A 285,669-nucleotide genomic window follows, 5' to 3' on the forward strand; every position below is an offset into this window, starting at 1 on the left:
GATGTGTATGGCATGTGATCAGTTCATCGTGTCTCCTTTTGGCATACACAAGGCCTACGTGATATCATAGAATAATAGAATTTGATAAGCAGCGGATATTACATTGGAAACCTGTTGGATTGTTTTACTTTTATTCTTATTTAATATAAATTTTGGATTGGAATACACTGCTGGCAAAATATCAGACCAACAAGGGAGTATGTTGAGTAGGCCTTCTCATTTGCACTGAAAGAAATAAGTGGTTGATTTAATAATAATCTATAAATATATCTGAAAGTTGCCAGATAGATTCTAATCTTTGAAGTCAATATTTAAATGTACTTTTCTAAAATGTGTGCCATGTCTTGATACTTGGGCTTGGGCTACTACATACATACACATGTGTGACTGCTGGGAGCAAGGCATGTATGTTGTAATGTTTCTGCCCCAACCTATAATCAATTCCACTCCACCATGACAAACAGTTAAAGGAGTTCCCTGCATACACGACTATGTGACAGCTCCTCACTTTTCATCGTATGTCACTATACTTGCAGGTATGTCACAGCCATTTAGCGTCATTTGAGGTCCTGTTCCAGCCCAGTGGCAAAGCCAGCCTCCTCATCCACAGCCGGCAGTAACGCAGGAATCTGGTCTGACTGCACCAAGCATGCACAGACCAGCGCAGGAATCCTCCACAGGCTCGCTGCCAGTCAGGAATGTGATTCAGTGGTGTGACGTCACCAAGGAGGGAAGAAACTAATAACACTTACCTCCTTTTACCGTACAGAAGAGTTGTTGAAAGTATGTTGAGCTTTACTGACACATGTTTTAACTTACTGGCTGTCTTCGCTTCAATGTAGAGCCATGTAGTAGATCATAAAGATATGGCTATTGGTTCACAATGTCTTGAGAAACAAACAAGGTCGTTTATTAAAAATGAAGTGTATTTCTTAAAAAGGCAATTTTAGAGTGTTGACATGTAATGTAAGTACATTTACTCCTATTCCACTATGTTCTTGTTTCTCCAGTATAATTATTTGGCAACTACAGTTACTAGTTATGAGCTTAAACAAGGAGTCATTTCAATGATTTGTGAAAATATGTTATTTTTCCTCTCAGCCCCCCCATATATATATATATATATATATATATATATATATATATACACATTCCTGATAATGCTTACATGTTTTTACTTAATTAACATTTTCAAATCAAGGCCTTTACTTGTCGACAAGTATTTTTTTCCCGGTGGTACTTTTAGTTTAAACAAAATGAACCACTGCTGTTTTGAGTCAGATTTTTGCAAGCTTGTATTTATATAGCTAAAGTAGTTTCGAAGGGTTGATAACACTGGAACATTTACAGTGATGCTGATCTGTACTGTTTTTGAACAAAAGAAAGCTCACTTACAAATGTGAAACGATTCAATACAACATTTTAACCGCTATTCATTCTTCTTGGGTCAGAATGTTGGCGCTCTTTTCACATAGAGGTAAGATGGCTGCCCACCTGTTGTTTGCGGCCCAAAAATCTTACACTGAAATTGAACTAATTCAAAATTTAGCTTTTCTGCTCCACTCTCTGGTTTTAGTTCTGCACGTCTACAGGCCTTTTCATTGCATAGCAGACATTTGAACCTGTCATAAGCACAGATGTTACTTATACACTGAACAATGGCTCTGGTCTGTTCAAGTATCCTGATAAGCCTTGACAGTAAACCAGGATACACAAAACCAGGCTACTGATCCCTAACACTCAGTGTGTGTATTTCCTGGTGTGACATGTCAAAATATATCTTGATCGTATCGTTACTTAAAAACAAAGACTGATGACTGAACATTACCAAGGCCTACACACAGAATGAGTTGGCCTTGTTTCTCTCTTAAATAGATGCCATTTTGTGTCTTTTGATCACGGCGTGTGAAAGGTGACTCTGCTGTGAATGCTAAACACAGATCAATGATTAAATTAGGTTCTGTCTTCTTCTCTGGATTTGATTCTTTGTTTGTGTAAGCAGTTACGGAAAAGGCAAACTTAATCATCCGCGAATCAGAGTTACTGATGATTAAAAAACATTTGTCCTGTTTTCTTAGGCACCCTTCTCTGCACTCATCTTAGAGTGTTCAGGTTTTTGTGTGTAACTGTTGTTTTAGCTCACCTTGTTCACTGACGACTGGCCAGCAAGAATGAAATTAGCCGACAATGCTGAAAAATGCAGCTAAACAACAGATTGCCGGATTTTTAATGAACAAATTTCACGATAAAATAAAAAGGACAGACTCAAACAGGATTGTATTGAAAGTGATCTAACATGTTTGGGGGTTTTTTGGAACCGACAAAGTCTCAAGGCTCCCAGCGTGGGAGATCAATGAGGCCCGGGGACTGTTATGTAAAACGGCTAAATGGTTTTTGTGTTTGTGTTCCAACTGATAAAATCAGAGCTGCGTTTAACCAGTCAACTGAAGCTCAGAGCTAACAGGCCTAATTAAACACCATAGCCACGCTATTGGCTGAGTGTGTGTGTGTGTGTGTGTGTGTGTGTGTGTGTGTGTGTGTGTGTGTGTGTGTGTGTGTTGCCGTGAGAGGCAGATAAAGAGGAAAGAACAGTGCTCACATAAAAAAAGAACCCTTGCTCTATACGTCTACAAATGTAACCAGTGGCCATATAGACTGGTGTGTATAGCGTATAGATTTCAGCCTACTGTAAGTGGCCCTGGACCTGGCAGTGAAAACACACCTTGTGCTTGTCGGTTTATCAAGCTAGCCTACTGTGTGCTGCCATAGATGGGGACACAATGAGGGCTTAGCTGATGGGGGGGGGACCTCATGGGTAAATTGAGGCATTTAAAAAGGAGCTCTGTTCGGCGGTAACCTGATCCACATCTGACTAGGGCTCGGCATTCCGGTCCGGCCGAGGGAAGAGTTCACTATGACCAGAGAAACTGCTACAAAGGGCCAGCGCACAGGAGAACGTAATAAACTGCTTTAAAAAATTTTTTAAAAAACCTGATTCTGGTTAACAGGTTTAGAAAGGTGGGGAAAAAATAAAAAACAAGGGAGGCATTTTCGAATTTTAACCCATTTTATTTAATCTTTTCTTGTACCTTTCATAACATCATATCACAGTCAACACAGTTAACATTGTGTACAGAGTGTGTCACAGATAGTGAAGTCTCAAAAACTTGCTTTGTTCCACTGTACCTGGAAATAAGCCAAGTCCCCAGAAGGAATTCGGTTATTGCGGCGAGAGGAAGACGGCAGATCTCTCGACGGATAAAACTCACAACATTTTCTGTCGAACAGTTTGCTTTTACATGGCATTCACATTTACATTCCCAGCTAGAAACTAACGTGCAGCGCAGCACTCATCAAGACAGGGGAAAGTGTCCTCCTGGACTGCTGCTCAAAAGGTGAAACTCTGACTCAAGACACGTGGAAGAAACCCCAACAAATCAATCAATCTTCCAGTGCGAGGATCATAGTTCCGTGGTCGCCATCGTTCAGCCCCGTCTGTCACTAGTCTAAATATGTTGATGCGCTTCCCTGGACTGCCCTTTGTCAAGGCACTGTCAGATTCACAAGAGCAAGACAAGGGGGGGGAAGTAAGAGAGCAGAAGGTAATGCCATTTAATGGACGGCATTACCAGACAGTATTAGACACCAATAATTACATCTAACCATGTCTGGTAAGACGCCTATCAACAGGCTGGAGAGCGACGTCTGAGCTTTCACCTGTGCAAAGAGGAAGAAGAAGAGAGAGCGGCAGGGAAACAAGAACAGCGGAGCAGAAAACAGGTCGAAAATGAGCAGTTCCTCTTTTGTTGCACAGACTCTGTACAGGCTTCTGCACAGCACTTTGATTCATTTGTCGCTTCAAATTGGCCCAACATGCAGAGAAAGCCATGAATGAACAGAACAAGGAAAGAAGCAACGTAAGCTTGGTGACCTATTTCTGTTCAAATCTTTCTATATTATCCATATTTTCACATTAATACACCGATATGGGCCAACACAAAGGAAAAGGGACAACTGGAGAGGTCGGGGGGGGGGAGCAATTTCATGTTTTTGTGGCTTGGATAATGGAGCTAGGTGGGCAAATAAAGGTGTGGCTCAATATTTGCGGGGTAATTCTCCCTCCTTAAACAAACACCAGCTTTCTGCTCGCTCAGTGTCTATTATTTGACTTTGTTTCTCATATCTGTTTGAAGGCTTTTGCCCATTAAATTCACATTTTCAGTCCAGACACTGATGAAAACGGTTCACTGTATTCAGATCAGGAACACTGAAACTCTTTTGTTTTAAATCAGAAGAGCAGGTAATCTGTGTAGGTTTTACAATTTCACCACACCTAAAGCGATCCACTTCTGCTGTAGAGACTCCATTTTGTGTCTAACTGAGGTCAAATTTAATAGTCATTTCGTGGATAAAGGCTTGGAAAGCTGGGAGCAGGCCAAAGCGTCTAGAGCTCACTTTTTGTTTTTTTCTTTGTAAGCAAACTCAGGTGAGCTCATATGTCAGTTCCAGGATGTGCCACGCAGGTGGCTAGGTAGGGCTAGTCCAACCAATCACTGCCATACAACACAAAGACTGACGCTGTTCAGGGGAGGGAACAAGGAAATGAGACCCTGCAGGACCGGTGGAACCATCAACCGACTGCTATTCTTTAACTTGGGCGGGGTTGGTGGGGTTGCCATAAAAGCTACAAAAAAAAAAAACCAACAAGGAAATATAGTAAAACACATAACCAGCGACCTTTTGGACCATTAGTGCATAAAGGGTCTACTCATTTCACTGCACCAGACATAAACGCTGGTGTATTTTTACACAAACACACGCTCAACACAAAGTCCTGTCGTCACCCTTGCCGCTCTTCCTTTTTAGTTTCCTTCGACTGATTGACATGCAGCCTTGGGCGTCCATAAAAGCAAAAGTAAACAAAAGACAGCTAGACTTGTCTTTGAATTCACTTCGGAGTAAAAACCGTGACACTTGAGTTTTTCCAGTCATACTATCGCAGACTGTCTGTGCAGACTTCAACAGTTATTACCATTTTTTTGGCGGTGGGGGGGTGGTGTGGACAGCTATCAGACGGGAGACCACAGGGTCACCCAGGAAACATCGTTACCAGACAGTGTTAGAACAACAGTTGTACAATCCAGCACTGTCAGGTAAGATGGATCCTGAGAGCCATTTCTGTCGCTGCTGCTTCGAATAGGGACTCGAGGCTCGATCCAGAGCCCGGGGCTGCTAGCTGCTGCTAAAGCGGTTTGTCTGTTTGGAGTCCGCAGATGACCATCATCATCATTACCAGGCAGTATTAGAGAAAGTGATGATATCCAATGCTGCCTCGTAAGATGGGGATAATCACCCAGAAATCTCGTAACTACAGCACTTACTGATACAAAAGTCTGGATATTTTTTGTTGTGGAGCAGAATGTCACATTAGCGCCTGCTATTAAAGGAATGAATGTGTCACCTAGTGAAGCAGATTTGGGTGTGCGCAGTTCACCTCACCTTAAATACCTTTGTCTGGATTTAAAAAAAAAGGGGGGGGGGGACTCACCTTATTCCTAAAATATGCAGCTTTTCCTCTCCACTAGTCTAGTCAGGTTATGTAGTTTTTCTAGTTAACTCGCCCGAGCTACGTAACGCCCAAACACAGCATAGTGAATTGGAGAGGGGAAGTCCATATTTGGAGACCACCTCTCCATAGTATGACTGCTGAGCCCTTGTTGTGGTTTGCAGCTTAAACTTGCTGTCACAGAAGACTGGGCCACAGTAGTTGTTAATGATTGCCCAAACCTGTTCCGACTAGTCTAAATCTACAGCACGGCGAGGCTGAGAGGCCTGCTATTCCACACAATGCAACGGCAGTTACTAATTTCAAACAAAGTGTAAGTCGCGCACATCCACTGCGAGTCAAAAGGCATGTCGGCCTCTGGGAGCTCTCTCACATCTCATCCTGGCAGACGTATCTTTTTTTTTTTTTTTAAATGTTGCAACACACAGTTCGGCCTCTAATAAAGCGCCCTTGTCAAGTCTGTTTCGACAGATGTTTTGTGGAATGGAAGAAAGGAAAAGCCAATTTTTCTTTTCTTTTTTTTTTTTTTCTGTTTTCCGTTGGTGGACCTCTCAGGCCGCTGTCTTTGTGTTTGCTGAGTGATGAAAGGCTGATGGAATGCTGCTCAGCTCGACCTGAGCCGACGCCGTGTGTGCAGAAGGTCACTGAATCAGCCCTCGTTTACTGAATAACGTGGATCATTCACAGGTACACCGCGTGAAATCCTCACCCCTCAGACTCACTTCCACACTACTGTACATTAAAGCGGTATCTCATCCATTAAGCAGTCATTGTACATTGCGTATTAAATATAGGCTGATATATACTTTGTTAAAATTTATGCTGGAGAGTTCACTACATTTCAGTTTAAAGCAATTAGTTTTAGACCTCTCTTCGCAACATCTTTAACAAGGCGACCGAAATGAGAGAGAAACCCACGTGAAAAGACATGATTGTATCCCTTAAGAAAGAAAAGGTTTACAGTCATCCTGCATGCACCGCAAAAAGTAGAGCGCGAGAGAGAGAGAGAGAGAGAGAGAGAGAGAGAGAGAGCGAGGGGGAGGGAAAGGGAGAGGGAGAGGGAAAGAAAAGAGAGTCTCAGGGAGGGAAAAGTTCAGGAAAAGAAGGTGGAGAAGGAAAATGGAGAATGCACCTGTAACCTTACCGTCATGAAAGGTACCCCAAGGAAAGAATGTAACAAAACCAAAGTAAAGTGAGTACGTTTTGGAGAGAGGTGGGGGGGGGCTGAAAAAAAAAAAGAAAAAGAAAAAAGAGAAAAAAGATCTTGAATTTCCAGCCCGCTGCCTGAGAACGCTCCGTCTTCCTCCCGGTCAGTCAGACCCCATGAAATGAGAAAGCCAAGCAGACCTGCTCTCCCAGACTCTATTTAGTTAATCATCAGCATTATAAACCAGTGCTGCAGGCCCTCTGAGGAAGAAAAGAGGGAGAGAGAGAAGGAGTGAAAAAAGATTAGCCCAGAAAATTCAAGCTGGTAGAGACAAGCTGTGGAAAAAAAAAGAAAAGTAGAGCATGTCTGGTGTTACCTTTCGAGATAATCTAACCAACAAAATGTTCCTCCATTAGTCCAGATACTTCCTCCACAGCTCCTCTGGCGGTTATATACAGCAGAATGTGTCCCATTGTTGCACATGGCGCTCTGCAGTGGGAGTCTCAGCCGCTTACGGCTGCCCACGCTTTTTGCCTGTTGGAAGTGAGGCGTGCTCAGGTAACTCTGCCCTCTGTGCTGGAATGTGACTCTTCCGTGAAGTCAACAACCCGATAGGTAAACTGGCCTGGCCCTTAATCAATAGTCGCTGTCTTTGTGAGAAAACAATGGCAGGGAAACCCAAAACCTTATTTAACTCGGGGGCCTTATCTCCGCGCAACCTAATTGGGCCTTCAGACTCCTGAGGAGCAGCCCGCTGAGCGTGATATCCAGGCCATGATGCTGCTTATCATCCAGCTGCTAGGATGTGTTCCTATATGTATACCTGGTACATTTACATTTGTAATGTTAAAGGATAGTAGCTCCTCCCCTTGTCCTTTCACCTTTCTGCTTTGAATATTTCAAATTAAGGACTAAAATTTTCAATAAATTTGAATATGAAAACTATCCATCCTGCCCCTCACTGACAGCTTCTTTTTGCACTTCCTGACTTTTAAAACCAATGTAAAAACTGTAAGAAATTTGAAATTTAAAATGACTAAATATTAATTACTGACATCTCCCCTGGGGGACAAAAGGGGATGTTACACCTGTTAAAGTTAATTAATGCAAAAAAAAAAAAAAAGAAGAAGAAGAAGAAGAAGAAGAAGAAAATGTGTTGACTCTCATCACCTAATCCCCCATGGCCTCTTAATGATAAAAGTCAACAGTTAAAATGTTAGCATAGCATTAACTTAAAATGGCCCTGGCCCATAATGCACTGTCATTCACCCTATCAGCTGAATCAAACCGCAGCTTTAACTTAACCTCTCACCTCACCAGGTGATAAGACCTACAGTCCTCTTTCATTTCCTGCCTGTGACTCAAGCGCGAGCAAACAACATAAAAAGAGTCCACCATTAAATCCCTCTTTCTGCTGAAATTCTATTCCCGCCCTGTTTCCATACACAAGGCTGAGCGCCCAGCACTCATGTGACTCGCAGCTATTCAGGTGTATGAAAGAAAATGAACAAATGTTGCTCTTTCCACCAATCACAACCTTCCACCTCGCTCTGCGGTCGCCGCTGTACAGTAACACACGGTCGACATTTTCCCTCCATTTTCCCCCCTCTCCTTTCCAGACCGAAACGACCCTTGTCTACTTAAAGAAAAAAAAAAAGAAAATATCTTCAGAACAGACGAGAAACTTAACACTGTTTCTCCCGTCTATCTGCTGAAAAGCCTCTGCTCCGATAAGTCCAGCACTGCTGCCGTCTGTCCTAACATGCAGCCAGAGCTCAGAAGGCGAGGAAAACGGATGAGCAGACATTTTAGGTCGGACACACATCCCCCTTCATAACAGACTTCCCTTTTCTCTTTTCCTTTCAAATCACTACAGCAAAAAGCCAAAAAAAAACAACAAAAAAAAACTAAATGAGCAAGAGCTAATTCATGGAAATAAAAACTAGAGAATATCTTAAAGGCTTTACAGTTCAACAGGTTGTAGAGAAAAGTTGCTAAACGAGTTCTGAAAACTCTTTAACATATTGTTAAACTAATAAAGGTATGGCTAGTATATTATTGGTAATTGGTAAAGCTGTGTCATACCGTTGACGTCTCCTTCGAAAGTGCATTTAACGCTCTAAAAGACGGAGTCAGCCTCCGTCTTCATATCCTTTGACAAGTCTGGCAGTTTGCCTTTACCTGCCCCAACTGGTCTATCCAGTTTAGGAATGAGCGTTGGCTTCTATTGTTTCCTCTTCTTTCTCTCGCGTTAAAAGGAGCCGGAATTCGATACACATTATTTGCGCTTCCCATCGAAACTACCTCGACCCTCCTATACAATCGCACGATCGCAGAGGGCTTCGCGCGATGACCTAATTTGTCTAGTCGCACATTTCCTGATCTTAGCCGATGAGCGGGCGTCCGTAAACTTTTAACTCTAGCGTCGCTGAGCAACAGGTTGTGACGACAGCTCGAGCCCTTAATGATGGAGAATGAAGACAAAGAAGGTATCACGTTTGTGAATTTACCCCGGTCTTTCCCAGGTGCAGTCACCGAGCCAGAAACCCAAGACAAGAGGCATCATTGTATGAGGGGCTCTTGACGCCCCGTTGGCCAGTCTTCCTCTTTCCTGCTCCCGCTGAAGGACGGTCGACCTCTGGAGTGGCGGTTTGGAAGACAGAGGGAAAAAAAAAGCCGTCCCTTTCAGGTAGATGCAGCCGTAGAGCCAAACCCCCGGAACAAACCCAACCAGTTTGAAGCGCGTCAGCTCTCCTCCTTCCTGCCGCCCGAGCACAACTTGTTTTTTTCCAGGAGCTCCCGTCTCGTCGCCGGTGTTTGACGGTTAAGCTCCTTGAGAAGACAGACGCTGAATTTGTAAAGGGCTTGGTTTACATGTAGCCTGACCCCCCCCCACCCCCCTCGCCTCCCCGTCTTCCCCCACAGGTGTAATTTTCAGGTCGCAGCCAATCTCCTTAGCCTCTGGCGCTCACAGGTGTGTCCCCCGCGCTGTCTTTGGCCAATGGCGTTTGAGACGAAACCTCCCCCTTCCTACCCACCGACTCCCACCTCACCGGTTCGCTCACCTCTGCGCCCCCACCCTCTCCCTCATCAGCCCCCAGGTACCTTGTTGTGTGTTTTTTATGATGTCAGCTCAGGCTTCTGTGGGAACGACCTCCTCTGTTCCTATTACAACACAGACAACAGCTAAACCACCATCGCCCTCAACTGCCGAACACACCCATCCTGTCCAAAGCAGAGAGAAATGCATCATGAGGCCGACACAAGCATTGAAAAATATGTATCTGAGAGGTTTTATCACCTGCATAAACCTTTGCCTACTTCTGTGCTGTATAAGCCCGCCTCAACCTGAAATACCTGCCCTTTGCTCCTCATGCCTTCCCTCTTTGTGTCCACACACCTCTTTTTGTCCTCACAATAACCCGGCTGGGTTACAGCCAGAGCAGCAGGTGAACAAAGTGCAGGTGAGTAAAACTTGAGAAAGACACACCAGCAGTTTGGGGGGGGGGGCAAGCAGTGACAAGGGGGTCAGAGGGGCTCTCGGCCCCCAAGGGCAAACAGGGGGGCCTAAAGAAAGCCTGGATGGGGTTTGGCTGGATGCTGGGCGAGGCAGCCACTTTCGGTCTCGAGGTGTAATTGTCGGGATTAGTCTCTCAACAATGAGCACAATGCCAGAACCGTATCCTGTTTCAGCAGGGGCGTGGCGCAGGTTGCTGAAGAACTACGTTGGCAAAGATGGAAGAAGGCGATTGTTTGAATCTGTAAGCTGTAAAGAAACCAGACCTCTGTGAAATACTGACCCAAACTGCAGAAAAATCACTTATTATGCCTCAGTCGAAGAGTTTTACCTTTAAATTCTAGGATAGTTATTACAATAAAGCTCTATGTCCAGCCTCAGTTCCCTTTACACTGAGGATAATGAGCTGATTCGGGCTGCTTGGTTATCTCTCCTCACAGGTCTGCAGCACCTGTTTCCCCCAAAAATCTGAAAATTAAAACAAGCTGAAAATCTTCCCTGTGTTATATTTAAGCCTACAGTTGAAGAAAATGCTTCTAGATAAATGATTACACTTTCTGATTAATGAGCTGTAGAAGCCATGGTTTACTCTCCCAGCCCACCAGACTGAGGCCTGCTCACTGCGACAGAAAGTCTGTGTTTGAGCATAAAACCCAAACCATCATGGTTTTTTTTGGGTTTTTTTGTTTTTTTTGCAGACCCCGAGTGAAGCTCCTGCTCTTCAAAGGAAGCAGTTCGCAAATTGCTGCGCTCTGAAAGGTTTGCTTTGTGTTGCCTTTTCATTTGCATACCAAATGAGGTTCGGAGTGAAGCACAGGGGCCTGACCTGAACTTATTTGGGTACTGATGGCTATCTTTCTGGCCTGGTCACGCAAGGCAGGATGTGAGGACATCCATCAGAGGCGCTGACCCAACAGCCTCAGACTACGAAACAACCTGAAGGAAATACATCTGCTTGTGTACACATGCTGAGACTCCCCAGCTGCTAACACGGGGGGAGATTGAAGGCATTTGAAAGAATCAACAACCAAGTAAATTTACAGAGCCACTGAGGTGTCTTGGAGGGAAATAAAACAGTTTTATTTAACACGGTGTTTGAGATTCTGTGAATGTGTTGTAAAAGATAACTAAGTCATAAAAACTTTGATGACACAATTGTCCCCCACTTCATGTAAACTCAGCATCTGGTTTCTGAATCACTTCATGGATGTCTTCTTTGTTGTATTTCGTTAAGGTAAAGATGCAATATGTAAACATTAGCATAGCAAAAAATTAACTAAAATTATCAACAGAAAGTGAAGTAATAACAGTAAAAGGTTGATGTTGAGTCAAAGAAATGATATGTGTTGTGTTGCAGTTATATCTACTGAAGTTAGCATGCTAACCAGCTAGCCCTTTTCTCCCAGCGGTCCAAAGCTCCTGTGCCAGCAGTGTAAACACCAACACTCCCCCAGTGGTCCAGCTGCATGGCTAACTGAACTAACAAGCTAACATTCACTACAGTCATGGATGTATAAACCATGGACATATGAAACCTGCATACAGTGTTGGAGACAGAGCCCCATTCATTCTTATAAAAGCTGCTCAGTGGCACATGAAGCCAAAAAGATCAATACCTGGTATGAAAATACTCCGACCTTCCGTACGGTGTAGCCCACAGACCGTGCGCACTAGAGATTTCAGCTGACCGAGCCGGCTAACTTCCAGTTTAGCGCCCAGCTAATTTGGATGGGAATAAGAAATGTAATCTTGCAGCTCTTCTAGACTTAACAAATTTTATTGAACCAAATGGTTCAGACTCTGATAATGAAGTGAGTCATTTTGCAGGGTTGTGTAGCTAAAAGAAATTGGACAGTGTTTTACAGACACTTCTTTCACAATGTAAGCTTATGACAAAAAGTCTTTTTGGGCAACAGTGTATTACAGCATGATGTAATTACACAGTTTGGCCACTATTAAAACTGGCTCAAAGACTTCCTCTTCCTGGGGGCTTGGTTTAAACAGAATACAGTTAGTGGCAGTTAGCATTTACTGTGGTGAAAAGCTGCCCCTGGTTGTTGGGGGTACTAATTCAATATACATATTAGACCTTTAGAACTTTTGGCTGACTGAATGTGTGCACCCACTCATTCATTTTTCCTTGTTCCATTATTATTTCAAAACCACAACATTTTGCACAATGATGCACACATGGATTTGTCATCTGGCATCCTCCGTATAAAACAGACAGAGATACATTCCTTTATTTCTTCTAAGAATACTTATAATATGCCAGTTTTGTAATTTGGCTGGTGATTCATGATGCACTTATCCCTGACTCACCTCCCACAGCTTCAGTTCTTGGTTTTATGTCTTCACTGATACACTGTAATCCTGACTGGGTCGGTGTACTAGATGGATCTTCAGTCCCAGATATCCTGAGGATTAAAAGATGAGATGGGGCGCACCATGCTCACAAGTTAACAAGAGACTGCGCAGCAGGGTTTTATATGCATGCATTTGCCTGTACAGTAACCTGACAGCAGACGTGTGGACCACGGTCTGGACCCATGCCACAGCTTGTCAACGGAGAAAAGGAAAACAATGACTCATGTTTGTTTTATCTCTCACCATGTGCTGTTGCAGAACATTTCCACGTAGCCCTTCACTTACTGCGTTCAGTATCCAAGGTGACCAGTAAAGCTTGATGTGTGTCTTCCCTCAGGCCTTTAAGTGAAGTCATGATGTCGTTTTTTTTTTTTTTTTTCATGGTGCTCAGCCAACTGAAAATCTCAACGCACACAAAAGGTGACCTTGGAGGACACTCTAACCCAACTTAAACACGAGCGAGTCTGAGTGAGTGGTGTTGACCCATAAAACATATCCACCAACTACGACTTAATCATTTTATTGGATCTCTGAGCATACTGTGTCTGTGTGTGAAGGCAAAAATACAATGAAAGAAGCACATTCAAATATGTAAAATGTTGCGGTGCCATTTGTAAAATGGGTTAGTTGTGATGTAAAGCAGTCAGTGAGTCAGCTTGTGGTAAATTAATCACTAAACACAACGTCTATAATAGGCTATAAAGGTTATAAAATAAATGTTTGCAAAGAATTTCATGGCAATCCATCCGAAAGCTGTTCAGATATTTATGACCAAAGTAGGTGACCTACAGAAAGACACAACCAACATTGCCTTCACTATAACCCTAAAATAAATGTGTTTACAACACCAGGGTGAAAAGTATACTGTGGGCTAACTCACAAGTGGACATCATGCAGGGGAGGCTGAAGATGTGATGGGCAACCCAACCAAAAAATGAAAGTGCTTAGTGCTCTTAGATTCCCCATTGGTAGATAAAACATTATAAAGTGCCCTGTCTTCCCTGTAACACGTATCACACTGGTGCCGCACCACACACAGCCGCTGCCCTTTTTATTTTTTCACCCCTGCCTTCAAACCTCCCGAGTCTGCCAGTGGGCTACCTTATTAACTATGACAGTGTGACATCTATCTACATCTACGCTTAGAATTACATGTTTAAGATGTGGACTCTACATTGTTACGTGACAAAAGGCACTGTGGAAAACAAGCATTACACCTAGACCTATAAATAACACAGGACAGTGCAAGTGACATGAGAGAGAGGTCTGAGTCACAACACCCTGAAGAGTCAAGTGTAAGTCTCAACTCCACGAAGATTAGCCTCAAGACTGACAAAAAAGTCAGACTAAGACAAGTCAGAGTCACAGCAGCAGCAACCATACGACCGAGACAAGGCCGAAACTGCAAAACCAACAAGACATGTCGCAAAATTCACAAACCCATGAGACAAACGCAAATTCCAGTCACACCACCACCGACAAGAGACGAGCCTCATCCCATTTACAAGTTTCGTAAAACGAGGGGTTGGGGTTGTTTTTCAGCAGAGACACAAGGGGTGCTGGAATGGAGTTTATGTTATGATCTGACATTTCCAATGCGGCGTCTTCAGCTGTGGTGATTTCTCTTGCATTACTGTGACACCCCTGGTATTTTCAAAATGCCATTTGCCATTTATCTGATGGTGGTGGAAAAGCACTTTGTTCACAACTCCATGCTATCAATCAAGTCGTCTCATAAAGAAGAACGCTGCTTTGTTACTTGTTGCCGTGCAAGCATGCGTTGATATTAGAGGAGCTGTACCAACTGCAGCAACTTCACTGCTGGACTTTGACTGCATTTCAGGTGTCATATGCCATCAAGAGGAAGGATGCGACATTAAAACAGGACAAAGTGTTGTCATGCACAAATCAGTAATAACGATATATGTTAGTGAGCTAGCTACCGAGACATCAGCCATCCTACCTACCCACAACAGACAAGTCCAAGATGCAACACCCACATGACAGAAACAAATCAGAGATGATGGAAAAAAAAACATCTGAAGACTTAAATTGATCTGGAATAAAACTGTGCAGTCCTGTAGTATTTTGGGTCCTCACATAAACACTGAAGATATCACATATTCAGAAACCCTTAGCCAGTGTGTTAAATGTATGAATATAGGCAGAAATAGATTGGAATAATTAAACTTGTAAATGTATAACATAATGGATGACAAACATCTTTTTTTGCAGGGCTGTATGATGATATGCTTTGCATGTCTTGTAGTAAAGAGACACCTCGTGCTGTAAACCAGGCAGCCTGTGAGACTGATCTGGAACAACATCCTGTGCGTTATAACATATTCATTCCTGATGAATAATGAATAACAATCTTTCAGTGGTGTCTGCATGGTCAGAGACAACAATGTAAAGCCATCTATGTGAGCCGTTCTCCCAACCTGGCAGCCTATTGACTCCATATGCAGCATCTGTCTGTTCCATCCTGTCTGTTGTTTTATCCACCTGTCTCCTTGTTCTGGCCTTCTGCTCAGGTGACTATGGGATAATTACAGAGATTTACATTGTCTTAGAGGAAATTGGAGGACTTAGCCCAGGTGTGATGTTTAAAGGCCCCTCATTACACTGATCAGCACTCAAGCACTGATTTCTACCAAGTCTCTCACCAATTAGCTCCCTGTCTGCCTCGCTGCCGGGGCACCAAAGCCCCTATACTACCTTTTAGTAGATAAAGAAAGTGTAGAATACATCATTTTTGCGCATGTTTTTCTACATTACAATATTTAGAATTGTAAACTGAACTTTTGCCTTTGCCTGGCCATGATGGGAAACAAGCCCCGTGTCCTTTCACAAAGCCAGAGAATCACCAAGGGAGGAGTGCGCTCCGTCTAGCAGCCACAGCCGTGCTCTGACTTGCGGCCCGCCACCAGCAGCGAGTAATTGGCCCCAGAGGATTTAGGGCGGGCTGGTGTGTGCGGATGGCGCGGCCGTATCCCATAATCTCCAGTGGGGCAGTTGCCATAGAGAAACGAAGTGAGGCACACCAATTATTACTGCATCTTATTCCACAACACACCTGTTTGGCTCATCTGCTGGTTTAGAAACAAACTGCTGCCGTGATCAGCCCCGCGTCGGTGACAATGGAGTAACACACAGAGTGACCAAACACGCCTGAACGTTGTTCCTAGGAATCATCCCATTCTGCATGAAATGACATTTATATGCATCTCTTTGAACAAAAAAAACACGCCTGTTTGGAGAGGTGTTTGGCGAGCCGAGGATCACATCAAACACGATGATCATAATGTGCACATCTGTGAAAAAAAAATCAATAATTCCTTCAGTCTTAATATATTATAATGAAAAAACAGTTTTAGTTAGTGAAGATTAGCAACTAAACCAACTTCAGTGACAACCAACAGGATGTTATTCAGGATGCCGTAACTGAAGGCAAACGTCACCACCCCCGACCTTCACACGCTGCACCACATGCACCCATGTTACACTACTTTCCGCATGGGATTGAATATTTGAGCTGGCTGTAACTTTTTTTGTGGAAATTATACTCAATAATTAAAAGTTATACGTTCTTTGTGAGGAAATACATCCATCCATGCTATGTTCGCCGGAAGTAAAGCCTGTTTTGTTCACGCCGTTAGCTAGTGAGCTCAGTAAAGCGTGCAGCTGGTGCCCGTATCAGCTGATTCTGCTGTTGTGATGTTCACAATCGGACCTCCTGAGGTACAAAGTGGCAAAGGGCTAGCTGGATAGCATCCTAGCTCCAATAGATATCCCTCCAGCAGGATACATACCCCTCTGACATAACGTCGGATGGGATTTTCTTCACATTTTGTCGAACATTTTGGAGTGTTTTAAACTACAGCTCTAACATATTGCACCTATACATCGAATATGGCATAATATGTGATTTTCGAACACATTCCCCGCTTCTTCTATTTCAGACAAAACATCCAACAAAAAGAGCAGAGGGACCAGGATTACATGTAACCATCAGTTCCCGCTTTAAATCCAGACACAGGGCCTCATATGCACGTCACAACCTCTGTGTCGCCATATCAGCTGATTGACTAAAACACATGAGGACCAGAAGGGACTCATTTAGTTGTTTAAGTAACTTCAGTGGTAAGCAGCAGTGAAATGTCATCACGCTTGTCCTGCTGAATAAAAGTGGCGCCGGTTCACATTTTTTGTACCTGGCCTGACTGAGAAAATGAAACCTACAGGAGGGGCAGTCGTCGATGTAAACCTGGTCATCATTCATGTAAATATTAGTCACCACCCAGATCAACGCTGCATAATGTGCAGCGACAAAGATGCATTGTTGCTGTCAGAGAGAGGCAAATCCTTTTAAGATTTTGCTGGTGAAGTTAAGCGTCTCTCAGTGGATCCCTGTCTCGTGTGCAGTCACTCACTCACACACACACACACACACACACACACACACACACACACACACACACACACACACACACCTAAGTGACTCTAGTTGCCTGTCAAACACAGCTGCAGAGCCACTGATCGGGTTCAAGTTTCAGTCATTCACTGGCGAGACGTTAAAGTTTGTTTAGGAAATGAGCGTAAATGCTGACCTCAAGGTCATCGTCCATTGTGCCTCACTTTTAAAATAGCGTGTCAGCCTTGCCTGCCTCGCTGCCAGGATCGGCATTGTGGGGCTTTGAAGGGTTTGTATGTGCTCAGTTTGAGGGCATTATGAGGCGCTACGACAGCGTACCGTCTCCAAACACACCTGCCTGTTTCATCCAAAAGACTCTCTGTTTGGTCTGGTGTAATTAGCTCAATGTGTAATGTGTTTACGGAGGCATTAGCATGCAGGGAATGACAATGATTTTCAGGGGAAGAGCTATCTATGCTTCAGTCTGTGCTCATATTGAAGTCATCCTGGCATGGAAAATGATGAATGGCACCAACAGAAAGTGAGTGCCGATTACACAGACCTTTTGACTCCTAAGGGCAGAGATCATTTAAAGGAAAACGTCATTCTCTGAATTTGTACGGCTGATAACCATCAGTGACTTGTCCGTGTGAATTAACATGATGAAATCATAGTTTTATCATTAAAAACAGATGGTTGCTTTGAGGATGACAAGGATTGAAATAATGTTACTGCTGTTCATTTTGATTTTCAACGTCTGTCGAACTCCATATTCCAACATTTTTTGGTGGTAATTGGCATTTGTCAGTAGGATTTCTTTGCCCTGCGTTAGATGCCGGTGTTCATTTAAAATTGTAATGGAAAACATCCCGTTATTTTTTTGTAATTAAGTGTGCAAGTTGGTTTTTATCAAACAAATGACACCAGGAACTAAGAAGTCCCTGAAACGAAGGCAGGAACCAAAACCTGTTTGTGTTTCCTCTGCATTTTACCAGCCAAGGCAACTGCTTTGTTTGGGGCCTCGAGCTGCCCGCTGACAGATGTGCACCTGATAGGAATTTGACTACCATCTGAATGTCAGTGAATACTAAAGAAACATCCTCCCCTAGTCCTAATATTGATACTACTGGCAGGAAGCATTTGCTGTGTAACTGTCTGAATGAATGCTGCTGTTGTTGTAGCAGCTTCAAACGTCGTATTCAACCAGTCAGGAGAGACTTCACCTTAGCTGTCTGAAGGTGCTACCTCTGGAAAAAGGGACTCTCTGATTTGATGTAATAATCAGTTTCTAGAACAAGCTCCAACTGCAGCAGCTGTCATTTAAACACCTCAACCTCAGTATCTCAATACCTTTTTTAATCTGTGACATTTTTTGGTTTTTCACTTCGCTCATGTTCATTTTTCTCTTGGGAAAGTGTTCAGTTAAAACAGTCACACTTTGGTCAAACTGGTCACAACTGCTGGACGTACTTTGCAACCATGGACCAAGTTTGAATGGAGACGTTTAATTTTAAGGCGGCACGAGGCAAAAAAAAATCAGGATCCATTACAACAGTGGATTTTCAAAGAAATACAGTATTTACCAAGAAGAACTGGACCAACTGAGTCAGTAGGAACCCAATCACTTTTAACATCAATACTGTGTATGAGATACTCCAGATATGTATATGAGAATTTGTCCGCTCTGTATACAGCTTACACACCATTAATCAGATCTGAGGGAGCAAACATTACTATAAACAATGAACAGCAGCTATGGACTGGATTGGTAAGGGGTCATAATGGGGTCACACAAATGTTTTTAAGATTGTCACACATCATTTTCTGAGTCTGACCCCATACTAATTCATTTATTATGTTTCTCTTACTCCTTGTTCTTTGTAGTGTAACAGCCTTTCATGTAAAGCGCAGTCTTCACGTCTCACTGTTCAATACGAACCCGTACAGCACGCTGACTGTGTGCTGGGCATCGGCTGATCTCTCCCACAGAGTGTATCATGGGGTCTGGCTGCAGGGCAACAGCAGGTCCTGCTAATGATGCAAGATGTGTTTGTGATGTGGGGGCACTCTGGGGAGGCAGGGTTCAGGTGAAAGCACAGCCAGGAAGTGGCCCACAGGGACCAGTTACTAAGGCAGAAACACAGAGCACCACCACCACCACCGCCGCCTCCTCCTCCTCCTCCTCCTCCACTCCCCACCTGTACTGCACCTTCATCACTTCCTCTGTGTGTCAGGCCGAGAGCCACAGCAAAAACAAAATGTGTAGTGGACATTTTGAGCTGACTAAAGGAAAAAACGGAAGTCAGTCACTGAAATGTAATTTGAACAAACATGAAGGTGTCATTTTCAGTAAAACAGAAATACTATAAAGTCATTTCTACATGAGTGCACTTCCCAGAACTTTCCAAATCAGAAACACATTTTCTGGTGACCTGGTAAAACGTCCCCTTTTCTCTGTTGGTGTTTGCTAACAATGCAGCAAAAGGTCCCTGCACAGCCAGCCCTCCTGCACATATTGTTACATACTGTGCACAAGCAGGTAGAAACTGTCACTGATGGTCTTGTAAAGCTATGATCATAACCCTGATACCTCCCATTAAAAGACAAAGTGCCCTTGCTAACAAACAGGGACAAATTAAGATGCAAAAATCTGGTGATTTTGCCCAAGGAGTTACATCCCATTTTCAGCACCCACGTTCTACAGTAAAAAGTCTGTCCATCGTAGTTCAGCGTCCCAGACAATCAACAACTCCCACAAAATCACCAGACGCTGTTCGATCTGATAGAATCAGCGGCCTGCTGAGCTGCTGCAGCTGCCCGTTCATACACAGCAAGTGATACTAACACACTGCAAATCAACAGTAGCTTGTTTCTATATATTCATGTTTAGACAAATGTTTGATTTACCACTTGTTCATTATTGTTGATTTTTCACTGCTGCAATAATTATTTTCTCAACGGAATCACGTAATTCTACTCAGGCAGTAGAAACCAGCAACAAACATTACCTGCATAAGTCACACGTTTACTTGTAACAGTGCACTTTTTGCTGTTTAATGATAATGTAGCATATAAAACCATCAAAAATGCATTGTTTCTCATCACTGTCTGTCGGCTGTAAATTACTGCTGAGCGAGGAGAAAAAAAGGTTGCAATTAAAATGAGATTTATTGCTATGACATATTTACTCTTCATGGTTGTGCTGATGGCCAAGGCCAAAATATACATATGACCTCAGCAACGAGTAGGAGAGGGAGATACCAAGGCCCTCAACCTACGAATCTGACAGAATGATTCAAGGGTAGAGAAAATCTGTAGAGAGAGCTGAAAAAGGAGGCAGAGGAAAGATCCTCACTGATTATGTTGATTTTTTTAACAGTCGACATGAACAACAAGCAGCACGGATTTCTTCTCAAATGAAAGTGGCACCTGAAGTGAAAGTGCTCCATATCTTATCAATGCAGATAAAGTCAATGACTTCGGTTACATCTGAGGTTTTGTTCTCCATGCAGACAATGCTCGGGTGACCACAAGGCCTGAGTTCAACGTGAAGAAGAGTTCAAGGAAATGTACCTATTTAATTATATACGGAGGACAAAATGTGCACAATTGTCTTGTTGCGCCGACTGGTGACAGTCTTTTTATTATTTGCATATATATTTACCAGACATGTGACTAAGGTCATTTGGTTCAAGTCTCAGTCAGGTCAAGTGAAGTCACTGCTGAGTAAACTGGTTAACTGCTGCAAACTGTAGTGGCCATTAGCTCAGTTAGCCTTGCGGCTAACAGCCCAGAGTGGGAGCTTGGAAAGTGTTGGGGTTAACCTCACCAGCACAGGAGCTGGAAACCCGGTTGGGCCGGGGATAGCTGGCTAGCACGCTAACATGATATCTAAATAGATATCTCTGCAACACATTACACAGTCTCCATAATGTCATAACAGTTATTTCATCACATCTGGTCAATCATTTTGGACCATCTTTCAGTGTTTGTTTGTTTTTGTTTTTTTTTTTTAACTTCTTACACACTGCAAATTCATCAACAGTGAAATACTGACAGCCAGACAAAAACATGCAAGCCATCAAAACAGTGACTCTAGTCAAACAGAGTCTAAGGCACACTTACTTGAGTGCACATCTCTGCTATTTACTCTTACTTTCTATTTCATGAACTACAGATAAAATATTTGATTTCTACAAAGGGGTGAGTGGCACAAAGGTTCATATAGAACACTGGTGAATAGAGACACCCCAGTCTGGAAAATCCCCATGTCAGCAACCCAGAATGACTCTGACTCTGTCCAGAACTTCTTCGGGTTAGTATGCGAGTAAATGATTGGCATATTTCATTCTTTTGTATGAATCAGGAAGAAATGGGTGTCAAAGTCCACGGGTCTGTCTGCATTACAGCCCTGTCACTGTATGAGAGCTACACATTAACACGTTCAGCTCTCTCAGAGCTCGGCCACAGTTTTACAACCCTCCGCACACACCCTGTGGATTTGGGCGCCACTCTGTCAACACTGAAGTCTCCAGACGCTGGGCTAGCATGTTCATCTCGTCGGTCCGGCCAATGACAAGGAAGCGGCACGGTCCCGTGAAAGCCTACGGGAGAGCCGGTGCCATGGAGACCAGCTGCTCGTGCAACAGCGATGGGTTAGATGTGGTGAGGGTGCAGGCAAAGGTGGTATTGCTCCACTGACCTGGTGTGATGCAGGTGTTTTATGGCCAATGCACTGTACACAGCAGTGTGTTTATAACAGTGTGGTATCAGGAAGAGGCTGGTGTTAAAGAGGCTTTGAATCAATATCCTGGAAATTAGCAGACTGCAGACAGAAGAGCCCAAAACACATCCAGTGTTCCATAAAAGCCACTTGAATTTGCCTCCGACTGCACTTCATCCCCGTTTCCTCTGGTTAAAATATGAGCGGAGTTTGCCAACAAAGACTCTGTCTGTGCATTTCCCCTCAGTCAAACATCCCTGCTCTATTTCCACGCTGTTCCCCATCAGCTCGGACGGTACAGATAGACAGACACTCAATAGATGTGGGAACTCCTCCAGCTTTAACCCCGGCTGACCTACCTCTTGATGAACGTGACCTCTGCCCCCCCGGAGGATCAACCAATCACTCCACCTCCTCAAAGACAAAAGCAGGCCGAGAGGGAATCTTCAAACACGTCGCCCTTAACTCCTGTCTCCTCCTAAATGGGTCAGAGTGGGGAAATCCAGCTCATCCAGGGCCGTGAGACACACCGTATTGGAGATGTGAACTGGGAGAAAACCAAGGCAAAGATGTTGGCAGCTGTGATGTGTGTTGAGAGGAATGCACCGTTGTTATCACTCACTGAGTTATGCAAGAGTGGTTCGGTGGAAACCTTTGCCTGGTACAGTGTTGGGCCTCAGCCTCCTTATGCACAGGCTAAACACACACTCAACGGCATGCTGGTACACACACACACACACACACACACACACACACACACAACACACACACAAAGAGCCAAGCAGATCATGCCCTGAAGATTTTCTAATTGCCCTCAGTGAAATGGGAGGCAGTCAGACACAAGGCGGTCCGACCACCTGGGTTATCACACATACCACCAAGACTCCCCGTCTTTCTCCCGAATATACTATTTTTAGCTTTCATCTATGGCTTTGTTTTTTCCTCAGAGGGCACAAGGTGTATGGGAGGCATAGCGAGGAGGAGGCTTTGGTGTAACTTCGCAGCCCGAGCCAAAATAAAAACCTCTTTTTCTGCCAGCTTCTTCGCCCTCACATCCATCAGTAGATGTCTTAGAATTTAAAAAAAACAAATAGTAATTGACCCCAATTAACAGAAGCCTTGACAGTGAAGAGTAAACGCTCTCAAATCAAAGAGAAAAATATCAGGTTGTTTAAGAAATACATCGAGCCATGTACCCATCATCATGAGGTCGCCCGAAAACCTGTATATTGTCTCTTTATTGGTCGGACGCTGAGTTGACTGCGTCTCTGTTCTAGAGAGTTGATTTATATACGTGGTAATGAAGACGGAATCTGTAGGCGAGGGGCAACAGAAGCGTTCCAGTTCATGCTTTGGTTGTGTGCGGCAAACAGTTTGTTTGGAGCGCAAAGTCAGTTTCTTTTTAATCTACCTGTTAAAAGCGATGAGACAAAATGCTGGGTGTCATCTCTTAAGCTGCAAATCAGACTGACGTCCGAGGTATAAAACAGGAAGTCTTGGCCCTGATACCTGTTTTTCGCCATGGGATAATCCCCGGCTGCACTGGAAGCAGCTGGATTTAACCTGTTACAACACATTGTGCCATCAAAATGACTTGGAAGCTGTTTGAAGGTGTAAATGTTAGATAACCCTAACCTTAATTTTGGAGGCTACAGGGCTGTAATCTGCTGCTGGCCCACTGTCGAACCCCCAGTGAACCAGCAGGAATACTAATCCAGCCTCGCTCACCAGGTACCAGAGGTTGAATGCCGTAAACTGAAAACACCATATTTTCCATAAATTCTTTCCAAAGTCTGTCACAGCTCTCTGAGAAACTATCTGCTGGAACCGTGCGATGTTTAACACCTGTGTCTGAAGACTTTTGTATGTTCTCAAACAATTATGCCAACTTTTTCCAAACCCGGAGTAAAGAAGTACTTGGAATGCTGAACTGGAATCTTACAATCCATCTTCGCGACGTTAAAACTTATCAGAACATGTGGAGTGTAATATCTGTACTCAACAGATCCTAGATCATAAGGTTACAATACTGCCACATTCAAACTACCAGATACAACGCGCCAAAATGGCTGCACGCGGCAGACGTTGCTCCTCTGCCGCTGCGCACAATCACACAGTGGTGACGCACCACCACATGCTGGACATATTAAAACTGAAAATAACATACTACTATATATTACCATCATTGCATTAATTTACATTCGGCACCCACAGGCTTTATCAGCAGCGGGCTAAGACACATCGCGGTGGCACTACAAGCACAACTCTTTTTTTTTTTTCCCCCTCTCGGAAACATTCAGAGGCAGCGAGCGAGTCCATGGGGCTCCAGAGGTTAAACTCGGCGTGGTAACAGGCTGCAGCCCCGGGGGCCGCAGGAGCTGAATGGAGTGACAGTAAGGTGAGGAAGAGCCGTATCAGATGAACACATGAAAGAGGGAGGGCGCTGGATTTAAGGCTTTTTTTTGTTTTTGGGTTTTTCAAAGGAGACAGCTGTCGACTGCACAAGGCTCGGCTCTATTCATGTGGGGGGGGACCGCAGACAGAGACCACGCCAACGTACACACACGCACACTTCAAAGGGAGATGTGCGTGCACGTGTGTGTGTGTGTGTGTGTTTGTGTGTGTGTGTAACCCAGAACTTCTCCCTGCAGATTCACACTGTTATTATCAGCATTTCTTTATTCAAGTAATCAGATGTGCATATCTGCTCGCAAAGCTGTAATTTCATCCATGTATTATTTACACAGAGAGCATGTAACATCCACAGTGTTGCTAGGTGGTGTAGCTTACCTCCAGCACTCAGACAGGCCCCACACTTTAAAGGAACATTTAGGGATATACCCCCCCCCCCCCCCCGTTTGTTGCCTTGCTCTCCACTTTCATCTCCGTGTCCAGTACAGCGGAACACGCTGGCTGAGCTCAAAAGACTGGAAGCACTCATTACTGTCTTACTCACATGCTTCATCTTGTTCATCCATCACACATGGAAATAACATTTAAAAATAGGGATTAAAGTCTACATGCTCTCAGTTCACCCATTTATTTGTCCAGCACTTGTCAGCAGGCCCAAGGCTAAGGTATGCTCAAAACGAAACCAGTTCTCACGACTTACGACAGACCACGTACGCAGGAGTGACATTCAGTGGCAGGGCAAAAAGCCCATTGTTATGGAGAGGGGTGGGGTCCGCACGATGAGATGAACTAGCGTGTTTTCATGACGTTGCAGTTGTTTGTGAGCATGGAAAAGTCAAGGAAGCGGTTGAGGGAACAATGAAACGACACTTGAAAGAATTTCACATCCTTCTAACAATCTCAGCAGAACAACGTTTCTTGGTAACAGACAAGTATCTTTAAAAATTGTCTCACGTCATTCCCTCTGTCTTCCATGCTCTCGACCCAAACCATCGTCCTACTCCACCCGCTGCCTCTGGACCTCATTCCCCCATCACATCATCATTTTGTTCTTTGTCCTCCACATTGCAGTATAACAATATACGACCAGTACCTCTTTGTGTACTCATACAATATTGTGGTAGTCCATTACTAGTTTACTTACATGCAAACTACTTATGTACTACTCTTACACTAACAGAATACATTAAAGCATCCTCATAAACTAAAAAGTTGAGGTTGAAGTACGGAACCATTCTGAAGTTCACTTTTATATAATTCACAGGGTAGTAGAAGGACGAAATAAAACTTAGATGTAAACTTGCTGTGTGCTCAAAGTTTATGGATCTTACACTTAAAGTATACATAAACTAAAAAGCGGGGGAGTTCAGTTCCAGGAAGCTTTGAGTTAGATTTACAAGTGATGTCTGTGATGTAGAACAAGTGAATGGTTAGCACTATCAGAAAATAGAATAAGCAGCAGGAAGTGTAATCCACCACTTTAATAGTTAAACAATTCATAATTGTATTATTATAGAACCCAGGCAATTTTTAATACCAATTTTTAATGAATTGTCCCCCATCTTTACTATCTCCTATTTTAGGATATGTCATGTCATTGTCCGTAACCGCAAGCCAGTCCCAGCCTTGTCTCAGGGCGAGGGCAGGGTACTCCCTGGACAAGTCGCCAGGTCATCGCAGGGCCCTCACTGATGAGCAATGTGGGGTTCAGTATCTCGCTCAAGGACACTTCGACATGCAGCTAAGCCTTGCCCAGAGCCGGGATTTGGACCAGCGACCTACCGATCACCAGTCGACCTGCTCTACCCGCTGAGCTACAGCCGCCCCCTATTTTAGGACATAGTTGAGATAATTGAGTTAACAATGGGTGAAAAATGACTATGAAAAAACTTTCACCAGCTGCATTGAATATCCCTGTGGGATATACAGAAAGTCAGATCTGTCTCTACCCTGCCTGAAGCAACGTTTCTCTGCTGTCTGAGCTGCGTCATCCATCACTACACCGGTCTTCAGTTGATATTTGCATGGAAGGCAAATCACCCAGCGTGTCTTAGTGGGAGCGATGGCGTGTCCGGAGCTGTACTTTTCTAAACCACAATGATTTACAGCAGTTGCAGTGACACACACAAGCTTCAGTTTTTACAATGACTGTTTAGCTGTGATGCGCCTGTACGTCACTATCAAACTCCTCAAAGTGGAGTTGTTCTCTACAAGAATGGCTCAAGTCAAACTAGTGGACGCTGTATGTCAAACAGCTGTAAAACGACATTTACGTAATAGACTTTTGACACAGGATACTACAGAAAGATTATAACTGAACATTGTGTTGCTGAAATGCAGTTTGCAAGTGAATCTGCCTGTGGAGGTTCACACTCAAACCCCCCTACTCCCAAAGATTTCACTCGTATTTTCCTATGCAAATAACTTTGCATTGACTGAGCGGATGCAGTACCAGCTGCAGGAGACAAGGCTGCTCTGTCATGCTCACGTCTCTTCCTGACCTCTTTTGTTCAAATCAAACCATGATGCAAAACGGGGTTCGGCAGCAGACATAGCTAATTCAACTTTTGTCTACTGCAGTTTGTACAAGGAAAGTGACAAGGTCAAACCAACAGTGAACTGAACTGAACTGAATTGGACTGCTCGGCAAAAACAAAGTTCACCTTTTTTAAGATCCCACACAAAGAAGTATCACTCTGAGGAGCCTCATCACAGAATAATGTCCTGTGTGTCCTAGCTTAAGTTTCAAAGACGGGAGAAATCCTTTTGCAAACATTCTCTGGATTTGGCTGTGTCTTATCTCAGACCTTGTTTTATCTCAATTGAAGAAATCCTAACCACAACTAGTGTAAACCTGATTCAGGCCTACGACTGCCACTTCTATCTGTGTCTAGAATGTAGGCTATAAGACTTACTTGGCTAGTTAGCTTGGTACAACTAGCTAACTAATACAAGACAGGCATTCCATTTTTGCTCCAATGAATCTGAGTGTAAGCTTTCAACAACAGGTTAACGTCAGTGTTTGCTTGTCCAGGAGGCTAAAATCTGTTTTAGCTTCTACAAAGGGCTAACATCAGTGTTAGCTTCTCAAACGAGCTAATGTCTGTGTTAGCTTTTTCCAACAGGCTAACATCTCTCTTAGCTTCAACAAGTTCACACCATCTGTGTGAGCTTTCCCAACAGGCTAACATCCGTGTGAGCCTCTATAAAAGGCTAACATCTGTGTTAGCCTTGCTTCTTCAATTGACGGTAGTGTTAGTGTCTCCAACAGGCTAGTGTCAGTGTTAGCTTTTCCATCCGGCTAACATTAGTCTTAGCTTCCCCAACAATTATAGTTTGAATAGTTTTTCATTTACATTATTTTGTCATTGATGTTGTTCTCTTATCGACTTACTTTTACCATATTGAAAGTGGTGGTGCCATTTTTGGCAGTTATAGTCACTTTATCACAGAGTCCACGTTATCCTAACTTAGCAAATCCCTCAGTTATTACTAATAGCCAATTTGCAATCCTACGATAAGATGGGATTTCTTCCTTAAAGCTGTTAGGAAACATGTTACCAAAAACCTAAATGTAATCTTAAACTGAGATAAAATAGGATTCCAGACTCCAGGAGCTTCTGTTTTACGATTGCCCTAAGGTATTCTAAAACTGTGTTGTATTTCTTAAGAAATGAATGTGAACCAGATGTCCCGGCAAAGGAAATCTTGATGAGACATTATCTGGCGTTACTTATGGTTAAATAAACAGATTGGACTTTAAATCACTACAGCATATTTCCATTTAGGTCTGATAATCTCAGAAGAAAGGGCAACGCACGTAATCTGGGTGTCATCAGGTCCTTAATTACCATGCTTCCCATCCACTTTACCCATCTGCTGTGGTGGGTCCCTCCACATATGGGCTGTATTCTCCTATAGGAGATGTAATGACCACCTTCTTAACAAATCCGCAGTAGCTCAGGCACTCTGGGCTGAGGCGACAGCAGGTTGACTACAATGAGGGCAGGATGGAGGAGAAGGAGGAGGCGGGTGGGGTCGCAAGTTGTGGCATGGGTGAGCTATTGAAGTGTTAAGCAGCAAAACAAAGGTAGGGTTGGTCTGCAGGGAGCTGAAGAGGGCTATGCATTGAAAACATGGCTAACCGGATGACTTATGTCACATTAGAGCAGTTTAAGTGGGAGAGAAGTGTGGTGTGTTCCGCATAGATGCTCGAATACTCACAGAGAAACAAGCATATCACAAGCAAAAACACCTCCGACCAAAATTAGACTGTGCCAACGTACCCAGAGAGTTGAGCTGATCTTGGCTGATATTGCATCATTGGGAATTCCATCATAGCAACCCGGTGCCTGCAGCCAGCCCCCGGGAGGATGGAGCGAAAAACATGCTGGTCACAGTGTGTGACAACAGCTTCATCATTTCAAATGTACAAAAACTCCTTTATTATTGTTAGACAAATGTACGTTTATTACATTTTTTACCTGCGGTGCTCTGATTTGGATTCAGCAACAAAGACTCAAATTACCCTTAACCTGAAGATCATTAATCATTAAGCTGAGGACAAAGAATTGACTGTGGCTGCCAATAGTCAGTCAAAGCAGGAAGAGAACACAAGTCTCGAAAGGTTAAGATTAACTCAAAGTCATAAACAGCGCTCGCCTTTTGGCAGCACATTCATGCATCTATTGTCCGTGTCAAACATCATTCACCCCCCCTCTGGCTGTACACTATTATGATCCGTCAGCGGCAGAGCCTCTAGTTTCTCCAATAATCATGTGTAGGACAGTCATGTGATGAAGTAATGATATCCCTCCAGGGTAACACTTCATTATAAGGGCACAAATCTGATAGTTAAGTAACACCTAACTGATGCATGACTTTATGTGGACAAATCCCACAGTCAAGTCAAAGAATTTTTGTTAATGGTGAGAAACAGGATTTCATGACACACCCCTGTATTAATTAATGCACTTGTTGATTAAGCATAAACGTAAAGTTTATGATTTGTACCTTTATTGTAAAGTGTACACCATCCCTGCTCTCTTGTTTAAGGTGACTGATGGTTGTGTCCTCCTGTCCACATGATGTAATGTCACCCTTGGGTGTTGAGGGCTGATGGGACACGTAGTAAGTGCTGATTGGCTATAGGGTAACGACAAAACAGTGTTTAGATTGTGTCCGTGCGAGCCTCACTGTCGTTGAGCTCTTCCATCTGCCATCAGGCACGAGATCTAGGGAACATTCACTGGAGAGCCAGTCAGGCGCTGCTTCTATCTGCCTTTACATCTCTATTAAAGACTGAGTGAATGTATAAACGCACGCCTTGACTTGTTGGCTGTTTGTGGTTGCTACTCCGAGGACAACACTGCCAACAATAATACCACTCTAGCTTTCAGTTATTCACATGTGCTCTCAAAGCCTCATCCACGCTAATGAAATCATAAGGGTTATTTTTTTCTTATTTTAGAAGCTCTCCAGCCACAGAAGAAATTATACAGCTGTTTTTCATAGACTGATCCTCATTCATCAAATTGGTCGAGTGCCCCTTTAAGTGACATGATGTATAAAAGCTAAACATTAAAGCGTAGGTTGCCAAAATGCAACCTAGGCTTTTTTTGTGAATGTATATGAGTCAAACCTTTGTGTAAAAGCATAATTACGACAAAAGAGGCACTTTCAAGATTTACTATACTTTCATTCTCGGCTCAAGCTAATTTTCTATAGGAGTTTTAAAAATATGCTAGCATAAAAGTGCCCCATACACTTTGAGTTTGAGCCGAAAACGAAAGTACGGTCAATCTTAAAGTGCCTCTTTTGTCGTAACTATGCTTTTACACGAATGCACTCATATACATTCACAAAAAAAAGCATAGGTTGCATTTTGGCAAGAGTTTCACTTTAAGTAGGACTGTGACCTAAAAGAGGAGTGCCATCTCTCTTTAACAAGCTTTAAAAATCCCATAAATCTCAGTGTCTAGCCTCGGTGAAAGCCATATTTAAGTACTTGCATGCTCAGAACCATTGCAACACTGCAGATGTTTTGTCCATTTTAGGCCGCGCACCTGACAAAGTAATAACGTGATTGTAGCGATGAACTGAAACCGTTCAGTTAATCATCATCTTGATGTAAACAACCAGTGCACGTCATTCTCCGGCCGTTTGGCTCGAAGCTGTCTGTGTGGCTCTGCCATCCTTTACAATCAGCTTCTGCTCTTCTCCCCTCGGTCGAGTTGCTGTAAGGTGAAACTCGAGCACCCCGCGAGGAACACTCAGCCGCTGCATTCACGAAAACAGCAGCAACAACATCATCTCCCTCCACCCAAACCACCACACCACCTCACGACACAAACTACATCAGTGGCTCATCAGCGACTGTCGATGCTGATTTTTTTTGCTCATATAGGGAATGAAAAGCAACCGATGCAGCGCAACCTGTTGATGGAACAACAGGTGTTTAGTGACAGTGTAAACAAAGCCACCTCATCTTGAATTGCTGGTTTCTTCCGGCTGCAGGGGAGTGGATTCACTAAACCCTACGCTACGGAAAAGTCCTGGCGTCTTGTGTTATTTTCCACCAAAACATCTAAACCTGTGTAAAGTTCATAGACAAAGAGGGCAAAGACACAATTTCATCAGATAAGATCTCAGAGAAAACATTCACAATGAATTTATGAGGTTTTTTGACACATAGATTCGAAGTGTTTCATTACATTTTGCTGGGTGTTTGTTTATGCTGTAATGGTTAAACTCCAGGAGGAAATGTGGACTCAGTTCAGGGTGCCACACCTTGTGACAAACAGCAGAGTCTCGGGGGATCGCGACTCTGCCAGTAGCTTTGCACAGTGCATCTCTAGCATTCAGCTCATTTACATGTATGCACCAGATTAATGATAAATTAGTTTTGCCCTGGTTTTTCTCTGGAGTCAGGAATCAGCAGAGAGATATCGCTGAAATATTTATGAATCCTCTGCTCTGCTCATAACGTGCAGAAAGTGCAAAAGGAGGCAAATTCTTCGTTTCTCTTCTGTAGAATAAGTCACCTCATACTGCTGCAGTGAAAAATAAATCATATTTTATGGTGCCGAATGTGAATCCAATACCACAACAAATCGTGAAAAGTCGGGTTTTGTGTGACATGAATTTCTGCTGCGCAAACATTTAAATTAAAGCAGTAGTTTTATTTTACAGGGCTGAAAACTAAAAGGTGCAAAACTGAAAACATTTATTTAATTATCAACAGAAAGCCAAGAAATAACAGTTTTGACATTATGACGTCTTGTGTTGAAGAGATACCCTCTGAATTTAGCATGCTAACCAGCTAGCCCATCTCGGTCCAAAACACCTGTGCTAGCACTGTGAACGCCAACACTCCCCTGGTGCTCTGAGTTCCCAGTCGGGACGGCTAGCTTTCTGGCTAGTTGAGCTAACTAGCTAAGTGTAGCTACAGTTAGCAGCACTTAGCAGTTATTCTGGTGATACACTGTCCCCTATTTGTTTTAAGAATGAATTCGACATTCTTACATATTGCAGCTTTAAGCTCAACCTCACAGAGGGCAACTACATAACATTTATGAGCTTGAATGAAGAGCAGCTTGCGAGGGGCAGTCCAAGAGTACAGCTGTAACTGCTAACAAACACCACGTCATGGCGTTGCCACCTGCAAACACTGGTTGATGTTACTATCACTAGTCAGCAAACATCAGCCAACCACTAGCTGAAATAAAGAGCGGCATGTAATTCAGCGCAGAGAAAATGAAGACTGGTGATGATTATAAATGTGTTCTTGTTGCACTGAGTGGTGCGGGTTAAGAAAAGGCAGCCACCGACAGTAGATATTATCAGATTCCTACTCACGTATATTGTAGCTGCATCATGTGACGTTATTATTGACTGTACTGAATAATTCCTGAAATGACACAGTTGTGTTTAAAGTGATGCACTGGGGATGAAATCTTTCCTGGATGGCAGCTCACGCCCCCGCCGCCCCACCTCTGACTCACGCCTTTGGCTTTTTTATCACTCAGCTGTGATAAAACATCCAAAACTCAGGGTTCACTGACTGGTCAGCAATGAGTATAACATGCAAACCAGCTGGACCTGTCATTCACCGTAAGTGAGCAATAGTATAAACACTGGTTGAATGAGCCAATTCACTTCTTTAAAGCAGCTGGGCGCTACGATTCTTAGTAATCATGACTCAGACAGTATTAACGATACATTTGTTGGGGACTATCTTCTGATGCGGATTACTACACATTGACAGTAAAAGCATAAATTGCAGCAGGGCTGTCTATGTGGGATCGAATTAACATGAACAACCCCATGGTAATAAAGGGACACCTCAACCAGCGCAACAACACTGTGGCTCATTGTTGGCTTTTAATAGGTTCTGGTTAACAATGGAGCCCTGTGGCACAACGGAGTGATATACATCAGGCTTCCACCGAACAGACAATTCTTGTTTGTGGGATTCATTGTTGGACTTTGGTGTTTTATTTTTAAAAAAGAAAAGAAAAGAAATTCAAATTACAAGAAACGTTACTGAATGAATTTCCAAAAAAGTTGCCGTGAACCTACGGCTTGGTTTCATGCTGACAATCACTGACGCTGACCCACTGCTTCCGTCTGCCAGCTCATATGATAGAGTCAAATATTCACAGTCAAAGACAGCATTCACATCCACTTTAACTCTGACAGCTCAGTACTAACTGGGACGCTGTGGGTCAAAGTTTGATTTCTCTTAGAAAGAACGCAGAGTGGTTGAAATATTCAGGCCCTGAGCCAGAGGAAAGAGAGCTGCAAACGATAATAAGCAGACTCGAGCCAATTGTTCCCAAAACCTGTTTGTTTTGTTTGTTGTTTTTTTTTTTGCAACAGGAGATTTTCGGTTCACATCGTACTTGTAAGATGTTGTGCAGTGACAGTTGGCCAAGCGACACAAACCTCTGACAATCTTCCGAGGCAGCTGGACCAGGTCTTTGTGTTCCGTTCGGAATATATCAAACTCTTTTTCATCATTTCAGTGAGATACGTAGCCTGAAACCTCTAAACAGAATGATCCCGCCCTCGCTATCTTTAGACAGAAAACAGGAACAACAGACTGAATGCCAGTTAACAGTTAAATTAACCTGCCCAGAAAAAAAAAAAAAAACTTTAAATAGATCATGTGTAAAAATGTTTCAATGTCGAACATCCCGTAGAGAAGTCACCTCTTCCTTGTTGAGTCTGGAAACGATGGATTCCTGATAAATTACAGGAACATAAACAAGAAGTGCTACAATAATGCTGTGTTCCTCTGAAGGAAATACTTTACATACATGCTAATTTATGACCAGGGATAAAAACATCTTTTCACCACATACATTCCAGGATGAGAAGCGCTCAATATGCCCTTGTTCACTTTATATACGGATGGGATTTCACCTCTCTCATGTCTGTTCAATAAATATGAAGCTACAGTCTGTTAGCTTAGTTTAGCTGGAAGGCTGTGAGCAGAGGGAAACTGCTAGCCTGGCTCTGTTAAAAAACGTTAGCTGCTTTATGGCTCACATCTGATTATCTTAGATCTTATATAAGTTATGTAACATCATACCAACAGTGTAAAAATTAAGTGGTGAACAAGCTGGGCACACATTAGCGTTATTCTGAGCTAAGCTAAAAGCCTCCTGGTTTTCATTTGGCATGCTAGGCTGAAAAAAAGTAAATAACATAGAGGAAAAGCTAGCACGGCTCTGTCCAAAGGTCCCAAAATCTGTATAGCTACTCGCTAAACTTGCTAATCAAGTATTTACAAAAAGCTAAAAAGTGTCAGACTGTGGTAGTACGGGTTCCAGGTTAAGTTAAGCTAACAAGGTTCCAGGTTAAGTTAAGCTAACAAGGTTCCAGGTTAAGTTAAGCTAACAAGCTGCTTGTTGTAGCTTCACAGAGACATGAGAGTTCATATACTTCAGGCTAACTCTCAAGAAAGGAATGTTTTTATTTTTCTTTATTGTCAAAAAAGTTTTTTTAAAAATTAAAAAAACAAAAAAAACAAAAACAAACAAACAAACAAACATTTTAAATATTCCATTACTTGTCAGCCATTTAGCCATCAGTAAAACACATCTTCTTAATATGGCTGAAACCTTTGCTAAGGTCATTAGGCTAACTGATAATGGCCCAATTTAACAGTGTTAAAGTCAATAAGTTAATAAATGTGTTATGTCATGCTTTAATAAACAATTATAGGAAACTCAAAAGTCTTTATCAGTGTTCCTAAGCAGTTTAAAAACTGATAACAAGCATTTAATCAACAAGTGTCGACCTTTAAATACAAATCTGGTAGAAATTTCAGGGCCTTATTAGGCCCATCTGTTATCTAAGCTGTGGCCCTCAATACAAAGTGTCACCTTTCTTTTTTACATTTTTTATTTTATTTTATTTTATTTTATTTTTTTGCCTAAATACATTCTGCTTCAGTTAGAGTTTAATCAACAAAAGCCAGTACACACTAATGACCTGAAGTGTCACCTCATTCACCTTAACCCTAACATTCTAAGTATAAGTGTTGAGTTAAATGCACAGTGTAGGAGTAGATGCGGGTACCAGGAAACTGGCACTGAGGACAAAGTAGTCAGCGGGTTACTGGGAAGGCAGTCTCTGCACACGTGGAGCTCAAGAAGCAGTTCTGTGAGCAAGTGCGCCCCCTGTAGGACCCTGAGAGTGATGGGCTGATGTTCCTCTCTCTCTTCAGCTGTTAAAAGTGACCTCCAGCTCCGCGTTTAGTCCTCTAAAGCCAAAAAAAAAAAAAAAAAGAAAAGAAAAAACGTGGATGTAAATAATAATGTGTGTGTGATGGTAAAAAATATTCAATAAACTGATAACACTTCAGAAAAAAAGTATATATTCAAGTATATATTTAATGTCCTTTTGTAGGTTTGGGGATCTTTATTGACTGATATTTTTTATGGCCAAACAAATCAAATAAACTAAATTGACCAAACTGAGCTTAAAAGGCCACACAATTTCATACTGTCTTACTTTACTTTGCTTATATTTGGCGGACCCTGCCACCTTTACAGCATCAAACAGCTTGTTTTTTCAGACATGGAAAAAATAAATGTTTCTGAGTTTGTATTATTACCTCAGTTATCTTGTAAATATTTTTTTTAAAAAATGACAGGCTCAGTAAAGGTGGTGACCTCCAAGAATATCTTCTTACAGATCGTGCTCATTTTCTTTCATTTGTTTGCCAGTTAGATTATAATCAGTGAGGTTACACAACAGGAAACATTATAATACATATATATATATATATATAGAGAGAGAGAGAGAGAGAGAGAGAGAGAGAGAGAGAGAGAGAGAGAGAGAGAGAGAGAGAGAGAGAGAGAGAGACTTTGGCATGCTTGCACCACTAGATGGCGCTCTTGTCTCATGCTACTCTTAAGAGACACATGGGGTGGACAGAATAATAGGACCATGTTACCTGCAATCACAGCAGTTATAAAAATGCGTGTTGCTAAAGAGGGGCAGAATCAGTTTTTTGTTCTGCTGTTTTAGATTGTATTTGATGGGTAACATCGTCCTGATTTCCTCCTAGAAAATATCTTAGAGCACTTCAGAATTCATCACACGTCACCAAGAAGAACAGTGAATTAATATAACTGAGGTGAAATAGAAAACAGCAACAAGAGTACACTCAGCACATGATATATTTAATATGAATATTAAAAACTACCGATTAATGCCATTTTCTTAACTATGAATACAGAAAGAATCCTTGTAATGGCAGTAAAATGTAGGACCTTATATAGATGTATAAATCGTATAAAATAAATACTATTTCTTTCATCAGGTCTGTCTGTCTTTAAATCTTAATGTTTCAACTTGAAGAGTAATTCATCTGGAAAGTGACCCTGTTTCATTCTTAGTTCACCAACACTTCTCGAATTAGGATTTGCATTGACTTTTATTTCATTTCATATTTTCAAACGTTCACATGGAAAACACACACAGGGGCGTGCAGGTGTCCTGTGTTCAGTATCTTCCCATGAACACACGGGAGGAAAACAGACATTTGTTGCAGGTTGCTGTGGCGCCGTAGCTTCTCCCAGTGTTCAGGGCTGTCACCCTGTTCTCAGAGAAGACGTCACGGCTAAAGCGCTGAGTCATATGCCAAAGCCATCTGAGCCGTAAGACAATTAGGGCTAAGAAGTGGCACACAGCAGCATTTAACTGGAGACGCTGCGCAGATACCGACCAGACTAAGCGCGCTAGAGCAAACGCAACCCGCGCGCCAGCTGTTTACCTGAACTTGCGGGGGAGTGGGGTGTGAATAGGAAACGGTCAAGAAATGTCAAGATTCATTTTCTTGAACATGTGTTTACATTTCAGTCCCAAACTGGAGTCAGGGAGAGTTTAACATTGTTCACTTTATAGAAACCTTAAAGTGCATTAAAAGTTTAAGGTGAGTAGTTTCCACTTTGATTTGGGGGAGTTGAATTTATGAATAAATTACACTAATATGCACTTATTCTGATTCTGCGCTGCATCTTCCAGCTCTGTGCAGCCAGGACAGAAATCTGCTTGTTCATCTCACAGGTCACACAGGAAGAGCTCTCTGTGTTATTAAGACACCAATATGTTTATCCTCTCCGTGCTGGGTTTGACACGAGGGAATGTTAGTAGATAAAAATGGCTTCACATCCTCACCATAGTGTAATTTGTTTAAAGTAGTAACCTGGTGAAACCCCATCAGTGACTATGATTTTTTAATACATGGGCCAAAACATTTTTATTCACCGTTTCTGCAGTCGGCCTACATGTGTGGGACACTTTCATAATTTCTACCCAAGATTTCCTGGAAAAGAAGAACAACCCAAAGAAAAGCCCTGCCACGCCAGCTCCTTAGAAAACAGTTCCATATTTATTGCAAAATATTTTTGTACAGAATACAACTGAAAAAACATCAACAGAGGAGGAATGGACAGTAAGGCCAACATCAGAACTCCAAGAGCTGAAATGTACAAACACCAATAATAACTTTTGCTGCTTTAGTAGTGTTTTGTTTTGTTTTTTATACATAAATTGTTTCACAGCCACCTCCTTCAGGGGGAGAAAAAGAAAGAACTCAAACATCTTTCCCATTTTTTTTTTCTAAAACATTATTGCCTTTGCCTGTAAACTAACCAAGATCACCAACGGACAATGCTTAAAATGCTGGAACCTCTGTAAGAAACTTGTCCCTTGATTTTATAACGTCTCACAAAATATAAATATATATACTTGTAAAAAGCTCCAAACAATATGGGACCGTCGCGTTTTCAAAGTGAGTGTTGCGTCACTTGTCATTGAGAACATGAGGAGGCTCAGCGCATTACAGCTAAAAGTTAGGAGGCTAACACCATTAGCTCGACTTCTAACACCAGTAACTGAGTGTGCTGAGATAACACTTCGGATTTTTTTTTAACTAAATAAAATATCAACGTTTTGCTTTTAGTTTACTCTCACTGCTGGAATAATTGAACCCTCGCCTGAGCTTGGAGGGGTTTAGCGTAGTGCGTCTACATAGATTCGGGCGTGCATGCCCATGCACATCCTCATGCGATTTGGCACTGATGTAAAAGTTCTTTCCTCAAAGTAAACCGTGTGGCAAACACGTCTCAGTCTCTCCAGCTCCTTCTCTTACATCTTTTTTCTTTACACATTTAAAAAAAAGGCAGAGTGAGACAGGATAAATATTTTTTTTTTCCTCGACATTCAAATGTACATCTTTAACATTGGCTCTCCCAAAATGTGGGATCTAATAAAGACAAAACAAAAAAAAACCCCTCCTGTCTCCGGAAGTTCATTATAGAAAATAAAAATTAAATTAAGATTAAAATAGATAAGATTTTTTTTTTCTCATATGCATAAGCCCTTCAAGAAAACACACCAAAACATTAGAGGATGAAGACGATGTACAATCCAGAACTCCAGAGGAGAGAGAGGGTTTGTTTTCTTCTGACACGACTTGACTAAGATGGTGGACGTGAAACGAGAGGTGCAACACGACAATGTCTTGTTTTTGCCCTTCTGATTCTATATCTTACAATACATGTGGTGGATGACTAACAAAACACGAGTATCCTCCTTTAAAGTGTGAAGCCGCTGCTGGTCGGGGTCTCTACACCAGCCGAGTGACAGACAGACTGTGGTCTTCGGACACGACCCGGCAGGACGACACAAAGCTTTCTGATCAAACAGAGTGACAACTGCACCTGGGAGGCTTTATGGACCTTTGTTTTTTGTGTATTTTAGAGGAAAAATGAGTTTTGTTGCAGAAACTCTTCTACAAACATTCGTTTCACTAATGAGAATGACAATTTAAAGGTTGATAAAGTAAACTGAGTATTTCTTTAGCCGTTTTGTGTCACTATGCACAACTTTATGACCGGGTTATAAATGACATTTTCTTCCAGTGACCCACCACCAACATGATCCGACACACTGTAGCTCTGTAATGTTGTGTGTGTGGGTGTGTGTGTGTGTGGGGGGGGGGCTTTTTAACCTTTTATGGATATCACAAGTGCTATCAATGATTTGATACCCTGAGTAGAGGACATAGGCTTGGGGTGAATTTCAGTAGAAACAAAAACATTTTTGCCAAGCAAACGCCAACTGAAATAAAAAGACATTACTAAGTAATACCACCTTTCACACATAAATAAAAACCATACTTATCGGTACATTAGAAACCACAAATGTAACCAGAGAGAAATAAAACAACAACAACGACAGATCACCCATGACAACACAGTCATTTTCAGCTTTACAATATGCATATATTCATGCATATATAGTGTGTATTTCCCCTTGCATACAGGCGAGTGGTTGGGGACTATATAGAGAGCCTTTAGTTATACCAACTCTCTCTGCAGAGACTAACACTGATTATTAAGAGATCAGTACAAATGAGAGCAAACATAATTCACGGGACAGGCTGAGGGGGGAGAAGACGGGGGAGGAGGGGGAGGACTGATTCTGCGCAGCCTTGTAAACAGAGGAGGCCAGACAGCCAGAGAGAATGATGGGTAACAGACATCCACTTAAAGCAGCAAAGATAGGACAGATTACAGGAGGTGGAGGCTGAGTGGGGCCGAGGAAAAAGAAGAGGCGGGGGGACCGTTTTCTTTCAGATTACCAATCAGACTATTCAAAGCGGAAGCATCACCTCGCAACGCCGCCTTCGTCTGCTTCTCGTCAAGCTCGGCGGAGCATCAGTTCTGACGCTGAACATTACGTTATGTTCCTGCTCAGGTGGGAAAATACTCGAAATGTAACAAACAGTAGACTCTCAGCGATGTAACACAGCGTTTTATAGTAAAGCAACCTATGGGCTGAGTGAGTGTTCGATCACTGGGTGTGGGGGGGTGAAGCAGGAGGGTGCGACAGGCAGATATATGTCTCTGGGTCTTCAAAGATATAACCGCTGCCCCCTTCCGCCCTCGCTTCTCTCCAGCCCCCTCCGACATCCTGTTTTGGGTCGGTGACAGCAGAGAGGACAGAGATGCTCAGACAAATAGCTGGATCCGCTCGCGGATGGTCTGCCGGCAGATGGGGCAGGTCTTAAGCGCGGCACTGCAGTCGATGCAGGAGGCGTGTCCGCACTGGAAGACCAGCTTGATGTGGTTGTCGATGCAGATGGGGCAGGTGATTCGCTCCTCCATCTGGCGGTAGCGAGACTGCAGCTGCTCCAGCAGGTTGTGCTGCTCCGAGTTCTCGGTGCCGGGGCTGCAGTCCACTTCTGTTTGGTCTGCGGGGGGGAGAGCGATGACAGATGTCAGAGCAATACACAACTGAATCCAACTGTAGGTTATTATTTTCCAGTGTTAATAAAAGCTTTGCAAGGTTGTGCTGCTGGTTGAAAGATAATAAGGCTGAATGCTAAAGCAGCCATGACCATGAATACAGCATGATTCAAAATATCTGACAATTTCATTGGAGGCTTGTCCTCGACACAGAGGTGCTGTAATCAGACGCCTCAGGAACAGTGATCACTGCTCATACAGAGACATATTCTAAAGTCTGCACAGATGACACTTTAAATTCATTAAAGAAACTAGTGAATTAACTAGGGCTGCAAATTATAATTATTTTCCTTGTAATTTTTACTATGGATTAGTCAGCCCATTATTTTCATGATGTAAAAATAAAAAATGGGGAAAAGGCTTATCACAATTTTCTGAGATGAAGAACACCTGTGTTGCTTCGTTGAAAATGTGTCATTAAATCCGTGTTCTATTAACACATCCAAAACAATTCGAGTAATATGAGGTTTCTTCTTACCTTGTCTAATTTTCTTGGTGATTGTGACTTGACATTTGATGCATTTCTTCATTCGGTGAGCACACTCTGTTTACACAAAGACAAGGTCAGCAAAGAGGTAGAGGAGAGATACGGAACACAAGCATTTTGCCCAAACGGGAACTGATAAAGGCATGTCGAGCCTCCACCCACCTTCACAGGCCACACTGTGCTGGCAGGGGCAGAAGAGAACCAGCAGCGCCAGCTCGGAGCAGATGAGGCATTCGCTGGGCCCTGGCGGTGTGGGAAGAACCAGGTTGGTCATGGTGTTGGGCGTCGTGTGGACCCGCCGGAGGCTGGCACTGCTCAGGCCCTGTCCGCAAGTGATGGCCTGCAGACGCTGCAACCTGTCAGACGGCAAACAACTATAACAACGCACAGATGCATCTCATTTATCACAAACAAAACTCTTTTTCCTGACGAATTTTAGCGCCTCTCTTAAAGAGGCCTCACCTGTGTTTCTCAGAGAAGCTCTTGATGAGCTGCAGCATGCCGCTGTCTGCCACCAGGTCCAGGGGACTCTTGCCCTTGTGGTTTGCGTAGTTGATGTCGGCACCTTCCTGCGCTAGAAAACAAGCGATAGCTGCACCGACGCTCAGCTCGGTGTTCCCCAGGAGACCTGAAGCGTTCAGCTGTGGACCCACATGAGGATGACAGGAAGAGAGGATGGGAAAAATGAGGGAGGGAAGAAGCTGGAGTTAAAACAAACACTACTCGTATCATAAAACAATAATAAGGCTGAGAAGGGATCCTATGGGCAGAGTGGAGGTCGAGACAATGCATTTAAAACTTAGGTCAAGGACGCAGGTGATCGCAAACAACAAAGGCTAATTAAAATGAAATGAGGCTGATACATAAACTCAAATCCAATCAGCACTGAAGAACTCCTCCAATAACTCATCTGCTGACAGCGGCCAAAAACAGGACCGAGCATTCAAGTCAGGCCACCTTCATGCTTCTGTGTGTTGTGTGTGTATTTGTGTGTGTGCTGGTTTGGCAGGTGCCCAGGATGTTGAGTGGAGCTGCAGCGTTTGCGGTCATGTAGACTGGAAAGGACGTTCTCCGCCGGTGCAATGATATCAACGCCGACCGATGTAACAGGAGTTTAAGTGATCGCATTAAAAAAAGTGCTGCACGCAGCTTGGAGTCGAGCCCTCTCAGTGAGGAATATTTACCTGGTTCTTGTGAGTAAAGGGCTCTCTGGGAAGCATGAAGGTGATTTTTAAGAGCTTTGACCTCTGTTGGATACCAACAATGATAACATCCACTGAAGAAATCCTTCAGCAGGTGTTTAAAGTGAAATATTTTTTATTATCGATAGGAGTGCTTGTTATGTTTAATGTGAGCGATTTGGCTTGTGAACTTTCAATTTAGTCCCACTGCTCTTCTCAGCAGTGTTTTCAGTGAGAAAGACTTAGCTGGCTGTAGGGACTAGCTGGCGCACATAATGGAGCATTTAGCAGCTGAAGATCCAAATATTTTTCACAGGAGATGGTGGAGACCAAAGCAGGGCGACAGGGTGAATACTGGACTACCATTTGACAGGTCACCGGACTGCTATTGTTGATCTGTTCCAGCTGGATGTGTAAAAAGGAACGATTAGAATCAGCTGTACAACCGTCTTCCCCAAAATGCAGAAAAAACGACCGCTTTAATGATGTTACTTGATAAAATCAACGTTATCATATGACAATGTGAGGTCAATGTGACGATGTAAAAGGAGTCACTTACAGTGATACAGAGAACTAGCAACAGAATCTACAGCTTCGCTCAGTTTCAGAGTCAATTTCAGCTCATTGTTTCTCTACCATGCTGCAACTTCACAGTTATGATTCGCTCTCACTGCTCTCCCAGCATTGTTTCTAGCCACAGCAGGAAGCAGTTTTCAGTGAAAGCGCTCTAAAATCTGTAAACAACAGCGAACAGACAGAAGGTTGTTTATATCGCTTGCCAACACATTCACCATGACAACATTATAAGACGATGATATCAGTGTCGCGTTTAACGCCCAAAAAATAAATTAAAAGCTGATTTGATGTTACTGAACTCCAGCAAATAATCATATGCATCCTCCATGTTTCCTTTGAATAAATGTCTGTAAGCAGCAGAATTACCCTTTGTTCATAATGAATATAAACATTGCTGTAGGTAGTCGACTGCAGTGGAAATACACAGGATCTTCCAACCACAAAATGATTCACAGGTAAAAAAAAAAAATGGGTGAAATTCAAAATGTCAAAGTGTCACATTAAGATTAGATGCACTCGAGGGAGGCCTGAGGTCAGTAAATCTAGTTCCTCTGAGGATGAATACACCACATGGCTTCTTTTAGATTTTTTGGATTGATGAATTTTGCTCCTTTCCAAGTTCAAGACATCCTCCTCTGGGGAAGGATGACATGATGTGTTTACACCGTACTCCTCATTTATCACAGACAGTTCAATTTGAGCTCCCTCCAGATCTATATTTCTACACTAAGTGGGCCCTCTTCACTTCTCAAGCATTCAACACTTTCTCTCTCTCTCTTCATTCCACCACCATTCTCAACGTCTTGCCAGCACTTTCTCTTGGAACAAGAGTGGGGTATGAGATTAAAGTCAAGATATGGTAATCTTCATTTCTAAGAAAATAAATCCGACATGTTGAGACTTTATTGCGCTAAAATGTTTTTTCTCTGTAGATGTAACGGCTGATTTAGCGCCACGTCAGTTCACTCCCCTCTGATCGCTCTCTCCTCAGTTAACCCCTCTCTCTCACCTCGTTTACACAATGAAGCAAAGCCCTTTCACCCGGTCATCACCCTATACTTGAATTCCGCCAGACGTCCTTTTCCTGCTTGTCATTTACCTAGAAAGTCATCTGCTTTATCCTGGATTAACCCCCCCGACTAAATACAAACATGTTTACATTCCCTCACTCTGATTTTGTTTACAATTCTCTCCTTGCTTCAATATCAGGTCTGTTCTTATCCCTCAAGTCCTAATTTACCCCAACTGTGTCTGTTTTTACCTCCTTAAGAAGGCAGTAATCCTTTTTACTCCCCGTCGGTCTGTTTACCTTCCTGTTAGTGTCTATTTACAACTCATTCAAGCTATATTTACAACTCTTTTAATGTTTCACGTACGTCTTCCTTTAGTCCTCTCTATTTAGTGTGGATTGTCTCTTTAGTAACCGTGTGTTCAGGTTTTATTTAGCCATTAGTCAACAACCCGCCACCCCCCTCGCCGCCTCCCCCGTCTGCTCTCACCCTGCAGTAGAGCGATGTGGAGGAGCAACCCTCGCCGCTCTCCTCCGTGCTGCTGGTTCCCACGGCGGGGCTGAGCATTACGTTGGCCAGCTGCGGGCGGAGGAGGGCCACGTGCATGGCCGTGTCTCCGTCCTCGTCCTCCATGTTGACGTCGGCGCCCTCGGCCACCAGCAGCTGCACCAGTTCGGTGTGGCCCTGCGTCACCGCCAGCTGCAGCGGCGTCTGGTTCCGGTTGTTGCGGATGTTGATGTCGCAGCGTCCCTGCGGATGGGCAGTAAGGGGGTGAAAAACAAATGTAATGGTCAAATGTTTTACTTAATGTATTTAAAAAGATTTTGTGTTCACTCTACAAATGAAAATCTTCAGCTCACTTCCTTGACGAGGATCTCGGCCACATCACGGTGGTTGTTCAGGGAAGCCAGATGCAGCGCGGAGAAGCCGTCCTCCTTCTTAACGTCCACCAGCTGCCGTGCCCGGGCCAGGATCTTCTCCGTGGCCCTGCCGCCAGGACAAACAACGCAAGACTCCATTAGGCAGAGAGCACAACACTGCTCACGGCTTAAATTGGGAGCAGTTAAGTCTGCCATAGCTGCTCCGCTGCTTCTCGGAATATGAAGCTAATTTTATTGTGCGCCACAGTGTACTCTTCATGAGCCTGGACGGAGACGCAGCTGCTGTGGAGCTGCTAACAAGCCTTTCTGACGAGAAAACAGTGACACAACAGGCAGCCACTTCTCACAAAATGCAGCCGACTGACCTCCTGATGTTCCTTTAATAGTCCACTTCCCAGAGTGTAATATTGCTGTTTTAAGCCTATCATCCTTGCAGCTTTCCACTGAACCAGTGTGCTATAATACAGACAGAATATCACAAACAATTCATCATCATCACCTGACAGCTCGACGTCTGAAACGAGGACACAAGATCGTCAAATCGTTCAAGGTCAAAAATGTTCCGCATCCTCGTTTGTCATCCGTTTGCTTTGTGTTATCGTCACACTGAGGGATGACAATTCACTCTAAAGGATTAGATCACGTTCGCGTGAAGTGAGACGGTTATAACTTTTTGTGTGTTTCGTGCAGCGCGGCCGATGCTGCAGTGTGGGGCCAGGTTGCACTGCTGAGACGTCCTCTGCTCCGTAGCTGAGCTTGCTTTATGACGTGTGAAATTGAAGCCGACAGCCTTAGTGAGCACCCAGGATGCCGGCATGCCACTGCGGAGGCTTGAGTACGGCGCCACGCAACCTTTCTATGGACGTCAGGAGACTTTTAATGTTAATGAGGTTGATAGATGAGGCTGGTGTCAACGTCACTCACTTGTTATTCACCCTCACGAATGAAGACAAACATTTGATGCGGTGTCATCTAAAAGTACAAGTCAAGCTAAGGCAATCCAGCCATATAAAAAGCCCATTGTTATATAACAAAACACTGTTGTTAAAAAAAAAGTAGTTCATGCAACAGGGGGAGAAGAGCGTCCCCACAGAGGACATGAGGCACTCAGACTTGAGCAAACTTTTAGCTGGGACACAGATGACGGATGTAAAAATGTTAAAAATGGATCTGACCCTATAAAGAGACGTTTCCTTAGAAGTTTACTTGTTATTTATAAAACACAGTCTCTTCGGTCGGTCAGACTTTATAATAATCATCGCTAATAAATGGTAAATATAAAGTTAATTAAACTTTAGCCAAATGTTCTTTCGCTGTTAACAAACGATGAAATTATAAATAACACATTTATGATGCAATTGTAATTGGTTTCAAACTATCCTTCCAGCAAATGAAAGTATTTCGTTTTTTTCTCTTTTGGATCTTATTTACCTAAAACTGCCACGCAGTTGTGTTATGTACAGTACATGATATGGACCTGTGTCTGCTCATTACTTGTTATCTCGACTCACCAGCACAACGTTTGACAAAATGTTTAAATATGGTTATAATATATACTGGGGAGGAATATGTTCAATCTACCTTTCATTTTAAGTTATTAAGCAATGAAAAAAAATATATATCTCTCTACCTTTTCAAAACGCTCCAACACAAACAGCCATAAAAACCTAACAACAGCATCGTCACAGACTTGAATCTAAACAGTGTTGTCATTCCTGTATTACATCTTATGAACGTGCTGCTCAGACAAAGACGCATGTGCAATATTTTTCTGTCATTGTATAACAGGACAGATTTTATGCAGCTTTCATTATAATAACTAACAAATTACAGCATTTACGAGCTCATTAGCAGCAGATCGCTGATACACTTCATCACAAAGGTCCAGACCGCTGAGAGTACAGTATGGTCGGGATCTCCTCTGGGTGTTTTATAAGCGATGAAGAAGAGACATTGTGCTGGAGGTCACTGGTACCTGCAATGCAGCTGAGTGTGTGTGTGTGTGGGTGGTGACAGTATTGATAGAGGGAAATATCGCTCCTGCTTTAGAGTCGTCTCCAGGCCGCCGTCATGAGCTAAAGAGCTCACACTCACAGGTCTGAGGCAGACACAGCTGTGTGAGTGTGTCACCTTTGTGCCCACGACGCCTCTCTACATTATTTCCATAATCGTTACTCCTGTGTGTTCATGAATATTCAGTCCTGGGCCGGTGTTCTGGGCCAGTTTTGTACAAACATGCCTTCACGCACAACAGCTAGAGGGCAAGCTGGTCACGACTTCTCTGGAGACTGAAGTCATCGTTTGGTTATTTTTGGGAGTTTGCATCATGCTTGTTTGTGACCTGCTTCTTGATCAAAGCTTGATAAAAGCAGGAGAAGTGTACTAATTATGTGACGTACTCGCGAAATCTGGTGCATGACAGACAGTTTACATTTTATCCTCAAAAGGCTCAGTGTCACTCCAGAAAGACAGGATTAAATAGGGAGAGGATGAGGTGGAAGAATGGAAGAAACCGCTGTGGAACAAAAGGGATCTGGTGAAAGCGAGGTGCAAACAAAGGAGCTTCGAGGAGGTGGGATTACAGGAAAGATGGAACAAATTCAGCCAAGTATTCCTTCTTTTCAATAAATATAGTACACAGACCGTAACTGTCCTCCACGTCCATTTGCCTCTTCTGTCAAGCTGAAAACTCCGAAAGAAATCTGGCAGCTTGCCCCGTTTCTTTTCTTTCCCAGGACTGTTTGTGAACTTGGCCTCTTGCCCCTCTTTTTCCATTTCCTCACAATAAATAAATACTCTAATAAACAAAACATTCTCATCTTTCTGTCACACAAAAAAAACAACAGAGGGCCACAGCTGCTCAGAGGAGCTTCACGACAGCCAAAACCGGCTAAAAAAAGAAAAAAAAAAATCACACTTTGCTAGGTGTAAATTAAAGGTGGATGAATATCGAAGAGCACAGGAGTCGGGAAAATCTACAATGATTAATCTAAGTTAAATTGGAGATAAACTGCGATGAGATGTGTGTACCCTCAATCCACTGGCTGCACACGGTCAAACTTCATACTATAATTGGTATTAAAGCCAGAGCAAACACACCTGGGCTGTATCATTGTAGTGTAGGTCTGCCAGTGATATATGAATGAACCGGTGGAGCGAGCTAATCCTCAACACTGTAAATCCTGCGTCTCTACTTCTGGTGCAGCGGCTGATGTCAGGCTAAATGAATGCTGGGGAGTGTAGCCTCAACTCCCAGCACTGCACATATGACACTTGCCAGAACAGATCGGACATTTTATTAAATGACTGTCTGCCGCGGCCTCTGCTCCCCTCCTTTTTCCTCTCTCGCTTGCAGTTATTGCTTGCAGACTGTATTTTTTTATTCTCCAACTCAGTCGACATGAGAGCGTGTACTGCCCTCACGTACGCGTCTGTCCTGGTACTGTAACCACGATTTCAAAAGGCGAGTAAGGGGGCTGGTTGTTGGTCTGATGAGGAGATGTGGGGTGAGGGGTTTTGAAAAGTTTGTCCGCTCTTTTTTAATGGCTCAGTGAAGTTGCTGGATACCGAGTTGTGTGACAAAACAGCACTTTTTAGAGGGGCCTTTAATTTTGACAAGTCCAAAGCACACCTCTTGATAAACTACACCTGTCAGGAGGACAGATTATCTTGTCAAAGGAGAGGAAAAAAAGCCTTGTGTGTGCATAAAAAGAAATATTTTCTTCCTACTAGGAAAGTGTTTGTATTTTTGTTGAGTTTAGCACTTTAAAGCTTTCCCTTGATGAGAATAATGGTTTGACTTATGCTCTCTGACTGGTTTAGTACTTGACAGACTGGCCTGAGTAGATGCTGGAGAGTTTGTAGGCAAACAATCAGAGGACCAATCCACGGTGATCTACTCACAGCCTGGAAATCATTACTGATGACAATAACAGGGTTCCGGCCCTTTTGGAATATACATTTTCGAAGATATTATCCATAAAATTTTAGTGAAACCTTGAATGAAGTGGCATCGCTTCAGGGAGGAAATTTATGTTGGGAGCTGGTGTTTTTTTTTTTTCCTTCGTGGCACCTCTTTAAAAAGAGCCAGGGATGATTTTCCATTACATGCTTTGGTTATAATTTGGGAAGGAGAGTTCATATGAGGTCGTAAAAGCCCTGGAGCAAAGAAGCAGGAACCTCACCATGGTCAGGGCAGACTTGGGGCGCTGTGAAAAATATCAACTCTAAGACGTCACTCAAACCTGTGAGGGAACTAACTGTATTTTATAATACAGGTGGAAAAACTGACACTTTCTTGATCGTCCTTTCTCTATTGTGCTGCAGATTTTGACTTCTCAAGAAATATTGTGATATTCGAAGATGTAAAAAACTGAACTTAGGACCAACTGTAGAGGCTGATCTGAGTCACGGGCACTAATACATAACATTCAGATCTTAAATTAATCAATAACATCGTTTCAAAATAGAGTACTACTGAGAAACATTCGCTTTCGGTGCTTTCTCTCGACGTTTTCCAGGCTATTTGCGGTGTGTGGGAGCCGGTGTGATGCAACATGGACAGAGGAGGACACTGGCACACCAAAAATGCAGAGTTGTGTTTGAGGCATGAAACCTTATCGTCGTGAGAACATTCAGCCATGCCTGGTGAGTGCACCATCCAGGCTCAGCTTGTGATTGAGCACCTCCAGTGTCAACCAGCCTAAAACCAACAGAGTCAGGAGACAATGGAGCCTTTGTGACAGGTGTCAGCCAGGCAGGCTCGATGTTTGGCCTCGAGCACCTCGGTGTAGAGTGAAAAGGCTGAGCTGATCTCTCACCAGCTGCCTGTTGGTGTCACTGAGAGATATACAATACAGCGAGCCATTTCGGGAGGAATAATATCAAAATCTTTGATTCTTTCATTAAAATAAAATGTTTTCTCTTTATCCCTCGCAATAAGCGCCGTGACACAACCCACAGCCAAGTCATGAAAGCCGTGCTGAGCTGTTCTTCCCTCGGGAAAATCATCTGCTAAAATGTGCACAGTTTGTTTGGATTTCTTACATTTCTGTCCACTCATGAAACCAAGGCCTCTGCATTGCTGAAAAATGACAAGACTAAACGTAGCTCGGGAGGAATCTGGAGGACAAGTCCATGTGGAGGGAAAACAGGATGCAAAAGTAAATGTTGCATTTTTGCCTGATATTGACTGCCAGCCTGCTGACAGCAGCAGAAGCTGTGTGGGAGATGAGCTCTATCTGTAACGGATAGTGTTGAGAGTTGACCTCTGAGTCCTCATTTGAACCCCCCACTACACACACACACACACACACACACACACACACACACACACACACACACACACACACACACACACACACACACACATACACACACACACACAGAACCATCATTTCCATTCCTCACATCAGATAGAAACTACCAAGAATTGAGAACAGCTGAGATAGATGGTAGATTTATGGGGGGGGCAGAGAAAAATATGGCTCTTATTGGTCCATATTACGTGACTAACAGGCTCACATAATGGGTGACTTCCAGATTTGTGTTATTACTGTAAAAACATATTTGAAATGACACTAATGATCCTGAAGTCCATGAAAAGTCTTCCACTAATCCCTCTCGACTTGAAGAAAACTTGAATTTGGGCTTCAGTATCTAATTCCACTGCTTTTAGCATGTCTGGGTCACCTTAAAAAGATTTGCAAGTGATGTCTACTCACAGTTTGTTTCCTTTGAGGGCAGCATGGTGCAGCAGGTTGAAGCCTCGGTGGTTCTGCTGGGTGAAGTCGATGTTGGGCACCAAGACCAGGATCTCTATGATATTGCGGAAATCTTTAGAAATGGCGTCATGGAGCGGTGTGTCCCCGTATGAATCCTGATTAGGGAAGACAAGCGACACAGTGAGTGTGGCTGTTGCACATGTTGGAATTAAACTAGTTTTGCAGGTTTTTGAGTCATTTCTTTGGGCATGTTGTGACATGACACGTACACTCTGAGCCCCTGTGAGAGGAAATACCTCTCACCACCAGGTAGCTGTAGCCTGTGAATATAACAATGTTGATATGATAAGGGAGCATTTGTGATATCACTCCCATACATATATCCACATCTAATTATGAATGTGATAAAATGTTGTGAACTGCACTCGAAAAAGGAGGTGGAGGTGAAAAAATAAGGAGAAACGGCACATAATAAATGAAATCATGGATACTATAGCACAAGGGGATTTACCTCTCTATCCTGTTTTCCTTCCTGTGCACTGTTTTGCTAAGCTGAAAAGCCAGTGAGAGGGATTTCTTACAATGACGGGGTCCGCCACAGACTCTATGTGTTCAACCAGCTACTGTCATAAAAAGGGCTGACTAGCACCAATGGAGCGGGTCACAGCGCAAACAGAGTTTCTATTATCCATAAATTACTTACGACAGCTATAATATCAATGCAATAATGCAAAGGTGTCGACCTGTAACCATGACATGATCTTGTTTGCTTGAAATCCTGAAATCTAGACCATGCACACTAATTATGTGTCTATATTACCCATGTGATGGATACTGCATTTCATTCTGATTGCATGTGACACACACAAAAACAAACCCTGGGCTGCTGCTTCATGCTTTAGTCGAGCAGCCTACTTCTACTCAGGCAGAAAGAAATATAAAAATATGCAGTCAATGAATCCCAGGCCTGATTGCAGACATGTTAGACAGTCTGGAAAATACCCTGAAACACACACTAAATTGCATTAATGATGCTGAGGGCTGGAGTGAAGCAGTCAAATACCATAAATGTTTCAATTTGTGTTTATAGCTGCTTGAAAGGGCAATGTGTGAGTTACTGATGACATGACCGACACCGCAAGAGAAGCTCAGCTTCAGAAATATTCTGTTGGCTACAAAACTTTCATGCGTGGTGGTTAGTAGATGATGACTTTCATGTTTTATGATGAACCTTTTCTTTAAAGTAATCAAATAATAAGAAAGGTGTGAAAACATAGGGAAAAACACACTAAATCTTCAATGGGGTTAATTAAAGGCCAGTCTGTAGTATTAGACACTCTAGGTCCTCTCACCTGGAGATTGACATCAGCCGAATGTTCGGTTAGCACTCGCACCACGTCGGTGAAGCCCTTGTTGACGGCAATGTGGAGCGCCGTGCACATCGAGTTGTTCAGGAGGTTGATGTTTGCCCCCTTGCTCAACAGCAGCCGTGCAATCTCTGCCTGATTCCTACAGAGAAAGACACCATAAGCAGAAAAGAAGACAAATACAAAGATTATTCCTCACTGTCATATGGTTCTATTGAGTGATTCAACCTGTCTGAGCAGTGCTTTTCATTAAGTTAATTCAAACCAGTGTATAAAAACACAAAGGCTTATTCTAAAAGCCTACTGGGAGCTTCACAAAGCACAAGGTTTGCATGTTAAGTTACTCATTAGTTAGTTATCATTTTTTTATTAAAGCCTGCTACCTCGTCTGCACGGTGTGCCACTGCTACAGGCCAGCATCAATTCCTGAAGAGATTTTGTCAAACTTCCCGATCATGTGTTAACATCCGGAGAGGATGAGATGTGCCTGGCTTATTGGACGTCACTTCTTTGAGTGGATTATCACATTACAAGGAAGGAGAACGGCAGGAACTCTACTGTACATCTGTCAGTCACTTCTCTACTTCTCTAGAGCCACAAAGAGCTGAGATGCATCCTGTTCAAAAGTCAAGTATCGGCTGTGTGTGTGTGTGTGTGTGTGTGTGTGCTCACCCGAAGGCAGTGTAGTGCAATGCAGTATCACCATCTTCATCCTTGACCTCGATGGAGCCGTTGGCCTGCAGCAGGGCCTTCACCACCTCCATGTGGCCTTGGTGAGCAGCGACCTGCAGCGCAGTTTTGCCCTGGTTCTTGATATCCACCTGCCAGGAACACAAACGCAGTCGCAGATTCATTAGAGGCGGCGATGGTGCAGACACAAACAGAGCTGAAGACAGACTGGCTGGGAATAATCTGAGCATGAACAACAGATACGTTCGTCACACACTCGATACATAATCCCAATTAGTAGTGGTCATCATCCTCTATGTACAAATGTGGTCAGACACATGGCTAAATTAGAATGGCAGCCAGTAGAGAGCATACCTCCGCCAAGGCCCAACGCTCCCCTTTATTTCGATTATTTCCCATAACTGCTTAACCATAATTTAAGATCACCAGATCTGTAACAATATCTAGGAGGAAAATATAATAATAATAAACAAACAAACAATAATAAACAGACTAAAAAAGACTAAAACATCTGTAAAGATTGTGCCGGTCAAAAGATTAAGAACGGAACTGCTTCCCTTCAGCAAATGAAAGCTTGTTTTTTTCAGTGCTTCACTTTTAATATTAAGATGCCAAGTTCAGAATACACAGTACAGAATTATTTCCTGGGTACGTATGCATATAAATAATTACATATAGTATAGTTTCTATGTTTGCGTGGCATGAAAGAAATACAAACTTTACACTCACAACAATGTGTTGTGTAATGACAAAAAAATAGCCTTGCTATTTTGGACTTTGTCAGTGTACAGTTTGGATTACATATGATTACAGATGTGAGGGTTAATCTTTGTTCTTCTTATCTTGTTGGAACAATGATCATTGCAGCCAATATTTTGGTTTTGGATCTCTCAATATCTTCCTGTTGAAATGAAATCGGGCAACAGACGGAAAAGGCCAGGCACGAGAAAAGCAAAAAATTACAGGCTGCTTCTTCTGTTCTTCCCTAAGCCAGACCTGCTTGCCTCTCATATACTCCTCAATGACAGTATAGTACCCAAACAGCTGACAGTGTGTGTGTTGGTGGACAGCATCTAAAAACATACACACACACCTTTTTTGCACGATCCCTTTCCCATTAAGAGTCAGATTCAAAAGCACTGCTTGGTTGCAGGCCTCTGCCAAAAACTGAAAACAGAGTCCAAAACTGATTCCATCCAAGACCGACCAAAATCAGTTTTACGCCTCATAAAAACCTCTTTCTGCTATGAATTGCATCATTTCATTTATTCAAATAGTTTGTGTATTATCTTATTAGCAAAAACATATATTATAGCAGCGAATATGAAAGTCGATTTTACATCTGTTTCCACAGCAATATGTGTCATGTTTGATGTCATTTGATAGCATAACAATGACAGTTCTGGGTAATGTACTCTCACTTTCATACATAGTAAGACATAAAATAGAACCCGATTTAACTAGGATTTGCTTTACAAAATCTCTTAAACAATGAAATATATTATTTTTTCCCAAAACATCTCCGCTCTCTTCATCATACCTCGCCCTGCTTTAATTTAAAAATTACCCCTGTCTAAGTTGGTCTTGATCAAGCAAGCCAAAGAAATTATGAGAGGCAATTTCATAATTTATTACCAGGCACACATTTTACTGTCAATGCCATTTCCACATTTTTCTCTGTACATCATCTGTGTAAATACCGTCAATTAAACGCTATATATGTATTAAAGGAGTTGTTGCCTCTTATGTGTATGTAACTCTAATATGGAAGAGTGGAAATGAAAAAAAAAACGCTCTGCCCTGTTTTATGGCTGAATGCAGCATGAGTTAAAAGTTGAGGGATATTGGAGTGGTGTGTTGTGAGAAAATTTGGACAGTGAATCAGTCAGACTGGTGTATAAAACGTCTCTTGCCTTATCTGGCTCACTGAAACTCTCTGGCCCTTAAATTCCCCACCCCCAGTCTTGGTGTCCTGGTGGGAAGAGCTCTTGGAACGAGCGGTGGACTGCAGCAAAGAGAAGGAGTGCTGCACTAACCTTGTCAGGATACTTCTGCACCAGCTCCCGCACTTTGTTGGCACTGCCGTGCGCTGCCTCGATGACCAGCCGGCTGGGATTGTCCTGCTCTGTGGACTGGGACAGCAGCTTCTCCAGCACTGAGATGACTGTACCTGAACAGATACATAGGTAGAGGGGGGAGGGGGACAAAAACAGAAACAAAAAGGATTGATTTAGTTTAATTGGTTTGATGTAAAAAACAAAAAAAAGGATTTGAAATCGTGTCTGGTAACACAAACACATTGGTTAATGGGTTTGTCAGGATGAGCTTAGGAATGAGTCAAAATGTCCTTCCATGCAGTAAAATTTGGCCACACACACACACACACACACACACTGTCCCATCCTCAGAGGTGAACAGATGCACAGAATAGATTTAGTCATGATTACGATGAGAACGTCTGACATGATGACAAATGTTGGCTTCGCCGCCATATCGTGACATGCTATAGAGAAGAACATTTCAAAAAATAACACCAGGTACACACACTGCTGAAAAAAAAAGACACCAACAGGGAATGGCTGTGATCATGAAAGCCAACAGTTGCAGTTGTCTGTATGTGAAAGCATGCATAGCACAGACAGAGCAGGAGTAAGGGCAGGGAGGAGGATGAACGAGTGCTTGACGGAGGCAAAGCTGGAGCTGCAGCATTAGAGGTGAAGCCCCCACGTCCCGGCAGAGGCCTTACTTCCAGATTCGTTGGGATTCTCAGCTGTCATGAGGTTGGCATCCACCTCCACAGGCTGGGCTGAGAGGCACGCTGGGTTAAATGTCCACGTCTGGCCACCAAACGCCACCCGTAGGTCACCGTCTGCATACACTTTCAACACCTTTCCGACCTGGCCAAGCACCTAGGTAAAAAAAACCCAAACTTTTAGGTAACAAAAAAATAAGGTGGAAGGTTGACATTGACACAAAAAGAATAAAGTGTGGAAAAACTGATTGACCAGGAACTATTCATGGTATTTACAAGGCCAACTGCTGTGCCTCTCTAATTTAAGCAAATAATGAGGCTGCATTTGAGAAAACGGCTCTAAACTTGATTAGTTCCTGATGTACGCCCAATATTCAGGAAGTAGGTCACTTAATTCAGAGGGGTGTCTGCCAAATAAAGGGTTTACTTTAGCAAGTGACACAGTTAACATCACGCACACAGACAGGGAGTAACCTGAAGGTACCAGAATGCAGAGGTGAGACAAAGTTGTCTCGCAACATAAATAATGTGAAGAATCATCGGCATGAAAACCAACAAAGAACTTAATCAACAAAGTCATCATGACTTCAGTCTAAAGATTCACGTTTAGATTATCAGTTTCTCAAATCTAAGTCCTGTGATTCAAGAAGACTCCTCTGCCACGGCATGAATATGAAGTATCAGAGTATGTATTATCAGGCTGAATGAGCATACGGGAGCCATGCTGTCAGTCCACTCTCCATGGCCTGCCTGCAGTCTCTTCACACTCTCCATGTCCTCCAATACTCTTACTAGTTCGCCAACTCCAAAAGTGTTCACCTAGTGGAAAGAAAAGACAGAAAACCTGTTAACAAACATGTCGCACTATTAAAATCAGCTGAAAACATACTCATAATCCAACTGATTCTCTGATCTCGGTAACTCAGCACCTTGGTGAGGGCCCCAGGATGGAAAGTCCAGCGGATGTTGTTGCTGTACTGGACTCTGACATCTCCTCGGTCAGTGATTCTATGAACAGTCCCGATCCGGCAAATGTACTGCGAACACAAATAGGCTGTTTCACCCTGGGTCTCCCTCTGCATGGCTGTGACCTTAATGTTCCCTTTAGCAGCTGTGATTTGAGAGTTGGATGCTCTGTTTCCTTTCACTCTGTTGCACGCCAATGACCATCTGAGCCACTCACATAAATATTGTTTATGCTATGTTCAGGAGACACATGTGCAACATAAAGAGTGCAAAGTATAAAGAGTTCATTGTAACTAGGGCAGTTCACTTTGTACTTTTACTTTACAGAGGAACTCAGCGGGGAGTTATGTAAAGCTATCTGCTGTCGTGTTTGTGTGAGCTGTCAGTCTTTCCGTAATACCTCAGCCATTTTGGGGTTCCAACCTCCGTGACCCTCCTGCATCTGTCGCAGGATGTCCACCTCCAAGAGACATTTAACCTTGTCGCCCTGCTGGAAGGAGTGGCCGTCAGCACTCTCCTGGCGCTGCAGCTCTGCGTGCTCTCCTGGATTGAAGGGTGTTAGCATCAACAAATTAGCGGGAAAAATGTACATCACTGATATGTTAAAAATACCAAATGTACCACCAGAGAAATAAATAACTTAGATTCCTGTTTCAATGCATACATGCTTTTGAAACAGTCTTTCTTACCTAACTTTGGTAGATGGTCTTTGTAATAGAAGCCTCCCTGCCCGTCAGACACGTATTTGAGGTCTACCTTGCCCTTGTGTCCCATTCGGTAGACATTGGTGGTGCCATTAGACCAGGTGACACTGGCCACGCTGCGGCCGGACTCTGTGTCCCAGCCACGAATGTCCACTACCTTCCCAACCTTACCCTCCCCGCCTACACACATGCAAGAAAACAATAATGGATCAGTGTGTGGGAGAAAGGGGGAGAGACAAAGGCAATGAAAGATCATTAAAGAGAGAGAAGACGTTAGTTTAAGGAAGTCGATTCGGGTCAGTTTGATCAGGGGAAAAATGGGTGAACAGAGTAAACATGCAATCATCCATGGTTAAAAAATTTGACAAGCACAACGTGAACACATGAAACAAATGAGATGACAGAGACAGAGGTGTGTGAGAAACATTTTCTCTGCCGGGTCACAAGTGTCCAAGTCATTCACTTCTGTTTTCTGGCACCAGCTCAGTCTTAATGAATCAAACACCTGACAAAACAAAATTCCCCTTCTTGATTTAAATACGAAAAAAACCCCCATCAAATTAAAAAAGACGAGGAACCACCATTAAATAAAACATTTCCGCTGCCAGATTATTAGGCCGCATGTTTTATGATAAGATGATTTCAGACCTCTACATCAGGCTTTATGATGTCGAGCCATTAAAGTCATCGGGCTGCCTCACTGCCGAACCACACCAACTAAACCAGTGACCCGTAAGACTACATGGTGGGCTGGGGGTTTCTGAGCATGCTCAGAGCATCCCATATGCACTTACACCATTTAAGGTTGATGAGTGACTTAACCAAACCCCAAGGCGTTGATTTCAAAGACACCAAAAGGACATTTTGACTCATTCGCTCTACCCCAGAAAAGGGAGCATTGCTATTCTCAGAGACAACCATGACCCCAGACCAGGAAACATAGAGATATATCAGCATTCCTGCTTTCCCTAAAGGGAACAATCAAGGGCTTTCATTTGGTCTGCTGATGTGAAAGATGTGCATTCTATTACTATTCAAGCTATTTTCAACCATCATGTGAAAGTGAGCACATTTCTCAAAACAGCAAGAGAGCGGATTCGTCCTTTGCCACATAAAATAAAACTGAGAACATTCATGGAAGCCACCAAAACACAATTCGCAACACAATCATCTACTTTCTCTAAACTACGTTTTGGGTGAAGTTGCTTCTCACTCTGTGCCACCACACAGGGCTGGAACTAGAAAAACAAAGGAACATGAATGTTACTGAACAGGGACGCTGCAGAGACACACACATACAGGCACATCTGTGGAACAGACTCAGATGAGTCACTGGCGATATAAGTGCATGCAGACACATACTAAGACGACATTTTGTGGGTTAATGAGACGTGAGGTTAGAATGTTATTATGGGTTGTGGATGGTGAAACACTTTGAAGAGGTACAGCTTCATGGCTCAAGAAGGTAGGGGGCCTGCTGAGTTGGCAGGGGCAAGTTAGTGTTCAGGAACAGACCCCCCCTCCCCATAGACACACACACACACACACACACACACACACACACACACACACACACACACACACACCACCACCACTCACCGTCTTGGTTACCCCAGTCCCAGTCAGGTCCACGAACCACTTTAACCCCCTGGAAGATTCCTTTGAGGATGATCCGCGGGAGGTTCTGCCTCGGTGCCAAGCTCACTCTGTGACAAGAGCATGAAGACACAGCTGAGCAAACGGCTCGACACACCATCTGAGACACTGTGGCTGTGAAATCCTTCATAGAAAACGTGTGCATTAAAACCCCAACAAAATGCCAGAAATGCACGAAAAATACATGCAAATGTATTTGTCATGTTTGTGGATGTCCTTTGTCATTCATGCTGATGTGAATCTTTACAAGCGTTATAATATACAAATCATGGTAAAACATCCTTGATAACCAATGGACAATAGGCTGCCCAACCCACACAAATTAAAAATCAAATCCAACAAAATGCTGCCTGTCACGCAAGCTTCCAATAACAGATGGACAAATGGTCCATTAACAGATGGAGAGAACAAACAGATTCATCGTGTGCAACTAAAAGCTGTCATACATAAAATAAATACGATGAGGCTCAATATGCCTGAGACTACAGTCTAACATATTCATGTAGCAAAGAAATAGTCTACTGTGTTACTCTACTGACAACTGACTGAAAGGTACCTCGTAGTACATGTGTATCACAACAAGCTCAAGATATTTTCTGCCCTATAAAAACCTGACAAACCATAACCTTATCTTATTTTTGTCTTATTTAATTTACTCGTACATGGTGATACATCAAGACCCCTCAGGTCACTTGGTACGGGTTTACTCAGTGTCTCAAGGATCAAAACCAAGCAAGCAGAAGCACTTGCCTGAATACCTGAGGTCGACTAAAAATCCCTTGCTTTAAATCAGGGCTTAAAAGATTTCTGCTCACCGCGACTTTTCAGTAAATAGATCTATGATTTCAGCTTCATCTGTAACTATTCGTTGCATCTTTTATTCTTTCTTTCTTTCTCTCAATGAAATTCTATGCCCCTGTAAAGCACCTTGCTTTGCCTTGTCCGAATAGTGCGATATAAATAAACTTCCCCTGCCTCTTATCAGCAGCCAGCTATCTGCTTCATGTCATCTGGTGTATGTACGGCCTCGTGCGAATGCTGTTAGAACATGGCAGCCTCTAAAAAGCGTACCAGGTACAATTTAATGATAACCATCCTTGATGACTTCTACTCTCATCCTCTGTTTTCTGCTCCATCAACTCACATCTCCTTAGTGAGCTGTCTGTTCTGGAGTAATTCTTCCACAAGCAGGATACAACTAACTGTACGACAATCTCTTCTTTCTGATACAATTCCAGGATTGTCACCAGTTTAACTTAAAGAACACACACAGAAACCTACACCAGCATCTCTGTCAACACTCTTCAACCTAACACAGTGACCAACAACGGCAATTACAAATTCTCAGGCACTTAGGCGAGACAATCCTTACCTTATGGTAAAGATTTGATCAGATCTTGGCGCAAAGGAACTGCCTATTCCCATACTTTCTTGACGAGATCAAACCCCAGCTTCCATTCAAACCAAAGAGCTTTCTGGATTGACTCAAAGTCATTAAAAGTCCAGTGTGATCAAAAGTATTAGAGCCCTGTGAGAGTAGTCATCCTTAGAGAGTCTTAGAGAGGCTTTGCTGCTCTCATGTGTCTCTTGCACTGAGCTTTTCGCTTAAAGTTAGCCTTGGCTAAGGTTATCCACCATTATTTGCCAGATTTTTCAGGTTCCTGGGATCTGCAGCAGGAAACAGCCAACTTGGAGCCAACTAACAGTAAATCTCAGCAAGGGATTGAGCTTGGGTCTGCTTTGAGAACTGTGTGACAACAGATCTTTGAGCCTAATCCCTGGATGACAGAGCCATCAGAGAGCAGGCCACCTTAGGGCAACGCATACAGCACGTAAATGCTTGCATGTGTTTGTGTCTGTGTTGAAATATACCATAATGGATGCAAGAAAAACATGCAGTACATAAAAAGTAGTAGTGCATGTTTCATACAGTACAAACCCACTGTTCTGCATCGCTTCCATGCATTAAACTGCTTATATTGCTTTGTTTTAAAACCTTTTTTTGGCAGGCTATGGTACAGTTGTGATACCACTAATTGAAAACATTGCCGGGTATAGTGGAGTACAGACTTCCCGAACTCCTAGTATTAGGGTCCATCGAGAGAATGTAGCAGGCAGGGTCGATTTTCCTGATGACACAAAGCACATTTAAGACTTTAAGGAGTGTCTGAATCGCTACAAAGTGAACTACACAGCTGATGACAGGAGAGTCAGTTCACTAAGAGAAAAGACTGTTCTTAAAACCAGTATGATTCAGTAATGGCGAGGTATGCAAACTGACAGATGTCTCTATTCCATGATAGAGAGGCATGACCTCAGGGTTGTTGACGTGTTGTTCCTTAATGCAGCTACTCTGAGAAAGGCAACAGCTCTTTCAAGGGATCAAGATTTCTAATCCCACTTGGCCAAATGTCATCCTGCTCCCAGACAGGATGAGGACAGGAGACCTACACCTACAGACGCGGTGGCTGGGTCAAAGTCAGCCAAGGGTTAGCTCTACTGTCGGAAATTAAGGAGGTGGAATTCACAGAATTACCATTTGTTTTCAGGAATCAAAAGCACCAACAAATTCACAAGCTGATAACAATTTACATTAAAAAAAATACTAGCTGTCAGGAACACGTTGAGGCTATGAAACTCTGAAATGATGCCAGCTGTGGGTGGCATGATGGCACCAAGCTCTCACCACAAAGTAAGACGGTCCTGGTTTACAAGGTCAGCCTTGCTTGCATGTACGGTTCTTACTGTAATGTGCATGTGGTACTTTAACTACTGTGAAAAACACAAAATCCAGACTAAAGCACACTATGCCTAATAAGATACATCTTCTCCAACATACATCAGTACATTGCTTTGGTCCATATTTCACCGACCACAGCAACACAATCATGTGAAGAGTACAGCAGTTTCCAGTGAGAATGGAAATTAAGAAGAAATGCAAAAAACCTGCGCACATACATGTCAAGAAATGAGCTGAGTAGTTTCAGTTACTAAACTAGGTGGAAATTTTAGGCTAAGCAACAAGAGAAAACTCTGGAAAACTCTGCCGGCCAGCAGTGGGGTTTGTTTTGGATGTGCCTCTGACGTGACTACAGGGTAGAGAATTGAGGAGGTCAGGTGGGGCAGTGTAGCTTGATGTGCAAAGAAAGGATTAAGCATGGAGTTGACCCAGGGACTGCATGTGTGTTGTTTATGTGTTGAAGAGCCGATTAACCAGCTGTATACCACCCTTCTCCTCATAAGCATACCGTCCACGCATATGCTGCCCTGAGCACTGTCGGCACGCACGCACGTCTCAATGCCTTATTCAACATACTTAACCAAATGCAGGACATCATTTCATAAACCATTATGTCATTAAACACTGGATTTTTTTGTGTTTTTTTGGCAACAATTATACCGTAGAATTCCATAAAACTAATATGACAGAATTATTAATTATCATTCTAAAATGAATATACTATAAATGTTTTGCATTATTATATTATTGTATTATTATATTATCATTATATTTCTTTTTTATTTAAATATTCCAATATGTTTTAAAAACATTTAATATGGTTGAATGGTATAGTCTTACAGAATGTGGACTGGTAAGACTATATTGCAACAATAACTGACTCAAACTCACAACCTAAAGATTCATAGTGACAAAAAATGCCATAATGGGTGTTGAGGGAACACACAACAGTCAAATAATGCAACACTGGTATGCAACTTACAAGCCACTTGTATGAGTGCACCTTGTATACTCCAAATCTGATAGCTTCTATCTAATACATGTCTTCCAGGAAGTCGGAAATGTAAAGATGCTAATCTGCACATCTGACAATGTTAGCATGCTAATCCAGTTAAATCTGATGTAATTACAATGGAACACTCGTGTACAGTACATCCGGCTCAGGTCTCACACCATGTTTATGATGGTACAGCTCGAGTGTCAGCACGCTGCAGCAGTTTATAGTGTTGACACCTTCCCATTGTCCCCTCAGGCCACTCATAAAGTTTCTGCCTGAAGAGTGTCTGTAAACTACAAATAGATCTACCCTGCTTGAGATGCCATTAAGCCCTCACACATGTTTGGTCCACATGAAAGGAGCCCTGCTTAACTATGCTGAGCCCAGACCCAAGTCTCTCTACATAAGTCACTGCTGGCACAACAAGCATCGCCACTCACAATTGAACCAAGCTAAAACTGCCTTTTCCAGGCAAATATCAAGTGTGTCCCATGACTGCCAGATAATAAATTAGTCTTTTGAAATGCTGTCAGTGAAATATGGGTCAGTGTTGTCTGGAAATAAAGAAGTACTGTGTGTTTGGCAGCGCATAGTTCAGAGTGCTCCTCTATTTCATTCATCTGATGAGAGAAGAAGCGACTTTCATGTGATGTTCTCCCTGATGTACACTCTGTACCACTGCTGAGAAACAATTGCAATCCATTTTCACTGAGATTATGTAAAGGCGGCTTTGGTAAGTGGATTAAGAGAGCAGGCAAAGACTGAATGTTGTCAACTCAACAGAAAATATAATGTTTCTATGAGTAGCAGCAAACTGTGAAATAGATTGATCAGAATCTCTTTTTTGATTTACATGTACAGTATATTACCTGCAGACACTCTCTCGTTTCTTTATCACGACCACGCGAGCTCAACACTCACTATGAAGTGACAGCTAACGCAAATAGAGTAGATTAATTATAACATTTTGATGTAAAAAAAAAAAATAATAAAAATTGATCCAATGTGCAAACAAACAGATCCAAGGTTAGTAATTAAAAAAAACAGTTTGTTTGAAAACTTAAAGCTAAAAAAAAGATAAAGAATAATTACAAAACTTATTTAATATCTGTAGTTAAGAGTAGTTTGTAGTGAATTTCATCCACAGTCTACAGCTTCAAGAAAGGCTGAACCTGTCGGTTAAATTTCAACCTAAGTTAACACCGCAGTGTAAAATTCCAAAAACAAATCTGTTCTCTGATATTTAATACTTGCACAAAATATGTTTTCCAACAGCTGGAACTTGATGATTGGATTGGAGAACACAGTGGAGCAAAGTTCATCTAAATGAGTTCATAACACTGCCGTCATTAACCAAATATGGACCTTGGACACTTGTACACAATAGTACCCAATAATGATCACGTAACCAACTTCCAGGCTACTGTATAAATACTCTATACCTAAGTTGGACTGGTGATGAAGATTTCATTCACACAGCCTTCAGCAGAGTCTCAAGTGTTTCATGCCACTTATGAACATTAATATACCATTCATGTTTCAGACTCCATTAAAATAATCTCCCTAAGAGGCATAATAGAGATAGGCCCAGTGTGTTATCAGTGACGCTGATCCATTCAGAAGTGTTGCCGACCAAAGCCTTGAATGGAGCTCCATTTTCTCAATATCATTCAGAGTAGTGAAACTAATTACAGAGATGCCAGCATTTTGAAAGGCTATAGTCATCCATTTATGTAGTAAATGGACTTCACTTACGCAGCCTTTTTCTACCTGACAAGACAAAGTGAGCAACCATGGTCTGTCACACTGGCCTGTCCCAGGAGGGTTCAGTGTCTCACGCAAGGACAATTCAACATATGGAGGAGCTGGGGATCAAACCTCAAAGCACCAGTCCAAAGATCAGCTGACAACCTGCTACGTCTCCTGAGGAACAGCTGCCCCCATAGGCATCATTTACATTGGGGTGACTGAATATCTGAACACATCTCTGTAGCAGCCAAGGCTGTGCCTGTTTTTTTCCTGCCATAAACATCTACTGTCCTAAAACTGATCCCCACATTACATTGCCTAAAATCAAATATGTTTGAAAAAGTTCCTCTTCATCTGAGCCCTTATTGTTCCCACCCCTTTTCAACACAAAGTTAAAAAAAAATGTAGCAGTGAGTCTCAAGGTATCCAACAGCTGTTTTTCATTATTAATCTCATGAATTTTATATAAAATAGATGTTTTTATTATATGAAACATTCATAGCGATTTAGTTGTTTTTAATCCACATTTTACCTTTACTTCAAAATGTGACCCTAATGTCACACATTTAAAACTATAAAAATAATTCTTCCATTATATGACTACCGAACAACAGCAAATCCTTACTGTAGGAATGAGTATTACATGTTTAAATAGAAAAGTGTCTCAACCCAAAGTTTTTCTTTTGACTTATTTTTAGTTTTCCAGGTTTAGCCTCATCTCACACAGATACTCGTGTCACAAACAACCTTTAAATAAACTCAGATTAAAGTTGTGGATGCTCACAGTCTCATAGCAATAATAATAATGACACATTTATCCACAAAGGCACATTGCTGTATTTCACAGTGCATATTTCTGACAAATGTCCACAAGGATCAAACACATCTCTTGATCTTTTACTTCATACAGTTGATAACATCATTTTAGGTATGCTAAAACAGAAATTGTGTACTATTTTATATCTATATATAAATGGAAACAATCTTATCCAGTTAAATAAAATTTAAAAAATTAGCTGTCAGTGAGAACAAATGGGTATTTGTTCAGCCTGCACAGATGGGGGGCAGACCTGTTTCGAGGGTCACACAAACACCTTGATGAAGGGCACTGCTGAGCCAAACAACATTATGCCTCATTGACAAATCGATACCTCAGAAGAGAAACTGAGGTGGGAGACAAAATGAGATTCCATTTACCCTTAGAAGATTAAATGATAACTGCACTATTTTGACTCATTGGCAGAGGCCAAGTTTCACTGAAAGCCCAAATCTGTGGTCTGTCTTCTGAATCTGTGAATGGTATGCAGGTCCATTCTAATCCAAACCATCAGAGTCAAAATGGTCCATTATCAAGGAGGACTCAAACTAAATTCAAAAACAGACTTAAGTCTAGTTAGAAAGAGATCACAGAAAAGGATAACAAGAAGTGAAAATGTAAGCAGCAGAGATATGACCAGGACAACATTTGGAGCTCGGTGTGTAATAATAACTTTGTTCCGCTGCTGTAAAACTAAACCAATCAGAACTGAACTTTTGACCCTTGCCTAATCTAACCTTAACCTGAAGATGTGATCAAATCGAAGCCAAGCGTAACAAGTCAGGAATCTCACCCGTCCACACCATTTGTTAATGGAAAATGACTGGAACAGTGTTGGACCTGGACCGGGCTAAACTATAGACGAAATCTGGGTCATACATATCACCTCGTTAAAATGAGAACAGGCCATCCAGCTGACATTCAGACAGTGCCTGAAGGGCTTTGGAGCTTTACTGTGAACTGATGCAGAAGAGTGGATTCTGAAGGGAGAACTCACTCCAGTAAATATGGATACATGGGACACTTGGACTCAGCTAAGTAAACTAGACTAAGTTTACCCACAGTGAGGACAAGTTTGGTTTGCCTGAGCTGACTCTATGTGCAGAAACCATCACGGCACAAATGTGGTACAGATTTCAAGAGCCACTTTGTTTTATAAAAACATTATTTACGACGTATTTCAACAATCTCAAGCTAAAGCTCGTAACACAGCCTTACTTTCATTTTTCTGTTTGCTAGAATGGACTGTGACTGACAGAAATACAGTGAAGCCTAATTCAGCCACAGAGAACAAGAGCTATTGGGTCAAAGTTTCAAAAAGGAAAATATAGAACAAAAAAGCAGATAAAATGAAGACAACCCCTACTCTCTTCGTTCAGCTCTGTGCAATCCCTTCAAAATAAAGCAACGACCTAAGAAAAGCCTGCGTGTATTCCTGTTAGAACTAACTGATTAATTGATTAGCCAACAGACAGTTCGTTACCAACTATTTTGACAACTGATTCATGATTTTAGTCATTTTCCAACCTCTTACATGTAAAGATTTGCTGCTTTTCTTTGTCATTTATGGTGGTAAATGATGAGAAGCAAACTAAAGATGTCTCTTTGGGCACTAATATAATACCGACTTAACAATTATAATAGATAGAATAATAGATCATGAGAATATTTGTTAGTTGCAGCCCTACTGATGGTGTGAAAGGATTAAACATGGTAATTCTAGTTCAAACCCCTGCTCATGACAAAGGCTTAAGGATAAACTGAGGCTACTCTTCTTTGAAATTCCCATGTTAAGAAACAGCTCTCAGCAATGTTACCCCACTCACGTATGTTTACACTGTAGGCTAATATGGCTGGCCATTAACTTTGAAAAGAGTCTTCTGAAAATAAACCCTCATAATATCTAGCCATGTAACTGAGCCAGGCAATATATTAGTTTACCAGTAGAAACTCAGCAAAGCAAAGCAAACAGACTTGAACAAAGGGGTCAAACGTGATGATACTGCTGTAAAAAGCCTAGACCAGCCTGGACCTGTAAGCCTGTATAGACACACACCAGACTAATGAAAGTTAATTGGAGGAAACAACACTAATAAGGTCTCACTTCCTATGGGCGGAACAGGATTTGAACAGAGCAAGCTGGTCAAACAGAGACATTGTACTGGACAACAGTATAATTAATTTAACAGATAATCAGTTGTTGCAGGGCAGGTGGCAGTGCTGTACTCACGGCTGGGAGTGTGCTGTCTCGTATCGCTCGAAAGCGTGGCTCAGGTCGTGCTTGTTGTTCATGTAACACTGGGTGCACAGGTCATAGTCAAAGCACACTTTGCACTTCCACCGCATTCCCATGATGCCATGCTTCTTGCAGCTGTCGCAGATGATGTTGGAGTGGCGCACACCTGGAGGGGAAGGACAGGTAGTTCAAGGAAAGTGAGAATCTATTCTACTGTATTTTGGTGCAAAGAAAAAAAAATTCCGCGGGACTTATCACGTCTGGTATCACAGGATGCAAATACTGTTCTGCTACGCATCTTCTATATGTAAGTCACTGAAGCATACAAGGCATATGTCATGTAGTTACCAGTGTAACTTATCACAAAGGCTAATATCATGAGATGGAGCAGAACTGAGGCACAAACAGCATGACAAAAATATCCCCACCCCCTTAGCTCCTCTTCTCTTCTCCTCCTCTTCATTCGCTCCATTAATTGAAGGGCAAGCTTCTGAGGCAGAAAAATGTCGCTTTAAATGGAGCAAAATGCTAATGAGTCCTGCGTTAATGTGTGTGTCATTCAAGTCCAAAATAGAGCTGGATGGCTGACGATGAGCGATAGCCTTTACTGTAACGCGCTCATTCAAAATGAGCTTTGTGAGAGCCGCGCGAGCCACCACAATGGCAAACAGGACCAAATATTAAAGATAAACATGTGGAGACGGCTTTTCAACAAAAACGAGTGGCCACGGCTGCTGACAGAGGAGCACTTTTTCTTTTACACTTCTTTGAAAGGGTGTGATTAAAACCTGGTATTTGTGTAGAAAGTGAACTTCTGCAAAACTCTGAGACCAAAAATGATGACTTTTCAGGGCGAGTGTTCTCATAGCTGACCACATTTTAAGGTTGATCAAAGGCATGCGGTCAGCTGCAAATTGAATGGATTGAAACACCCACGTGACATATTATGCTTATTACGGATGCACCTTTTGTGTAATCCTGGGCCAATACAGATACTGATTAAAATAATAAAATGGCTGATAGCTGATGCAAGTACCTTTTTTTTTTGGTTGCAATTTGTTTACATATTTATTGTTACTAATTCCCCCTCTTGTGCCAGGAAAAAAAATATATATATATATATATATATAAAAAAGATACGTTTTGAAGTCGTGCTGCCCTTCATTGTGTTAGCACCACAAATTCAATCATACAAATGTTGGAAACAAATTTAATCTTAACTTCTTTCACATGAAAAATAATCTTTTTTAAAAGACTAACTGCTTCAAAAGTCGCTGTACAACTTATGACTCAATAAGAATTTTTCAACACAAGCCGAATATCTGTGCATCCCTAAAATTTATTAATTTATTAATTAAAAAGTAAGGAAACAACAAATGAGAGTTTTTGGCAGCCTGTACGATCAAGACAAAATGTGTCTTGATCGCTACCAAAAACTCAGTTTTTAAATTTTTTGTGACATTTTTAGCCCCCTTTACTTATTCTTTGAGATACTTCCTGATCTATGTCATTCTTGACCTGGTTTTGGACTTGTATATTTCATATATTATGTATTAAGTATTGTTTTGGTATCATATCTAACCCAGGTATCATAATTCATATTGGCACTCATATTGAAGTAGCTCTAGTTGACCAGATGTTTTAGAATGTGTGCTTACCAATTTGAGCATTATCATAAAGCAGCAGGTCGTAGGAACCCTGGTAGCCTGTGCGGTAGTTGGTTCTTGTCCCGCTGTCCCACTGTACCACCACTGTCTTGTCTGGCGTGGTGGTGCTGCCCTGCCGCCCAATCTCCACGACGGTACCCACGTGGCCCTCGCCATCATCCTGGTTTCCCCATTTCCAGTCCAGGCCACGCACCACGCGCATCCCCACCTCCATGCTGCCTCTGCTGGGGCCTGGCCTGGGGGCTGAGCGCAACGGCCGGGGCCTGGCAGCGCTGTCAGTTCCGCTGCTGCTGCGCCTCCGGGGCTTATGAGGGATGGTAGTGGATCGCGCCGATATTGCAGTCAGGGACGGCACCAGGGATGTTTCCGGGAACAGATCAGGGGTGACTGGAGGTTAAAGAACATATAATTCCATGAGAAGATTGAAAAACAAAGCAATGATAGGATACTACAACAACAAATGAAGGGTGGAAAAGTTATAATACTGGCATATTCTTTTACCTAATCAATACGAAACATAAGTAAGAGCTCATCCTTTGCCTACTTGTAGCGACTTTTGCATTCATCCCACTGCTTTTAAACAAGGAAACCACACAGCCAGTGTGTTGTCTGATGACATGTCTGTCAGTGGCTGCTGAGGGACTGTAAAAGCAACACACCATATGTCTCATTAATTTCAGAGCAGTGTTTTTCTCGTTGCTGGTGGATCATTCACTGGAGGCCTTGCTGTGTATCATGGCATGCTTCTGGAGAGAGCAGCTGGGCACAACTGCTATGCCCTGCTGCGCTAATCAAGCCCTGACCTGACACACACACACACACACACACACACACACACACATCCTTAGCAGGACAGTTTATTGGCTTCATGTTCTAGAACTCAACTACTTAAACCACACCTATGCTAGTAATCTTAAGGTTGTAAACATGTAAACTGCATATCCAGTCTTAATACCAAGAGTTTGGACCACCAGACAAAAAGTTTGAACTCCCATTCTTCATCAAGAAGCAAACTCTCAAGTGTTGGCCATTTACTGATAACATATCTCAGGGGTCCATTGTTAATGCTACAACCCACAGCTGAAATCCCGAAATATTCTCAAGAAGATATGATATAGTTAAACGCTTGTCACAAGGACAGGCGTAGGAGAACTCACGCATTCACACCCTCGACTGATGACTCCAGTGTTTCTGAATGAATGCCACTGGGTGCTAGAAACAAGAACTAAGGAAGAGAAGCAGCATTTATGTGGCAGCTTGAGTCAGCAATATAGATATAAACTATTGCTGAGCAGCATGACCATCAGCAGACAACCAATCACAACCAAGATTCAAAACACATTTAAAGCACTCCTTGTTGAAACTGCAGTGCTATTTCTGTCTAATCAGACAACAAAAGAATCTTTATGAGGTTGCAGAAAAGGAAAACTGCAGGCTTGTGAAACTGAAGGACAGTGTGTAACATTTGTCCATATGTACAACCGCTTTAAATAACAGCCCTCAGGATGCACACTGTGGTTGTGTGCCTGTGTTTGTGTCTTTCCTAAAACAGTGTTTAACGGACACCTATAAAGGTTTGGGTTTTTTTTCCCTTCCTTCCAGGAGCTCCTCTCTCCCACAGAAAACACTACGGCACCATGTCACACATTTATGCCTATACTCACAATAAAGGTGAAGCAAACTGGAGGCTGTAAAAATGACAAAACACAGTGAGCGGTGGTGGCTCAGGTGTGTGCGAGCTGACGAATCAAACTTGGCATTCGGGAGTGGGGCCCTAAACAGACAGGAGCTAGGACGATAGCTAATCTCTCTTAAACAGAAACTGTTGAATTTCAGCCACCTTCTTTAGAATTCTTTTTCATTGCAGTACCATATTGTTTGTTGCCAGCTTGCCGCCATACCATTTCCTGTATAAAAATGGATGACGAGGAAAACACAAGCACGGCCTAACTTGCAGTGTGTCAGCCATCAGCCTCTTCAGTAGCCCAGTGCATTCTGACTGTTGAAGGTTTTCTACCTTTTAAGTAAAAGGGAATACCACAGGCCTTTTTCTCTGAAAGCCCAGTTTTATGTGAGGGCCACCTTGCCAGCAGTGAAATGCTTCTTTTAGTAATGTTTAACAAGGCCAATGCGTAGACAGACTCGCACCGACAGGTCCGGCTGTGTATTAACACCCCACAGGAATAGTAATGCCGAGGGAGGCCTCACATGATTGTGATAACTTTTCCAAACATAAAAACCAACATCCACTTTCCAGCAACATTAAGAAGACAACGGCCCGGGAGTTACCATGAGTGTCGGAATCATTCATGACCCTCAATCAAATGGTTATTTATTTTACTAGTACAGTAAAAAGACTACAAAGAACCTATGCTGTATGTGTACATATAGACAAAGAGCAGCGCTTACCCTGAAATCAAGAGCAATGTTTGTCAAACAAGCCTATCCATCTGACCACATTCCTTAGCAGATGGTGGTGTTAATCCATCATTTGCATGTTTACAGCCAACATTAATCTAAAATGGAACGGCAAAGAAGAGACTTGAACGTTTTCTTTGGACAGCAAATATTTAGTCAATCATCTATAAATGCTGGTGCTGACAGAAAACTTTCAACATGTCAATGCTGCTCTAAAGTCTATCTACATTTGTGCAAATATAAGCTTAAACTCACCAAACACCTTCCATTTATCTGGTAACTTTCACCCAGTATGTTTTTAGCATAAAGCCTTTATAGAATAGTCACTTTTTTGGTAATTAAAAAAAAAAAAAAAACGCTCAATAATAGGGCAGACAGATGTCTGTTCTGCAGCTCTGAGATTACACTAGCACGCTTATCGAGATTACAATGTCATTTTGGTATTAAAAGGCATCTGGTTAAGCATGAAAACATATGTGATGTAGGGATCAAATGAGGGAAAGCCGGATGCTTACACTCAATTTTCTGTCAAAAGTGACAGCTTAGCCTCTTTTATGTATTGAAATAATGTCCCAACCAATGATCTGACATTTCAGCACGCAAACAGGGGAGCTGTCACAGACAGTGGATGGCTTTGACGCAGATTGCAGCATTCTGGGTGTGAAAGGATGTGAAAAATGCCAAGTAGATGTTTCAATAACTGACACTACAATCATGAATAATCTTTCAAACTGACCTAAATTGCTCCACACTGAAACCTGGGAAGGAAAAAAGAGCATTACTTCAAATACTGCAGCAGTGCAGGCCTACAATCTAGCATTCTGGTTCGAGGAACTGTTTCGTAGACACATCGACCTACCACCTACATTCAAAACCGTTCTCCTACCCACCGCCTCCCACCCAGCTGCCCCCACATTGTGCTGTTCCAGCCAGAATTCAGGCCTAGCACAGTGATATCTTATCATTATTAAATAGACCAAGACTGGTACTGACAAGGAGACACGGCAATAGGGGGATTCAGGGGATGACTCCACCTACACAACAAGCTCCTACCATTTCTTACTGTTGGCTTTTTCATCAGGTGAATAGTGTGAATACACACTTCAAGCTGCACTTGGCACCAATATTCAGTAAAAACACTTTCATCTTCTTAAATCCCAATGCATGCAAGATTTTTTGGTGATGACAGATGGCCGCTGCCAGAAAATAAGTGAATCCCAAAACAGACGTGAAGGATTACTACGTACTGACAAAGCTATCGCCTCTTATTGAAATTTGGGGCCTATCATGTGTGAAGTAAAGCAGCCTCACTAGCTTTAAAAATCACAACCCTGCAACTATCACGGAACGAATACGCAACTTATACCGATCGAAACCTGTCAACGCGGTTTTTAATTGAGTTTTAGAAGCACAGCCATAGGAGGTATTTGAAAAGATTTCAGATGTGAAAAACACTCACATTCTCCACACTGAAAAAACACACGTACGGTCTGAACAGTGTGTACCCCAACTGCACTTTTCGTATTTACACTTCAGTGTTTACTTACGCATTTCCATATCTTGTGTTCTTGTGTGTAATGTTATCTGCAGGGACCAGCAGGCCAAACTCCACGACTGAGCCGATGGACTTGATGGCGAAATTTGTTCGGATTGTTTACTGACAGGAGCTCAGGAAAAGCTGAACCTAAAATCTCTGCGATAACCAAGATGCTGCAATGAAGACAACAACGACCATTACCAATAATAATACCAAATAATAATCAACAGTTTCCTTGAAGCAGGTATTAAGTAACACTTTTTAGTATTATCAGTGTCCAAATGTCAGATAGGAGTGTGCAAAATGACTTGTTTGAACTGGACACAGTCAGCTGGTTTTAGATGTTGTAATCATGATGATTGGGGGGAAAAAAAATCATAGTTTATAGATAGACTGAGGCCTAAAACAGGCACGATTACAGCTCAGTGCCTGCAATAACAGATGGGCTGGCTTCAGTCATACAACACTGCTGAGGGCCAATCTGGGAGGGCAACGTCAACCTCCTTCACATAAACAACCAGACAGCCGTTTGGCCACAACACAAATAAACACACGACCATAAACGAATGCACACAGGCAAAAATTGCTCAGCAATATTATGTAATGACCATAAAGTTGGTGTATTATGCTACTGAAGCTTTTTGTTTTAACTAGCTCACATGGCATTTAAAAACATCAATATACAATGACGTCAAGAAATCATTAAAAACTATAGATTAGAGCCCCGACGATATATTGGCCTATCACAGATATATCCATATCGGCATACATGTTGTCCATTGTGCACCGATATGAAAACGTTTTTTTAGAGATGATACTGCAGATGGAAGTTGCCTGGGGTGATTCATACTTTCCCATTGGACTTTACTGTTTCGGAGCACTGTTGTCATTTAGACATTAAACTGCGTAATATACTCTTACATATCTTTGGCAGAAAAGTTTGATAATAACATGTTAGGAATCATTACAAAATGTCCATTTACTGCCTGCTATAATGATATTGTAATATTTTACTCCTTTATATTGGTATTGGTATCTGCCCTAAAAAAGCAAGCGCATGTCGGCTTCGATTATGGGTGCACTACAAAAAAACACAGCTAAAGTGAGTGTATAGTGTGCAATCAGGAGACAGTGTGAGATCTTAAGGCTCATGTGCAACTGAGGTACTGCACCACCTCATCTATAGCAAACTGCCTTGGTGTGGTGTAAGCCACATCAGCACATTTCCTCTCAAATGTGATCGGGGCCCACACAATGTAAAATGTAGCATAACGCCGGTTGACTGTCAAATGAGGTGTATCAATTGCATTGGGATCCCACGTGATCAGAAGCTCAAAGGAAGAAGGAAGTGAGACAGCGGATCTGTGGCAGCATGTCGTTGGTCTCCTCCGAGAGTGACCGTCTGGTTGACGTGATCAAACAAGATATTTCCGAACCATCTGTAAATCTACAGAACAGAAATGTTTCGCTGAGCAGAAATAGCATATTTTAAATTATTTACCCAACATGCAGGCAGAACTAGATCAGCACACTGATGATAACCCCTGAGCAGCTTCAAAATGAAAAATGAGTCCGGAGTATTATTATTGGCAGACCCAGTGCCATCAGATACGTGTTACTGTGAGTGGCAGCGAAGACCTGTATATCCTGTGACACGTGCTCTGACCGGCTTATATCCCTGCTCTAATGTCTAATAAGAAGAGGCTGTTTGCCTGTGCTGGGTTTTTCATATCGCTGCCACTGGACCCGAATGCTTAGCAAAGTGAAATCTACACACAGCGACCTGTGACTTCAGCCTCATCAGCTTTAACATCAGAAATGAGCGAAAAACCTGCTGAAACTGGTTCAAGTCAGACACATCTGGTGGCCAGAGGACTTTGGGGAAAATCAATAAGGACCCTGAGTAAACAACACATTTACAAAGATTTCTCTGGAGTGGGTGACAGGCCTAAAATAAGACTCTAGATTTTCCATGTCAGGCCTCTGTCTGGCCTACCTACTCTCCTTTTTTCAAACCTCGCTCCAACAAGTGCTGTGTACTGTGGAAATTCACAATGACCACAGTCAAATAAACAAACTACAACCTATCAAAACAAACACAGAACGTATATTGACATCTGAAATTATTTCGTGACAGCTTTGACCAAAAGCATTCTTTCAAAGCTCTTTCCATATTTGCAGAATGATTTCAGCTCTTTATATAATGAGGCAAAAGGAATATGTTAAAAGATGATCTTCATTTCATATTCCTCAAACACCTTTTGAAAATACACCTTTAAATGTTTTTAGGTTCACTAGAAGAAGGGAATATTTTCAGAAAATAGTTACTAAGTGTACTGTCTGTATTTTGTCTCTATTTTGACCAAATGTTGGAGGGACTGAGATAAAACTGGACTGAATTAGAGCTTAAGTCAACAGATCAATTACTCATTCAAAAGAAATCTTATCACCAACCATTTCAATAATCAACTTATCAGTTCAGTCATTCAAGCAAAGATGTCAATTATTTACTTGTACCAGTTTTTTCAATTAAAATATTTGCTGCTTTTCTGTCATTTATGACAGTGAATTGAGAGCCTTTGAGTGACTGTTGCTCTAACAAAAGAAGAAATCAGAAAGATGTCACTTTGGGCTCGGGAAATTGCAATCAGCATTTCTCAGTTTCGATCGACCGCTATATCATGGAAATAATCTGCAGATTCACTGATAATGAAAAATTACAGCCCTGGACTGAAAAAATGGTTTTGTGCTACATATCAAGCTTCACTGGATGTAAAAATGGCTGCAACAACAGATCTAAAAAGCAACTTGATACCAGCAGAATTGTTCCTCTCAGCAAACTTCATCCCTGGAGCCTTTTACAAAAACCCTACCACAGCAAACCACATTCCCTGAGAACACTTACTGTATGTCTGATGACACTGTGCTGAGATTATCACATCAAATTAGAGTGGATTATCATACTCACTCCCCATGATCTTCAGCCCACATTTGAACATGTCGGCAGCTGTATGACTCCAGCGTGCCGTGACACCACGAGCTCTGCTCTGCTATTATCCCAGGTCGACCAGCAGGACCATCTGAATCCAGAGTGCTATGATGCTGTAATCCTACTAACAGGGGAGTCAACACTTACTGGCCTTTTCTTAGTATTTGGTTTGGTGTGAACTTTGCTCTTTGTTTGGGAACATGTGGTTCTTTTCTCCTCTGCTTTTTTTTCTGACAGATGTTGCTCAAGGACTGGACGACCTTAATGCCTTATCTGAAAAGAGGGACACTAGCTGAGTAGGGTAAAAAAATAACTTACAAAAGAGCAGAGGACTGTGCTTCAGTTAAATGCATTACTTTGTGTAAGAATGGGGCATTGTAATGTCAAATGATCAGTACCGAGGGCACACTTTGATAATTTCTGGTGTCTGCGAAGGCTTTAGTCTGGTAAAACCTGCTAGAATCACCCAAGTGTAAGATGAAGCTGATGGGCTGCTTCAGTCCAGGCTTACGCCTCCAGTTAAATGTATTTTTCAAATTCAGCACTGAGTAACATGTTGCCACATGCACACTATGCTCTCAAACCCAATTTGTCCCAACTCCACCTAAAACAAACAAATCAATCAATCTTATCTCGGCGGCTGGGATAGGATCATTTCATCAGTGCTTGACATGAAAAACACTAGTTTTCTCAGCAACACAATCACCCTCCTTGAATGAATCCTGCACTTAAACTATGATCAAAATCCTCTTACTGCTCCTCCCAGCCCCGTACCCACTGTCTATGAGTAACAAGTACCCTGTGTTATAACAGCCACATCTAATTAACTCATACACATCTAACCTTGGCACTAAACGTGCTACAGTTCGACTATCTGCAGTCAAAAACCCTCACAATAAATTCCTACACTACTTACACAACTTTGACATCACCACAAGATTATTGAGATAGAGCCTCTATAGGTCAACATTTTTTGATCATCACCAGTGATAAGAGCAGCCAGGCAAACCAGATGTCTGCCCGCCTGCTGAGCATGTCTACTAGCTTTACTACTGCAATGACATGTGGCACAAATTGTAGTAGCATGGCCATGGATGCAACCCGCCTGCACACGTGTTGTCTTCGCACATGTGTGAACAACAGTGAATTCCAGCCCATTTGTCCACTTTGACAGCCAGATGAAAACAAAAGCAGCCATGTTTGTTTTAAAGAAGAAGACACTGTAGGGCTTTTCCTATTTCTTCTTCTTTCTATTCAAACGGACAAGATGAGTACTGCCCTACCTTAAAATATGAACAGCATCACCACCTGGATTTCTCACAAGAAAAGGCGTGCGAGTATTACCCAAACAGACACGACTGAAACAGCATCAGCTGATAAATAAAACATATCCTGCTTGGCTGCTTTACCTGTTGGTACACTGATGTGCAGCAGGGTGAATAGAGAGACCAACAAAAAGGGAAGCAGGTCCTACCTCCTGCTACATAAACACATCAGATGATGAAAATATAAGAATCTGCTACCAGTGGTCCTACCAGCTTCCAGCGAGGCAGGAAAAAAAAAAAATAAAAAATAACGCCTCCTCAGGGCTGAAGCCCTGTGCTGATGCGCTCCCTGAATGAACCGGCCGAGGAAGAGGTAGAGGAGGAGGGGATACAGGGGGCGGAGGAGGAGGGCAGCGAGACCGGTATCCCAGAAATGTGATCTACAGTCCCAGGCAGTCTTACAGAAACGGCATCCTGCTGTACAGCCGGGCTGACGAGGATCAGAGCTGGAGGAGGCGGAAGGGAGAGTCCTTCTGCTGCAGGATGCAGCAAGTATTTAGTCCTTTGTGCGTTGTGTCAGCAAGGATTACCACCGTGGAGGAGGAGAGGAGAGGAGAGGAGGAGAGGGAGGAGGATGGCCAGGGAGAGCGGCTGTGCGACGAGCGCTGCATTCAGGTTGACGTTCCCCTGCTCCTGGATGAAAACAGGCCAATGGGCTTTGCTCGGCACAGGACTCCTCTGATGCTATATTCCATCAGCGGGGACGTGAGCACCAGCAACATGCGTGTGAAGCCGACACACACTGTGTTTACTGATCAATATGCACGAACACATGCGCACCAAGCGCCACATAAGGATGCACGGCCCTCTCTTTCATAGCCCGAGGGGACACTATTCGCTCTGCTGCCAATGAGCAGACAGGCACAGGACAGAGGGGAGGGGGGAGGGGAGGTACGATTCGGGGGGAGGGTCTGGGTGTTGTTATTTTTTTTTATTTTTTTTTTGGGTAGGGTGTGTTGGGAGAGGGGGAGAAAAAAGGGGTGGGGTTGGAGGAGAGTTTGATGAATGGGCACCTGCCACGATCCTGTCGAAAACTGGTTTGTGCAACCGCTGCTGGTGAGCTGGCAACACCACCGTCTCCACCAGGCTCACGCAGAAAGAAGGGGAGAGGAAGATGTGTGTCTGTGTGTGTGCATGTGTGTATGTCAGTCTGTCCCAGTGCTATCCCAGCCTTGAACAATGCTCTTCAATGTGACCACAGCTGCGGGAGACATTGACAATATGGTTCCAAAAAAAAACAGCCAGGACGCCATTCTGTTTATGCTGGCACACACACGTGAATGTACAGCTGGTGTTGCCATGACATGAATTACCAATGAATTAATGGGAGCTTAGGAAGTGGTTGAGGCACAGGCTTATAATGCAGTTCATTACACCGCTCTCCCATCTTGTAAACAAAGCTGCTGCTGTTCATGTAATAGACTTGTTGGTCCATATAAAAAGGAAGCTCTCATTCGCACGGCGCCTCTTTCAACAGACAGTGAGACACACACACACATGAATATGGCAGTCATCAGACTAAGAGGACTGTTGAAATACGGGCATGTTGCATGCTGGGATAGAACTGTGAGGTGTATCTGATCAACAAATCATTGTGGCAGCTCCTCATCCACTCACGCTCTGTTCCTGTCCTGTGTACTCTGACCCCGGCCACATGAGCTACCCATCATTACTGCACAGGATGAAAGCCCACATCATCTATGCGTAGAGATTTCGCACCTCACTATCACGGTATGTCGCCCTTTACCTCACATACTGTATCAACAACACAAATCCATGCTACCTTTTCTGGACCGGCTCCTTCAACTGTACATATTCTTGCTGGATCCACCCACAAACTGCTGCCATTAGCACCGAATATTCTCACAAAGATCAATGACGTTTGTTCAGTCTAAATCAAACTGGATGACTCGAAGGTGCCGACTCTCTCGGTACAGCACGCTACATTTGCGACTCAGACCATCATCTCAGTGACTATCAACAGGACTGGCTTGTGGCCAGAAGGCTGTTAGTCTGAATCCACGGTCAAGCTGGGAAGATCCTGGTAGGAAAACTGTAAGCAAATTATCATCTCGCTTCATCAACGGCTGTCGAATGGAAAGCAGGCCAAGTTTGGGTTCTTTTTCTCTATTTTGATCAATATACAGTGCCTTTCCTGGAAATTCAATTGGGCGACTGATTGTAGACAAAACTACAGGATGGGAATGTCTGATTTCAGCAGAATCAGGTACCTGTCAAATCAATGCATGTCACCCAACGATAATGTGCTGGAGTACCAACGTACTTTGATCACTCAGCAGTCCAGCTCATTCTGTTCCAACATTGTCCGCCAAATAGGCTGGATATCTTAAAACCATCTGTGGTAGCCTATATCATCATGTTGCCTAAAAAACAGGCAGAAACCAGACGCTCGTTCATCCACAGTGACAGGCTTTAAGGGCAACTCCACCAGTTTTACTGCTTACGTGAAAAAGTAGTACAAAGCCTTTTCTGTGGCTCCAGAGGAAGCGGCATGTATTCAGATAAACCGCTGCGAGTGATGTGACTCAGTTGCTCGTTGCATTGTGGGTAAAGTACCAGGTTTTGAACAAGATGAATAATGCTTGGAATAGCAATGATATATCTCGTTTTCTACAGGTTTCATTTAACAGCGCAATACTGCTCCATCAGTGGCATCCAGTTGAAATACTTCTTGTATAATAAAGCAACAGTACTGGCTGCCAACCAAGATTTTAATCTGCACTGGTTCGAAAACAATATTTCATTTGTTTCATACGAGTGCTTGAGTGACCTTGAAACTATTTCAAGAAGCTTTTCCACCCCAAAAGGGATGATGGACCCGATTCCAAAACAGTAGGTGACGTGGTGAGATAACCAACGCTGTAAAAACGACCACTAATAATAATAATTATAATAATAGTAATATAATAATGCTTAGAAAAATGAAATCATTTTCAAACGAACTGTTTACTATCGATGGTTCGTAAAAGTGTTCCTGAGCCAATGTGGTAATATTCGTAATACAATCATATGAACCTCACTCTGTCCTAGCTTGAAAAAACAGTTTTGAATTGAGTGTTGATTGGGAAATGATCGCATCCTATTTTAAACGTGTTAGACAGTGTCACAATGTTTTTTTTTGGGTTCTAGGTTCACCTGGAAAACAGAACAATCTGAAGAAAGTGGTTACTGTGCTTTCGCCAATCCCTGTCAAAAACCACTGGTTTTGGCCTGTGGCTAACCATACTCGTTACTGTGAAAACTATTACTGTACGCTGGTGACAGCTAGTGCCAAGATCCATAACTGCATATCAAGCCAGTCTGTTAAACAGCAATGTCTTTTTCTGTAACTATTTAGTCCAATTATTTCCTTAATTAGCACACAGTATGTTTGAGGGGCGGCATGTTAACAATGTAAGCATTCCTCATTCAAACATCTGCTATCATCCACAAACTATGTATTAACTTGAGCCTATAGTTATGGTGCGCATATCTGTATGAATGTTAGAATCTCCTAATACTTGCTCTAGACACAGGGCTGGGAGAAACTATGCAGATTTTATTTCTTTTAGTCTCAAACTTGCTAAAAAGAAACAAGCTCGGTAGAATTTATTGGAAAGGGCCCATGTAGAGACCAAGCACAGAACTGACACGAAAAGTCTTACCTTGAGAATTTCCACATAAAATTTCCCCCATTTCTTCTCAGTTGCAATCAACCAACCGCTTCAGTGTCTCTGGAGCAGTAATAACTTCTGTGATGCAAGCCAGTAAGTATTTCAAGCTTGATGATTGTGATTTTAGATTTGTTGAGCAAATAAGGAGCAACAAGACAAAGAAAACAGCAGATGACTGAGCTCTGGAGTAGGTGTGGCTGAGAGCAATCCTGACTGACCACTTGCAGCTCCAGTGTGGCAGCTGCAGCTGGACTCTGCTTCAACAGCAACAAATGAGCAGAAACATGACAGGTGTGAAGGGTTGGGTCTTGTTTACCAGCTACAGCGCTTCATACAGAATACTGACATGTCCCTAGCACATGTCAGTTCGGCACACTACCACCAGACGCAGGAAACAACTGCAGGCAATTATATCTCTAACAGTGCTCGATGAAGGGGTTCAAGTGTGTCCTCTAAACCCCCTATAATCCTGACTTGTTTAGCTCGAGTTAGGTGTCAGCTGTGAACAACAACACACAATGTGAAGTACTGGCTGACAACTTGGCTGACAGTTAACTAACACTGTAACACAACCATGACACCCCCCTGGACAGCTAACCGAAGTTAGCTTACTTGCTACTCAAGCACAAACCGAGCAGCTGTCTGTTCACTCATGTGCACGCAGCGTCACCACCAAACCTCGTTCATAATTTACCCATTTAATTGTATTGCTTAGTGCGAACAGCACTAATTACGATATAAAGAAGAGATACCTCTGGCGAACTGTTACGTGAAACCTAAAGGTTCAATCGGCAAACATTTAACCACCGGTATTTTTTGATATAGGTGATGTCAGTTCCTAAGATTACCAACAAACATCAAGAACCGGCTCAAGCTGCCTCCCATCGCCCACATAACGTTAGCGATATTTTGATCAAGGAGTATTTCTGAGAGGGCAAATTAACTGGCTGCGATGGGTCTGTATAGAAGTGAAGCGCTCTATGCAAATACATTAAGAGACAGCGGTATGCTGTAACATATGACGACAATCAGGGTCACGTTAAACTGGCTAAACTGTTAACTGAATTCTGCGTGGCTTCATAATAAAACAGGATAGGGTGGTGGGATTGTGCGTACTACTAGCTTGTTACAACGTTGACGCTAGCTAGCTAACTCATGTTTGGTCATCCTTTATTGGCATAAAAAACGTCTTTTGTGGTGTAGCTACTTACCGGACCTCTGTCAAGAATGTTTACTTTGCTGTTAAATAATATTCCATGTCGCTGTCCACCACCAACGCTGACATGGCCTGTTTTAGGACAAATGAATGTTTACTATATTGAAAGGTTTTGCAGCTCACAGCCATGACAACACGCCCATGTGTTACGTCACTATGAATGCTGCCTTCACGTGCTCCTCGTAATAAACATGTAATAAACCTGAATTCAACGACGTTTGGTTTCAGGTCAACCCAGTCGAAGAAGGGAGGAAACATATTGTCAGGTGGACGTGCTTATGCTTTTCATTTAAATCAACCTGCTTAACCAATGTTACAAAAGTAGTGAAGGTAAGTGTTTGCTGCGTATTTAGTTTAGGTGAAAAAAAAAAAACAACAGCACATAAAGATGTCACAAGTTTCCAAGTCTGGGGAGGGGGCAGTCAGCCATTTAGCTGGCTCATGCCTCAGGCTTGATGTGTGTCCTCCTTCTCATTTCTCATCATGCTGAATTAACAAAGTGCTCCATTCATTTCATGTCTGCAAAGATGATTAAACAATTGCATGACTGTACTTCATAATAACATAGCTGTTATTTACTTTCACAGCATGATCATGATGATATGACATATATTCTGAAACACAGTCAAAGGCTGACATGAACTTGTGCATTAGTTTTTGTTTTTTTGTTTTAAATTAACTATTAACCATATTTACAACATGGGAGTGGCAATTTCTAATTAATCCCCCTTACATGTCTTGAGGCTGTGGGTGGAAACATAAGTCAGGTCATTATTAAAATGAAGCTTCTAACAAAACCCTAGTAATGTCTTTGGGGGTTTATGTACTCAGACAATGTAACTATAGTGAAAAGGCAAACGTGTGTGCATATGATTAAAGGACAATGAACAGGACATGCCACAGGACTGAATGCAAATTAATACGAATATTAAATCAGATTTAACGATTACACAAGTATAAACTCCAAAAGCTGTTCACTTGTCTGTGCTTTCCGCTGTCTCCTCCAATATAAGCCACTTTAAATTTCTGAAAGAAAACATGAGACAAAATGGCATAAACAACCATATCCTGTATGTGACAGGACAACAAAAAAAGACAACAACCCAAAGATCAAGAACCAAAAATAATGAAGGTCTAATGAAAAGTTGTGCTGCAGATGTGGTATATAGCCATATCAAAGTGTGGTACATTAAATGTGTTGTTGTACATTTTTTGAAGACACTGCATGTGCAAGTAATTAAACCAGTTGCTCTAATATTTCTGACCCGGCAACAGTGCATTTTACAGATCTTACACAGAGCTCGTGAAGGTTTCTCTGCATGTTGACTTAATGGTTGTCCAATACCGCCCCCTGCTGATGAATACTTTGCTACACAATGCTGGTGTTCCTGAAATTTAACCTTTTCAGCCAAGTGACTGACATTTCATAATCATTCATCATTATTAGTTTACAGTATGCGTTTTACAGAAAATAAGGGTGGCAAGTTAGCCATCGTGTCATAGGTAATCCATAACATGACTAAGATCAGGTCCTACATTTAAGGTTTAACAATAAAACAAATATTTACATTTTCATAGGATCACCTTTTAAATTTCAAATCCATCTGAGCAGTCTGACAGCCACTTAAATGACACATTTTTTATGTAACTTTAAAGAAAACTCAATGTTTTTACATGTTTGGTCATCTATTATCCATGTAAATCAACTCTGTTCATTCATTTGTCTTGAAATCGATATTTAATATTTGCATGTTATATTTTGCTGTCCTGTTTGTTTAGGCTGGTAGGAAACCACTTCAGCTTTGATTCCAAATGAAGACATGGTACATCAGCCGTCAGCATCTGTCAGTTTTATTACAATCCAATGAAATACTATTTGGCTCTCCAAAAAAATAAGAAGAAGAAAAAGAAACAATGAACAAATGGACAGTATGTACCATACAGAGAGTACAATGTTGAGAATATGAGCATAATGGTTTCTTGATGATTTTAGGTGTCAGTGTTGCGTTGTAAAAAGAACAACAAATATGGCCACTGTAGGTTTATCGTCTGTTCTGGTATGATAAAATGTCATCTACCTCTACAAATGACACCGACAACTCTTACTTTTACCAATACATTACAGCAGGCTTAATACTGAAAGAACACCTGATTATGCCTTCAGTCACAGAGGAGGACCTAAACTAAATGTCTGTTAAACATATAAATTAGACAATAAATTAAAGCTGGTGAAAGCCCTCAGATAGCATCATACAAATTCAAAACTAGTCTGTATTAAAAGACCAAAATGTCAAATATCAAAGCTAATTAATCACAGTAACGGCAAGCTGCCAGGAGGTGCAAGAATAATCCCGAACACGTAGAAAAGTCCCATTAGAAGGTTGAGCTTGGCCGTCTTCTGGGGGATCTTGGCGTAGCACCTGCTACGGAACTGCTTCTCCAGGGGGAAGGCCATGGGCAGCGTGAGCAGAGGCAGCGCCATGCTGATGGTGTAACGGGTGGCGAGGATGCAAAAGAGCACATAGGGGACGAATAGCAGGAGGTTGTAGAGGACGTAAGACAAAGTGGGCCCTACGAGGATGGCCAGGGTGACGATGCCTGCCTGTTTGTCAGAGTCCATGTCTCTAGTGTTGTTGCTGTGGAGGATGGCTTCTGTGTTGAGGGCCAGCGGGACGGCGTACACCAGCGGCAGCACCGACAGGTAGCCGACCTGCACCGCGTGGGCGAACATGACTGCCAGCGGGCCGAAGGTGATGAGGATTACCACGTCTCCCAGGGCCACATACTTGAGGCCGATGCCTGAAGGAAAGAGTACTTTTCATTAGTGGCTGTTCACGCAGTGCAATCAAATCCTGAAGGTATAGTAGGTATAGCCTGTTTTCACCATTTCATTCAATCTCTGGTTCCAAATGTGTGATGGACTGAATCTCACAGGCAAACTCTGAACAATCACCAAATACAGGTACAAATATGAGTGAGAGGTACACTGATAAGTGTGCTAATAATTAAGAGAATACCAGGAGGGAAGAAAGGGACTGCATTCAAGCTTGGGGACAATAAAGGTCTTTTAATTCTTTTTTTTTTTTTTTTTTAAAAAAACAAAAGAACACTGGAGCCAATCAATGCTGCAGCATCTCTGACATCCTGACATCCAGTCTTCAGTATGGGTCAAACTAAAAAAGAAAAAAAATTAAATTAAAAAAAAAACACTGGATCCTACATTTCCCATGATAAACAAATATATTTTCATTCTGCCTGGTTTTTGCTTAGACAACCCTGACATCATCAGGGTTGTTTTTCACAGATTTGCTCAGAACCACAGACAAAAACTGTGGCACTGTTTTCACAAGATGAGTAAAACTAACCATTATGATTTTTTTTTTTTTTTTACTAGGGCTGGGCAATATGTCAATGTTATACCGTTGATAAGAGACGATACACATTTACTTTTTTTTATTATTATTTTAAAAAGAAGTCCTAACCTGGAGTTAGTGAGCAGAGATGGGTGATTTAATATTCCACAGCTCCACCTGATGCATTTAGACTCATACTATGTCACACTCTTGTTGAACTTGTAGAACATGCATGTTACAATCAAACTGTAAACAGTGCCACCAACTGTATTTATTTATTTTTGTTTTAGTAGTTTTTATTTTATTCTTATTCAAATTGTTATTTTCTTCTTTGCTACTTATTTCCCTCTGTACAGCTGTGTTACCAGTGAATTTCTCCCAAGGGGGGGCAACAGAGGATTTTTTTCTCTTGTTACTGACATCATTTCCTTTTTAATGGCTTTGGCTCTGGAAAGGGGAACCTGAAGTGTGAAAGGAAACAGGAATGAGAGCGAGGGGAAATGACAAGTGGGCCACAGGTCGCTGGGCCCTGCGGCGAGGACACATCCTCTGTAAATGGGACGCACACTCTACCAGCTAAGCTCACGGGGAGGCCCAACCAATATTAACTATTGGCTGATATTGGCCTATCAAAGCTAACAGTATCGGTTTACATGTTGTTTAATATGCATTCATATTTAACTACTTTTTAGAGATTATAATGAAGAAAAAAAAGCCTTGGACAATTCAAGTTTCTATTTTAGAAATAGACAATATTTTATATTTAAAAATAATACAAATATTATATCATTTTATATATTGTTATCCTATTATTCCAATTCTTGTCTTTACCTTCTCTATCATTCCTTACTGATGATTTACCATAAAATGTCACCAAGCCCCGAATTAATCCGGTAATATATTCTGGCAATAATGCCTAGCCTGACCTTTTCATTGATCTTTATCAGGATAACATTAATCAGGTAAAAGACACACCAGCACAATATTAGTCTGAATCACACAGTAACGCTGCAAAATAAATAATTAAAAACAAGCTGCAGGATTCTCCCCATTTTTTCAAATGAAACTCTATATACTTTTCCATCTGTAGGCAGTGATGAATCAACACTGAGAAAAGCACCTCACCACATTAAGGAATGTAACACATAAATGTCATACTGCCTTAAAAAGGGCCAATTCAACAAAATGCCAGCAAACTGTAGCTCACTTTGTAGGGTCAGGAGCTGTTGCTAGTGACAGCATGTGTCAAATGTAAAAGTAACACTTCTTTCTTACTTACTATCTATCCATGCAGATAGTTTGAGTTTTATGTGTGTAGGTTTTACGAAACATTTGCCACCAAAGACAGAGTGTTTGACATGTAACATTTCAGTGCTTTGAGCAGCAAAAGAGAAAGTCATCTCTGCTTTTTTCTAACAGTGGATGAAATGTTTCATTATCTCAAAACCTTGACAAGTAAACCTCTGACTATTTGTCTTAATGGATACCCCAAGTTAGTTGTATGTGAGACACGTTCTATTTTGTATAAACTGACCGAGGAAAAATGTTTTTTTGTCCTTTGGTATAAACACATGTCTGAGTGACCACAATGGTAAACTTGAGTGTGCTGTCCCTATTTTTACAACACCAACATTTAGCTGGCACCTGGAGCCACTGGCATGCAGTGTTGCAGAGTGCATCTTAAACCTAACAAGTGTGTGTGTGTGTGTGTGTGTGTGTGTGTGGTGAAGTTGATTTTTAACTCACCTCCAGTGTACAAAAATGAGCTGGAGAGTCCCCCGAAGTAAATAAGAGCTAGGTGTTCCAGTCTAAGTGTGGACAGGAAGTAGAGCAGAGTGGCGCACAAGCACCCTAAAGAGTACAACAATGCTCCGAACATAACAACATCCTGTGGTGCCAAGATCTCATCCACAAGAGTCCTGTCATCACTCTTCTTGTGGTCAATTCCTTTGGAGAAGTCATAGTAGGTGTTTACGAGGTTGCCTGCCCCATGGACTACGAGGACAGCCACCGCACACACCAACAGGATGACCAAGTCCACGGAGCCATCCAGTTTGTACGCCAGCGCGCTGCCGAGGGCCACCGGTGTGAGCGAGGCGCTGAAGCTCCACGGTCTCAGCGCCAGCACGTAGGCCGCGCACTTGTGTCGCACATCTGAAGCAACGCGGGCCATCCTCGACGCGTGGTTAGTGCCAGGAGACTGACTAACCGAGTTGTTCAAACTAGTCTGCCATTGTTGGCCGTTGTGACCATTTGATCCAGCCAGCACAAATGTCTCTGCCCTGCTTTGTCTTTGCTCTTTGGCCATTCCTCTGCGGGGGGTCTACAGTACCAGCAATGTTCCCAATTTCAGAGCCTGGTGTTCCTGCAGCAGGAGAAGCAAGTCAACAAAATTACAGCACAGTCAACAGTGCATAACACAGCCTTGATACATGCTAGAACATTACCCCTGTTTAAAATAAGGCTGCGGTGCAAACTCCAATACTGTGAGGAGTGATAGAAATATGCCTGTTGCGTTATTAGGTAACAGTATTGATCAAGCAGATGCTTTCAGGGGTTTGGCATATTTTGTGAGATAAAACAAGGTTATGTCATGTTTACATAACGCTAAGGTAGTGAGGAAAGTATAGCATTGGCATACAAAGGCTCAGTTATCACAGGTGATAACATTATGTTCAAAAAGGTGCAATACATAAGAACTGGCCAATGTAAATTCATGCTCCACATAAATGTGGGCAGCATATCACCAGCATACCTGCTTACTCCTGCTGACACATCCTATGACTATAGCTACAGTTAGGCCTGCAGCATGCCAACATCAAAAGATAGCTCTTCAGTATAATATATAGAAATCTTTGCCATCATGTCAAAACTGTTCTTCCAACGTACTCTGTTGATAACTTCATTTTATTAATGTTTTAAAAATTCTTATATATTGCACCTTTAAGGTTTTTAAAGATAAAGTTGTGAACTGCCCTAATTGGGAATTTAGATTTGCTTTCCCTATAGATGTCTACAGTTCACAATCTTTTATTTACATAGTCACTTGATACTTCTTTATTTAGTCCAGACAATTTAAGACTATTCTCAGACTTGCAGACGTCGATATGTTATAAATTCTCTCGCAAGGTACATTAAGTATGATTATTAACTGCATGGTGACTATTGTTGCTGCAGCAGGTGAAGGCAGGACATCTGTAACCCGGGGAAGGGTCAAACCGCGGCAGTGCTGGACCGTTACAGTAACGGTGATGGCAGCGACTTTGAATACAAGTTATGTGGGCGGTTTTGAAACTGAACCAACAATGGACCTTACTTTAGCTTCCCAATACACGTGGCATTTCGTAAAATAAAAAAAACACACTCAAATGCTTGAGAAACTACTTTCGGGGGAGAGCAACAAACTCGCCACCTGGTTAAGGACACCTCAGGCGGGAGGGGCAGAGACAGCCTCAAGCTAACTACTGAGATTATGGGATTAAAGCTAACTGGTTAGCTACCGAGCTAACAGGGACATAGGGGAGGAAATGTCTGACAGCAGCTCTTACCTGTTACGTCTTCACCATCCGACACAAACTGGGCTTCTCTCCGCTTAAAAACATAGTTCTGAGCCCGCTGAGCCTTTTACGGTGAGAGGCAGTTAGGTAGCTTACGTGTCAACTTCGAGGGTACTTGACTGGTTGGCCACTGTAAACCCTGCTGCACCTGACGGGCGCCATTTCCTCCTCCAGAAGTGCAACAGCGCAGAGAAGTCGAAGAAACCGCGTAAGGCACAATGGTTCCGACTACCGGACTACTATTTGTTCTTACATGAAGAGTGCTAATTGAACAAAATATATTATTATTATTATTATTATTATTATTATTATTATTATTGGCACAATACGAAAAATGGGCTAACACAAAAGAATTACACAATTTATACTGAACTTAAATTAAGTACAATAGTTTCTGGGAAGATTATAAATAACAAGAGCTTGCAGTAATTTGTGCAATATTTCATAAATATGGTTATGTTCAAGGCTACATTATTATTTTCAAATAAGTTATTCTGGTAATGATAACAAGAGTTTTTAGTCACCACAGATCACAGTTTATACTTGTATAGTTGAATAGGGCCTGCAGTTAATTTTTAATGACATAATTTTAAGACCACAAGTTAATCATTTAGTTATGCTGAGATAACAGGCAGTTGAGATAGTCTATCACAAGAAAACGGCTTTAACCACCAGAGTGAACCATGCCATGACATGCACACAGAGGCCCACCATCAGGAGAGGCAAGCGAGGCAAATGTTTGGGACCCCCAAAAAATAAAAATTTGGGAAAAGGGACAACTGATGATGACCACTAATACTGGCACATTTTCAAATGACAACATGCCCCATAGTGGCACTATGCTGCGCATTGCTGCTGCCTCAAAATGAATGCTTAATGTTCTCAGGATCACTGGCCTGATATTGTGGGTTACTTAAAATTCAACAATTGATATTGATTTGATCTGATAATGTGAATGTTAGACATATTAAAAAGCTTTAGAAAAAAAAAACTTTAAAAGGTGCTTGTTGGAGGGGCCCCATTGAGAATTTGTATGGTTAATTTCTTTCGGGGAGAGGCTTACATACAGTGGTCAACTTAAAGATGAAATATGTAAGAATTGGCCGCTTCCAACAGCAGAAAAAGGAGCCAAACTGCAAGAAATCCACCTCAGTGTTGGTGGACTGAGGGTAGACTGGAGGCTACAGTGACTCACTATTGCCTTTTGCGGTTCAAAGTGGTACCATGAGACAGGACAATACTTGAGCTAGCTGGTTAGCCTGCTAACTTTTATTAAATTTCTCTGCATAACAATACTAGATGTCTTTGGCTCAACATCAAAGCTGCTATTTCTTCAGATTCTCTTGAGAATTGTAGTTATTTATTTTTTTTGTTTTTGAAGTAAATGTTGTACTTTGAAAAGAAGTGTTCTCTTCAGTAGGCCAGTACCAAAAGAATTTCCCCAGTCTTTGGAGACAACCATGTGTTTTGCCCTTACGTGATTTTGTGGGCTAATCTGACACGAATGTCTGAATGTGATGTGCTGCTTCCCAGCAATTGTTTCCAACCACCAAATCTCTCTATTAGGACAAGAAAAAAAAGTTGACTGCCAAAGGGAAAAAAGATTTAGACTCGCTGATAGAGTGGCCCGTTCCCTGGCTGTCAGTGGGATGAAAAGTGGACCTGCAGTTTCTTTCTTGTCTTTAATAGATGGAAAGTGGCAAAAGCTGCGTGATCAACAGATGGAGGTGCAACTGCAACATTTCTGCGTGCAAAACACCTGTTAATTCTTTTCTGATTATTATAAACAGGTCCCTTTCACAGCAAACATTTTCACTTGTCACGGGCAGGAAAAGCACAGGTGTTTATAAGTTTGTGATTAGAAATGACTGTTCCATTAACATTTCCCATAAATCACTCAGCACACACATGCCAGGATTGTGGAACTTATAATTACACTTGACTATTACACCTGTGCTTCTTCTGCTTTTAATTGCCAAGAATGTCAGCTGCGACCAAATACACTTTACCATCTGGGCCATGACTATTCCTGCAGAAGACAGTGGCATGCACAGGGCGTGAGGTGTCATGGAGGAATGATAGGGCCTCACGATATGGTAGAAACAGCATATTGTGTTTACCTTTGATAGATGCCAAATCTAATCATGAATACTGGGATCAGTATTTCATTTTCACAGAAAAAAAAACTATTAAAGGAGACCTGTTGTGTTTTGTTTTCTTTTGTTTTCTTTAAATTTTCCCTTGTGTTAGTATTTTTGTTGTGCATGTAAAAGATTCGGAAAGTTTAAAAGACCAAAGTCCACACCATTGGGAGCTCCTCTCTCCCACACTGCTCCTGAAGTGCCTGAAAGGCCTCCTCAGTGGTCCCACATTTAATTCCGTGACTTTGTGACATCATACTGACAGAGCAGACCTGAGACAGGGTGCTGGGTCAGGTGTTCGTGAGCTGACCAATCAGAGCAGATTTGGTATTTCTGGAGGGGAGCTTAAAGAGACAGGAGCTAAAACAGAGCATGTCAGACAGAGAGGGAATACAGAGCAGGTAATTATGAAAAAAACTGATGCTTTTTTGATCATTAAAGCATGTGGACTTAATCTAGCAGTGACATCATGATATGTCTCCTTTAAAGAAGACCTGCAGTGTTTTGCAAGATTGGCCTCAGAGCAATATGTAACCTGCAGGATGATGGCCTGTTATGTATGTGCATGCCACAGTGGGACAGAGCGAAGACCAAACTACTCTCATCCCCGGCAGTATTACATAAACGTCAGAAAGTCATGTTCAAAACAAGCCATCTGATTCCGCTTTAAGTGAGCCCTGGCGGCTGCAGCAAGTGGTTTTGACGGACAGAGCGGCGTTTGGTTTTCATTAGATTGTCTCGACACTGACCCCCTGCCCCATCTACAGTAATATGAAACCAGCCCTCTGGCAGACGCACTGTGCGGAAGAGAGAGCCGAGCGGAGCTGATGCAGTCTGCACTGCTTCCACTACCCGGTCCGCAGGCTGGACTGCGCCGCCGCCGCCGCCACCGCCGCACTCAGCACCAGGAGCCACTGTAACACAGCACCGGAACGTGCAATGGCCAAGACGCTATGTTGACACGAGCACCAGACGGTGAATCTATGTAGTCTTCTCTGAGGGATTACCTGTGAGTGTGTGTGTGTGTGCGTGTGTGTGTGTGTGTGCGTGTGTGTGTGTGTGTGTGTTTGTTTGTTGTTTTTTGTGTGTATGTTTTGTTTGTTTTTTTTTTGTCCTGGAGGTGTGATATCGCAGCCATGATGTGCTATCAAACTCCCAGAAGTTTACGCAGAGGCGACTGGGGCTTCGCTCCTCTGCTGGCTGCTGCTCTGCTCAGTCTGCTGGTCGCAGGGATGCAACAAGCCACAGCGTTTCCCTCCTGGAGGTTAGAGGTATGCTGTGACCACTGTATGACATGTAGCAGCTGTCACCGCAGCTCGAGTAGTTATTAGGTTTTATAAGTTATTTTATAGTGTCCTCTGTCGTTTTAAAAAAAAAAAAATAAAATAAAAATCACACCAAACTCCATTTAAAAATTCCGTGACTTAACGTTTAACCTTCGTGTCTGTGAAGCTACATACTAAGATTGCTGTGGTTTGACTTTTTTTTTTAATCATTCAAAGCCACTTTTCAATTCGGCACACACAGTGTTGTATTACACGCGGCAGCTCCTTCTTCAAACAGTAACTCATTGTTGCAGGTAAATGCCTCAATTCATAATCTACTGGCCTCCAAATTGAAATTATATTGAAATAAAGTGGTGCTTGTTGGGTCTTTTATACCCCGAATTCACCACAAAAACATTGAGATTAAAAAGCTGCCTGTCTTGAGTTATTAAACCCATATACATTTCACAATCATTACAATAAATTGTAATTATAACGTTTTTTAATTAAGTATGGTCTTCAGGACAATCACAGGTAGGAACAAGAGTAAACTTCGATTTTTTACTTTTTTTTTTCTTTTTTTTTTTTTTAAAAGGAGCCTATCATTCATGTAAAGTTCTTTCACTGTTATTATACAGAAGTTACCGGCTTTTAAAGACTTTTAATAAGTGAGCCACTGTCCATGCAATTTGAATCATTTCTTAGAACGTATTATTAGTTGGACATCAACGTCAGTTATAGCTCACCCATGGCAATATGCATCAGACTCAATCACTGTTCGGTCAAGGTGATGAAGTTAGAGGAGGACTATAATTAGATCAGGCTTTGGACTGGATATCCCTGTACAGTAATATCTTGCCTGAATTGGATAAATGTGTTACTCCATCGCTGCCAGCCGCCCGCCGTGATACAGAGCCTGAGGGATAACTTTATGTGATTTCCTTTGCCACACGCTTTCATTATGTGTCCATCACGAAGACCCGCTGCCTGGGATTACGTAACTGCCTTAGATAAGCTTCTTGTGGGCAACACCACAATGCATTACAGCATCAGTGAAGGACACATCAAAGGTCATTTTCAGTGTGTTTTTTTTCATATAATTACTGATAGTGATAGTGTGTATGTTTTAAAATGATAGAAAATAGCCATAGTTGAACCTTGCTGAGGCTCATGGTAAAAGTCATAATCCCTGTTTAAACTGTCTCCGAGACCGAGGTTAAACTCTTCCAGACTCTCCCCATGCAGGCTCTTCGGGGACTTGTCCTCAAATGTTTTTGCCCTCCGAGTCAGCGCTCACCACTGGCTTCGAGGTTTAGTCTAGCAGGCTTGTTTCAGCCCTCGTGGTTTACGGTTCATCTTTTTACCCGTGCCAAAGTGCGAGATTGGATTTGCAGTGAATATAACAAGAGACGACACGGAAAGAACTGCGCTGGCCGTACTACGTTAAACACCTCATAAATCACCGAGCACAAGACTCCAGCGTGTTTGCTGCCGAGGTCAAGCCAGCGACTGTTGTATGAAACAATGACCCGCGCACATAACGTGATGCAGGAACGTTATATTTAACATCAGAGGAAAGAGATGTCATCAGGTTCATTCAGGACGGCAGGGTGAGACAGTCTGCCAGACTGCCTGCCCCTGTCTCACTATTTTGGTACGGAAATGAAGGAAGTACGGGATCTATTTGTCTTGACTGGGCGAAGCAGAAACAGGAACCAGAGGATAGGGTGTAGAATACAAAGTGAAGGGTGTGGCTGTGATATGTGCTCTCCATCTTCAGTTCCAGCTCAGGTCATAAGAAAAGGTAGCTCAAACTGCCATTAACAGTGCGCTCTTTCTGTCAGTTTCTCCTTGAAGGAACTTGGGCTGTTAGATTCAGTTGTTAAGTCAAACAGGGTTAGTTTGAAAAAGACAGTGAAACCATGCCTTTTCTCCCATCCCCACACACCTGGCTGTGGAGGTTTGATAGCTGCGCAAACCTGGCCGCGCTCGTCCGATTGTCTGTTTCGGAAAGTTACAATGCTTGACGGACGCAGCCCCCACAGTTCCGCTGTTCAAAAAAAAAAAAGGTGGAGGAAGTCTCAGATGCTGTTGGATGACCAGACAGGCACTTCAGCCTCCTCTTGGCTGCATCCTGCGGCCTCCTCTATCTCTCTCGGAGGACTCTGTCCTTTGTGTGTCTTTGTAGTCTCCACACAATGAGTCCTATAAATGGAGAGCACGCACATGTTTGGACAGGCTCTCCGAGACGGTATTCACGATGGTTGGACAAAGTTGTGAGAGCAATTTAAAAAAAAAGAAAGAAAAAAAAAAGAGAGAGAACTTGAGAGAGAAGTTTGAACTGTGATGTCAGACGCTGTCACAGCTCCACACACCTGGCCGATCTCTGGGTAAAGTCAGCGCGTTTGCACGATCCTCTTCTTTGGGAGAACCTAAAGGTCCCACTATCGTGCTTGTGTTTTCAGGTTCACACTTATTTTGGGGCGTCTTCTGGAAAATGTTCCCCTCAGCTGCCCGGCTATCAGCTTACCAGAAGGGTCCGATGAGCTGAGCGGACCGCTTTACCTCCCGATTATCCGCACACACGTTGCCATAACATATAATAATAAAAAGAAATAAAAAATAGGGATAAAGACAAAATAGAATATTGCACGTAAATGTAGAAATAGAAATTAATATAATGACCGTAACACCACAGTAAAATATAAATAAAACAATTGTTTTGTAAAAGAAACAAAATAAGTATAAACGTTAAAACGATTACATTAAGACGCTACATTAAAGCCAGACTCAATAGATAGATTTTTAGTTTACGCTGGGATGTTGATGATTGTTTCGGCAATTAGTCGAACACTCATAAAATATACATTAATGATCTAAATGGTTTTTTTTTTCTTTGCCTAGTCATCATGGAGTTAGTATGGAGGCAGCTGTCTTTGCAGGCCTCCAGGGTGTCCATTAATTCCTTATAATGGAGCTGTCGTCAGGCAATGTGCCTCACTTATCAGTCTCCATTCAAATAGTCATGGGTAAAGGAAGTACTGTTGCACATTGTAAAGAAATCAAGGGTTCATGGACAGCTGTATGTGTCTTCAGCAGGTTTTTTTTTTCCGTTTCAGCGCACGCCTCCTTAATTCCTCCTTAGATATGTATCAGGACTCGATGCCTTCCTGCTCTCAGGCACAAAATGGGCTCCCTGGATCAGAGTTATGGCTCATGCACTTTCAAGTGTTGGGAAGTGGATTTATGACTCAAAACCATCCCCATAAAGAGTTATAGATGTTATCAAGTGGTCCGTAACATTGCAGCCGAGACGAACCACAACATAACTTCAGCCGCAGAGTCGTTATGAAAGCGCTGAAATGCAAAGCACCCATAGAATCTGATTTTGTCCCTAACCTCCCTTCAATGCGATTAATTAAAGGTTTCTCTTTGTCCAAGGAAGAAGCTTACACCACTGTGTTGCTCATCGGGATCCGCAAAGAGGCCCGCTCGCAGGTGCTGCACCTCTCCAGGAACAAGCGCTACACCCTCACCCCGGAGCAGCTCAAGTGGGACAAGTTCAAGCTGACATACAAGTATTCATTTGCAATTCCTCCTCCGAGCAACGCAGCAGCGCAGTACAGTTGTAGAAAATGGGAAAAGGGGGAAAGACATCCTCGGAGAAAGCTCCAGAGAGTTAGACTGATGTTGGTTTTGGCAGAAAAACACAAGGACAGATATTTTTCGGTTGAAGCGGGCCAAGTTAAAGTTCCTGAAATCAGACTGCTGTCGGTGCGGGTTAGTTGCACCTTAGTGGAATCATTTAACTCAAGCTGGAGAGTCTTCTCCTCTCGCGTCAGTCAAGACGTCCATTTTGGACCAACACGCATCATCTGTCAGCGATCGCCTCGCAGAACTCTCCGCTTGCATCAGTGAAAAGGGAAAACAAAGTAGCATATGGTGGAATTTCGCACCCACACTGCAGTCGCCTGGCTGCAACACACTTGGATTGTGTTGTGTTAACTGTTTGGAGAAGATCCAGTGATATTTTATTCTTTATGGAGCTGTGCGACAAAAGAGCCCGTAAAGTTTAAGGAGATTGGGTTGAACTAAAAGGGTTCGATCACTGGGTTTTTAGTGAGCCAACAAACTTAAACAAGGAAAAAATCCAAAAACCCAAAAATAAAAATGTGGTCATTATCTTGTCCTGTTCATGCTGACGGAAGGTCGGGTGAAGCATTGTCCAAAACAAATGACGTAGATTGTGGCTTGTTTTAAAACATAAAAAAAAAAAAAACAGCATTAAGGCAAACATAAAAGATCTCCATCCAGCTCGATCACACATTGAGGGTGTAAGTAACATCTTTTCAAATCAATTTGCAATCACAGGGCTTCTGGGTTACTTTGACTACACTGGACAAGCTGTATGGAACCATTTAATGGTTTTTTTTGTCATTTTTGTAGGGATTTTTGTTGAAACGTAAAAAAAAAAAAAAAAAGACAAACAAATATTTTGCCTGTTTTTAATGTTTTAAAACCATCCCCGTTTGCTGCAGCGCGTTTTTTTTGCCGCGAGGCTCCAGAAAATCTTTGTGTGGATGACAAAAACTTCACCCGACTTTCCATCAGCATGAGGGCGATTAATAATGACTGCATTTTCATTTTTGGGCGGACTTATCCTTTAAGTGGCCTGGAAACAGACGAAAAACGGAAAATGATCCAAATTTCAGTCATTCCTGCGTTAGTGAAATTATATCTTCGTCTCTTTCATATTGACGTTGGATGGCACCAGCTGATCGATATCTGGTTCTTATTAAAAGCACTAATATCAGTCTAACCCTCGCTGAGATATAAGAGAATATCAGGTCTCGGTAATGGAGCTGTACTTGAAGTGCTTGTGGGAATTGTGGTCTGTCTGAACAGTAGCCATTGTGTTTTGGCAGATTGCTCGTCTGTAGTGGAATGTGTGTGGAGACCGGTATTAACTACATAATGCTGTTGTTTCTGAGCAGGTTGCTCTCCTTCCCCACTAACTTGATAAATGCCAGCGACACGCGTCGGGGCTTTGCCAAGGCCTTTGGCATGTGGAGCGACGTCTCGCCGTTCAGCTTCAGAGAGGTGCCAGCGGACCAAGAGGCAGACATTAAGATCGGTGGGTACTCTGCATGTGGCCGTGTCAGGCCCCCGGCAGATGTTGCTCGGCCCCGGGCTCCGGGCCTCTCCTCTGTCGTTACTGTATTTCTCTCCGCACTGTCAACGCCGAAACGTCCTCGCCTCCAATCGCATTAAATCACACCACCGCGACTATATTACCGAGCTTATATTCGGCATGATTCACAGTTCCAAACGCAAAAAAAAAAAAAGAAAAGCAAATGCTTAACAACTTCCATACATGTCAGCCCATGGTGGAGCGGTCTAAATTATGCTTTATCGGTCCCTTTGGATGCAAACTCCAGGGTCCTGCATAAATTCTCGGTGACAGTGAGAGGGATGGTTGTCATCCTGCGGGGTGAAGGCTGAAGAAAAAACGCTCAGTCTTCAGCAATCCATCATCCCCCCGCTGTTGTCAACGCAGAGCAGAAATAATGGAGCGAGGGTTTCCCTGCTCGGCTCTGAGGTATGTGTGTCTCTCTCCCTCTCTGTCTTGGCAGGCTTCTACCCCGTCAACCACACGGACTGTCTGCAGTCGTACTTGCACCACTGTTTCGACGGCATCACGGGGGAACTGGCTCACGCGTTCTTCCCGCCGACTGGCGAGATCCACTTCGACGACCACGAGTACTGGATTCTGGGAAACATGCGGTTTAGCTGGAAGAAAGGCACGTGTCTCTACCTATCACGATGTTTAACCCGCGAGGTGACGGGTGCGCCAGACGCCGACCCGGACGGCTCGTGTGGGGCTGAAAGAGAAAATAATCTAAGGTGTCTGCGTTGCAGGGGTTTGGCTGACGGATCTGGTCCATGTGGCGACTCATGAAATCGGCCACGTCCTGGGACTCATGCACTCCATGGACCCGAAAGCCATAATGCACCTCAATGCAACTCTGACGGGGCGGAAGCTCATCACACAGGATGAGGTGTGGGGCATGCACCGTCTCTACGGTACGATCTCACTCTCCCTCCCAGAACTCGAATAGAAAACTTCATCCTTTTGGGCTTCGACATCTGTAAATACACCCGATATCCTTGTCAGTCACCCAGGGAACTTCTGGAGGTAGTAAATGAATTCACTTGTTTGGCCTCGAAGTCATTTTGCGATTCATCCAAAAGTAGAAGCGCTAGATTAGCTCGTAGATAGAATGGAAAATGTACAAAGGACCTACGCTGCAAATCCAGTTCTAATGCCGGGATCAGACTCGGGGTTTTCAGTAACAAAAAATGCATTGCTCATTCTACCCTAAGATGTCTGTCACAGCGGAAAACAACTGACGCAGCATCCGAGAAGCCGCACAACATCCAGGGCCGGCGTGCCAAATGAGGGGGAGGGGGGATGTTGGTCCGGTGGCAGCTGGTCCCCGGCACCACCTTCCCGGTCACCCAAGACAGGGCAAGAAGTCAAGAATTTAAAGGATAAGTTCACCCAAAATTGAAAATCCAATCGTTATCTGCTCACCCTCGTGCCGATGGAAAAGTCGGGTGGAGTCTTGTAGTCCGTAAAACATTTCTGCCAACACTGTTGCAGTATCCTCCTAACGGAAAACAAAGAGCATAAAATGGCTCCACACAGCTCGTCCGGAGCAATCCAAGTCTCCGGAAGCCCCGACGTCCTAAACTGATTTGTAAAGGCGACATTCACACTCTCAGGCGGTCAAGCTTGTGCTACCAATGCAGACGCTTTCAGCCCAGCAGCCTACAGTGAATATTTCAGTGTTAAAAGACGTTGAAAATAACATCTTTTGAAATCAGTTTAGGATATCAAGGTTTATGAAGTCTTGGATTACTAGTGACGAGCTGTATGGAGGCGTTTTTGTTAACTTCAGCTGCCGCATCGCTGTTGAGCTGTGACCCTCCAGAAATGTGTTGTGGACCACGAAACTCTACCTGACTTACTATCCGCACGGCCGTGAGTAGGTGACTGAATTTGGATTATTGGGTGCACCTCTCCTTTAAGCGATGGCTCAATCCGAGACAGTGACCGATCTCAAAAGGCAAAAAAAAAACAAAAAAACGATCGTACAGTCTGATTCCAGCATTAGAGGAATTCAATCGAGCTCCACTTGTGAAGAACCAGTAGTAGAAAATCCTATGACCCCATTTTTGGTGACATTTGGCCAGAATGTGGACCACAGTGTTCGTCTGACACCGGAGGCCAACGTGGCATTAATGAATTTCGTATAAACTACTCATGAGTCACCATTAGTGTGTATTATGGTGAGTCATTGTCACTGGAACCAAAAGTTAATCAGGGATCCAAATTCTTCTGCCGCTGACTGAGAGCCGTTGTCTGATCCCTCTCCCCCTCTTCCTCCTCCTCCTCCTCCTCTTCACTCACTCCATCCTCTCTCTCTCTCTCTCTCTCTCTCTCTCTCTCTCTCTCCAGGATGTTTGGACCGGTTATTTATCTGCCCGGCCTGGGCTCGGAAAGGCTATTGCGACAGCAAGCGCAAGCTGATGCAGAAGCACTGCCCCTCCAGCTGTGATTTCTGTTACGGTAAGACGCGGCAGCAGAAAGCAGCAGCGGTCCAGAGGGAGAAAAAAAAAGAAAAAAAAAATAGAAAAAAGGTTTTCTCTCAATTGAGCAGCGCAAGGAGCCGCTGTGAACCGTTTGCCAATGGAGCAACGGGAGCCAACAGGTCCAGCCAGGCTGAGCAGCGATGGGGGTTTTCAGCAATCTGCTGTGGGGGGGAGATTACACTTGCCACTGGAGGAGTGTGTGTGTGTGTAGATCTAGAGGATACCAGCATCCCCGGGGAGGCAGTGTGTGTTTTGGCTCTGAATTCAGACCGAGCAGACCAGGTACCTGCCGATTGTTGGCCGTCTCAACGCCGAGCATTGATAGCACATCAGCAAACTGACAGCTTGGGCCTCTTTAAGTTCATTGTGGGACTCACTAGCACTGTGGTCTCCTGTTGCACAACAGGAAATGGTTCCTCTTAACCATCACAGCCCATAGATTGTTGTGGCTTTCTGCGATTTTTTTTTTTTTTTTTTGTCAGCAACAAGGGACAGTGCGGAGAGAAGCAGGAGGATACGATTCCTGGCTCGCAGTAATCTGTTCCTCATTGTTGATTGGGAGACGTTGTACGGCTGTGGAAAATTCCTGAGTGACTCCAAACCGCTGGAATTTCAGACTGTGGCTTGAGGGTTAGAGACACACAAGGTCAATTTGGATTTTTGCGGCATTAACGAGAGCGACTGTTTCTTAAGCAGACTTTTCGAGTTGATCACAAGGCGTTCTGTTGTGTTTGTCAGACACCAGATGGGAGATATTATATTGATAAGACACCCGCGGGCGCCAGCAGGTCAGAGGTTGTGAAAAGCGAAGCGTATTGAGTGTCTGACGTCTGTATCGAAACTCTTGACAGTAATCAGTGTTTCCGCGAGGTGTTTGTGAGGGAGAGCTGTTACATCTCCGAATTATGTAATACTCTGAGGCTGCGGATTATCTTTTTTTTTTTCGAGCAGATTCTTCTCAGATGATTTTTGTGTGGTCAGGATCATTATAACTAATGTTTCCGCGTCTTATTTTAAGAACATAAGCTTAAAGGATAAGTTCACTCAAAAATGAGAACATAGTCATTATCTACTCGCCATCATGTTCGAAGTTTTGTAGCCAGCCAAAAACATTTCTGGAGCTTCACAGAAAATCAGCGCTGCAGCATTCGCCTCAACAACTGAAGTAGATGGGGACTTGTTTGAAAATGGAAAACAACAACCAAAAAGAACATATGATGGCAGTTTACACAGCTCGGCCATGTAAATCGTGTCTCCAGAAGCTTCGAGATCCCACATTATTTTTGAAAAGACAATATTTACACTCTTACTAAAGCTGAAATCTTCATTCCAGCTGCTGAGCTAGAAGCATTAGCTAAAACTCCATCTCAAGTGGGAGCTGGGCCTTGATCAGAAGTTAAGGGTGTAATTAACGTCTTTTTTAGTTAATTAAAAAGGAAGACAAAATGCTTGTCCAGTGTAACCCAGTCTCCAGGAGCCCCAGGGTCCTGAATTGACCGAAAAGGATATTTACACCCTTATTGCAGCCCTTAGCTTAGCAGTTACAATGAAAATTGTGGCTTTAAAAACAGGTGTAAATAACGTCTTTTCAATTAAATTAGGGACCTCAGGGCCTCTGGAGATTTGGATTATGCCACATGAGCTGTATGGAGATTTTTTTTTTTTTACTTCTTCCAGTTGTTTTATTTTAGATTTAAAATAAGTCTCTATCTAACTCAGTTGTTGAGGAGGAAAACCATTTAGCTCCGAAGCTCACCCAACTTTCCATTGGTGCGTGGGTGAGAAGATGATAGGTGAATTATAACATTAAGGAGAACCTTTTCCTTAACCCACTGATATTTGCGTGTCTAAATTTGTAGTGTTTCTACTCGCTCCCCTCCAGAGTTCCCGTTCCCCACTGTGGCTCCCACCCCGACACCCCTGAGGACCAAACACAAGCTGGTCGTCGAGGGCAAGAAGCTCACTTTTCGCTGCGGGAAGAAGATAGCGTCGAAGAAAGGCAAAGTATAGTGAGTATCTACCCTCCTGACCGCCGTGAAGCCACAGTGCGATTGCACCGTCTCAACGTCCGACCTCTGTTTTTCAGCTGGTACAAGGACGGGGAGCTGCTGGAGTACTCTCACCCCAACTACATCTCCCTGAAGGACGACCACATAACCATAGTGGCCAACGCCATCAACGAGGGCACATACACCTGCATCGTGAAGAAAAAAGACAAAGTTCTCACAAACTACTCGTGGAGAGTACGTGTGCGGTTCTGAAGGCCCCCGCCGGCTCCTCTGCACACTGAACAGGACACATTCACACACATGCGGTCACAAAGAGACCTCATTCACAAGGGCACATACGGTTTTTTTTTTTTAATACTGTTTTTCTTGTATCTTCCACATATACCTGTCTACCGTCGATTCTCATGTGTGTTAAGGTGTTTTGATGTGTGCAAATAAATGTTCTGTGACAAGGAGAATCTCAGTGAAATTATTACCTGACTGCGAAAAGCTGCTCATGACAGATGTTGCGGTTTGCTTGCATTTTTTTTTATTTTTTTTTTTATTTGGTGATGAGAGATTCTTGCGCCTCTCGTCAGCTGTTTGGGACAATAACTACGTCCACTTTGGATTCATCCAGCCTGGATTTCTTCAAAGCAGCTGCTGCTTAAAAAAAAAAAAAAAGAAAGAAAAGAAAAGTGGGTTCCAGGGCCACCCAGGAATCTGGAGTGTCTCCAGCAAAAAAAATAATGGGACCCAAGCAGAGATCACCTCATTCAATTCAATTAGAGAACGTATAGGAGTATATTCACGGAATCTTCCACTGAAGGTCTCTGAGGAAAAGCCACCTCCAAAAAATATCCATGTCCCTGAAGTGTGTCTTTTTATGGGCCTGAAAAGTTACAGAAGCCTTTGCTTAGATGCATGCCATTTGAATAATTTACGCACTTACCAAACTAAGCGACCGAAGCCAGAATAAGCAATGTTGTCTACAGCCTTTGGAACTATTTGGACCTTAAACCGCATATGGAACACCTCAGACGTCTAGCTGACTTTACTAGGCTCGCAGCGAAGCCAAGCAGTCTGCCTCCAGAGACGGAGCAGTCAGTTCCACTCGCAGCTCTCCTTCCAAGCTTATTCAACACATCAGGTGTAATAATCTGCAGAAGGGCTCCGGTGGGGGCAGGGGATAGATAAAACTGATTAATGAACATTTCCATTCGCTGCTGGCTCTGTACGTCCCAAGGCGAGGGGATTTTTTATTTTTTTTTTCTGCGCCCGTTCCAGTTAAAAGCAGCGAGTGGTCTTGCAGGGAATGAAACTGTACTGTTTATTTTTCTTCGGCTCAAAATCAAAGAATTTATTGGTTTAATTCAGAAGTCGCAGCGCCATTTAAAAACAAAGGCAGAGTGAAGTCTGGGCCTCTTTTCCCTGAAAGAACAAAGTACTGAGACAAAGTGTGCAGTGCAAAGCATGACATCACTTTTGGACAGCGACTACCAAGCTGGGTTCAAGGCTGGATTTTTTTTTTTTTTTTTTTTCTTTAGAGGCTTGACTTCCCTTATTTTTTTTCTCTGCTGGCAGAGTGCGGTTGTGTTTGCATAGCTTGGACGGAGTTTATAAATATATGGAAAACAGCAGACAAAACAAAGTTTCAAACTTTATTTCTAGCAAAAACATCGTCCCCCTGTCATCGAGTGGCCTGACAGTCCTAAGTCGATCTCTAACATATTGTTGGATGGAAACGCAGCCAGCGCTGCATCATTATACAGTAGCCCAGGCAGCCAGGAAATACCAGCCATTTATAAAATCTGGTCCTCTCTCATGAAATATAAAAGGGAAAATAAAACAAATGTCAAACGTGAGAGCTAAACTCCTAACAGATGTATGGTTGTGTCTCCTCTTTAAAAGCTTATATGGCCACATTTAAATGGTGAAATGGCTTGAAAATAAAGAGAAGAAGAAATTCTGGAAGTTCAACATGTTTGAGCCACCAGTCTTGCTGTGAGACAGTCCTGACTATTTGGTAACAGTTGTAATGGTCACATATTGATCAGGTTTACAGTTGTAAACCAGCGACACTGTCCAGTTCCAAAAGAACAACCGGTCCCAGGACTTTCGCTCTCTGTTTCTCTCTTGACGAGACAGCCAGGTGTCCCTGCAGGTTTTGGCCTCAGAATTTGAGACTGAATCCTGGACCGACTGCAGACGCTCCCTGGTTGCTGGTCGTCAGGTGGAAGCCTGTGTCCTTTAGGTCGTCATCGCCCTGCAGAGATTAGGGAAACGGGTAACCCATGGTTAATGTCCACAGTCAGTTTCCACCCTTTATTGTTACATTCTGTTTACAGAAATGATCAATACTACAATGGTTTCCAGGAGTTGAACGATTGTCCAAATCGTCAATTTGATTTCACTTTTTTTTAAGGATTTCAAGGATGCAATGTGATTCAAAATTAGATTTGATGTTCTCGCGCATCTGGAAAGACTGTAAAGATCAACTGATCATTGGTTTTGTGCCCTGACTACTGTCCAGTGCATTTTCTAATTCTTCTTTAAAGAGATACAAACAACAGCTTGACTTTATACTGGTGGCTTAAAGTTAGGCAAGTTCAAATAATATTCCCCAAAATAAGAGACAAAAAATACAACTACACGGCAAAAGATAGAAATTCAGTTTGTAACAAAGTTTGGTTTCTAAAATATGTTCAAAGAAAACCATCTTCTCAAAAAAAATCAATAGATGACCTTTGAAAAAGAAAATAAACCCAACATTGTTACAGCCTTTTCTTTTTCTTTAGGTGCAAATAAGTAGGGGGCAGGGGTGAAGAAATATACATTTGGAATTAAATGGTCTAATGTGTTTGAAGGACAGCAAATATCAACACTAACTTTCATCGAAATATATCAACATCTGCCTTAAGCTTCTGGGTGGGTTAGGATCACTGCTGGAAACATTAGGGACTAAAGGGCGCTCATCATGGAAAACACAAGGAGGAAATACCCGGACACAAAGCAGAAGCCTGTAGGTCTGTAATCTCTTTAACACAGACAGCGTTCAGAAAGCCTGGTAGCTGTATGTAATGGAGAAAGTGGAGCCTAATGTCCTTACCAGGTGACTGTAGCCCAGGCCTCCCTCGGGTGGACGAGGACTGGTGCCTCTCTTCACCCTCTGCTGCTCGCTCTTGGCCGGCCAGGTGGGGAACATGGACGGGTCGATGGGTAGCGGCGTCTCGCGAAAGTACTCATGCTTGAGCCCCTCGTCTGATAAGATCCTCTTACTCGGGCAGTAGGTGAGGAATCTGGAAAACAGTCAGTGACTGAGTTCATATGGAGATGTAAATAAATACACAATGTTTGTTAAAGAAGCAGAGGATTGTTGTATGGACACTGATTCCTTATGTGTGTGTGTGTGTGTGTGTGTGTGTGTGTGTGTGCGTGCGCACAGTACTGCTTAAAAAAAAATGTACATTTTCACTTTGAGAGAAGTAAGAGATAACCTGGCTCCAGACCCCTGAGGTCGCTCTATTCTACAATTTTTTCAACTATTAAAATAGGTCTGGTGTTTTGCTCATTGACGGATGTTCGTCCAGTTGGAAAACCAATCAGAGCTTTGTAGGAGGGTTTTACTATTGAGGCGTCATCTTTCACTGCCAGAGCCAGAAAAAAGTGACAAGAAAACTGACAAAAAATGAGACAAACCAGGATGAGACTGACGCAAGTTAGCTGATACACATTTGATGGCTGCGAATGAACCAGCCGAGTTTGATTTGATTAGTTAGAAGTGTAGGAATCCCCATCATATCAAAAATATTAAAATATATACAAATATGGCCTAGTGGAGACAATTTTTATATCAGTTGTACTGAGTAAGCTATATCTAGACAGTGGGGCTGCGTAAGATTATCTTTATTATCGATTAATCTAATAATTCTTTTCATGCTTAATTGTCAAGTCCATAAATGGTCACAATGCATTTTAAAAAGCTCATATTAAAGCTCAAACTGACAACTTCAAACTGCTTCTTTTGTCCATCTATCATTCCTAAACCCAAAGAACCTTTATGATCATAAAATACCAAGAAAAGCAGCAAAGTAGTAATTTTTTGACATTTATGCTTGAAAAATGACTGAAGCAACTAACCAACTATCAAAATAGTTTCTTTCCATCGACTCGTCGTTGCAGCTCTATGAGACAGACAATCTGGACACAAGATGCAGCCCCGACATCAGGGGCCAGTGGGTTTGTGCAGCGAGTCCTAATTGTATATGACAGGATCAACACAGCATAATGGGGAGCTGCTCAATTGTGATAATTGGCTTTCTAACCGTGTCTGATGGGAATCCTCCACGCATGAGTGGGGGTCAGTGTGGAAAATGATTAACACCCGCCTGACAAAACTTTATCAAACAAATCCTTCAAGCTTCTATGTGGAAGGAATCCCTGAGAAGGTTTACTGACTGGGATCAGACTGACACCAGCTTTATGACACATTAACAGGAGCAATCCTCCACTTGTGTTTAGATCATCATTTTTGGTTTGAAATTCCAAGAATGTGCCTCCTCCTCCAAAAGTAATTTAACAAGTTCTGTGGCAAAATTTTGTCTATGGGTAGTAAATAAGTTAAAGGTAAGGCGTAATGTGCAATACATTGGTATATTTTGAGAAACGACCCCATCACTTCCAGGACACAAGTCGAAGGAAACTGGTTATTTAGAAGGACAGAAAACCAGCAGTGTGTGCGACTGACCCCACTGCAGCATCAGAAATCAAAGCCCCTTGAGGGCCCTCCTCAGGTTGGACACCAAAGGCCCTGATCTTTAAACTCTTTCCTACACAGGGGGGTGTGATATTCCAAACAGCTCTGTGATGTCTACCTGCCAAACTCTACCTCTGAACTTCTACTGAGCTGCTCTCACTCTGTCTGAAGCTTTACAAACAGCACTTCTCGATGTGTTGACCTCCTGCTGTCTGAATCTGTCCCTGGGTAAACGTCTTGTGAGTCTTTTGACAGCTGGAAGGTTTCAGCTGTGCTGGACAGGCGCCAAACTTCCACTGAACCGTGATCCCTGCGGCATCACAGTGGACCTGCTGTTACCATCCTCTGCAGCTGTGAGGTAACCCAGCCGTATGGTTTTGTCATTTACAGGTGTAGGCATAAGGGGCGCTGTGGGTGGGTGAAGATCTGTGAGGAAAAGCTTGTCTCTGTTCTTTGCAGCTGCTAAACAATGCAGATCGTCGGAATGTGCTAGAAAGACTTAAGAACCCCATTACGCTGTGTGTGAAAATAGTTTTCCGTACTAAATGTGTGTTTTCTAAAACATTTTCCTGTAGTGTGGAGCATCACCATGGTGAGCGTGTGTGTCTGTGAGAAACGGAACAAGGAGATGGAACGGGGCTGCTGCAGAGGCATGTTGATGAATTACCAGTCCGCTACCGTTGTCATGTTTTAAGTCGGCTTGCCAGAAATGCACTGAGTGAATAAAAAAAGCTGGAAAGAGGAGCAGACTTTGACAGGGTAGCAATGCGTTCATCCAAGTAAGGCAATTTCCACTGCAGGAGTCATGCTGATTGTAGCTGCCATTAATGTTCAATATTTGTCTTTCATTGATATTCACCTGTGTTTCATCAATATTGGATGGAAAATAATTCCATGTCTATACTGATTTTTTTGAAGACTATTTCAACATTTCCAACCTTTGAGAATTCCACAAATTACCCCCAAACTATGCTGAAAAACAGTAAAACCATTGAAAGAGATTATTTCAAGCGCATATTTTTTTCTTCGTAATTTCCTGGACGTAATCGTGTCCTCATCATGCCTCATAGCTATAGTGGTTTTGTCATGAACAGGCAGTTCTCCACATACAGCTACAGTCACACAGACAGAAAACTGTTCAATACCACAGTCAGCCTGGCTGTAGTGCAACAGAGATGCAATGAAGCGTGCATGAGGTGTAACGTCGTGTGAAAAAGAAGAATCCTACTTGTTCATGAGGTCAAAGCCCTGGTCTGAGAGCAGTGCTCCAAAGCGCTTTCGCAGGTTGTTGTAGGGATACTCTGTGAAAGTCATCTTCTTCACAGCGGGCAGCTCGCTGTAGCCAGGCCAGATCTTCTCGCTCGGTGACCCCAGATCCTACAGACAGCGCACGCACAAGTCAGCAGAAAGCATACCGTTAGTGCGAGGAGAAATGGATACGTGATATTCCCACTTTGGACAAAGTATTCATCAAACACAGACATAAACCAGACCTAAGTACATTTCAATACTTTAATATATCACTGGTAAAGACTTGGGGTGACTTGGGAGAACCAAATGACATCAGTCCACAGGGCTGTCATGCTTTATGGACATCATCTACTGAAAAGCGTTCAGCCTACTATTAAGAGTTTTTCCACGGGTCTGGTTGGTTTGCTTTGGCCACGCTGTGTCAAGCCATGATGATGACACGTAAGGGATAGTTGCTGTAGAGGCTAAGCCAATGCTTTAAGCCACTGAGGCTTTTCAACAGGAAATATTCTTGACGCGCTTACGTTTCCACGACTGATGAATAAAAGTCCACTTGCTTTTCTTTTGCGATGCACAAAATCCATTTATTTCGTATCTTAAACTTGAAGATCACACTTCTAATCAAGCAAAACATGCATCGAGCACAATAGCTGAATAGCGGTCAAAAACTGTTTTTCCTCTTCCGATTGGAAACACCTGCCTAGACACAAAGGTTCCTAGGTTATATAGGCAAAACCGCCAATTAACATCAGACTCACTACAAAACAGTCGACATCACCATAATCTGCTCTTACACACCGGCCCCTAATTGTCATGGCCGCCAGACATGACAATTCAATACAAAACAATAAGAGCAAGATAAATGTATGAAAATGCAGATTCAGTGACACAATTTTACACTTCTTGTACCAGGCAAAGTTTAGTCACAGGTCTCTCAATAACATTGTTTTTAGTCTGTAGCTTCACAGAACGCACCATGCCTTTTGCATCGGGGAAAATCTCCAACACCTTGCCAAGAAGCCAGGAACCACGGGGAGCTGATGAATCCATGATGACAACTACATCCCCAACAGCCAAACTCTGTTTTCTTTGATTCCACTTCTGTCTTTCTTGCAATAGTGGCAGGTATTCCCGAATCCATCGCTTCCAAAACAAGTCTGAAATGTACTGAACTTGTCTCCAGCGACGCTTCACGTACATGTCAGATGGTTTGAAAAGTCCAGGTGGTAAGGCTGGCTTTCCTTTTAAGAGAAGGAGATGGTTGGGAGTGAGTGCTTCCAAATCATTTGGGTCATCAGACAGCTTAGTAATTGGACGGTCATTAAGAATAGCTTCTACCTCACACATGACAGTGTGGAGTCCATCGTCATCAAGTGTCTGCTGGTGCAAAACTGAGTTCAGAACACGCCTCACTATGCGTATTATACGCTCCCAAACTCCACCATGATGGGACCCAGCTGGAGGATTGAAGCTCCATTCAACTCCAGCCGAAATTAAAGCTCCTTGAATTCGCTCATGATTCAGCTCACCCACAGCTTCACGTAGTTCTCGCTTAGCTCCAATGAAATTTGTTCCGTTATCTGACCTGAGACTGACCACTTGACCTCTCCTGCTGATAAACCGCCGTATAGCATTTATGCAAGCATCTGTTTCCAGTGAATGTGCTACTTCCAGATGAACTGCTCGGCTGGCCATGCAGGTAAATAACACTCCATAACGTTTGCAAGTTGCTCTGCCTCTTTTTATCTCCACAGGCCCAAAATAATCCACTCCAACATTTGTGAATGGGGGCAAATCGGGAACAATTCTCTCCTTAGGTAGATCTGCCATCTTTTGTTCCATGGCCCTGCCATTAAGGCGTCGGCAATAGCTGCACTGAGAAATGATCTTCCTCACAGCCCCATTAGCATTAGTTATCCAATATTTCCTCCGGAGTGTAGATAGTATATGATTTCGCCCACTGTGTCCCAGCCGTTGGTGGATATTCCTGAGAATAAGTCTAGAGATATGCTGCTCCTTGGAAAGGATAAGGGGATGTTTTTCCTCTGACGGCATTGCTCCTTTGCTTAATCTCCCACCTACTCTTAAGAGTCCGTTTTCCAAGATAGGATCAAGCTTGTAAATACAACTTTGTTTGCTTACTATACCCTTCTCAGACAACAGTGAGGAAATTTCAGTTGCAAACCTTTGCTGCTGACAGTAGCCAATGATAGCCAGTTCAGCTTTTTCCAAATCCTTTGGTGTCAAAGAACTGCTCCTCAGTTTTACAGTGGCCTTTTCTCCTCCCACTGGACCAGTTCGTGGTCTAGAGGCCTTTCTCTGATGACAGCGCTCCCTCAGATAATTTTTTAGTCTCAGAAACCACGCCACTGACACCATAAGCTTTCTCCAGTCTGAAAAGTAACTGATGAGGTAATCAGTGGCATTCAGTGACTCATGAACAGTGGCATTCACACAGGCCTCCTTCCTGACCTCTGGATCATCCGACTCTACCTTGACATCGTAATTACTTACTGGCCAATCTGCCTCAGACTTCCTGAGAAAACTGGGTCCCTCAAGCCAGCTTTGATTTTTCAGAAAATCGGATACTTTCATCCCCCTGGATGCAGCGTCAGCAGGATTATCTTTGGATCCAATGTGCCTCCATTGAGAGGGGTTAGAGATTTCTCTTATGGCTGAGATCCTGTTTGCAACGAATGTGTGAAACCGCTTGTCTTCATTACTGATATATCTCAAAACTGACGTACTATCCGTCCAAAACACAGACTTATCCAACTGAATTTGAAGCTCTGCCCTTAGCATAGCATCCACTCTGGCAGCTAGGACGGCAGCAGTCAATTCCAATCTTGGAATTGTTACAGCCTTTAAGGGTGTGACTCTGGCTTTGCCCAAAAGAAATGCAACATGAACATTACCTCTGGAGTTCCTCAATCTAATGTAACTTACTGTCCCATAGCCATCTTTGCTGGCATCTGCAAAGTGATGCAGTTGGCTGCCTAGGGGTTCACCAAAGCCTATCGGTTTTAAACAGCGTTCAGCCTTAAATGATGAGAGCAGCTTCACCTCCTGCAACCACATTTCCCACCGCTGCAAGATGTCTGTTGGTATGGTCTCATCCCAGCCACTTTTTCTCCTGCAGAGCTCTTGTTGCAACATCTTAGCAGACAGCGTTACTGGTGCCAGAAATCCCAGAGGATCATACACCGAGCTGGTTATAGACAACATCCCCCGTCGAGTTAAAGATTGCTGTTTCACTTCCATCTTGAACTTGAATGAGTCTGACTCGACGCACCAGAGCAGACCTAAAGCTCTCTCGATGGGAAGTTTGTCTCTATCCAGATCAAGCTCTTTTATGTCCTTTGCCCACTGATCCTCAGCAATGGTCTGCAGTACTGAACGACTGTTGCTCACCCATTTCTCTAAAACAAATCCACCTCTCTTACAGAGAGCGCTGAGCTCTTGGACTCGTTGCATTGCTGCCTCTTCTGAGCTCAGACTCAGCAAACAGTCGTCCACATAAAAGTTCTGTTTAACAGCTAGAACAGTTTCTGCAGAAAAGTCAGCGCTATTGTCATCAGCAGTTTTCCTTAACGCGTAACTAGCGCAGCTAGGTGAGGACACTGCCCCAAACATGTGCACTGCCATTCTGTATTCTGCTAGTTCTTTGCTGAGGTCTCCATCCGGCCACCAGAGAAAGCGCAGAAAGTCTCGGTCTTGTTCTGCAACCTTCACCTGATAAAACATGGCCTGGATATCACCCATACACGCCACAGGCTCCTGCCTGAAACGAGTGAGGACTCCAAGCAGTGAACTGGTAAGATTTGGCCCTTGCAACAGTTCATTATTCAATGACGTGCCTTGATATGTTGCTCCACCATCGAACACCACTCGAAGGAAGCCTTTTCTGGGATGATAGACACCGTGGTGAGGTATATACCACACCTTTCCTGGTCTGCCTTGTGACTGTTCCAGAGGAACCTTTTCTGCATATCCTTTTTCGATGACATCATTTAGAGAATTTGAATACTCCTTGTGAAACTCCGGGTTGCTCATAAACCTTTTCTTCAATCCAAGTATCCTTTGCTTTGCCACTTTGAAGCTGTTGGGCAGGTGAACATCAGGCCTCTATGGTAGGGACGTGAACCTTGGACAAATAAGGCCACCTTTCCAAATCAGCAGCAGTGACAATGTTGTCTGGAGTGACTGGTATCTCCTTCTGTGTGAGAATTTCAGGCAAGGGGTAAAAACTCTTTCCTGCAAGACCTGCAACCTCCATTCCAGACACAGCAAAGGTGGGAACAACCTTTTCTTGTCCCATTGTTTTCAAGAGAAACTGAGTTCTTTTTCCTGTGATGTTCAGTCGCTGCATAAGGTATTCAGAGCAAAATGTAGCTGTGCTACCAGGATCCAAAAACGCATATGTCTCAATAATTTCATTTCCTCCTGTGGACTTAACCTGCACTGGGACAATGGAGAGAATGCAGCGGTCATTTCCGGCCCCTGTACATCCACATATCTGGGAAGAAGTTGATGAATCTACTTCAGGTGGCTCACTTCTTTGCTGTGATTTAGTATTGGCTTTTGGGATATGAAGTGCAGTGGGATGCTGTTTATCACAAACCTCACAGACCAAGCGCTTATTACAGTCACGGCTGATGTGTCCAACTCTTAAACATCCAAAACATATTCCTTTTTCTTTTAGGAATCTGATCTTTTCTCTGTGTTTTTTACGTAGGAACTGTTGACATTTCTCCAAGAGGTGAGCACATGAACAGCAAGAACAACACACAAGATCCTGTTTAGTTATGTTATTTGTGTGAGCATTTTCTTCACAGGAGTTGCCAGGCATTACTGTAGTTGCAAAACTGCTTCCTCTCCCTTTGAATATCCTTGTTTGCATTTTTAATTTGTTTAAGGGTTTTAAAGCCGTTACATTCTGATGTACATGTGCTTCAATATTTCCAAAAATTGGATCAGAAAGAATCCTCACTTGCTTCTCCAAAAATGCAACAACATCAACAAAATGAGCCCTTTGATTGTATTTTTCCATTATATCATGCGCAACAGCTCTCCACCTTTCACGAAGTTTGTACGGCAGCTTATAAACAACTTTTCTCATGTTGCTTGCCATGTCCATTTCCTGCATATGAGGACACTCCTCCATCACATTGAGGCATCCACGTAGAAACAAAGCATAGGCTTGCAAAGATTTAACATCCTCTGACTTTATTGCTGGCCAGGCTAAAGCCTTTTCTATATATGCATTGGCGATCTTATAATCATTGCCAAAATGTTCCTGAAGCAGAGCTTTAGCCACAATAAAGCCACGTTCCGGGTCCATATGTTGACAACTTTGCACTAGTTCCCGTGGTTGCCCTCTGGTGAACTGTTCCAGGTAGTACAAGCAGTCAGCCTTACCTGCTTTATCCTCCACCCCTTGCTCAAATGATTTTATGAAAGCTTGATATTGAAATGGATCTCCCTCAAAGACAGGAATGTCTCGTGGTGGCAAAGATATCAGGCGTTGTTGGTTCACCAAAGCGGCTGTGATTTCGTTTTGTTTGCACATTATACCTACAATATCATCAAGTGAAGTCTGAGCACTTTGTCCATGATTCATGTGTTGCCTCCTGGTTTGTGTTATCCAAGCAGTTGTTTCATCATGCTGCAAACCTTGTGATGTTTCCACAGACTTTGGATTGTGTGGTTTATTATGGTTTGTTTGCATGTCCATTGCGTGTTTATTTTGTTGTATTGAGCAATCCATTTGCTGTTGTGGTTTACCATCTGTAGGCTTATATTCCTTTGCCATTGGGTTGAGTGTTTGTTGTGCCAGCTTCCTTTTTTCCTTTTCAAAATAAGAGTTCATACCATCTGTTGGTGCCTGAGAGCGCCTTTGTCCATCCATAGCCTCCACAACTGCCAACACCGCATCAGATGCAGCAAGTTCAGTCTCCAACTCGAGCTGTTCCTTTTTCCTTTTTATTTTTTGCTCCTGTTCTTCCAGTGCGTGTCTTTCCTTTAAGGCGGCCATTCGAGCCATCACTGCAGCCTTTTCTGCTGCTGCTTTTATTTTTACAGAGGAAGTGGTGCTTGACCTGTGACTTGTGACACTTTTATTTGAATGTTTACCCACATTAGAAAGACTGTCATTTGGATTTATATCATCATTTTTAGCACCCATATCACAATTATTTTCAGTTTCAGACACCTGGTTTTCATTACGTTTCACCCATGTTTCAACATCATCAATGAATTCATTATTGAACATCATTTTAGCCTTGAACCATGTTTCATGCCTTTCTTTTTCTTCCTGTGGCAACAAAATCATTAAAGAATCATGCAAACACCTTATTTCGTCACACAATTCAATAAACCCAAGAAGAGAATTTTGTACCTCAGACATCTTAAAACTTTGCATAGAACCCTGTATCATTTTCTTTAAAGCACTTGCTTTATTTAATTTAGCCTTTCTACCACTTTGCAGCCGGTCGATCTTATCCGCGAGCCCTTTAACAGACAACTTGACCACTCGCTGACTTGTCCGCGTGTCGCTACCGCCGGCCACAGTGTCCGCATTACCAGCAGCATCAGGCACATCAACACCTGACGACGTGTCAACGTTAAGCACTAAATCCTCCATTTAAAGTCCGACCGTCAACAATAGTCAATCAAAACCCAGTCAAGTTGTTCCACTTCAGCAACCAATGCATTGGAATTACGCCCTTATGTGTGCACACTTTTTAGATTTAGATGGCCATCTATACTAGTGGTAGCGCTACCATACCTATTTCTGAAGATCTTTATCAAAGCTGCGGCCGGTGAAGTCTTCTCGGCGCCCTCACCAGCGTCTCCTCTCCCGGCGTCTTCTCGCCTGGCTTCCCCTCACCGGCGTCTCCTCTCACCGCTGTCTCCTCGCCTGGCTTCCCTTCACCGGCGTCTCCTCTCACCGCTGTCTCCAATCGACAGGTGAGCATTCAGCTGATGCGCCGATTACCGCACAAAGCCTCCACCATATGGCTCTGTCTTCCTCGTGTCCACCATTTACCGCGACAAAAATCCAGTATATTGTTGTCAACCATTCAGACAGTTTTTGACTTGACTTGTAGAGGCTAAGCCAATGCTTTAAGCCACTGAGGCTTTTCAACAGGAAATATTCTTGACGCGCTTACGTTTCCACGACTGATGAATAAAAGTCCACTTGCTTTTCTTTTGCGATGCACAAAATCCATTTATTTCGTATCTTAAACTTGAAGATCACACTTCTAATCAAGCAAAACATGCATCGAGCACAATAGCTGAATAGCGGTCAAAAACTGTTTTTCCTCTTCCGATTGGAAACACCTGCCTAGACACAAAGGTTCCTAGGTTATATAGGCAAAACCGCCAATTAACATCAGACTCACTACAAAACAGTCGACATCACCATAATCTGCTCTTACAGTTGCGGTGGCCCTACTTAGCGGCACAGCTGACCAAGGCCAACTCATGAAGGTCTCCTCCCTTTAGCCTACTCAACAGCTGAACGTCTGTTTTTAAAAGTCTCTCTTTTCCAAGTCTTGTGGTTTCTGAAATTGCCATTCCCAAAAAGTTGTGATGCTGTGTGAAACATAACTACAACCTGAATGCAATCATTTGTTTTGAAATTCAGGTTCTGAATATCTGAGTATCTGAGTTAAGTCTGAGTTCTGCACTATTTGGTCAGCTGATTGTTTTTTAAATATTGCAAGTAGTATTAACAGCCACAGTGAGCTGAAAAGGGCTGGAGACGAGAGGCTCAGACTTGTACTACACACCTGCAACATGTCATCAATGTAAACACCTTTCCCTTGCTGTAGCTGATCACAGCATGGCTCATCACTGCTTCCCCAAAATTTCATGGAAAAACTAGATATGGTGAGCTTCCAAGTTTCATAATCACTTCATCAGCTGGGGTAACATCTACCAACAGCTCCTCCCTGTGGTTCACTGCAGAACTCCACGCTGACCTACTCTGACAGTCGACTCGCTGTAGATTTACAGGCTGTAAACAGAAGAGTTTTACCCTTTATGGTGAGGGTTTACATCATGTTATAAAAGAGGGTATTTACCTTGAAAATCTTGTTAATTTGGTCAATTTCAGATTTTCCAGGGAAGAGAGGTTTCTGGGTGAGGAGCTCGCCAAATATGCAGCCCACCGACCACATGTCCACAGCTGTGGAGTACTCCTGCAGAGAGAAGAACAAACACCGTGGCAGTCCGCAGAAACAGAAAGTAGACCGTCTGCCTGGCACGCTTCTACACTGAAGTTGTGTGTGAAAGTGGATGTGCTCTGATGGGCTGTTGGACCTCTGCCGTCTGGCTGTGTAAATCATACACTGTAAAACTCAAATAGTGTTTCAGTGGTATTTGGTATCGTATAAACCAAATACATCGCAGATGTTGGAAAAATGTCTTTTAGGTAAACCAATCAATCAATCAAAATGATGTAACCAAATTTATGAAAAAAAAATGACCTCATTATCTGTAGTTTTAGCAATTATGTAGGTGTTTCTCATCTGGTTTCTGTGAAGCGTGGCAGTAGTGTGAACTTCAATTCTCACCTTGGCTCCAAGCAGCAGCTCTGGTGATCGGTACCACAGGGTCACAACTACAGGGGTGTAGGGCTTCAGGGGGGAACCGTACTCTCGGGCCAAACCAAAGTCACCAATCTACAAAGACAGACAGTTGGCTCACATGAACACCACTATATTTCATGTTGGGTAAAAGAACAATGCCTCAGCATTAATATCATCCCTCTACAGGTAGTTATTTCATGATACTCTGACCTATCATATAGATTTAACTGACCATACACTCTGGGTTGCAAGATGCAGAGTGATTCATACTTTCTATAGTCAGCTTACATGAAGTTCAACAGACAAATGTCAGTGAAAACTTGGTTTATTTACACATGGACTCTCTGTGATGTTCATTTAGCCAGAAGTTCATGCTCTAATTGACTTTTAGTAATCATGTGTTGTTTGTTCAACTGTGCTGTACTAGCCTTGGAGAAAATTGTGCATCATCAAAAGACAGATTAAAGGAAACACTTTTTAGAGTTTCTGAACTCTACCAAACTATCTGTTGAAGAGAAATATCACTTTAATCGTTTTAGGGTTTTTTTTCTTTTCACTATACTTTTTTTGGAGACAATGTTTAATCAAGTACTATAACTCCCTATATCGATCTGCTTGTCCTTTCAGACCACAAGTAAAACGTATGTTTCACATTTGTGTTTAAGGTGAATCTGACACTGCTGGACTCAGCATGCTTATGAATTCAGGAACTTTCTCATACATAAATTCCACTCATCTCAATCACAAAGGCTACTTTTCTGGTATCAACTTTTCATAAAATAATATTAACAAAACAAACTGAACACAGTGTAAACATGTTGCCCACACTATTGCGGAATCTTAATCAAAAGCTGCACATGTGAGTATCAAGCAGTGCAACTAGTCCCCAAGAACCATACAGACGACAGCCACTGACGTCTAAGTAAATTCAAAAGAAAGTGAATGCTAAACCTACGTCATTCTCTAAACAGACATTATTATAATGATTCAACTTTGGTGGAATACTAAGTGCGATCCACAGTTCAACCGTACCTTGAGGATACCCTTGTGGCTCAGCAGCAGATTGGACGTCTTCAGATCACGATGCAGGATCCAGTTGTCGTGGAGGTGTCGAACACCTCGGAGCAGCTGAATCATCAGAGTCTTTACTTCACCTGAAGGAACAAACGTCATGCTGTTTGTGAGGTGAAGGACAGACATTTGATGCAATACTGATATGAAAAATATAGAACAATTTATAGAATATAAAACCCAACAATTTCTGATGTTACCTGGCAGGAAAGGCTGCTTCATGGTCTCCATCAGACTCTTCAGGTCATGTTCTACATAGTTCATCACAATATAGATCTTGTCCATATTACTTCCAACAACAATTTCCTGAAACAGGTGAAAAGGCAGGGTTACATGTAGACGGAACACTTATGGAGGAGCCAATAAGCATGTTGAATAAGAAAAGGCCTCTCACCCTGACGGTGACAATGTTTGGGTGCTGAGCTTTCAGGATTGTGTTGATTTCTCTTAAAGACGTGATGGGGAAACCCTCTTTCTCCTTCTCCATCTTCAACCTTTTCAAGGCCACAATTTCATCTGCAAACAGGAGACCATTATCATTATTTCACCAATGAAATAAAAGTGAAAACAAAAGAAAATGGACCAACGTGTTCATTTTTATACCTGTCTTTTTGTCCTTGGCTCTGTACACCACACCATAGGTTCCCTCCTCTATTCGGTTCAAACACTGAAATTCCTCAACACTGCGACACCCCTGAAAAACAACACACAATCAAACATGCGTTAGACGAGTACAAATACATAAATAATGCGTGGCTTGGCTGGACGAACATGTGTTGACACTGACCTGTAATGCGGGCAGATATTTGGGCAGCTCTTTCTTCAGTTCAACCGGTGAAATTGGGGGGGAGTCTGGGATGTAGTTCTCTTCGGGGGTGGGTGAGCGAGAGTGAGTTTGAGACTGAGGCGTGGGGTCACCGTCTCCTGCTTCTTCATCGTCCTCTTCCTCTTCCTCCATGTCCTCGCCGCTCTCCTCAGAGTCGTGATCGAAGCGCGACTCGGGCACTGTGAGGCATCAGGTGAAGGGAGTTTAGTGTTGGTGAGTACATTTGAGCTGCTAGAAATGCTACACATGTGATTAACTTCAATACAAGACTAACACATTTTCTTTTGTGGTCTTCTTAAGGACCATGTTTGTATTACCACACAGTTCACTGTTATTGTTTTTATGGTGCCATTTGTGTGATTAGATATTTACTGTGTTAACTGATGGCAGTTCAGTCAACTCATAATACCAGCTAACTTAAAGCCTCCTGTTAGCCCCCCCCCTAACTGTATGAAGGTGAAATACAACATCGGGGGAGTACCTGTTTGATGCTCAATTATTAGTTCTTGTCTGGTGTTACTGCCTGTATTACTGACATCAGGTTGCAGGTCTGTGTTTATATCTCTTGTTGGCAGACTACCTCTTTGTTTGCATTTGGTTCACAGACTGTGCCTTTACAAATCCTGCAGAGACGAGTCCTGGCAATGCATTTTATTAACCTTCAACAGAAGAGTACGGAAATAAAACTCCCAAATGTTCAGCAGACATAGATTTTACTGACCCAGATGTGATTTACGCACTTTCGCTACTGGCCACGTACCTCTTCCATCTAAAATGATTTCCAGATCAAAAACTGTTTGCATATAAAATGTTTAAGGAGACTGAACTCAAAATAACTACAATTTAGTCCAACTGGAGGACATTTGGATCATGAGAATATCTTTCTTCTCCGATTAGAATTAGAAACATAAATACTTTCACAAACATCACACCTGTCCACCCACCTGCAGGTATGTGATTTCCATTTTCCCTCTCGTCTTCAAAGTCATCGTCTGACTGCTCGTCCTCACTCACGTCCTCTGTAATGGAGTAGGCCGCAGTGTTAAACCTGTCAGGTTGTGTAACTTGACACGATGAAATGACTCACAGCAGTGGAGCAGTCTTTAACAGTTTTACCTGCACTCTGCTCAGACCTTCCTGAGCCTGAGCCAGACTCTTCCTCCCCCTCTTCTTCACCCTCACTCTGGCTACTGGAATCCTCTTCGTCATCGTCATCATCCTCCTCTTCGTCTGAGCCCGATCCTGACACTAGACAGGGTGAATAAGATATAAGAACACTTTTTATTCAAATGTAATACTGAAACTGCCACTTGATTTTGCATTTACTGGCTCTGGTGGTTTTGTGTTTGCACCCGTTCACTCCTGCAGCGCTTCTGATCCACTTATGCCTTCTTGTAAAATTCAAAGCTATAACTTTAACAAAGGAATGATTATCCTCATCCGGTGTTTCTGATTATAATCTGGAGTGAAGTCCACCCAATTAAAACCGTGTTTATCCATTAACAGTGATAAAGTAAATGGATAGTCCATGTAGTACACCTTTGTTGTTTACTGGTCATAATCAGTTTATAACATCCATTACCTATGGAGGATTCTGCTGTGCTGGTCTTCCTTTCGCTGTCACTGATGTCCTGGAGGTCTGCGAGCAGGTCTTTGCCCTCTGGCTTCTCCTCCTTCGAAGCTGCTGACAAAATAATGATGCATTATGATCTTATCACATAGGATACAGTCAAGCATAAACATAATATAACAAGATAAGAGATTTTATTACAGGCTGTTAATTAATGGTAGACTCACTTGCACTTTTCCGTGGTTCATTGTGTTCAGACCTGTCTCGTGAAACATGGGTGGGACTTCGGCTGCGGTGACTTTGTTTTGGTTTGTCATCATACTCATCAGGTAGCATCCGGTGGTGAGACGGCACTGTCGACAGGAACACCTTATTAATGCATGCTGCAGGTTTAGCATCACACTTCACAGGCTTTAAAAACACAACACTTATTATTGGTGAAAGGACAGAGACTCTGAATGCTTTGGTATTTGGGCTTCAAGAAATACTATTACTATACTAAAAAAATATATATATATATATATATATATATATATATATATATATATATATATATATATATATATTCACTTTTTCAAATATATTATTTACTTTATTTCTGAGAGTACAATGAATGTTTCTGCAATTAATTTTACAGCTGTATGACTGCCACTGAGTTGGAATTAATACATGTTCAGACAAGCTTAGCATAGAGACTGAAGGCAGAGGGAAAAGGCTAGCCTGGCTCTATCTAAAGAGAAAAATATGCCAATAGCCAGCAGGAGGTTCACTGACCATCTCGCCGAGCATCTCGCTCTTTGCGTCGCTCGTCAGCGCGCCTCTCTCGATCCTTCAACTCTCGTTGCTCTTTTTGCTGTTCACGCAACTTACGGTCCCTTTCGCGCTGGCGCTCAATTTGTTCCAGCCGGTCCCTGTGGTCAAAAAACCCAGGATCATCCAATCGAGGTCTGTCCAGACAACCAAAAGGCCAATCTTGTCATTTTGGTTATGTTTTGTTCGGGTTGTTAAAGCTTATTCAAACAGACAGGTTAGTTTATGAATCACAGAATTTCTCTTCTAACTTCACAGATATACTCAATAACAACACTTTATGAATCTGTCCCATATGGGTTTGCACTGCAGTATGTACATGGCTTAATTTAAGTTCAAAAACACAACTACAATCTTTCCATCTGAATTTGAGTGAGAAATGTAACAATCAACTATGGTCATTTTTAACAATGTTTTGTGTAACTAACAGATATATTGCTATAATGGCTTAGCTATAGTTCTGAGAAAAAAAAGGAAAAAAATCTAGATCAGTTTCTTGTTGCTCAAAGACTTAAACATCCTGGCAAGTAAATAACTGAAATGACACTTTGAAAACTTAGTTCATCAAAACATATGTTGACATTCAAAGACATGGGTACTAGTTCATGTAAGTGGTAATCAAAAGAATGACTATTTCTGTGCCTGACTGATCTAATAGATGATACTTTTCCAGAGCTGACGCTCACCTCTCTCTGCGTGAATGAGCTCTGGCCTGTTCCCTTCGTTTCTGCCTCTCCCAGTCTCGCCTGGCTTTGTCTTCTTCCCACTGACGCTTCCTGCGCTCGCTTTCCCGCTCTTTTTCTTTGTCTTTGGGTCGAGCATGTTTTCCTGCTGAAGAAGTGAAAAATCATGAGTAGAAGCAGATTTTATTTAAATAAATAAACAAATAAAGGAACAAACCAAATATGTTGTATTCAGCTGTAAAACACACCTCCTTCAGCAGAGTGACTGCGATGGCGTCGTTTATCTTTTCTCTTCTCCTCCTTTCTGTGGTGAGATTTGTCTTTTCTTGCTATTTGCTGCGGAGGCTTGATTGCGAGTGATTCATCTTCCTCCCCCCTAAATAAATGCAAAGAAAACATTTTGAGCCACTGTGCTGCAAAACATTTTAAGTCAACTTCAGTCATGTCTGCTTCCTATAGTTACAGCTACCTGTCCTCTGTTGAATCCTCCCTTGTGTATGGGGAATTACGAATTGTTATTTCCATCCTTTGATCCCGTAGTTCGCCTTCCTCCGGAGTGTCTCGTTTGGCTTCCCGATCATCCGCCTGTGGAACAAGGCCCTGGCTGAACTGTGAAAGACAAGACAGGCAGAAAACAAGGTTAAATCAAGAGAGGAAAAAACATTAAAAAGTCCTCAATGGGGAATAAAAGAGTTAGTACAAATACCAGAACATTTGAAATGTTGCTCCTGCTGTTCAATGTCTAAATTTGAACACAGTTCTGAAAAAGAAATGTATTACTTAAAAAAAAAAGTATGCTTTGTGCTTGTTCTGGTGCAAAAGCTTCTGACAGAAAATGGCACAAGACATTCTTATGTTAAAGCATAAAATAATGATGAAAATGACAATGGAACAATATTTTTTTTTCAATGTTACAATGGTAACATTTCTAGGCATAAATTAACATGCACTCAAGCATGTATTGATAGAATGTGCAATTTCTTATATATCAAACATATCACAATAAGGTTCAATATAAAAATTAAATAACCAATAAAACTAACAGACGATGAGAGTGATTAGGAATTGTTTTTAATACGTCATACGATTCTCCTAATAGGTTTGTCATGATACTTACATTTTTCTGGCGCTTGGGGTCTGTTCTCTCTTCTAATTCTCTTCTACGTTTCTTCTCCTGCAGGATTTCGTCAAGAGTTTTTACTTTCCAGGTCTCCTTTTCGTCCCCCATCAGCGTCCAGTCTCCACTGCCTGCTCCACATAAACACATACAACAAGAATTAATTACTTGTCATATTAGTTCATCTTCACTTGAATCTTCAAGATGTACACTTTGATCATACAGAACAAAATGAAGCATTATTATGGTCTCCCATTTAACTTTCATTGAAGTTGTCAAAATAACACCACTGGTCAATATTATTAGTTAAAATCTTCTTTTAGTCTCTTTCAGAGTTGGCTTCAGAACCTCCAGTTTACTTCTCAGGACAGAATCTACCAAGGTTTTAAGGACTTACTATAAACTTGGTATCTAGTATCTGCAACACAACTATCAGCTTTTGATAGATTTTCGCTCGCAGTTTGACATATAGCTACACAATCCAGCAGGTAGCTCTCCAGACGAAACGTCGGCTGGCTGGTATGTACCAGCACATTATAATTAAGATGTGGACTCTATTGGAGTTCTTCTGAGTGAAGCATCCATTATCTGCCTTTTACATATTAAAGTTGAACGGTTCATAACATGTCGTATGTTTATCATACGCTGCGGTAACGTTACAGCCGTAACAGGTTGTAACATTAGCTATCAGCCCGCCGACAGCCAGCTCATGTTACATTTGATTCTGAACAAACACAGGATGACAGTGTATGTGCAGCATACAGCAGCAGCATATTGAGTATAACTGTAGAGGAGTTTCGTTACTTTAAACGACAAACGCGCTGTCTTGTACGATAAGCGACGGATGTTAACACATTAGCTAGCTAACGCTAGCTAGGTAAACTAGCATGGTCCAACGCTGCTAACAAACTTTTGCGGTGAACTAGATGATTTAAAAATGAATCGATAGCACAGCTGGTACAGCTGTGGACTAGAGCACATATTGACATGTCCGTGTTTGTATTCAGAGGCGCACATAAAGTGAATAATGAAAATAACCGCGGTGCAGGTGAAATGGTCACACAAACCTGAAATGTGTGCAGCGGTACTTTGGCACACAGGAAGTGTCGACACGTTAGTAACGTCTGTAAAACTTCCGGTGTGAAACAATAACTTCCTATAACATATCTGATGTCATCTGATATTTTATGATATTCCATTCTATTTTTTTCTTTGTATAATATAATATAATATAATATAATATAATATAATATAATATAATATAATATAATATAATTCAAAAATATTATATTATACAAAGAAAAAAATAAAATGGAATAGCATAGAATATCAGATAACATCAGATAATATCAGATATTATAACATAACATATGTGGGCCCTGCAGAGTGAGCACAGAGCAGCATTTATTACGATTGCTAAAATCTAGTTAAACTAAAATTGTGCAAAGGTGCATTTACTCTCTCCAATGTGCAAATGTAATTTGTTTAAACACACAGAAATCACAAGGAAACTGGAAGTTTTTCTGCTTCACCGATTCTTCATATGACATAAGAGAATCAGTAAATCATTACTGTATTGATAGATTAGTATATTTAAGACAATAACATAAGGCAGCAGCTGAGATTGCTGGATCTCTTCACATCTCAAAACTGCAGAGGGTGCTGTTATTCCAGTACGAGCTGTGATGCAGCATGTCAAAACTCTGATCAAATCCTTGAAACAGCAGAGTAATATTACTGCTGTTAAACCATGTCACATTTTCATGCACGGGAGGAAGTGTTGTGAAAATCTACAACACTAAGTTCCTTGCTTTGCAGTCAGCTATTTGCACAGGATGTGATGCAACCAAAGACGAAAAAAAAACCCTCAGAATTTAAATTGCCCTTTATCACTGCGAAAGAGTCATAAAAACACAAAAGCTGGAGTCCAGCCAGCGGATTTATGACAGGATGACTTCACTGAACACATGAACTTTGGCCTAGGTCTCGTATCAAGAAGGAGGCATGATTCTCTCAGTCTCAGTCGTGCCTTTAAAAAAGCTGGACAGCAGGGCTTTCTACGAAGGCTGTTGACTGTTTGACACACATACAGGTGAGCACACCTTGAATTATCTGAATGTGTCGAATCAATGCGTAAGAATCTGATTATTTTAGTCAAGTGGTCTGGTTTTGCTCCTGGGCTGATTAAAAACTATTTCATTATCATTATTATCATGTAAAACACATTTAGTAATACTTAAAGTGCATTACATACAGATTATTAAGGCATCCAGTCAGAAGATAGACCTCTGAAGAGAAGAATGACTTCCCAAATGGAACCAAACGGTACTAGCAGCGTGCAATACGATCGCTGGAACGAGGACAACATCAACATGAACGTAGAGGGATCACAGTCCACAATGATGAGGTGAGACGAACTGACTGCTGACAACATTTTCAGAAGGTACTGACAGGAAAATACAGAGTTGTAGGAGAGACGTGGGAGAGGTAAAATCATACACTGGAACGTACATGGATTAGACTGATTCAGTTGGTTCGGTGGGGTTGAAAAAGGTTGATTTTATGCCACAATATCTGGAACTTGCTTTTTAACCCGATCAGTCGACTGCTAAAACAACAGTAGGCTTTTGTAGTCATGAATTAGTGTGGGGATGATCAACCACATGCTGTCTGACCGGACCCCGCCTCTGTTTCTGCTTCATTCACAGGATCTACGACAGGCTGTGTGTCGGCACCACTGGGAACATAGCGAAGTCATTTGGAGCTGTGGCTGCACTGGTGTCCATGTACGCCGTCGGATACGTGACGGGTTACTACATCCACACGTGTTCATGATGGAGCCGTGCTGACAGAGAGGAGCAGTCCGAGATTCTGAATAAACCACAAGGCTGAAATGTTTGGAGTGTGCTGATAATGTGGCGTGTTTTATATGGAAGCGAAAGAAAATCAACTGCGATTCAGAGGCCTCGTCATTCTGTGTGACACGAATGTAATGTTCGAATATAACGTAGCAGGGCCCACATGTGAATTCCTCCCTTTGGGGGTTTGAGAGTGTGTGTCCACATCATGCTTTCATATATACATGTATGTGTACGTTTGTATAGCCTATATGACGTATATGTGTGTAAAAATTCACAAATTCTGATGTAATTAAAGCTTAAGGCTGCGACCGTGCATCATTACTGTGTATCCACTATCACAGTGTTATTATTGCCCCTAATCAACACAGACTCATTCTTTACTTGGTTATTGGATGTTTTTCATTTTGGTCTGGGCTGGCTGCTTCCTGTGAAAAAGCAACAGCAGCAGCATGTCTCAGTCTGGCAGAGATGCCTCATGATGACTCACTGACAGGTGACAGAGGGATGTTTGTGTAGGCTGTCAGTTTGTCTTGGTTCAGACAAACCCGCGAGGGGTTGTGACCACGTCAGGATGCACGCAGGGTGGGCTGATTTGGCAGCGACATGGGAGATGATGGGTGATGGCGTGATTTCTTCAAAACACCAACCCAGACTTTATCAACATGAGATCTAAGCCTGAGCTAAGAGCTTCACAGTGCTCTGCAACGAAAACTCACTTCTGCATTTCAAATGAACCGACCGCTTAATTCCTCACGCTGTGTTCTGTCTGATGCGTTTCATCCCCTTTTTCATGTGGCAGACCTGGTCCAGATGTGGACCACAGAGATGTTTCTGTTTATTACAGCCCTGAAATATTCACCACTGAGGAAATGTAATCTGCCACTCACACTGTGGCCACATGTGACTGGATGCTCAGTGCAGGAAAGGGCTGGTGCAGACAGCAGACCTGATTCTGGGGTTTTGTTTTCAAGTCACCTTTAAAAGCCTGTCGTAGGGCTTGCAGCCGTCACCGGCGTCAAAGAATGTTTAAAACAATATTATGCAGAAAACTGCATTTTGTTTGGTCTGTGCAACACCACTGTCAAAATACAATAATACAGATCCCAGGTCTGTAACAATGTGTCAGATTGACTGTAGGCACTAACTACAATCAAAATTCATTGCATCATAATAATGTTGTGTATTGAAAATGTATATGTTGACGTAAACATGTATGTAACGCTGTGATCCTGCCCTCTCACTGAAGGTACACAGTGTCTGAGACGGAGACACCATTCACCCTGTTACAACACACTGTACCATCAACATGATCTGGAAGCTGTTATTCAAAGGGACACTATGACATCTTGGGACTGAAATTCAAATTCTGAATTCCAAAATGTACGGTATTAATGACTGATTAAATGATTAATAACTGAATAAACAAACAAGCTGTTCTCAGAGGAAAATAAGGTCCCCAGAATGCTGGTTGAAGCAAGAAAGGTGGCAGGGTCCGCCACATATAAACAAAGTGAAACAGTAAAAATTGTGGTGCCCTTTAATGTTCATTGTTTGTTTATCCAGTTTTTTTCAATTATGGAACCAAAGAAAGTTTGTTTATTTAGTCTGGTTGGGCAAAAAAAAAGTAGATCTTTCTCTCCTGATTAAAATGTATCCCCCAAACTACATAGTGCACATGTATGGTTAAAAAAAAAAAAAAAAAGTCACATAATGTTGCATTCATACAATTATTGTTATCACTGTTGTTCATAATAGACTTTTGAAGCCCTGATGGATCCCCAAGTGTTTTTGGTTCAACCATCAGGACAGAATGTCAGCTATGCACACCAGATATCTCGTAAGCAGAAGGTGCGTTCACATGACGGACTTGGGCCCAGATCCAAGTTCACTTGACACCACAGCCTGGTCATTTGATTTGTGTGAACACGAGCGTACCATACCCCTTTTCAAGTGTTCCCAAACTGTACCTGGGTCTGCTTGAAAAGGTGGTCCCGAGCAGAGTTCACAAGTACATAGGAAAAGCTTACGTGCGTATCAGTTGGGACACTGAGTTCATTTCTATTTTATATCAATATCAGCTTCATAACATCCGGACCAAAACACTAGGGAAGCATTAAATCTGGAAGTGTCTCTTATCTGAGATCATAATTATGATGAGGAGGAAGCAGACAGTATATAACTCCGGTAGCAATAAAACAACATTTCTGTGTGTAAACAGTGCTAAAAGGTCTAATCAGGTTACAGGCTACAAAGTTCAATAGTAGTAAAACTTAATACACACTTTGTTGAGATGAACCAGTCTAGATTTCATTTCCAATACGCTCTTACAACACAACGTAGACAACTGATGAGTTTAATATACTTGTATGACTTTATAGGTTTGCTCTACACTGGGTCATTAGGATAACTGAGAAAGGACACATAAGCACACACACATCAGTCATGTCCATTATCACAATTAAGAGTTTAACATGTGCAACCTGTGCTCACTCTATGACTCATCATGTCCAGTACTTCATGCAAATGTATTAACAATATAGGCATATTACAGTACTGAGTTTCAAACTATACATCACCAGCGGTGGCATGACAAACCCACACTGCCCTCATGTGTCCAAACAGAAACAGCCATATCACAACGGGAAGGAAAGCTGAGAAAATGTTGTCTATGTGCCAACAATCCTCCATAAAATATCAAAAGAACATGGCCAAGAATATCAACGCGTAGTGCTTGGAAATAAGGAATATAAATAATGTAAGTTATACCTCTGAGAGGACTGAAGAAGAAAGAAATTATAAGAAATGCTGCAGTAATATATGAGTGTTACATTCCATTGATTGATTTTAATTAGTGTCATGCATAAAACATACACCCTGCCCCGATCATAAACCACAGTGGTAATAACAAAACAAGTGACACTGGAGAAATAATCCATCTCTGTGCTTTCTCTAAGCTTTAGAGACAAAGTCTTGGCATTTCATTGAATGTACATCATAATACAGACAAAACGGGAATGTGACTCAATCAAAACCTTGCCTAATTCACAGAGATCACAAAACCTGCGGTTATCCCAAAAGTTTTGTAATCAGCCAACCAGGAAGTCTTCATGTTGTTAACTGTGCGACCGAAGACCTTTGACTCCTTGATAAAGTTTGCTGTAACATAAAGTTAAGCACCACAAGTAGAGCCAAAATGGCTTCTACACAGGAGGAAGGGCCACAGCAGGAGTATGTGAGGCCAATGCCATGGTGAGTCTCTGCATTTTAAAGAGGTGCAATCACAGAAACTGAATTGATAAATACAGACATTAAGAAGATATGCATTTACACTCCAGGGGCTTTGCCTCTTCTTATTCAGACTGGTTCAAGAAAGAGATGCTCTGCTTAAAATACAAACTGTTGTTGCATACCTTCTTTTAATATATATATATATATATATATATATATATATATATATATATATATATATATATATATATATATATATATATATATACACACACACACACACACACACACACACACACACACAGTGGGAAGGCTGCAGCAGATAAGGAAGTGGTCGGAGATTTCCCCACACCTGTGGCATGTTTAGAGCAAACAGTTTAAAAAAAAAAAAAAAGTCTCACTATTTCTTCTACTACTTCTACAGAAGTTTGTTCTTTGTTTGCTGACACTCTACCGAGATGCAGCTAGCATCTTTAGGTCATTTCTAATCAGCTGTGTAGAGGAGCATCATGCGGTGGGGAAATCCGTCAGTGTGATGTCAAAGGCTGCGGACGGCCGAGAGGCGGATCTGAAGGAGCCCAGGACAGCGTGTGTGAGCAAAATGAAACATGGATGAGGAGGTCGTCGAAAGTTGGGAGGAAGCTGCTGATAGTGGGGTAAATGGTGAAAGGTTCTATATACCTTCAGTGTAAGAGGGGATACCCGTTTGGTAGCGTCTCTGTAATTACGTGGTTGTTTTTAGAAGTTCTCATAACGTTGTTCCTCGCACGGGCCAGCAGTGTAGCTAAAGCTAGCGTTAGCTTTAAGAAACTTGCCGAGCTAACGTCAAGTAGCTAGCTAGCTAGCTTAGCTAACGTTAGCGAGCGAGACGGGATGAACACGGACCAGCCAAGCGACATTGACTTTTTCAAACTAATATCAAAAGAAATAACCCCAGTGTATCTATTTATTAGCTAACACTGACCGGCTAATCAATTAACATGGCGCGAGCTATACCCACGAAATTAAAGTTCCTGTTGAAATGCTTGGCGTGAGCAAATGCTAAGCTAACTATGGCTAACGTGGAAAATGTGTCTAATCAATGTTGGTTTACTTATTGGTCAAATTTACATCCCTCGCACAAGACAACTAGAGCCCCTCACATGGCACACACTCGCCTTAAATTCATTCGGAATGTGTATTTTGACACTAACAACCTTTATGTTAGACCACCGCAACAACGATTAGCTAACATTAACGGAACCCTTCTATAGACGACTAAACGTTAGCTTAGCAGCGATTTAGCCACCTTCGTTACATCGAAATGTCCCTGTAATAAAGTGAAGATAATTAGTTACCCCAACTTCACAGGAGCAATAGTCACAGAGATTGTTATAATGGATACAGTTGCCATTACATTTTGGTCATTTAAGTTCGCACATTTTCTATGGATCCTGGCTTTCACTGTGCATACTATGATATCGGCTGACCGAACGAGTTAACTTTGTGAGTTCATGTCGCTAGTTCACTACTCCAAATTGTTGTGGACAGCATGTTCGGCCATGTTGTTTGGTAAAACCCTGTTCTCAAGCTAGTTTTGTTGCCAAACTGGCAAGTCTGTACATTTAGCCAACGCTAACATTAGCCGTCGTCACGGCACATTGGCAGACTATTGCTAGCTCGTGACGTCAGTAACGTGGCGCTGAGAAGAAGTTGGTCAAGTTTGTCAGGCTAAGTTACAGGTCGTTATCATCTCAACCTTCTGGTGTTAGTCAGTGGCAAACGTCATTTAAAAACGATCCTTCAATCTACCTTAGCAATTCTCGCTGGCAACATCAGCAGATTAATATTGGCTAGCTGAGCACTCTCTGTTATGACTTGGCAGCTGTCCTACACATGTATAAATAGCTTGTAACTGAATCCTGTTTTCCAGCCACTCTCTGACTCGCTAACCACCTCTTCCTCCTACACCAGATAAATCTGACCATGTTGTTTGTTTACATTAATGCATTTCTGGACCATCTCTCCCCTCACAGGAAATGGAAAAACGGTTGGAAGAGAAGCTAAGGATCAGCCAGAGAGAAAAGTAAGGCTTGAAGAGCAGTGGTCCCAAATGTGTCATTTTAAAATCATCACTTCAATTTCCATTTAGAGCCATATTGCTCATGTGTTTTCCTGCTTATGTGTTTGGCAATACCCTTTAACATATCCTACGAAATGGTACAAGCAAATTCTTCAGTTCAACCTACAGATGATATAGCTATAACAAGAGCTGAGTTATTTCAAGGGATGCACCAATGAGGTCCACTAACTTTATTTAAGTAGAGTGGCATTGTGCCGTTTTGGAGAGGAAATTCAAACTCTGAATTGTAACATATACAGTATTAATGAGGTAATAATGACATGAATAATAAACAAGCTGTTCTCAGGGGAAAATGTGGTCCCTGGAACATGATTTAAGGTTAGAAAGGTAGCATGGTCCGTCAACTATAAACAGAGTACTTTAAAACTGTTTGAAATGGTTTAATCCTTTTAATGTTTATTGTTTATCCATTTTTTTTCAAGCATGAAAACAAGTGTGTGTTTTTTAGAAATTAAAATCAGTCAATGAAGATCTTTCTCTGATTTAAATTTCCCAAAACTATACAGTGCACCTCTAATCTATGAATTCATGTATTCATAGTTTTGAAGTGAGCTGAGTTGAATTTCAGAAATTGTTTAAGTATGTGACTTTGCTGGTGAGCAGGAGCAAACTGAATCTGTAATAAATGTATTTGGGTTTCTGTCCTTAGTCTTTTGGCCATGCATACATCATCTTAGCTATTATTGGCACCTCCACCCCCATTTAAAAGTAATAGCCTCTTCATGTATGTCATATTACTCATTTTTGTGTGGTCTGCTAGGGAGTCCAGTAATAATTCTCAACGATCCCCATTGAGGACAACCATGGTGATACAGGACGACTCTCTACCAGCAGCACCCCCACCTCAGATACGCATCTTGAAGCGGCCTGCAAGTAACGGTTCATTGGGATCACCCTTGAATCAGAACAGGCCCACACCACAGGTCAAGTCTCTGGCCCAGCGTGAAGCAGAGTACGCAGAGGCCAGGAAGAGAATACTGGGCAGCGCCTGCCCAGAGGAGACGCCTCAGGAAAAGCCCAACACTGACAGGTAATCATCCACAAATATTGACAGTTTAGAGGTTTTACTCGCAGCTTAATCAGGCCTTGCTTGAGGGCTGTAGCTATTGGTGTATTCTTGTAGTTGTGTTTAAGACTGTTAAACATTTTGTGTGCCAAGTTTCCAACTGAGAGAAGGGCAGCTAATGAATAGGTGCTATTTTAAGGCTCAAAAACAAACAAATGAACAAACCTATATTTAAAACTATAAATCAGCCTCTCCTACAAACACAAACTGAAAACCAGAAGAAGAACTAAAGCAGAAGCCACTTAAAAAAATGGGACTTCTTCCAGCTGAATCCCTGATGAATTGTCAGAATCAACTCATCAGAAAGGATGTGGAGAACCAAGCTAACCTCCCCTCCTGATGTGTAACTTTTGCTTTCATTTTCTAGACTACAGCTGGCAGAGGCACACTGCTTTTAGTTCTGCGTTTGACTTGGCAGGGTTTTGATTAACAGGAAGTGGAGCCTAAAGTTAATCACAAAAATCTTTCTGATGCAGTGCTACAGTATTCCATTGAATGGTTCTTTTCATTTGTGTTCAGTTGGGTTGGATTTACTGTGCAATGTGCCAAAACGAATAGAAAAGCAACCGAGAAACTCAAAGCCAAGAGGCAATACTATAACTAAAATCATGTGTGGATACCTGTCTGTTGGGAGACTACAGGGATTTGGAAATTAGGACAGTCCTGGAAAAAGTTTCTGCCCAGCAGTTGGCACGTGTTAAAGACTGCTGTCTCTAATTTATTCCTGTCTCCTGTCTTTCTGCCAGGCCAGGGCGCAATAACTCTACATTGCCTTCAGAGGACACCAGATCTAACAATCACACTGTGGGGCAGCCAGACGGCACCCAAGGGTTCCGACAGCACAGATAAGTGGGCCCCGGGGCCACCCAGCCGTTGAGGGGAGAGAGATCGAGGGCAAATTTGAGAGCAAAGACGGCAAAGTATCTTAAAACTATCTTTCTGTGGTTCCATTCTATCAGACGGGCTGCGAGTACAGCCACGCTGCTGCCTCCCACTATCAGTCGTGTTGAACTGACCGGGAGCAAGGAACTCCACGAGGAAGACAGATGGAAATAAGCTCTCTTCTCCCTCCCCACTCCAGTCTGTTTGACACTGTGATTATGGACATCTTCTGGACTCACTGTGATGATCCCTTTAAGAGAGGCCCCTCACCTCCATCTTCCTCCTCCTCCAGTCCCCAGCCACTCCGCCTCAGGACGCCTGCAAGGCGGAAGCAAAGACTTAAATGGAGGGCGGCAAAGAGAGGAGAAGTGACGGGCCATAGCAAAATGAGATGAGCTGGTACCTGGGCAGCAGCTTCTCCCTAGCAATAATACCAGATATCACTTCTCAAACCTTTACACGTTTTAAATTTTTCAGATGTTTGCTGACAGTTTTTATCTTTTTGTTTTCTTGCTTGTCTTTATTATTGATGCTAGGGATGCTCTGATATCTACAGTACAGATAAAAGAACTTCACATTATACATACACCACAAATAACCCATTTATTAAGAGTATTTAGAATTGAGATTTTTTTAAATAAACATATCTGCAGTTTTTATGAAATGGGAAACATTGCATTTCTCAACCTTTGTTCGGTGTTAAAATGCTCAAAAATGCTACATTTCGGTTTCTCCTTAAAGTCGAAGCTCAGACACTCAGTGTCACAGCTTGTGGTGTCTTGACTGGTACCTGCCCTGTAACTGTGCTGTTAGCATAATCACCACATGGCTATTATGTAGACTGCCATTTGTTTTTAAAAACTGAGGTTAAGGGTCATGTGTGTCAAGTTGTTTATCCAACGAGTTCTCTTAAAGCTATGTTTTTATTTTTTATTTTAAGCCTTTCAGCTGTCTTCCTTAGACTGTAACATCATTTCTATTTAAAAGTGAAAGCAGAAAAAAAAGACAGAATGAAAAGATTATGGGTTTAAATCCATTTTTAGCTTTTCTGCCTTTTTGTATGAGATGGCAGCAATGTCAGAGCAGTATTTTAATCGAAATGAACCAAAATCCCATTTTAAAATCAACTTGTACATACATCAGTTAATCCAGATGTCATTATGTGAAGGTGCTGGCGGCGGCTTGAGGGGGGTGTCAGGTGGGGGAATGAATTTACTGCTGTACTCGACAAGCCTCTCTGTCACATCTCAAGCTCGTCAGCGGTGTGCTCGTTTCTTCATGTCCTTCATTGACGTCCAGTACGTAGGAACTCAGGTGCAAGTGAACGAGACTGAATGAATGAAATGAACTAAGATTGTATTTTTCCAGTGGGTTTGATTGCTCAAACAGCAAATGTCCGTATTGAAGCTTGGGCTGGCACTAGATAGAAACAGTGCTGTAGAGTGTGTGGTGAAATGTAACTGAAATGATGTCCCAGGATGAGTGAATGCCAGGTTTTATTTTGTTTTGTTTTTTCCTTTTTTTGTCTGTTGGCATCTGGGTCGTGTTACAGAACAGAAACGGTAACGTCACCCCTCGTGTAATTGGTCAGTGACTGATGGTCTTCTGCTGAAATGGATCATGGAAACACTGTATGTGAACTGACTGCCTGGCTGAGTGACCAGGACCATTGTGCCCAGTAGATGCTGTTAGTTTTTCACCTTTTTTTTGTTCAAACAGAGAAGAGATCTCAAATTAAGCCATATTCAGTGGTGCACACCATCAATAGAAAAGTTATTGTAATGGCTGAATTCAGCTTGTGCCTCCTGTATCACATCTTAACTTCCTGGTTGTTGATTTTTATTAGTGTAGATCAAGAAACTGATCCGAGGGGGAATTCACAATACCGGTAAGAGATTTTAGTTCAGGAAATCTAGAGCAGGAGACAGACGGGGTTAGCTGAGCTCTGAGTGAGAACACAAACTGCCTGTAAATACTGATTTAATAAAATGATTTGCAAAAAAAGTTGTTTTGTGATGTGTTTTCATTCATTTAATTGGCTGCTGCTTTTGTCTTAAGCAGCTCACAAGTGACCACAGCATTACATCACTATAGATAGAAAATATAAACATCTTAACTCAAGTTTAGATAAAAAATAGTTTTTATTAATACAGGTAAACATGACTTTGCATTATTGGTCAAGCTGTGGATTTTGTGGATCCACAGCACTGTTTGGCTTAGATGACTGTAAGTGTGCCACAGAGGAAAAAGTAGATGCTAGCTAAGGCTGATGACTGTGTGATCTGTGGGGTACAGGGGTTGATTTAGAGGCGGCCATGATGGGGAGTTCGACAAAAGGACGTCCAGACGTTTGTACAGTTTCTTTGACTGACGCTTCTGCCACAGTGAGCGAAGACAGTTCAGGATACCCACATCTATCAGCACCTGGGAAACAAACACAGCACCTGAACAGTTAAAAAGAGCTTTTATGAACATATCACGGGATCATCAATTTGGAATGTGCATCAATGATGAAAACAGTCAGGAGTTACAGTGTTACAGAGCCATTACACAGCATTCTGGAAAACAGCACAACATTTCTGAATTGTCGTGCTCTCTGAAATGTGTATTGACCCACAGGGCCACCGTAGAGGAACCCTCTGGAACCCCCCCCCCCCCCCAAAAAAAAAACAAATGGCAGCTATAAACAGCCAAAAATATAGAAAAACAAAAGCCAGTTTGTCAAATGAAATGTTGAAGAATCTGTGCTGCTCCACTGTACCAGAAGCAATGCTTCACTACATTTTAATGACATTTGAATTTTTCATGATAATGATTTCATTTGCATCCCAGGTTTCACACTTTATGGGTGCATTTTTTCATGACTTTTGTAAATTTGCTTCATGGAGGCTGAAAGCATACACTGACTGACCATCCTCATATATAAATGAGGTACAAACAAGCAGGAGTAGGAATATTACGACAAATCATGCTAATTTTGAATATACTTAGAATCCAGGCGTGGTCAGATAAGTTACTATGGGCATATGTGGAGTTTCTCTGCCATGAAAACACGTCACCATTCAATTTTACAGCAAGCTACATGAACTTCGAATGACCGCATTCACTGGTTTGTTTATGAAGGAGAACATTTCAAAGATTTTAAATCCATTTGCAGCCTGTAGGGGGTCTTCTAATATACATTTTGGTTGCAGTATAACTTTAATGTTAAGTTATGGATAATCCCATCATCAGTTATATGACAAAAGTCATGAGTCTCATCTGCTCTGTGTTGGAGCTAATAATTAAGCCCGCTATTCATGTAGTAGACAAATACAAATGATTGTCCATGGTCACTCACCTCCACAACAAAACAAATGACGAAGTTGAGAGCAGCCACGGCGACGAGCAGCATTTTGAAACCCATGTCAGTGAAGTTGTACATTTCAAGGTGTTTACAAACTAAAGGCCCAGGATACAACACCAGCCAACTCATCAGGCCAAAGAGGACGAACAGTATACCGAGGAAAATCACTGCAAAGACGAGAAGAACCAAAGTCACATCTGAGCTCAGAAACTTTGATACGATTCTACAGTAATATTATATTCAATCAGGATGACAACAATGAAATGCAACATCCTTGAAATGACCTACAATTGTAGAAGAGGGGTTTCTTGTGAGGGTAGCCCTTGGTGACCACCACAGCCATGATGATGTACTGGAAACCTGCTATGGCAAACACACTGGTGTTCTCCATGTTGGGCAGATTGGCTGCTCCATAAACTGTTGAATTGAGTGGAATATACCTGAAAAAACATGGGGAAGGAAGTTTTACAGTCAATTAAAGTGTGTTGTGTGTATTTGTAGTCCTGGTCCTTCTTTAAATCTGAGATACTGAGTTTTTACTGACCAGTCCTGTGACATGGTGATGAAGAGCCCAGACAGCTGGCCCAGGATGATCATGCAGGTGTGGATGAAGATGCTGCCCAGGACAGGCACAGTTATCAGACTGGCTGGGGGTCTGCGGGGGTGCAGTTCCTCGCTGGGGCCTCCCCTCCCCATCACGATGGCCAGCACAGACACCACAAAAATGTCACAGACCAGGAACTGCAGGTCTGCCATGCTCGTCTTCATCTGGACACACACATCAACAGGTCACATGTTTCAATGAGAGTTGAAAAAAAAACTAAAAATATATATATATATATATATATATATATATATATATATATATATATATATATATATATATATATATATATATATATATATAAATTTCACAAAATCTTTATCTATTTATTTATTATTGAACATTTTTGGATTTCCATAATATCTGATCTAAAAGTGGGCTTTAGTGGCAGCAAAGAAAAGCGGCCACATTGAAAGTGAGGGTGAGACGAGGTGACACTGCTACTCACAGTGTAGAGGGTGAGGACGGAGCACAGCTGAATGAGGCTGTAGAGGGCCATGTATCTGAAGAGACTGAAGGAGGTGACCAGGGAACATCGGCCCTCTCTGCACGGACGAGAGGGAAAGACGTCTTATCGTTTCTTGCGCTACACATGCTGTTCCATAACAATCCTGGCTCGGTTGGTTTTCATTCTTTCCTAACTTCAAAACTTGAAACGCCTCCTACTTCCTCACCTGATGAGAAGCGGCACACAGGTGATGTTGTCTGTCCTGGAGGTGAAAGGTGAGGCGACTGAAGCCTCGGCTTCAGACAGGGAGACTCCGACATCAGCAGATCTCAGAGCCCCACAGTCATTGGCCCCGTCGCCACACATGCCCACCCGGTAGCTGTGTTGAAAGAACACAGCAAGTATTAACCAGCAGCACTTCACAATTTAAATTAAAATAATCACAAATACCGCACGGATTTTACATTTATCATGCAACTATGAGAAGCCCCTGACGTCTAGAGCATCTGATGTATATGGATTCAAAAAATATACTATATACTCGTTTTGAGGTTCAGTATCCCACAGCACATCAGCCTTTTTCCCTCTGCAGGGTGTTTGTGAGAGTTTTTTTTGTTTAGTTCTTGTTTTGTTTTTTGTTTTTTTTAATCAGAGAACACTACTCTTCTCTCCAGAAATACATTATTTTAATTCACCAAAAACATTAACTTTACACCAGATATGTTCACTTTATGCATGTGTATTTAAGTAGCAGGACTGGTTTTGTTTCTGGTGCTCTTCAAGTCTGAGTTTTTACTCACGACTGGACAAGGAAAATGCCTCAGTCTCTGTCCACAAGTACACAGATATTTCATAAAACCCAACTTTTTGTTTGCATTTTGGCTTTGGTACACACGTAAACAACACTTTAACTCACTTACGGAGCTTTAGGAAAACTCATTTCAGGGTGAAGAAATTCAAAATCTCAGCTCTAAGTGCTTTCATCTATGTGATTTCAGAAAAGAGAGACAAAAAAGGCTACAGATTTTAAAAAAGCTCATTTGTAACAAACAAAAAAACGCATTATCCAGGAGATTATTTATGTTTCGCTGCCTCATCATTTCTGTAGTGATTTCAGGAAGAATGCCCTGTTGCCTCATTTGTAGCTGGTTCCTGTAACATATATTATGTAATAAAAACTAAAAGTAAAAGTAAAAATTGTTTAGAATTTCTGTAATTTCTGTAATTAAGCAACCAACGAGAGTTCATGATCTGCCTCCTGATTACAATATATAATAATGTGCATGCTCAGTGGACATTAATGGTCCTGTGATATGCATTTTCAGATGTGTGTTGTATGCACAGATATTAATAATTAAACTGCCAACATCTAATCTGTACAGAGATTGTTTTTGCTTTAAAATGGCATTTTCAATAAAATACCAGTGTGCATGTGGACTAGGAATCAGACTTCTGTATGTAACAGTTTATCTATTGATCCACATATCCAAATCTTAAGTATTGGAACATCAGGTTAATGAGGGTTTTTTTCCCCCCCCAATAGTCAATTCTCTGCTCCCCTCAGTGTATTCCTGCTCTGCTGGGTTTATTTTTTTTCCTTCTGTCCTTCCTCTGAGTTTCCCATTTTTCCCCTTTTGTGTCTGGACTCACTCCAGCTTCTGCAGCTCCTTCACCAGCTGGGTTTTCTGGTCAGGAGTCATGCGCGCAAATACAGTGGTTCGCAACAAAACCTGCAATGAGCAAAAAATGAAGACAAAGGATCACATCTTGACCTGACTGACTTCATACAGTCATCATCTTTGTTATTCAAGTGAAAATGGAGCTTGAAATATAGTCTGTTAGTCTAAGTTAATTATTTTTTCTTATTACTCTCCCAGTTATCATAACCACTGTCAGACCATTCCTCCTGGGAATATGTAACACACATTACCTTTGGCAGATACTCAGGGAAATGGTCACAGAGGGCAGCGAAGGACTTGCCACTTATAGCCAAGTGATAGCCAAAACCACCCTGATACAGGCCCTGAGAGGAGAGCAGAAAGGCATCAATAACAGCGATATCTAATTAATCATTAAAACGCGCAGAGTGCAGATGAGGACAAATATTAAGTTTCCATTTCCAATCAAACTTTATCACAGTGCCTTTCAGGTCCTAGAGCATGGCTGTGTGAGAGAAGATCCCACTCAGTCATGACACATGTTGAAGGTTATTCCCTTAAATATTCATTCATAAGTAGCAAAGTCACGGCTGTCATCCAAACAGCGTCAGAATCACAGAACTGTCACACAACAACTCTTCTCCTTACAGGTGTCGAATATATTCATTTGGCAGCTGAGTGCACCCAAGATATAAACAGAATGAGAAGCGGTGAGTATACAGCAGTGTTGTGTGTGTGTGTGTGTGTGAGCAGGACCAACCTGAGTGATGACCTCCACCGCGCTTTGGGAGGCCGTAGCCCCTCCGTCTTCCAGGTTGAACCTCAGGGTGGGCATGGACTGGGCAGTGTGGGGGGTTGCATTGACGAATATCACCTTCTCATCTGATCCCACCATCCCACAGCTTTTTGCAACATTGACTGCTGTTAAAATGTTGTCTCCTATGTGAAGACAGACAAAAGTAGATTTAACAAGACATTGATGCTGGTAACTTAATAACAATAAAGTCAAAGGTCTTTTTTAACTACATTTTTTTATATAAAAATACAAATCAACTCCCACCGGTGACCATGACGCTGCGAAGTTGTGCAAGTCTCAGGATCTTAATGACCTTGGCACTCTCCGGCTTCACCAGGTTCTTCATCATCAGCAAGCCCAGGAAGTGCATGTCTTTCTCTACCTCCCCTCTGTGAAGGACACACAGCTGCATTAATCTGCGTTGTGTTTACAGCATCATTTCTAGGAAACAAAAAGGAGTCTGCTGAAGAGCTGCAAAGAAGCCAGAAATACAGACTGGGTTCTCACCGTTCAATGTTCCTGAAGTCCGTGTTGCTGTCTAATGGTTTATAGGCAAGTGCAAGAACCCTGAGGCCTTCACTGGAGAAGCTTTGCAGCTTTCCTGAGAACTGTGCTGGCACTGTAAGCATAAAGCATTCCTGCTTGACACTGAAAATAACTGACAGGAATTGGTGATAAGATCATTTCTATTTATAATGCTGAGCTATACAATTACATGTGAACTAAATATTATTATTGTCATTACTGATAATAAAATACTGACCGGTTTCTGATAGACAGAGGCTAGCCACCATCTCTGGGGATCCTTTGATGAAAGCAAGAGCCGTGTGTCCCCCGCGGGCCACCGTCACCACACTCATCCTCTGCAGGGTCGAGGAGAAGGCAAACCTCTGCACAATGGCCACCGCCTTCCTCGCGGACTAACAGCAGAATGGAAGAGAAGAATAACAGTTATATAAGTGGAAACTCTAGACAGAAGTTGACATTTCATATATAATTATTTATAGCAAATTAGCCCCATTGATTAGTCTACATAAGAGTCTACATGTTGGGGTAACTCACAGGTCCTTGAGCTGAGAGCTGTTGAGTTGGAGGTCTCATAACAGCCAAAACTCTGTGGCCTCCAAACTCTGCATCCAGCACCTTTCCATCTCCCTCGGGCTCCTCAAGTGTCTGGGAAATTAGATACAACGTAAAGATGTGTTCAAAAGCGTTTTGAGTAGTCAGAAAGTACCATATAAATGCAAGTACGAGATCTAATACAAATCTACAATAATAATTTGAATCAACAGACGTTCACATGAAGATGGACATGTTGTGACATTAGATTACAGAGGGCATTGAAAAAACAAAACAATATCTGAGGTTTTAAAATATCAAAAAGTATTGTTTTAGCACAAATAGTGAACAGTTCTAATCAAGCACCTCTTGAAGTAAATAGAATAAGCTTCATAGTGTCATACCCAACCAGTGGACTCGACCATCTTGAGCTCCAGAGGGTCTCCCAGGGGCTGATCTCGCAACAGTGTCACAGTGTGACAGCAGGCCAGGCCTGTCAGTATGTTCCCTGGGGGCAGGAGCCTGGGCTCTGGGACCAGCTCAGAAAAACCAGCAGGTCCCCCTTCCATCACTCCCCACACATCCAGACCGTCCTCTGTAAGAGTTCCTGTCTGAAGAAACAAGAGCACTCTGATGAAAGATGACCTCCACATGTCAGGCGGTCACGACGGTCCTCCACGCGTCCTCATTCTCACCTTGTCAAAGCAGAAGACTGACACCTTGCCGCAGATGTTGATGCGTGGCGGACTGATGCAGAAGACACCCTGTCGCTTCAGTCTGCTCTGAGCGTAGATAGTGCCCGTGGTGATGGCAGCTGGCAGGGCAGGAGGCACCGCGATGGTCACGATATCCAGGCTCCTAATCATCAGCTCCATCCAGGTCATCTGGACACACATTCAGACACAAGTGAGCAATATCTCTTCCATTTATTGTTGGAATGTTAAATATAGACAGGCCAGAAACAGAAGTGCACTTACACTGGATCTGAAGAGGACCACAAAACTGTAAATTGTGCCGCTCAGAGCTGAAGAAAGAAGGAAGAGATTGGAAAATGATGGAATTGCTGTTGAATTATTTTCCAAAAAGTCTTAAGTAGCTCAACATAATAATAGAGTTTTTAAACAAAATAAGGCCAGTCTCTACGGAAGCTCTTACCAACACAACCCAGGATGAGCAGGAACTTGACAGAGTCTTGGTAGAAGCGGAAGTTGGTCGGCTGAGGATACAAAATGGAGCTGACCAGGTTACCTTTGGCTGTGAAAAACCCTGTGGAGCAGAAATGAAAAGGAGAACTGGTTTGACTTGGAGGCCAAACGGTACGCTTTTAAAGCTCCCATATTATGAAAACCACGTTTTATCTGGTCTCTACATATATAAGCTGGTCCTTGCTGAGCCTGCCAACTCCCAGAATGAGGAAAACAAGTGATTCCTGCATGGTCTCCGCAGCCCACCCACTGGTAAAACGGCACTCCTACAGGCTGTTCAGATTCAGCTCCTTTCATTACGTAATGAAAGGAGTCATTTTCATAGACAGGCCTCCTCTGCGTGGAGATAGGAGATATCACAGAGGGGGGCGTTCATCCAAGAGGTGCAGCTCAGTGTGTCCAGCAGTAAGACAGCAGTATTTCGCAATGTCGTCGCTCAGAGTTAGACACGCACGTTGCTCTGTTGGTTGTATAAATCAACATCAGTGCCTATATTCTGTCCCTGCTACAGAACAACAGAAGAGACAGTGATTGTGTCATTTTTAATGACAATGTGCCAGCTACGCTTCCTGCTAGTGTGTATGTGTGTGCTAACCACTTCACGTTGGACTGTTTCAGTAATGAGGGTCAGTCCAGAGCTGGCTTTGCCTTGACACTTACCGTCGTAAAAGGAAATTGGCTAACTAGTTAGCTCCGATTCGCAACTGTTTGAAGCGAGTTTAATGTTAATAATATTACGAGGGAGCTTGGTTGTCACAGTAAAAAGTCTGGAAACGTGCAGACTGGAGACAGAGATGATGCGGACAGTGTCCAAGAGTTTGGAGACTGTGTTGGAGACAAACACAGCTTTCACTAGCTGTTAGCCATTGGCTACATGACAGTAACTGTAACAACACATATGTACGAACTAACATTATTAAGACACACTAACCATTTTGAAACATCCTGCTGCAGCCACAGAGTCTGTATTTCTTCAGGAGCCTCTCCTTCTGGGTCTGATTCTGGGTCAAACTGGTATGGTTGAATGAAAGCATCTCCGCGAGCCATAGCGATACATGTATATACATCCACCATAACATTAGCATATGCTACCGCTACCGTAAGAGGCATCCTGTCCCTGAGAGGAGCATGTAGCAGGCAAGTCAGGCGTTGAGAGACGGAGCTCATTAGCATTTAAAGGTTCAGGCACAGAAACAGCCTGCTCTCTACAGAGCTCACTTGAGTGACTTTTAGACAGCTGAAATTCAGGACCATGGATGGGTTTGGGGCAATGCATATCCAATGCAGTGTTGTTGGACCTCTGACAGCTGTGTGAAATTGATGAAAAACAGTATAATATGGGACCTTTAAAGGTGCCATGTGGAGCTTCCTTGTAAACAAACAAAAGTTTTTATTCAGTACGATTCACCAAAACACATTGTGTGTGTCCTTGACTTCTTACAAACCTGTTAAAAACAGTTCCTTCCTTATAAACTCTGTGCAAAAGTGATTCTTTTTCTAATAGGAAATTTGGAAACCTGCAGAGTTTAGATCCATGCACAAACAAAAGCTGTTCCATATTGCTACTATGTCACAATTTCCACAGGTTTCCTTTAACTGACATCTCACTAGAGGTTAATGATTCAGATCATCATTTTCTCGACTCACCAGTGCTTGTGACCACAGCAACAGCACCACTGCCTCCTGGCCCGCCTCCTTTAGCCTGAATGAGCTGGGTGCCACAGAAGAGGGTGTGTCGTCGCTCAGTCTCTGAGCTGTACGTCCGCTCACCAGCAGGCAGTGGGGTTTTCAGCACTGGGACACTTTCACCTGCACACAGGAATGATGCGCACAGCTTAATACATGTACTCCTCAGAGACTGTGTTTGATGATTTGCAAATGCTTTTGTCCTGATGCTGGACAGGATGTGACGGATAAAACTGAATTTGAAGAATACACTGATCAAACTCACTCTAGAATATCATGGAACTGGAAAACAGGAGGCTTAGCTTAGATTTCTTTCTAAGTTGGCATCATACTGAATTGTTTCTTTTCAGTTTCACATATCAGAGATGCTATTCAGAGCTCTGGAATCAGGCTTTAGTTGCCATTTTTACGGCATGGTTCTCTTTTATTGCCCAGAAATGCCAGTTTTTGTTCATTTTAGATTGAGTTTGTTAATTTGTTTGCCTGAAGAAATTCACATACCAATTTCATTGACAGGTGAGAAATCACAGGCTTGAACCCTCATATACCACTGGAGTAACTAGCACCAGTTTGCAGTTACCTTGAAAATCACTTGTGACGACCAATTTGTGATTCCAATCATCCTCAAAGTTGTGACCTGACCCAGTTTAAAGTGTTTTTTTTTTTTTCAATCCTACATTTAAAGTGAAAACTGCTGCAACGCAACACTAAAGTTAGGTAATGAGGAAGCCCAGTGAGTTCTGAAGGTGCGTCATGCGCCGAGGGATCATGGCAATAATAATATAGTTTAAGTTATAAAATATGACACATCTTTGCAGCTGCACTCTGCCTGGTGGTTTTGAGGATCACCTGTGAGCATGCTCTCATTCACCAGACACTCCCCAGCCAGCAGGGCAGCATCACAGGGCAGCTGCAGACCTTCCTGAGGGATGATTATACAGTCACCAGGGACCAGGTCCTCCGAACTCACACACTCCTCTGCTGAGAAAACACACAAATAGAAATGAGTATCCTTTTAAAGCATTATGGCTTTAATACAGAATGACTAGACAGAAACAGTCTGGCTTTTCTTGGCCTACTAAAATGCAATTGCTTTCTGATTTACAGCCATTTCTTTACTCAAATTAACAAGAGAGACTAGTGCAATCACTACACGACTGCAATCTCGAAGTATCTTTTCCTTAAAATAGACTATTTTATGTTCCTGCAAATTTCCAAAATAAAATCCTGAAATTATCTCTGATTTCAATTACCACAGTACCACTGACCCATGGAAACCTTTTTTAACCTGCGGTTCAGCACATGTGAATTGTAAAGATGTAGAACTGACAAGTACAATGCCTGAAGAGAGGTACAAGTTAAACCACTACTTGGGAAACTGAAACAAGGGTGGTTCCTGTAAAGCACCTATTTATGGAGAACACATGGCAACTATTATTGTCTACCATCTCGAACAGCACCTGGGCATGGTATCAGCTGGCAGCTCAATACCATGTTTTACGGTTTCTGACCCCCTTTGAATGATGGTTATTTATCACTTCATAAAACCATGCCTACAATCCAAAACTATTACCCTCCTCCAAGCCAACAACTCATCAGGAAACTGAGGTGGTCCAAAGGGTTTTGTTGACATCAAGACACTGTGCTCTTCCTCTGACTTGATCCTTTAGCAGGACAAAACTCTTTCTGTGCCAAAAGCCTTTGGCTAGAGGAGGCACATGACTGCAGGACTAGTGTTAATGCCAAGTGAACAAAATGTCCCTAAAATGTCAATCAAATATCGTATCCACAAAGACAGAGAAGAACGATAAAAATAATTCAGACTGGAAGTTGAAGAAAGCATCTGCACACACTCACCTGCTGAGTTTCTCCTTATTGTGACTTTTGTGACAAACCGCGCCATGCTGCGAAGAGTGACACTTTGCTGTGGAGTAAGATCAAAATAAGGTTTATTTAACAACTTTTCCATCCATTCTGATGTCTAAACAAATACATTATTTTCAGATCAAGTATCCAACTGTAAGCTCACCTTGCGAATCTCATATAGCGAGATAAAGATGGACACAATGGAGATAATGAATATACATATGGCGTAAATATAATAATTATCAATCATCCACAGGGTGATGCTGAATAACTGGAACACATAGAAGGGGTTGATGACCTGAAGACGCAGATAAAGAGAGACAAAGAGGAAGGCGCAGGTTTAGTTTAATAAAATATGACTTCACACATTTAAACTTCACATCAAAATCAGAGACAGTATATGAAAGACCAATTTTTTTCATCTCACCTCTTCAAACAGCAGCTTCATGTAAGGCTTCACAGGCACATCAATAAGATTCGGCCCATACATGCGTCTCCTGAAAGAATTCATGTCATGAATTACTCAGTCTGATGTTCAAGAATAAGTTGATTTCTCCATTCATGCATCCTTTCTAACCTCGAGCTCTGCTCCAGGTGACTCAGGCCCTTTTGGAAGCCATACAGGTCCTTGCAGGTCCAGTCCTCATTGAGGACACTACAGACCAAGACAGAAGGTTTCAACATTAATGGTTAATAAAAAAAAAGGGTTAAAGGAACGAAATAGTTGGCTATCAACATATAGAATACACGTTTTATTCAAATATACAGCAAGAATCCAGCTGTTCAGCATTCAGTTAAATCACGAGTTTCTGGGTTTCCGGCTTCAGTACCTAACACGACAGAATGCTCCTTTTCTGTCCAGCCAGATGTAGCGCAGTCCTTCGAACAGGTAGTAGCGCAGCAGGATTTTCTGAAACACATTAAGGTCAATTTCAGTCTGGGAAAGAGGATCCCTGAGCACATTCATCCGTTAAAAAAACAAAACAAAAGAAAAACAGTTTGCACCCCCCTTACCTTCTCCTGGTACAGCTGAACTGTATCTCTCCATTCAGTGTCCTCCAGCTCTCCCAACAAATCCAAACTGAAACAGACAAACAAACGTCACAGTTTCATCAGACGTGTGTTATTAGATGGTGTTGAAAGGCTAAAAGTGATGAGACATGTAGCTGACCTGCCCTCCTCCATCTCCTCTGTGAGGACCTCCACCACATGCTGCTGTCCGAAACAGTCCTGAAGAAAGAGAACACAAAAATCCACAATGCAGTGCATCTATGATTGTTGGAAATGAGACACCTGACCCACCAATAAATAAAAGCATTAAACTGCAGCATATCAGAGACAAAAAAACAGAATACTGCCGTAGACACGGTACTATTTTACATTTTGCTCTTGCATTCAGACAGTGACACAACCAACAAATACAAAGTAAAGTATGAAGTCAAGGTATAAATATGCTTAGTTCAACCTCAGCAACATTGAGGGTGATTGTGTCTATGTATGGTAAATGTGCAAAATGGAAAACTGACTGCTCAATCTAATGTTTTATGAACTGGGCAGTTACTGCCATTATGAGATTGAACTCTGTCCTGTTTGTGTCTTAAAGAACATAAAAAATGAATATAGTGGCACACAGGTCAGCTGTAATTCTTGCAATGCTGAGAGAAAACACCATTTTCAGCAAGTTTCAAATCTGGGTAGGAATGAATTATTCTCTCACTCTGATTAGCAGAATATCTGCCAAAGCCAGAGGGCAGGAGCAGCAGCGGGCGAGGACACCAAGCCTCGGGCGCCAGTGAAACACGATCAGGAGGAAACCCAAGGACAGCAGGGCAGCCAGGCGACACAACCACACCCGCCATCGCACCCACTTATACCCCTGAGCATCCTGGTGAGGCAAAGGAGTCAGACAGTCCCGTCAGATTCAAATACAGGTTCATTTCCATACAGCTGGTTAATCTATCAGCAGTCATACTGAGAGAAAAGAAAAGCCAGATTGCAACAGCAGCTTGATCAGCTTTTTAACAGTGATAATTGAACCAAATGTGGCAGAGATATTCGAAACCACTGATTCCTCTGAAACTGTAAATATATATCAGGGTTATAGGGAACCATGCACATCTCTAACTTTTAACTTCACACATGCCTATCAACGAAGACTCTCATCCTTCACATAAAATCGCTAAATGTTCCCAAATTTGTCCTCTTTTCTCATCTCTTTATCAAAAACTTAACTTGCAACACTTGTGGTTGATTGAGCAGGAACACTGTGGAGGTTCTTACCATGTGTGAATCAGGGCTGAGCAGGGGGTCTCGTGGACTGGGCGAGGGGAGTCCGCTCAGCGGCTCCACCACACTACCTACAGGTTACAGGTTTGGCACCATTAAACACAACAGTACCTCTGCTGCAACATATAGGTGGACTGACGAGCACAATCACACCCCCAGTCAGTGTTAACACTCACTCATACAGCACCTTTCACAGCAACACTCTGCCTGTAGAGAGGCTAACACAACACAAGTGAAAACAGAGAGCAGTCAATAGAATGTGCGAGGTCTGCAGATGTTAACAATACATACAAATCAGCAAAGGAAAAAATGAAATCATCGATCAAGCTTTCTGGTGACATGATTAACCTCAGATCTTGTGTATGAGGTCAGTGGTGGGAGATAAAAACGAGCAGGTTTTGTGTGTACAGTGATAATGTATAAAAAGTCTACTCTTCACGGCTGACTGATGACACACTCCTCAGAGCTTACAGCACTGCACTTACAGGTCGTGGTTATAACAGTGCTTTTGGATGTTCGAGTCATTTAAAAACCCTCTGCAACCTAACTTTTGTCAGATATGTGAGCTAGTGGGATTTTCCTACAGCTGCCACCAGCTGTAATAAGGTCAGGAAACCCGACGGAAAACACTTCGAGCTCCTCCACAAACATTCACTTTTAAAGGGCTGCGGGATGACAGTAAACTGCCTCGTGAAGCCATATAAATTCGCCTTAAACTGATAGCAAAGTCCATGTATACATAGCATAAAACCGCCGAGTTTTTTTTTTTTTTTTTTTTTTTTAAAGCGCAGTTAAGCGAGTTGTTTGTTCAACCTGATGCTCGCTTCCGCTTCCAAAAGACCTGGAAAAACGTCAGGAGACGAAACCAAATTCCTTCGTTCGAAAACACATTTGAGAGGGACACAGAGCTTACCGTCAGTCGAGACCGGAAGTCTTACATAAATATATTCCCAAAAGTGATAAAGTCAGTGTGCAGAGCAAGTTAAAGACAAGAGCTGTCGCTGCTTACAGCCCAGCTCCGGTCCGGCTGCGACAGCCCCCCTCTGTGTGTTTGCGGGTTAACCTGCGCGGTGCCTGGAGCGGCTGCCACCTGTCTGAGATACCTGTCCGACCGGCTGTGGAGGAGGCAGGGCTGAGTGTGGCAGCGCAGTAACCAAGGGTCAGATGTATCGTTACCGAGAAATGCGGAAAAGGGACATTTAATAGGTTTATGACACACTGTTTGCGTGGCCGATACTCGCAGACAAATGGATGCTACAAGACACAAACACAAAGACGGTAGACTGCGTCTGTCTGTTTGGTTCATATCATAGATGCCTGGTTTCTTCATACGACGACGCCGGAAAAACAAACAAACAAACAAACAAAACAGATAAAGTAGCCATCTCAACTATACAAAAGTTACAGTGGTCGATAAATTTAACTTTCCTCATGATAACAGATTATGGTCATAAAAATGTGTTTCATTTCTGTCCTGTGGCTGACGAGCTGCTGTATGGACATTAAAGGAGCACTATGTATTTTTTCAAACAATGTTAATTAGGTAATAATAATACAAACTCAGATTATTAATTTTCCCCCATAACTTCATAAACAAGCGGTTCTCAGAGTAAACAGTCCCCAGTACACTGTTTGAAGCTAGAGAGATGGCAGGGTCCGCCACATATAAACCAAGTAAAACAGTATGAAATTGTGTTGTCCGCTAAGGTCAGTTTGTTTTAGTTTCGGGATTTTTCTCTTCTGATTGCACATTTTTCCCAAAAACTATGTAGTGCACCGCTAATTTACATACACAGCGCAATACACGCACACTGTGGAGGGAACCAAGAAACTGAGTCATCTGTTTTTATCAGATGATTGTAGTATAATCATGTGAACGCTTCTCAGGATGTGGGAAACAAGATATTTGGCCAGATCACATGCCTGCTTTGATCTAACTAGGCCAAACTCTGACCCAATCAGGTCTGCAATCAAACCTTTTGTAGTTTAAAGTCACAAATCACAATTTGCTGTGTCTTGGACTATTTGGAATGACCCATCTGAAGAAATGTCTACTTGACAATAAAGCTACATGTTTTCCTTAATATCTAATTGAAGTCCATCTGGTTTTACACAGCCCACCTAAATAGACTGTCTGAACACACACACACACACACACACACACACACACACACACACACACACACAGGAATTTCAGGCATCTGAAAGTCATCCATTATCCTCCTTTTAATTTACAGTTGTCCCAGGCTCCAATCAATAACTCTGTTCAAAAGGACTGCCTACATTTGGAAGAGATGAGGACTCCCAACAAGGCCACAGAGGATATTAATCCAGCTATCCTAAGAAAGTCCAGGCTTTCAGTGTCACTGTCAGCCCGAGCATTACACAAGGGCAAACTTTCTGGTGTATCGAAAAGAGGGAAATGAGTATGTAGGCCTGCAAATGACTGGACAGGCACAAGAAAAGTCATCTGAGCTGAGGCTGCAGAAAAAAAACCAACCTCAGCCTCAAATTGTACACCAGCGACGCCAACAGCTAAGGTCAACGGCCTGTATACATGCAATTGTTTGGGAGAGACCTTCATAGTATAAAGCTGGTCTGATCTATTTGTCTGTGTTCATAATTGGGCACATGACTATGTACTATGTGACAGGGGACGCTCGTAGTGATAAACCCAAACACAATTACTATTTCAGAGCCTTTCAGCTCCTCGGCACACGATGGTTTTGATTCAGTCTTGTCATCAGTCATCAGTGTTAATTCTGTCCATAATAATAATAATAATTGATAAACCCATTGTGCACTACCTGACCCATAAAGTGACTAGCCATTTTTTTTCAGCCTAAGCAATTACTTATAGCCAATCTGTGCATAGATAAAAAGGCTGATTTACCACAGATTTTCCACTTTAAACAAACCAGTTCTCTAACCAGCAGCCCACATGGCAGTAGTGTAGATTAAGCACTGTTGGTATTGGTAGCAGCAGTTATAGCAGCAGCAGTTACTGCTGTAGTGCTTGTATTAGGACGTCTGCTAGCAGTAGCAGGGCAGCAGTGACGTCTGTTGATGCTTTTGTTGACTTTAAATGTAACTTGAGATGGATAATTCAATGTCGGCTGTGCAAACACAACATCCACATGGCCACTGGGAGTGAGAATGTTTTTCTTCAGCAATGAGGTGAAACTACACTTTACATTACAGCTCGTTTGTACTGGCAGAGCAGTTCTGGTGTAAATTACACACCGGGAGGATAGACTTGAAGTGTAATAAAATGCTTACTAATAACTCTGAACAGATCATGTGATTTTCCTCATTGGTTGCCAAATGATAACAGCTAAATTAAGGTCTGAGCTAAAGCAGAGTTAATCAACTTTGTCTATCAACACACATACTGAGCAGCTGCTGGTGGTCGTGGCGTTTGTTCATCCCAACAGAGGTCGGAGAAACAGGTACATTTTGTCCGCAGACAGTCGGCAGGTTACTCTGTCACTTATCATTTGTCAGCACAGAGCAGGCTTCAGCGCGAGCTACCGCCCTCCGCGAGCTAACGGTTAGCAAACACATCTGTGTAGCTGTGCCTCCACAGGGAGTGAAGGGTTAACGTAATTTAATAACATTCAGACACACTCACCACGCCTGTCCATCCTCTGGTCAAGACGAAAGCCTGCCCATTACCTTCTGTCACCCATCGCAGCCGCAATGACAGACTGTCTTCCAGACAGCCAGGAAAGGCTCTTTCAAAACATCCAGCTATCTCTCAGCCACAAACTATATCTTGCTACGGCAGCTCACGTGGTCCAAAAGGGTCACAAGCCTATCCATATGCAGAATGCGCGACGCCCTGATGTCAGACTGCTACGTTAGTGCTGTGGTTCACTGTACTGTTCCTCCAAATCGCTCATCATTTTATCTATATGAAAAGATATTCAATGTCCCGACAAAAGATTTAAAAATCTGCATACCAGTTTGATTAAAAAAATTTATATTAGAATTTGACTGATCTTTTTCTGTCCCTTTAATGCCAATCCTACAAATATTAATATGTATACGACATCCTTAGTAGTTCCGGTAGGATTCATTTCATGGCTTTAAGCAAGCTAAACTCATGTACTGTGGCTTCATTCAGCTTCATTATTCATTAATAAGAAAAAGAAAATCCTTTAGGTTGCCAGGTTGTGTATACCTTACGGCTGGTGGATATCCCCCTACAGCATTATCCAGACGCTATTAGAAGACAACAGTTATTCACCTGGACTGTTATATTACTGTGTTAACCGTAGAGCTCTTGTTTATAAGCCTCTGGTCAGTAAGTTCTCCCCAAACCATAACCACTGTATTTAGTCCTTAGCCTTGTAAGCATATTCATGGGAAAGAAATTGCATTCCTCGACCAGAATTTGCTATGATGCTGAAGATTCCTTTAATCTGTTAAGCTTATTGATGAAACCAGCTTTAAAACAAGTTATTGCAGAAAGCTGGTGTAGTGGCAAATATAAACAGGGTCATGATCACGCACATAAATTGATTTGAGAATACAACTTGCAGTTCTGTGTTAACAGGGAATTTGAGCCTGATGTAAGACCAAGGTTTGATGCTCCCTTTGTAATAATAAGGCTGGAGTGGGGGAGCAGCAGGTGCAGCCACAGCTCACCCAATGCCACAGACAGGGGCCTGGGTGAGACACTTTGTAGGCCTTAAGGAAGACAGACAAAAATGAGAATAGTAAGATGACAGTCTCGCGTGATCATGACGAGGGGGGTGGTCCAGGAGGGCACTGGTGACCTTGACCCCGAGCATAAAAGAGGGTGATCGGGGGAGATTTCTCAGTTGCCCCGGGGCACCTCATGGATTTATAACTTTTCTCTTGGAATAAACACCTTTTTGGACTGAAGACTTGCTGCCTCGCCTCTGATTTGGACTTAGTCTCTGAGCGGTCTTGTCTCTAATTTGGACTTAGTCTCTGAGATGTCTTGCCTCTGGTTTGGACTTAGACTCAGAGCCATTTCTCCTCAGATTTGGACTTTAACTTTTGAGCGGAGTCACAGGGTCTGATAGTGGAATAATTGGACGGATAAGGAAGGTAGTCTCCCACTACACTGGGAAGAGTATAATAATGACTAACTAATAATAAAAATAACTATAAATAATAACTAATAATGAATAATTCAGTGCATGGCCATATGCTTCCCACCTAGGCTTTTATTGAATTAAATTAATGTCAAATCTCATGAACAAATGAAATCACAACATTACTGAACAATTACAAACAGTGGCCAGTCCTGATGCACCCTTATTTGGGACAGCAGACATTTTTCCACTCCTCAAAGCAGGTCCAATATGTAATATATGCCAACACTCTCCCTGCAGTGAGGCTAGCTGCACAGCTAACTGAGCTAACTGTAGTTACAGTCAGCAGCAGTTAGCGGGTACCCTGGGGATATGCTACCCCTATTAATCAGGGGTGAGAATTCAAGTTGTCCATTTCTTCACACAAACTTCCAGTGGTGGCTTTCCTCCATAAATTTTCCAAGTATTTCACACCAGTGATCCACTTAAGCGCTTCAATTTCAGGGTCACTGGGTGTATTCTGGCTCGCTGTCACACTTCCATGGCCTACTGGGACACTTGAACACAACAGAACCATTGTGCATGCAGCTGGTAGTAACACATTTTCCTGTCATGACAAGTCAAAATGTCTGCTTTGCAAAAGGTGCATTATGCATCAACAAAAAGATCTGAGATATGGTCTTGTTACGTCATGTTACCTTATACAAAGACTCATCAGATAATCTGATGAAATGAGGTAATATATTGATATAACGGGATAGTATCTTATTATAATGAGACATGTATTATGTGTGCCTGTTCGGCAATCAAAAATATTTTAATAGATCCTTCAGTATTGTTTATTGCAATCGCCAATCAACAACAGTTTAATTCTTTGCTTATCCAGCTCGGCACATGTTTAATGAACACATAATTAAATATTTACAGCTTGAATACAATATTATGGGCTTAACCCAAGGAGTAAGTACAGCAGAGCTTTGTTTTTTCACTGCGCAGACAAAAAGCAGAAATGTGGTCCAAGATGTTGCAGCACACCAAATATTTCCCTTATCAGTTCTTTCCAGCACCCTGTTCCCATGCCTCCCTCCTTCTTCTTCTTCTTCTGCTCTCTGATACTCATACTCACACACATCCACACCTTCACATCTCACACACTCATGGAAATCATATAAGGTGCTGATGCAGTGAAAAGAAAGTTTGTGGTTGGCTCTTCTCTTCTTTTTTTAAATTAAGTGAGGGTCTTATTCTTCGATCATGTGGTTGCTGCTTTCTTCTCTTTGTAAGTTGCCATCATTTTCTTGATCTCCGCGATGGCCTTTCCTGGGTTCAGTCCCTGTGGAGACATGGGTCGAACAGACAGTGAGAAACTAAAACTCTATTGACTCTGTGAGAGTGTGTGTGTGAATGTTTTTGAAGTACCTTGGGGCACGTTTTGGTGCAGTTCATGATAGTGTGGCAGCGATAGAGAGAGAAGGGATCCTGAAGCTTAGACAGACGTTCCTCAGTGAATTCATCACGGGAGTCAATCATCCACCGATATGCCTGCAGAACAATATCACAGTTGTCATCTCTCGTTTATTTGCTCTATTCTTGGGGTTTCTATGGTAGTAAATCAATCAAAAACTAGTATCCAGAGTGGAATATCTTCCCAACTATTGAATGGATAGCCATGAAAATTGACAAACACGCATTCCCTTCAGAGGACCGAGCACCACAGCAAGGTCAGAGTTCCCACTTTATTGCACGACATGATTCCCCTTCATTTGTGCCTGATTCTGCACTATGAGTTCTGAGGTGTCATGGTTTCAACCGATTCAGGGGGTCAACAGGTATCAGACACTTGTATTTAAAGCTTTTCTCGACCTTTTCAAGATCATTTCTGACAGATTTTTGGATGGCTCAGCTTACTCTTCTTATTCTTATTCTTCTACATGCACTGTAGGTAAGTATAAGGGTGTGTTGAAATTATGTAGTCCAGCACGGAGGAAGGTTTAATGTAGGAATATGGTTATTAGTGTGAATAAGGTTAAGCTACCATTTACCAACAGAAAAGTGGAAGTATAAAGTAAAAAACAGTATTAGGTTTAGTGGTGGGGTATAACATTTACAACATCAGAAATATGGACATTTATTCTGAAGAGCCTGATGCATTTCCCAGGTCACAAAATTAAAGGGTGGATATATGAAATATGATAAAATATTTGTGTCCATCAGGACCTTGCAAACTGAAATGTAAGAATATTTAATGGAGTTAAGGCCTAATATTTATAAAACTGAATTCAAGACATTTAAAAACTTTTCAAGCAATTGCACACTTCATGTCTTAGCTTGAAAAATGCATGTATCTGCATGATACATGGTAACATCCAGTTGTTCCAATTCTGACGTCAGTATTGAGCCTAAGGCACAGGTGAGCTTAACAGCTGAGGCTGACAAAGTACCTCAGTGTACCTCAATGTGACCAGAGGATAATCTGGTTAAATATTAACAACATGGCCATTGCTCTGGCACCACCTTCTGGCTAGAGTTCATATTATTTGCCCACTAGTGGTGGGGATGTATGAAATGTTTATTTCCATCCTTCCACCATCCAGTGACTTTGGTTGTGAAAAAGCTCATTAACCCATCTGTAGTGTGGCTCTGCGTACCCACCTGCATTAGGACAGCAGGGCCCAGGTATTTGTCTCCATTCCACCAGTAGCTGGGACAGCTGGTACTGCAGCACGCACAGAGGATGCACTCATACAGGCCGTCCTGTTGGGTGAAGAAGAACAGCTTATTCTGACGGTCTCTTCGCTCGTCTATGTCTCCACAGGCAAATCATAGACAGGATTACTGTAGTAAACTAGCAACTGTAAAATTCTGAGGGGTTTAATGTTCTCTGTGGCCAAGATATGAAGACTGTGCACATTGTGTTAGATCATTTATGGTGGATTGGAAATTCTTGCAGTAAGAAGTTGGTTTATTTACCAGTTTCTGACGGTCCTCCACTGACTGGAAATACTGCTCTTTTCCCTCTTGAGTTCCATCCTTCTTTTTCAGGTAGGGCTCGATAGACTTGTACTGTGCATAGAAGTTGCTCATATCCTGGTGGAAATGACGAGAGCAAGAACTTGTAACTGGTACTTATGCAATTAATAAATGCACCATAACAATTCATGTCATTTTCAGTTATTTCCATGCTCCAGTGTTCATAAATATATGCTGTAATGTGCTATGTAAATTACACTTGCAGTACTTACAGGCACCAGATCTTTGACCACATACATGTGTGGGAGTGGGTAGATTTTGGTCGGTTTGCTTAAGTTGGTGTCAATTTTGTTCAGACACGCCAGGGTGTTGCCTCCGTTTATGTTCATGGCACACGAGCCGCAGATCCCTGAAGAGATACAACATCAGTGGGTGACTGAACAGACCTGTTAACGTGCTTCTTTTATTTCATTTTTCATCCAAGTGGAAATTCTTTACACTAACATGTGCACGTTTGTTTCTTACCTTCGCGGCAGGAGCGTCTGAATGTGAGTGTGGGATCCATCTCATTCTTGATCTTAATGAGGGCATCCAGAACCATAGGACCACAGCTGTATCAACAAGAGCATGTCAACAGATTATGACACTTATTACGTGAATGTGAAAAAATAAAATAAAAGTACAGCTCAACAGTCTTTAGTTCAAAGAACCTGATCATGACTTACGTGTTGAGATCAATTTCGTAAGTCTGCATCCGTGGTTTGTCTCCGGCAGAGTCGGGGTCCCAGCGGTAAATTTGAAACTTCTTGATCCTGGGTTCAGGAGCCGGGGCAGCGGCAGTTTGAGCATACCGCACCATCTGCATCGCAGACATAAATAATAGAGTCACCATATATGAATTAAATATAAATGTCACATGGGGATTATACAATCCATGCAATTCACAACATTGTTTAATTCCTCCAGACATTCACTTCTTTTGTTACACTTAAGTAATTTGTTTCAGGTACGAGTGGACAGAGAACAGAAAAGGCAAGATTCATGTGCAAAGGGACACATCGTTATGTGAACTAGCGGCTGGTTACACCGACCAAGGCTAAAATCGGAAGCACTTGGTAATTCAATACCGTAACACCAGAAGACAAGACCAGTACTATGATATATATATATAGCTAAAAATAAGAATTGATTCTTAACAGTACAGTGGCAGATTTACATAATAACACAAAAGTACCATGAGGTCAAGACAACCTAAATATAGTTTTGACCATGGCAGCCTTTAGTATCCACATGTAAACCATAAATAATTTTTTTTTAAAAAAGAAAAAAAGATATGGATATTATGAAATGCAGAGGAAAAACAATCTTCAAGAAGAATCTTTAAGACACACTTTCAAGTTATACATTAACATCAATATATTTTATGATGCTGTGGCCTGTTCCAACAGCCTAGTAGTTTACCCTTGTCCATAAGCGGTTATGGAGTCTCCCCCTAGTGGTAGACTCGGGGAACTGTCGTCAGTGTGTTACATCACTGTGCAGTCGCTGGTTACCTAACTGACTCTTTGAGGACAATGAGGAGTGGACCTCAGCACAATAACGCAACTATTTCTATACACCTGTGAGAAGTAAACGCTTATTTGTGTAGCCTGACTGCTTAAAAACGTTCAAAAACTGTTATATGACTCAAACTGGAGGGAAGAGAGTTGCACATCTGCTTAGCTCATTTACTTTGGTTTACTAAGCATTCGGTACAGTATAATGATAAAGCCATGAAACATCTACTGTTTCTATATTATGTTTTATTTCTACTATTGTTTTCCACACTTTCCAGTGCAACAGATAGCGCTAATAAAAGCCTCTTCAGTATTCTGCCACATGTTCACACACCTGGCCTGGGAGCAGCGTGTGTTATAATAGGTCGTAGATAATAAAGCTCATAACGCACATTTTGTAGCATTCACTTACTAAATCATACTTTGGGCCTGTGTATTTTACCGTAAATCATCACAAACAACGAACTGTGAACAGGACACTGTCTAAAAGTAGCCGCCCAAGACACACGTCTGTTCTTACACTGAAGTAAATGTTTTGTACTCACCACCATCATGCCAGAATTCCTGACAGCCAAAGCATTTCGACTCAGGGCGACACAAACGGCCGACATCTTCCTGACTAGTGTGTTACTTGTTAATAAACGCTACACTTCACCACAGATCAGACAGGACGGTTGACTTCTGTCCAGCACACCGACACCGACACCCTGTATGTAAGCTCAAGCCCCGCCCTCCGTGTGCATTCACGTGACGTGGGGCTCGTCCCGCGTCATGGTTGTTGCCTTCAGGGTCCTCTGGCAGCTCTGTCACCCAACCGCCGCACCACAAACTGACAGCCAGACACTTTTTGCCGCGGCTTGGGTGAAAAATCTGCATTAAGCGTGAATACTGCTTCTGTCATGTTTCCATATGAAACATATTCTTCGCTAAAATGAGTCGTTAGTGTACACATGACTGTTGACTAACATATATGTCCGACAGCAAGTGAAGGCACCCTACGTAAGAGCCTCTTTCACAACTCTCATTGCTGTAAACCAGGGTCAGTTACATACTGTTTTTATCTTCAACTGAGAAGACAGCCCTGTGCTGGTGGTGTCTGCAATTAATTTTATAATTAATTATGATTATAATAATTATGATTTCGCTTTGCCCTATCTCCCAATCGTTTTTATTTGATGTTGACTGATGAAAAATGATTACCTTCTACTGTGTCTGGTCTTGGTATATTTTCATTATGTTCTTTTGCCCTGTTACTGTCCTCTTTGTCTCATTATGTAATTTTTCAGGCTATCTTAAGCAGGTACCTTGAATTTGATTCTATACTTACAAACTGTTGCTTAAAATGTCCTTGACCCTTCCATTTCTTATATTACATGTATATCTTTATGCTTTATACTCATTGTTGCTGCACGATTCAAGTAAAAGCAAAGAAATCACGTCAGTTTAGTCTTAAATAATCCACTTTTGAGAGCCTCTTTAATGTTAATGTTACCTTAATAAAATCAATAAAATGGAAGACAGGTTTCTCTGTGTGGTTGTGCTATCTCAATTGTATATATAAGAGTGATGTACTGGCGTCCACTCTTTTCTCATTTAATATGCATGACATCTCTGGGACAGTGATGCACACAATAAGCCATTCTGATGTTAATGAATTTGAAGGTCAAATTGAAAACGAACATAGACGGGAATTTTTTGGAATGATCTCCGTCCATATGGTCAATCAAATTTAACATTCACTCTCCAGATTAGAAATAAGATTTGCCCTTCATATGTGACTTTAGTGTACACAGCCTATAAGGGCTGCCAAAATATTTTCTTGGATCGGACTCTCAAATATGTTACACCTCATTTCCCCCTAAAAGTTGTCCGATGTTACTCATTCCACCCTCATATGTAAAAATAAAATAATAATAAAAAAATAAAAAAATTAAAAAAAAACCCTCTATAATCTATTAACACACAAATAAAGCGAAGGCCCCTGGACCTTACAGTGATAATGCGTGGTTAATGAATGGATGTATTGGACCACAACAGATGCAGCCGCGCCCACATTTGTTTTCATATTTCAGAATAAAAGCATCAAATTTGTCAGCGGCTGGAATAATTCTTAGATGCAAAGCACTCGCTTAACATTCACAACATAGGATAAAACTAGTATTCCTGTATAAGAAACATCTGTCTGACGTTTCGTTGTATGATTTCTTTATGTCTACTTTGATGCTCTAGACATTTTTTTTGTCATGGATACAAGACAAAGTCAAAATTCTAGACCATATAAACAACAATGTGAAGATGTTTGTACAAAAAATGTATAATATGATCAATTCATTCATCATTCTTCCTCTTTCCTCTAGTTTACCGGTACACATATTGTTGCAAAAGGACAGTAATCGGCCGCTCATAATTACTTTTATTTTGAAGGTCTGGCCGGAAGTTCTTCACCTTTTGTTGAACTTGTCTGTGGTCCAGCCAGCATGGACTATATACCACAGTCGAGGCACCCTAACTTTAAGTCTTGCCTGTTGCTCCGACACTTTTGAAGCAGCATGTCGTGGCTCTTCGGCTGGGGGAAGGGCTCCGGGTCTCCGCCCGCGGAGGAGCAGACACCGGCTGCTCCCGGTGACGGTGCCGGAGGAGCACCGGGTGGTCAGGGGGGAGGCAAACCCGGGGACAAGTGGAGCAACTTTGATCCGACCGGGCTTGAGAGAGCTGCAAAAGCTGCAAGGGATCTCGACAAATCACGTGTGTATTCGCTCTTTGCCACATTTTACAGAGGGAACCACTTTCTTTCATTACTCCCGTGCCATAATGTATTTATCTTGTAAGTCTAACATTAATTTGCTGCACGTGACGAGCTGTCCCATGTTGGCACGTTGTGTTCTTTTCTTCCCTCGGGCCGAATTCCACAGAGTAAACTAAGCTGAATTAATTGTCTCAGAAACAAGTGTGCACACTCTGGACATCATGTTGTATGAGCACTGCTAAACTCTCTGGTGTTATTCTGTAATTCGGCGCATAATAAATAACAAATGTTTGTAAAAGGTTTGCATCCACCAAGCACCCACGAGACAATGAAACAACTTGACCCGACTGTTACAGACAGGTTTTGCCTTAATGGTGTGTATTCAAACTTAATCCTGAGACTAAGTTTGACGTCGTGTAAGTGACTCGGCTTGCAGCTCTTTATCTCAGGCTGCTGAATGACTTACAGTGGTTAGAACTTGCTGCACATGTGCTAGCCTATATGACCTCCACAGCCTGCAGGAAAGTTGAAGAGTTGGTGGGCGTGTCACTCACCAAGCCAACAGGGAACAAAGTGTCCCAGCTTCAAGCTCAGTCCATCACCTGTCCCACACACCCGCCCCTCCGTGTCAGCATGTGCACATGGATATGCTTCCTGCTGTTCACTGTGTGTTTTTTTTACCCAGCTTGCACGTTAACAATCACTTTATGCACCTTTCCAGCTTCAGCTCTGCTCTCGTGCAAGCACACGGGAGAATGAGTTCTGTCAGCCAGAATTATCAATATAATGTAACAAATAACATTTTTTGACATCTGTGTATTGTGCTGCAGAGATATCTACCCACGTTTACATGCTAATTGGCTTGCCCCCAAACATCCCTCTCTGTGCTGGAGGTGTAAACACCAGCACTCTCTTGTTGCTTCGAGCTTCCAGTTCGGATTGCTAGTTTCACGGCTAACAATGATACGCTTCCCAATAACTTTTTTGAAAGTAAAAACCAAAGGAGATTGAATATTGTACTACTTTTTCTTTTCAGCATCACAACCCCACAAAATGACACATTTCAGTGTCGTAATTTGAGTCACTCGGTCCAGTCACATTTGGAAAGTCTAGAAGAGGTGGCACAATTAAATAATTGTATCCCCCTTATAGTTAGTCGTGCACAAAGCCACAAGTTAGCCGGCTCGGTCTGCAGTCCAGGTATTTTCAGAGCCCAGAATTGGAGTGTCCAGTAATAAGACATCCTTAAAGGACTGAATGTAACAACTGGCCAATTCTTACACATTGCACCTTTTTTTTTAAAGTACAGTATGCTGTAACCATAAGCTGCATCACACTGCATCATGTCCTCTGACTGATTTCAACAGGACATGCCAAAGACGCGCTGGCACTGGCTCGTATGCAGGAGCAGACCGTACAGCTGGAGCATCAGAGTAAAGTGAAAGTAGGTGTTGGAAGTGCCTCTGATGTGATCTTACGATCAGCTGATACTGTGTACCTGCTAAAAGCTGATGTCTGTGAGCTTAACACAAACCAAACCCCCCCTCACCCACCCACCCATCCCAACAGGAATATGAGGCGGCCGTGGAACAGCTGAAGGGTGAACAGATCCAACTGCAGGGTGAGGAGAGACGGAAAACTCTCACAGAGGAGACAAAGCAGAACCAGGCGGTACGGGACTAACACTCCATGCACTGTCCTATTCTGACAGTGAAACAAATCTGATATGTATTTTACATTTGAATGTAATGAATAATTTTCTCTATCACCCCTAGAGGGCACAGTATCAAGACAAACTTGCCAGGCAGAGGTATGACGATCAGCTCAGGCAACAGGTAAACCCTTTGAAATGGCCACTTGAAATGAGTGCATTAATTCCTGAGTGGGAGCGCTGATCGCGTTATTTTTCTTCCACAGCAATTCATGAACGAGGAGAGCCTTCGCAAACAAGAGGAATCGGTCATGAAGCAAGAGGCCATGAGAAAAGGTGAAAGATCAAAACCAAACGCACTCTTGAATGTACACCATATTCACCCACTCATCGTGTCACGTAAAGGCTCCTTTATTATCACACTTTAGGCTGCAGTAAGTAGGATTTGTGCTGCTCAAAAGCAAAGAATGACCCTGATATATCTGCGGGTTGTTGATCAGTACAGATGACTCAGCGGTTACGTGGCTCACTGTGAGATTTGTGGTTCTCTGGGGCCCGTACTCTGCTACCCAACCCGGCGGAGTTTCAAGACACCCACAGCATGACGCTAGTATCTATCAGGTTGATGAATTGGCACTAGACATTTGCATTGGGTCTCTGCTCCAGTTAGCCACTCTTTTTAGTTCCAAGGACAAGGACACAGGGTAGCCCTTATTTATTGTGTCTTAATAAGTACATAAACCAAAAATAAGCAAATAGGGCAGAGGCACATACAGAGACAACATGCTGCTTTTGTTATTATATGTGATTATATTTGAGGTAAAAATTGCAGTGCTACAAAACTACACTAATCCATCCATCCATCCATCCATTGTTTGTAACCACTTCATCATTTTTATGGGGTCGCGTGGTGTTTTTGCTGGAGCTAGTCCCAGCTGTCTCTGGGCGAGGGCAGGGAACACCCTGGACAAGTCACCAGCTCATCGCAGGGCCCTTCACTGATGTCAGAGGCCGCCATGCAAAGTGCCAAGTGCACATCAGGAACCAGTTGGGGTTCAGTATCTTGCTGAAGGACACTTTGACACGCAGCTCAGCCTAGCCCTGGAGAGCCGACGACCTTCTGATCACCAGCCGACCAGCTCTACCCGCTGAGCTGCAGCCGCCCCCACTGCACTAATCAGTCTTTCTGTATTCAAATTTGATCAGATGACTATGTACGGTTTAAAAGGTGTCGCTCCCAGTGAAACATAGACTCTGCAATGTCATTCATCTCTACAGAGATTTTAGCCTCGTGTAGCTCACTGTTTCGGGTTCTCAGCCCATAATAATACTGTTACGGTTTAGTCCATTGACAGTACATAATATGGACGGAGCTTCAGGCCTGAAAAATGAAGACGATGCAGATGTGCCTTAAACCTGCGTTTGCTCTGATGACCAGCTCCACTGGTTGCAGCAAGGCTTCAGATTGTATATAAGCTTATGAGATGTGCCAGAAACAGTTGTAACAGTAGAGAAAACAACAACACATTGTGAAAGAAGCGTCTGTAGAATGGTGCATACATGCGCCGCAACCCTGCGAAAGGACTCGTTTCACTATCATAAGTTAAGCCGTACGGTCCAGTAACATTTTGAAAGTCTAGAAGAGTTGCACAATTAATTTGTTTTATCCCCCTTCAAGTTAGCGTGTTCACCCGTGACTTGAAGCCGAGCCGAGGTTATAAATACCTGCGTCTACTGCAGTCATTTGACCCAGGTGTAAATACTGAGCTTACACATTCCCATTGCACACAACAGCCTGATCGTAGTGGGTATAAGTGGGATTTTTGAAAAGTGGAAAAGGGGTTTTCCATTTGCTCAAAAGCTGTGTAAATAAAATACAGCGTGTCAGCAACATGTTTACAATGTGTTCTACTGCCCCCAAGTGGACATAAATAGGCTTATGCTACTTTAACGTTAATTCATACACAGTAGGTTGACTGATCGTGTTAACAGTTGTGCTCAGGAGTACAATAAATGAACAGACAGAGATATTAATTGAACAGAATAAGATGCAAATTGATATTATATATTCATTTAATATTTTATTGCAAGTAAGAAAATGCCATTACTGAAAGGCTGATGAAAAGTCATACATTGGAAGAACCTGTCAGTTGAAAGGACCAGTATCATTCAGTCAGTTTTAATCTAGTTTATACATGGTGTGATAAAATGTTAAACCACATTGATTTAAAGTGGGTCAAATTCTCAGACATATCAAAAGTGGCCATAAATAATCCTTTTCTTTATTAATATCTGCCTCCTCTCCTCCCAGCTACCATTGAACATGAGATGGATCTGAGACACAAGAACGATCTGCTTCGCATTGAAGCCGAGGCAAAAGCCCGTGCCCAGGTGGAGCGGGAGAACGCAGACCTGATCAGGGAACAGATTCGCCTGAAAGCTGCCGAACACAGACAAACTGTCCTTGAATCTATAAAGTGAGGGCAGAATGTCTTTCCACTTTCCTTAATCCTCGGAGTAACTGGCATGTTATCTTCTAGCATCTCTCTCAGCTGGAAGGAGGTGTTGAACTAAAGTCCCAGAGGGCAGCAGCAAGTGTGGCTGCCACGGTGGAGGCAGTCGGTGTGATAATTGTGTTTTGTTCCTGGCAGGACGGCAGGAACAGTGTTTGGGGAGGGATTCAGGGCCTTCGTCTCGGACTGGGACAAACTCACAGCCACGGTAAATCCATGTCCTACCTGTCACGCTTTGTCACACTTTGGTCACAGGAGGACTGCAGTGGATTATTGGATGCAGTTGTCTTCCTATTTGACATGCCGCACAGTTAGTTTGAAGATGTGTGTGTTTGCTTTTTCCGCCACAGGCTGCTGGGTTGACCCTGCTGGCGGCTGGAGTGTATTCTGCCAGGAACGCCACAGGGGTGGCCGGGCGCTACATAGAGTCTCGTCTGGGCAAACCCTCGCTGGTCCGAGAGACCTCCAGGATAACTGTTGCAGAGGCCATCAAACATCCAATCAAGGTCACACATACCAGCTAATCCTGCCACATTATCTTGGTTATTGTCCATAACCTCAAAAGAAGTTGAACATTTGAATTCATCTTTAGAAGAACAGTCAGATTTCAGATGTAATTCCTGTGAATAGCTGTTTGAGCAAATAACAAGTCACCATGAAATTTCTTCTGTTTTCCTCTGTTTTTAGACAACCAGGCGTCTGAGAAGCAGACCGCAGGATGCCTTGGAGGGTGTGGTGCTCAGCGTGAGTCATTTGCGTTTCATGGTTCTTGCCGTATTGATGCATTCAAATTTCACATCTTTGTGAAAAATGCTGAATGCTGTCACTTTGCCGTGGATCTCACAGGCAGCTTTGGAGGGACGTGTGAGGGACATTGCCATTGCGACTCGTAACACCAGGCAGAACAAAGGCTTGCACAGAAACATCCTGATGTATGGACCCCCAGGAACCGGAAAAACTCTCTTCGCCAAGGTATGGTCGGACACCTATTGACTGTCTTTTTCTTTTCTTTTTTTGAGTGCAGTGACTTTCTATATAAATAAAAGCACATTATCCTCCAACTGCTGATTTATATACTACAGCACTGACCAACCATTATGACCAATTCATAAAAAGCCCTGTATTTATTGATTTAACACTTGGAGTAAGGTATTTTTTTACTGGCAAAATCTCTGCCCACGGCATGTACTGTATTATATTTTTCTGTTTTTTGAATCAATAGAAAAACAACTTGATTCTTAGCACGAGTAGTCATGACTAAACACAGAAAATACCACTGCAATGACTGATTATGAAACATTTCACTAGTCCTTACAGATCTTAAAGATTAACCTCAAACATTTTATTTTCATATAAACATAATATATACGTAAAAAAAATCTTAAAGATGAAATTCTGTTAATTGATATATTTTCTATCACTTTAGCTTGTTAATATTTTTAAGATTGCATTTCTATTTTGCCTCTCCGTGCCTTTATGAGCAAAGCTCTTTCCATTACCTTTCAGAAACTGGCTCTCCATTCAGGGATGGACTATGCCATCATGACAGGTGGAGATGTGGCACCCCTGGGGCGCGATGGAGTCACTGCCATGCACAAGGTGTTTGACTGGGCAAGCACCAGCAGCAGAGGGTAGGGCACATTTAATTTCTCCAATCACTTAATAAATTAGTAAGTAGTCCTCAGTAAACATGTATCAGCTGTGAGATATTGACTCTTATATTGACTATTGACTGAAGTTCATTAGTATGGACTGTATATCATGTTACATACAGCGCTGCTGTTATTCTGCTGGCTAATTACATTAAAGGTCTTTCAGAAAATGGCAGCTTTTGAGCTCATTCTCTATGGTGTTCTCTGATTCTCTGCAGCGTCCTGCTGTTTGTAGATGAAGCTGACGCATTCCTGCGTAAGCGATCCACTGTGAGTTCAGCTGCAGTCCATGTGCACAGTGATGGTGCCCTGTGTTTTGATCATTTATTCATGAGTCATGATTTTTGTATTGCAGGAGAAAATCAGTGAGGACCTCAGAGCCGCCCTCAATGCATTCCTTTACCGCACTGGGGAGCAGAGCAACAAGTTGGTATCTTATGTTATTCCGTGTGCATGGCTGGGTATGAAAAGGTCATTGCCATGACTGAAAAGGTCAGTGGCCGAGTCTAAGTGGTCTCATTTTCTCTCCTCAGGTTCATGCTGGTGCTTGCTAGTAACCAGCCAGAACAGTTCGACTGGGCCATTAATGACCGCATTGATGAGATTGTAAACTTTGCGTTGCCGGGTCTGGAGGAGAGGGAAAGATTGGTGCGCCTGTATTTCGATAAATTTGTGCTGGGTCCTGCCACTACAGGGAGACAGTGAGTACACTTACTGTATTTCAAAAACAGCTACTGTTGCTGCTCCGTTGCAGAGGTAATTTACTACCGCAAAGGAAAGCACTGGTCCCTAGAGGTCGCCTTGCTAGCTCAAGTTGCTTAATGGTGTATATAATGTATTCAGTACTGAAACCAAAGTGGTCTCTGATTCTTTACTCAGAGCTTTCATGAAATGGTGTTTAAGTCCTCGAGAGATGTAGTACAGAAGCCGTTGCAGAGTGTATTGGTCAATTGAAACCATTAAATGTGTGACTGATCAGTGGTAAGAAACAAGCTAAAGCTCACATCCTATACAATCTGTTGTGCTTTAACTCAACAGGAGATTAAAGTTGGCTCAGTTCGACTATGGCCTGAAGTGTTCTGACATTGCAAAGCGAGCAGAAGGCATGTCTGGTCGTGAAATCTCTAAACTTGGTGTTGCCTGGCAGGTGAGTAGAAAAGTCTGTTGACACAAAATATGAATCTACTTCAAAAAAGAAAAACAAAGCCAGTCTTAAACTGAAACTGGTTTCTTTGTAGGCTGCTGCATATTCTTCTGAAGACGGAGTTTTGACCGAAGTGATGATCGACTCAAGAGTTGATGATGCCATCAAACAGCATGCACAGAAAATGGACTGGCTGCTGATGGAAGCAGGTGCCGGGGTTGGCAAGGTCGGTGTGCTCCTCCCTAAGGAAATGGCTGCAGGGATCGCAGCCCAGGAAGCTGAGTCACTTGGACAAACTGAAGAGACAACCCCGACCATACAACAAGTCCTTCCACTCATTGAGGTTGTGAGCAACGCTGCCCAGGCAGAAGCAGCCACTCTACCTCCGGAAGCAGAGGCAGAGGTTATTCTCAAAGAGGCAGCAACTTTAGTTAAGGAAAGTGAAGTTGTTGCAGAGGCAACTGAAGGAACAGTTGAAACCATTGTTGAGACAGCTACTGCTGTGCCATTGGTGCAGGAGGTTGAAGCCATCAAGGACCTGACTGAGGAGGTTACAGGCACAGCTATAGCTACTGACACTGTTGTTCCTGAAGTGAAGGATACTGCCGTTGAGGTTAAAGAGGCTGAGGGTGTACTAGATTCTGCTGCCCAAGAAACTGCTGCTGTGACCAAAGAAGAGCTAACTACTGATGTTGCTGCGCAAGAGAGTGAGGCCACAGAAATAGTCAAGGAGGAAAAGGATGCTGTTGCACACTTGGAAACAACAGTCTCTGCTGTTGCTCAGGAGAAGGAATCAGATGCTGTTGTCTCCAATGTTGCCCCGGAGGCAGAGTCAGCTGCCTCCTCTGTTGATGGTGTAGGAATTGAAGCCAGTAAGGCTGCAGAGGCAGAACAAGTGGCAACTGACGCTGCAAAGGTAGAGGAAATGGCAAACAATGTAGCTCAAGTGACTGGGTCCATGGCAAACATCGTAACACAGGCTGAGGCAATAGCAACTGATGTGGCCAAGGTGGCTGATGCTGTGGCAGCCGTTGCTGAAGAGATAGAGGCAGCAGTTACCAAGGAGGTTGAAGCGATGGAAAGTGACGTTGTCAGGGAAGCAAATGAAGTTGTAGTAGAAACTGAGTCTCAGACATCGGAGGTTCCTAAAGAGGTTGAAGTGTTAGTGACAAATGTGGCCAAGGAATCTGAAAGTGATGCTGCAGAGGTTGTTAAGGAGGTCGAACCTGTGATGACTGGGACTGCTGCCAAGGAGGCAGAAGTCGCCTCAGCAGAGGTTCCCAAGGAGGCAGAAGTCGCCTCAGCAGAGGTTCCCAAGGAGGCAGAAGTCGCCTCAGCAGAGGTTGCCAAGGAGGCAGAAGTCGCCTCAGCAGAGGTTCCCAAGGAGGCAGAAGTCGCCTCAGAAGAGGTTCCCAAGGAGGCAGAAGTCCTAACAACCAAAGAGGCTGGTGCTGAGGCTACAGAAGATGTGAAACTGCCTGAGACTGCCGATGTTGCTACAAAGGAAGCTGAGGTGAAAGCAACAAAGGCCACAGAGGAGTTAGGGACCGCAACAACTGAAGTAACAGATGAGACAGCAGCGGTTCCGAACATTGAAACCAAGGCTGATACAGAGACTGTTGTGCCAGAACAGTCTGAGAAACCTGAGAGTCCAACCGCAGAGAAGTCGGCTGCCTCTCAGACTCCCAGCACTGAAGACAAGGAACCCAGTCAGTCTGAGAAACCTCCTCCACCAGCCAAGTCCAGTCCAACAAAATGATCACTTGGAATCTGTGATGAAATGGTATTGGTAAAAAAGGGCAGGGGTAATTCTTAAAGTTTCTGTAAACAACTCGCACTGCCACTACATGTTGCACTAGAGCAAGATCATTTCAGATCAAAAACACACAGAGGGTGTGCGTCTTTGTGTTCAGCCTCTGTCCGGACTCACCACAGACCCCTGTTATTTCCCTTCAGTCGCTCTTCTTTATCCCCTCTTGTCTCTGTACCATTATAGAGTAAATGTCCCCTCCAGTCAGCAGTCAACACGGCCAAAGAGACTAATTAACGTTGCAGTACATCACACCTGAGAGTGGAGGTCGGCCCCTCTGTGGCCGGCTGCTGCAGACGGGTTGAGAAGTGAGAGTGGAGATGACTCTGCTTGATGATTCTACTTTTTAATCCCAGTAAAAAAAAAACTCTGAGCTAACCCTGCTCCTGCTGGTAAACAGCTCTGGATCAGAGGAGAATCGGGTGTCAGTGCAGGTGTTTATTCCACCAGAAGCTCCAGCTCTGCACGGCTTTCTCCTCCAGAGCTCCCCCTGCGCTCAGAAGACTTCTTTTGGCTCCTTAGTCTCTTCTTAGACTGGAATGCCCTGATTAATGTAATAGATTGATTATGGTCTGTATGTTTGCAGAAGTCTGAATAAAATAATGTGTAAATCATCAGCTTTATCTGACTGTTTCATTCCGCTTTTTCTTCCTTTCTCTCTTCTTGTCATCGTTGCCATTTTCAAAAGCTGTGTCTGTCTGACATTTTGAAAATGTGCCCTCTAAAAGGAATGTTCTCCCATGTTTGCTGACCAGTTCTGGCAGGAGTTCAATTACACGTCTGCAAAATGTTCAGAAAATTTCTACCCTTGCACTTGTTAGCAAGAGTGCTGGTGCACTTGAGACCTGCCCTTGACAAATATTCAGCGCTTTCGGAGAATCACTGTATGCGCTGCCAGACCCTTATTTAACAGTAGATTGGGAATACTTTAGGTCTGACAATTTGACACTAGATCCACAGTAACTGCCTTAAAAAAACACTGTTTACATCAGTGTTCGAGATTTGTCTTATCTGTTCCTGCTAGCGAGTCAGGTGTTGAGGACAATGTGCCAGGTGGCTTGTGTGACATGAGATTTTTCTTAGCCTTTTCTGATGTCGCTGTAATTGTAATATCTTTTGGCTTTCAGGTCTGACAGTGCGACAATTTGAAGTTGTCAACTAGGCTCAAATTGTATGCAGGTATTTTAGACTACACTATGACTTAAATGAAAATTTGATGAAAACACTTGTTGGTTTCAGCTGTCGTTTATATTTTTCGAAGAATCCTTCACATCATCATCACCTGTGTCGGGTCACATATGGAACTGTCGATGCACGCTGAAGAGCTTTACATGTATTTTCCAAAGAATACCCAGCCAAGGTGGAAGTGCTCTTTTAAATGCCCTCGCTGTCACTGGAATGTGTAATAATGTGTCCTTCAGCAGTGAAGGGCTGTTCTCAGTTCCATCCGGCATTGTTAGTCATTTCAGAAGTGTCGTTAGTCAGCGCTCGTGAAATTCCCGTTTGAATTCTAATAAACGGAGCTGAAGTTGTCAGCAGGACCTCGCTGTATAATCCCTCTGTTGTCGCTGCTCTCAAATAACCTCTCGCTATGAGAATGTGTTTCCCATCTGCGCTCACATGATTGGAATGACACAATCAAACATCAGAGGTCACTGTTGTGCTTCAATGGCACTTTTAATAAAACAGACATTTCATCCTCACAACAGCAATGTCTGGACAGAGAGGACGAGGCGGGGGGGCTGGGTGAGGGTTCCCTCTGCTGATAGGCTGGTTGCTCCTGATAAGTGAGAGGGAATTGGATAAAGAAAATTGAACTGTGCTGTCGAGCACAGTGCGGGGAAGATGGAGGGGTGTGTGCGTATTGAACTGACTCATCTTGGCTGGCATTTGTTTCTCCTCTCGTGTCCACTAAAGAATGATAACATAGCAAAGAGAACCCCGACCACAACCGTACACGCTCCCCTCCCCCTCACGTATTTACAGGAAAAATTAATACATTCAGTTAATTCACTAAGTAACAAAGCTAATTAATCTGTGTTTTTAGCAGAAATCACATGGTTTCACATCCAGTTTTTCAAACAGACTCGTCCTCCTGTTCCATTTCTATTACTCTTTACGCACACAGTCCGTCATTGGGTTTCCTATTGATAAACGACTCACACAAAAATCCCCCCACGCACCCCCTTTTTAAAGACTGTTAAATCCCACTTGCCCGTATTTATAACTATTTACAGAAGCAGCAATCTAACCATCACAAAAAACCCACCCACCCACCAGACTCATTCGCCCCTGTCCCGCGCCAACAAAGTCCCACTCCCACCCGATACGGAAAAAAATTAACCTGACACCCGTCTTTGCCGCCCCGCTCCATACGCTGCCCACATCTTACCCTGTTCTAAAAGAGCATGCCAAGTTTAACAATGAACACAGAAAATGTCTCTATACAGAAAAAACACCCTTAAAAATGTTTTTTTTTTTCTTTTTTTTTCTTCCTCCTCCCACAATGGTGGACATGGACATAAGACAAGATTTCAGTGGCAACAAATAATCATCATCTTGCTCCATTTTGGGATTTTTTTTTTTTTTTTAGTGCTGACAGGGGCCGGGTTTAGTCATAAGAAAGTCCTGTCGTGGGGTTTTAAGGGGGCCATGTTATGAACAGTGGGAGGGCAGTTTTCCAGGGTCTCTGAGGCAACAGTTGGCCAAGGGGCAGTTTTGGGAAGGGGGATCAAGAGGTTTTGGGGAGGAGAGAAGGGGTTTAAGGGGGGGGGCGGGGTGGGGGTCTGGGGTATTTTTTTTGTTGTTGTTGATTTTTTGTTTTTTTTGTTTTTTTAGAGTCAGAGGTGACGGGGACTGGGGTGGCCGTTGTGGTAGAGCTTCTGCTTGATGTGGACCATGTTGCCGCTGGAGTCTTCCAGCTGTCTGAGCTGGGCTCGGCGACGGAGGTCTCGAAGATTGCAGAACTGCGGCAGCCATGACCAGGACGGGGTGTCTGGAAGAAGGAGACGAGAAGCAACAGGGGCAGGCGTTAGTGTGACCAACAGCTTATAATGACTTTTTCTTAAAGACTACTTGCTGGTCTGAATCCACCTCTGGTGGACACAAACTTGAATTTGTTCCAATGCTAAGGTTTTGAGCAAAGAGTGGAAAAAATACTTAGCAAACTGCAAAAAAATAAACAAATTACAAACAAAGCAGGAATCAAACACTTGAAGTGAAGCAATTGAAATTAAAAACAGCTTTAACATTTTAGAGATTCAGCGGTCACGAGTCCTGCTTGAAGCTTTTAAGAGTAATTCTCTCACAGTAGCCTTCTAATAATACTACTTTATCTCTTCCATGTATTTAAAAGTGACTCTTTATATAAATGTTACAAACAAAGCAATCTCAGAACTCCATATGCCATCAGATGACAATGATTTAGCCTCTCTAGGCAATGGCCAGTGTTCCGGGGGTTCTGTCACAGCCAGTGGATACGGGGATAACATATATCTAGGCCGAGACTTCCTCTTCTGTGTGTAGGTCATTGTTTATAGTGCGATTGGCAGCTTGGGGCGCTGACATTTATAATCGGATTATTTCACAAAAAAAGCGAATGCAATGCGAAATCGTCACCAGAAAAGAGCCTGTGGGTTCCGAGATTGTACTTCTGCCAATAGACCATATTCACAGGACGGCCATTTTCCTCTGACATCATGTGCAAAGCTTTAATGTTGTACTGCAGTGTCCCAGCTCATAAGTCCAATAAATGATGCTTTTATAATTTCACCACTTCCTGATTGATAAGCAGCTAATACGGCTATACAATGAAAATCCAGAGGGACGTCGGCCATATTTCAAAATAAAAAGACATAATTGAAACCCATTTTCTTTCCATTAAACAACAGTTATCATTAACATTCAGCTCGCATTACTTTCTGAAAGTGCTGGACTTCAAGAAATCATATGAAGTCTTCAAATGATTTCAAAAATATTAAAGCACAGCGACAGACATTTTGGACATATTAATTTAAGCCTATTACGGAAGTGAAAAAATATTGGATGTAATGAAACGGTGATGTCCGCTTTGAAGTGGTTGACTGCTAACGTTAGCTCACAGGTTATCAAATATGTTGTACCTTGAAATATGGCCCCAAGTCCCCCTCAGACATTCACTATCCATCATCTTTTATGGGGTGAAATGAGATAAATGTGTCAGTTTGTATATGTTTATATGACCTGCAACCTAGAAAACAGCAGTGTAACATAATCCCAGTGTTCGAGCTTTCAGTGCAAACACTGACACCTAGAGAGCAGGTACCTGTACACAAAATTGGTGCCGTAATACAATAAACAGTGTGCATTATTTTTTATCAATCACATATGACATCCAAGGTCATCTTTAAATCACATCACATCACACACCGCACACACAAAACGATTGGTGATGTACTGTCTAAGGCTGTAGCAGACTGGTTAGCTACCGCCCTGACCAACGGGCCCCAAAGTGAGTCTAAGCAGTTTTTACAAGTGCAATGTGTAAGAATTTTTCTTTAAAACATAGAACAAATATCCAAAATTATCACGAGAATGTGAAGAAACACCAGTTTGGCGCTGTTTCAAAGACGTCTATTAAAGTTACCATGCTAACTAGTTAACCTGAGGCAGTCCTGTGCTAGTTGTGTCAACACCAACACTCCTCCAATGCGCCGAGTTCTCAGTCCGGACATGCTCAGGTCAGCTAATAGGATCACTAGCTGCGTGGCTAACTGAGCTAACGAGCTAACAGCAGCTACAGTTAGCAGTATCGCTCTAGTGATCTGCTGCCCCCTGTTTATTTGGAGTATGAATTCAACAGGTGGCCAGTTCTTATATATCACAACTTGATGCACATTTCTGGGGGCTTTTTGCCTTTTTTGACAGTTGACAGAAGGGAAATACAGGAAACGTGGAGTTTAAGGTAAATGACAGTCATGTTGACATGGTAACCAATGAAAGATCCTGTAAGAGTGACTATTTTAACCCAAACCATGATCTTTGATGAAAGGTCACACCCAGAATTCAATGGGGGAAGTTAAGATGACATTGAACTTTATGTGCTTTAGATAACATGGTCATGTGTGTGATCAGAATGAGATCATTTTAAACACACAAAAAGGAAAAAAAAAACAACCAAAAACTGCAGCAGACAGTACATTATCAAATCATGCTACAAAATTAATTCATTCTCTGCTCCCCTACTACGCTTCCATTCACAGGCATACATTATAAAGTGTAACAATAACTGCATTATGTGGTTTTCTGTTAACCGACACCGTGTTGCTTTTGTAGCCGTGCAGACGTGAGCGCAGGGCAACTGAATGCAGCCTGTGAGAGACAGCACGGCTCGACGGCACACTCATGAGATCAAGACACACAATGGTGTAGAATCCCTCTTATCCGGGCTTTTCTGGCTCTAAATCCAGTTAGAGGCAGACAAGACACAACAGCCAGCAACACAGAGGACTGATCGCTGCGCTGTCAACTGTCCTTTTCCATGTTAATGTCAACGACTCCACTTTGACTCTCATTTTCTCCTCTAACATTGTACGTATGGATTTGGCACAGCTTAGTTTGACTTGACATTTCGTCTCTCTCCGATACGATCCCTTTTATTGTCATGTTAGTTTTCAGAGACCTTTCTACTGCCTTTTCTACTCTGACATGAATATAGTTCTGAGTGACATGCATCTCAAAATTAAATCTCTCACGCAACATTTAGTGTTTTGGAAAGATGGGAGAATTAAAGTTAAAAAAAAAAAACATGGCCCAGAATCCAACGCTGTAAGGTTTTTGTGTCTCTACGCTGTGCAGCATAAAAGTGAGTTATTAGCTCGAGCATCGGCAGCTGTGGCGTTTAATATGTCTTTTAGCCACCGGCTTCATCATGACTGCAACCACGTTTAATTCGGGGAAGTAAGGGTGAGCTTTTTACTGTGAGGGCAGAGTGACAGAGACGAGATAAGAGATTGAGACGTGGGAAATATTGGATGAGGATGGCGAATGGCGTCAATCTCTTCAAGTGCACCACGGCGTTGCCCTTGATTCTTCACATTTGTGTTTGGCTGGTACACATGTGGCACGTACCCTTGCCTCGCTTATCTACAGTCAAAAAAATGTTTTACAGGCAAGATGAACCCTCATTTTACTGTTTCTGACCAATTAGGAGCCACCGTGAGGCACACGCAGAACACTTGGCCGGCCCAGTGAGAAATCAGTGGCCGTCTGGGAAGCAAAGTGGGGTTTCATGGATGCAAGATGTAAAAAATGTGAGGAGGGGAACGGCGGAGCAGACATTCGTGCTTGTCAGGTTATAAACCGGAGCCGGCGAGGCGGAGCGAGGTCCACAGAGACAGCCGAGAGAGGGAGAAGGAGGGGAGAGCCCCAGACAGCAGAACCCAGAAGCAAATGGCCCTGCTAGAGGATGAGCGAGGAGGGGTGGCAGCGGCGGCGGCTGGGGTGGTGGTGGTGGTGGTGGTGGTGGTGTAGTTGGGGGTGGGGTGAGGTGTTGGATGGAGGGGAGGTGAGGAGGGAGAGAGAGTGAGTTATTTATAGCTGTGAATGGGTATGCTGTCCACAAGGACTGCTCTGAAGGGTATCCAAAGGAAAAGGGGGCAACGACGACAGGTTTCTCTCATTTGAATAAAAGGATGGAGATGGGGATGGAGGTGGAGGTGGGGGTGGGGGTGGAGGTGGGGATAGAGACAATATAATGCAATTCGGGGAAATAGGAGGTGGCTACATCTTTGAGAGGAGACAAGGGTTAATACTGAACACCGGGTCACAATTTTCCCCATTTTGAGTGACATTTTTTGTGTTTCGCTTGCAAAAAGAAAAAAAAAAAAAAAAAAAAGGATTCTGGTATCAGATATTCACAGCACATCAACGATAAGAGAAAAAGAAGAGGAAAAAAAGTAGTTGCAGCAGGAAGCATTGTAAAGGAAATGGCCAGGAGTAGATTCGATAAGTGAAGAGGGAGGGGAGGAGGAGGAGCTAGAGGTAGAATTAGGAGGAGGGGGAAAAAAGCAATGGGAATCAATGTGCATCTCAATGCACTGCTCGTGTGTGTGTGTGTGTGTGTGTGTTTCTCACTTGCCATTCCAGCTGCTCTCTCTCATTCTATTTATAGCTCTGGAGGAGAGAGCGTGTGTGTGTGTGTGTGTGTGTGTGTGCGTGTGTGTGTAAGTGGGGGTGGGGGATGTGACAGCATCTCCATCCTGCACCCGTAACACACACACACACACACACACACACACACACACACACACACCCTTCTCCGCTCTGTCAGCCTCACCTTCACTCCTCATATCGGGGAGGCTAAATGAGTCTGACCTAGCATCAACGTCACAGTCCACACACACACACACACACACACACACACACACACAGTGAGGCGAGGGGCATTCCCTCCCAGTACAATAGAAAGAAGCCTATATACCCCACTCTATAACTGCCGCTAATGAATATGGATGCTTCCTGCTCTCTGGGTGTTTTTTCTCCTATGATGATGTATTTTACAGTGTTGTACTAATGCACTGGAGAACACAGCGTTGTTGCACCCGGCGCTGCAGGATCATCCACACTTCTCAGCAAACCAAAGCTTCAGTGATTCGAGGCCTTTGTTCAATGTTGCAGCTCCCAAAAATCACCAAAAAATATATGATATTTTCTCTCCAGAAAGCCATCATTAATTTGATTTCAACCTTCCGCGTCAACCACCGTCCTTTTATTGTGTCTTGAATCTTCACCATCCCGCCTGAGGAGCTTTTCCATGCTGGTATCCAAGTATCCAGGTCACACATCACCTACTTTATCGTAAAAAAAAACAAAAAACGGAGGATCCAGGCCACCGCCGCAAACACAGGCCTGCCCTGACACTGAGCATTGCAGAGAGCAGAGACAAATCTCCTAAACCTCCAAACCCTCATTCCAAGAGCTTCCACTGCAATATTCAGTATATCTAAATTTAGCTAATTTGTGCCAAATGGATGCAAAAAAAAAAAAAAGCATCCCCCTGTGGAGTCTGATCCTAGCTCGGGTGGAAAAGCCTGCAAAAGCGCCATGATCGTGAGAAACTAAGAAGAAGAAGAAGACACTGTAATCCAGAATGCTAATGCTCGGCTCACCAGCGAGCATCTTGCCAGCGCGCGGTGATGAATCGTCTGTGCTGTCTTCAGCAAAGCGCCAGACTATGAGGGATTTCATGCTGCCATGTCATGATTTCACACGTGCGTCTAATAGCTGCTTAGCTTTAGCATCGCTGAAAGCCTTTTTTTTTTTTTCCCTTTGCTTTATGTCGTTGGTGAACTGCACGCCACGTGTTCTGCCTCATTACGCCTGCCGCATTGCTCTACTCCTTCTAAAGTAACGCGCATCCTTCATCTGTCAGCAGGAGATGGCGAGAGGAGAAGTTTCACGAATATCTCAGAGAGAGCGCTGACAGGAGGCAGGAAAACTGAGGAGAAACTATCACACTTGGATTTTAAACACATGGTATGTGGGAATGCAGCTCTCGGCAAAGCACAGCAGATGGTGGGAGTGAAGTTATTCCTCAGTCTCTGGTCCTCGAGCCTGGTTTGAGCCAGTCTTGTGTATTCATAGGCGTACTGTATCGGTGCCGCACGAACCCAACGCATGTTTGAAAACCAGTTTGGGCAGCTTGGCTCGATCTTTTCGCCAGACGGCAATTTTTAAGAATTGGCCCTCACACTAGTACCTGCCGGCTGCTGCTGACTGTATTCTCTTCAAACGTGTGTGACTGTGGCTGCTGTTAGCTTGGTAGCTCAGTTAGCTGCGCAGCCAGCCCGACTGCCACAGGAGTTGGTGCTTTGGATGGCTGGCTGCACAGGCGCTGGGGCTAGCTGGTTAGCATGCTAACGTCTTTGAGTTCACATCAAAACGGTTATTTCTCTACTCTTTCTACACTCTGTTGAAAGTTTGAGTTAATGTTATAGGGTTTTGGACATAAATTCTTACATATTATATCATATATTGCACCTCTAAGCTTGGAGTTATCTTCAGTGTAGACTGTGACTCTGCACTTAGATATATAATCCACATTTTACGCCTCATGTTCAGTCGAATATATTCCCACATCTTTCTTGTTTTTGTCTTCTATGGATGTAATATTGAGTTTCATTTCACCTCAACTGTCTCTGGACTAAAGCAGAAAATCCACGCAGACAGAGAGAGTGACGGGGCTGGAGTTCACACCAGGACCCTCCTCCAGTGATGTGACAGCGCTAACCACTGAACCAGTCAGTGGTTAAACTGTTCCCAATGACTGGACATTTCTGGGGCACGCGGCTACTCCCGAGACAGAAGTGATAACGTTAGTGGTAGAAAAGGCCTTGGCAACCCCGCACATGTGATTTTAATTGTTTCAGATAAGCCAGGAGTGCGTGAGCTTGAACGATATCCTCCTGATTCCTGTTAGCTTTGTCGGACGGGACACATCCACCCGTTATCACTGGGTGTTCCGCAAAAACCAGGGGCCTCATTTATAAAAACAGACTTACAATCAAATCTGATGCTAAGTATGACTTCAGTAGTTGTTTATAAAACCTTACCTTGATGTTGAATTGATCAAATGTCTACTCAAAATCTTGACTTGTAAGTGATTTTCCGTCTTGTTATGTGGGGGCACTGGAGTTTGGGTTGGCGCCCAAGCCTGTGGCGAACTTTGCAGGAGCGGCATGCAGCAGTGACAGACTCCCAAAGCTACATGTTGGCTCATCCTACCTAATAATACATGTTCCCTTCGCCTCAGTCTCCCCCACCAGCGGCGTACGTCTCATCTTGTCTTTTGGTCCGTGGCTATTTCTGACTTAATCCTCATTTTTGCTGGTGTTACATAAGGGCTGATCACAAAGGAAGGTGGCATCAATTTTAAGCTGATTTGAGGTGTGAAAGTTACAGATGGGATTCTTAAAACCTGCATATGAATCAAACTTAAGTAAGCTGTCAGCCATTAGCAACAGTTGAGAAATCTTGATTTGTGCCGGTAAGGTGTGGCTTCTACTCGGTCTCGATTAGGCTTGCAAAAGGCACATGCCGGGTCATATTTGTGTCAACAGCTCTGTGCTGTTGACACAAATATTAAAACGAAGCGGCAACGATACCAACAGCTTCGTGAATAATACAGATGAATACATACATATTTCAGGTGACTTGTTTGGACGAATTCGAGTAGAAACTGTACTGTGCTGGCTCTGCCAACACTTGAGAACTGTGAAAAGATTACTGTCATTTTCACTTAGAGATTCAACCTCGTACCTGCTGCCTGCAATCCATATAGCAAGTAGCACAGGCAAATGGAGCAAAGTTATTATTTTCAATTTATAAAGTCTGGTGACATCATGTTATGTCTGGTATAGCTGTGCCCACCTTCAACCAGAGGGAAGGTCTAATCAGCAACACTTTTTGGAAACACCTGTTGGCGGAGCCAAACAATAGGCCTTTTTGCATCAAGGACATTTTGACATGCCACAGTAGGAAAAGCACAGGTGTAACTATTAAAATGAATCATGGCTGAATAGGTGATCTGGTTTCTGGCTGAGTTCCGACTACAATACAATAAGTAGAGCGCATTCCTCAGCCAAGGCCCAACAGTCTCCTTTAATTTACTCAAGCCTAAACCAAAGTCAAACCTGATATCCTGTATCAGTCTTAATTCTAAACCACCCATGACTGCTTCCTATTCTTAATCTAAGCTCACCAGATCTAGACTCTGCACCAAATTGTACTCACTCATAGATACCAGCCTAAATATCAAGATCAGTGCATTATTCACTGAGAAATTAACAGAAATCCCGAAAAAACACGCTATATTGCAAATATTGTTAAAGAAAGTGAGAAGAATTTCCTTGATCCCTCCCCTTATCCGGATCCACCTCGAAATTCGTGTTCTGAAGCTTCTGCTCAGCAATGTAGTAGAACTGTACATTCATGTATAAACTTACACATAGTCCTGTTAGCAATCTCTATTCAGGTCATTTCTGCCATTGCATAAAATGCAGCCTGATGTAAACAAAGAAATGATGGTGCAAATGCTGATGTCACAAGCCAAAAAGCAAATGAAAATGTAGTGTGTGTATGCCTTTATCCTGTAGGTTTTCCAAAGTTTCAGTTTCTGGTGACTTAAAACACAGCTTGTGTGTGGACGAGAGGGCCAAAACACAGAAAAAGCTTTTTTTTTTTTTTTTGAATATTCCCATTTACATGTGAACAAGGGTTAATTGTTGTGGTATTACTGTCACACTGTCTACTGTCTTTGCTCACTAGGACCCTTAAATAGAACAGAGCCATTTTTAAAACTTATTATTAAGACCTAAGTAAAACATTTTTTTTCTTCTGCTGAGGTTGACAGGCCTTCTGAAGAGTCCCCCAAGGGTTTATCTTGGGTCCCCGATTATTCTCATTAAAATGACCTTTTTGGGGTATAACATAGCTGACACACAGTTTTTAAGTCCATTCATGCCTTTACCTTTTAAGAACTAGCCTATATTTTGTATCTCTGCTCGATAATTAACAGAGTGTATCTCTGTAACTACAAGGCCTAACTGAATAATGAAGGAATCATAATAAAGATGTGTAAGAATATGTATATATGTCACCGGGTCTGAGTACATTAGGTTGGCACACGGCATAAATGAAATATTTTTCATTTAACCCTAACACTAACCCTTTTTTTATCATTACAATTTTAGAATGAATATCCTTGAGGAATGATGCAGCTGCAGCTCCAGATCTCTCACAAAACATCTGAACAATACCTCTGCTAACTTTTATGCTGATAAAGTGACTCAGAACAAAATGAGAGAGCTTTTAGTACAGAGTACACAGGCAGAATCTCCAAATGTGCCATTTGGGCACATTTTAGCACATTTTGGCACCATTTGCGCCATTGAAAATTTCTCAGACTATATATTCTACTTATATGTTACCATAGGTGCTCAAAAAATAGTCCATCTGGGCTCTACTCGGGCTTTACAAGTCAAGTATTATAGATGTAACCCTGATTATGTCATGTCTCTCATAATAAGATGTGAATGTCTAAACATTTCATGGTGTCAGAGATCCCAACAATAATCCTTCCTAATCCCTGTGCTAGTGTTATGAATGACAACATGTGTTGTCTCTTTAGCTTGTCAACAAACATGAAGGCAGCAGCCCATAATCACGGGTCTAGTCATTAGTTCAAGTGGTCTGTTTCATTTAACTCGGCCATATTACTAAGACAAGATTTGTTTTCTTTTATTTGCAGCCTTTGAGAAGGTCATTCATGCTTTTATCTCCTCCAGGCTTGATTGTTGTGACGCATTTGTGTTCTTAGCAGGAGAAATATCAACTTACTACGCTTCATTCAGAACAGTGCTCGCAGTGCTAATTGTTCTCTCCAAGACAGGCGACCACAAATCCTTGTTTCCCTTCAGAGACTGCCTGTCAATTGTAGAATTGATTTTTTTAAGGCTTTAAGTCAGCTTATTTGTGTGATTTGTTAACCCCAAGAGAGTCTGATTGCTGTTTGAGATCCTCTTTCAGGACCTTCAAGTGAGTCCCATGTCTCTCCTCATCACCATGGGAGACCTGTGTTTACTGTTCTGGTCTCTCAGCAGTGCAGATCCATGCTAGAGGATCTCATGCTTGCAGAATTATCCTATGTTAAATCCTTACTCAAACTCATTTTTATCTTTAGTTGTCCCCTTTTTCAATTGTATTTACATGTCACTTTATGAATTCTGTTTAACACTTTCACCATTTAAATAATACAGTGCTATCTCTCCCTGTAAATGTCATTGTAATGTGTTTGTGTTTGCAATAGATTTTTTTTTTTATTAAACTGGGAATAGACAAAAGAGATAAAGATATTTGCTTTAACTATTCATTGCCAATTTGTCTACCACCGGGCATGAAATCTTCTGGGAAAAGAAAGGCTGACTGGCGATGTAGTCAGGCTGGCAGCCTGGCACCATTCCTATTCGCTTTCACGTCTCCATTCAAGACTAAATGAATGAATAAGCTCACGGTTTGTCCTGTGTTGTTAGTAGCAGTTTTTCTAAGGAAAACGTAAGGCGATAATTGTCTTTGTGACAATAATACCACCTCAGAAATGTTAAATGTTGTCTGTTTTCACTTTAACGTGCAGTCATGCTTAGTAAGTTATGAAGCCATGGATGCTATGATCACGTATTTAAACTGAGGGGATTGCTATTTTGCCCGTTAGCCAACTTGTACCCTGCAAAGCCGTTTTTGTAGTCTTCCCCTTGAGGTTTAACTCACCCAAGTGTTCATCTGGGTCCTCATCATCTGCATTATTTCTATTCCTATTAATATTGTATTCCACTTCACTTCATTGCATTGCTTTGCAATGTTGCTCTTGCAGTGTCCCAAATGAGACCATTAAAGGTTTAACTTTGCACAATGGTGCACAGACGCTACAGGGAGCAAAGGGTGCTCTGTCAGGCTTTGGCTTGAAACACTAAACGTTTGATATTTAATTCAAACCACTGCTGAAAAGGGACTCAACCAAACATGCCGAGAGGTGATGTTGTCTGACATCAGCTGAGACAAGGACATAAACTTTCTGTGTGGATCAGTGATAACTCAACATTTTAGCTAACAGGCTAACGCTGAAGGACCTGATGGAGCCGCTCATGTTGTGATTACACTGCTTTGTCTCATCAAAATGATCTTAACTGTGAATGAGCAGTTTGTGGAGGAAATAATAGAGACTATAAATGTGTTCTTTTAAACGTGCAATATGTAATAACTGGCCACCTCTTGGATTTTTACTCCAAACAGACAGGGGGCAGCATATTACAGGAGAGTAACCACTAATCAGCTCAGCTAGCTGTGCAGCTAGCAGTCCAGACTGGGAGCTCAGAGTGGTTATACAAGGACAGGCTGGAGCTAGCTTGTTAGCGTGCAAACTTTTGCAGACATCTCTCTAACACAGCACGTAGACGTCTTTGACATGGCGTCAAACCTTTGATTTCTTCACATTTTGCTTATAACTTTGGTTAAAGGGGCTCCGTGGAACTTCCGTTGTTGTGCTGGACGGTCGCTAGTCTGTGTTAGCGTACTCCATTTCTAAGCTTACGTTAGCTACCGTTGCTCTCTGATAGCGGCCCTGAGACGAGCTACTTGGTATGGGCATAAAGTTACATCCTTTGGACTGTCATGTAAAATCAGATCAGTCCTTCACAAAGAAATCCACAGTCCAGCAGCTTTGAACAACTTAAAGAGATCGTCCATAGGCTTGTATAGGCAACCGAGAGAGACAGGGAAGTTCTCATTTTTCATGGCAGGTTACAATCTGCTCATATATGGCCATTAAAAGAGATATTTATGCATGTAAATTACTACTAATCATTAAATAGAGCCCTTTTATTTTTTGAATATGCAAACCTTAATTGCTATCCTGACTTTGTATAAATGGTAGTAACAATCACATCTGTTTTTATCACACTTCTCTCACTGACAGTCTATAGCATCGCAGTTCTCGTTAAGGCTTGATTTTTTTGTTTACAGATTCACTAAATTTGTAATAATATATGCAGAACTTAGTAATGACACTTAATGATGGTGCTATTACATTAGCATAAGTCTGCTGCTGTTTCCTGAAAACAAATTAAGAGGATGCATCCTCGCTGTCCCAAAAAAGGAGTCAGCGATTTTAAATATAGTTTTACCTTAACTGATAGGTGGCATCTGACTCATCACGCAGTTGGAAGGTTTAGCTGTGATTTTTCAAGAGGTCGCAGTAAACCGAGAAAAAAAAGAAAAAAAAAACGGCGACTGGAGCCAAGTTTGGGCCAAGCGATGGGGGGGAAGGTCATTAACCAGAGCTCCACCAACTGCTGTGTTAACCTGGCAAGCTCTTGCACATGCAGACACATGGTGGATAGATACTGACGCATATATTTCAAGAATTTTCCCTCATACCATTTGCTGCCCAGTTGCCGCTTTACATTACAGATATTGTTAGTATTTTACCTGTCAAAATTTAGATTATTCAAGGCTTTGTTCCTGTTCCATGCTGTGACCTGTGTTATTTCCTGCATCCACACGTCACCACACACAACTGAAAAATACTCAAGTGACATTTTAGGGATTGCTCAGCAGCAGACCAGCGGATAAGTGTCGATCTTACCGTAGTACCGGCTCGCCCTCCAGGCCCTGACGGCACAGTGTAGCACTCCGTCCAGCCACAGCAGCAGCCAGCTGATGCAGAAGCCAAGCAGCAACCCCAGCATCAAGTCCATCTCCTGCTTGGTCACACTGTCACTCACAAAGTAGTTCTCTGATGAGTCCACCAAGGAATGGTCCCCATCGTATGGGATTACATAGTGGACATGATGCCTGGGGCGAGGACAGACAGGGGAAGATGATTGAAGTGTTAGATACACTGAAACTGACTAATAATCCTTGAATCCTATATATAAACCTGTCCATCCTACATGTGGATATTCTATCTCGGATGATGTCCAGAGATTTCTGTCTAAATTCGAATCAAATTGCACTAATCCGCACTTTGCTGGACACCCCCTCGAATCCCTCTCAAGGACTCTTGGGTGTCCCCAGGCTGCACTTTAGGCAAGTTTAAGAAGACAGACTTGTATAATAAGCAACACTCCACTACCTCTTTCACTGACTACTGTTAAGGAGGCACAATACAAAATACTAACGGGTAAAGGTCATACCTGCTTGGTAAAAACCTTTCTGGATAGATTATATTTTTTGCCTCAAGTGCGCGAGGTCTTGAGTTATCATATAACAAGCATTCGTCAAAGTAGATTTTTTCACGTCTTGTGGAAAGTCATCCTCCATCCAAACAGGTTCTTGAGTAAAGAGTCTCTTTAAATTTCTTCCAAGTGTTAAGAGACATGAGAGGACTCAATATAAATCCAATTTTAATTGTTTTCCCACAACTCCACGGGGTGCGTGATTGCTGCTAACCAGGTGCTCACACCTCGCGGGCGTAGAAAGACGAGCTGTGGTGAAAAATATTGAAATGTTACGCCGAGAGACGGCCAATTCAAAGATGACTGACTGGTCGTAGTAGATCGGTGAATGCATCACACTGCGTGGCATCACCACACAGTGCAGCTCAGTACATCAGCAACTAAAGCTACTGATCGACAGTCATCCAGTCCCATACGCCCACATTGCCACACTGTCCACACTGGTACTACTGGCCCTCCTGAAAGAGAACGGGGACTCATTCCCATCTAACAACACGGGCAGCTGTCTGACAAACACTGTGAGGGAAACACAGTGGGAGCTGAGAGATTTAACTGCTGGAAGTGAGTACAGACACACACCTCTGCTCACACACTTTGGGACTTAATACCGATAACACATTTGGACTGATGTGGGTTTTAAAGGCCATTAAGACTCTTGCGAAGAGCACTCTGGCAGTTTATTGCTGCACTTCTGTATGTTTGAAAGATGTTCGGGAGGCTGAATTAAAAAAGAAGAAGGAATGGTCAGAAATGAGGGAGCAGAGGAGGAGATACCACAGCGCTGACTCTTCCTTTAATGTAACCAGTGATAGTATCTTTGAAACTGCACACCCCCAGTTTTGCAACACAGGCTCCCTACATGTTGAAATAAATGTATGCTCTGCTTATCTCTATTTCTGATTGACATTACACCTAATAAGCGAAAGGGACAATTCAACCCAAAATCTTAAATACAAATTCTTCCTCTTTCCTGTCGTACTTATCCATCTAGATTGCTTTGGTGTGAGTTGCCAAGCTTCCTGGATATTGGCCAGTGAGATGTCTGCCTTCGCTTAAAAATAATGTAATTTAATTAGGTGGAATTCAGCTTGTGGTGGTTGAAGAACCACACAAATTGCATTTAAAAAAACTCTTGAATGTGACCTGGTTTATTCAAGATAAGCACACACACCTTTGTTTTGAGCAGTTTGATAAGGGGACTATTTTCTTTTTTGCAAACTACACCCGCCAAATGTGTCACTGGGGAGGCTAAGCGAGTAGATGCACGATTCCCATAGCATTAGCTATCTCGGTTAACTTTTAGTTTAGCTTCTGCGCAGTGACTCGATGCGCAGGTGTAGTTCGACTGAGAGGAAGCAGTCCTTAAACGAAACCGCTCACAACAATGTCTGTGGAATATTTTGAGTTGCCAGGTCAGGATTTCTAAAAAGAGACACAGCTGTTGGTTTTTTTTTAAATGCATTATTTTTGGCACTTTGAGCACCTCAAGCTGAGTGCTATCTCATTCCATTACGCTGATAAAAAAAGGCAGACATGTCGATGCCTGATCAAATCACACCAACACAATCTTGATGGATAAAAATATCATTTGGTAAGAAGGAAAATCTGTTTTTCCGATTCTGGGGTGAACCATCCCTTTAATACCCAGCGTCTACTGGGTCTTTACCACGACAGTGCACTGGAAGTTAACTGGAAGTTTTACTTGTGTGGTGTAAATAAAAAGAGAAGTGAGTACGCTGAGCAGTTCAGGACTGAAAGACTCCCCCACCTACAGAACTTCATTAACAGAAAAACCCACCCATGCCGGCTGACTGACAGGTGATCTCGGGGAGGTGCAGTGCGGAGACACCACAGCACTTAGTCCTGAATATGTAGGGGAGGAAAAACAGATCTCACAGATTAGCTGCTTAAGTATCTTACTGAGGAAGTAGTGGCGCCACATGGGGGATCAAACCCCCTGTTGCACCTTGCTAACTCGAGCCATTCAGCCTCCGAGATCCATTAACACCAAAATATTTCCTAAAAAAAAAAACAAAGCTATATGACAAGCCAAAATCTTCCTCCAGGTTTCTTTCGCTTCCCTGAAGGAGGCTTTTGGCCGAGTGCCTGTGAATAAAATAAAGCTTTATTCAATGCTGTCTCTATTCCTGTAGACTGACTGAGTCCTGTGCAGCTGCGCCCTGTACATCACACTGTCGTCTTTTCTGGTATGAAAATTTGAACTATTTAGTATTTCTGTAAGATTTAAGATTTAAAAGCGCCACAATAAGAGAAATTTGGATCATCTTAGGCCAGCTATCCTCCAGCCCCTCACAGCAACATGACACCGACATGAGCAGGGTGCACCCAGCAGCATGCACAGCTCCACTTCCTCCGGTCTCGTCCTCTGCCACGGAGGCAGTTACTGTAGGCCAGGCTTCGGCCCGTCAGAGAAGCTACAACTACATCCAAAATCGGAGCGCAGACGCTGCCAAATAAAATGACACTGGCTGTGTCCTCGAGGCTGATAAGGTGAGCGCTGTGGGCGTCACGACACCTCCACGCCTCACGGATGGACGGGCAGGCGAGTGGAGCTCAGGTTTTGCTCTGTTCATCCACGTATCCTGTGTTTCTGCTGTTTATGAGAGAACAGAAGTGTGACTCTCATTCATGGGGGTGTTTCCAGGTCAGTGAAAGGCATTGTGGGCCTTGTAACCTGAGGGCTGTCTGTGGTTCGAAGTTTCACGGTTTCATCAGTGCCTATGCATTGACAAATACCCACAGTGGAGGAAAAAATATCATTTGGGCATTATGAATATTGAAATCGCTGCTTAACTTTGTAAAATAGTTGTCATTTGAGTCTCATTCCCAACTTGTCAAACACCGGCACTTTGACGGGCCGGCCACTAAACCAAAGGGTCATTATTTGAAGCTTGGGAATACGACTCAACCAACTATGTTAAGGGGTGGACTTTTAAAGGACAAGACTACCCAAAAATGAAATGTAGTCCACACCCCAATGCCAATGGAGGGTCGGGGGGTGTTTTGTAGTCCATGAAACATTCTTGGAGCTTCACACTGAAACAACGTTGCAGCGTTCTCCTCAGCAACTGAAGCAGATGGGGACTTGTTTTAAAATGTAACAAAACAACTGAAAAACTCTGCTCGTCTGGCGTAATCCAACGCTTCCGAAGCCCTCAAATCCCAGATTGATTTGAAAGGATATTACTGACACCCTCAACGCTGGTCGATCTCCTGCACTCGCTTCAGATTTGGTGCATGCTAGCGCTTTTAGCTTAGTGGCTAGAATGAGGATTTCAGCTTTATAAAGAGAGTAAATGGCGACTTTTCAAAGCAAATTGAGATATCTAGGCCTCTTGAGACTTGGATCAGCCTGGACGAGCAGTCCAGAGACATTTTAAGTGTTTTTCAGTCATTCTTTTTTCATCTTAATACAAGTCCCCGTCTACTTCACTTGTTTAGGAGAACGCTCCAACGCTGTTTTGCTGTGAAGCTCCAGAAACGTTTCGTGATGCATGACACTTCACCGGACCTTTGATCCGCACTGAGGGAAGTAGATGCTAACTAACTTTTCATTTTTAAGTCTATTTTCTGAAAAATTCTGCTTGTGTTCACAACCAAGCCCCTTTTGGCCGTATCAGAAATGACACAATTGTCAAAATATTACATATCAGTGGTACATCGCCTCCTCACGTAATCCTGTCTTGCAACTTTTGTTTTGTCTTGATTAATCCATTTCACCTCACATCTTTTGCTTATGTGTGTGTGTGTGTGTGCAAAACTTTGTCTCAGGATTATATCCCTCACTGACAAGCAGGATCTAACAGCACCTGAAGATGACCCATTTCTGGATTTAAAACACACACACACACACACACACACACACACACACACACACACACACACACACACACACACACACACAGTGGGACTGGCCTCTTAATGCTGCTAATGAAGTGCTTGTATCAACCCCCTCACTGCAGTCTGCACAGTACACACTGCTGTTTGCTCTCGGTGTGCATCTGTTTTTCGGGGCTCGCAGCAACAAGCATTCCTGTAACACTCTCGTGTCCTGGTGGCTGTACAGGAGCTGTGGCTTTGCCTGCAGGACACCGAGTCAACCAGGATCTAATGCGAGGACAATATATAGGTGTGCACCTATTGGATAACAGGACTCTTACTTTGAATCTTGCTCCAACACTGTTGCCATACCCTCAGGCACTTCAGACCACGAAAACACACACAACCGCACACACACACACACACACACACACACAGGCCCACTTGTGTCTGCTCATTCACACAGCCCACATCCTGCTGTATCGCAAGCTTACTGCTGGTGGAGGGAAAAAAACGCATAATAAAGCTGATTATATCCGAATTAATTTATTAATGAGTGTCTTGCTGCTGTCCTCCATCCCGCCCCCCCCACTTCAAGCTTTCCTCTCACCGTGACAGCAAACAGCAGGTAGGCTGTGAGATGAGCCAGCTCCGCCAGCCCTCCTCAAGCCATAACCACTTCACTTCCAACACTCATATGTTCGTAATTTGGCCCCGGCGGAGGTTTTTTTTTTTTTTTTGTCGACGCTCGCCTTCGCCGTGTAGGCCCCTGCGTGGACCGCGCAGCTCACTTGATGCTCAGATTGTTTTCAAAACGGCCTCGTAGCGCTCACAGTTCATTACCTATTTATGGCTCCGACGCACACCTTCGTATATGCAGCAAAAAAAAAAAAAAAAAAAAAAGCGGAAGGATAAAGAAAAGAAAGGAGAAAAAAAAACACACACACACACACCGCGACCGAACGTCTCATCGTGTTTTGTGTCGGAGCCGACGGTAAACGCGCGGATGAGAGCAGCAGCCGGGCTGGTGGCGGCTCGGCTCGGCTCGGATCGGCTCTGCGGGGGCTTCGCCGCCACAAAATCTTCGAGGCCTCTTCAGCAATTAAGAATTGACGGGGCTAGAAGGAGGAGGAGGGGGAAGAGGAGGAGGGGGAGAGAGGGAAAAAAAAAGCACACAGCACCATGTTTATCCCAAATACATTGTGCGAGGATGATGGCATTTACCTTCCACAGTTGCAGTGACAGACGCGGTCCTCCCCTCGTAGATGCGGTAAGATGTAGTTGTGAAAGCGATCCAGTAGTGCGTTCATGTCCATTAAACAGGCTATCGCCTGCAAAGAACCATGCGAGTCAGCTGGGACATGTCAAGCAATAGGCTAGGCTATTCCTGCAGACAGCGGAGGATGCTCCTCACCATCATGTCAGGATAAATAACAACAACATGGGCCATTAGAGAGGAGAGGAAACAGCCCCGGCAGATCCTCCCGATTCTAAGAGGGGGGACTCTTGCCTCGACACGGACTCAGATTATTTATTTATGACAGCAGGTAATTATAGGTAGGCTAACCCACTTCCACATGTCATTGATAGGCCCTGCTGTGTGAGGCAGTCCCTTGTAAAAAATAAAAAAATAAATAAATGTGCTACATTCAGGGGCATTTGTGACAATCTGATCGAATACTAGCCTAATGCAGCTTATTGTGGCTGAGGGAGGTGAAGATGTCTTACCATTACAACTGAAGCACCAAGAATCATAAAAATCATGGTGGTTGTGATCATATGCATCAAAACTTCCAAACTGGCCGCCGTCCTGTAGCCCGGGCTTCTACCCGCGGCGGTGGAGACGCTCCGGCTGGGCTCTGGGCGCTCTGTCCCGGCAGGAGCCGCTCATGGAGCCGCCGCGCCGCTCCTGGCTCCCCGTCCCTTCAAACTGCCCGGTCTCCCTCCGTCCCCTCCTACACACACACACACACACACACACACACACACACACACACACACACACACACACACACTCACTCACTCACACACTCACTCACACACACGCAACACACGGCAAAGCCCGCTCTCTCAGCCCTCACTGCGCCCTCTCTCCATCCAAGTATCCCCCCCCCTCCCCTCCCCGGTCGGTCGGTCGGATGCGGCTGCCGCTCGCTCCAAGGAGGCAGTCCTCTCCTAATTACCGATGCAAAAGTGATCCGTTCTCCCGGGTGAGGTTGCTGTCTCTATCCCAGTTTGAAAATAAAAAATCATAAAGAAAAGCCAAGTGAAGGGCTCCCTTGATATCCTCTCACGGGTATCCTCTCCTCCTCCTCCTCCTCCTCTTTTCCAAGTTATTCCAAACCGCGGCTGCGCTTCAACACCGGCGAATTCTCTCCTCCATCGGCGACAAGAAGAAAAAAAAAAGAGCCGTTCGATTTCAGTCGGCCGGGACGTCTCAGAGAGCCGCACCGACAGCTCCTCTCACGGCCATCGCCCTCGTCTTTCTCGGAATGCTTGATAACATCGACATGAGGTCCAGATAGCTCCGGTCGGGAACTAGACCCACCCTGCGCCCCGAGTCCAGTCCGGATCCCGCAACGGCAGCTGCATCAACGCCCGGAGCCAGACACGCATGATTATCCCATCCTGGCTTCCAGCAGCTACACGAGCATCCACTCCCACCTCTTGTGCGTGTGCGCGTGAGCGTGCGAGAGAGAGCAAGAAAGAGAGAGAGAGAGAGAGAGAGAGAGAGAGAGAGAGTATAGTGGGCGGTATGAGAGGGGAGATCTGCAAACTGCCTTTATGGCATCAGCCTATAGGCTCATTATTTATAGTGGATACCTGCAGATGCACTGAGCGGCTTCAGGAATGGCACTCTTCATGATGATTTAACCTCTTTTTCCCTCCAGAGGCTTAACCCCTTTTTAACCCTATATACCGCCACTTGGACACACACACACGCACGCACACACACACACATTGCAGCTCTTCACTTCCTCACCCTGCGCCATTCCTTCCTGTTTCTCTACTCCAACAATCCGGCATGTTTAATGTTCAAAGTGAGTGTCTGAGAACATTTTTTAAAAATAGATAAGTAAATGAAAAAAACATACAAAATCTTCATCCAAAGCCTTTTCTTTGGAATAAAACTCTGGTGGGGTTCTTTCTAGGGCTGACTGGCAGTATGGCTCTCACATAATATCACAATTTTTGTAGGTTACGCGATATTTGTTTCAATAATTTTTCTTCTTTTCTTTTCATAAGTGCCAGGACTGGGCGACAAAATCAAATGTCACCATTTCTAATGAGGAAATTAGGATGGGGAGGGCGCCAGCATGAAGAGGGTGGTGATATATAGAGAGGGCACCTCACCACATGTCCACTGGAACCTAAAGGCCACTTTATAATGTATCTCCCATGGGTGCATCCAAGATGGCTCTTTCACAGCATTCTTTTCTCAGCCCCCCCCCCCCCTCCCAACACACACACATCTGATCTGATGTGAACATGTCAGGTAAAACATCTGGACACTATAAATGTTCCGACCCAACCAGCTGGTAAAACCAGTCAAACCTGGGTAGGAATGTCAAGATCAAACGTATCCTGTAGCCCAACCAATCACGGTCAGTGAGCGATGTAACAGCTGTGAAAGAGAAACCTTTTTTAATGTGGCACTGTTTCAGAACCATGGACAGCATCTACAGGCCCACATGTTGTAATATACACTCTCTGAATTACTGTGAAAACCGCAAAAAACATTTTACATGCATGTCACACTTAGAGCTAAAATAGAAAAATGGTGACAAAACTACCAATAACCAGCCTCATGTTAGTCTACATGAGGTGTTGTTTGCTGCCGCTGGTTTGAAAACATCTGCTGTCGTCACCCACAGGCACGCTGCTAGTGTTACTTAATTTTCGACCTCCCCCAGCGAAGGCTGCACCCAAGCTGGGCACCAGTGTAGAAGGATCTAATTAAAATCCACAGGGGGTAGAGTGGGGGTAATGTAAACATTTAATGGTAAAAGGACTTGAAACCTGTGCGTCACAATTATGAGTGCAGCTAAGAACTCAAAGATGGATGAGTGTTAAGTGCATTTATCATTTCTAAAAGTGCTCAGCCACACACTTCTGACAAAGACTAGCAAAGCAACCAAGATGAAGGAGCTCTCCCCTTTCCTTCAGTGTAATATAAAGGTTCGTGTGCATGTAAAAGATCTTGAAAGTTAAAAAGGTCACAGAGTCACATATTTGCATAATTAATGCCTCGCAGCTAGTTTGGCATGTACAAATTGGTTTAGCACAGCTGCTCTGTTGGTGTCAGTGTGGTGCTGGTTCAGGCATGTGTGAGCTGACCAATCAGAGCAGACTGGGTGTTCATGATGGTTGGGGGGGGACCTTAAAGACACAGGAAATTAAACAGAGGGAAAATATAGCGCCGCAGCACTGGACAGTTTGAGAAACTTGTGTGTTTTTTGAGTACTAAAACATGCAAACCTATATTAACTCAAAATAGAAAGCTTGATCCTGAAAATGAGCGTAACAAACACTCCTTTAACCACAATAAAGTTATTATTAACAAGCCCCGGGGCCAAGGGCCTCAGGTAACAAATGACCCTGTTTCTAGAAATATATGTACATTGCTGTTAACTTGGCAGGTGCAAATATCTGGAAAACTTAAATACATGGATTCAACACTGTCTACATGGCTTGATACCATTAGCAGTGGGCCAGAAAATTAGATGAACTGCCCCATTAAAGTCTTCTTTCATGTGTACCTACAGTACTTTTGTCTGTCTCCTGTGTTAACATCCCAACATGTAATATTTGGTAAATAATTGTAAAATTGGGAGGGCATTTATTCCACTTAATCACAGCTGTAAACCTTAATGTAGGCCTATCAGCTGTTAAGTTTGTTGGTTGTGCCAAATCTGGTTTTCATTATTAAAAGGATCTCGTACTGTACTATTATATTTCCTTTAACTGGACACTAGCACGGGAAAAGAGCGGCCTAACCCTCCCTCATGTCAAAGAAACTGTGAGTCTAAAAAGAGTATCAGTCTTAAATAAAACATTGTGAAATGAGCTGACTTTCTTTGACATGGTGTACTATTTTCCTATAGCGTAATGTTTCGATGTTGGACTTACTCACATACCAACACACACAAACATACTGTACATGTGCTCAGATATAGTATAAATGATTTGTTGTCCACGCCTGGCTGACCGCTCTTCGTTTCCACTCAGGTGACTGACGCTGATTGCTTCACATGAACGAATGCTCACACAGCCTCCAGGCCATTACATCTGTGCACACACAGTGTCATCACTGACTGAGGTCTATAGTTAACCACACGCCAACTAACATCTGCAGATGTATGCCCTGTTTCTTTCATGCCAGCTGCTTTCATACAACCCTGTATTATGTTTCCACTTTTAGGATATTAAATTGTATTACCGCTTCCCTTCTGTTCTCTGATGCAGTTTTCTGTCTCGAGGCTGTGTTTTTTTGTCCCAGTGTGTCTGCTGGTCTTTTTACATTGCAAACATCCTGTTTATTGCTTCTCAGCCCACTCCTCCCCCACATTATTTTCACCAACTGTGTGGAGTCATCAGAAGGAGTTGGTGGTGGTGAGTAGATTTTCTAAGAGTCGACGAGAGCAGGAGGTGGAGGGATTTTCAGAGGCAAAATTTCTTTCAAGATCGTAACTCAGCCTCCTACTTTGTCCTGAGTCACAGTCTGCTATATGAAATGACTCAGAGCCTTTTAGCTTGTCATAATTATCAGATAGACATATAGATAAACGGATAGATAGATAGATAGATAGATAGATAGATAGATAGATAGATAGATAGATAGATAGATAGATAGATAGACTGATTGATAGATAGATAGATACGCCTTGTTTTCATTGAATAAAACTGCCGCTGCCATCGTCCCAATAGCATCGCTTTTTTAAGCGCCTCTGCAGTTTGGTCCATGCCCCTTTCCGTACGTATTGACGTACACGTACATACGTATGCGGAAACTCAGTTGTAAACAAAAACGGACAATCACTATCTTTCTCTTTTGAGCCAAAAAATTAAAAAGAACGAAACATAAACATATCTTTTGGAAGAGAACGCGTTAAAGGTAAGAATCAGTATATTATCGGCGTCAAGTTCTTTAATAGTTTACTGTGTTGTGAGTGCTACAAACGGGAAGATATGATTTGTTATGTAACGAGGGTTAATACCCAGCCGCTGGATGCTAGCTAGCTAGCTGTCGAACTTCATGTTAGCTAGCAGCTAAAAGACCTGACGCCGATAATACCCTGTTTGTGTCAGCTAAAACGTAACGTTACTCAGTAATGGTACTAGTAAGTTTAAAATTACTAGTTTACATCAGTAATTCTAAGTAGTCAGCTAAAGCTAGTCAGTAAATTAAACTTAACGAATTGCTATTCAATGTTAGCCTCAGAAAAACGTTGAACGTGAAGAATATTAAATAAGTAAAACAGTTTGTCTCGCCATCGGCCATATGGCATTTTATTTAAAACGGCACATCCGAAAACTGTAATAGAATCCGGCAAAAGGCTAGTAATGTCGTGTCATGACTGTTGGAAGCAGTCTTCTATTTGATAAACATTTGCACCAAACACCACTTCACTAAATGGGGGCTCAAATAGCTGTAGTATTTAAGTTTGGCTAACAAGTCACTCATACAGTATGCATTCATCAAAACAGAGAGTGGCAGTTAGCAGTGTTAATCAAACCTATGATTATACTGGAACTTATGGTTGCTTACTATATTATTTATATGTGGAATTTACACTAGAAAATCAGACAAAATATCTTGCGTATAGCTTTCTAGCTACTCTCCATATTTGTAAAATTATCTAAGAAGAAAAATAAATGATATAGTGTCAAATTTCCTGATGGAGTTTGCCATAACGCCCTCTACATCAAAATTAGACTATCGTAGCATGTACAGTATATCTCTTGCAGATTACTGCTTCAGAGAAGACTAACTGACTGAAATGACAACATTAGTATGTTGTGATACTAAGAAAACAACATGCCTTATAATATATATGCAATGAAAACTTGCCCCCCCTGTCTTTTTCAATAGGTTCCAGATGCGTGGCAGTGGTTGATGCAAGCACTAGCTCATTACTATAAGAAGACATATTTTGGTGTTGTTGGCCCGCAGAAACGGCTGTAGCCAACATGTCAAGAAAACAGACGCCCAAACCGGTGCGGAGCAACAAAAAAAGTGAACTGGAACGCAAGAGGGATGAGCGGGCAGCGCGCAGGGCCATTGTGAAGGACCGCAAGAACAGGCCTCAGGATTGCGATGAAGGAGCAGAGTTTGTTAGTTTCTCCAATCAGCTCCAGGCTCTGGGGCTCAAGCTGAGAGAGGTCCCCGGAGATGGGTAAGAGCCAGAAAAAGACTGTGGCGTCACGCTTTGTCTTACTCCATGTTGTTCTCCACCGTTTTACTGATACTGAAACACGTCTCTTAAATTGTGTTACATACATAAAGCTTATTTTCAAGCTGGAGACAGCTTTCTTACCATGAGGATACCTTGATGGATCAACATAATCTCTTAGAACACTTTGTCTACTTCTCCCGAGCTCACAGGCAATGACAGCGTACAGTTAACTAAACTGCAAGGTATTTGTAGCTGCATGTCTGCTGCTTATTATCGGTAAATGTCACAAGAGCTATAATTTGACAGGCCTCATCTTTGTTGAAACATAATTTGACTTTCATCAGCTGACAACAGCACTGTGCCATTTAAGATAAGAAAACAGCAAGGGAAATGTCTTTACGTCACTCTAGCTTCATGAAAAATCCCAATGGGACCTTAATTAACAACTATACAGTCTTGCATCTATCAGTCATGCTAACTACTGTACAGAAGGTCAGGGAGTCTCTTGATTTGCAGGACTTAAGTCATTGTTATTGGCAAGCACCCAGAAAAGTAATTCTAATGCCCACTCTTACGAATCTTAATTTAAACATAACATAACCTTTCGGTCAGGCAAGAAACTTGAAACTGAGGCATTTAACCACAGGCAGCCATGTGTAGATATACTAGTCACTGTCTTTGTTCCTTGCAGGAACTGTCTGTTCAGAGCTCTGGGCGACCAGTTAGAGGGTCACTCCCGGGGTCACCTCCGGCTTCGGCAGGAGACGGTCCAGTATATGACGTCCCATCGACAAGACTTTGAGCCATTTGTTGAGGACGACGTGCCCTTCACACAGCATTGTAAGAAAATGACCCAGTGTGTGACACTGAGTAAATCAACAGATGAAATTAAATACTCTGATCAGATAAGACTCATTTATGTCTCATTCGCAATTGACTATTCTGTCATCTAGTGTACATAGGAAGTGCATCGATTTCAGTGGGAGACAAAATTGACCTGCAACTATGCAGTGACCCCTGGTGGCCACCTGCTTTGCTTGCAATGGAGTGAAAGGTGCAGTAGGTTGGCTGAGCTAACAGTTGGTGTGATGAAAAGAGGTGGACTCGGCCTGTTTACATTGAAACATGATTTGGTTTGTTTTTGGTGTGAACATGTTTTGGTTCTGACGTTCATAGCAGGGCTGTCACCAGAACTCCCGAAACAGAAAAATAACAAAAGTACATGAAATGAGGTAGTTTATGGGTTGACACTGAAACTAAAATGTGACCCTTGGTTCAGACTGTCAGGTGTGAAAAGGGCCAAAGTTTCCCAATCTTAGATTGGAACCCGTATATGCAGTTGAATGACAAAATCTAAGGGGCTGTTACTTACTTACAATAAAAACATTTCTCTGGGCACAATAATGTGGGGATTTTTGACAGACTTTTTTAATCTTTAATGGATGATTTGCCCTTTTCAGGCCTCTTAAAATGTCAAATATTTATAAAACAAGAGAAGAAAAGTCATTCACTGGTTAAACAGTTATGCACAGGTAGACATATACACCTGTTGATGAAGGGTTGTACACAGACATTGCTTTGTTTTAAGGTGCCGCAAGGTGAAAAGTTTGGGAATCACTGCTAGTTGCATTGACCTTGACTTCATTTAGAACAGCTAGTTGAAATGAAATATTTTGCTAGAATTACATTTGTAAACAATTTAAAAACTTTTGTATATATATTTGTGATGACACTATAGAAAGTTCTTGCAGAAATCTTCTCATCACATTACATTACATCACATCGTGAGTAATTATTTTTGCGCCTCTCTGCCCAGTGTCCAACCTCTCTCAACCCGGTACGTTTGCTGGCAATGACGCCATCGTGGCTTTTGCCCGTAGCCAACAGGTGAGAGTGGTCATCCATCAGCTCAACACGCCACTGTGGGAGGTAAGGACAGAGGAAGATTTTCAAATGACATCATGTCATCTAAGATGCTGTTATTATGTGGAATGCATCCCCCCTTATGGCACAACACTCAGCTTTATGTGGGCTGTTCTCATTGCAGATAAATGGTGCCGAGAAGCAGGTGTGCAGAGAGCTGCACATCGCCTACCGCTACGGCGATCATTATGACAGTGTGAGGCGGATTGGAGACAACTCTGAGAGTCCTGCCCAGCTCCGCATAGAGGTCTGAGACTGTATAGTGTACAATGGATCAGCATTTAGGAATAGTAATCCCTCAAATCATAAAGAAGCTGAGATGATTTAGTTAATTTCAGCCTGCCTCTTTAAATACAAGCTTTTGTTTTAATGTTCTTGTCCATGTATGTGTTCCTGTACAATTAAATTGATGACCGCTTTTGATTTCAGAGTACCCTTTACTGAACACAGATACATTAAAACAAGAGGCGGGAGTTTCACATGACACCGCAAAACAAATATGGTTACCTCTTTCACTGATATTTTCCCTCTATTTCTGTTCCCAGAATCTACAGAACTCACGAGGCCAGACGCGTGAATTTGGTGACGGTCAGCGAGACAGACAGAAAAATCCCTCTCCCACAGCCTCAGAGGAGGACAACGTGATCCTGAGCTCCATCAAGAACAGAGGAATCCAGGGTCAGAAGTCACACTTGACTTATTAGCTGCTGGAAGAATTAGTCTGTCAAAGAGAATCAACTTTATTACAGACGTCAGAACCATCAGGCGTTCAAGCTCGTCTATTCAGCTCAAATTTCCATGGATCTCATGAATACGTCAGCCTTTAATTAAGTAGACGGTTTGACATGAGCAGTAATGACCACATCACACTGACTGGTCACTTCATGTGTATATGCTTGTGTTTCCTCCCTCAGGTGATGAGGAGAACCTGCTCCAGCTGAGTGCGGCAACCATCAATGCTGAATGGCTTGTGGGCTCCATGCTGGGCCAGTCCTGCCAGGGCCAGTGTTCCTCAGGATCCTGCTCAACCTGCAGAGCCGCAGCCACGGACTGCAGTGAGCAGAAACAGCCAGCAGAGGGCAGCAATGTCCAAAAACCAAAGGTAGAGTCATTTTCTACAGTCTGTTTCTTTTGAACCTTTTCTTCCCTCATAAAATGGCCAGTCTTTATAATGTTACTTGGAGACTGACTGCAGTATTTTCACTCTTTATGTGGGGAAACAGACATGAGGTCAAAACAGACTTTAGTTAAATTGAGATTAAAGACCTTCTTTTTGTTTCCGTCATTCCCAGGTATCAACCAAGCAGAGGAAAGAGCAGCAGCGGCAAGAGAAGAAGAAGCGTCAGGAGGAGAGGCATCGGCAGAAGTTTCTCCAGAGCAAAGGGAGTCAGGACCAGAACCAGAACCTGCCAGAGGCTGTTACTCTAGTACCAGCCCTCAACACTCTCAGTATATAGACTGGAGCATGGCCAAAATAACCCTCTGCTTCTCTAGCTACCGGTGGCTGACGCTGTTCACAAAAATTTTGCACATAGTCAGATTTGATTCAGTCACAGTGGGTGACTTTCCTCAAGAGAACACTCTGCGGACGGTATAACGGTGCCTGCAAACTCGAGTGCGTGAGATGTGTGAAAGTTGTAAAAGATGAGAGAGTGAAAGAGCATGACTTTCAGTGTTTTAGCTGGGTTTCATTTTAGTTCAAAGGTAGGTGTATATAGAAACTCCTCCAATCTGTTCTGCCTACCACGCTACCTTAGCCCCTTTCTATGCTGGACATCTGGCTTTTCATGACAACCATGCAGATAAATCTCATGCAGCTGGGCTTTTTAAAATGCCACAGATTGAGTTTATATGGATCTCGGCTGTACAGCGCGCTTTGTTTGTTCGATCTGACCGACGAGGGAAGTGAAAAGAAGAGTGGTGGATGAATGATTGTGTTATGCACACTGTGTAAGGAATGTGGCAATAAATAATAATAAATGACAATTTTGTTTTTGTTTTTGTGTGCATCAGATGATATGTTGCATATTACCCAGGGGGATGTGTTTGTGACACATTTTTTCAAATTACAGAAGCATTATACATTTTCATCATTGGTAGTGTTAAAAGATATTAAATTCATTTCCGTTTTATTAATTTCCTTTGATGTAAATAAAATAATCTAATGCCACAAATAAAAAATTAAACAGAAACACTTTAGCACGAGGCCATACAAAACAAATATGGTTACCCCTGTCTGAATTATTCCCCTTTATGTCAGAGCCACTCGGGTGAAGCTCCAGCAGTTAATCTTTAAACATAACATGTTTACTGCAGTGTATGATGCATAAGCAGGACTGAGGATGAATACAGTCTGATTAGTGATTAGTTTTGCCATCCTGTATTGGATCCTGGAGAATTTAAAGTCACTGGATATGTGAGTATTTAAGTGGCTGTTATTCTAATTTGAGATATCTTGGCCTTACTCTTGAGCGAAAAATCTATAATTATTAGCTGTCTTTTGGTCAGGTTATTGGGATTTAAGTTAATGGCTTGTTGGTAATTTGTTAAATGGGGTTACAGCATTTCCACCTGAGAATACATACTGTGATTTCTGACAGACTTAGTTGAATGTGCCTGCAGTTGAAAATGAGAACCAGGGAAGAGAAATGAGTCAAAGCGTTTGACTGCAGCTTCCCATATTGGGAAGCTTCGAATAAATACAAATATAAGAACGGAACAGAATAACATGGCACAGATTTCAAATACCAAACAAAAGTTCTAACAGAAATGTAACATGCAATCTGACTAAAGTTGTGTTCAGAATAAACATCTGATATGGCAAAAATCCAATTAACACCAGTTAATATAAGAAATGTTCATTTTATTAAATCGGCATTAAAAAAAAAAAAAAGACATGAACAGAAGTCAAGGCAGGACTCACAGAGATAACTTTGTCCTTGACAAACTTATGTACACTTAATTATAAACACACCCTTCTTGGTAGGCAGACTCAAAATATGCAACCTACGTGCTGGTATGAATTACATTTTAAAGCGAGATTGTGTCACTTTTGCTGGTTCTTGGAGCATCAATGGATTGATGTTAGGTGCTTGTACTTGTAAGACAAGTTGAAAAACTGATGCTGTTGGGATTGCAGGACGGGTCTGTCAATGTCTCAAAGTATTAGGAATGAGACTCAAATCAACTTTACTTAAAAATGGCACAACAGTGGCACAAGAACAAAATAATCTTTAAGCCAGCACATTGATTCAGTAATATCCAGTAAACAGTACCCACCAATATCTCAAGTTAACTAACATTAGCTAGCATTGGCTACTGGTCACACCACTCCAAGTGAGGCTGTATCAATAAACCTGTCAGGCTGTTTAACTAAGCAAAGATGTCCTATTGCTTATGAATTCAACTATCCATTTGTAAGAAGATGAATCTGTTTTATTGCAATCTGTACATAATCTCGCTTTAAACATCTGTATACTGAAAAAACCTGCTTAATGTGTTATTCCTGCACTGTTTTTACAGCAGAATAAGAGGACTGCAATCTGTAGAAATGTGTGTTCTTACTGAGGTTTCAGTGCAACTCATTCCGAATGTCAAAGTAATTTGGTGATGCAGAACATACGCAGTTGCACATTAAATCTCCTCCTGACAGGTTTCTTTCCCTCCTCATGTTGCTTGTTGCCAGTCAAACAAGATGACATCTCAGTTTGTAGATCAGTGATATGAGGGCGACAGCTGCTGCGCTCTAGAAGTCCTGTCGGATGTTCTCCTTGTTTTCATCCCCCTGCTGTTGTCTGAGCTGAGTTATTTCATTCTCCAGCTGGACGATGGCCCGCTCAATCTCATAGTTCTTACTGACCAGAGACACCCAGCTGTTCAGGGACGGATACAGATGTTACAACACAGGAAGATCTAACCAACATATTCCCAGTGTGCAGTGATGTAAACATGTTAAATCTTCAAACAACATACTTTGATTCCAGCTCTCGCAGTTTGGCTCCTCCTGCCAGCTGATCGTTCTTACGCTGCCAGTTTAAATCTTGAATTTGCTTCCTAGGTAAAAACAAAATAAAAGACGGTGGTTAACATCAGAAAACTGGTTTGATAACTCTTTAAACCAACAAGAATGTACCAGTGATTGCTCACCTGAATTTCTGAAGTTCCTTTTGAGCCATCTCAATCATGAAGGCCAGGTTACTGAAGGAGGAAGACAACATGTTAGCAGTTAGAATGCAGTGAGCAGAGGGCAGAGATGGCTGCTGATGGTCACATACTCGTTGTAGACTTTCCATGCGTTGGTTCCATACTGCGACATGAGCTCCAGGTTCTCAATGCGGACTGCCTGGTGCTCAAGCTGGGCCATCGAGTTGTTCACGCACTCCTGCCACGCTGTGATGTCATTCTTCTGACCCGCTGAGGGCGCTGGCAGCTCATATCTCCGCAGGGAAAAAAAGTCAACATGATGTGATCATTGCACATATAACAACCTCATTTACCTCAATCTCATAATCCTCTAATAGGCTTGTGGAGTATAACATTTTGTAGAAGTAGGCCAGAACATTGTAAAAAACAAAAAAAAAGGGGTTTACTTCTAAGATATTTGGTCTGTGTGAGGACAACTGCAGGACATATTAAACAGGTAATCATCCCCCTGCACTGTGGAGAACCATCTTGTCATTGGCAACATCAGTGTGGTAACAGCCAGGTGACACCCTTCACCCACTGCAACTTCATTATCATTCAAGGTTCAACCCTTGCTTTTCTAACCTCCAAACTTTAATTAGTCCATCCTTGAGACCAAGTGGACCCATGTACCAAGAAGAAATGTCGTGTTCATGAAACATGAGGTTGCAGTGACCTTTAACCTTGTTCCACCAAAATCTAATCAGTTCATCCTTGAGTGTATATAGATATTTGTACCACATACAACATTCACAAGATGGCAGGTTTCAGTGATCTTTGACTTCCAAAATCTAATCAGTTCATCCTTGTGTGCAAGTGTGTGTTTGTGCCAAATCTGACAAAAATCACTCAAGGCCTTACTGAGATATCAGTTCATGAAGCGGGAGGTCGCTGTGACCTTTAACCTTTCACCTCCAAATCCTCATCAGTTTATCTCTGAGTTAGAGTGGACATTTGTGCAAAGGAAGAACAAATTTCCTCGAAGCGCTCTTGAGATATTGCATTCTCAAGAATTTATATATAATGCCTCCGTCCACCACAGAGGCAAAAAATAGAAAATAAAGAACATGGCAGGAAATCACCTTCATACACTGAAAGTGATGAGTAACACACACTTCCTCCTGATAGTGGAAACACTTTGTGAGTTCACATTTCACAATATCGATATCACACACACACACACACACACACACACACACACACACACACACACACACACACACACACACACACACACACACACACACACACACACACACACCTTTAGCTTAAATAATATGTTGATTAATCAGATGTGAATCAAAGTGTGTTTTTAAGTAATCATTACAATTACATTACTTCTGTGACTATATTACTATTTTCCAGTTTTGTTAGGACAACAGGACATTTGAAGATGTCCCACCGACACTTCTTGAGGGCATTTTTTGTTATTTGTTCACCTTATACCAATCAAATGATAAATTGAGAAAGTAATCTGTAGATTATTCGATAGAGAAAATGATAATGGTTGCCATTTTAATTCATCTTATTTGTGTGACATTACAGGATTTCTGGGTGTCTCGGTCTTGACACTCAGTTGCAACACACTGTGGTTTGCTTAGCTGCAGCACAAATTTGTAGGTGTATTTCGTAACTTCCCTAATTGGGTTATTCGGTTCAGGTTTACTTTACAAATAGTAATTTGACTTCCGGACCTTGAGCAATGAAGAGGTCATGACCTTCAACACCTTCAAACCCATCTATCATAATGATGTACCTCACTGAATAATATATATCAAAGCAACAGTGTGTAGCTTTTTTTTACCCTAAAATAACAATTTGCATTACCATTTGTCTTGTAATAGGGTGAATGGTGTTTCACACAGATACTCTGCATTATCGGCACAGCGAAGACTCGCCATTTCTCTGCCTTTAATTGTTCACAGTGAACCAAGCAGCTGTGGCATAATGCTGCTCCAGTGTGTCAATTCAAACAGGATACCAGTGCTGCGGATCCAAAAGAGGTGTGACGGTACACATGACTTTGAGATCTGAGTGGTTTTTGCCACATGTTTCTCCTGGTGTCCACCTGTTAATCTAAACATGCATCCGCCAACTGTTTATAATCATGTGGATGCTGTTATAATGTTTAGTGATTGAGATCCTGATCCATCATACATCCTGGAAAGTGACAAAGTTATGTTGTTCACTCTAAATGACATAATTACATAATCGTCATCATTATCATCATCATCTCTGACTGATTTGATTCATTCGATGTGATGTAAAGTTGTTGTTGAGAACTTGGGTTCATGACTGACACTCATTTGGTTTTTGATGTGGTTTCACATGTTGCTGAATTCAGTCCGTTAGGGGTTGAATCTTGGTTTTAGTTATAGACATGTTGATGTGTTTGAATTAGAAGTTGGGGTCAAAATGGGGATATGAATCTGTCCCGTACCAAACCGGAGAATCGCTCAGAGTTGATTTGCATAAGTTCACTCACACATAGTAGCATAAATATATCCAGAAATGAGTCTTACAATGACAGCTTGGTGATTAGAGAGCCAGGCTGAAAGTTCCCAAATATGCAAGTGGGGGATCAACTTATATGCAGATTGTTTATGGGGTTCTTTAGCCGTAGTTGACAAGTGTTTACCACCATGACTTGCTTACTTCTACATACAAGTTTTCAACACATAACATTATAATGACATAATAGGTTTTGTCAAATGAGGACAAATGCTAGTTCACATCCTGGGCATTGCCGAGGTGCCCCTGAACAAGGCACTGACCCCTAACACCACTTGCTGGGCACCGTAGCATGTGTGGCAGCCCCTTCACTCATCTCCTCTACACTGCATGTGTGTGTAATGTGAGTAGAAAAAACAATTTCCCAATTGGGATTATAATAGTATATTAACTTTTCTACAATTTGCATGACACTCTGTAGCTGTGTATGTATTTATGTGACAACAGAGGCCTGCAGGTCAGTGAGGTGTTCTGCTGCTCCACGTATGGTGCCCTAGGTACACAATTTTTAAGGGAACATGATCACTGCCTAAAAGTCAAGTGTTGAGCCAACTACTATTGAAACTAATGCCACTGAATACTATTGAAACTAATGCTGGTACATAGATGGTGCAGGATGTAAGTTTACCTCTTCATGCTCAGGAGGTCCATGGGCTGCCGAGCCGCCAACCGCTCAAATTCGTTTCTCATGATTTCTGTCTAAAGGGCAATAACAAACAAGAAATGCTGTTATCTCTGTCACACTGGGAGAAACTGTGAAGACGGTTTCAGAGGTGTGAGGGGTTAAGTCACCTCAAAGGCAGCAAAGTCCGGTGTGGGCAGGTAGCTCAGGTAGTTCTTGGTGGGTCGGTATCTTCTGGTCTCCTCCTCCACCAACGCTGCAGCCTGGAGGCCAAAAGATTATTCGGTGTTTACATGGAAAACACAGCTGCAACTGAGAAATTGGCTAAGAACGGCCGTATTTGCAGTTTTTTTTTTATGCAGTCATCTTGAGATCACAAGCAAATTATTTTCTTATCTCATGAAAACATGCTTTGTAATCTCAAGACAACAAATTAATCACCCCCATTCTAATGAGAAAACAAAGGTCAATTCTTCCCTTTAGTGTTAATCAGAGATCAGTGGTGCCATGCCGGCACACATAGATGGCCTCTTGACAACTGTAGAAACTGATTTAAACCAAAAGAATGCTGGATCAAGCAGCATTCATTATTGATCAACACAATAATCAAGAATGCAGTAATCATGGGCAGAAACTGGCCATGCAGGACCAATCAATAAGCACATACTGTTTAATAACCACAGCTCTCCGAGGATACGAACCCGACATGACATTGGGTCTAGTCAGCCTGATCAATGTTTGATCCCACCTAGTTTGCGATTTTTCATTCAGCTTCCTAATATTGACACATGCTGAGTGTCACAATTTATTATGATAATTCATACTGAGTAATATGGCTGTGACTTGAATTATTGCTTTATCTCAACAAATAAGAGAAGATATATAAACATGTTATCCTGTGAAAATTAGATTATGTTGGGATAACTAGATCAAAAAACTAATAGCAAGCACAGCCTCTGTGATGGTTTTGAAATCCATTGGTACGGGTGATTTTTGAACTAGCTATTACAGCAGGTATCAAGTTGAATTGGATAATAAGATCACCAAAACATTTTTTTATGCTTCCCCATAATCCTGTAGATTCAGATTCACACCCTACACAGTCAACTGTTTCCTGCCTTCTTTAACGGAAATTAACACTTCATTTAGTACTCAAAAGCTCAAGTATTAGTTTATATTTCATTGTGATACCCTGGAGTGTGTAGTTTAAACTGTCTTAATATCTATAGACAGACTGATGTGACATCCCTGAAGCAAAAATAAAGAAATTTACCAAACAACAAAGTATATAAAAGCATTTTTTTTCACTTTTCCAAATTGATCCACATAAGACATCCAAACACTTTTTTTTGTATATTTGTTGTAGCTCAGACCCAGATTTAAATGTTCACGTCTAGTCAAGTTATTAACCTCTATATGAACAACCATAATCAGAGGAGAAGACAGTGGTGACAAGCTGAACTGCACAAAGAGGGAGCTCCACTTGCGTCACAGTGAAATTGTTTCTATTTGGTAGTGAAATTGCAGCATATTGTGGTTCACCAAATCAATGGTCAGCTCTGAATGAATGTTTTTTGGATTGTGTGATGCAGTCACATCTGACGCGTACTCTACATATCTGTGTTTGTATCAGCACTGTAGAGATTGCTTTTCTTTGACCGACTCATACTGGTTGTGAAATCTGTTGGAGTTATCCAGTCTGCAGGAGGCTAACTGAAGTGATAGCATTATTATGTGTACCATAATGGGTTATAGTGACATAATATTAACCACATGAATTGTACCTGCCACATCAGCCTCACCTGCCTGTCAATATCAAACACATATATAACTTGAATCACTTACAAAGTGTGCCAGCATTCGAGTACGTAAAAGGTCTTGTTCTGTGAGGTGTTCTTTAGGAGCCAGTAACCACAGCCACATTCATCTCACAAAAACCTCAATGGATTTACATGTGGTTTGAGGTATCCTCTAAGGTGCCAACAATGGACGAGAAGATGTTTTGACATGACAGAGCAGGACAAACATGGGTGTGACCAATAATGCTCACTGAGTGATCATGTACAACCCCCTGGAAATATCCAACTTAAATGAAGTGCAGCCATCGTTACAGTTATGAATTCCACTTGTGCTTTTCCTGCTTTGCCAAGTCAAAATGTCGGAAATGTCTGTGAAAAGGGTCTATTGAACTAGAAGTGCATTACTTTCAATATCGCAATGAGAGCACCATTTCCTATAATCAATCAATTCAAGATGTCTGAACCACTGTGACACTTAATGGCCTATCTAACTATTACCCTGTATTTCCACCTTTCTGGAGGACAGGAGCATTCATTTTATGAACAGCTCATGTTGTTTGAATGTTTCTGACAAAAGGTTTGCAGCAAGCTAAAGCAACAGTATCTCACTTTTATAACCTTTAGTGTAGTTTTGTTAAAAATAAACTGGGATTTGTATTTATGACAGAGGTGTTATAATCAGAAACTGTATGGGGGCATCGAATAACACAAAATGTCAATTTCTACATAATGCTGCTTTAACTTGGGCCCCAACTATCTTATATTGGACACATATTACATTCATTTGGATTTCACTGTATTTCAAAGCAACATGTAGTAAGTGTATTCAAGCATAGAATAGATGAATAGATTCAGATCTCACCATACAATGCAAGTCATAATTAAGTGATAAGAGCTGAACAGCTTCCTCTCTTTGGTGAATGCAATGCACTTGCATTTAAATTAAACTGAACCATCATTAAAATGACTTTTTATTGTTCGTTACTGCGCTGTACCATATTGTTTAATTGTTGTAGTGAGGCAATACAAATATGGTGTATACTGAAAGAAGCAGCAGGGACTATTTAGAAAGCCTTTTTCATTCAAAGTGATACATTTCAGACCACAAGCCATTCCTGCTATTAAAGGCACTGAAAAACTATCAGATTAAATTTCCTGTGCCTGTTCGCAGGAAGTTATGATCTAAAGTGTAGTACCAAGCGCCGGCTGAACAATTCACTAAACAACTGAGCATGCTTAATGCTAGAATAACCAATTGTTGGCTAAATAAATGTTTAGTTTTTAATCTTAAAGCGTTTCATGAAAATACTAAAATCTTCATGGTGCCTTCACCACCTAACATTAGGTAAAGCATGCTTAGCTGTTAGCTAACACGCCGCGGTTAGCATATTCTCTCATAAAGTTTACTCACCGCTTCTCTGACACCTGCTGCGTCGTAACCTTGGTCAAAATATGGCAAAGCATCGACAAACACTTCACCAGCTACTGAAGCTGTTCCAGCCATTTATTTACCAGCCTATATGGTCGAATTAGTTTGAATTATGTCTCCCTCCGAAACAACAACCTTCCAGCTAACTAAAATCGTAGCTTCCGTTGTCGACCTTCAAAATAAAAGCCTACGACGGCCATGAGTTTTGTGAGTGACACCTTGTGGAGTGGAGTGCAACTGTTGCGTAATGAAGCCAAACAGTTCAGAGGTTAACATGAAATACCCAAATGAGAATGTAATTACACTGGTAAAGGTTTTTGATTTGTATTGTTTTACATTTTCTCATAGACCTATGAAAAACAAAGTTCTAAAATAGTGTATTTCTTGTTCTCGTTAGGTCCAGCTTTACAGGAATGGATCCTGTGATCCATCAGACACAAAGATATATGAAATAACCTATGCTAATAGCTCTCAATACCGTGACATTTCAACTTGAAGAGAAGACTATATAAGACTGATCAGCCCTACTTTGTTTGGTTAGTGGATGGATATTTTGAGTTTGATCATGTTGACCTGGACTGCTTAGCTATGTACCAGCATTAGTTTCAATAGTATTCAGTGGCATTAGTTTCAATAGTAGTTGGCTCAACACAAATTTGAAAGGAAAGATAGGTATGTTATGTACAGAGAAGTTGTCAGTCTTGCAAGAATGAGCCATACAAGTGCCTTTTCCTTCTCAAGCATCCTTTTAATAATGTATTCTTGCAGAAGCACACATAACTATTGACAGTCATTCTTTTCAGGGTAACTATCAGAGATGTACTAAAAATTTCAAAGTAATCTGAGGAGAGGAAACAACCCCTTGACATTTTGTCAAGAAGATCACAAGACTCCTTTTAAACCCATGCATCCTTGAGTACTCATGCACCTCACCACACCATTGTTGACATCACCATCAAAAGAGCAGAGTCTGCAAAGAACCACAGTGCCAGGGTACCATTTAGGACAAGGCCAATATTCACTCCAGCCTGTAAGCTCCTCAACCAGTCAGCTTTCATTATGCTAATTAATGTGTCTCTGGTTGGCTGCAATGTTTTTTTTTTCACTGTCAGCAGTCTCTTTAACTGGGCTCAGCTGTTGGACTGTTTTTCTGCCACTAATTCCATTACAACTCACACAACTGACAGAAAAGTCTGATTTAGCTGATGTGCAGATGTATTCAAACACCCGTTCATTTTGTACTAAACTAGTTTTGATTTCAAACTACATTTAAATGGGGTAATTTAATAGCAGGTGATGTACTTTGCTGACGAAAAAAAATTAGTCCAGATGCAGTCCAGCTGTGCTGACTACACACATAACCCTCCCTCACTCTCTCTCCTTCTGTCCTTGTGATGTCGGGAAAGTACAAAGAGTTGCAGGAGCAATGTATTGTGATATATGACCATGGCCAAGTTTAAATTCTATAAAATACACATTGCTACAATATATTATATATTGAAAATGTGTATATTCGCACCACTATAATGAGGAATTATCAATACAGTGACACAATATTGGTCAATTAAATAGTATCTATCTATCTATCCTATTTTTACAAATTGATGAATTTATATTGTTAATTACAACATGTAGGTCAATAGCATTTATGGTAGATAGATAGATAGATAGATAGATAGATAGATAGATAGATAGATAGATAGATAGATAGATAGATAGATAGGAGCAAGCAAATAAGCAAATAAACAAAGTCGGCTCTTGGTCAACGTCATGACGTAACGTACGCACTCCTGGTTCGAGAAGTTACGCAGGACGTGCAGCGGTTCAAAGAGGAAGGAAGATGGCGGATAACAAAGGCGAGGAGGATTTGGAACCGTCTGCTGATACGGACTCAGTGCCTTCAGCGCAAGAAAATGAGCCACCAGAGACGAAAGTCGAAAATGCGGTAATAGTCATTGAAGAGAATACAAAGGTTGGCGAAGAAACACAGTCCAGTGATACCGTTACCGAGGAACCTACACCCACTAGCGACGGAGGGGACATTAGCAGCGGCGGCGCTGCCGCGGCTGCGGGAGGGGAAGACCAAGGTAGCACTAGCAACGCCGTCAGTCCGACTCGCTCCAGCAGCACCAATGCAGAGCCAACGGTGACCGAAACCACGACCGCCATGGATGCCACCGGTGGCGGACTCACCACTGAAATGTCCCCCCCTCCGACGGCTCCAGCGGCCACGCCGGTATCTGCTCCCATTAATTTATTGGATACGTGCGCAGTGTGTAAACAAAGTCTTCAGAGCCGAGACTGTGAACCAAAACTTCTGCCTTGTCTGCATTCGTTTTGCCTCAAATGTATCCCGCAACCAGAGAGACAGATAAGTGTACAGGTGCCTGGACCACACGGGCAAACTGACACACACATAGGTGAGTTTTTCTCGAGAAAGTAGCTACCTGTGAACAGTCCTCTGTTCTGTCATCTCTGTTGTTTGATAAGATGAACTGCTATCTGTCAGACGGTCGCGCTGGTAATAGTTGAAGGAAGGGGTAAACTTCAATTCCCATTTTGGTGAAAACTGAGATAGTCTAAGAGACAGCTAGGGGGATGACTACACCTAAACACACGTATGCCTACCGACCAGGGAGTTGAATTTCAGACTATTGTGTTGCACAGAAGAGGGTGGTGTGTGTTTATCTGTGGTGAAATACACTCTCCTATCTCCTTTAGGGACATCATGGTCCAACCGTTGATCACTTCTCCAACAGTAATAAACAGGTGGCAGTGAGTAACATGACACCAAAACCACCAGTTGAGTTTTAACTGAGAAAATGACTGTTAAGTCACCATATGCATGTGCCCTATCGATGATGGTTCCGAAATAATTTGCAACAGACCTGCTATAATAAATTGTAAAGCAATATTCGTCTGACAGATTTTTAATCGCTTTTTGGCATGCCAGCCATTCTCTCACTCATGGTTAAGCTATTAATTACATGAAAATGAACAGATGATGATCAAGCAATGTTGATAATGCACCATTCCATAGTCGGAAGCAAGTAATCACAGTAGAGTAGGAGGAGGGTTAATGTCAAGAAGCGTTCTTAGAGGATTCCTTGAGATTCAGATGTCATGTGTACATGTTAACAGCATGTTTAAAGATGGATACATGCTAAGTTATATAGGTGACATGTATCAAAATACAACTTTGGAATATGTTTATACTGTTATCTCTTCTCTGGTAATTATTATATCTTTATCCTGAAATTAGGGCTGCACGATATGCTACATCATATTGTGGGTATTTGTAAAGCTCTTATAATTGTGATTTGATTCATGGTTTGTGATTTAGTTAATTTTTGCATCTCAATTTTAATTTTAACTGGGAAAAACAGCTGAAATCTCAACTTGTTGTGGTCTGTACCAAACAAACATGCTATCTTACATCTGCAACCCAGATTTTTATGCCAGGGTTTCTCTACAGCACTACAGCACTTCATTATAATACTGCTTTGTCATAACTGTAACTTTTACCAAATATTGCACACTTCTGGAATTTGGATATTGGGCTTGGTCATTTATTACATTTGAATTAATAGCACAACCCGGCTTGAAATTACAACATCCTTTGACATAAATAATGAGGTCCACAAGTCTGATTTTTTTTTTCTCTCAAAATGTTCTGACAAAGTTGAGTCATAACTACAAGATAAGTTATTTGTTTTTCTTCAGTGAGTGGGATTCAATACAATCCAGTACTGTTTAAATGCACACACACACTTGTTCATGTGTTTGCTACCTTATTGAGCCTAAAAGATGCACAAATCTCACCTTCTGCCAAGTAGCCTCTATGATGATACATTTTTTGGAAGCTTTATTATCAGATACCTGGCAGGAGTCCCTAGAGTCACTCAGCAACAATTCAACTGCTGTACCAAGAGCTTCATTCATAGAGTGAGCAGACTTAGACCACAGAAAAAATAGTTTTGGTATTTTGAGTTCCACTTCCCCTCAAATATAACAGATGACTGTATGTCTGTCATTTTGTACTGAGGACTTTTCAATCAATTATCATCCTCTTATAGCCTCTCTTGAAGGGATATTTATAATTAACCCTGAGTCTTTGTTTTGATTGGATGACGTTTGTAAAACACCTTTACTGATAATATGCTGGCAGATATCTAGATTCACTACAACATCAGTCTAGAACTGACCAGAGCACTAGCAGTGTACATAAAATAAGTGTAACATTTTAAGTTCAACTAGGGAAACTCTTACAAATGACTCTTGTTTAGATCTCATATTACTCTGTATTCTCGAGTTTTTATCCACATATGTGGACTTATACCTCTGTAAAGTACCTGCCACCCAGCTTGATATAATTTTATTAGTCTCGGTTTCAATGGAGAGTTTTAATATCACATGGTCCAAATGCTGTTTTCAGGAATTGCATTAGTATTGGTTGCAGGAAAGTTTCAGAATCACATGGTCTGAATTGTATTTACAGCACTGCCTGTCACCACAAAGGATTGCTTCTTAGTAAGGCTGCATGATGTGGTGAAAAAAAACATTTCGCAATTATTTTGACAGATACTGCACTTGCGTTTTATTCACAATGAGTGGGAATTATATTTTTTGTATCACAGTTTTCCTTAAGTACACTAAGTTAAATGTATTACAATCATAACCATGTGACATTTTTGTGGTCTACAAAAAAACATGTTTTGTTACATGTGGAGAACAAGAAATGTTGGCAACAGCATCTCTGTAGCGTTACAGCACTTGATTGTAATGATTGTTGCACGTTTTACCTTTTTATAAAAAAGTATTGCAGCTTATGCAAACTGGATGTAGACTTCTTCACTTCATCAAAGACAATATGGTTGATATGATAAGACTCAGCCCTACAATTTGAAAGTGATATGGAAAACTGTTTTCACTTTAAATGCTCCTTCGTTCACAGTTGCTACAAGACTCAGTCGTTCCTGGGCTGAACGTTTTGAAGAGGAGTCTTACAACATTTATTATTAGTATACATGATAGTGAATCATACAACATTTGGTACAGTCTTTCCAAACTACTTTCCTCAGTCTGTGAATGTCCTAACATTTCAGCAAATTATTAATTCACCTAATCCACTTTAGCAGTTAAATCCCGCCAAAAGTTTCTTAGTAACCAGATGTATAGCATTGATTAACTTGGCTTTGCTTTACAAAGTATGCAATTCCTGCCCAGTAGACTGAAAGCATATTCAGGCTACTGATTGATAGTATAGGTTAAACTCTGTTCGTTATGTGGTGAGAGGGAAGCTGGCTAATAAGTCATCAGAAGTTATAGTATGTGAATAGACACATGAAATGAGGAAATGTAAAAGCCAGGTGAGTAAATGCTGATATTGGAAGCAACTTCCCTGCTACCTATCCTTACAATCTAATTCATTCATGAATTTACACTCCCTTTTTACTTCCCCCTTGTAATGTCAGGTATAATAGGTGGTAGCAGCTTGTTAACCCTGCGTTTTTGCGTCTCACTATTATAGACCTTAAAATATCCAGAGGATCCTGTCAGGTGTCTGGACAATGCTTTATCTGATGCATTAACCTGTACAATCCCACTTCATAACTAGATGAGTCATGTTTTCCAGATGACATCACTCGATGCTTTGTAGTAAAACATATTATATTATGTGAAGATAACTAAAGACGACTAAGATACAAATCACTTTCAGCTGGACCAAAATTTCTATTTCATATTTTAATTTAAATAAGTATGAGTAGATTTCATCAAACCTACATTTTGAAATTGCTGATTTCCATTGGAATTCAACACACACCATATTTGATGTCCTGTGGGATTTCTCTTTTTCCTATGTTTTGAGGAAATTTAGTATTATTTTGATCCCACTGTAAGCTGTGGTTACAGCTCGCTCTGGTCTGTCAGTTGTACTAGTGGTACCTACCTCATGCTTAATGACTAAATTAATGTTTGGCAAAGTAATATCTGTATTCTGTCAAATCAACCTGTTCATGGGCTTAAACATGCTTATAATCTTGTTCAGCCCTCATTTTCTTTACTAGAGGACTGTACTAATGAATGTAGTGAAACACAAACCCCAGTCCTGTTTATACTAAGGTTTTAATTGTGGATGTTGATTTGGAGGGGGGGCTACACAGGAGATATAGCTGAGCATGAACTGGCCCAGTTCAAAGTGACAGCTGTGTGGCACATTTGTTTGTGTGTGTGTGTGGTTTTAGGGGTTGTGTTGATTCCTCAACACAGTCCCAGTCCAGCTGCTCTCACAGCCAATCACAGGGGGACCGATGCAGCTGGAGCTTACACAAACCGGCTGTGTGCTGCTCAAGCCAGTGTAGTCTGGCTCAAACTGGCTTAAACTGGTTTTTACCTCAGCTAGAGGACTGAGATATTATTATTCTAACTATATTTAAATAATTTATGTGAAGTTTAATCTTGTGCATAGTATTAGACTTTAGAAAATAAATGGCAACAGTAATGTGCTGAACTAATTATTTGTTGGGGTGTTTGATTATAGCAGTAATTCAACTAATTCCATTAACTAAAGCAAACTAAAGTGATTAAGTGGAATCAGTCCTTGTTGTTTGGCCGTGTGATTTAATATTCTAATAAAACTGCCAAGAATGACAAGATTTAATCTTTTGGAGACAAGCACTAAATCAATTAGCCACAAATTAATGGGCAGGAGGTATCCCATGGTGCCAAGAATTTTTTTATTAAGAGGAATTTACCTTAAGGAAATTATGGAAATAGGCAGAAAGTCTACTGTAGGCCTCTTATTATCTCTCTTATGTATGGCTTTCCCCCACCTGCCCAACTCAAACACAGACAGCCCCTGTATTGGCCACCTCCTTTTCTTAATAATTCTGGCAAAGACAAGAGAAACTTATGTGCCATTCATCAGCAGATCACCACTTTAGGCATTAAGATCTCACTTAAAGATCCAGATCATGGATGAATTATTATATTGTGTATATATATTATACTAGAAGCTCAGTAGCCAATCTTTTGATCAGTGTTACTTGACAGATCATTTCTAAAAACCGTGGTGAAATTAGTTTTGGGATGCATATTTAAGAGACTGACTTTCTGGATCAAGCGGCATCTGTCACCCAGTGTTGACAGTAAGATGTCACTTTGATCACCTCTGAGCCCTTGCTCTTGAAATCGTGGGCTTCATGAGAGGGCATCAAGTAGTGACCTCCCCCTACTAGTGAAAGTCTACTAATTTTGTTTCATGCAGCAACACTTATTTTAACTGCTACTATTCAGTTTATGCATTTACATCACAGGAATGTTTGATTAGAAAGTTGTTGCAGTTTTTCGTTAGTATCCATGTCAAGAGACCCAGTGACTGCAAATTAGTGCAAAATTGTGTTCCACTGGACAAATAGGACGCACCTGTCTCCATGAGATTTGAGTGGTTCTTCCATTTATTTTTTGATTTGGATTTTTTCTTTAATGTCATATGACCCGCCTGTTGGTATGTGTTCACTGAACACATTGGAATGGTGTATTCCTTTGCTCTGTGCCCTTTTGTCTTTTTGTCTTGTTTCTTTGCCACCCTTTGCCTGCCTGAAACCTTTTTAATGGTTGATGCGAAAATGGATAGGCCAAAGGAAGGGAGGAAGAACACTCTGCTGGGTGCCCTTATGTGATCAGTTAAGTCCTTTCTTGATCAGGTTTAGGAATGGTTAGGTATAGGAATGAGTTTTATGTCTAGTTAACAGTTTGAATCAGGCATGGAGAGGCTGTATCATGTGCAGTCATTCTTGCGGTTGGCTTGTACAACAAACAGCCAGTGTTGGGCTAATCCCTGGGATTGTGATCGGTATTTTCCTCTGTAGTTCCCCTGGTAAACACACCACACACCGACATCTTTGGCTCTCACAGTTCCCCTTGACCATGTTGTGGTTTCTCTTCTGGGCTCGTACTTCTCTTCCAGAGCCACTCTTTGCTGTCAAAACTGTCTCTGTGCTAGAGAGAGAGAGGACATGTCTGGTGTCCAAAGGGTGGGCTGCCCCTCACAAGCAGCAAATTGGAAAACCCTGCCGTGCCAAAACCAAGTAATATTAGTACTGCGTCCAAGCTTGGTGTGTGTGGAGGGGAAGCCTGCCCTGGGGACTCCTGACGTGTTCAATCGTACACAAGCTTTGCAGGAACATTTCACAGAATATTGCAAAGGTTTTTGGAAGATCTTATGAAAGAACATCCTAAAAAACCCGGGGAAAATCCTAAGAAGGACTGTTTTTAATCCTCATTCCTTTAGACTTAAGCAAACAGGTTCCCTTAGACTTAAGGGAGTGAGAAGGTAGGGCTTCCTAAGAGCTTGGATGAAGCGTGATTCTTACTGCTTGTTCGGCTTTGTTTTCAGTTTTCTTCAAAGATTATCCATCAATGAAAGGTCACTAAGCCTTGAATTTGTGACCCATTCTTTCACCTTTGATTGTCATTTCAATCAAGTCCCGCCTTATTTTCTGTATCTTCTCTGTCTTTAGTGAATGTTATGCGCTGTTCGGTGTGCCACCAGGACTACAAACAGAGTGACATTATTGACAACTACTTTGTCAAAGATACCACAGAAGCCACCAGCACGTCTGATGAAAAGGCTGCACAGGTATGTCAGAACAGTTGGCCTCATGGTCATTTTGCACATAAGTATTGTGATATTCTCATATTACATTTTTTTAATGTGATGAAGACAAGGCAGTCTTATCCATGAATCAGGCCAGTTTATCTAGTTATGCATGTTAGTTTAGTTTAGTTCATAACATACATAAAAAACTAAGAATCAGATTTAACACTAATCTTTGTATAATCCCTTTTTCCAAATATATGACAGAGAATTAGTTTTGTTTTGATTGCTCTGGCTTTCCTTTAGTACCACCAAATAAACCACACTATTCCTCTCTTGATCAGTTATTTTGACACAATTTTTGCATCGTACAATCATGTTCACATTTCCAATGAACCACTTGATTTTAGAGAACCCATTCAGTTAGTTTCACTATCAGACCACACTTTTCAAAAGATTGCAATACCTGACACCTTTATTAAAAAAAGAATGCTTATTCATAGAATACATTTATGGAGTATAGTTTTGACTAAAGACACAGTGATAATAATATCAAATGTATATGGCGCATGGTGGATTACCTTTTGGTTTAATTATTGACATTAGAATTTGTTTAGTATGACAATCAACATGTAGTTTAGGCTTTAATATACCAAACTGGGCTTTCTATACATTTCATTCTATGTTTTTCTTCCCACCTTCCCAGTGTTATACATTATCCTTAAACAAGTACTGGTAATGCAGCACCAACACTCTCTCCGATGCATATTGGTGTTATCTTCTCAAGGTGTGCACAAGTTGTGAAGACAACGCAGGAACCATAGGCTTTTGTGTGGAGTGTGGAGAATGGCTGTGTAAGACCTGTGTGGAGGCCCACCAGAGGGTCAAAATTACTAAGGACCACAAGATTCGCACGAAGGAGGATGCTGATGCTGATGCTGCCTCAGGTAAGATGGCTGACCCCCACGGTGAAGGGCAGACCGATGTTTACTGAAGCTAAAACTGCAGAATTCTCAACAAGACAAACCCTAGTTGAAGCACAGTGAATGTGCTGCTGCTGCTGGTGTGTTGCCATGGTAACAGAGCTGCATAGTCTGGTTGCTGATATGGTAACTCTTGCTCGGGGACCATACATCCTGAGGCTCTACCCAGACAAACTGCTAGGCCTTTGACACAACTTCCTCTTCATGCCAATGATTTTTGACACTCTTAGTTTTGTCCCTGGTTTCTATGATTAATTTGCCTTCATAGATGTTTCTGTTTGTACAGATGAATATCGGTGACATTTTTTTCTCCTGTGTGTCTATAGAGTCTGTCAGTACGTCAGGACAGAGGCCTGTTTTCTGTCCCGTCCATAAGCAGGAGCCCCTGAAACTTTACTGTGAGACCTGTGACACTTTGACCTGTAGGGACTGCCAGCTTCTGGAGCACAAGGAGCATAGGTAGCTCATCGTACCACACGTCCATACTATTTCTAGTTGTTTCAGTCACCTGTCACCTTCTATGACTGGTATGGTACTTGTATTTTATAATGTTTATGTTCAAATTTTCGTATTGGTTGTAGATTAGTTTACTATATTTCAGACCATTAACTACTGTTTTCATACACTTGGCATTACTGCTGTCAATTTCCCAAAGCACAGCATAAGATTTGTGATAGATTTCCTACTGTAGCTCATTTCACTAAATTATGAAAATCAGTTGCTGATTGTGCACAACAGCTCTTCTGAAAGTCCAACCACCAAGTTTCAAGATGTGTTAGTGATAAAAAGGCAGTCAAAGTAGTGGATACAAATGGCCTAGCAATATAGTGCTATATAATTGTTTTCCCCCCACTTTTGTCAAGCAGCATATATTTATTTGGATTAGATGCTTTAGACAACCCAGCTAGCAAGACCTAACTACATAATGGGGAAAAAGGAATAAAAATCTCAGGAAAGGCAATTCCTCCCCCATATGCCCTGTGATATTTCAGTGACATTTACAGTAATTCAACATAAAAGCTCTGGAAAGGTCAGGCTATGCTAGACTACAACATATTCACTACTATAAAAGCCAATGCGAAAGTCCAAGAAATGATTTCCCACCCCTGTTCTGAGCATCTTTTAGCACTGTCCACAAGTGCATTTGCAATTATATCTCGAATGTTCTCTCAAGGTGTTAAATCAAATTTGGCACGCAGGGAGCCGACCTAAGTTATCAGCTGGTGTACCATCCAGCTAGCTGTTCCATATTTAGAAAACCATATAAAATCTTGAGTGTAAGGTTGGTTTCCAACAAAGCAATTGGTAGATGAAATCAGTGGTTTGAAATCCTTGTGATTTGAATCTGGAGCCCTGCTGTTTTTTTCATTTTAGTCAGCTAATCTGGGATTGATTTTGATGAATGGAAGCTCCGCTTAGAAGAACAGAAAATTAATACTTTGCACTAATGATTAAAGTGCGAACATTCCCAGTTGACAGGAGCACTTCTTTTTGGATCATTTTGAACTTCTGATGACATTTTACCCCTAGAGGCCGAATGTATTTTTTGACCCCAGTTCTCGTTTTTAACACAGTTAGTAAAATCATGTTCATTCAGTTCATTGAAAGTTGTTGATGACTGTTAGAGTGACTCTTGATTTGGCAGGTACCAGTTCCTGGAGGAGGCTTTCCAGAACCAGAAAGGCATCATTGAGACCGGCGTGAACAAACTTCAGGAAAAGAAGAACTACGTCCATTACTCTGTCACTCAGGTGCAAAGCAGGTGCGGGTTTTTCATCATCAACTTCCTCTCCAAGGCTACTCACTATATGTTAACACATAGTTTATAACTTTTTTGTATGTTTTTCATACAGGATAAAAGAGCTGAATGAGACACATAAGAAGGTGGAGCACGAGATTAAAATTGCAGTATTTACTCTAATTAATGAGATCAACAAGAAGGGCAAATCCCTGCTGCAGCAGTTGGAGGTAAGAGAATATTAATAAAAAGCACTTTGATTTAGTGCTTCACGAGGTGCTACAAAGTCATCTAAACAAATAATCACTACCTTAATTATTATTGATAATTGCAAAAAGCTTTTTTGTAGATTATGTGTCTAGAATGCACAGACAAATGTATGAAACATCCAACAAGACATTTTTAATGTGTGTCAGCCTTCTAATTAAATGATAGATTGTGAATATATCTTGATTTTCTGATTCTGTTTACTTAATATTCCAAAACATTTAGTAAATCCGATCCGATGAATTAAAAAGAATTTTGAATTTTATCCGCCTGCTTTATCACAACTTAGATCTTTGAATTTTGTTTTTCTTCACTTGGTTCCATCACTGAATCCAGTTTGTTGCATATTAGATTCTATCAAACTTGACTACCTCTCCATTAGTTGTGCTGTGATTTATTTAATTGTTTGTCTGTGCTGAGTTTGTTCTGGAGTGCTGTAATAACCCACAGCCCCCCATAGGGATCATTAAATTTTAATCTAATGACATCTAATCATCTGATTGATCTCCACGCATACGCTTACATCTTTATAGTAGCTTTGCAAGCAATATGGCTTGGGCAAGGCTCTTTCATTTAACCAGATTAATCTCACTTTCTGTCCAGAGTGTGACCAAAGAGCGCACTATGAGGCTTATGGCTCAGCACAAAGATACCACCCTGCTGGCCCAACAGATCCACCATGTGCTCAGCTTCTGCTCCTGGGCCATCACTACTGGGAGCAGCACGGCGCTACTCTACAGCAAGAGGCTGGTATGTTTCTCTTGGGCACCAGACTTTCAGTAGTTTAAGAGGCTAAATCCTACATTGTGTGTGATCATGACAAAGCATTGCGTTCAACTTTGGTTGGATCCAGTAGTTTTACTGCACCTGGGACTTGTCACCAGTTTTTGTGTTAAATTCTGTATTTGAATATTTAAGATGTAAACTCAGATGCTCATACTGTATTAGCAGAAGTTTAGGAACATGTGATTTTATTAAGAGTACACTAATGGCTCAGCCCATTCTACTGTCTGTTAGTAAACTTGCAGAACCAGCCTTTTTGCCCCCACATTATGTTAATGATTTTTTTTTCTTTTGGGCTCAACATGGGACATTTTTGCCACGTGGATTTGACTACTAACCACAAGACCATCAGCAAATTAGATAATTTAGATAACTTAATGTGGGGTTGTGGGGTAATGCGCCCAAATGGCATGTTGACAAATGAACTATTTGTTTCTCCGAGATAGCCAGGCTTATTCTGTGTGCATGTAGATCCTGTTCCAGCTTCGCCAGCTCTTCAAAGCTCGACTGGAGCCAGCGCCCCAGGCTAACGGAGTTGTGCGCTTCTTCTGTGATCCCACATTCTGGGCCAAAAACGTGGTGAATCTAGGTGAGAGAGGCCTTTTTCCTTAGTATCTCTCATCAATCATTAAGCTCTTTTAAATATTGACTTTGGGTTTCTTATTGATTTATTCTAATCAAGCTTATAACTGAGAACCATCATAATTTGCCCTTAAGTTTAGATAGAGGCTTGCTTTGCTGGATAATAACCAAAAACATCATGAAAATGAAGCAGTGAGCAATTGATCAAATGATCAAACTGCTGCATGTATTAATCAAAGGAATTGTCTAGAGCAGGTACACTCCTTTTAAATTGTTCTTGGTGTTGTCTTTCTTCCACTAACTGTAGGTAATTTGGTAATTGAGAAGCCACCTCCTCCTGCACAACCACCCAATATGATGGTAGGAGGCCCGCCCATTCCAACAGGCCAAGGCCACCCAGGCAAACACCAAGGACAGATCAACCTGGCACAGCTTCGTCTGCAGCACATGCAGCAGGCGGCATATGCACAGCAGAAGCAGCAGCATCAACAACAACAACAGCAGCAGCACCAACAGCAGATCCAGCAACAGATGCGCATTGCCTCCCAAATGTCCCAGCAGCACCCGAGACAGGCAGGCCCACCTCTGGTTCAGCAGCAGGTACAGAAAACATTCACCAATCAATGTACCTCTGTGGAATAGAATGGAAATTTGCTCATTGTTTGCTTGCGTGACTTGTCCAAATATACTGACTTCTTGGTGCACCAGATTGGATAAGCAAAATCTCCCAATGTTTTGTTTTCCAATGTAAAAAACATTTTTTTTATCAGTATATGTAGTTTTGGCTAAGATTCTGTCCAGACCGTTGAGAGCATTATCAAAGTCTGTCTATACGAGATCAGGATTATTCATAATGGAGCCATCTGAAGGGATTTAGTGATGAAACTTAATCCAAGATAAAAAAAAAAATAAAAACAACAACATGTGGGACATTGGCTAAAATAGAAGATCTTTGAAGATCTTTTTCAAAGGGTTCTTTCTCAGTTTTTCCTCTTAGACGGTGCTAGTGTTTTTCACTGGTATCATCAGCATACATCAGCAAATATCAGCATTTTTCAGGCTATTAACTAGAAACTACTCACTCAATGTTGTTGATGATTATTTTCAGCATACTTTTTTGGATTGAGCTCATACCTTCAGAATCTGTTACAATTAATTACAATACACCAGGAAATCAACTTGCAGAGAGTTTGAACCCGATCAAGATACAGTAAATGGGTACTTTCCTTTATTTTTGCTTGGACTTTTTATACATTGAGAGAAAAGTTAGCAGTGGTTTGTTGAAGGAACACCTTACTATTCAAAATTTAAGAACCAGCAGTAAAATAGCATTGCATGCAACAAGTAATCAAACCTGGGTGGTGTCAAAAGGATAATTGAAACTTAAAGACAATTTACCTATCTCAAGCAAGAGTTGAAGTCTCTAGAAGTTGATTTTTATTCTGCACGTAAATGAAAATGTAATGAATTCATTACCTCGCTTTCTTTTCTTTTTATTTTGGTCTTTAAAATGTTTAATGGCCGTAATAAAAGACAAGAACCCATAATGGTCTGTTGAGATCACTTCGAGAAGTAGATACAAACTATTCGATTTAGTGTTGTTAAAACAGGGGGAATCATAAAGCGGTGGAAAGTGAATCATAGCATTTGAGAAGCTGCAACCAGTGAAAATTTGATACTACTCAAGGATAAACACCTGAAGTGATGATTTGATGATTAAAGTCAATGGTTGTTTTCTGTACATCAGTGAATCCATAAATCTACTTTTCATGTCAGCAGTAATATGTGTTGCTCCTATATTTGCATTACCCTGAAAATGGTCTGCTGTTTGCTTGAATTTCCATGAATGAGTGTACCCAATGATCACATTTTCATGTAGTCTATGTATTTGTGTGATTTTCTTTTTTTTTTTTTTGACAGCCTCCAAGGCTCATCAGTATGCAGCAGTTACCAAGAGGGCCTGGGGGCATCAATGGTGGGCCAGGTCCCCCCATGTACCCTTCCTCCCACCATATGCGTCTCCCAGGTCCACCACAGGGCAGAATGCCCACGGCTCAGCCGAGACATAACGGCCAGCAGTATCCCCCCATGATGCAGCCTCAGCTACAGAGACAGGTCAGTACAAACATGCTCCGGTTTCACCGCATGGAAAACAACAAACAGACAAAACACTAATGTACACCAAATACCCAAATTTCATCTAACACATTTGTTGCTGTTAATGTTGGATTAACTGAAATTGCTTTGCAAATGTGACTAATTGTTTAACCCAAAATATCAGTCTTACCATAATAGCAATTTCTATAGTGACACAGGATGACTCCACACAGAGCCTAACAGCCTGCCTCAGAGATTATATACAGTATATGCAGTATGTTGTTTGTTTACATCCTTTTTTTATCCAATGCATCTAATGCAAAACAATAAATGGGAACACCAATGGACATAGAAGTGGGATTTTGTAAAATATTCCAAGTCCAGCATTGTTTACATCTATGTTTACTAGCTTGCAGCCCTTTGTCCCGCGTTTTAGTTGTCAGATTACATCTTATCTTGGCTTGTTACCACCACCCGTAGATCACTGGAACAGAGTGACCCTGTTGACATGACTAATGCACATATACAAGTTAAACAAATGGGGAAACACTGTGAGGAAAAACAGATTCATGGCTCTACTTGAGGTCTAAAACTTCACAGAGAACCTATAACTTACATTTTATCTGTCAAAATTAAATTGAAATTAAAATGTTATGTCCATTTTTAATTCAGTTTCAGTGTTCTTGAAAGTGTACTGAAAACAATACATCCATGTTTGATTTTTGCAGTAAAAATGGAATTTCAAACATAAAAATGTATTCTTTAGCATTATTTCATGGAAACAAATGGCTTATTGATTGAGATTTACAGAGAAACAAACAGAGTTGTTCAATCAAAAAAGTTTTTTACATGGTTTCCTTAGCACGGTGCAAATGTACTGTTTCCTCATTAAATTCACACTGCTTTAGTTAATGTATCTATACATATACATCTGATTATTTGCTCAAGTCAAATAACATGTACAGCATAAAATGTACACTGCCTGCATGTGAGACTAGGTAAGAGGAACCCCCACTATACCCAGCTCCTTTTTCTTTGTGTCCAGATGTCTATAGAATCTGAGATGAGCCACCAAAGGTTTCGTTTCTTACTACAATCAGGGGTTTGGCACCTTTTTCCTACTTTGTCATTTGTGTCTTGTGCAGCATGTGTTGTCACCCAAAATGCATGATCATGGAACCATGTTGTTTTTGCCACAAAGTATATTCAATAAAACTGCGTGAATGACCGTGATCATTGTTTCCGTCCTCCCTCCTTTCTTTCCCTCCCTTTTCCCCTTCTTTCCTGTCATTGTCCTTCGTCCCCTCCTTCCTATGTCCTCCAACCCCCCCCCCCCCCTCTCTTTTTCTGTGCAGCATTCCAACCCGGGACATGCAGGCCCTTTTCCAGTGGCATCCCTACATAATGCTAACCCCACGAGTCCTACCAGTGCCAGTATGGCTGGTGCCCACGCTCACCGCAGCCCCGCCAGCCCCATCATAGGTCCCATCGAACTCATCCCCTCTGTCACCAATCCTGAAAACCTGCCCTGTCTACCGGAGATCCCACCCATTCAGGTGCCCAACTATTTTTCTTTGAGTCAACCAGGGTTAGATCCATAACATATTCTTTCTTTTCACCTGCCGTTTTTAGATTTTTGCCAGCCAAAATATCATTTTGAATTTAAATGAAAATTAGAAATAAAATTATATACATGTTTGACCAGGCAGCATATGGAGAAATACAGCTACAAAGTATGGTGTGATGCAGGACTAGACAAATTTAACTCTGGCAAAAACATGTTTATTTTCTCAAATTCATTGAGCTCTTGAGTAACATAAATTTCTGGCATCATTAGCTGGAGGATGCAGGTTCCAGCAACCTTGGGCACCTTCTGTCTCGTTACATCACAGCTAGTACGCAGCATCAGCTCGGCTCAGTGGAGATGAACCCCTCACCTGGACTGTCAACACACTCTTCTGGATCTTCAGGTACTCTTGTTCAGGAAGAGGCACTCTCATTCACATATATGAGAACTTTGAGCAGTACTACTGGTACATACAGTCGTAGTCAAAAGTTTACCTACACTTGTAAAGGAGAACATTGTAAGTGGTAAAGTAAGGGGCTTAAATCAGGCTAAAATTGAGGATTCTGAATGGCCTTTCCCAAGCCCTGACTTGTTCCCGATCAAGAGCATGTCGAATGAGATGAGGAAACAAGTCCATGCCCAGAAGCGAACAGATTTATTTGAACTTCACCAATTCTGCCAAGAGGAATGGGTAAAAATTCAGTAAGAGGACTCCCAGAAACTTGTGGATGGCTATTAAAAGCACCCATTGTAGGTGAAAATAACAAAGGGACATTTAACCAAATATTAGAATTCCTGTAAGTATATTTTTGATCCAGCAGATTTAGTCACATTTTCAGAAGCCCTTTCATAAATTCATTATTCCTTGACAAAGTAGTATGTATTCCACTCATTCCATCACAGAGGAATGAGTTGTTGAAATCTATGGAACTCGAGACTGCCATGATATCCATACATGTTATTTACAAGTGTATGTAAACCTTTGACCATGACTGTATGTAATTAGGGACTAGCCACAAAAGTGAGAATTCTGTAAGCAGAAAATTACCATAATATGATTGTCATTATTATGATATAAAATGATTTAGTGTTAAATATTGCGATGTTGCCCTCCCCTTTTATTATATCTTGTATCTCCTTCCTATAGGAGAAATGAAATTGTCGTGTACTTGCACAATAAGTAGTAATCACTGTTGTTTCATCACCTCTTTCCTGTCTCTTATCTATCTGCAGGTCTGTCGAATGCACACACACCAGCACGACCTTCTAGCACATCCAGCACAGGCAGCAGAGGCAGGTATGATGATCCCAAGCGGTTTGAAAAGCAAATGTCCTGTAAACATTTCTAGAAAATCAACTAACCAAATCTTTAATTTGTTATGAGTTGGGTAAATGTAGCTGCATGTTACAGATAAAAATGGCTGAATTTGCTAGTGTAATAGAAACATTGGTAGATTTTGAGTGTTTGATGGTTGAATTCTCAGTTTCTAAAAAAGTATTCATTTGAGGTTAATTCTAAACTCCAATAATGGTGAATGGTTTAATTTGATCTTGCAGAGCATTTTGTCTCTCTCAGCATTAAAACCACAATTATGACAACTTATGTGTTTGAGAGTGAGGGCTGCACGATGTTGGAAAAAAATGGACAGTTTTTTTTAACTCTGCAATATATATTGCGATATGAAAAAATTTCATCAGATGACCTGAATAGCACTTTATGTTATGCTGCATTGATGCTATCTTATGGACAATTAACCTGCACACATCCTACCTCTTACTGAGCTGTGTTGTACCAACGTAAATGGTCAAACAAATTAGTTGTTACCTCTCCTTGTGGCAACAGATGCAAGGCACTGTCGACGCAGAACACGTGTTTGGTCAATATCATCCTTCTTGTAGCCGAAATAATTACAGATAACTGACGTTGCTTTTCTTTTTGGCACCAAGTATTCGTTTTTCTGCAATTTTCTCTGTTGCTCATTTTTCAATGTTGTTACCAGCAACTCACTCCATGTGCAGGGGCCTGGTCTGCTTCAGCACACTGATTAAGAACTAATATGATTGGTGGATTGCTGCGCATGCAGAGTCTGCATGCACAGTGTGTGTCAGGTACCATGAAATTAGATGAGTTCACTTGCCTCCTACATGGCAGGCTGTGATATGACTGTTCCGCACATGTACATTGCCATGACGATACTCAAACAATGTATCGTGTGGCTTTAATGAGAATGAAAGACAAAAGCATAGGTTTGTTCAAAGAGTGGGCTGGAAAAGGTTTTAAATACATTGGGTACCACATTACAAAACATTCACTCAAAAATCCTGTATGTTTTGCTTCCATAACCAAACCCACCAATACATAATGCAAATCTTTGCCAAGATGCTCTCAAATTGAAACTAGGGGTGGGATATCTGTTGAAAGATACAAGAGATGTGGGTCGGTCGGTCATTAGACAGATATTGTGTCTCAATTTCTTATGAAGTAGATTAAAAATCAAGTCACAGAAGTTACTGTTGTATTTTGTACAATGACAAATAAAGTCTCTATCTTATGATCCCTGTATAGTCTAAGTGGACAAAATGATTTGAGTCATAATTAGTAGTAAGATCTTTTTGATATTATTAATTAGTTTGCAGTTGCATTAATGAATTCTCTATGGTTTGTTATTGTGTGTTTAAGCTGTAGCTCTGCAGGAAGGGCGGGGACAGGAGGTGGAGCTACAGTGGAGCAGGTGAGGGTGAAGCAGGAGCCTGGCACAGAAGACAGCTACAGCTGCCCAGCCTCTTCTATGAAGACGGAGCGGGGCAAAGATGCCAGGAGTGCATGCATGGTATGAATACTGTTCTTCATCAGTTCGTTTTAAAAGAAGCTCAAGTGATTGTAAATGTGTTAAGGTCAAAGTCACAGATTATCATACCGTCTTAAAGTGGTTATGTGTGCATTTTCTTCCAGATGAGCAGCCCAGAGAACAGCCCCCTCCCTGTGTTGGGAGCCATATCTACAGGCCAAGATGCTCTCAAGGCTTTAGGGGAGCGCATCAAAACAGAACCCCAGTCTGAGACCCCTTGTTCTGGACTAAATGGCTCCTCTCCTTCCACTACCACTATGACCTCCACTACCTCGTTATCTGCCGAAAACAGCAGCAGCACGGCTGGAACTTCGCTCACGAATGGAAACTTGGACAAGGGGACAGAAACCAAAGGGGGGCAGACAGCTGGAACAGACAACTCTGGTGGGAAAGAAGACGATCCCAATGAAGACTGGTGTGCTGTCTGTATCAACGGTGGTGACCTGCTGTGCTGTGACCACTGTCCCAAAGTGTTCCACATGAAATGCCATGTACCCACCATAAAAATCTTACCAAAGTAAGTGATCAATAAAGGTGATTTATTTTTCTGTTCTGGTGATATATCTTTATGACTACAGTTTAACCACAGTTGGACACAGCCAGGGCATTTCCAACTTTATGAGAATTTGACAACTGTGACTTCATTACCTTTTCATCTCAGGGGTGACTTTCTCTGCACATTTTGCCGGAGTCTTAACAGCCCTGAGTTGGAGTACTGCGAAGACAGCCGGAAGATCACTGGAGAGCAGAGCTTGAGTCCTGAGGACCAAAGGGTCAGTACAGCCACTGCACGCTCAACGGCCTTTTCATGATGAGAACGAGACAGCTGATTCTCTCTCCTTCTCTCTCTGCAGAGATGTGAACGGCTCCTGCTTAACATCTTCTGTCATGAGCTCAGCGTGGGTTTCCGGAAACCTGTTCCTAGCTCTGTAAGTAGCTCTACATGCCACACACAAACACACACAGATCTCTCATTTCCACTACCTGATGGCCCCCGTCATGTATCCTCTGTCTTGTCTTTTCCTTCCATTTCATGCGGTGACAAATATAATTTCTCCTCCTGCTTTTTTCAGTCCACATTTACACTCGTCTTTGTCGCTGTTCTGAAACAAAGATGTTTAAAGTACACTTGGTTTCCACAAATAAATACACGTTTACTTAATTATGGAATCAGCTGCACTTTAGATAGAATTCCAAATGCGTTTAGTCTTTTGCACACCAGGATAATTTAAAAAATGCCCTGAAAATACCTGGCAGATGTTTTATATCCTGTGTGCTGGAAATGTGTTTTATTTTATTGCATGCTGTACTATATCATTTTTTCCCCCTGTGGTCAATAACTGATTTGTTTGTTGATTAGTCAAGTTCATTATTTTATGAATTCACACAATATTTTAAGGCTAATTAGTCATCAACTATTACATTACTCACCAACAATTTTGATACTTGGTAAGTTCGAGTGATTAAAAAAACATTTTCTAGCCCCATTCACACTGTCGTGTGAATGCAGGCCCAAACAGCAGTGGGGTTTAGATCCTGTGCCAATTTCCTGCCTCTGTCTCAGTGTGAATCTCATGGATGCGGTGTGGGGTGAAATTTTGCTCAGGCAAACTGAACCAGTGTGAATGGACAAGCCTGCTGCGTGTATCGAGGGTGTGTCGATCGGACAGTCTGATGACCACAGCTCCCTCACTCAACTTAATAAAGAGAAATGTCCCACAGAGCAACGTTACATGACCAAACAAAAGTAACATAGTAACTGTAACTGTCTTTGGCAACTTATGTGGAAAAAAAAAAATACTGCAGATATACATGGAGAAGCGTCTGTCCTTCTGTCGTCCTCCCAACCCTTCGTCACATTTCTGCCCGAAAAAACAGCCTCCGTCCACATGAGTGAGTCAGACAGGTCCTGTTTACTGATGGAGCTTATTTAATTATGTAATTTAGCACAAAAAATGTAACTTTGTCACTTTCAACGATGTTTTGTGGGTCAAGATCTCAATCACTACACATTATATCAGCATCCATATGATTATAAAGTGTCTGTGGGTTTTGATTGACAAGGGAGACACTTGGGAAACACCTTGAAAACACACCAATGTCCTCATCGTGATCTTTAGGAGCCATAACGGCGGTTTTGTTTGTGAATTTGCGGCGGTTCGTCTTTAAGGCGGAGATGCTTGGCCCTTGTGAATCACCATCGGTGGAGAACTGGCGAACCGCCGCTGCGGCATAAATGCATCTTCTCCTCTGTGAAAGTGGCTACTGTTTCCGGCCTCTTAAATCCTAAAATTTTCTTGTCTTGTTTCCCCTCTAGAGTAAATATTGAGAATGTCATCTTGGGCTTTTGGAAACACTGACTGACATAAGTTCTCTTCTTAAAAAAAAATTGGTTGAAACCTCGTCGTTTAGCAGTGTGTACCTCTCGTCTTGGGTGTGGGCTTTCTTGCATGCTTTCCTGTACTTGCGCCACAGTTCCTGGCTGTCTCTACTGTAAAGCTATCCAATAAAGGCCATAAATATAGACGGTGCAGTGCATTTTGATCAGACCAGTCACCACCTGTTTGTGAAATCACTAGATTCCCTGCTAGAACTAATATATATGCATCCGTGGTACAGCAAATTAACACCCCCATTGGTAAAGAAATCATCTATCCCCAAAGCCATATTGTTGCAATTGTCTGACCCACTTTTTTCAACCAGGTGCCGAACTACTACAAGATTATCAAGCAGCCCATGGACCTGAAGAGGGTGAAGAAGAGGCTGCAGTTACGGAGCTCCCAGTACTACCAGTCTGTCCAGGATTTTGTGTCCGACATGCGCCTGATCTTTAAAAACTGTGCCAAGTACAATGAGGTGAGCAGCATGAGTCTTGAGCCTGCTTTGGGAAATGGCATCTGCTTGTGTGTGTGCATGCAGACAGGATGACCTGAGTTGAAGTTTAAATTGCTACCAGCTAATGATATAGCTTAGATATAATCGTTTGACTATTTACATGCTATACTAAATCACTAATAATGAGTCATTTGCAGAAATGAAAGTAAACAATGAAAAAAACAGATTAAATAGTGTCCATGTGTCAGTGTTTGATACAACATCACTTTGATAAGGCCAGTGCAAACAAATATATTACTCCAACCTTGTGTGAAGACAGAGTCATTAGTAAATGAAGTCGTGCTTACAGCCTGCAGAGTGTGTCCAGTTTTATCCACCTACTAACATTGCCTGTTGAAGGACAGAGTGTAAAGGCATCTTTGCTTTAACTCAATTCTGGCTGCAGGAGCACTGTTTGAATCCTGTTAACACTGTCTGAATCCCACTGGTGAATCACAAGTTTAGGTTTTAATGGATGACAGTGTTCACTGAATTCTTTCATATTTCACATCATCTTTAAGTTTATTCTTATGGGGGATGATATTTTAATGTATATTGGATGTATTTATTTCCTTAGATTCTTTACATGTGGATGCTGGTGTGGGTGTCAGTTCAATAACTTATGATACCATGCACCCTCTGCGTGTATTGGAACACAGTCTTGCTTGATATGGGTCTGCTATAAAGTCCAGTGTATATCATCATGTATTGTATCTTCCAACCACACGAGGGAGCTTCTGTTTCATCAAGAAATGAACAGTGTCTGGGGCCAGACTGCCTGGAGTCATCACCATTGGCTCATGGCGATCATAAAGGCTCTGAGCCTTGCGGGACAACCTCACCATATATATAATGTTCTTATAATGTTCAAAATTAACAGCAAGCCCGGATCTAACTTGGGAAGGATGTTAATGTTTGAGACACATTGTGTCTTTTTAGTTTAAACAACTTAACGATATAGAGCAGAAAGACATCATCAATGTAATGTAATTAGATTACTCAAGATCCCTTTGCTAAATTAATGAGACTAGAAGGAAGTCCTTGTTCAGAGTGTAATTACCCATGGCAACAAAAATAAAGGGCTAGACTGAAGATGGATTAAAGCTCTTTTTATTGTTTAATCTTCCAATCAAACAAATCTAATTACAAAAAAAATTGAATTTGTATGATTAAAGAATTATTTTCACTTTAATGACAGAAACTGCCTTTATATGTTTCTTCAGACATTTGGAGCAGCTTTGGTTCTATCTGTTGTGCAATTAGTTAGTCTAGGTGGGGTAGGGTATTTCTGGTATGTATCTAAGCCATTTGTATAAGTGTGAAAATTAGAAAAAGTTCAGATTACCTTGTACTGACAAAATGAAACATGTTAACTAAGAAGGGCCGTCCTGTTTAATGCTGTCCTTGCCAGGAAAAATTTGCCTTTCAGAGCTATCAGAAGTTAAGATGAAGAGCTGTGGAGAACAACCGGACTTAAAGCACTGGTTAATTGAGGGCTTTGATAATGCTGATAGCATTCCTACTTCAAGAATAAACTATGTTCAGTCAGCTACAGTTACATAATCTATGACTTATCCGTTCCTGTGATTACATTATTAAGACTACATTCTTGACTAAATCTCTCAGTATACAGAGCCTGTTTGAGAGCTAGCATTTGGTTAAAAAACTAAATGTGTATATGTAAAAAAAATATATATTGTATGTACCCCCAAACTGAATTTGAGATTATTAAAACAGTTATCATTAGTTTCTTGTCATCTATTTGACTAGTTGGACTTAAGAAGACCTCAGACTTGTGCAGACCTGACTTGCTGTTAATTTCTGCAGTACTTAGTGTTGCGTACCTTGTAGACCTGAGCACAGTAGGCTGTAAACAGATTTCTGATCTGTTCTCTAACCTGCCTGTGCTGCTGTGAACTCTTTTCTTCCCCCTGCTGCTTCACTGTGTGTGTTTGTTGTAATGTTATTGCCCCTCTTTAGATGTCTCGAATAATCCAGGTTTATGATGAGGAGAAAAAGATTAATACACAGGTAAGATGTTTCAAGTAGAGCACACATGTCCTGTCCCCTCCCACTGACGCTCCAAGAAATGTTTTCGCCCTTCACCTCAGAGAATCATGAGAAGAAGACTTGGGCAGTTGTAGAGTTTCAAACTATAACATTTATACATTAAAGGCTGAAAAAAAAGGTTACATTCTTCCTATTTTATTGTAATGAAAGGTGATAAAGTGTGACAGTTTGCAGGGTGCATGGAGGTCCTAGTAGTGTCTAAAGATGTCTGAATGTGTTAATATTTGGTTAAATTTATGTTGGAGCTCTTGTATTTTTTTCTGTCAGAATTGCTTGGAGGTGCTGTTTCCAGCCAGTTCTGTGACTTTGCGAAACCAGCAATCGAGACATACACTTCCATGTCATGCCGTGATTGGTCAGCTATGTAGATGTGAGACAGTACACAGGGTAGGAACTTCTCTTTTCAGGGTGTGACCACGTGAATGGTTCATCTAGGATGGATTTTGGTTTCCTCAGCGTTCTGAAACCAAGGATGCACTGACTGTGACATCACAATCTTTCCCTTATGTGATTGAACCCCTGGGTTAGGACTTCATCCACTGTAGCTGGATCAGGCGATGTTGGATAGCAATAAGGCTTAACTTTTCATGTAACTTCTACAGAATTTTTTTTTTTTCTGTTAGTGGTTTAAAAAAATGAATGTTTTTAATGTTAACTTTGGTCTAACTGGCATTAAAGGGTTCTAATAACGTTGATGATTTAAACGCTGCTGGATGATCCATTGAACATCATTCAACCTGGAAAAAAAAGAATTTAAAGCCAGCCTTTTTGAAATGTTGAAACATATCTGTGAGTTTTGGAAATGCTTCATGGAGCCACAGTGGGACAGGGAGGCAGGATATCTCTGCAGCAAGGTTTAGCCAGGGCCACCCTGCCACCAGGAGTGTTAACCAGATCTAATTTGTCTCCTCATTCTCCTCTTCCTCCTCTCTACCTCAACCTATTCATCCCTCCTGCTCAATGGTATTCTCACACCCGCTTCCTCCATGTCACTCTTCATTCTCCTCCTCTCCCATCTTCTCTTCCTCCTCCTCTTTTCCGCAGGCGGGATCGGAGATGGCGATATCCGGCGAGGCAGTGAGCATGTACTTTGAGGAGAAGTTGCAGAATATTTTCCCTGGGCAGAGCTTCCCTGAAACGCCTGAACCCGAGGAGACAACAGAGACAAACGAAAAGGAGGACGATGACACAGACGACTCTGAGGACGACTTCATACAGCCCAGGCGCAAACGATTAAAAACAGAGGACAAAGTGCTCCACATCAAGTGAGAACCACCCTCAAAAGAGACAAGAGAAGTGAAGAACTGTCTTCCTCACATCCCACACTTCTCTTTTGTTTGAGACAGCAAACAGAAAGGACGAGATTCGCTGTACAAACTGCTTGTTTTATCTCATCCTTGCCTTTGAAAGAATTACTGTCAACTACATTAGACATCTGCCTTTATCAGAAGTCTTGAGGACAGAAACATAAAAGAGCTGCATTTCCTTCTGATTTCATGGACACTCAAGAACTCGTTTGTACAGAGTTTGAAGTAGGACTTGTTTTGCAGTAGTTTAACGAGTTTAACGGTTGGTCCCTTCTTTTCTATCATACATTTTCATTTGTAGATTTGTTGTGACAGTTGCTTTACAAAACATTTAAATTCACTGTTCCCAGTTCTCAATGTATTATATCTATACTTTGACATGAAACCTACCAAGTATTTGTATGACTTTGTGGAAACGTTATGTAAATAAGAGAATCTAGCCCACTGAAGGTATTCCTACAGTATAGATGTTTGGGTGCGTCATCAATAAAACCTGTTCTTGAAATATATCAAAGAAAATGTGTCATGTGGTGAGGTGTGGTGTGGGGTGGCCAGAGAGCAGCCTAAGAAGCAGTTCACATAAATGACCAAAATCAACAACAAAAACATGTGTTGGTATTTAGCCATGTTAATAATTTTAGTTTCATTTATCATGATGCCTGTTTTGAAAACTCCCTCATAGTGGAGGTGGATGGAAACACATTTGTGGTGTGTTTGCAACTACACCCCTTCACAGAAATAAAAATATTATTATTTAAACCTGTGCTTTTCCTACTGTGACATGAGAAATTGTCCAAAGATGAACATTGGCAGTATAAAATTGCTGGCAGACAGTACTCTCAACTAATTTTACTATACAATTGACAAATAAGGTCTATTAGTTTTTTTTTTGTTTTGTGTTCACAGATGGTTTAAAATACCGTTTTGACCAGTGACTTTCTTAAAATCAGAAAATATATGAATATGTTATACTCATATCATGACCAGAATGGAAAGTATTAAAGGCCAACTCCACCAACGTTTCACAGTGTGTCTACAGGTCTTGGGGAGTACTGCTGCATATGAGAAAAAGTATGATAAAGCCTTTTGTGGCTCCAGATGAAGCTGCACTGAGTCTGATAAATTGCCTCTAATGATGTAACTCGTAATTTGGGTCCAGGTTTTGAAAAGGAAGAAGGATGTGTGGATTGGTAAAGGTGATATCTGTAGTTCTGCTGTGCAGACTAGTTGTCTGTTTTTTAACTGTCCAATCAATAGGAGTACAGTGCTGCACCAGTGGACTGCTTTACAAACCCTGGTGCCAACATTACCCACAATGCAACTTGGCCTCTCAGTGACATCACTCAGGGCAGTTTATCAGATTATATGCAGCTTCTTCTGGAGACTAAGAAATGGCTTATTCTACTTTTTTCACATATCCAGTAGTACTCAACACCTGTAAACACAATTTAATGTATAAATAGCTGGAGTTACCCTTTAAGCTTCCTTAATAGGTATTAGGAATATTTGGCCTTCTTAGGCAGGGGTGTAGCCATCATTTCAGAAGTGAGGGGGACAAAATGTTCAGAGGTCTATTGAGTGATTCATTATCCTCTCGCATTCAATTGCACCTCTCCTTAGTAGCTAAAGAACCACATAAGCACAAACAGCACAGCAGCAGGGGACTGACTTCAGGTCCTTATAATTATATACTGTCAAAATATGTAGTTAAAATCTAAAATCACATTTAAAACGGGGAACGCATCCCGACAGCTTGGAATAATACTGTCAGATACTGTTCCCCCTCTGTTAATTATGAAAGGAGGCTCACACATCTTTTAAATTTATACTCCTGACTTCTCTCACCACAACAGATAGGTTCTGTGATTTTCAGGCTGATATCATTCAATTTGACCATTTAAAACAGGGGGAACGCATCCTGACAGCTTGGAATATTGCTGTCAGATACTGTTCCCCCTCTGTTGTGGGGAAAGAAGTCAGGAGTATGAATTCGAAAGATGTGTGAGCCTCCTTTCATTTTGAACAGAGTTGGAACAGTATCTGACAGTAATATTTCAAGCTGTCAGTATGTGCTTTACCTGCTATAATGGAGCTGGATTTAAGACAAATATGATAAAATAGCGATTATATTTAGCCTATAAATGAATCAGCACACTTTCTACCAAAATCCATAATATTCGAAATGAAAAGTCTCTCACAAATATAATAAAAATATAACTAGACAGTCATGAAATTTGGATTTCATTTCAGATAAAACTCGCTAAAAAAAAGGTCAGTTTTGAACCTTAGCTCTCTCCACAGTGCCTCTGTGGTAAGAGCACAACTGCTCAGGGGCGAGTTTTTTGTGAATCTTAACGAGGAAACAGAGCTCGATAATGTCTGTAAAAAGTGCGGGGGACAGAGGGCACTGATGCGGGAAGTGCGGGGGACATGTCCCCCACGTACCCCGCGTCCGCTACACCCATGTTCTTAGGCATCATCCTCATGATGGGAGGACAAAAAAAAGACTGCACAGACAGATAGCACCAGCTTAGTACCAAAACAAAGTGAAGGATTTTATGGGAAATGCACACTTAAATCAATCCAGTATTGAGAAAAGGTCAGTATTGTGATTAGGGGCAACTATGTTGGTGACCTTTTAAAATAAAGTTACTACATAGTGATTACATCACTATTATAAGATATTGAACTTGGCAATTGAAGGGAGGGGTGGCATCCTGTCTCTGAAAGATTGAATCCTATTAGATTCTATAGACAAATGGTGTGATAGCCTGTATCAGCACACAGGCCTGACTTGAGTTCAAAGTTCAAACAGACCAAAACCCTTCCAGCCCCTGGAAAATAACAGCCACTGTGTACAGAAACTGGACAGTAGCATGGTGAATTGGTCGAAACATGGCCGATTGTATTCCTTTATATGTTCTTGATGCACTTCGACTCATTACATGTTAACCCCAAGAGGTCGAGCAGTGTAGCAGAGGCACGTGTGAGAGAGGGAAGTTGCCCTTTTTTGCCGCACGAGCTGACATCAGCGTGCTGAGTCGTCAGTCTGACCGTCTGTCAGCTGATGCGTTCAGCGTGGCCTCAGAAATTAAGGAAATAGCTTGTGTGGTCCTCTTTTTGTCTTCATTCAAAGTCTATCGTCGTGTTTCACCCTGTGTTCCAGGTAGGATTCTTTCCCTCTCGATATTTATGTTCGGCTACAATACATGAAGCCTGATATCGACGTTATAATTCATAATTTTCTCTGTGTTTTTCTTTTTTTCGTCACGTTTCCCGCCTCGAACTATCATTAATCTAAAACTGAAATTATCAACTTCGTTTGTCTTCAAATTAAGATGATCAAGACAGGATGTTTTGATGAAAAGAAACCCGTTTGAATGTGATAACGGTAATCAGCCATCTAATCATCTCTGCATACAACAAAAGTGCCACTTCTTAAGACAACCAGCAAGCCTCACATTTGCATACAGGTCCGTTTCAAAGCCTATAGGATGTGCTCCTTTGGGCCTGGTTATTATCGGTTTATTGTTTTTCACGGCTGCACACTAAAATGCGAAGCTTGCTGAAGAATGCAGGAGGCCTTGAGACTAATGACGGCTCAGGACTAATGACTGAATTACCATGTGCGGCAAAATAATCCAGTCTAACAAGGCTTGTAGATATGTGATGAGAGTGTGTGAAATGTGCGAGGCTTGGGACATCAGATCACTTGTGCCAGGTCGGCAGCAGAGGGGTCCCATTAACATGAAGGCATACCTTTAGCTTGTTCCACAGCCGTAATAAATCGTCTACATTTGAACAGTCTCGACCTGTCACTGATGTTGGTCCTGAACTGCGAGGAAGCAGAATTATGATTTCTACCTCAGCCTTGGCAATCATAATAAATCCTCAAAGGAAAATGAAAACGCCCATTAGAGATCTATGATATGTCACAATCGTTGTGTTCTATAAGTGTAAGTTTATGGTGACAATGTACAAACTGAAGCATCAGAATAACCGGATGCGCTCTGTCATACTTCCCTTTATGCTTCCTGATAATCACAGTTTATTACAATGTACTATAAAACAAGTTGGAAGGATGTCAGTGACATGTTTCCAAGCCATGACGAGGGATATTTCTGTAATTAAATGTACATTGATTGATTGATTGATTAAAGTATTACTTTTATTTTGAAGGCTTAACTGCATTGTTTTGGAGTTCTCCTGTCGCCCGTCACGTGCAAAATTGCGTTGCAGTGACGTTTCAGCCCAACGACCAATCAGCTGACGGGCTCAGAACTGGCTTGTTTACCGCCTGCTTCCTGTTATCGCCACAGTGTCTGGGAGCTTTTTGTTCTGCTAACGACTTTGCCGGCATGTCAGCGGTCGCACAGGCAAGATACATTTACTTTACTCATTTCCTCTACGGTACTTTTTCGTTATGTTCGACACAAACGTCAACCAACGAGATTCGGCAGTCTTTTATGTGTTTTTTTTTTTTTTTGGTGTGGTCGTCAGCTAGCTAAGTTGTTAACATATGTTGGTGTTTTTGTTCTCTGCTTTTCTGTTTTGGATGAAAAAATGACGTTATATGTTCCCAATGTATAAATGTTGCTACACATGCATCCACTTCACTTAACAGCCAGTGTCTCGATCTAATCAGTGTTTCCAACAGTAGTACATGGATCTTAATCGGCTGTTTTGATGTTTTTCAACAACCTTTGAACCCGTCTCGACCGTGTTTACTGGAAAACTGTTATTTCGGTTTTTGGTCCACATGTGACGTTTTATTTGATGTTTTATGTCTGATTGTCGTCGGGGGTGGGGGGTTAGGGAGCAAGTGAGGTTTGTGTCAAATGTCTGAGACATAGTTGCCATTTTCAATTAGTCTCTCTTGGAAACAAGAATGTAAAACAGTTTTAATGTCTTTGTTTCTTGCCTTCTTGTGTTTTGATGAAGTGGATATTTACAGTGGCTCTTCCTCTTCTGCAGAATATGATGGCAGATGGAGTCCTCACTCGGGGTGCCTTTGGATCGATGACTGATGGAAACTTTACTTCCATGTGCCCCAATGGGTCAGAGTGGGTCTGGTATGGGCTCGGAGAATGTGCCCAGGATGCCAGGGATATGGCCAGCATCTACCTAGGCCTCCTGTCCATCCTCTGCTTCATGGTGTCTTCCCTTCCGTAAGTCTTTTGTGTCTGTATCTCTCAGAGGAAGTGCTTTTTTATCTCATCACCATGCATAACTCTGTCTTCTGTTTTTTTCTGTCTGTTTGCAGACAGTACTACAGCTCATGCAGAACGGGGAACATGGACAGCGCCCTCTCTATTTGGTTCCTGCTGCTGTGGTTGGGAGGGGACAGCTGTAATCTGGTGGGCTCCTTCTTGGCAGATCAGCTTCCACTTCAGGTGACTTAAAGTGATATGAGGCTTGCCTCAGTGTTGTGGTGTTTTCTATGAAAGAGTAGGACTGCAGCTAACAAAACGAAAGCAAAATCTTTTGTTAAATAGAAAAAAAACAAGAGATGATCATTAGAAGTTATAAAGACCACAAATTTAGTATTTTCATTCAAAGAAAACCTATGATTTAATGTTGTGACAAGTAAACAAATTAGAATTTGATGAATGATTTTTTGAGTGTATATTGATCGTTCTGTCATTTCGCTAATTGATTACTTGATTACTCATGCCAAGTTATGACACAAATGGATTTTCATGAGAATTCCACTACGATGACTTCATGTATATGAAGAAAATGTAACTTTTCATGACTTTCTAACACATGATTTTCTCCGTCTCCTTCAGACATATACAGCAGTTTACTACGTCATAGCTGACCTGGTGATGCTGGCCATGTACCTTTACTACAAGACAAAGAACAGAATGGCTGAAAGTGAGTGTTTTCTTTGCATTTCCTTAATGCCAAATATGAACCAAGTTTGTTTTTTTTGCAGTGCATCATATGCATCTTAGGTTTTTTTTAGCCTGTTTGCATCCTCATTTTCTATCCCACACACAGGCCTTTGTGAACACATGAAATATCAAAGAATCACTCCAAACATGAATCCCCAACTATAAAGTGTAGCCATACTCTGTAATGATTTGGTTGCATCTTTTTATCTGACAAAGCTTCATATAGAACAAGATGATGAGCAATGATCCAACTCTAGTCCAGACAGAGGAGGAAGTAAATCCCTGTACCCTGTGATGATGTCATCATATATCTCATTTTGCTCTGCCGTTTTTTTCCCCTTACGGCTGACCTTTGACTCAGTAACCCTTGCCTGGGGGAATGTGCTGAGATGTCTTTCCCCATACCAATGATGAACCCAGGTGTTGTCTTTTCTCCAGACAGGACGGTTCTGCATGTTGTGGGTGTAGCCTGCGTCCTGGGCTTCACCACGAGCCTCATTAACCTCCCTGGGTTAGGGGCCCAACAGGAAATAATTCCTTCTGGGTTCAGAAGTCGCAGCTTGCTCTCAACCTCTGACGCTAGCGTTATCAGAGTGAGTCATTTGTTTAATTAGCAACCTGGGGGAAATTAACTATTTATCTCTCAATTCATCATGGTATAACAATGTGTCTGCTTCTCTGTTGCTTCAGGCTTTTACCCCCAAAGAGATTATTGGATTCTCCATTGGGTCAGTGTCATCAGTGCTTTATCTCTTCTCCAGACTTCCACAGATGTACACTAATGTGAGTATGACAAGTGGCCTCTGCTACTAATGTATAGTATCTGTAGTCGTACTGCCTGCATACTATCCATGGTAAACATTAACTGATACTTATGCTTATGCTAGTAGCAAATGGATAACGGTCATTAGAACAACTATGCTAATCATAATAATGCTACAGCATCACTGTATAGTGCAAGCTTTCAAATTATAATTGTTATAAATATCATTACACTATTGCTGGCAAAACTACATCTAATACAACAGGTTCTAAATACAAAATACAAAACTGAAATTCAGTTAGTTTTGTATCAAGATGGAAGCCCCTATATCAGTGCTGGAATCCATGTGTTCCCATTGATTAACATGCCTAAAGTGTAACAAGTCAAGACTTTACATATTTAAAATGACAGGTATGGTTAAAGGTAAATCAGGTGAGAATGTGCCTTGTGTAAAATAATGAGAGCGATATTAATTGACAAAAAAAGCTGTGAAGGAATCACAAGCTGCGTATGTTCAAATGAAAAAAAGTCAGAATGCAATGATTTGCAAATCCTTTTTGACCTTTATTCAACTGAATACAGTATGAAGACAGGATATTTAATGTTTGAACTGTTAAACTCATTATTCATTTGATGACAGAAACACACAAAGTGAAAGACCCAGGATATCTCAACATTTTTTAAAAAGGCCGTGCATGTCAGAGTGAAAGAAGTAAATTCATTGTAGCTGAAATCTGAGCAGCTGAAAATAAAAGTGAATAAGATGCATTGACAGAATGGATGATTGCCTCTGTGGTCAGACAAAGTTTTTTATTTGCTCACTTCCTCTCGTCCTCTCATCTCTCCTCTCAGTACAAGAGGAAGTCGACAGAAGGAGTTTCTTACTTCCTGTTCGCTCTGGTCATTCTGGGAAACACCATGTACGGCATGAGCGTCTTACTGAAAAACCCTGATGAGGGCCAAGGCGAGAAAAGCTACATGATTCATCACTTGCCCTGGCTTATCGGCAGCCTCGGCACCCTGGCGTTGGATCTCCTTGTATCCTTTAAAGAAAAGAAAAAATGCCCTCTGTGGCCGGGCCTCTGGATTCTCCTTAATCCCAAGTACATGCTACATTTTGGGCAGTGTTGAGCATGTAGAGAGGACACTTCATTAAATTGGTTTTGGTCTCATGACTGCGTGTGTTGGAATACAATATGTAGTATCAAAGGTCCAAACACTCGTAGGGAAATTGGTTTGTTGCCAGCAATGAAACAGGAGTGTAAAGAGCTTTACTAGTGGCCCCTGGAGGCCACAAAAGGGGTGGACTGAAGTATCAAATCGCTTACTACTGTTTTTTCAATTGGCATATAGATGAGGCAGACGTACCAGGGGAAAGTTTTTACTGAACTCTGCTTGAACAGTTAAAAGCCCCGCTTTGCTGTCACAGTCATCTGTTTAAACAAATTATTTCATTTTGGAAAAGGTGGTTAGTTAGTTTAGTTTCTGCTAAGTTTCTGCTAACGTTGGCAATCATCAGAGAGGCCACAGCTGAGACAAAATGCTGCCTAGCAATACTTAGCTTCCATAGAGGCATCAATATTCAGTTATAAAGCTGGACCAATATTTCAGTTGACCAACATTGTCGACTTCTATTGGCCTGTCCCATACGGTGTCCGATATGAATTACAACTTTTTTTGAGAGATTATAATGCAGAAAAGGATGCTTGGGGTCATTTTTAATTATCAAATTTCGAGTTAAGTTTACTGTCTCATTGCAACGTCATTTTAGACACAAGGTTAATTTAAAGGTTAATATATCCTGCTGCCATCACGTATCTTTGCCACAGGTGTTTGAGTAGCACATTTGAAGGATCATCGCAAAAAGAATTTCTGTATATCCGTCAATATGTCAATATCATAATATCTAATATTGGTATCAGCATTTAAGCTACAGTTAACACTAAGAGAACAAACATGGCCGCCTCATTAAAAGATCATAAATCCAGGGACCAGCCAGTACTATTCTGTAATACTAATAATACTATAATAGTAATACTATCAGGGCCCAGTTCGTCTGTGTTTTGTTTTTGGTCATGTGACTCAATGCAGCTTTATTTATGAGTATGCACAACAGAAACTAAAAATAACAACAGCAGTAAAATCAGATTTTGATGCAGAGCTCCATCAGCAGGAGGGTGTGTTGCTAATATAGTTAATATTGTATGTTAGAGCCGTTAAATAGATAGATAAAATCCAAATGCCCACACAGTGAACCTGGGACCAGGAAGTTTACACAGACAGTAATCAAACCCTGTGCAGCAGATAAAGCAGACTTACTGTCTGGTATTCAGTAAAATGTATTATTTCCTAATGCCAAGAATTAGGCCGTCAGCAAGATTTTCATCATTTAATTTTAGTACCTTCACTTCTATCTAGCTGTGTGTTTTCCAGCTGAATTCCTCTGACGGTAACATGCAGTAACAGACTTTCCCCCAGGACTTCTTTAGATTTCCTTAACGCTGTGGTTCAGATCTCTGTCCAGTTCTTGATTTACCGCAAACCTAAGGTGGAGCTGAACGGCACCCACGCTGAGACGACGCCTCTGATCGGGAGCTAAAGCGGCAAACCAACAGAGCTCGTGTGGGACACGAGCAGACACTCACTTCCAGAGGACCCTCACAATCACATATCCAACTAAATCAGGACGTTTTAGTTTGATTTTATACTTTTATTTATTATGCTCTTTTTTATGTTTACAATGCATGTTTTTATTGGTCAGCATAATGTGACAGATGACGTCCTTCACTTGGGTTCAGCTGCAGGGGCGTGATTTACACTGCTCTTAATCTTTGGGTTATGAAGGGACAATTGAGGGTTTCAGGTGTCGGACACGGATGGAGACTCCGCCTTGAACCCATCTCGTGATTTTAGGTCACAACGTCGGTTTGATGTCAGACCTCTTATAGATGTCAGAAACCTGTTGCTGGGGTCGTCCAGACCATGCAGAGGTTTGTTTAAAATGGTTCTGGTGTTTTTAAGCTGCCAAATACTTTAACAGTCATGACGCTGACCACTGCATGAAGCCCGATCTCGTTTTACAGTGTTTTTAAAATGGACTCCTGTAACTTGACTCTTTTGTTTTTTGGGGCTTCAGAGACGTGTCTGATTGAGGAAACAAGTGTAAATTATATGTAGTCTATTTTCAATTAAGGTGCTGTAATCTTGAAACTCGTTTTAATTGTAGTCATATGATTTTATTTTTATTTTAAACATTTTACACTTGACCAGTTTGGTTTGCACTGGTGATTGAAGTCATCACTTAACACAGATCTTCACGACCTTGTTAAATTCACTCATTTTTCATTTTTGTCTTTTGCCTGGTTTGCACAACAAAAATTGCTTTGTACTTGTTAAACAAAGTTGTGAATATGTTCTGTGGGTCAGTGTGCTGTACAGATTAAACAAATACATAACACTTTTTCTCTGTTTCTTAAGTTCTTGCTTAAGTGTTGATTGAGTCAGTTTCCTTTGATGGGGCACTGTGTAGTTTTGGAGGAAAATCAACCCATAATTTTAATATTATTGAGGTATGAAAAACAAACTCAAATATTTATTTTGTCTATAACTGAATAAACAAGCTATTTTCAGAAGCAAAACAAGGCCCCCTGAACACTGTTTGAAGCTAGAAAAGGTGGCAGGGTCCGCCACATATAATCAAAGTTTAACTGTATGAAATTGTGTTGTCCTACAAGGTTAGGTTGTTCATTCAGATGCCTCTGTCATGAAAACAAACCGAGTTTATTTGTTTTCATCAGTCAAAGATCAGATCTTTCTCTTCTGATTTAAATTTGTCATGTCATTATCCGTAACCGCTTATCCCTTTCCATGGGGTCACGGGGTGTTGCTGCTGGAGCCAGTCCCAGCCTTGTCTCAGGGCGAGGGCAGGGTGCTCCCTGGACAAGTCGCCAGCTCATCGCGGGGCCCTCACTGATGAGCAATGTGGGGTTCAGCATCTTGCTCAAAGACACTTCGACATGCAGCTCAGCCTTGCCCTGAGCCGGGATTTGAACTAGCGACCTTTCGATCACTAGTCGACCTGCTCTACCCACTGAGCTACAGCCGCCCCTTGATTTAAATTTCTCTCCCAAGACTTCATACTGCTCCTTTAACATGGTGTTTCACTTTCATTCTCACTCCCTCTGATATGTGATTTTTAGTCTTACTGCTCTTCTCGAGAGGAAAAAGTCATCCTCCCGTTTTTCAGAGGTCAAGGCCTGCTCTTGGCCTTGATGTTGACCTTTGACCCTCTGCCTCCACTGTCCCCCAACCCGCAGCCACTGTGTTTGACCTGCTCCTGGGCGGCCTTGACAGCCACGTTGTTTTTCTTCATTAGCAGATTCACGCTGGCCTCTCAGTTGCACTCTCCTCCCTCACGGCACACACACACACACACACACACTTTCCCCTCGTGATTAAGGATAATGCAATCATACACACACAAAACAGTAAGGGCCCACCCACAGAGGAAACAGGGTCAGTACAGAATATATCAAGGGTCCAGTAAGTGTGTGTGTGTGTGTGTGTGTGTGTCTGCGCGCTTCTGGGGTTGTGAAACAGTGGCAGAAGGATTGTTCAGCGGGCTGGGGAGATAGCAGGAAGAGCCTGTGATAGGGAGCACCCATCCATCACTAGGGATGAACAAGAGGCTGTTTATAAACACTCTATACTGGGAATTTCTTAATGAGATGACTCCAGTTCCTACAGGCACGGCAGGGAGTGGGGGATACGTGACTCAGAGGTTGTCGGTTAGAATCCCTCGGGCCACAGACTAGGAGATGTATGGTAAATTTGTGCAATTTCTCCATCGACACATGGAGACACACATTCCCTTCAGATTCCTTGTGTTCCCCTGCTCTGTCCCTCGTGTTCTCCCCAAGTCTTTTTCAAGAGAATGTCTGAATTATTTCTTCCTGCCACTTTGTTGTTCAAGAGAACATTTGCAGGGAAAGAAGATCTTTGGTCAGGTTCATGCAGATCAAACACACATCAACAGCAACTGTCTCATTTGAAAGGTCCTGTTTACTCTGTGAGTGTGTGTGTGTGTGTGTGTGTGTGTGTGTGTGTGTGTGTGTGTGTGTGTGTGTGAGAGGATGGAGGCTGGGCCTGAGCCAACATTACAAAAAGTGAGGCAGTTGGACAAAGCAAGGGGACGACTGGACGCTTGGCGCAGAAGGAAGACTCCTGCCATCGACGGTGAGTCCTCAGACCGCAACTTTAACAGAAATGTTCAGACAGACAACAGTGTTGTTCTGTGGCCTTTGACCTCTGCTGGTCTGCATTTAACTGTCCTCCTCTACATGTGGTTTAGAGGAGGGACATTTAGGGCATAGCTGATAATTGGAGTTTGTTTCGTTTGACTCACATAAAACAAGAAGCCTGAACACACAGCATGAGCGAGCGGAGGGCAAAAAGCAGACAAAACAGACTGAGCAGTGAACTGCCTCCCAGGTTTTTAACAGAAAGAAGATCGACATTAAAAGTGTTTGTCCACCACGTTAAAGTCGAAACTGCTCCGCCGAATGAAAACGCGCTTGTAAATTGCAGGTCGACCCCTTGGGAGACTCCATGAATCAGTCTTCAGTCACAACATGTTAAGGCAACATTGCCTCTGACCCCGACCGTGTCATGAACGGTGGATACAAATTGTTGCCATAAATATTTACTTTGCCTTGAATACTGTCCTCTAGTGTATCTTTGTTTGTCCTCTTAATTTTCATCTTGGCTGTGATTTTGCAGACTCTGACAATAATGTTTTATCAATCGATCAATCGATGAATCAGTATTAGGATGGTGAGAGGAATCCTTTAAAAAAAAGTTCCGGCTGAGACTGGGCGACCTCTGCCCAAGGTTTCCAGTGCAAATCCACACCAGCTGATTAAAGTTACAGGTGCTAATATTTTCAACATGCTACTTATTCAAGGGTACTGTTTGTATAAGGAATTCCGTGTATTTCATGCGTACCAAAATAGACATAACATAGAAGAGAAATGAGCAAACAGCATGGTTTGAAAGTCCAATCTCACAATAACCTCTACAGACTGGAGGAAGCGCTTTCAAACAAATACTTTATTTGACAATTTACATTCCTTCTCATGATAGCCAAATATCCCCCCAACCCCCCCAAACCACACTCACTCACTCCCTTGCATACGCTCAAACATAAGCTATGGACTTTACTCACGAGTGGTGAGGCCACTTTAATGTAAGCGTCAGTTTGCTGCGAGGATCAGTAAACAGTCCGGGCCATTATCGAGCTGCAGCTACCAGCCAGCAGCTCTCTGATAAAGACAGGATCACACCACACGGAGAGCAGGATTTATGATGTGTAGAATATATCTCCAGGCGCTGGGCTGTGAGTGGTTCAGGACTAATGAGTGTAGGGGGTCTGCACATGCAATCAGTTTGTTCTGGAAAAAGTTGTTTTTTTTCCCTGTTTGGACGATCGACATTTGTGTTAGACTTGGTTTCTTCTTCTACTCTCTGGAATCTCGGTGCAAAGAAAACAAACTAATTGCACAAACGATCCCGGGTCCAACTAACCGTGAACTAACCACGCTTGGTGTGAACGTGCCCCTGAAGGTCTTCCCTCCCCCCCCCCCCTCTCCTCTCCCTCTTCCCCGGTGACACACATCTCCCACGGGGCGAGCCCCTCGCAGTCAGGCCTGTGTCCAACAATGTGTCCGATAGTGTGAGACTTTCAGAAGATCCATGGCGACATCTGCACGCTCTCAGATACTGTCCCGATCGTTTAGTGTCGCTCTGAGCACTGCTGCCTGCTCTCCACCCTCCGTCCATTCCTCAGAGGTTACGGACAGTTGGAGGACTGGCTCGTTTGTTGTTGGTTTTTTCTTTTTTTGGGGGGGGGCATGACAAGAAAAATAACAACAGACATTCTCTTCTTCAGCAGTGCATCCTCTGCATTCCAAAAACTACCACCAATCTGCTGTTCTGTTAAAGGAGCAGTTCACCTCAAAATCAAGCATGCATATTTTTCCTCTTACCTAGCCATGCTACCTAGACTGAGATCGCCTTCTCTCAAATACAACGGAGCTAGATGGCACTCGGCGTTTGGTGCTCAAAATGCCAAATGAATAGATAAAAAAAAGTAAACTAAACAATAATTTCTTCATCCGGAAATCATGACCCGGTTACTCAGGATTATCCACAGCCCTTGTTGTGAGCAGATTCCTGTAGGAATGTTTTTCTTTCTGTATCACAGCGCAGAAGGAAGTGCTCCTCCAAGCACGGACGAGCTAACTAAGCTAGCCGGCGGTACAGCTCAGTCGAGAATGACGCCGTAAATGTTTAAAATCCCACACTGTCAGGAGAATTAGCCTCGAGTCCGTATGTAAACGCACACTTCCTCCTGTGCAGTGATACAGTTTGTGGATGTAGCTTGGTAGAAAGCAAACGAGTACATGAAACTGCTGCTTTTTAAAATGTATTTATCAAAGCTTGCCTCTTTGTTCCATTGTACTCTAAAGAAGGCAGATGTCTTTACAGACGATCTCACCAAAATTCAGCTACTCACACCTAGATGAATACATAGCACTACTGGTAAGAGGGAAAATATGTATTTCTGATTATGGAATGAACTGTCCCTTTAAAGATGCAATATGTATAGGGTTAGGTAATATGTAAGAATTGGGCACTTATTGTATTCATACAAATATGGGCAGCACATCATGAGAATAAGACCTGCCAACTGTAGCTGAAGGTTGGTAGGTAGCTAAGTTAGCTCAGTTAGCCTTGCAGCTAGTGCAGGCTCGGAGTGGTTGCTATGAAAAGTAAATATATTTCTACCTAACAATACCAGATCACTAATCTAGTAATCTAGAAACTTTCTAAAAACATGGGTCAACACATTTCAAACGGGGTAAAAGGGGCAATTTAGTCCAGTAACATCGAAAAAATCAAAAAAGTTGTTTGAAATGAGAATAAAATAAGTGTTGCCTTAAGAGGTTTTTATTTACAGTGTTCATGGCACAACTCCCTCTGGCTTTAGCAATACATTGATGTGACGTTTCATGCCACGATGAGGCATCTCAGTTATTAGATGGACTCCTCAACTTTGTGGTTTTGAGTGAAATGTCTCAGCACAGAATGTAATAACTCTGTGGTCCACTGACTTTCACCATCATATATCAGATTTATAATATGTGACATACTTTGATATATGACCAAACATTTACAAAAATAATCAAATTCCCTTGAGCTTCAGATTTACTTTGTGCTTTGGATTGAACGCCTTGACATTTTGAGATATTCATGGTCCCCTGTGGCTGAATCCTTTGTGACTCATGATCTCTGACCATTAAGAATCTAAAATGTGGCTTTCTGAGTCATGCAGCCACGTTGCAAAATCCATGTTTCTGCGGTTTCATATTAAAACATATGTTATTGATGGTGTCTGACACGAAGGACACATTTTTGGCTTTATGTATTTGCACTCCTTTGGTTTGGGCTCTTTTTTCCTGAAGTACAATCGATTTTGAAGCGATGTTGTCATCGTGCACAGATCACATAAGTACTCATTTACCCTTTGGACATAATCTTCAAAGCAAAGACAACAGAATTCCTCTGGCATTTGTCACTGACATCGATCGTGATCACTCCAGTGAAGGCTGCAGTGTCAGTCAGCATGAGTGGCTCTTCTGTAACCCTCTGCTATCCACAGGCCAGTCCTGGTTCCCATAATGAGCCAGTGAAAGGAATGATATGCGGGTGGGAGGACGCCATCAATCCTCGGTAAGCATGCTGCATGTCAAACGGCCATGCTCTGAGATTTACGGGCCAGTGTCGAGGTCACTCCTCGGTCTCCTCCGGGTGGTTCGGGGCCTCGACTCCTTTCGCTCTGCCCCGGCCTGGTTAACTGTCCGTGGGGGAGGCGGAGATCCCAGAGCCCCTTAAATCTAACTGCTGTCCAATATTAACTGCAGCACAAACAGAACAGCGGTAAACAAAGGACAGAGTAAACACACTCCCAAGAGAACAAACATGCACAGATACAGTCACACACACACACACGCATGCACACACACATACACATGCACCCCCACACACACACAGACACACACTCAATATAAGTAGTAGAGTTCGTTTCATTTGAACTGAACCTGCGAAAAGCTTCATAAGCAGGATTTAGCCCATGATTAAGAAAAAACAAATTGATTTCAGGATGGGAATTATTTTATCTGACTCGTCAGATAAATTCCTTTGCCCAGCCCAGCTGTTGCATTCTGGGATACATCTATTCAAGCCAAAGCTCAGAACAAACATGTATACACGCACCATGAGTGTTGAGTGACCCTCACTCTGCCAGTGAGGGAGGAGGTCTCCATCCATCCACCCGTCCATCCATCCATCCATCCATCCAATCATCTGGGCTGTCTTTTGATCTGTGAAGTCCCGGGTCAGGTCCAGCTGTTTGGACCACGGCCCTGTCCCTGCCCTTCCTGGGTGTCCCCTCTTGTCCGATCGTCTATCCCCCGGGGACAGTTAAGACCTCCTCTAGCACATCATCTGCCACAGACCAAGAGCCTCAGCTGCACTCTTGCTCTCTGCCTTTTAAAAATAGGCTGGGATATCAGCCTGGACAGCTAAGAGACCTGCACGCATCCTGGGGATTGAGGAATTTCTCCGCACTTCCCAGATCCTTCATATCTGTGTGAATCCTCTGAGTAATTGTCTGTGTGTGTATGTGTGTGTCTGTGTATGTTTATATCTTTGCATGTGTGTGTGAAGATAGACCCGTATTACAAGCGAAAAGAGAGGATCTTCTGTCCAGATGAGAGAGTGGACTGAGTTGGAGATGAGCTTTTCGGCAGGGGGGTTTCTCTCCGCCTCGGATGGTTACTGCTCCACAGAGCAGCAGCTGCAGTACTATGGTGAGTCCAGCGTGACGCCTCCGTCTCTGCTTCTGTCCCCTCCGATTTTTTTCCCACTGCTATGGCTTCACCTTTAAATGTCTCTTCTTCTTCTTCTACTTCTGTTTTTTTTCTTCTCTAAAATAAGTTATGTAACGGATGAGTCCTTTGAGTAATAGACTGATATGTGAGGTCACAATGCTCTGTCTCGTTGACATGTGACACCAATACGTTCATACACGCAGATGATAGAAACCGGGGAAGACAAAAAGTGATTTGACTATGTTGGAGACTTTTTACTTGCAAAGCACTTTCAGTCTCGTCAGTCAAAGCTAAATGAATTCAGATGATGCTTTGTGACATCGCTGGTTGCACTGGAACTCTGGGAAACACTCTGTCATTCTCTTGTTAAGGGTCGTTTCACCCAAATTACTGGGATACTTTTCTCGCTTCCTTCAGATAGCTTTGGCTTTGTGTGTTTGAATGGAATACATTTCCCCTAACCCTAACCCTAACCCTTTTGTAAAACGTGAAAATGTAAGAAGTACTCAGATCTTGTACTTAATGATGCTATACTCCACTGATGACATGTACAAGTTGTGTGTTTACAGTTTTAAGTTAAGTGAAAGTTTAAAAAAAAAGCGTAGCGTCACCATACTTAAAGGACCAAAACAAAATCGAAAGAATGGCATATTTCAGAATAATGTTTATTTTATTCAATGTTGTAGAAACTGGCCAAAAGGTATACTTGAGTAAAAACGAAAGATGTTATGCTGAAATATCACTCAGGTCATCTGTAGTGTAGCTAGAAACTAAAGTAAAACAGAAAATGTGGAATAAAAGTAAAATGGATGCCTCCAAATTGTAGTGCAGTGGAAGTGTAAAGTAGCAGAAAATGGAAAAACTTAAGTACAACTACCTCAAAGTTGTACTCAAGTACAGTACTTGTACTCTTTGTACTCCATCAGTAATGATATAATTGGATTATAATTATTGACACATTCATTTGCTCATTAATAATGTTGAAGCACTATAGTAGTTTATCCATATCTGTATGTATTGCACTTTATTTATGAATCATATTTTCTATAATTGAACTAAATGTGCAGAGTTTTAAAAAATGTAGTCAACATAAAAAAAGCAATATTTACCTTTAGGTGTAAAGTGGCAGAACATGGAAATACACAAGTAAACTTTAAGTACCTCAAAACGTCATTAAAGTGTAGTACTTGAGAATGTTAGAGTGCGCTCAGTTACTTTCCCCAAATTGATAGTTTACAGTTTTCACCTGGTACCTGAACAAATTAAACCCAAAAGATCTGCATGGTTCGACACCACCTGAGAGATTTATGTATTTATTTTTCTTATTTGAGTGAACTGACCCTTTAAAGTGACACAGACATCTACAGGATATCGGGCCGGTTGCACTGCTGCTGCTGTGACCTGAGTCACAGGATCACTCATGTAAATTGGCATTTTCTCAGCCTGTGTCAGCTGAGTGCTTATTTCAGTCAGTCTGATGTAAACTCAGAGTGAGACTGTTAGACTTTTGAAAGAAGAAATAACTCGTTCTCCTTCTCAAACATCAGAAGTTGAATTCATGAGCAACAAAGTACAGCATTACTCAGTTCACATCACTCAGGGTGTTTTTCTGCTACTGCTTAAAGCAAAACTCTCGCCAAAATGCAACATAGGCATTTTTTGTGAATGAATATGAGTCAAACCTTTGTGTAAAAGCATAATTACAATGAAAGAAGCACTTTCAAGATTGACCGTATTTTTGTTTTCGGGTCAAACTCATTTTCGATGGGAGTGCTTGGGGGGAAATTAGCGTTAATTCACATTCGGAGATCGATACTACAAGCAACTGCTAAGGGGAGTTGTTCAAAAACTCTATTTTCAGTAAACTCTGTGTACACAAACAGTGTTCTCAATGCTCGTGTTCATGTGTAGAGACCCTGGTGAAACTACGAGCAAAGTTTCATGTTGTGTCGAGCCGTCTTAGTGTTTTGATGATTTCATAAAAGTGCCCCATGCACTCCCACCGAAAATGAGTTTGACCTGAAATCTTAAAAGTGCCTCTTTCATCGTAATTATGCTTTTACAAGAAGGTTTGACTCATGTACATTCACAAAGAAAAGCCAAGGTTGTGTTTTGGCGAGAGGTTTGCTTTAACTTGTTCCAATGTGGCCCGTAGCTTATGGTGGCTAACGTTAGCTTCCATTAGCAGATTTCAGGTCGATATTATTATTACTTGTATTTTAATCAAAATTAGGAGGGCTCGCTTTGAGTCAGCGAGTCAGCTATACATAACATTCTTGCACAAAGAGGATGTGGGTGCAGCACGGCCTCGTCTCATTCACTCTCACAGTTGATGAATGAGTGGTGAGAGTTTATTTACCGCCTTAGAGAAGCGGATGACGTGAAAAGAAAAAAGAAAAGTTCATGAGGAGGTTCAGCCGGCCCGCTGCATTCATAGCACGCAGGGAGGCCGAGCGTGCGTCGGAGGATCTATTTATACTGATGTGTATAATCAACAAATCCCCCCCCCCATCACCCCCCACCCTGCCCTGAGGAGCAGCGGGAGGCGAGGGGTTGGAGGGGCAGCTATGGGGGGTAGTTTGCTGGTGTTGTTTGGCTCCCCCAGTGTGCGTGGGATGGAAGGGAGGCTGAGGAGTGTTTAGACAGCGCTCAAATGGTTTACAAACACTGCGAATCACAGCTCCGTCACATGTCGAGTAAGCAAGGACCCCCCCCCCCCCCCCCCCCCCCCCAAAAAAAAAAAAGCCATCGCCGCCGTGGTCTGGTAGAGACAGGAAACATCTGGAGGGAGAACACAGAGGAGACAAAAGCAAAGGAGCTAAAGAGGGGTTAAATGGGTGACCTTTAGCGTTGTGATTCTGCTGACATCTATTTAATCAGCAGGGGGGTGTCAGAGATACTGCTAGATAGATCCATCAGTTTTCCGCAGCTGCTGTCATCAAAACCTCTAAAAGTTCTCAGATGAACTCTGGGGTCTAAAATGTGTCCATCTGAATGACCATTTATCATCAGTCTTCATTCTGGTCAGTACTGAGAATACCAGACCAAACAGAGTTAGATGAGAAGATCATGTCATGCACAGAAAGGAGACAGTTAGCGTAGCTTAGCATAAGGACCAGAAGCAGGATGAATGAGCTTCAGAGATGCTGGCTTGTGGATTTTTTACTCTTTCGATCTTTGGACAGGCCAGGCTGTTTTCCCTCTTCCTACTGGGTCCGCCTTCGTGTTCAGCTCACAGACGCGAGAGCAGTGTTGATCTTCTCCTCTAATATTTTGTATATTTTTGTCGTACATATTTCTTATTACATTGTTGGCATCATGCGGATGGCAAAGGAAGACTCTCAGTGTACAGAGAAACATGTTTACTGTGCTGAGGACATTAAACACTTTGAATCTTGAATAACTTCAAATAGGGGCTCTTGCTCAAAGGTCCTGAACCCTTCGAAGCCCCGTCCAGTAGTCCATCCACTGCCAACAAACAAACAGGGGCAGCATATCACCAGGGTAACTGCTCACTGTTTTCACATCCATGACTGTAGCTGCTGTTAGCCACCTGCAGCCACCGGGCCAGTGTTGATGTTACCACTGTCAGCACAGGAGCTTTGGACCACTGGGATGAAGAGGTTTTTCAGGCCCCGGGCTGTTGGTTAGCATAATAACTTCAGTAGATATCTTTATCACAAGACAGACAACATCACAGAGCTACAGTGATGGTTGGTTTGCTTCCCTGACAAAGCTAAGAGGGACACAACAAATTTCAAATATGTTTTTTTTTTTAAAAATATATAATCAGACTGATATTACTGTCGGTCTTCATCGTTACGCAACATGTTTACCCTTTAGATTTCCATCTCCAGCAGTCGTGAGACTCCTGACAGTTGGGTGGGCTCGCCGTTTAATCAGCGCAGAGCAGATCCCAGAGCAGTCCCAGTCGTGCTGGACCAGCTGTACTTTCAGAGGCTGCCAGTGGTCACACATGTTTTCTCAGAGGAGACGGGCTTTACGAAAAACACAAGCTGTTGACCCGCGCTCAAAGACGTCTCGGTCCGTCACAACACTGAACGACCATTACAGGCCGAACGAAGCATCCAGAAACGAGGAGCGAAAAAAATCCTAAATGGCACTGGGAGCTCTCAGCTGCATCCTGTTTCAGCAGTCTGAGTGAGTTCACAAGGTCTCACTCTCAGCTTTTTATTGTATCCCAGAAGAGCCATCAAAGCAGTGAAATCACACGAGTCACGTCAGACCACATTCCTGTGACCTTCTTTGACTTTGTCATGGCGTAACAGTGTTTCCTTCAAACGCTCATTCACGTTTCTGGTCTTGGTAATGCAGTTGTTCCGTTGTTTTTAGAACGGATACCTGCTGGATGTCAAAGTGGGAGAGAGAGAGTGAGAGTTGTAATGCATGTCAGTGTCCTGGTGTCTGTCCTCACATCTTATGCACATGTAAACATAATCGTCCTTTCAGAGGTTTCAGAAGCCTCACCACGATTTTAAGAAACCTGGACATCCTCCGTCGAGTACTGTCTTGGAAACAGTGGGGCCTGTTAACACCTCATGCAGATGTCTGTACATTCTTTGTTTTTAAAGAAAATGACAGAGGTGGTGAGAAGTGAAGTCACGACTGTACACAGATAGACCTGGATACTGTTGTCATGCACACAGGGAAATGAAGCACCAGGTGTCTTATGTTTCATGTAAACATATCCTTAATGAGATCAAACCCAGGATGAAACTGAAAACCACTAAAGCTAGCTCACATGTAAAAAGAACATACTACACTGCACATGTTCATCATAAGGAAGGAAAGTGTCACCCAGATTTTGGACATCGATGGAGCTCTGTTTTACAAAATGACATCAGATCACAAATCTGAACGCAAAATTGCGAATGTTGCATTTGGAGGAATCAGTTGCGAAAACTTTTTGCCCTTTCCCTTCCATCGTCCTCTTTTTCAGACTTGCTGGCTGACCCTCTGGGCTACCCCCTGCAGGACCCTGACCTCCAGCTGCTCCCTTACAGCCAACAACAGTACAGCCATGCCAACCTGCCCTTCTCCCTCTACGGCTCTCCACCCTCCTCCACCTCCTCCCCCTCCTCCTCCTCTTCTTCCTCCTCACAGCCCTGCCACCCTGCCTACCACTACAGCCCTCACTGCCTGGAGGCCCCCTGTGATCCCAACCCCGAGCCGCACTGCGGGGGCCTAGTCCAGGGCCTCGGGGCCGCGGGGCTGCCCCTGGGGCGGAGGACGCGGGTGGGCATGGGAGGAAAGAGCAGAGGTCAGGACGAGCTGTGCGTGGTGTGCGGTGACAAAGCGTCCGGGTATCACTACAACGCTCTCACCTGTGAGGGATGCAAAGGTATTTCTCACTGGTGTCTGCCGTCTTTTTTTTCTCCAATGTTTTATGTTTAAGTTTTAAAAGGAATGTCACACCTGGTTCTTCTCGACGTGTAGGTTTCTTCAGGCGTAGCGTGACTAAGAAGGCAGTGTATCACTGTAAGAGCGGCGGTGGCTGCGAGATGGACATGTATATGAGGAGGAAGTGCCAAGACTGTCGGCTGAGGAAGTGCCGGGCTGTGGGGATGCTGGCTGAGTGTGAGCGACCTCTTCTGTACTTTAGCTCGTGAAACGTGAGGCCCATCTGCGTCTGACTGCTTCGTCTGGTTTGATGTTAGTCTGAAATCGTTGTGTTTTTTTCAACCTCAGGCCTTCTGACGGAGGTGCAGTGCCAGTCCAAACGACTCAGGAAAGGAGGCAAAGGCCGAGGACAGGAGGAAGAGGAGAGCGCAGACAGCAGGAGGGTCAGCTCCAGCAGCAGACTACCTGCACAGGTACAGGAAACTACATTTACACAGGAGGCTGGTTTTATTATATCTATATATCTATATCATAATGACTTTGGTGATCCTGGGACTTTTTCTCCAGCGCCACCACAAGGCTGACATTTTTTTTTTGTCTCAGCCTCAGCTGTAGCTTGTTTGATGCGTATTAACATCCTTGTAATAAGCATTAGTTAATAGGTAAGAAGTCCTCATAAGATGTTTATTGACATTAAAGCAACAATATGTCTCTTGTTTCTGCACTGTGTAACTTCAGTGAGAGGGCAGGATCACAGTGTTAAGTACATGTTTACTTCAACATGGAAGTTTTCAACACACAACCTTGTTATGACATGATGACTTGATTGCAGTTCGCACCTACATTACATGTGACATTGTCGATCTGTATTTGCGCTCAGATAATGTAGGGGGCGTCATATTGCATGACAAATTTTACATAATGTTGCTTTAATGATGCATAATAAAGTTTGTAACAGTTAAAAGACTGCCTGAGCACATTAACAGGCTGCATGAAGTATTATTTCGCCATACTGATATATACTGAGATATTGTATATTGTATTGTTTGTGGAAAATAATTATAATCATGTGGAAGAACAAAACTAGGTTGAACTGGGATGTTTGTTTTTGGTTTGTTTTCACTAAAATATCCGACTAATCCAATATTGGCTTGAGGCAGTCCTGCTCATTGATTTGCATCACTGTCCTCGCTGGCCTGATACACTGAGGAGTTACTACTGAGATAGATACTGCATTATTTATAGTACGGGAAAAATCATTGTATATTGATAATGTTGGATGATAAATACGATTTCTTTTATGGCTGGCTGGGTGTTTTTATGATCTGTTTTTGGGTAGTTTGCTGTTTTTTGATTCTTGGTTTGGTTTAGGAACGGTTCAGAAAACATATGGTTTGGTTGCTTGGTTGTTTGGTGGTTTGGATGAATGGTTAGTTTTGTATCTGGTTGGATAATTGAGCAAAACTGCATAAGACAAGTGTGAACTCTCCTCCCCCACCTGTTCAAATCCACGATTACATTTATCTTTGATCTAAATGCACATTTTATATGGTTGTAACAGGGTGAAGCGACATCACGCTCCTGATACTGATTTAAACTTGTGTTACTTTCCCCTCTGCGCCAGGCTTTGTCTGCCACTCTAACCCGAGAACAGAAGTACATTGTGGACAGGATGGTGGAGGCCCATCGCCTGTACAGAGCACAGGACAGCAGCCACTGCAGGGTAGGAAGCAGCGTGGAGACACTAGCTGTGCTTTCAAAAACACAGTCGCATGTTTTATTATGTTCCCCTCATGGTTTCTTTGTCTGTGTCCGCGCAGTTGTTTGATTGGCCGTGCACAGAAGAAGGGGAGGTGTTGTCTGATGTTGTGTCACCTCACCTGCAAAGACTGCTACAGTTTGCCAGGACGGTGCCAGGTAAGACGGAGGGGGATGTAATGTCTGGGGACCGAAGAAGAAAACGTCTGGCTCAGTGATGATAATAATTTTAAAAAAGTAACGTGTAACGTGTATATAAAAAATGAATATTCCTTCTTCCCCTCACAGGTTTTGACCTCCTGGATTACTCAGACCAGAGCTCTCTCTTGTCCATCTCCTCCCTGGAGGTCATGTTCTTGCTCTCCGCTCAGCACTTCTGCCACAACCCAACAAGCCCCAGTCCAGGTGAACAAACTGCACAATGTTATGATTCATGCTTGCATTTGAATTTGATCTTAAGCTAAATAAAACAAACAAAAAAACCCTATATTTCTTTATTTCTGTTTTCAGTCATGCAGCTATTCAGCATGTCAACACACAACTGGCTGAGGAATGTAGAGTCAAAGGAAAACATCCACAGCAGGACATTGGTGAACTCAGGTGAAACCACACACACACACACACACACACGTTCATTAAGAAAACTTCTTCGATCTCACAACACACGTAAAAATGAACAATTTCCTGATTGCTGCTGTGAGCAGGAGGCAGCGAGGATCTCTTCGGGCCGGTGCTCAACTTCTTCCATAGCATGGCGACGCTGAGGGTGACGGAGGCTGAATACACCCTGCTCACTGCTACAGCTCTGCTCTGCTCAGGTCAGAAGTAATCCTATCAGCTGTCAAGTAAAGACATGCAAATGCTCTGTTCAACTGTAAATAATCATTCTGATCAGGAAGTAAGATAGTAAAATGATTGATTTACTCAGTCTCTCTCAAAGGGTAAAACAACTGTGGGAATTTCTTCCATGCAGTAGCTGTTTGTCAACTTGCTCACTCAATCTTTGGATGTAAACAACATTATTGATCTGGTGTCTGTTTTTACATTGTTAACCTGTGTCCCTCTTCCCCTCCTGTAGACCGTGCATCCCTGCAGGCGGCCGGCTGTGTTGAGAAGATGCAGGAACTGATCCTGGACCTGCTGTCCAGGGTGTGTGGGTCCCAGGCTGGAGCTGCGCGAGGAGGACCGCAACGGTTCGGCCGTCTGCTGGGCAGACTGACGGAGCTACGAACCCTTCGTCACAACTACCTCCTCCTGACAAGACAGCAGCCTGGACTCTGATGGAGAGAGGACGTACCAGAAATCTGAAAAATGGCCACTACCATCCCTGAGGAGTTTCAAGGACTAAATGGTCCCATATGAGCTGAGAAACTCTAGAGAAAGATTTTGGATATGCATCGCAGTCTGATCAGTATCACCTGATACTGATCAGACTGTGATGGATTCTTTGGCTCGCTGTTGTTTTTTTTGCTCAGTTGACTTCGGTTTATTCAGTCCTGCAGCCATTGAGTTTTAGCCTCTAATGGGACAGAAGCATGTTTGTGGACTGCTGTAGTTTGTTTGGACAAAAGATATTTTATAGTCTTTTTATAACTGTTGTATACAGCTAGCATGTAAACTTACAGTACTTTTTACTATGCTGAGTATTGTTACAATAAACAAAAATGCAGACTGATGTCCACTGGACATCATTTTCACCACACCTGCTGATGAGTGATTATCATTAAATATTAAGTGAGATGCTATCTCACCTTGTTTTGACAAGAAAAACACAGAACTGCAGTTAAGTATCCCAAAAGTTTTAATAGAGCATTTATTTCCCAAAACAGGGAAATACTGGTTCAGACAAAATATTTGGTGAGCAGGTAAAATACGCAGGTAGTACAAGCTTATAAAGGTGTATTTTTCCATTTGATAAAATGGGGCTCTGGACAATAAATAGAATCTTCTGGGGGTTGACAGTGAATAATGGTGGTTGGTCTTGAATAAATTCATCAACATCAAACCTAACTTGAAGTAATCTGTTAAAATGTTGGCTGCATGTTTTTAAAACCTCACTCCATTTGTTTTAAATAAGATTTAATTCTCCACTTTAACCAATATAGCTTTATTTTTATAATTCTGTCTTCCATAAATAAATTATTTCTCTCTGTATCAAAAAGAGAATTCAAATATAAAGAACAATGGCTCATTGTGTTGTATGCTCTGGATGTACACACACACACAAATACAGCACAATGAAATTACATCAAAGACGAGCTACGTAGCAAGTCAGGAATTATTTCATCTCCACAAATATACACAGCCTCGCTTTGCCCCCTCATGGGTTGATTGAAATACGCATTTTAAAAACAGCAACATTAAATTAATTAAATCGGGTTTGATAATACACATACATATGTACACAAAGTGTGCCTTTATAATATACAAGTGTCTTTGTAAAAGATTAAAATGTAAAAAGCTATTGTATAAAAGATGGCAGTGATCCATTCATACGTCTTCTGCATCTCACATAAATATGTCAAATCTCTTTTCTGACAATTTGATTCCTTGGCAGTAGCATTATACAAAATAGAGGGGAATTCTTTTACATCTGATCCAGACACACACAGCTTCAACACATCCAGGTGGAGTAAGCAGATACCTCGATACAGCCCTGAACAGGGAATCAATGCTTACTGACTGCAGCAACATGGGACCTAAAGGGAACTTCATTCACATCTGGAGCTCCACGTCCACAACGACGACACGAGGGCAAACGCCACTGCTCTGTACGTCAGACACTAGTGGTTTGGTAACAGACTTCAGTCCAGGACTGTGTGCTGCCACAGCAACCTCTCCAGACCACAGTGTGAATACAGATTTGACTGGCAGCAAGACTCGGCCCACCTGCCGCTTTAAGACCAGAGAAAAATGCATAGTGGCTGGCTGTGGGTGCACGCAGGGCTCAGTGTCGCCCTCTACAAGTAGTTGGAGGTCACAAAGCCTTGACTGTGGCTGACTCGGCTCTGGTGGATCATCGCTCGGTCATATGCCACCTGGACAGACTTGCGGATGCTGGACTTGCGACCCTCCATTATGCGCAGCTTGTCCGCCGTGTCATCCACACCCAAGGGTGTCACCTTGTCACGTGGGAGCCACTGCCTACAACAACAAAGATATAGATTTAGACTATTAGAGGCTTTGAAGATGGTGATGACCATCTTCATTTTTTGTATGAATTTATAAAACACACGCACGCACGCACACACACTCATTTTAAAATGAAAAAGAATGTTTTCAAATGTATATACAAAAATAAATTTCAAGTAGTTACAATCCTCTTTGAATCGACAATTTGCCCAGCTGCTCTACATTCGTCTATAGAGTTACATTTGAGCATGTCTGTTTGACCCTCACCATGTCCGCTTGTTGTCAAAGAAGAGCACCAGGTAGAGCCTCTCATTGGTCTCCTCCTGCCTCTGCTCCCCCAGACGGAGGACATCTTTGGGTGGGACAGGGATGGGCACCCCGTTGTGCAGCAGGCCCTCTTCGGGCATTTCTGGGTCGATGATCTGGAACGAGCGATCAGTCAGTCTAAAGGGTACTCAAGTCTGTTTCTAGCACTCGCACAACTATTTTATGGTCTGGCGGACATCTTGACTATGCGTTTTTTCTCTCCAGATTCGGTCAATATCGTCCAAATCACTTATTTAAGTGCCTCTTCACCTGTCGACAGGTCACACTAGAATATGCTTATTTGAATAAGCCTTACCAGAGCAGGATAGGAGGGATATCCCCGACATTTGGCCCACACCAGTTCTAGAGGTTCCAGCTCTGTCTCATCCTCAGACACTTGGCTGATATGGCCTGCAAAATACCAGCAGATGTCTGATTATCATTTAACAAATAATAAGGACATGAACAGGACATCCATACATTTATACATTTTCCCGGTAAGATTGGAGAATTATACTTTGTGATGCAAAATTCCATTTGGAATCATTTCTGAGCATGAGAAAGGGAAAAGAGGATGACACACAGAGAAAAAAAAAACATACCGGTGTAATCTGAGTCTCCATTAACTATCTCCAGGAAGGGAACCTTGGAAAGAGCAGGTTTCCCGAGGCTTCGTTTGGGTGGTGAGCTGCTACAAGACAGCACATTGTATTGTCAGTGTGTTGTCAAACAAAAACAAAACAACCAATGACAACAGATACACTATGTCTCACATTTCTTTGTGGAGCACTGGACAAGGGCTGTATTCTGAGTCGGACCCGCCGTCTTTGTGCTTGATGAAGCCATTGGTCAGTCCTGAAAGCAAATAAAATCTCAGAGGAACTACTGCAGACAAAGACGAGAACACGAGCAAAACTGGCAAAAAACAAGGAGGATATCTAAGCAGACATATCTTTAGTCACAATGAAAACAACGCAACAGAACAGCGGTGAGAGGGCAGCATACATTAATCAGTGATAGGAGTGGGTGCAGGGGTGCAATTTGGCAATATTTGTTCTGTTGATCATGTAGACTGAGGTGGCAGAAAACAAGTTCCAATGCTAGCTTGTTTCCTCAGAAAGAGAGCTCAGGGTATCTGACTGCTACACAAAATTAAAGCTGCAATATGTAATAGTTTTAGTTTAAGACATTCAAAAATTCAATAAAATTACAAACAGAATGTGAAGAAATAACAGTTTTGACATTACAACAAAGATGTCTATGTTGTGTTACAGAGACATCTACTGAAGTGAGCATGCTAACCAACTAACCCTGGCCCTGAAAACCTCTTTCTCCAAGTGGTGCAAAGCTCCTGTGCTAGCAGTACAAATGCTAGCACATCACTCCCCAAGTAGTCCAGCTAGCTGCATGGTTAACTGAACTAACAAGCTAACTGCAGCTACAGTCGTGGATGTATTAACAGAATACATTTAGCAGCAGTTAGCAGATACTCTGGTGATATGCTGCCCTTTTTTAGGTGGTATGAAGTCAAAAGGTGGCGATTTTTTACATAGCGTACCTTTAAGTCTGACTTCGTAATTAGCATTATCTAGCTAACCTGAAGCGATAAAGAATATAACAAAAATGGAAAAAGATTTATCTGAACAAGTGTGTTGAGAAGACAAGAATGGAGATAAATTTAACTGTAACCTGCAGTAATCTATAACTGCACTCTAACACGTCATAGATCCCTTTGTATTTTTTTGCCGTCTGCCATTGTTATGCATTGAATGTTGACATTGGTTAACTGGCCTCTATAAAAAAAATGTAACGTTGTCAAACTTTAGTAAGCATCATATGTGATCACATACTAGTGAACGTTGTCAAGGAGAGAAATATGTTAGATGTCAGTAACTGAGTGAAGCTTCTCACCACTTTCCAGTGTATGATTTGGTGTCTTCTCCAGCTCATTATCTGACATGTCATGAATGGAGCTGCATTTTTCATTGAGTGCAGGGGGTCCTGGACTTTTCTGGGGGGTCTTAGATGGAGTGGAAAAGGGTGTAGAGGATGGGGTACTGGTTGCAGAGTTGGGTGCTGTTGGGGTGCTGCTTGTACTGTCGTCCTGCAGCCCCTTTCCATTCAGCAGCGGGCTGTCTCTCTCTCTTATCAGCTTAGTTACATTTTTTGCCTTCTTGAACAGCACTGAGGTTCGTCGTCCGACTCCCCCGGTGGTTGGCCGTGGGGGGGCGCTGAGCTCTGGCAGGCCGTTGGCCACCACCTGTCCTTCACTGTGCAAAATGGGAGGCGGTGATGCCGGCCACTCCTGTGCTTTAGTGCAATTAATGTTCCCTGTGGTGCTGTCTGAGAGGTCATCTTCGAGCTTTAGGCGTTTGCAGGGCCAGCTGGAGGACTTGGGCTCCCCTGTGATTGGCCGGAGGGTGGGTGGCTCCAGAGGTGTGTCCCCTTGTCGTGGAGGAGGAGCTGGCCCCGTAGGTTCCAGTGTTGGAGGCGATGTGGATTTAAGGTCTTCTGGAAGATGAAAGGAGAAAAATGAATTAAATCTCACTCTGCCTCTCCTTGCAATGAATGCCCATTTAGTATGTAGTGTGATGTGGCGGTGTAGTGTTCACACTGGAAAATGGTGTCACTTCATCATGATTTCATTCAGTCTAACCACAGCCCAGAGGGAGTTGAGGTATTCTGTAGATATGGAGGACCTTATCAAGACGAGTGAGTATATAACTTTGCTCTCACAACTGTACACCAGCAACATGGTAACATGGCAGTTATGATTCAACTGACACAAATCACACTGTTGTGCTGCTCTCCTCTACGGTATCAAGAGACCGTTGGACTGGACTAGCCTGTCGTCAGAAGTGGGATGATATGGCATGACTGTACGTGGCCAATGGAGAGTGGTGAGTCCATGAGAGTGATGTATAAAAGAGGTGCAGACATAGAGTGCACTGGGAGAGAGGAGTTGTGAGGCAGCCATGGCTAACGAGACTCTGTGGGCCCCTACTTACTAGACTGGAGACAGTGGGGTGGTTGGGGTTGGTGCGTGGGGGGGACCCTGGCTCAATTACCTGAGGACAATGTTCCGTTAGCTCATGTTCACAACTGGTCTCATTGAATAAAAGAGGCTTTTAAAGGTTCATGCATTGGCAATTTCATACTGTTGAAACATCACTGCTTTTCATCACCCACCTTTGTCCAAAGACAAAAGCCCGTTGTCTGCCTTGGTGTCTTTGTCGTCATCTTCCTCGTCATCTTCATCCTCGTCCTCATCGTCTTCTTTCAGATGTCCATTGTGAAGGCTGTTGCGGGGGTGCTGGCCCTGCCTGTAGCGGATGTTGTTGATCTCGCGTCGAAGCAGGCGGATGCGTCGAGTTCTGGCGCCGCTGCATCGCATGGAGGAGACAAAGTCGAGCTTTTCTAACAGTTCCTTCAGCTGTTCCTCCACCGTCATATGAAGCCGGTTGTCTGGATCCAGCACACTGTCAACTGGACACAACAGGAAGGAGTCAGGAGAAGAATGAAGATAGCATGCATTTTCCACAAAGTGACAACAAGTATGAGGTTAAGAGAGTTCTTTTTTTAAAAATGTTTTAATTTAAATTGTGGCTGATTTGCTAACCAAATACACACTCACAAAGGTGAGTCACATCAGTACTCAACACTATCAAACTAACAAGAAGAATCGGATTCCCAACATTGACTTGACAACTATGCCAGTATTAATATAATTGATTCCACATAAATGTATATTATTAAATTACTGGATTAAGGCAAATTTGCTGTGGAACTTTATTCATCGGTTCATAGCTAGATATACCGTTTTCAGACACTTAACAAAGTTACATCTCCTGGATGAGGAAGATTAACCAGTAACACATCATTTAGTTAGTAAATCAGAGAAACAACTGAACTGACACAAAAACACAGATCCTGTGAGAAATCTATTAAAATAACCCAGTTAATGCCCAACAGATGAAAATGTCAGACTCCACTCCAACTCCACTACACCAACAGCCTGAAATTCACACATGTACAAAAATAAGACATGCATCAGTACCTTATACTGACAACAATGGTGCTAAAGTGAATGTTGAACACATGAACATAAGTGTGACTCATTTTAACGCATCTCATTCAAACTGAATAGAGAACATGCACTCATTGAGTATTTCATATACACTGATTCCAGGACTGAGGTAAATGATGTCCATTCAGCAGTATTTCACTGAGAAATGCATCAAGTATTAACAAACACCCATCAGAGACATTTTGGAGCAGGGTCATTCGGTTCTCAGCTAGAAGTAAAAATAGCATCAAATAAAGTAGTATTATTTCTATTTAGGTACTAATTCATGCACAATTTATAATAAGGTGAGTCCATGCCAACTCACTTGGGGCCTCCCAATTCATGTCATGGATTTTCATGACGAAAACATCTATGAAATCCTATGGACCTTGTAAAATCCTATAGCTGTACTCCAAACACTTTTAAATTTTGAAGCTCGGAGAGTTTAAGATGAATATTTTGTCCAGACACACAGAACAGAATGACATCACCTATATGCCACAAACCAAGCTATTTCAAGCAGTTACTTGCACATTTCCAGAACCCAGTCAAAAACGGGCTCAGTAGGTATCAGACATAAATAACACCTTGAAATCACCACAGTACAAATATCTATAGATGAAATTAAACCACTGAAACTGACATTACAGCCAGTGAAAAGTGTGACAAAATAGCTCATTTCAAAGAATCCTTACAATGAAGGTGTAATATAACATCTTTCAATCTTTGACACTATACATACAAGGAATCACAAAAATGCTGAAACATAACTTGGCCAAACTTAAAAAATTCATAACTTACAAAAGTATTTGGAGTACAGCTGTAGGTCAGTCTCCTGAATTACACTGAGGATTCAACTTGAACTTTTTCAAGAAAATCCATGACATCAGCTGGAAAAAGTTCTGGGTGATTTTGGGTGAGTTGGTGTGGAATGACCCAACATCATGCTAATCACATCAGAATCTGAAATAATTTATTATCACATCAATTTAACTTTGAGCTGCATTGTATTGATGTAAATGTTTCTTAATTGCACTTGATCATAGACCACGTATCACAATAAAGTATCTAATCATAACAGAGGGATACATACTGACCCTTATCCAAAAGAACAACAGGCGCGTGCTTTCTACTTTCCTGCTGAGTACCATCACTGTCACTTACCATCCTCCCAGGTGCAGCTGTAGAAGTCTCGTTTCTGTGGTGACTCTGGGAGGAGCATGCCAGTGTCCAGGTCCAGGCCAGTGTTGGTGGCTTGTCGTTGGGCATGGCGCAGTACGGCTCCCCCTAGGTCTCGAAGACGCAGTGCTGCCCGGTGGAAGACAGTGTCCTTGGCATTGTAGAGGAGGCAGTTGGACACCATCAGGTTGAAGTCGGCCTCCAGGTCAGCAACTGAGCGGTAGGCATGACTCTCCAGTTTAGTGAGCATAGTGGAAAAGTCCATGGGCTGGCTGATGAACTCTAGGTAATCTGGGACCTGTGGATGAGACAGAATGGTAAAGAATTGATGAGGAGAATGTTGGCAACTAAAATCTACCTTAGCAGAAGTGTAAAGTACTGGACAGGTGGAAAACATTTATCAAAGTTACTCGCTGCTCAGTTTTAATGACTTTATTCTAGAGAGCTGCGAGGTGAGAGGGGTGCACTGATTCCACAAATATTTTACCATTTGTTTTTAATTTAAGGATTCAGCATCAATGAAGCATGTTGTATCTTTAGTTAAAGCTTTCGTCAAGCTTCTGACTGATTTTTCTCTGTACCAACAGAGGCCAAGTTCAAATAATTTGAAATGGTGTTAGAAACATACAACTACAGGGTCTTTATATTATCTTTTAGAGCCCTATGTTTCTTTGTTTAGTAACATTGGGCATGTCATTTAAAGAATCCTTTAAATGGAATAAAGAATGGGGAGAAACACTCCTCCTCTCTATTTAAACGCACTGGGTCTCAGTGTTGTAACAGTGAAATTACCTCCTTGATGTTAACTGGTTCAGCAAAAATCTGGGCTGTGTCCTTTTCCTGTAGCTGCTCCAGAGTAGAGCGGAGCAGCACCAACATCGGAGTCAACTGCATCTCCAGAGCGGCCTGATGAACTTTAACCTTTAGTCAACAGAGGATATGCATGTGATGTTGGCATACATGGAAACTGCAACCATAAATAATTCAGACATAAGTTTTTCCAGACTATGAAAGGCTAAAAAGATGAGAAGCAATGTGAAGCCCATACATGTGACGGGCTGTGTTTTGAAAACCAACAGAAGACGATGGTTTGCTGTATAAAATGTGATAACATCAAAATATTCCTTAAAAGATTTCCACTGGCTGCTCAGTACATCATTTGGCAATTGTGATGGCTTTTGTTTTCTTCTCGGTAATGAAGCTCAAACCAACAACACCACCTGCTGCCTTGTTTTGGCACTCCGTGGGTTTAAGGGGACAGTACCACATGAAAAAGATAAGTCAATGTATGACAGGCAAAGAAAAGGAACTTTTAGCTTTTCTATGGATTGAACAGCAGAGAGAGATATAGAGAGTGAGAGTGAGAGATGACAGAAAAGGTCCACAGGTTAGAGTAAATCCCAGGCTGCTGCTGAGGATTCAGCCTCCGAACATGGGCTGCATGCTCTGTGAAGTGAGTAGGGCTGCAGCTATCAAATATTTTTTAGAATTGAGTATTCTACCCATTATCCCATCGATTAATCGAGTAATCTTAAAAAAATAATTTTGCATTATCAAACAACAATACCAACTAAAGCATAATGAAAATGACGGGCCTTTTAAAAAGATCAAGCAATTGGCTTTTATTCCTGAATAAAAACATAAAAGGTAATTATTCCAACATCCAAAGGTATGTGTTTGCTTGTGTGCATGTGTGCGTGAGGGAAAGTGAGAGAGACGAGATGAGCGTGTGTGTGGAAAGGAGTTATTTGATGTAGGTAAGGTAAGGCTATTACTCTCCTGCAATTTAACACAAATTAGTTTCCACCTCTTAACATGATATCTAGTCATACCGACATCAGGCTATAGCCTCCACATATACCATACGCTCTAATTAGCGATGGAAGACTACGTTAAATTAGCTAGCTTCAAAGTTTACGTTAGTTTACTTTAGATTGTGTCGGTGAAGCTTGGTAAGCTGGTGTTAACAACTGGATGACTTCGGTTCAGATGTTGAATCATTGTTGACATGCTTTTGTGGTGCGCCAGTTGCAGTAGACATGTTGCACTTTGTTATTTTCTTTTTCAAGTGTAAAATGATCCCAAACTTTGATATTCACTGACTTTTACGGATGGTTTCTTGGCTCTTGACTCAATTCTGAACATAGTGGTGTGTGTCCGCAATAACAGTGCGTGTGGAAAAATGATCCCTGAGCTAAGCCATATAACGTGGGTGATAGGAATTAAACAAAGCCAAGAGGCAGAGACTTTGCTTCGACCATTTTTTGTAATCGAATTATTCGAGTTACTCGAGTAATCGTTGCAGCTCTTGAAATGAGGTGCTAGGGCACCAAACACTTTGTAAATTCTTGTTATCTATGCACTTTAGATCTTCAGTATTTGCAACATTTCAGAGACTAATCTTTGCACATTACCTGTTCTCGTTTGAGTTTCTCCCTCTTACGGATTAGCTCCACCAACAGCCTGGCCTTTTCAAGGTCATGCCGCAGCTTCTGCCAGTATCTCAGTGCTTCTCTTGCAGCAGAAACCTTCTCATCCACCTCAGGCTACAAATTACAACAAATGTTCTTATGTTCATTGAATAAATATTGTAGAAGAGAGGCAATGGATCACTGTAATTTTCTGAGCACAAATATAGATCAGAGTATCAAGAGTTTAGTTTTGTTTCTTGGCCTGACCTGTTCAGTAGTCCTTTGGGATTGGATGTTAGAGTGCAAACGCCGAACCAGCGGCACACCATTCCTCGACTGACGCTTCAATAACCAGTAATTGTGCAGCCTCTGCATGAACTGGTTTTTCCTCTGGAAAATGATTCCTTTGCAGAGGATATTCAGCCTGTACAACAAAAAAATAATTGCAAGTTTGTACAATCAAAATGAAAGACATCAGCTCTGGCACCTCTGCCAAAGAACAGTTTCTCATAAATTTACACTCATGCTTATGTTAAGTACTATCAAATCCAAAAATCTCCACCAAAATGGTGCTTTTAAAATGACTTTGCTTGATGTTTTGTACTTCTCTAGATGCCTTATAAATTTGCTGAAAAATGTCTTGGCTAAAATAAAGAAATAATAACAGCTTTTTGTTGAACAAGATTTCATTTAATTCAAAATAAGGGATCTAACCTGCTTGTGGGGATCTGAGGCACTGTCACTTGTGCTGGAGACTCTGGACTCTTCTTCCCTTTCTTTTTATCTGTCTTGGCATCATCTTCAGCCTTTCTGCCTTTTTTCGGTGTTACAGGACCCTCTGTGTAAGCACTCCGTCCTCTGCTCGCCCTCCCTCTGCTACCCACCACCCTTCCTTCACTCTCCTCATCTGATCCGGTCTCTTGTCCTGGTGGCGAATGGACCTCGCAAAACGCTGTTTTCTTGACAGAGAACGTGGTCCCGTTCACGTTTGTTTCTCGCACAGGATCAATCTTCATAAACAAGCCAGCACGCTGGGCACACGTGACATGAAACGCGGTGTAACAGTTGGCCTTATGGCACTGAATAGATGCGCCACGGCCTTTTTGCTTACACAGGTAGCAGGTCAGTTTCCAGCGTGCTGGGGGAATGTTATTGACCCCTTCCACTGGTTCTAGAAACACTGTGTTGGCAAAGCAGACTTCAGGGATCCAGATGGCACATACTACATGTGCCCAGCGTCCATCACTTGTCTGCTTGAAGGCGCCACCACGGTTTGGACATAATACACAGTCAACAGGTTTCTGAGGGGACTGGAGGCAGCAGCGGCACAGCCACTGGCCCTCGGGGATGTAGGGCACCCCATAACACTCCTGGTGCACAGCCAGGTTGCAGGAGTCACAGAAGAGGATGACGTTGCTGTTGAGGCACTCATCATCCAGGCACACGCAGCAGAAGGCATCATCGTCAATAGTGGTCTGGGAGGGTGCCCGACTGCGGGCTTCCTGGTACGCCTCCTCCTCCAGCCGGTCCACCAGCAGCTCAAAGGTGTCTGGTGAGACAGCTGAGTATCCCTCTGATGTCCGACCAGCATTTACCATCTCCAGCCAGGCAGTGTCCTCTTCGTCCATGTCATATTCTGCCTCAGCTTCCTGCTCCTCAGCTGAGCGTTCAATGTAACGATAATATGCCGTAGGCAGAGGAGGTGCCTCGACTGGTGTGAAGGTTTCTAGAATGTGAAACTTAGGTTCAGGGAGGGTCATGTGGTGATTATGTGATGCATTTATCTTTTCAGGTGTTTGCGGATGTGAATTGGGGCAGTGGTTCTTGGAAGGTGGTGGCGATTTGATTGGAGGACATTTTGAGTCTTTCCTGCGACCTCTAGGTGTAACAGGTTTGCGGACTGTTTGGGCACTGCTGGTAGGAGATGATGTCTGCTCACTATTCTCCTTGTTGCTGTTACACTCACTAATGTCCTGAGCCATCATCTCATCATCGGTAATGACCTCCAAGGGCTCCAGAATAGAGATGCGGTGAAGCCTGCCATCCAGTTCCACCTCGACCACCTTCTGGGCCTGGGCATATGTCAGGGTTTCTCTGCTTGGAGAGGCTTTGAGGCTGTAAGGGGATGGGGATCGTTGGCGGGCACCCCCACGCCCACCAACAGTCCCATTGGGTTTCTTGACATCAGCTCCACCTCCTGCAGCCACCTGGCCTTTTCGACGTGGCTTCCTCATAGGCCACCAATCACACGTTCCCTCCTGTAGGTTTAAAAATAAATAGTTAAGTCAGTCAGTCTTTATCAAATATAGTATCTACAACATATTCTTGTACTATATACAAAAACATTGTGTGTAGTGTTAAAAATAAGCATTTCATGGTGCTTCAGTAGAATATGAAAATGTTTTGCCATTTTTCCAACTTTTAAGCATAGCACTCTTAAATGTTACATTCAAAGAAAGACAATGTCCAAAACGTTTTGTTGTGTTATCTTAAGTAAGTGTCTGGTTATTAACTTATTTGTATCCAGCCATATTCATAGATTCATTGCAGCGTAATTTCCCAGTGAGATCATAATAAAATATTCACAGGCCAAAGCAAAATCTTATGCCATTGCTTTAACAATGTCATGAAAAAAGGCTTGAAGATGCTTAGCATGATTTGACATTCTTGACATATTGAGTCATTCCAAAAAGTCTATGTCGTGAATTGTATTTTACTGCAGTGTTTAGGCAGGACTATGGCCAGCATCACCTGTGGTGTAAAACATTCCTTCACACACCTCAACTCGCGTTACTCACTAAATCAGTGCGGCTAAAGGCAAAGACCAATGTAGTGACAGCTGTCAATCTGAAGATTAGACGTAATTGTCAAAATACACACGGCCAGTAAAGAACAAATAATCTGTAATTAGATTCCTCTCGACTTTATCTCATAAAATGTTGGCAACTACTATCAGGGCTGCCCACAACAGAAGGGCTCGTCCAATGAACTTTCAGGATGGTTTGACTGATCCACCCCAGAGCCAATCAGCTTTAAGAGTACGGCGGTCTGAACTGCTCGGTGTCCTTATTTCGGGAGTAAAATGTCAGCCATATTTACAGTTTTCAAATTATGTTAAAAGCATTCCTATGGCTAAATGTTTGAAGCAGGTTTGTAATATCGAAGCAGTGCTTCATATGTTCAAGTTGGGATGAGAAAGGCTCTCTGACATAAAGGTGCAGCGACAAGTTAGGTGGTTGAAGATACCAGCTAACAGCTAGCCAACCTGCTAACTTTAACAAATGGGCAGTACCAACGTTAGCTGGCTTGATATTTTTTAACGTTGACAAGGACCTAGACAAGTTGAATTGTTTCTCGCTAAAATGGAGTTAAAAGTTATGAGCTACTTTGCAATAAAGCAACAGTAGTAGCAAACTTAGACCTTACCTATTATGGCAATTGAGTGACACAGGTAGCTCGACAGCCGGCGGTCTAAAGCCGCTTCCACAGTAATGGTTGCCTAGCCAGCCGCCTTACTTGCTGTAGTCCTGGAGCTAATAGCTACCGTTAGCCAGCTACAGTTTGCTGGCACAGCCGGTATATTTAGCCAATTTATAACGCTTCCGTTTCTTCACAACGCGGCGTTTGGGAGGCGAGAAGTCAACCCCAAAGGTTTACTGATAATACGAGTGGTATACTTGCATTAAAAAATTGAGAAACAGCTTATTGTCGACCCAATTTTGTGAGAAGGAGAAATGGTAGCCTCCTTCGGCTAGCTGGCTAGCTATTTGGGTCTAGAGTCTTTACTAAATCGAAATGAGCTAAAGTGAAAACACAAGACTTCCGGATACATCTTTCAAAATAAAGTCCTTGTTGAAGTCAGTTTAAACTGCTAAAAATCATTATATTTGAGGTGAGACCGAATTGAATGTTTTTCCCTGCTAACACGTCCCGTTCACATTATTCCAATGCAGTAGAGTTCAGTCATTGGCAGAGTGCTTTAACCGAAGTTATAGATACAGTGAAAAAAGGCACTGGCAGCATTATGGAGGGAGGTCTAGCTATTTGGTGGGCTATAAAATGCAGATATTACGTCCCACACCTTTTATTTACATGTCTATATTTGTAATTGAGTTGATGCACCATGACTCAATATATTATTACTTTACATATTATATGTATTGATATTAAGTAATATTTTAATGTTGACTTACTGTTTCCTGCTAGAAAAACGCTGTTCTCTTCGGACGTCTGATTTTATTGCATCCCTCCACAGTGCGTGTAATGTTCAGTGTTTTGCTTCTAACTTGTTGTCAAATTGTGTAATTGTCGGCTTTCGTTACGTGTCACTTTCTATGGGCAACTTGGGACAAATAATTTTAAAATGGTGTATTGCTTTTTCCTGTCTTGATCTGACAAATAGGTGCACAGAATGAGATAAAACTCGACTCGTGGGTAGGCATTTGTATAATTGTACGTTCTTTTATTTTGACGGCAACATGTCTACCTTCCGCTTTTATGTAGCCTGTGGGCTACCTTGATAACAGCAGATTGATACAAGTTTAGCCGGCCCCCTGAACGTCACCAGACCATGATTTTCGCGCGCAAGCCACTTAACGGGGTCAGTGACAGATCACTGTTTGTACTGATCCTGGTGCATCTTTACTCTTTATAAATGTGTAGATTTTAATCCAGACAAGCCCTCTCAGAACAGTGCCCTGAACTCAACCCAGATGGAGTAGAAACCTGATACCCCATCCTGTCACCACCTGTACATAAAGCATGTGCACACACATGCAGGCTTGTGGATCGAATTGTTTATTCTATTCACATGCACACACCCACACACACGCACACACATACATGCCCAGAAATAGACCCTTGTCATATTTATATAACACATTTTAAATTATGGGCAGCAATATGTCCAGTGCAAAATCCCCAATCAAAAAGATAGCACAACTGATTGAACAGAATATCCTTAACCCTAATGAATAACCTCTATGCAATAATATACACCACACACTCTAAATGTACCAAGGGTTTAGCTTAGAATTGTGTGCAAGACTGAAGTTACAATATATACAGCATGGCAGAAAATACAGTAGTTTGTATTGATACAAACATCATACACACTGTCAGGTCACATGTGCCACCTGAAGCTGATGACATATTGCACATGCACACAGTAACTTCTAATATTATGGAGCCTTTGTTGGTAAGTACTTTTCACGCCATTCATGGGTAAAACAAAGACACCATCCCTTGCTAATAATTTTAACCAACAACATATGAAGATGACATTTTCGCATAAACTCTGCACTTATTTTAAAGGATAAGCTCATCCTGAAATAGCTGAGGTTTCATAGTCCACAAAACATTTCTGAGTTTGGAGTTTCAGCGTTACAGCGTTCTCCTAAACACCTGTAATAGATGGAGATCTGTTTAAATTGTCAAAAAACAAAAGCAAACCCAAAACAAACCAAAACAAGACATAATATGGCTCCATAAAGCTCGTCCGTGGTAATCCAAGTCTGCAGAAGCCCTTAAGATCCCAAAATGACCTTGTTAGACAATAATCTTTTGGTATAGTCTGTCTCGGGCAGCATCATTTACACTTTGCTGCAAAAACAAAACTTCATGCACATCTTGTCTTATTGTTTAATTGGAAAACATTATCACAGTAAATCTTACAGTAAACCCTGTGACATTCGGTCACACTAAATTTGCAAGACAATCCACTGATAGGGAATGTGTAACATGAAGAGCAATATACACACAATAAACAATTGCACATGACCAAAAACAAAACAAAAAACAAACAAAACAAAAAAAAAACAGGTGTGTCAGTTTTTACTCTCTGAACACTGATTCAATATCTAAACATATCCAGAGTGTAAAAGAAATATAGTGAATCCATGGTTGGAATATACAAGGGCACCAGTGGCTGTATGTGTGAGGGCATCAGTAGTTGCAAGACATTCGTCGGGTCATGGAGACATGGTCAGGGTGTTTTTCCTCTTGGAGTCCCGCCGAGGGAACGGCACAAAGCTTTTCACCTCTCTGAAACATAATCCTGTGGGCAAACAGGGGGACACCCTTTATTTTCTGCACGTGCAGCGTGTTCTTAACTTCAATAATAATTTAAACAGAAAGCCATTAGAGGTATATTACATGGCATTTTACACATTAATTATTAACTATTACCACATTAAGAGAAGCCCTGCAACAGAACGTTTATGTGGCACATTATCCAACATAGCCTTCAAGTTAAACGCCATTTGAGAAGCTTGATAATGCTCTTCCACTCTTTATCGGATGCATTTTAAGAGAAGTGTATTATTAATGTTTACAGTATATCTTTCTTATAAAGTAGCATAGAAATAATGTCTTTCAACATGCTGTGGAAGTAAAATGAATGTAAACAAATGAGACAATTACTGATACAATAGCACATCCATTCTATAATATCTAAAAACGATACCTACTTATAATGTGTGTATATATAAACCAATCAAATCTGATCATTATATTATGGCAATTTCTTTCAATAATGTTTGTTAATTCTTTTTCACTCACGTTTCCACTCATCCAGGGTCATTGTGGCATTATCATGGCTGTCATCGTATGGCGTAGGCTCGGGAAAGTCATCTGGGTCCCTCAGGATGTCAAAATATGGGTGCTCCAGAGCTAGTTCGGCTGTGGGCCTCTCATCTCCGTCCAGAACCAACATCTTCTCCAGCAGGTCGATACCTTCAAATGGCCAGAGGTACAGAATAATGCAGCAATTGGATCAAACATAACCAAACTGTGCATGTCAGTCAATATATACAGCACATTTTCTGACATTAGCCATATGGTAGGTTGTCCCTAGCAAGTCCAAGAGTACATTGTACATTGTACCATTTAATTTGTACCTATCTACTGACACAAGTTCAGTTGATTCTAAAGATATAAAAAAGAAGAAATCCTACTGCCAGTTTTCTCATGTTCCTGACCACTTGTTTAGAGCAGTAAATGGAAAAGCATTCATGAAAAATGAACAATCAGAGAGCTATAATGGTGTTACATCATTCAGAGACAGAAAGTGGTCAAATAAAACCTCATAAGCAAATGAACCACATGATTACTTCAACAGCAAATGTTAGATCCACAGCTGCTGTGCTGTCTGTAAAAGACTGCATTCTTAACTACATGTGTCTATCTTGTGATTAACATAACGTTCAAAAAAACACATATGGACCACTTGAGCCAAAGTATAACGCCTAAACTCACCCTTTGCACTGGCTCTGGGGAACAATGTTGAGAAGTCTTTTCTTGGGTAGCGAGGAAGGGCTTTGATATAATTTTTGGCCTGTTTTTAAAAATAAAAGTGAAATGATGTTAGGCAACAAAAACAACATCTGAGAAGACTGCAAGATTACTGTCGTATGATAGTGTGACAATCATAAATACAATAATTTATCATTTATCATGTCCTTGGTTCTTGGTTTTGAAAAATGCTATACTGAAAATGTTTGTATTTAGATACAAATTTAATCACTAAAATATATTGTATTAACAGTTAAATTGAACCTCTCACATTCTTTGAATAAAAGCAGACAACTTGTTTCAGATTGACTGTTTGGCAAAGACAAAAAAAAACCCATGGATATAACTTATATTTTAATGATTCACTTCCACTTCTGTAAATAACTTGATTTTCCATTTCCCCTTCCTTCTAAATGTCTTTTATTGAGGCCCTGACTTTTCCTTTAGTGCCACCCTCAGGACAAAACTATTATATTTTTACTACCACAATAGGTGTACAGTTGTGGTCAAAAGTTAACATACACTTGTAAAGAACATGTATATCATAGCAGCAATACTTTTGGAGGTGAGAACGTGAGGCCTTTGACCCCAAGAACACCAAACCTCCTGTCAAGCATGGTGGTGGTAGAGAAATGCTGTGGGGCTGTTTTAGATCTGCTGCTCTAGAGAAAGTAAACGGAATAATGAAGAAGGAAGATTATCTTCAAATTCTCCAGGAAAACGGAAAAAAAGGATTTAAAAAAAAAAAAAAAAAGGAATGACTCAATCAGGCTAGAACAGAGGTTTTGGAACGGCCTTTCCATAGTCCTGACTTGAACCCCATCCAGAACATGTGGACTGTGCTGAAGAAACAAGTCTTTGCCTTTGCCAAATGTCAAAATTACTGTATATACATTTTTGAGCCAGCAGATTTGGCCATGTTTTCAAAAGACGTATAATATATAATAAATTCATTACAGAACGAAACTTCGAATGAATGAATGTTTTTTGTGACAAAGTAGCATGTGTTCATTCCATCACAGGACACGGAACTGGCAACTGCCATGATATACAGTATGTTCTTCACTAGTGTATGTAAACTTCTGACTACGACTGTAGCTTAAAGAATAGTAAAACCTTCAATTTGTTGTTGTTGTTGAATGTAAGGATGCAATGTATACAGCAACCTCCGAGGGCTGCTAGTGAGACATAAGCCGTGTAGATATTATTTTCATAAGCTGCAGATGATTGATTTAGTGCAGGCATTTTCAAAACTATTCCACAAAGGGCTGTGTGGCTGCAGGTTTTTTTCCAACCAGTCAATAGCACACAGTTTGATCAATCAACTTTCTGAAGACTGAGATCGGTTGATTAAATGAGTCAGGTCTGGTGTGCTGTTGCTTGGTTGAAAAGAAAACCTGCAGCCACGTCGGCCCTTTGTGGAATAGTCTGGACACGGCTGATTTAGTGTATTGCGTTCCAAATGATTTAAGAGAGATGAAGCATTTTCACTATGAACTCTCTGAGAAATCACTGACCCCTTGGCATTTATTCATTCATTTAATCAGCTTTTAAGTTGAATATCATCTATTGGGATCAGTGATTTAAAAGCCACCTCAGTCAAACTGTAGTTTTGTGATGCACATGTACATTTACGACACACTGTGTTATGTCCTACCTCTTGCGTGTCCAATTTCTGTACAAACTCTGGTCCGGGTACTCCAGTCACTTTCATGATCTGTGTCAGCTGGTCCATGTCTGATCATACATGCGTAACAATCAAGGATTTTTAAATGTGAGATGTCCTGGTGATGCAATACAACTATACATAACTCATTTCTCATTTCTAGTTTCCACTATCTGGTCAATTTTATAATAATACCCATATTTATTATTTGTAATAACAATTCACTTCCACACTGTTTATAATTACATGTTAATTTTGTACAATATTATGTTCATATGTATATACAAGTCTATTTTATTTCTTACCTTTTAATTATATTGTTTAGTTTTTAATATTGTTATTGTTTTTTATAATACTACTGTCCGGCAAACAAATTTCCCTGTTTGTGGGACAATAAAGGAATACTGATTCAGATTCTGATTTCAATTAGCAAGCGCCCACTCAGAAGCAGTGTAAAGTGTGGTTTCGAAGCAGGTTCATAACAGGATAATAAAGAAAACTATAAATCACTAAAGTAAGTGCATCATGTGCAGAGAAAGAACATAAAAAGCGGTCATAAAACATGGAGAAAAAAGATTGAAGTAGAAGCTGACCTGGATGCTGCCTGAGGAAACGTGTTTCTTTTGCTGCATGTAATATACTGTGATTACCTTTTGTGTTCCAATCCTTACCTGATTTACAGTGCTGCCCTTCGTCAAATAAAACAGTGTTATCAAGCTGCTTTCAATCACCTTTATCATTGCAATGATTTAGCAGTGATGTAAAAAATTGATGGAGGGCATACAGCACATTTTCAGTTCTATATATGGGAAACTGTTTCATTATTTCACACTGCACATGCTTCAGAAGTTACTGGTCCAGTGAAGGGACAAAGCAGATGAAAGGATACAGTCCTTTCCTTTGAAGAGGGTTTTTCCGTTGATCATTTCTGCCATGATACAGCCCACAGACCAGATGTCCACTAAAATAAACACCAAAGACAAAACACATCGGTAAGAACCTGAGCAGAATACACATCACTGAGAGTGTTTCAAGTTTGGCTCAGTGCAGCAGAAATGAGGAAGGTGGCATTTATATGCCAGAGCAAAGTTCCTATTCAGAGAGACAGCGAAGGATCCATTGTGCTGTTTCTGCCGGGTGAGTAATACAATCCTATAGAGCATTTAAACTTGCCAGACTTGCCTTCTGTGCTACGTTCCATTTTGGAGATGCTGTTTACAAAATGAAAATCCACTATCTCTAACAGAGGCATAAATCCTGAGGAAAGTGGATTTCACTGCAGTGACAGCTCTGTCATGGAGTCTCAGCACTATCAGGCTGCTGTCAGACACGTCTGTGTCAACTGCTGACAGATTAAGGGGAAAAAAAATTTATTGTCAGAACGACACCCATGCTACTTTAAAATGTCATGCGCCGACGACAGGATTTAAAAAAACAAACTGCTGACCCATAAAGTACTGTGCAAACCATAGTTAAAAAACAGACATGCTGCTAAGTTTTCAAAAAAGCAAACAGTGACAGCACAGACAGGCCGTCTCAGCCCTTAGACAATAGCAAGGATGGAGGTAAGAATATCAAACAGCTATGATTGTCTTGCCAGTCTGCGTGTAGTGCATCCAGTTCAGAATGACCTCAGGCGCCCTGTACCAACGGGTCACCACGTAGCCCGTCATCTCAGCGTCAGTACTGCGAGCCAGCCCGAAGTCCAGGATCTACATCGGAGAGAAATCAGTCGGGAACATGAACACTGTATATGGCAGATATCTATAAAGTTAATGTATTGTTTGATAAGGTCATTTATTTATTTATCTATTCATATTTTCATACATCGATAACATATGGTATTTCCTATATTGATAATTTTGTAGCATATATCTTGTATTTGATCGCATTCTTCGTCCTAGCTGAATTCTATTTAATAATGCTGCTGCAGCTGCCCTGTCATTTCACTTTTGTCATGTTTTCCTTGTGTGATCCTTCAAAGTACAAACCTTCAGTTCACAGTCCTGGTTTACAGCCAAGTTTCCAGGCTTAAGATCCTGTAAAAGAAAATGAGCCGAGTGATGATTACTCATTGCACGTACTGATAAACAGCAAATGATAGCGTACTGTTTGTACCGTGTTGTATCAAAACTAGGACTTAGTGGCTACGCATGGATCAGCTGTTTGCTTCAATGCGACTGTGGAGATTTTAAACAAGGACTCAACAGAGTGACTCAACTGTAATCTGGCCGTAAGACTCGCTGCAGCATTTCTGCAGGGTCATTCATAAAATACTGTGACATAATGTGTGATAAGGGTGGCACTGTTAGTGAGTGGTGATAATGTTGGAATTACGAGAGTAAAAGCAGGAACAGAGTGTGTGTGGTGATTGTTTTCTTACAGTCTGAACACAGACAGACAAATATCTGGAGCTTAATCACCAAACACTACAGCTTAGTTAACAAGATTGTTAAATATATATTATGATCAAATCATTTTATTGCTCATAAATGTGAGCACAGTATTTGTAAATCTGTGCTTCCTGTAAATAAAGGAAGAAAATAATTGATTTTATAATATATCTTGCAGATTGAATTCCTGTACAAATGTATCTTAGTATTTGGTATATTCCCCTTTTGCCTAAATGACAGCATGCACTGAAGCTGGCTCTTACCCTACTTTCCTTACTCCACACACACACACACACACACACACACACGCGCCCACACACACCCACAAGCGCTGGCACTAGTGCTGAAGGGTGTGACCTAACATCTCCAGACATGCTGTCGAACATCAAAGAGTGAACTCATTCTACCTGTTGGGGCAGAGTTGGTTCTGACTCAACAGCAATGACAAATTAACCCAACATTCCCACATCTTTCCTTAATACGTGAAGAGGTGCATGTCTGCTGAGTACAAACCATTTTAACATTACAGTTTTTTTTAATAAAGCCAGATTAAAGCTATCGTTTTTTGGCTCTCTACAATAACATTTGACTTGTGCTTACCCTGTGGATGATGCCAGCCTTGTGAATGTACTGCAGAGAGGGAGAGACAGAGCAGAAGACATTTCAGATTTATGTATAATATATGGCATTTAATTATAGTGCATTGTGTGATTTAATATTCCAGTTTACATGATGTTTTATTAGTATGTCTGTCTGCTTTATCAACCTGTCTGACAACACTTCTTGTGGTGGCAAATTAATTTACCTTGTCTGAATGAATTCTTTAGAGGCGTTTGATCAAACACACTTTTGGTACATGGCACATCTATTAGGTAAGATTATTAGTTAATTATTAGTTATTAGTTAATCATAAGTTTGTTTACTTTTTCAAATAACTTTTAGTGTCCTTTTTCTCTATATTTATCCATCATGAGTTTGTTATTTTGTTTATTTAAGGCACAATAGGTCGACTCTCCACTGCACCCTTCCTTATGTCGACAGACATGCAATCAAAGCGCACAAATCTCTTTAATATATGGTCTATTTCTAGTGTGACCGTTATGTATGTGCCTTGGAACCTTGAGTTTTCAGTTAGTTATAATCCTACTTCATGTTGTCCTTTCTGATAAGTAGTGCCTCCCCAGCTCACCCTGAGTCCACAGAGCATCTGGTAGACGAGAAACTGGACCTTGTCTTCAGAGAGATGACCTCGCACCTTCGACAGGTCGGTAAACATGTAAGGCATCACCAGGTAACTGGGGAAAAGACACGGGGAGAGGTGGAGCGAGCAAGAGAATGAATGGAAAGTGATGGATGGTACGATTGCGTCTACTGAACAATTCAAACAAACAATTACACTTTGTTATATCCAAAATACAATTCAGTTAACAGCATAAATAATGCACAAGAAACAGCCGTCCTCCACTATCTGCAGTTATTTTACACACCCAGTGTTTATGCTGCAATCCACGTCTTTGCATACTTTCATTAAGGAGATTAGGCATCTTGTGTATGTTTATGTAACACTCCTGTTTATACAAGCTTCAATGTATGAATCCTCTCAGCAGCATCCACCTAATTTGCTGCTACAACAGTCTTAGTGTGCAGTTCAATGTGCTCATCTTACCACGTAGTCAGAACAAAATAATTCATGAATTTGAATGATGTAATTATCAGTGTTATGCTATATAACAATTAGATGATAAATGGCAAAATAAAACTGGTGTTATATTTTCATGTATTTTATATTAAACTGGCATTTGACCACTTTTTTGCTTCTAGATATCACCCTGAAGTTAATTATGATTTTGCAGGGAAAACATTTGAGTTGGTTCCCTAAAAACCTTGCTTTCCCCTTGTCACTCGTCTCATCCACTGGCCTTGATATTTCCCGCTAAAAGAAGCTTTCATTACGGCACAAAGGAAGCAAGTCTGTCATTACACAACAAAAATCAGGATAAGGCGTTGAAAAACTTGAATAACTGTGGAAATTCTACACTGCAGCAGATAAAGAAACCCTACTGCAAACAAGACAAAGAAGGTGACGAGGAGGAGTGATAGAAATGGAGGTAGAACAAAAAAAGAGAGAACAGGCAGCCATTCGCTCAATGGAGAGCGCTGGTGTTGTGTCTGTTCCCCTGCTGATAGGTATTTCCCCTCACCACCAGGACCAAGAGGGTTCAAAGCCAGGACCTGCATAAATACGACCAGGTGTTTTACTTGGCTTTTTCACAGCACTGAGATTGGGGTTACAGTAGCTTTGTTGCTTTGGACAGTAGCCATGTTGCTAACGGTAGCAACAACAGCAATGCCACAGGGAAACAATTTTTAAAACTGTAATGTCTCAAGTAATCTGGTAAATTTTATGTTGGCCTTACTGGTCTCCTTAATCAAGACCTACGGTTCTAACTTAACTTGTGGGTTTTAGTCTCTGTATTAAATGTGGCGCTGAACAGCAAAGAATATTACATACACTATTGGGTAAAAGTATGTGGACACCCCTGTCTACAGCTGTTATTTATTGTGCTGGATACAAAATTTAAACATTTGATTCAGTGGTCTTTCACAGGATCCCTCAGCTGATAAGGGATAGTGCGGGGATCCCCTACTACATATTTTGTGTAAAAATCAAACTGGGCCTAGAATACTGTTTAGGGTGGCCTATAGTTCAGTGTACAAACAAGTATGCAGCGGTTTTAGCAAGTAACAAGGTGAATGTTAGGCAAGTTAGTCTCCCCCTCTGCCGTTTTTATGGTAGTTTCTGAGGTGGGGGTGTGTCAGAGTCTCTTGTTAGATAAGTTATGAAACAGTCTATTGTCGCTCACGAGACTGTCCGTACACTTGGTAAAACAACACAGACAATAATTTCAATAATTTATAGCTAGCTAGCCAGATGACCATCATGAAGCGTTGTTAACCATACAGTGAGGTTAGCTTGCTCGTATAATTTCACAAGGAAACATGGGTAGAATCATCAATGTTGTGTAAATTAGATGTTTTTTTTTTGAGGAATTTATCTTGTTGGATTTGTATTAATCTTTTTAGACACTTATAAATGTTTGAAAAAATAAAAACTTATCAAACAATAATTTTGCGGCCCCACGTAAGTAACTAAAATACAAATCAATCCATCAAAACGTTCCGTAGCAAGCAATTTTTCGGGTCTGTACTAAACTTACAGGTAAGCGGAGGTGTTTCCTGTCTCTGCCTGAGATCTGTGCTAATAAGCTGAAAAATACTCACAAGTCCTGCATGTCATTGAGGCAAGAGGCAGGTGTAAACACATCAAGAAGTCCGATCACCTAGTTGAATGAAAGAGCAAGGTAAGGAATATCAAGATAAAAATCACATGTTAAAACTACAGCCTGTTAGAAGAAGAAGAAAATGCGTTAGGTCATGTCCACTCACATTTTCATGCTTCATGTGTTTGAGAAGTCGCAGCTCTCGGTAGGCCCTCTTAGCAAAGATCTCTGACTGGAAAGGTCTGTGGAGCTTCTTGATGGCCACTTTCTCGTTAGTCTTTTCATTTATTGCTGAGCTGCAGTGAATAATGGAAGAACAAGTCATTAGCTCTGCACTCTAAGTCTATCTGTGCCGTCTGCTTTCACTACGATTTCCCTCTTTTGAAGTCAGAGCTCTGAGAAAATTGCACGACGGTCTATTTGAGGTTTCACTCTCGCTAAGAAGTTCTGCATAGATGGAGAAACTGCTAGTGAGACTCATTCTCTAAACGAGTGGGGGTGGTCTGTGGTTTATTGAGTATCAACATGTAAATGTTTGGCAACTCGTGATGTGCATGTCTGCAGTGATCTGTAGGGCACCAAATCGTGGGAGGAAGAGGCTTGTTAGGCTATTTGGAGCCACATCCACCAACACACATTACATGGACCACTTGTGCATAGTGCTGTGGACAACTCATGTGGAATATCAAAATCAATTTCAAAAAGACAAACATAAACAATAAATACAGTACATTTCACACTAACATCACTTAAAATGTTGACTATGTGCCCGAATATTATTTCCTTCTTTTCCGATGTTTGCAATTTCCCCCGAAGTCGGTTTATGAGAGACGTGTAATTAGGCAAAATTATACTTAATGGTGTTGGGCCGTGATCCCAGTTCATCGGATGGTGCCTCTTTAAAAGGCCAGATATTTTAACCTTTAACAGATCGCAACGCCCACAATATGATGCTTAAAACCCTGGTAGTGTGCCAACGTCTGCAGCGCTAACAGCAGAAGCACCACAGCCTGCTATAATGGATGGTGAACCATCTCCACTCTGAATTTTCACATTCATCGCCTCATTGGTCTGCAAGAGATGAATGATCTATGAACACCATCAATGGGTTGAAAAATAAAGATCAGACTGGCCTGACATCAAAACTGCCCATAGTGCAATGAATGTTCAGAGGATGTCGATCAGCAGCTGTGCAATGAAATTACAAATAATCACATTTGTTGGCCTACAATTCACAAAGATGTATGAATGTAAAAACATTTCTGTGGTGCAAGGAATATAGAGAAGTTTGACTGTGAAGCGTGTGTGGTCAACCACAGTACTGAAATAGAGGCACTGTGGTGGCAGTATATCAAGGCCATTCACTTAGCAAACCAATAAACTGAGGAGGAGTCTACATGCTATTACACACACAATTCTGATTTATTTTATACTGAGGTACGTTTTCATCCCTAAAATGCTTTTAGGAAAATAGAAGGAGTTTAGTACTGACAGTATTGATATTGAGCATCTAGAAAATGTCAAATGTCCTGTTTTGTCTCCAACCCAAGGATACTCAGTTTAATGTCCCAGAGGAAAAAGATAGCAGGAAACATTCCCATTTCTAAAGCTTTAATCAGAGAAATGTGAGGTGAGGCACCATAATGTAATCTGAGAGATAGGTGATCCATCCCCAGGTTGTCAAATATTGACGCTTTGGTTTGGCAGCTCGAGTTGGTCACCTTTCAGTAAGTTACACTGTGTTGCTTTAATCAAACGTATTAAATAATTCAAATAAATAGCAGCCTTGTATGTATAACAACTATATTTCTACTAGCTTTTACACAGTTTAACCCATTTGACTTGTTTTAATAGCCAATAATGTGATTGTATAATGGACCACCTTTGGAATTTCAGAAAACAGCTTCTTCAGGCCTTTAATGAAGAGATGGCACCAGTACTTCACAAACAAAATGTTATGCAACTTTACCACCAAACCTGCAGCCTCAGTTGACCTAAATACTGATTTTATTTATCTAGTCAGTTGGATAAAAAACATTGTTTGTGTAAATCAATAATATTGTTGAGTGATGCCAGGTGCGTCCAGTGTATTTCCTATATTTGCTTAAACAGACCTGTGAATGATTCAACAGCAAAGACATGTTTCCACTAATTAAATCAGTTTAGTTTGTGTACTGTGTGTGTCATTACACATGAATACACACATATACAGCTATACAGAGAATAAATGAAGGAATATACACTCATTTTGCATATACACATTCTTATGCAAATGCAATATGAGCGTCTGTGGCTTCCACTATGTATCACTGCATCTTGTCACAGCACGTAGAAATCAAAGTGCAAAGTGGCCATCTTTAATGCTGGCACTCCATCTCCTCTGTTACTGTACAGACGAACACAGCATGTTATGAGATAGTACACACATGGCGTGTTATGTTGGGATGTGTCAGGTATGACATGTACCTTGTTGACGTGGGAGTTAGTAGCTGTGTCATCATATGTTGACAGCGTATAGCTGTACAGTACACCACACAAACCAGGCCCACCACGGGCAGCATGCAGCCAGGATAGCTAACATTAATGAGTGCTGAGATAATAAACACACACGCACACACACACACACACACAGAGTCCAGTCCCAGCTACGACACACACTTATTATGTGCAGCGTTCAGTGAAGGACAAGTCACTCACCACACGGAGCCGTACGCCCCGGTGCCTATCTGCTTGAGCCGTGTGTATTTCTCCGGGACTTCCCACACCGTGCTGTTGATTTCCTCCCGGGAAAAATTCGCCTGAGCCTCCATGATGCAGAGGATAAGGCGAAGCTG

General features: G+C 42.1%; 16 protein-coding genes and 1 long non-coding RNA gene across 40 annotated transcripts in view; 8 read left to right on the forward strand and 9 right to left on the reverse strand.

The window, feature by feature from the left end:
• Positions 1-37,031: 37,031 nt before the first annotated feature.
• On the reverse strand, positions 37,032-81,476 carry mib2 (mindbomb E3 ubiquitin protein ligase 2). Of its 5 annotated transcripts, none has more exons than XM_037104433.1 (20): positions 81,330-81,476; positions 72,141-72,303; positions 68,167-68,562; positions 66,503-66,674; positions 57,913-58,019; positions 56,299-56,493; positions 56,010-56,152; positions 55,573-55,680; positions 55,358-55,462; positions 54,638-54,800; positions 53,928-54,061; positions 51,874-52,022; positions 51,187-51,343; positions 49,835-49,989; positions 44,091-44,217; positions 43,720-43,980; positions 40,926-41,104; positions 40,626-40,819; positions 40,455-40,520; positions 37,032-39,921 (listed from the first exon to the last, which is right to left on the reverse strand). In XM_037104433.1, the coding sequence occupies exons 2-20, from the start codon at positions 72,148-72,150 to the stop codon at positions 39,680-39,682; spliced, it is 3,063 nt and encodes a 1,020-aa protein (XP_036960328.1). In that variant the 5' UTR covers positions 72,151-72,303; positions 81,330-81,476; the 3' UTR covers positions 37,032-39,679. The 5 variants fall into 5 exon arrangements, with proteins under 5 accessions (XP_036960328.1, XP_036960329.1, XP_036960331.1 ...); XM_037104434.1 differs by lacking the exon at positions 81,330-81,476 and adding an exon at positions 75,099-75,222; XM_037104436.1 differs by lacking the exon at positions 72,141-72,303.
• A 1,693-nt stretch (positions 81,477-83,169) lies between these two features.
• ubiad1 (UbiA prenyltransferase domain containing 1) lies at positions 83,170-88,452 on the reverse strand. Its single transcript, XM_037104948.1, has 3 exons — positions 88,236-88,452; positions 86,434-87,052; positions 83,170-84,133 (listed from the first exon to the last, which is right to left on the reverse strand). The coding sequence occupies exons 2-3, from the start codon at positions 86,993-86,995 to the stop codon at positions 83,646-83,648; spliced, it is 1,050 nt and encodes a 349-aa protein (XP_036960843.1). The 5' UTR covers positions 86,996-87,052; positions 88,236-88,452; the 3' UTR covers positions 83,170-83,645.
• A 2,269-nt stretch (positions 88,453-90,721) lies between these two features.
• Positions 90,722-101,773, forward strand: mmp23ba (matrix metallopeptidase 23ba). Of its 3 annotated transcripts, none has more exons than XM_037104945.1 (9): positions 90,722-90,786; positions 91,153-91,656; positions 95,092-95,228; positions 96,645-96,784; positions 97,284-97,451; positions 97,570-97,734; positions 99,173-99,283; positions 101,189-101,315; positions 101,393-101,773. In XM_037104945.1, the coding sequence occupies exons 2-9, from the start codon at positions 91,522-91,524 to the stop codon at positions 101,565-101,567; spliced, it is 1,158 nt and encodes a 385-aa protein (XP_036960840.1). In that variant the 5' UTR covers positions 90,722-90,786; positions 91,153-91,521; the 3' UTR covers positions 101,568-101,773. The 3 variants fall into 3 exon arrangements, with proteins under 3 accessions (XP_036960840.1, XP_036960841.1, XP_036960842.1); XM_037104946.1 differs by lacking the exon at positions 90,722-90,786 and having other exon boundaries at positions 90,872-91,394; positions 91,545-91,656; XM_037104947.1 differs by lacking the exon at positions 90,722-90,786 and having other exon boundaries at positions 90,872-91,360; positions 95,096-95,228.
• Positions 101,774-102,941: 1,168 nt separating this feature from the next.
• cdk11b (cyclin-dependent kinase 11B) lies at positions 102,942-123,116 on the reverse strand. 6 transcript variants are annotated; one of them, XM_037104212.1, is made up of 20 exons: positions 123,043-123,116; positions 121,976-122,106; positions 121,328-121,467; positions 121,107-121,234; positions 120,862-121,003; positions 120,140-120,276; positions 119,593-119,718; positions 119,378-119,479; positions 118,912-119,043; positions 118,740-118,814; positions 117,757-117,974; positions 117,573-117,663; positions 117,364-117,485; positions 117,170-117,275; positions 116,931-117,052; positions 115,884-115,991; positions 115,392-115,508; positions 107,279-107,427; positions 104,404-104,593; positions 102,942-103,560 (listed from the first exon to the last, which is right to left on the reverse strand). In XM_037104212.1, exons 2-20 carry the CDS (start codon positions 122,084-122,086, stop codon positions 103,468-103,470), a joined length of 2,409 nt encoding a protein of 802 aa, XP_036960107.1. In that variant the 5' UTR covers positions 122,087-122,106; positions 123,043-123,116; the 3' UTR covers positions 102,942-103,467. The 6 variants fall into 6 exon arrangements, with proteins under 6 accessions (XP_036960107.1, XP_036960105.1, XP_036960104.1 ...); XM_037104210.1 differs by having other exon boundaries at positions 119,378-119,476; positions 120,140-120,312; XM_037104209.1 differs by having other exon boundaries at positions 120,140-120,312.
• On the forward strand, positions 122,476-125,157 carry LOC119022846. Of its 2 annotated transcripts, XR_005076084.1 has the most exons (4): positions 122,476-122,494; positions 123,959-124,067; positions 124,232-124,382; positions 124,684-125,157. It is a non-coding gene; the product is annotated as an uncharacterized LOC119022846 (long non-coding RNA). The 2 variants fall into 2 exon arrangements; XR_005076083.1 differs by lacking the exon at positions 122,476-122,494 and having other exon boundaries at positions 123,940-124,067.
• Positions 125,158-128,401: 3,244 nt separating this feature from the next.
• szrd1 (SUZ RNA binding domain containing 1) lies at positions 128,402-134,138 on the forward strand. The gene is made up of 4 exons (XM_037103841.1): positions 128,402-128,720; positions 130,080-130,129; positions 130,947-131,216; positions 131,999-134,138. The coding sequence occupies exons 1-4, from the start codon at positions 128,673-128,675 to the stop codon at positions 132,099-132,101; spliced, it is 471 nt and encodes a 156-aa protein (XP_036959736.1). The 5' UTR covers positions 128,402-128,672; the 3' UTR covers positions 132,102-134,138.
• A 118-nt stretch (positions 134,139-134,256) lies between these two features.
• atp13a2 (ATPase cation transporting 13A2) lies at positions 134,257-150,870 on the reverse strand. 5 transcript variants are annotated; one of them, XM_037103840.1, is made up of 30 exons: positions 147,902-147,995; positions 147,265-147,306; positions 147,083-147,159; positions 146,520-146,687; positions 145,974-146,032; positions 145,817-145,883; positions 145,633-145,712; positions 145,380-145,457; positions 145,230-145,299; positions 144,966-145,100; positions 144,794-144,860; positions 143,786-143,917; positions 142,898-143,059; positions 141,201-141,311; positions 141,023-141,069; positions 140,741-140,929; positions 140,450-140,656; positions 140,049-140,159; positions 139,750-139,906; positions 139,494-139,605; positions 139,251-139,375; positions 138,951-139,129; positions 138,463-138,555; positions 138,183-138,262; positions 136,759-136,911; positions 136,533-136,629; positions 136,025-136,248; positions 135,769-135,920; positions 135,475-135,647; positions 134,257-134,558 (listed from the first exon to the last, which is right to left on the reverse strand). In XM_037103840.1, exons 2-30 carry the CDS (start codon positions 147,266-147,268, stop codon positions 134,391-134,393), a joined length of 3,477 nt encoding a protein of 1,158 aa, XP_036959735.1. In that variant the 5' UTR covers positions 147,269-147,306; positions 147,902-147,995; the 3' UTR covers positions 134,257-134,390. The 5 variants fall into 5 exon arrangements, with proteins under 5 accessions (XP_036959735.1, XP_036959733.1, XP_036959731.1 ...); XM_037103838.1 differs by lacking the exons at positions 147,265-147,306; positions 147,902-147,995 and adding an exon at positions 150,720-150,870; XM_037103836.1 differs by lacking the exons at positions 147,265-147,306; positions 147,902-147,995 and adding an exon at positions 150,481-150,529 and having other exon boundaries at positions 143,786-143,914.
• Positions 150,871-152,266: 1,396 nt separating this feature from the next.
• LOC119023556 (succinate dehydrogenase [ubiquinone] iron-sulfur subunit, mitochondrial-like) lies at positions 152,267-157,412 on the reverse strand. The gene is made up of 8 exons (XM_037105596.1): positions 157,226-157,412; positions 155,850-155,983; positions 155,650-155,735; positions 155,397-155,533; positions 155,125-155,241; positions 154,807-154,908; positions 153,574-153,696; positions 152,267-153,487 (listed from the first exon to the last, which is right to left on the reverse strand). The coding sequence occupies exons 1-8, from the start codon at positions 157,289-157,291 to the stop codon at positions 153,407-153,409; spliced, it is 846 nt and encodes a 281-aa protein (XP_036961491.1). The 5' UTR covers positions 157,292-157,412; the 3' UTR covers positions 152,267-153,406.
• Positions 157,413-159,111: 1,699 nt separating this feature from the next.
• LOC119023348 (ATPase family AAA domain-containing protein 3-A-like) lies at positions 159,112-168,813 on the forward strand. Its single transcript, XM_037105200.1, has 16 exons — positions 159,112-159,425; positions 160,794-160,870; positions 160,996-161,097; positions 161,202-161,261; positions 161,344-161,413; positions 163,389-163,554; positions 163,729-163,798; positions 163,941-164,096; positions 164,278-164,334; positions 164,437-164,562; positions 165,097-165,221; positions 165,461-165,512; positions 165,598-165,668; positions 165,776-165,943; positions 166,281-166,389; positions 166,481-168,813. Exons 1-16 carry the CDS (start codon positions 159,230-159,232, stop codon positions 168,143-168,145), a joined length of 3,270 nt encoding a protein of 1,089 aa, XP_036961095.1. The 5' UTR covers positions 159,112-159,229; the 3' UTR covers positions 168,146-168,813.
• Positions 168,814-169,854: 1,041 nt separating this feature from the next.
• On the reverse strand, positions 169,855-190,489 carry tmem240a (transmembrane protein 240a). The gene is made up of 4 exons (XM_037102785.1): positions 189,532-190,489; positions 189,028-189,134; positions 183,372-183,580; positions 169,855-171,191 (listed from the first exon to the last, which is right to left on the reverse strand). The coding sequence occupies exons 1-4, from the start codon at positions 189,586-189,588 to the stop codon at positions 171,037-171,039; spliced, it is 528 nt and encodes a 175-aa protein (XP_036958680.1). The 5' UTR covers positions 189,589-190,489; the 3' UTR covers positions 169,855-171,036.
• Positions 190,490-193,761: 3,272 nt separating this feature from the next.
• otud3 (OTU deubiquitinase 3) lies at positions 193,762-199,120 on the forward strand. The gene is made up of 8 exons (XM_037104688.1): positions 193,762-193,918; positions 194,897-195,200; positions 195,892-196,040; positions 197,017-197,129; positions 197,248-197,370; positions 197,669-197,801; positions 198,038-198,225; positions 198,416-199,120. The coding sequence occupies exons 2-8, from the start codon at positions 194,995-194,997 to the stop codon at positions 198,578-198,580; spliced, it is 1,077 nt and encodes a 358-aa protein (XP_036960583.1). The 5' UTR covers positions 193,762-193,918; positions 194,897-194,994; the 3' UTR covers positions 198,581-199,120.
• An 845-nt stretch (positions 199,121-199,965) lies between these two features.
• On the reverse strand, positions 199,966-207,843 carry bcas2 (BCAS2 pre-mRNA processing factor). Its single transcript, XM_037104689.1, has 7 exons — positions 207,649-207,843; positions 204,609-204,701; positions 204,445-204,515; positions 201,398-201,559; positions 201,270-201,320; positions 201,096-201,176; positions 199,966-200,995 (listed from the first exon to the last, which is right to left on the reverse strand). The coding sequence occupies exons 1-7, from the start codon at positions 207,739-207,741 to the stop codon at positions 200,869-200,871; spliced, it is 678 nt and encodes a 225-aa protein (XP_036960584.1). The 5' UTR covers positions 207,742-207,843; the 3' UTR covers positions 199,966-200,868.
• Positions 207,844-209,461: 1,618 nt separating this feature from the next.
• Positions 209,462-233,896, forward strand: trim33 (tripartite motif containing 33). 5 transcript variants are annotated; one of them, XM_037104119.1, is made up of 21 exons: positions 209,462-210,086; positions 216,189-216,307; positions 217,053-217,212; positions 217,575-217,707; positions 218,894-219,010; positions 219,102-219,216; positions 219,857-220,003; positions 220,508-220,625; positions 220,926-221,218; positions 222,539-222,733; positions 223,761-223,817; positions 224,071-224,271; positions 224,553-224,685; positions 225,516-225,579; positions 226,969-227,113; positions 227,236-227,648; positions 227,793-227,904; positions 227,986-228,060; positions 229,835-229,987; positions 231,986-232,036; positions 233,120-233,896. In XM_037104119.1, exons 1-21 carry the CDS (start codon positions 209,507-209,509, stop codon positions 233,342-233,344), a joined length of 3,606 nt encoding a protein of 1,201 aa, XP_036960014.1. In that variant the 5' UTR covers positions 209,462-209,506; the 3' UTR covers positions 233,345-233,896. The 5 variants fall into 5 exon arrangements, with proteins under 5 accessions (XP_036960014.1, XP_036960013.1, XP_036960016.1 ...); XM_037104118.1 differs by having other exon boundaries at positions 209,463-210,086; positions 226,963-227,113; XM_037104121.1 differs by lacking the exon at positions 231,986-232,036 and having other exon boundaries at positions 209,463-210,086; positions 226,963-227,113.
• Positions 233,897-236,416: 2,520 nt separating this feature from the next.
• slc66a1 (solute carrier family 66 member 1) lies at positions 236,417-243,504 on the forward strand. The gene is made up of 9 exons (XM_037105476.1): positions 236,417-236,548; positions 237,562-237,758; positions 238,357-238,550; positions 238,646-238,775; positions 239,172-239,259; positions 239,718-239,872; positions 239,970-240,062; positions 240,895-241,080; positions 242,555-243,504. Exons 2-9 carry the CDS (start codon positions 237,741-237,743, stop codon positions 242,639-242,641), a joined length of 951 nt encoding a protein of 316 aa, XP_036961371.1. The 5' UTR covers positions 236,417-236,548; positions 237,562-237,740; the 3' UTR covers positions 242,642-243,504.
• A 1,656-nt stretch (positions 243,505-245,160) lies between these two features.
• On the forward strand, positions 245,161-258,806 carry nr1h5 (nuclear receptor subfamily 1, group H, member 5). Of its 2 annotated transcripts, none has more exons than XM_037103909.1 (11): positions 245,161-245,277; positions 249,833-249,971; positions 254,953-255,354; positions 255,450-255,590; positions 255,702-255,826; positions 256,978-257,076; positions 257,174-257,270; positions 257,400-257,516; positions 257,622-257,711; positions 257,816-257,929; positions 258,190-258,806. In XM_037103909.1, the coding sequence occupies exons 2-11, from the start codon at positions 249,872-249,874 to the stop codon at positions 258,390-258,392; spliced, it is 1,488 nt and encodes a 495-aa protein (XP_036959804.1). In that variant the 5' UTR covers positions 245,161-245,277; positions 249,833-249,871; the 3' UTR covers positions 258,393-258,806. The 2 variants fall into 2 exon arrangements, with proteins under 2 accessions (XP_036959804.1, XP_036959803.1); XM_037103908.1 differs by having other exon boundaries at positions 245,211-245,277; positions 249,829-249,971.
• An 88-nt stretch (positions 258,807-258,894) lies between these two features.
• On the reverse strand, positions 258,895-272,005 carry brpf3b (bromodomain and PHD finger containing, 3b). 3 transcript variants are annotated; one of them, XM_037103906.1, is made up of 13 exons: positions 271,632-272,005; positions 268,920-270,463; positions 268,473-268,629; positions 268,209-268,340; positions 266,587-266,715; positions 265,780-266,092; positions 263,739-264,035; positions 262,461-263,057; positions 261,323-261,404; positions 261,152-261,240; positions 260,866-260,960; positions 260,511-260,665; positions 258,895-260,255 (listed from the first exon to the last, which is right to left on the reverse strand). In XM_037103906.1, the coding sequence occupies exons 2-13, from the start codon at positions 270,437-270,439 to the stop codon at positions 260,072-260,074; spliced, it is 3,750 nt and encodes a 1,249-aa protein (XP_036959801.1). In that variant the 5' UTR covers positions 270,440-270,463; positions 271,632-272,005; the 3' UTR covers positions 258,895-260,071. The 3 variants fall into 3 exon arrangements, with proteins under 3 accessions (XP_036959801.1, XP_036959802.1, XP_036959800.1); XM_037103907.1 differs by having other exon boundaries at positions 261,152-261,237; positions 262,461-263,060; XM_037103905.1 differs by having other exon boundaries at positions 262,461-263,060.
• A 1,826-nt stretch (positions 272,006-273,831) lies between these two features.
• Positions 273,832-285,669, reverse strand: part of mapk13 (mitogen-activated protein kinase 13) — an 11,939-nt gene continuing 101 nt past the window's right edge. The window contains exons 1-12 of the mRNA XM_037105193.1: positions 285,533-285,669; positions 283,002-283,131; positions 282,837-282,895; positions 280,744-280,849; positions 280,155-280,184; positions 279,153-279,200; positions 278,759-278,873; positions 278,051-278,122; positions 277,153-277,232; positions 275,460-275,538; positions 274,764-274,937; positions 273,832-274,260 (exon numbers count right to left, since the gene is read on the reverse strand). The exon at positions 285,533-285,669 is cut by the window's right edge and continues 101 nt beyond it. Of these exons, the coding sequence (XP_036961088.1) occupies positions 274,175-274,260; positions 274,764-274,937; positions 275,460-275,538; positions 277,153-277,232; positions 278,051-278,122; positions 278,759-278,873; positions 279,153-279,200; positions 280,155-280,184; positions 280,744-280,849; positions 282,837-282,895; positions 283,002-283,131; positions 285,533-285,645 (1,092 nt within the window). The 5' untranslated portion in view covers positions 285,646-285,669 and the 3' untranslated portion in view covers positions 273,832-274,174. The remainder of the gene's footprint in view (positions 274,261-274,763; positions 274,938-275,459; positions 275,539-277,152; positions 277,233-278,050; positions 278,123-278,758; positions 278,874-279,152; positions 279,201-280,154; positions 280,185-280,743; positions 280,850-282,836; positions 282,896-283,001; positions 283,132-285,532) is intronic.

This window comes from Acanthopagrus latus, chromosome 7 (genome assembly GCF_904848185.1).
Source record: "Acanthopagrus latus isolate v.2019 chromosome 7, fAcaLat1.1, whole genome shotgun sequence".
NCBI classification, from domain to species: Eukaryota; Metazoa; Chordata; class Actinopteri; order Spariformes; family Sparidae; genus Acanthopagrus; species Acanthopagrus latus.

Excerpts from the sequence above, each read along its gene's own strand:
- nr1h5 (XM_037103909.1), top strand. The coding sequence starts at position 249,872 with ATGAGAGAGTGGACTGAGTTGGAGATGAGCTTTTCGGCAGGGGGGTTT. Across the intron at positions 249,972-254,952 it reads GCAGCAGCTGCAGTACTATG|ACTTGCTGGCTGACCCTCTG; the intron begins GTGAGTCCAGCG and ends CCTCTTTTTCAG. Across the intron at positions 255,827-256,977 it reads GCAGCAGACTACCTGCACAG|GCTTTGTCTGCCACTCTAAC; the intron begins GTACAGGAAACT and ends CCTCTGCGCCAG.
- otud3 (XM_037104688.1), top strand. The coding sequence starts at position 194,995 with ATGTCAAGAAAACAGACGCCCAAACCGGTGCGGAGCAACAAAAAAAGT. Across the intron at positions 195,201-195,891 it reads AGAGAGGTCCCCGGAGATGG|GAACTGTCTGTTCAGAGCTC; the intron begins GTAAGAGCCAGA and ends TGTTCCTTGCAG. Across the intron at positions 197,802-198,037 it reads CAAGAACAGAGGAATCCAGG|GTGATGAGGAGAACCTGCTC; the intron begins GTCAGAAGTCAC and ends TTCCTCCCTCAG.
- LOC119023348 (XM_037105200.1), top strand. The coding sequence starts at position 159,230 with ATGTCGTGGCTCTTCGGCTGGGGGAAGGGCTCCGGGTCTCCGCCCGCG. Across the intron at positions 161,414-163,388 it reads GCAAGAGGCCATGAGAAAAG|CTACCATTGAACATGAGATG; the intron begins GTGAAAGATCAA and ends CTCTCCTCCCAG. Across the intron at positions 164,563-165,096 it reads GAAAAACTCTCTTCGCCAAG|AAACTGGCTCTCCATTCAGG; the intron begins GTATGGTCGGAC and ends ATTACCTTTCAG.
- slc66a1 (XM_037105476.1), top strand. Across the intron at positions 238,551-238,645 it reads TTCATGGTGTCTTCCCTTCC|ACAGTACTACAGCTCATGCA; the intron begins GTAAGTCTTTTG and ends GTCTGTTTGCAG. Across the intron at positions 239,873-239,969 it reads CTGACGCTAGCGTTATCAGA|GCTTTTACCCCCAAAGAGAT; the intron begins GTGAGTCATTTG and ends CTGTTGCTTCAG.
- trim33 (XM_037104118.1), top strand. The coding sequence starts at position 209,507 with ATGGCGGATAACAAAGGCGAGGAGGATTTGGAACCGTCTGCTGATACG. Across the intron at positions 217,213-217,574 it reads TGATGCTGATGCTGCCTCAG|AGTCTGTCAGTACGTCAGGA; the intron begins GTAAGATGGCTG and ends GTGTGTCTATAG. Across the intron at positions 224,686-225,515 it reads ACACTCTTCTGGATCTTCAG|GTCTGTCGAATGCACACACA; the intron begins GTACTCTTGTTC and ends ATCTATCTGCAG.
- atp13a2 (XM_037103835.1), bottom strand. The coding sequence starts at position 150,514 with ATGAACAAACGCCACGACCACCAGCAGCTGCTCA. Across the intron at positions 145,713-145,816 it reads TTCAGCTGTACCAGGAGAAG|AAAATCCTGCTGCGCTACTA; the intron begins GTAAGGGGGGTG and ends AATGTGTTTCAG. Across the intron at positions 134,559-135,474 it reads TCATTTGTTTTGTTGTGGAG|GTGCTGATAGATGTGGGTAT; the intron begins GTGAGTGACCAT and ends TTTGTTTCCCAG.
- ubiad1 (XM_037104948.1), bottom strand. The coding sequence starts at position 86,995 with ATGGCCAAAGAGCAAAGACAAAGCAGGGCAGAGACATTTGTGCTGGCT. Across the intron at positions 84,134-86,433 it reads CTCATTTTTGTACACTGGAG|GCATCGGCCTCAAGTATGTG; the intron begins GTGAGTTAAAAA and ends TCTTTCCTTCAG.
- bcas2 (XM_037104689.1), bottom strand. The coding sequence starts at position 207,741 with ATGGCTGGAACAGCTTCAGTAGCTGGTGAAGTGTTTGTCGATGCTTTG. Across the intron at positions 204,516-204,608 it reads CGGACTTTGCTGCCTTTGAG|ACAGAAATCATGAGAAACGA; the intron begins GTGACTTAACCC and ends ATTGCCCTTTAG. Across the intron at positions 200,996-201,095 it reads CTGCGAGAGCTGGAATCAAA|CTGGGTGTCTCTGGTCAGTA; the intron begins GTATGTTGTTTG and ends GTCCCTGAACAG.
- szrd1 (XM_037103841.1), top strand. The coding sequence starts at position 128,673 with ATGGATGAGGAGGTCGTCGAAAGTTGGGAGGAAGCTGCTGATAGTGGG. Across the intron at positions 128,721-130,079 it reads AGGAAGCTGCTGATAGTGGG|GAAATGGAAAAACGGTTGGA; the intron begins GTAAATGGTGAA and ends CTCCCCTCACAG. Across the intron at positions 130,130-130,946 it reads AGGATCAGCCAGAGAGAAAA|GGAGTCCAGTAATAATTCTC; the intron begins GTAAGGCTTGAA and ends GTGGTCTGCTAG.
- mmp23ba (XM_037104945.1), top strand. The coding sequence starts at position 91,522 with ATGATGTGCTATCAAACTCCCAGAAGTTTACGCAGAGGCGACTGGGGC. Across the intron at positions 97,452-97,569 it reads GCGGTTTAGCTGGAAGAAAG|GGGTTTGGCTGACGGATCTG; the intron begins GCACGTGTCTCT and ends TCTGCGTTGCAG. Across the intron at positions 99,284-101,188 it reads CAGCTGTGATTTCTGTTACG|AGTTCCCGTTCCCCACTGTG; the intron begins GTAAGACGCGGC and ends GCTCCCCTCCAG.
- cdk11b (XM_037104207.1), bottom strand. The coding sequence starts at position 122,086 with ATGGGGGACGAAAAGGAGACCTGGAAAGTAAAAACTCTTGACGAAATC. Across the intron at positions 119,480-119,592 it reads TGAACCACGGAAAAGTGCAA|CAGCTTCGAAGGAGGAGAAG; the intron begins GTGAGTCTACCA and ends TTATTTTGTCAG. Across the intron at positions 103,561-104,403 it reads GCCTGGGCTACAGTCACCTG|GGCGATGACGACCTAAAGGA; the intron begins GTAAGGACATTA and ends TAATCTCTGCAG.
- brpf3b (XM_037103905.1), bottom strand. The coding sequence starts at position 270,439 with ATGAGGAAGCCACGTCGAAAAGGCCAGGTGGCTGCAGGAGGTGGAGCT. Across the intron at positions 268,630-268,919 it reads CCTCAGATCCCCACAAGCAG|GCTGAATATCCTCTGCAAAG; the intron begins GTTAGATCCCTT and ends TTTGTTGTACAG. Across the intron at positions 260,961-261,151 it reads TGGAGACTCAGATTACACCG|GCCATATCAGCCAAGTGTCT; the intron begins GTATGTTTTTTT and ends GGTATTTTGCAG.
- mib2 (XM_037104432.1), bottom strand. The coding sequence starts at position 80,140 with ATGGGGGAAATTTTATGTGGAAATTCTCAAG. Across the intron at positions 58,020-66,502 it reads GAGACAGCACACTCCCAGCC|AGTGAGCTTGGCACCGAGGC; the intron begins GTGAGTACAGCA and ends CTCTTGTCACAG. Across the intron at positions 55,681-56,009 it reads GGAACCCCAAAATGGCTGAG|TACATTTGCCGGATCGGGAC; the intron begins GTATTACGGAAA and ends TTGTGTTCGCAG.
- LOC119023556 (XM_037105596.1), bottom strand. The coding sequence starts at position 157,291 with ATGTCGGCCGTTTGTGTCGCCCTGAGTCGAAATGCTTTGGCTGTCAGG. Across the intron at positions 155,736-155,849 it reads TACGAAATTGATCTCAACAC|CTGTGGTCCTATGGTTCTGG; the intron begins GTAAGTCATGAT and ends TTGTTGATACAG. Across the intron at positions 155,534-155,649 it reads CAGACGCTCCTGCCGCGAAG|GGATCTGCGGCTCGTGTGCC; the intron begins GTAAGAAACAAA and ends GTATCTCTTCAG.
- tmem240a (XM_037102785.1), bottom strand. The coding sequence starts at position 189,588 with ATGCATATGATCACAACCACCATGATTTTTATGATTCTTGGTGCTTCA. Across the intron at positions 189,135-189,531 it reads TTGGTGCTTCAGTTGTAATG|GCGATAGCCTGTTTAATGGA; the intron begins GTAAGACATCTT and ends GGTTCTTTGCAG. Across the intron at positions 171,192-183,371 it reads GAGGGCGAGCCGGTACTACG|ACACCCCGTCCTGGTCATGG; the intron begins GTAAGATCGACA and ends TCCTTCTTCCAG.